The sequence below is a fragment of the Hyperoodon ampullatus genome, assembly GCF_949752795.1.
Source record: "Hyperoodon ampullatus genome assembly, chromosome: 13".
Classification (NCBI taxonomy): Eukaryota; Metazoa; Chordata; class Mammalia; order Artiodactyla; family Ziphiidae; genus Hyperoodon; species Hyperoodon ampullatus.
The window spans coordinates 88,526,947-88,768,719 of record NC_136926.1 but is presented as its reverse complement, the minus strand read 5'-3'; the positions used below and the strand labels follow the sequence as shown (position 1 = coordinate 88,768,719).

General features: G+C 45.3%; 1 protein-coding gene across 2 annotated transcripts; it reads right to left on the bottom strand.

Annotated features, from left to right (window-relative positions):
• Nucleotides 1-6,517: 6,517 nt before the first annotated feature.
• Nucleotides 6,518-213,592, bottom strand: ATP9B (ATPase phospholipid transporting 9B (putative); the record flags this gene model as incomplete). Of its 2 annotated transcripts, XM_079717497.1 has the most annotated exons (30): nt 6,518-7,029; nt 7,914-7,946; nt 9,313-9,516; nt 10,181-10,238; nt 17,382-17,490; nt 22,972-23,036; nt 23,137-23,292; nt 23,852-23,916; nt 24,104-24,248; nt 27,352-27,441; nt 29,345-29,443; nt 32,078-32,248; nt 32,373-32,456; nt 34,529-34,621; nt 35,334-35,495; nt 46,647-46,892; nt 50,347-50,459; nt 59,146-59,288; nt 76,965-77,125; nt 111,509-111,585; nt 122,255-122,330; nt 130,517-130,597; nt 143,407-143,501; nt 157,941-157,992; nt 166,568-166,626; nt 179,249-179,357; nt 187,918-188,031; nt 190,521-190,671; nt 198,368-198,541; nt 213,462-213,592. In XM_079717497.1, the coding sequence occupies 30 exons, from the start codon at nt 213,575-213,577 to the stop codon at nt 6,893-6,895; spliced, it is 3,438 nt and encodes a 1,145-aa protein (XP_079573623.1). In that variant the 3' UTR covers nt 6,518-6,892. The 2 variants fall into 2 exon arrangements, with proteins under 2 accessions (XP_079573623.1, XP_079573622.1); XM_079717496.1 differs by lacking the exon at nt 7,914-7,946 and having other exon boundaries at nt 213,462-213,577.
• Nucleotides 213,593-241,773: the final 28,181 nt, after the last annotated feature.

Below are 241,773 nucleotides of genomic sequence, written 5' to 3'. Positions count from 1 at the left end.
ATGGCTGCAGGTTCCCACCAAGCTCACCAGCTGCGTGTCCACCCGCTGTCCACCTTCCTCAGTTCCCTCCTAAGGACCCACGTGGGTGCCCCGAGCTGGAGGCTCTGGGAGCAGGGTCCCTGGGCCGAGGGCAGCACGTCCTGCAGACCGCTAGGGCCACGTGCTGGGGTGGGAGGGTGGGGAGCGGGGGTGTGTCCAGGCCGAGGGGCCCCCAGGGAGGGTTAGCAACGCTGGCCACGCCTGGCGTCCCTCGCATTCTGGAGGCCTGTCACCCTGCGAGCACTGCGTCCGGATCCAACCAGCCTGAGCCTGGCCCCGGGTCCCAGCACCGGGCAGCTGCCCCGCCCCGCCCGTCACCTGCCCCGCCCCCCGTGGGCTCCACCCCCCGGGCCCACCCCTCCAGCCTGCACCCGGAGACCCGGATCGGCCGCCATCTACCCGAACCCCGACCCGCACGGCACACGGAGCTCGGCTTGCCCGGGTCACCTGCCTCCTTCTTGCTGCCATGTCAGCTTCTTCTCATTTTGTCACAAACTGGGGGGATGGTCAGGGGCCAGTGAGAACTCCCGAGGGGCGGGGGTGGCATCAGTCAGAATGTTCCAGCGATTTCAGGGGGGCAGAATCCACAGCCTGGCATGTGTGCCCACGTGGGGTGCCAGTCGGTGGGCAGGAGGGGTCCCTGGCACCCCCGGGACGCCCTGCTGCTAGGAGGTGGCCGCCCTCAGGTCGCGGGGGGAGCCCCCCACCCCTGCCGAGAGGCTCCTGCTACAGGCTTCACGCCCAGAGGCGGCGGGGTGTGGGACGGCCAGCTGGGGATCTCACAGCCCCGCCATCGGCACGGGCTCCAGGCGGCCGGGCAGCGGGATCTCAGGGCTGGGCCGAGGACACAGGTTGGCTGAGGAGGAGTGGGAGGTTCGCCCCCGGAGCCCCCGCCAGGCTCCCAGGGTCCTCGGCATCGGGGCGGTGGCGCCTGAACCAAGGGGCCCATCCAGTCTGCTGGGCACGAACGCCTCACATCCTGCCAAGTGGGGCCTGGAAGTGGGAGTGCTGAGCTCGAGCTGGTGGCCGCGCGGGACGCACCCACGACCTGTGGGCCATCACCTCCGTCAGGAAGCTGGTGGCTCTTCCCGAGTGGCCTCGGCACCGTGACAGTGATGCAGCCTCACGCCCTTCAGGGACTGAAAACCACAGATCCTTAGAGAAAAACAGGAGCCACTCCGAGGACATCAGTGAGATGTGTGGCTGGAGGGTGACGACGGTGTCCTGAGCTGACCTCCTCCAGGACCTTCTCTAGAACCTTCTCTAGAATCTCCTCCCTCCTCCAGGACCTCCTCAGGACCTGCCGCAGAGCAGGTGCTCAGGCCGGGCCCAGGGGGGCGGGCAGGTAAACTCGACATTTGCTGGTTACTCTGCTCTGTGGTTTCGGATAAGGGTGGAACTTACCAGCTGGAGCGCGGGCCTCACCCAGGCTCATGGGCCAGGAGGCTGCACGCCGAGCTGTGAGACGTCGCCCAGTTAGGGCTGTGGGTCTGGGGGCGCAGTGGCCTTCCTGTCCTGTTTGAGGAAAACAGTAAGAAGGATCGCACCCCTTGTCCTGGGGCGAGACCCACAGTCGTCGTCACGGCAACAGCCTCCAGACGCCCAGAGGACCCCCGCTCCCCGTGTCTTCAGATAAGCCCACTCCCCTCGGAGTGACAGTCAGGGCCACTCAGGACGGGAGGACGTCGGGACTGAGGGGACGTCCCACAGAGCAGCTCACCTGTGTGTGGTCGGTACCCCTGCGGTTGTCCACAGAAACCCCCGGCGGCTCCTGGGAGCCAACAGGTTAAAGGCCGAGGCTCCACTCAGCCACCCAGGCGTCTGACTTTTCTCAAGATCCAGCTCCTTGGGGTCGGGTGGCAGGGCTGGGTGCCAGGCAGGGGACAGGGTCCCCAGCACAGTGTGCTTGCGAGGGCGCAGCCCATACCCTGGCACCTGATTCCATCACAGACTTAAAACCGTCTCAGTGCTTGGCTGGCGATTTCTCTGCACCTTCGAGTCAGGAAGAGACTGGACCCCTTGAAGTGATATCAAGTCACTCCGAATCAACAGTGCTGAGGTGTCCTGCACCCCCTGCAGGTCGCCCGGGACCGCAGGACTTGGGAGGAGTCTTTGCAGATGGGCTCGGCCGCGATGAGCGGCGATGATGTCCCGGAGCGAGGCCCCACCCACTGGCCGGCGTCGTCAGAGAACCCGGGGCTTTGGACACAGACACGCAGGGAGTGACGGGGCTGAGGTCGGCGGAGCGCCGCGGCCACAGCCAGGAGCGCGGCAGGCCAGGTGGGGAGAGGCAGGCGGGGCCCCTGAGCCTGGGAGGGAGGGCGGCCCTGGACACCGTCTCACTCCGACTCCCGGCCTCCAGAACCGAGGCGGGGAACCTCCGTCCTTCCACCTGGCTGGCGGTGCTTTGTCTGGGGGCCCCTTCCCAGGGTGTTGGGGGTCGCGGCTGGGACGACAGCCCCTCGGGCTCTGCTGAGGGCGTCGTGTTGAGTGAACACGGTAGGGGCTCTGCTGGGCCGCGGGGGACGAGGGGGCGCGTCCGCGCCCGGGAACCGGGAGCCCGTCCCGCAGGGCCCTGTGTAGTGGCAGCCGGGCGTCCCCCGCGCCGCTCCCCTGCGGTTCTGGCCTTTTCTTCCTCCTTTGCTCTGGTCGTGCCTGCTCGTCGGCCCAGAGGGTCCAAAGTTCTGACCAGGCCTCAGCCCGGCACCTTCTGGCCGCGAACCCGGCTCTGCCTCCGGAACTGACTGGCCACCCCGCCAGGTGGACGGACGTGGAGCTCCAGGCAGCCAGAGGAGGGGCCCAGATGGATGACCGATGCGGGCGCCGGGCGCCACGTGTCCCGGGGCGGCCCGCGGTGGGCGGAGCCTCCTGCGACCCTGGGGGCCGGGCAGCAGCCACGTGACGCCTGTCCCCCGGGGCTCAGAGCCGTCCACGGTGTCCCTCCCGCCCCCCTGCGGCCGGCAGAGGGGACGGGAGAGGCAGGCGGGGGCCGTCCACATCCACAAGTGCCCTCAAGGTGCCCTGCCACGCGCTAGGCCTGGCGTCTGCGGCCTCCCGGCCTCCCTGAGCCATGAGGGCCTCGGGACCCCGAAAGCAGCGCGGAGACGGGCTGCGGCTGCAGCTGCGGAGCCCAGGCGGCCAGTTCCGGGAGCAGCCTTGGAAAAGAGCACCGGGGGGTGGAGTGGGGCTGTTCTCTGGTTTAAATAATTCGGAAAATCCTGCAGCTCAGGGGGGACTGTTTTCAGACCTCGGTCCTTCTGGGCCCCGTGGTTCCGCTCAGGCGTCGTCTCCGAGGCCCAAGGCCCCAGAGCCTTCCGGGCCCACCAGGAGCCCCCCTCCACTGGGACGGGGGCAGGAGCCGCGGGGCCGCTGGCGGGGTCTCCCCGGGAGGACGGAGGGAGGTGCCGCCTGGGCTTTATTATGAGGAGGTACCCCGGGCCCCATGCAGGCAGAGTGGACGCCGCGTGGACACAAACGCCCAGGTGAAGGCAGGTTCTTCAAGGCGACGAACCCCGGCCCCTCAGGGAATCACACTTTCTGGGCTCGGCTGTTCCAGCCCAAGGAGACGCCCGGATCCTAAGAGCCCAGACATCGGCCTGGACCCTGCGGGTCGTGGGCGGCATTTCTTAGCTTCCAGCGCCGCCTGCTGGAATCTCCCGGAATTACAGCCGCTCCCCGGGGCGCGGTGGCCGAGGCGTTTCCTGTTTGTCGGAGCCCAGCCAGGCGGCCGGAGCTCCGCTGAGCTGGGCCTGCTGGGCCCCAAAGTGCCCGGCGACTGCGGGATCGCAGGGGAGCAGCCACCGCACCCCCTTCCTGAGAACACAAACCGATACGACCTGCCCGCCGTGCCCCGGGCCCGTCCCAGCCCTGCCCAGAAGCTCGGGGCGCGGGCTCCCCGCCCAGCTCCCCACGGCCAGGACAGAGGGACACGAGGAACCTTCCCGACCGCAGGGCTCAGACCAGGATTTAGTGGGAAGTCGGGGAGCCCAGCACAGTCCTCCTCGCGTGGACAGCCAGCTTCCCGAGTCTAAATCATTCCAAGATAAAGAGCTTTCAGAAGATAACATGCAGGAAGGTCCCGTCCAGGTGTGGACCCGCCCAGCAGCGCCCCAGGGTCCCGCCTGTTTGGGGGACACAAGATTGTTTCCTGAGCGAGGGGCTGGGCTGTGTTGAGGGGCTTGGGGCTGCCGGCCTGACTGTGGGGACCTGGCTGGGGGACCAGGTGGCAGTGATGGACCCTCCCCACCCGAGGCCGAGGCGTGTCTGGGATGAGGACACGCCAGGCCCGTCCTCTGGCCACGGTGTCCCCAGGCGGCCCGCGTGCAGGAAGAGGGGGTGTGGTCGCTGTGGCTCCAGGGGAACAGAGCCTGACCCTGTGCCCGAGGGCCCCGGGGTCCCCGCCCAGCCCTTACCTGCACGGGGTGGGGATGCTGCCACGGGCCAGGTGGGGAATCCCTTAAACCCCCCCAAGCCTCAGTCTCCCATCCCTCATTGTCTGTCCGGCGCTGTCCTGGGATGGGGACGAGGCCGGGGGCGCCAGGGCACCGAGTCGCCGGGGCAGTGACCCCCCAAGGCGTGGCCTGGTAGGCTGAGTGGATGGATGGAGGCCACGTCCGGGGGAGTGACGCTGGGTTCGAGCGGGTGACCCCGTCCCAGGGCCCGGGCTGGGCCTCTCGCGGGTTCTGGTATACCGGAGCCTGAGAGGGTGTAGGGGCCCCAGCTCCGTTCGGGGTCCCGCCCTTGGACCATCTGGGGTTCCGGCGGGACGGGGTGACAAGGCAGCAGGCCCTGGCCCAAGTCCCTGGTCCGCAGAGCGCAGGGGCCTTTCCAGGGCCTCTCGGTGAGGCGAGGGAGGGGGGCCAGCAGGAGGGCTCCCAGGGGCCCCCGGACAGGACGTGGGGACACGCCTGCACCCACGTGGCTCAGGGGACGGGCTTGAGGTGCAGGGAGCTCCGGCCACCCTCCCACGGGGCGGGGGGCGCACTCCCTGGCGGGGTCCCTGAGCCCTCCCATGGCAGGAGGCCCAGCAGGGGCCGGGGCAGGCGACGCGGGCCGTCCCAGCTGGAAGCGGCAGAGGCCACTTCCGCAGCCCACACCCCCGTCCCCCGGGGCGCCGCCGGGCGAGTTCACGGGCTCGGCGGACACAGTGCAGCCCTGACTCGGAGACACTGATGACGGTCACGAGTCTGGAATAGGACGGGGCCACCTCCAGGGGCTGCGGAAGAGCCGTTCACCCCCCACCCGCCTGTCCGCCCCTCCACTCGTCATCCACCTGCCCACGCTCTCTCCACTTGTCCATCTGACCCCCTGCCCATCCGTCTACGTCACACAGTAATGGGGGCCAGTGGCGTCCAGGCTCTCGGGGATACGGTGGTGGCGACTGGGCCCTCCTCGCACCCCCCGTGCCCTCCCTGCGTCACCAGCGCTCCCCACACGCAGCTACAGTCGAACTACGGACCTGGGCTCTCAGGCAGAACGCCCGCCCGCCCGCCCGCCGGCCGCCGGCCGCCGCTGCGTCGACTTCACACCCTCTGAAGGGCGCACCTACCGGCCTGTAAACAGCGCCCCCTCCTGGTCGCCTGCGTCCTGTCACCCCTTCCCTCAGGGCCGCGGCCGTGCTCACTCTGCACGCGGGCCTTCCAGCCCCTTCCACCCCCAGGCGCCCCTCCCCGCCCCTCCAAGGCGGGGAGCCCGTCCACCTGCGCCCGTCAGGCCTCGTAGGTGAGTGCCCAACCCGTGGTGAGACGTCCAGGATTTCTCAGGGCACATGGCTGGCACAGCCCGTGAGCCGCCTCGCCCGTCCCCTCTCAGCCCCGCCGGCCTCCCCCAGGTCCCCCTTGGGTCCTGAGCACAAGCTTCTCCCTTGGCCCCAGATCCCCGCAAACCCGCAGCTCTGCGAGGAGCTGAAACAGCGACTCCCGGTGGGCAGGGGAGGACCGGCCACCTGGGAGGTGCTGGTGGGACAGTCTGAGCAGCTCTGGGCATCACGCCTCCTCCTCTGGGACCCAGCCCTGGGGGCCTCGGGCACACCGAGGGTCCCGGCACAGCGCTCAGACCCCGAGCAGCTCCCAGCACTGGAGCCGCTCCCCGCCCCGAAGTGCCCCTTGAACAAAAGGACTCGGCTGCTCAGGGAAGCGTTGTTCCAGCCCAGCATCGGCGAGGCGCTGCGCCCGCAGCCGGGGGCGCCCAGGCGGCCGGAGCCAGGCGCCAACGAGGTGTGCAGTTGTGTGATTTCGCAAACGTCGAAAGGATCGGAACTCAGAAACGGGCTTGACTAACAGCAGAACCAGAGCCTCGGGACGTACCTGAGGTGCTGCCGTGGGCTTACGGGCAAATGCCCCGCCCTGCGCCACGTGGTTGCCGTGGGCGCGTGGGTGCCGCGGGGACCAGCGTGGCCCGCGGGAGGGGCGGGCGGGGAGGGAGCGGCACAGACACGGGGATTTACAGCATCAAGACTTTATTCTGGTTAAGTGGGGAGACTTTCCGTATTGTAACATCAAAGAAAGAATTTGAATGTTAGGAAACTGCAGAACATTAAATGGCCTTTCATTTCACTTCTCAGAACAGCAGACAAAGATGGATGCTTTACAGTAGCAGTGAAATCATTAGGGCTCATTTTCAACAGAAAGTCAAGCTGGTTCGACATGGAAATTAAACTTGGAGAAACAATAAAAAGGGAAGGAAAGGAAATCCGGCCCCGGCACGGATACGGCGGGACTGTCCGCGGAGCCGCGCCCTGACCACCTCCCGGGCCCTCCCTGCCTCACGCCCTCTCTCGGCAGCACCGCCGCGCACCCTGCATCACGGAAACGGGCCCGAAGGTGCTGGAACCTTCTGTGGCAGGTGCATGGCCCTAGGAGGACAGCTTGGAGTAGCTGGGAGGGGACAGCTTCCGCTTCAAGTACTTCAGGACGTAGAGGGGAAGACAGCTGACCACCGTGATCGCTGACACCTTCCACACGAAGGTCACAGTCGTGATGAAGGCAACATCTGTGGGAGAGAAATCCAGGAACAGTTGTCAGAGGCGCCCAGGGCGCCGCAGAGGCGGGCCTGGTGGAGCCTCGGGGTCTGGGTTACAGCACTGCTTTGCCTGCACACCAGGGGCAGGGGCTCCTCTAACAGGAGACACGAAGCCCCAGCTGCGCAGGGCAGGCGCTGCACGGCCCGCGGGCTCGGTCCAGGGGCAGAACCTCGCAACGCAGCCTGGGGCCGGCTCAGAACGTCCGGGCTCATCTTTGTCGTCCTGGGGACAGGCGACCCTGGGCATCGGGGCCTTGAGGCCGCGGGCAGAGCTGTCCCCGTGAGCCCACCTCCCGTGCCCCTCGGTCCTGCCACCACGGGGTGGTGTTCCCAGGGTTAACGGCTGTTCTAATCCTCACGGGTGAAGAGGCATGTGAGAACCCGAGGGTGGCCGATCCTAGGACAGCCATCCCTGGAGACTGTCGTCGGAAGTGGGGCGAAGCAGCCTGGTAGGCTCACGGACGCTGAGGCCCAGGAAAGTGCAGGGAAACCCCGGGGCTGCGTGCAGGGCACACGGGGTCCCAGGCTGTGTTTAAGCACATTGTAAAAAACCCGGCAAGTGTTTTCCAGGGGTTCAATCACTAAAAATTAACAGCAAAATGTTGCGGGGATGACGCACGGTCGCCTGACGGACACGGGTGCTCATCGGTGGATGCAGGACGCCCAGCACCGTCCCCTCTGATGAGCCGCAGAACCCCGACGGGGCCCAGGGCCTCCCGCACTGTCGCCAGGTGGGAGGAGCCCACAGCAAACGCCACGAAGAGGAGGGGCGGGGCTCTTATCAGTCGAGCCTCTGGAGTGACAGCGTTCTGCTAAGTTTCTGCAGTCTTGAAGGATGTGGTAGCGTCAACGGCCCGAGAAGGCTCCACGAGACACCCTGCCTGTGCCTGCTTCACACGGGGCCCCGGGCAGCCCTGCTGTTGGTGTCCCAGCTGTAGCTTCTGCTTTGTGCTCTGTGCACACGTGCTGGGAGAAGGAGCTGCGGGCCCAGGGAAACGCCCGAGAAGAAGCCAACACCGCTCCGTCCAAGAGTGTCAATTCGCGTTCACACAGGAAAGCAAATGTCTATTCTCAAAACAAAGTAACCAAGATATTGTAATTTGAAAATAACCACTTCTTATGTGCCATGGCTGTTTTTTTGGTGAATGTTTCTTTTAATGCAAAAGCACGAATTTGTAATAGTTTTCCTATGTACGTACTCACCACTGAGTAGATACTTGGATGTGAATTCACCCAACTTCTGCTTTTATGATGGGATTCTTTTTACTTCTCTACCATCTATAATACGTTAAAGTTATGGAAGAGGCACAAAATTCATCAATTCCCGCCGTTGAAACCTGCCTAAGTGTTCATTTTGTACTTTATAGCTCTGCTGTGAAGGATGGAGATGTTTTCACAATACGTGAAAAGTGACGTCACCACCACTTCTCACCAACAGTAGCTTCACGGTCCGCTGCTCTCCTCCACCTCACAGAAGTACGAGGCTCTCATCGTCCTCCCAGTGAAGCCTGCTCGTCCCAGGTCGCTGGTGTTAGGAACAGGAAGTAGATGCCAACTTTTGACTTCAAGGGCCAGGGCTCTGCCTTAGATTCCGACAGTGGCGAGTGAAGAGCCGGGTTTGACAAGGCGCGTCAGGTGAGGCGAGATCAGAGCGCCGGCCGTGGACGGGGAGTGGGAGTCCTGGAGAGGGACTGGGGACGGCCGTGCGAACTCACCCAGAGCAGCTCAACCCTCCCCCAGGGCCACGTCGGGTGACCCACCCCTCCCCGCCTCAGACCCACCCTCCCTCCCACCCCAGCCAGTGCTCACACCCAGCAAGTAGCCCCCCTCCTCAGGGCCCTGCTGGTAATGGGGGGCAGGCGAGAAGGGGGCAGGGGCGCAGCGACCCGGGCCCTGTGCCGCCTGCAGGTTCTGACGCCGCTGGGGACCGAGGCCGCTGGGCCCCGTGGGTCCAGGGGAGGAGGGCGGGTGGCGCCGGGCCCCATCCTGGAAGCCCTCTTCCCTGCAGCCTCAGCGGCCTCCGTCAGGAAAAGGGACAAACAATACAGCTCTTGTGGGGAGAACTCGGCACGACTTCATGTATTGTTGCAAGGGGTTTAATCTTTCCACAGAAATAAGCTCTGTGTTGTGAAGCTGTCTGATGTGGGTTTTATTACGATCTGCAATCTAAGATAACGTATTAGAAGCAACAAAGAAAACGTTTAAAAACCAATAATAGACAGCTATTCAGAAAAGAAGTCTAAAGCAACTTACCAAAATATTTATTTAGAAAAGCGAGCGAGGCCACGTAGCAGCCGAGGCTGAGCAGCTCGGCGACCGCCATCAGCCAGTGCCACGTCCTGACGGTCAGGGCCACCATCAGAAGCTCCGTGAGGACGAGGGCCGTGAAGGAGATGGCCACCACGTGCACGAACTCGGACTCGAAAAGCACCAGGGCCCCGGACATGAGGATGCCGCCTGGAAAACAGCCAGGGTGAGCGGTGTGGCTTTGGACACGACGACCTTGCTGCTCGGGTCGGCAGCTCTGTTACTGTATGAGGGGCGAGAGCCGCTGACACTGACGGACACGGGCTGTGCACACCGGCACCCAGTGATCCGTGTAAGCTCTGGACTGGGGACAAAGTAAGATGTGGACTGGCCGAGTCTGGGGGGAGAGCCGTGCCTGCACGACAGTTAGTAACTACGTCTGGCTGTCACCTTCCAGGGCCGTCTGCTAACTCCCCACAGGCTCCCATTTGTCTGGGACTCCAAGCAGAGAGCAGCTGGTGACTTCTGACTTCGTAATTCATATTTCTCGAAGTCCGGCTATCACGCCAAGAAAGAAAGCCATTGTGGGGCGTAGGCAGTGTGGTAAGTGCTGATTAAATTTTTCTGGATTGTCTTTTATTTAAAAACAGGGCAGTTTTTAGGTGACCTGCACCAGTAAAAACGCCAACCCCCGCTGCGTTGTGAAGAGGCCTGCGGGACCAGCTGCTGGGGTATCGATTCACAAGATAAACTGAAAGCAATATTCAACTGCTGATGAAATGTTAAGCTTTTGGAACTTAACTGGGAGGTGAAAACAATATTGCCCATAGAAGACAAAAACGCTTCAGTGCAGGAGAAGGCGGGTCCGTCTTACCTTGGTAAATACTGATTAAAACCCAGACGAGGAAGGTCTTACAGGATAAGGATCTTCCCTAGGGTAGACAGTGGAGCAGCTTAGTTAACAGAGCAGAACACACGTTTTCAAGTAGCTACGTGCGGGTGACTTGTAAAAGACCCCAGGCCCCCAGCCCAACCCACGTACTGATCCAGCCACCGTCTTCCTCCTGTGCACCCGGGCCGCCCGCCCTGCTCAGCTTATGGTAAAGGGGTGAGCGGTCTCTTCTGTTTGACCTCTGGTGACCTTAAGCCACGGCTGTCCATTCCCGGGCTTCCTAGTGACCCAGGAGTCGACGTGTATAAAACAAAAATTGAAACGCACTATTCTGCATAGTAAAAACAGTTTCCCTTTACTGCTTCTTTACTTCTTGGGAACAAATCTTCCTGTATCTACTTCTTGGTTTCCTTAGGTGACAAAGGATGGTCTATAACACCTGAAGTCAGAATTTAGGCCCCGAGGTCCTTTCTGGAAAAGATGCCATATCAACGAGCCCAGCACAAACAAGGGTTTCTGGCACAGCAACCTTCACCTTGAAAACTCAGCCTGCGTCTGTCCGACCACACTCCCGAAGACGCTTCTATCTGAGAAGGAGGTGGGGTCACAAGTCGCCGCCCAGCCCGTTCCTGCCAAGGGCTGGTCGAGGCAGCGCACGTCCCCGAGGCCTGTGGATGAGGGTGTTGGGACGAAGCCCGGCGAGGCCGCGGCACGGGACTCAGAGACCATCACGCTTGTCCCCCGCGTCTCCCGCCCACCGGCACAGCCCACAGACATCGTTTCCGTTTATGGATGGAGAAGCACCGGCAGCTGGTGACTTCCTCAAGGCCACACTGCAGCTAGGCCTAACGGATGAGACCAAAGCTCTGCTGGGATGCAGGGCATCCCCGCCAGGAAGAGGTGGCACGTGACGCTAAACGGCACGAGGGAAGAATGAACCGTACACAGGACGGGGACGTGCCAGCACAAGGACACCCAGAGGCTGAACCCCGTCCACCCGGTGTCCACGGACACCTTTGAAAGAGACGGTTGCAGCAGCTTGGTCCCGAGGGGCCACCTGAGACCGTCCTGGCTGCGCCCGAGGCCTCACTGCGTGTGAGTGTGGACAGCAACCTTCAAACATGTCATCATTTGTTAAAAGGCAATATTGTTGTTGTTGTTGTTGTTTTGTGCTGCACGCGGGCCTCTCACTGTTGTGGCCTCTCCCGTTGCGGAGCACAGGCTCCGGACGTGCAGGCTCAGTGGCCATGGCTCACGGGCCCAGCCGCTCCGCGGCATGTCTTCCTGGACCAGGGCACGAACCCGTGTTCCCTGCATCGGCAGGCGGACTCTCTACCACTGCGCCACCAGGGAAGCCCCAAGCAATATTGTTTTTTAAAGAAAGAAAACAGCTGCACTCGGGGACAGACCCTGGCATGCGTGCACACAGGTCCTCCTTCCTGCCTCTGTCTACCTGCACCAGACACGCTGCCGCCGACTCGCCAAGTGCAGGGGTCCTGCGGTGCTGCGTCCCGTGGCGGGAGCCCTGTCTCTGGCGGCGGCTCTGTCTGTCTCCAGCCCCCTCCCCAGGCACTCATGGACGCTCTCCCCGAGGCTTCTTAGGGCAGCAACCCCCGCTGTGGTTCTGTGACTCATGTGTCCTGCGGTTGGAGCCCTTTGTCCCAGTCTGCATGCCAGCTCCCGGGTGGATGGTTCTGTGCTGGCTGATGTCCAGTCTCTACCCACCACAGTGCGACAGAAGAGTCCCTCACCCCAAAGCTCCCGCGCTGCCCCCTTCCAGTCACGACCTCCCACCCCAAACCTCAGGCCCATCTGTCCTCTGTCCCTAAAGCTGTGCATTTCCCAGAGTGGCAGACCACTGGGGTCACACTCACTTTTGAGTCTGGCTTCTTCTGTGCAGCAAAATGCATCTGAGAGTCGTCTGCGTTGCTGAACGGACGGGTTTTCTCCCGTCACGGACATGATCCCACTGTGTGGCTGCACCCTCACAGGGGGAAGTGCAGCCGGTCGTTTCAGTTTTTGGTAATTACGACAAAGCCACCATCAACTTTTCTGCATGTGATTTTGTGTGAACGTACCTCTTCATTTCTCTTAAGTAAACACCTAGGAGTAGGATTGCTGAGTCACGTGGTAAGTGTATGTTTAACTTTACGGGAAACCGCCAAGCTGTCTTCCAGGGCAGCTGCACCAGCCTGCGTTCCCACCAGCACGGCTGAGCATCCCTGCCAGCATTTGGTGGTGTCGGTTTTACATTTTTGCCATTCTAACAGATGGCGGTGGTATCTGATTTTAATTTGCAATTCCCCAATGAAATATGACGTTGAGTGTTTTTTCATAAAAGTGATTACTTGCCGTCTGTACGTCCTCATCTTTGGTGTGGTGTCAATTCAGGTCTTTTGCCCATTTAAAAACGTGGGTTGTTTTCTTTCTGAGTTTTGAGAGTTCTTTATATATTCTGGATACAAGTCCTTTATCAAAAGTGTAATTTGCAAATATTTTCTACCAGTCTGTGGTTTGTTTTCCATTTTCTTAACAGTGTCATTCACAGAAAAAAAGTCTGTAATTATGATAAAGTCCAATTTATCCATTTTTTTCCTTTATGACCTCATATCTAAAAGCTCTTTGCCTAATGCAAGGTCATGCACATTTCCTTCTGTACTTTCTCCTAGAAGGTCTATAGTTTTACATTTTACGTTTAGGTCTATGAGCCACTGTGAGTGAATTTCTGTGTAAGACCTGAGGTGTGGGCCGAGGGTGACCAGCTGTCCCGACGCTGTCTGTGGAGAAGACGGCCGTCCTGCACTGGACACCCCTTCACATGGTCAAAGACCGGCTGACACGCGTGGCTGTAGTCCTGGGCTCTCTGGTCTACCTCACTAACCCGTGTGTCTATCCTTTGCCAGTGATAAAAACCTGGTACTGGGAGTCTTCCAACTTTGTTCTTCTTTTTCAAATTTGTTTTGGTAATTCTAGTTCCTCTGCTTTTCCATATAAACTTTAGAATCAGTTGTCAATATTCAACAACACTGATACTTCCAATCCACGAACATGCATTCATTTATTCCTTTCTAGGATTTCTTTCAGCCAGTTTCACAATTTTCAGCATGGAGATCCTGCACATATTTTGTTAGTTATACCAAAGTATTTCACTTTTTTATGCTGTTATAAACAGTGTTTAAAATTGTTTTCAGATCTCAATTGTTCATTGCTACTATACAGAATTAGAAATAATTAAAAATATTTTTTCCTTGTATCCTGCAACCTTACTAAACTTACTAGTCTAGCAAGGTTTTTTTTGTGGATTATTTGGGATTTTCTACATAGACAATTCTGGCATCTGCAAACAGATATTTTTATTTCTTCCTTTTTAATTTCTATACCCTGAATTTTCTTTCCTTGCCTTATCACTATTATTTTAAAAATTATACAAGGATACAAATACACATTTCAAAAGCTAAAACCATTTTGAGACTATTCAACAGAAAATAAAAATAGTGAAGTAGTCCTAATAGTTCAACGTCTAACGGTTTCAAGGGCTTTTATGAAGGACTGCACATCACCTACTTGATATCTTGACAATCAGTACAACTATAACTCAAGTGTCTCTGTAGTGAGCAGTTTAATTTATCATGAATATAACACTATGACTTGGCAACTGAACTCACAGCTACAAGACTGAACTATTTCAGGACCACACAGGCTGGCTCAGCTGACCACGGGTCACCTAAGTCCTGACCCCAGGGCTCAGGCTCAGGTGGTTTTTCATAAGAGGCCACAGACCATTCAGGACAAATAAAGTCATGTGTAGGGTTAGGGGAGGGATGAGTGCATGTTTCCCCTCTAACTGGCAGCCCCAGAAAATCAGAAGTGACTGCACTCACCGTGAGCAAAGCTTAACAGCTCAAAGCAGAACTCGACCCAAACATCGTTACAAATACGTCCTTTTCTGTAAGGAACGAGAACTATGTGGTTTTAGGAAGAGGAAGGAAATGTTGCCTCTTTAACTGATTCATTCCCTCCCTCCTTCATTCACCAATTACGGAACAGACACTGTGTCCAGGCTTAGGCCCTGGAGACAGAGCAGAGAACAAATGTTTACACTCAGGATCGCCTAATCTCCTTAGAACCCTAAGTCAGATCGGTGATGCTTGGAGCAGTTATACTCTTAGCATAAAAAGACTGGCTATGGGGCTTCCCTGGTGGCGCAGTGGTTGAGAGTCTGCCTGCCGATGCAGGGGACACAGGTTCGTGCCCCGGTCCGGGAGGATCCCACATGCCGCAGAGTGGCTGGGCCCGTGAGCCATGGCCGCTGAGCCTGCGCGTCCGGAGCCTGTGCTCCGCAACGGGAGAGGCCACAGCAGTGAGAGGCCCGCATACCGCAAAAAAAAACAAACAAAAAAGACTGGCTATGAAATAAGTATAAAACCAGGATATTTTATTTCGAAGTAGAGTTCTTTCCTTTCTGTTTTACAAGGGATGTGCATGCTGCTTCCCTTGGTTACCTTTGCGGTATTTAATGAATTTACCGTGACCTGAGATTTCTGCTCAGAACTTACAAGATAAATCATCTGTTGGACAGTAACTTACATTCCAGCCTGTGGCTTGTTTTCTGCTACTGTCCAACCATCATTTAATTTACCCTGAATTCATGTTTTCTTTTCCCAACTGAAGGCTTGTGGAGACCAGGAGCAGCGCCTTCTAGGTCTTTACAAGCGCCTGGCACGGGACCCTCAACGGTGCCACCCACAGTGATGGACTCGGACAGACTGCCTGTCCCCAGCGGGTGCAGAGTGCTGGGCTCAGAAGCAACGTAGAGCTTCAGAATGTTCCTCTAGCTTCAATAAGAAAAATACTCACTTCTTATCAAGTTAACTGGCTGAGTGCCTTAGTGCTACTTTATTTTCAAAGGATTTAGAGTGTATGCAATTTTTAAAGAAATATATACTTTAAAGACAAAAAGTACAGATTTTGGATCTTGAAGAAAAGGAGTCTAGAGAAAATAAGTGACTGAACTCTTGTCAAAAAAATTAGGAATGCGTTCCTGACTTTAGGATATTGAAATATTCTGTTGGTCACCCTAACAAGAAAGGAAAGCCAGCACCCTTAACGAGACCCAACTTACTTGGAATTGGACATGGTTTCCTAACATCCCCTCAAGTTCAAATGTATCAGCTAATGGTGTGGATTCACCACCTCGCGGCTACAGTCAGAGGGGAGCTGGGACTCAACGCCGGACACTTGTGACCCCAGGGAGCCTGCTTTTATCACTAGAGTAACGTGGCGACCCACAAAGAAGGTTCTGGTGGGCAACAGTGAAAGCGGCGTGTCCCCTCACTGGTGGGGACACTGAAGTCCTGCTAGGAAGTCCTCCCACCTTGACGGTCTGGCAGCATCACCTGGCCTCACCTGCAGTGACCTTAACCCTGAGCAGCCACCGAGCCCCTACACTGATGTTCATAAAAAGCTTGTTTCCCCTTCATATCCATGAGGCAGCATTTAGGGCAACATTTCTGGAGCCACTGGAAATAAGGAAACACACAATCTACTAAAATTATAATTATTCGCAAGAGCCTCCTGTAGTTTTTGGATCTTTGATCCTATTCTGCTTCACTGAATGATGACGGTTTCACCATCTTAGGATATTAAACCAAAACGTTTTTCTTCTACTTGTAATATTCACAATGATATTTTTAACATGATAATAATGCTTTATATATGTCTCAAATCTATATATTATTATCAAATAAAATATTACATTATCACATATAATATTTTCTATTTTATCTTATTTTATACTACATTGTTGAGCTAGCTTTATTTTTGCCCTGATTATAGAAGTAATACAGGCATTTTCTATTTTTTTCAATGGATTTAAAAAATCTTAATCTCAGATTTCCCTGGTGGCGCAGTGGTCAAGAATCCGCCTGCCAAGGCAGGGGATACGGGTTCAATCCTGGTCCGGGAAGATCCCACATGCCGTGGAGCAACTAAGCCCGTGCACCACAACTACTAAGCTTGTGCTCTAGAGCCCATGAGCCACAACTACTGAGCCCACGTGCCACAACTACTGAAGCCCATGCGCCTAGAGCCCGGCTCCGCAATGAGAAGCCACTGCAATGAGAAGCCCACGTGCAGCAACAAAGAGGAGCCCCCACTCGACGCAACTAGAGGAAGCCCGACCGCAGCAACAAAGACCCAACACAGCCAAAACAAATAAAATAAAATTTAAAAAAATCTTAATCTCATCAAATTCTTACAATAACGCCATCAAATCCAAAGATTTACGTGACTTACCCAACACCAATGGGACTGGTTAGAGGTTAGCTGGGCGAGTCTACCTGTTAATGCCTAATCTGATTCTTTCTCCGTTACAACATACGGCTACCGCTTTAAAAATCAGAGCTGGTGACTTCAGGTTATCAACGGTAAACCTAAATTTAATTGGGGGTCCGTGGACTTTGCTCTCAGTGTTGGAAGGTTCTTTTTTTTAATTAAATTAAATTAATTTATTTTTTATACAGCAGGTTCTTATTAGTTATCTATTTTATACATATAAGTGCATATATGTCAATCAGTGCTGGAAGGTTCTGAGGTCACCATGGTTTGTGTGTGGGAAGCTGGGCATGTCTTCCACCCAGTGGACCATGTTTTCTATGCTACGGAGATACGCTTTCATAAAAAAACATGATAAATTTAAAACTTCTTTCAGGAATGTTTAACTGTCCCAGAGCAGTTCTGGGCTGCGTGAATGAAGCCTGCGCAGCTCAGGGAAGTGGACTTCTACCTTAGTAGCGTCACCGTGACAACAGCGCGGGTCTCAGGCACAGAAACATACTGCAGATCCCTTTCAGACAAAATTCTGAAGCCCACGGCTGGAGGAGATGTGGGCATTCAGCGGGGCTCCGGTCAGGGCTCCAGGTCCCTACAGGCTTGAACGGCGGGCCTGCTCCAGGTGGACAGGGAGCCGGCCCCGCCCACTGCGCAATGCTGACCGGGAGCCCCCGCCCAAAGCACCCTTAACCCAGAAGGAGGGAGCCCTCAGCCACGGTTCTAAATCCACAGAAGTTCCCCAAACGGTTATGAGCACCCTTCGCAATGATCATTCTACGCGTGATATCAGAGCTGCACTGCAAACATTCGAGCAAACGCCGTTTTCCCCTTTGATGCCTAACTGGGGCCGCACCTTGGTGAGGTCTTTGTATAGCTCTGGGTACAGCATTGCCATCTCGGGCTTCACGTCTTGGTCCAGCACCAGGGAGAAGACAGGGAACATGGTGTAGACCGTCGCATACCTGGAGGAGAGCAGGGAGGTTACACGGGGGACCCGGCAGCACCAGGAGCACACCTCTGAACCAGAGGCCAAAGGTCAGACCCTAAACAGAACAAGAACAAGTTGGCAACCAAGCACGACTTGTCCTAAAACTGAATACTTACCCACAGTACAGCAGCAAGGTCTACAAGCCACAAATGCTGACAGGCAGCAGGATCCTTTTTTTTTCTTTTTTTAATTAAAGCTTTTATTTTGAGATCACTGCAGAAGTGAGTACAGTTATCAGAAGTAACACAGAGAGATCACGGGGACCCTTTAACCAGCTTTCCCCAGAGGCAGCATCTCCAAAACCACAGCCAATCTCCAGGGGGACGCCGACACTGACATGGTCCAGACACAGCATCCAAGCCCACCAGGGCCCCCTGAAGCCTGCTTCTCTCCCAGCCCCTCTGAACCCCTGGCAACTGTCCTCCATCTTATAACTTTTGTCACTTCAAGGTGACACGCACGCACCACACATGCACGCAGGTGACCCTGGGGTTCGGCTTCTCGTTCAGCCCAGTCCCTGGAGGTTCACCCAGGTGTGGCCATACGACAGGCCGTCCTCTGGTTGCTGAGGAGCGTTCGTGGCTGCGGACAGAGCAGCTCTGCACCCCGGTCATTCTCTGAAGTGCATCTGGGTCGTTCCCAGTGTCCGGTTATTACAAATAAAGCTGCTATAAACATCCACTGCACAGGTTTTCTGTAAAAGTAAGTTGCACTTATTTCAGACACGGGTGCCACCTGCGATCGATCGTATGTCCACAAGTTCAGGCACTGGGTCATAGGGCAGCTGTATGTTTAGTTTTATAAGAAACTGCCAAACTGCTTTCCAGAGCGGCTGCACCAGTTTACATCCCTGCCAGCATGTATGAGGGATCCGGATGCTGAATTCTCACCATAGTTTGGTGCTGTCACAGGTGTTTCAGCCATTCTGATAGGCGTGGAGGGGCAGCTCACTGTGGTTAAAATAAGCATTTCCTGGTGGTTGATGACACTGACCGCCTCGTCACGGGCCCGTCTGCCGTCCCCACGTCCCCCTGAGTCCCCTGCTCAAGTCTCCGGTCCGCCGTCCAGTGTCAGCCTGCACTTTGATGGCTCCAGATTCTCTACCTACAGGTTCAACCTCTAACTTCTGCATCAGGTTCAACAAGCACATGCTCTTTACTTTCCTCTAAATCTCTAATTGCTGTTGTTAGTCCCCTTAGGACTCAGGGGGATGAAAGGGCCAAGGAACCCAGGCAGAACCCGGCCCACATCTCCCGGAGCCAGATGACGCACGAGGACCAAGCTGCACGTGCACCCGGCCCAGTGACCCTCCTGCATCGGGATTCACGAGTGTCACAGCGCAGGCCCAGCCTCGATGAGAGCCCTTGTGCCAGAAACTCCTCCGGCTTTTCAACCAAATCACAAACATCATCACCACCCCTTTTATCAGTTGATTCTGCTGAGGGCAGTTTCCAGCGTGCGACAGGGTGGTTTCCTCCAGGTCCCAGCGCAGACCCCATCCCCCCATCAGCCCCCAGGCTGGGCCACCTGCAGGCCCGCAGGGACCTCCTCTCTGCTGCTTCCCTGGCTGAGCCTTCGCGCCCTCCCCCAACCCCGCCCGACCCCCCCGGGGCGGTAGGGACGTGGCATGGTGGATCTCACTGCAAATAAAGGAGAAGCAGGCTTCGGAGGGGAGGGTCGCTGGGCCGTATGCTTAGTTGTATGAAAAACCGACCAACTTGTCTTCTGGGCTCGTTTCACCATTGTGCGCTCTGGCCAGGAGCTGTAAGTCCCGGGAGCCCCAGCTTCCTGCTGACACTGAGTGAGGTCTGTCTTAACCTGGCCTCTAAGTGGGGTTAAAATGTCCATTTCCTGTAACTGATGATGTTGATATATTTTCTTGTGCTTGTTGGCTATTCTTACATCTTCTTTTGCGATGTACATTCAAATCTTCAGCCTTTTCTTAAAAAACTGAGTTATTTGGAGATCATGAAACATTCTGGGTACAGAGCTCTTATCAGATATACGTACTGAAAAGACTGTTTCCCAGCCTGCCTTTTCATTTGATTAATATTGTCTTTAGAAGAGCGAAGACTTAATTTTGATGAAGTCCATCTTGTCCATTTCTCCTGTAACAGTTCACGCATTTTGTGCCTAAGGAATCTTTACCCCCCAAGGTTCCAGGGATTTCCAGCTGTGAATTCTGCCAGCTTCCCTTGTCTCCGGCATCAGTGCCTGCTGCCTGGTGTCCACGGTCCGAAAACAGCTTCTCCCTGTACCTCACCCTGTCTTCCAGTCACGTGGGCTGGGGGGACAGGGCATTTCCTGTCGCTCCGTGGTGCCCCTCGGTGACAGGCTGCGAGCCCACCTCCTCAATCACTCGCTCACGCTCCCTGCCTGCAGCTCAGGACTCTTCCTCAGATGTCACGTGTCCTCCTGGCACCCCGTGAAGACGGCACCTGGCAGTTTTCTCACGTGCATCCTCAGGCTCCCCGCTGAAGTCCCCTGCGAGGATGCGAACCTGTGATGTCCCGGGGGTGTCTCCTGGGAGCTGGGGCCATCACGAGAGGGACACCTCAGCTAGAGCAGACCTGCGTGTCTCCAAGGATGCTGCCTGAACACGGGACGTCGGCAGCTGTCGGGCAAAGGAGGGGTTTGGCTCGACCACGTGGAGCGGGTCTCGCAGAACCCTGGATGTGCAGACGCCCGTGAACGCTAAGTGGGGCCAGGATGCACGGTGCTTCCCCAAAGGACCTGCCAAGGGGGGCGTGTGGAGGGAGGGCACAGCCCCTCCCAGGACCTCAGGTATGTGGGCAGACGCAAGCGCAGGCTAAGGGAGGGGAGTGGGTCACGTGCCGCCAGGTCGGCTCCAGGGGGCACCGGGGTGGCCTCGGCACGAGCTTCCTTCCGTGAAGTAACCAGCAGTGCCGGTGGGCCTCACCTGGGTCACCAGTCCCTAGAAAGCTAATGAAATGAACTCGGATAAAAACCGTACATAGGCGGAACGGAATTCTATCAACTGTCCTGTAGTTTCTAGAGCCAGCTATTCCATCGTGGAAGGTCAGTAATTTGGTCTGGTTAGATTTTATTTGATAAAAACACCACATTGCTTCCCGCCCAGTTCTTTATATTTGTTTTCTAGGTGAGGGCAAAACGATTTTATTATTTATTTTTGAAGAAGCTTAACTTGGAAGCATCTCCCTCCATTCCTGCCAAATCCAAGGCGCCTCGTTTAAGTGGTGGCCATGCAGAGAAACTTTAAATAAAACTTTCAGTGAAGTCTGATAATAAATAGGAGCTTTAAAAATAATGCGTGCTTATGCTGACAGGGCTCAGCCTGCAGACGGGAAATGAAATCAGGCCTAGAGTTGTAATTTCATGAACTCAGGCAGTTATTATTTAAGGAGTAATCACCACTGCCCCTTAAAATTTCCTTTTAAAGTTTCAAATCCATACTTTGAAAAATGGAAAGTGAGAATGGTTATGCTTTTCTTTGGCCTCCAAGGAAGAAATGCACTGGACAAACTCAAGACGTAACCAGCATTACTGTGCAACTTCTGTGCTATTTAGAGTAATTAATGTGATAATTATTGCAAAGACTTAAGCAACCAACAGAAAAATGTAACAAAATGTGTAGCTTTCTGTACCTTTAGGCTTCTCCCTCTCTTTGAAGGACCCTAGGAACTCCTGCTGAGATTAACAGCAGGCTGCCCTAACCGGCTCAGGGCCCAGCCCGAAGCCAGTCGCGGTGGAGCCTTTATCCTGACCTGGGCCTGGGGGCGGGGGCGGGGCAGTGCCTCCCCTCCACCTCCAGGGACCCGGGAAGGGTCCGCATGAGTTCCGTGGGGAAGGATACGCTCTAATGTCCACAAGAACCTAACCTGTTCGACAGCTCAAGCCACACAGGAGCCGGGGAGGAGGGAAGAAACGATGGAGACCTGGGGCGACGGGGAGCGGGCTCCAGCCCCCGCGGCTCCTGGGCGGCGGGCCGGGCGTTCAGGACGCCTCCACGTGGCAGGAGAGCGGCGCCTTCACCGCACACCCCTGCCCTGCCCCGGCCCCCGCTGCCGAGCCCAGCGCCCTGTCCTCGCCGGGGCACCAGCGCCCGCCCCAGGGCTCCCTCTTCCTGGAAAGCCCTCCCGCGCCCACCCCCCGGGCTCCGCCCACCCCTCGCCAGCCTCCCGCCGCCCCTCCCGCCTGCCCTGTGCCCCCAGACGCCCCCAGAGCTGGTCCCACCAGGTCCCCAGTTCGCTCTGACGTCCACTCTGGAGACACGGGTGTGCGGAGGCAGCGGACGCCCTTGGCCCGGGGGTGGGAGCGCAGGACACGGGACGGGAGGCCGAGGGAGCCCATCACTCGCGACGGGACGTCGCCCGCCCAGCTTCGCCCTGAAATCAGCCCACGTCGCGCCCCCGACGCCCCCGATGCCTCTCGCTGAAATCCCCGGGATTCTCAGGGCTCAGGGAGCCGCCGGGCGACACGCATGTAACGGTGCCCTTGAACTGGGCTCCACGGGGTGCGATAACCCGCTGGCTTGTCCTCCGCCGACCTGGGAAGACGCTGAGGCCGGGAGAGGGCACGCAGCCCCTCCGGGCGCCGGGCCTCCCCCTTCTCCCTGTGACACGGGGGGCTGCACCCGTGTCCTAGGGATGCGGGGGGACAGGAGGGCGCTCAGGACGGCGCCGGGACACGTGTGCTAACTGCCGTCGCCTTTACCACGCGGTGGAGAGGCCCGGCCCCGCGGCTGAGGGGCTTCGCGGAGGAGAGAAGCCGCGCGGCTTGTCCACCGCACAGCAGCCGCCACGCTGACTTCACCTGCCGGTGCGGTCACGAAGGATGAGGAGAGGAAACTCCGGTCTACTGTCGCCTGACACAGGCCTCCCGCTTTGCAGCTTCAGCAGCGCAACGAGCACAGCCTTCGCCCCGGGCCCCAGGCCGCCGCTCTGTGGACGGGCTTCCCAGCCGCCCGGCGGGTGCCCTGAGGATGAGCTTCGTTACCCCGGGAGGCCTTACGGAGTCTGTCCCGGAATATGAGGTCCCGTGCCAGCACCACCCATTCTCGAAGGCTCTGCTGCCAGCTTCACGCCGCCATCAGGATTAACCGTGTCCGGCCAGGAGGGCACAGGCTTCAGGAAGGGGCTCCCCAGCCTGGGAGCGACCCAGTCACCCCCCGCCTCCACCCCACCATGATGCCGCCGAGGAATGGAGAAAGTCCCGGCTCCGACACAGTTCCCGACCCAGGGGCGCCGCCCCACGTAAACAGAAATTCCACGAGAACGCGTAACAGCAGGGCTGTAGGAGGGACAAGCGGACACGTGCTGCCTCTGGGTGCCCCACTTCGTAGCTCCGTACACCAGTCCATTCGTCCTCAGGCTGAGTGTGCGGGAGCCACGCCAGCAAACCCCTGCATGTGTTCCCGGGCTACAAGCCCTCCCGACATGCCGCTGCCATGTCTGTGCGTGACGGGCCCACTTACCCCACCATGAGGAATCCCTGGTACAGAGGGACGGACGCGAAGTAGAAGACGGAGGAAAACACGGCCTGGAGGGAGGAGAGCAGCGCCCGTTACTCACGGTCGGCCGATATGCGAGCGGGCCGCGAGGCACCGGGGGCCCCCGCACGGCCCCTCCGGACGCCGCACCTGCATCGTGGAGATGATGAGGCCGCGGTGCATCACGAACTGGCTGAGCGCCGCCGACCGCTTGTAGCTGCTGCGCCCGTGCACCATGAGCAGGCGGCCGATGTGCTTGAACTGTGGGACGGAGAAGTCGGCCGCCAGCGAGGCCTGCCGGCCCTCCTGCGACCAAGGCAGAGGGGCCGGCTCAGGGTCGGACAGGGGCACAGCGCGGGCCCCGCCCCGGGAGCCGCCCGCCAGCACCCTGGGAGGACCCGGTCCGGCACTGACGGCATCACGGAAACTAAGCAGGGACCAGGGCATCTTCGAGACAGTTCTCTGAACTTGCCACCCCGCCGAGCGGCTGTGGGTTCAGCACTGTGGCCTGATTCACGAAGCAGAGGGGCCCGGGATCCAGCTTGTGTCCAGGTCTCTCTGGGTGTTTTCACGTGAGCACAGGAGGCAGACCACAGCTCCCAACTGGCCGGGAGACCTGGACATCCGAGCGCGGGCCGTGTGTGTGGGGCTGAGAGAGGGTTGCGGGGATCTGGGGAGCGGCCCAGGCACAGCCCCGCACGGCTCGGGGACCAGGAAGGCGCCCGAGTCCCGGCAGGACGTGCCTGTCCTCTACCTGCCCTCGTGGAGCTGCTCCCTCAGCGCGTGGGTCTGCCTCCCCCCAGCCCCCGGCCACGTGTGTGAGCGGGCTGACCAGGGGCCTGGCGGGGACAAGGGACAGACGTACCTTGCCCTCAATCCCGATCCCGCAGTCCGCTGCCTGGATCATGCTCACGTCGTTCCCTCCGTCACCTGGAAGCACGGAACACGGACGTGAAGTGGGAACCTGCAAGGGGCCGGCTTTCCTCGCCAACCAGCGGACGGGGTTTCAACACCCAGGAAGACAGGGGGAATCCACCGGGCGGGCGGGAGGGAGACGGGGCGCACGTCCCCGTGTGTTTCATTTCAGGACCCCGGCTTCCTGGACGCCCGTGCTCACCGATGGCACACGTGCGTTTGCCCGTGTGCTGCTGCAGCAGCTTGACGATGTGGGCCTTCTGCGTGGGCGCGCAGCGGCAGCAGACCACGGCCGGGCACTGGCAGGCCAGCTCCACGAACTCGTGCTCGTAGTACTTCAGGCAGACCTGGGGGCGGCAGGAGCGAGGCCGGGGTTCAGGGCACAGACAGACGGACGGAGGACGGATGGACAGAGCCTGCACGCGGGCCGGGGGCTGGGCTCACGTGACTGAGGGGAGGAGCGCTCCAGGGAAGCCCCGGACAAGCTCGTCTGCCTTCAGGGGATGCCAGCACCACCTTCCGGGGTTGGCTGAAAAGGTCTTTGGTCTTTAGCACACAACACCCTCAGCGACGATGCTTAGTTCCCCATCTTGGTGGGGAAAATAAAAATTCCCCAAAGCTGCCTGAAGTCTGTGGGGGCCTGTTGCTGAGCTGGACACCCCGAGAGTCACCCCAGCATGAAGGACAGGAGTCAGAGATGAGGGTCCTGAGCCCCCGGGGCGCCAACTACCACCAACAGCACATCCGCCTGCAGGGGACCCGTGCGGGCGCCCGTGCCCCACGTGAAGGGTTCGAGACGCAGTCCCAGGCCGTCTGCCACCTAAAACCTGGGCGGTGAGCGAAAACCCGCGTTCACGGCAGGTACTCAGCAGGAACCAGACGGACACGGTATCCCCGCTGAGGGGAGTAACCACTGCAGGACCCAGAAGCAGAAACAGCGGACGCTGCCTTTGGGGAGCAGGACTGGGGTGCGGGCGGGGAGGGGGGATGTGCTCTCCAACCTGCGGTTTCTCTGGGGGCTGACTGGCTGCCAGGAACAACACGTGGATTTGGGGCACAGAAACAGCAAAAAGATTTCAATAAAAACACACTCACAGAAGCGTGTGTAACACAAGTAGCTACTTTTGCTCCCTCCCCAAGTCCCAACTATAGAGAGGTTTTAAAAAAGACATCGACCTACAAGGAGGGGCCAGAACGGAGGGGAAATCTGCAAAACGTTTTGGGCTCTGGAAAGCAGACAGCCACGTGCACATGGCTCGGCTGCTGTGAGCAACCTGCAGCCGGCGGCGGGACCAGCCGAGAACACGCGAGGCCCAGGCCCCTCACCCCTCCTCACCCGCAGCCAGGGGGCGGGGGGCCGGGGGGGAACGGAGCCCTTCTGCCCCGGAGAGGCCGGCCTCACCCACTGGACGAGGGACGGGGGGCGGAGCGAAGAGCCAGAAGCCGGGAAGGAAAGGGGCCCGAAGCCCCGTTCAGGCCCCGCTCAGGCCCGCTCAGGCCCCGCTCAGGCCGCGCTCAGGCCGCGCTCAGGCCCGCTCAGGCCCGCTCAGGCCGCGCTCAGGCCCCGCTCAGGCCCCGCTCAGGCCCCGCTCAGGCCGCGCTCAGGCCCGCTCAGGCCCGCTCAGGCCGCGCTCAGGCCCCGCTCAGGCCCGCTCAGGCCGCGCTCAGGCCGCGCTCAGGCCCGCTCAGGCCCGCTCAGGCCCCGCTCAGGCCCCGCTCAGGCCCGCTCAGGCCCGCTCAGGCCCCGCTCAGGCCCGCTCAGGCCCCGCTCAGGCCCCGCTCAGGCCCGCTCAGGCCCCGCTCAGGCCCGCTCAGGCCCCGCTCAGGCCGCGCTCAGGCCCCGCTCAGGCCGCGCTCAGGCCCGCTCAGGCCCGCTCAGGCCGCGCTCAGGCCCCGCTCAGGCCCGCTCAGGCCGCGCTCAGGCCGCGCTCAGGCCCCGCTCAGGCCGCGCTCAGGCCCGCTCAGGCCGCGCTCAGGCCGCGCTCAGGCCCGCTCAGGCCCCGTTCAGGCCCCACTCAGGCCGCCAGAGCTGGGAAGGAGGGGACAGCCATCCTTCGTCCCCCAGCACCAAGGAAGTGTGGACAGGGACTGGACCGCGCTCCTTGGCACCATCAAGAGGGCGCTGCGCTGGGCAGGAGCTGGGGCTCAGGGAGCCCGGGACTGGCGGGCACTGGACCGGCTCAGCGGCCGGATGGAGGGCCCAGCCCGGGGGGGACCAGACACCGCGGGCTCCGGGGAGACCGGCGGGCAGGTCGCACGGCACCGGGCACCACGGAAACAGGCGACCCAACCGTGAGTTCACAGCGCTGCGGGGATGGGGGTGTGCCGAGCTGGCGAGGGGTCCCGGGTCCCGCACACGCAGCGGGAGGGACGGGAGCAGAACTCGGGAGCCCGCGGCAGCCGCGCAGACGCCGCGGTGCAGACAGAGAAATGCAAACGTGAGGCCGGAGCCGAGCCAGCAAGTCGGACAGGCAACCAGGGGCCCACGTGGCCTATAAAACAACACACACACAGTGAACACCAGCGAGGCGGGGGGCGCCCCCGGGGTCAGCTCGTGGGGACGGCATGGCGGGGAGCACGGGGCGACCTCCAAGTCCTCCATCCCAGCACGGGCGGGCAGGAGCGCTGCCGTCGGCCCCCACTGTCCAGGCCCCGCAGTCCCGGTGGCTCCGCGGAAGCAGCTGCACAGTCGGGACGCGGCCCCAGCAATGCAGGAGGCGGGAGAGCCAGCCGGACACGGCGCCATCTGCACACACGTGGCCACAGAGGGCGTGCCGTCTCCACTGCTCCTGACGTCCCGTCCACCCCCCCAGCCCCCTGCCCACCCCCCCGCCAGGCTGGCCTCAGTGGCCACACTGACTGGGTCACCAGAGGCTGCGCTGCTCCGCCCAGACTTCTGGAAACATCTGAGAGAACCGCGGGCAAAAGCTGCAGGGGGAGGGGCCCCCAGCACGTCCCCCAACCCAGAGGCTCTGGCCATTGCGACCCTGGCACCGAGTGAGGAGAGGGGGCTGGACCCGAGCGGGTCACCCAGCCCCATGCGGGGCCTCCAGGTGCAGAGGGTCCTGGGTCCCAGGGCCGCTGCTGGAAACACGCGTTTGGATAAACTGAGATCACGGCTACCAGAGCCAGGCTCCAAGGCGGCCACGCCAGGAACGAAGAGCAGGCCTCCAAGCGCCCGAAGAGTTTTGAACGAGCCCAGGACAGACCAGCGCCAGAGCCTTAAGGACCAAGTTCTCACTGCGACATGGCCCTGGCCTCTTCTCAGGCTCCACCCGCACACATCACTATTGTGAGCAGAGACGTCAAAACCAGTGGAGAGGGCAACGCAGGCTGATAAACACAGCTGACTGAGGAAGCCCACAGTCCACCAGACAGACAGGGCCCAGCCTCACCTCCAGGGAGAAGGACAGACAGACAGACACCTGCTTGGTCAGGGCCCAGCCTCACCTCCAAGGAGTCCCCGGATATGACCAGTGCACAGTCATGCTTCCTTCGAAAGGCATTCAGCTCCAAATGGGCTTCTCCCCGATTGGTTACCTCCACAAAAGGGGAAAAAGTACCCAATTACAATGCTATTTAAGTCACACAGACAAACAAGCCCTGATACACAAATCACAGATCTTTAGACACTTCTAATAACCGGAAGGTGCTTTACACAGGAAATTCTATAACAAACTGCTCTTTCAAATTTCTTCTACAGTGCTGGGAATAAAGACCTACTTATTTAATACGAATTGCTTTCCATCGTGTGGCAACTCAAGGCAGGAAATGTACGCTGTAAAGTGCACGGCAAGTACCACAGTTACAGTAAGACGAAGTGAACAGAAGAACTGCTTGTCAAGAAAGGGGGACAAATGGCCCCCCCTGCCCCCCATGAGCTAACAGGCACCTTTGCGTAGCTGGGAAAGACAACTGGCTTTTCTGAACATATGCGGTTAAGACAGCATGATGACCATGAACTGAAAGTCTCTCTACTTTCATAGGGCGGTGGGCAGGGTGGTGGTGGTGAGTGTTAACGCCAGGGATGCCGCTCTGCATAGTCACACGTCAACACACCTCAGCATCACAGCCCGAGGAAGCTGAGTTCCTTGTGGCCACACAGCAGGGAGGGACGGAATGACCTAAAGTCGAGGTTTCATTTAAAGACGGCTCTTTTCATAACGTGCCAAGTGACACAAAATGCTTTTATAAAACTGTTTTCTGTTGTCTCTACCATGGGTTTCAACTTGTTCTATTAGTTCAAGCAAACTGAGTTAGCTGGAAGACTGAACGATGGAGAAGAGTAAAATCAAGTCGTAATCTCGAAATATCATTAATTTTTGAATGAAAATATTTCAGAAACCAACATACTAGTTTTTGACATTCTTTCTGTGGAGACTTTATGGGGCATAAAAGAAATGATATATAACAGGACTGAAATAAAAAGCTTCATGGGTCCAGATTAATCAATCCAGACTCATCTTTAAATAGGTAGGTTTTATTGTGGAAATTTTATTTGTGGGGCTATAACACTGCAAAGTCAACAAAAATTGATCTGAAGTTTTATCAGAATCATTAATAATTTAATTGCAAATAGTAGTCTGCAGGGCCTAATTTGTGATTCTGATGCTTCGAAATAAAACTACATTTACATGTAAATTATACTCAAATCACTATTTCTGTAGGTACAAGGGCTTCACTTGGAACAGAGACACACGACGTCCGTTCAGCCGCCATCAGTCAAGACGCAAGAAACTTTTATTTTTTGTTTGAATCAAATTTCATCATAACTAGTAGATACAGTTAACACACAAATTTCGATCATTTCTATTAATTTTCTTTGATCTAATTGAGGAAGATCATTTAATCTGAAGATGGTAGTAGATTCAAAACACATTTCTACTTTGTATTTAAAGCTTGTTTCACAAAAGCAGCTTCTGGACCACATGTATTGTGTCTAACTAATAGACAAACGTAATTTTTTTTTTTTTTTTTTTGGCTGCACCGTGCAGCTTGTGGGATCTTAGTTCCCCGACCAGGGATGGAACCTGGGGCCCTGGCAGTGACAGTGCCAAGTCCTAACCACTGGCCCTCCAGGGAATTCCCAGACAAATGTAATTTTTTATCAAAATACACTTTTATAAATTGAACAGAAAATGACTGCAGTATGTCTATTTTAAAATAGATATTTAGTCGTTAATAATTCTAATAGTACAACAGAAAAATACTCTTGAATTTAGACCTTGTTTCACTCTACCAAAAGCAGCTTTTTGACCACATTTAATATATGTAACTAACAGAAATCTATTTTTAACACGTTTTTATAAATTGAGTAAGAAACTTACTTCTCTTTTAAAATAGTATCTATTAATTAATAAATACCTGCGTATACATTCTCACAAAACCAGTAAGTTTCAATTCAAAACATTTAAAATTCAAAGTGATGTGGACGTACACTTACCGGCCTGAAAATGTGCGTGTCCTGCGTTCGAGACACCAGGTGAGAACTCTTGGCGATGCACGTGGCCGTCTCCAGTTTATCACCCGTCAGCATCCATATCTAGGAAACAGTTTCAGCTGGTGAACCCCAACTCTATCACGTGTTCATCTCTGAAAAGTGTCTGCCCTTGAAAAGATATTTGCACATCCGTGTTTTCAGCATCACTATTCACAACAGCCAAAACGTGAAGCAACGCATGAGTCCATGGATGGATGATGGAGAAACCAAATGTGGTCCTTCCATACAATGAATATTAAAAAAGGCAGGGGATTCTGACACCTGCAACAACTATGCTGAGAGAAACAAACCAGTCACAAAAGGACAAACACTGCATGATTCCACCTGAATGAGGTCCCCAGAAGAGTCAGACTCATAGAGAAAGGAAGTAGATGGTGGGTGCCAGGGCTGGGGGAGGGCGAGGAGGAGCCAGCGTTCCACGGGGACAGAGTTTCAGTTTTACAGCATAAAGAGTTAGGGCAGGTGGAGGGTGCTGGCTGTTACACGACAGTGTGAATGTACTTAGTGCCACTGCACCGTGCACTTAAAAATGGTGAAGATGGTAAACTGTACATCACGCACATTTTACCACAATAAAAGTCTCTGCCAACTTGCTTAACTGAAACAGGTAAGAGCAAAGTGACGTTTAGACACAGCAGCAGAGCTGAGGCAGGTGAACGACTGGGGATTAGGAGCCTCGCGGCTGGGGCTGAGGACGCCGCCTGAGTGTGTCAGAAGGCCACGTCTACGCGGCCTTGCAGGCCAAGCAAACAGGCCCAAGGACCACAGGCTGAGGGCTTGCAGAGTTAGGGGGACCCTGAAATCCTTGTTCTCACTTGTGTGAGTTTTTCGGTTGAAAACTGAAGTTCAAAATGGGTAAACGGGCAATAGTTAACCCGAAAGTTGTTTCGTATCAAATAAGTCATGTCAAATAACACCACTTAAAAAAATATATTTTTTTTAAATGTAGCCCTTTTATTTTACTTTATTATTATTATTATTATTATTATTTTTGGCCACGCCGCATGGCTTGTGGGATCTTAGTTCCCAAACCAGGAATTGAACTCGGGCCACGGCAGTGAAAGCCTGGAATCCTAACCACTAGGCCACCAGGGAACTCCCGAACGCCACTTTTACTTAAAAATATCAAACACATGCACGTATTGTATGTGTAAATATCCCTAGACTGAAAAGAGAGCAAAATCAGGACAGTTTATACATAACAGGATGGTTTATATATCTTTTCTATAACAGCAGCAATTTCTCGCTATCATCTGAATTTTTCAGATGTATCATATGTATCATACATAAATATGCATTTTGGGGAACAGGAAACAAAAAACTTACATGGTATACTGGTTCTCTGCTTAGGCACAATCTACCTGTGGCTCTTTTCAGTGTCTGAGGGTTTGTGTTTTTTATTTATGTTACACATTAATATTCACTTTACTGAGCCTGGATCTAAGAAGACGACACGTCACCGTGACAAAGTTGGGAACAATTAACGCCACAGAACAAGAAGTCCCGCTGCTGCCAACTCAGGGATAAGTGTGGGCCTGGCCGAGCGCCACCTCTCAGGCTCAGAGGACGGGCTGAAGCCACATCCTTGAACTATAACGGGACAAACGAGTCTGCTTCTCCTGACGGAACATGGAAAGGAAAAAGGGCAGAACCCCAGCGAGTATTACTGACTTCAGAGCTTAGCAAGCAGCTAACACAAGCACCCAAGTCTTTACACAAGAAATGCGCATGCCTCGGCTGTGCTGACAAGCCAGCAGCAACAGCCAAGAGCGAGACTGATGGGGAGCTCGTGAACAATCACAACGGAACGAGCGGGTCGTCTGCCTCTACTCAATCATGTTTCTCCACGCAAGCTTCTGGTCGCACAGGCTTAGACCGGGTCACAGTTCTGGGTCTGAACTGCTCTCTTCCACTCTGACTAGCACCTGGACAGCACACGCAGACACCAGCGGCCGCCCCTTCCACGGCCGCGAACGGGTGGGGAGGCTCCGACATCTCCCCCGCCCAGAGGCCTGGACGGCAGGGCCCCCTTGCTGTGCCCGTCACAGCGCCCTCATCAAAACGTGCCGAGTGTACTGTTACTTGAAGCCGGCCACGGCTTTGCCTTCTGACATCTTCCTCCAGTTCTCTCCCTGTGCTCCAGTTAGACACGAGTATTTCTTTTAAGAGTAAAGCTGTACTTTGCTCATTCTCAGTCCTTGAGGCAGCACTGAAATGCATTTTCTCAGCCATCTGTAACTGAACTTCAGCTTCAGGGAGAGCACAGGGAAGTGAGGCAAGAAGGCGGTTTCCTGAAAACGAAAACTTACACCACAGCGTGCTCACCTCCCCGGGACCCTGCGAGGACAAACCGTTAGAAGACGACGGCAGGTCAGCTGGTCAGGCGGGGCGCACCGTGCGGGCTACGGGGCGAGCCTCCCCACGCGGATAGAAGCCTGCCGTGGGGAGCAGCTCGGGCCGGGCCAGGCCTCCGGCTGCTGTGAGGACGCCCGCGGCCGGGAAGGCAGCCGAGGAGGACAGACGGCCGCCGGGAAGGCGGGGGCAGAGCCGCCCGCGCCGCTGCGTCTGGGTGACGGGCGGGCGGGCGCAGCCCCCGGGGCGGGACACGCCGAGACCTCCGCTCACCTAGGCCCTCACCCGCTCCACCTCCAGGGGGCGCCCGCTCCCTCGCGGTACCTTGATGCCCGCGTTGCGCAGCATCTCCAGGGTGGGCCGCACGTCCGCCTGCAGCTGGTCCTCCACCCCCGTCAGGCACAGCAGCTCCATCTCCCGCTCCAGGCTCTCCACCACGGCGGCCACCTTGAGCGTCCTGTCGTGGATGCTCAGCTTGGCCTGGTTGTAGCGGTTCTGAGGACAGGCGGGCCGTGCTGTGACTCGCGCAGGACTGGCCGAGGCGGGGACACCCGCGGCGCTGCCCCCGTGCACACTGTCTCCCCGAGGCCGAGGCCACGGCGGGAGGCCGGCCGCTCACCTCGAAGTCCTGGTACTGCTCCTCCGTCAGCGCCCTCTTGGCCACCACGAGGGTGCGCAGGCCTTCGCGGGCCATGTTGCCGCACTGGAAGAGAGAGGCAGGTCACACGCGTCCCGGCTGGCCCGCAGCCGCGGCCACGTCCTCCGCTAGCTCATCCCGCCAGACCCACATCCCCGTGGGAGGGCGGGAGCGGCCGGCTCCCCAGCCGCCGTGCCACGCGGCCGACCCGACCCGGGGTCCCTGCGCCCCCCGACTGCCCGCCAGGTGGGATGCGGAGGGGACAACGGGCACGGCTCTCTCCCCACTACGGGACGGGACGGGCTGCACGTGTGCGCGACACAGACACGGCCCCACGAGCCGTGCAGGCGGCCGTCACGGCCACCGAGGGAGCCGGGACTCGGAGCGTCCGACCGCCGCCCTTCGGAATCAGCGATACCAGGGGGCTTGCGCCCGGCCCGGGGACACACTTCCACGCGCGCCCATCCCGCCCGGCCCCGTCCGTTCAAGGGCAGAGGTCCCCGTTTCCGGGTAACGGCACCTTCCTCTGACAAAGCTCGTTCACTGCACTTAACGTCCGCAGGATAAACCATCCCGAGTCTCTGGGGTTCCTTTCTAATCCTCCGGGGAGACCTGATCTGCCTCCCGCTGTCACACACCAGGCCGTGTGCGGAGAGGTCCCCACTTGCACACCAGCCCCACACTCGCCGCGGCCCGTGGATCCTGGGGCCCGGCGGGCGACGCCACGGTGCCTCTTCATACCGCCCGGCTCCCCGGTCCTAGCTCCGTCTCGTTTCTAACAAACACACATCTGGGGGCAAAGAGGGGGTCCTGCGCGGAGAGGAAGGGGCTGCCCCCCAGGCACCGCCGCCTCGGCTCGCGGGCGTCGCGTCCACACAGAGGACGGGCTCGCGCTGCAGGCTTTACAAAAGCGCCCTTTCCGCCGCGTGACGGACCGCGTAGGTGTGCTTTGGTTTCTTAGTATTTGGGGAACACACGCTGATACCCAAGAATCCAGCTTGGGAGCTTCTGTGACACAGAACAGCCCCCTGTAAACTCAGGCTCTGAGTACCTGCTGGCTTTGGATAAAGTGAAAGGCTTTCCCCACGACAAGAGTATTAAGAACAAAGACTGCGGTGGGAGGGTGTGGAAGGATTTATCGATGGGAGAAACTACAGTGTTGGAAATAAATGCACAAAGGATTTTTAATAAAGTTATCTGAAAAACAGTCTGACATTATCTGTCTGTTGCAAGACATTTATCGATTTGACCTCATAAAGCTAAATAAATTAAACAAGGATTTTATAATTAATTGCACATCATTATGACCCAAAGTAATTTTTATGGCATTTTACTAGGTCTTCAGGGAGTTTAATTTATTCATGTCCCTGATTAAATCCAGTGCCTGAAGGAGCTATTGATTCATATTGCCAATACCGTCGTGGACGTGGGCTGTGGCCCCTGGACTGACAGACAGACGCCCGGCCTGAAGGGGGTGGACACGCTTGAGCCCCACCGACAACATGCACCCAGTGAAGGAGGTCACGCTCATAAATTCAGCGGTTTAGTTTTACTCTGAAATCTAAGTTTTTACGAATACATAAATGTAAACAACAAATAATCTCATGAAGCAAAATACAAATCGTATTTGTTCAGGGAGAATTGGATGAAAATATAGGATGGGTTATATTTGGACCTTATCTCCACGTTTAAAGTGAATCCTATGTACGTATTAGAATTAAACTCTAACTAAAATATCCTGGTAAATAGGTTACAAAATAAATATCATGTTAAAATATAACTCTGGTTATATGCACAATACTGTTTCAGAATATGTTAGTGAATGATGAGGGATGCTTTCTATTTTTTCACCAAAATAAACAAAATATTCTTCATAAGGACCCACTTGCACACATCTACACGTATTCACACAGACACCAAAAATAGCAGTTGTTCACACAGAAAGTACAGTGTTTATGATTTACAGTACTCCTGTCCTCTCTGCTTTATGAACCGACGGTGTCGGGTGTGAAACCTGGCACCTTGATTCGCTCCAGTGACGCCAGCAAAAGTACCTACGAGTCGGAGAAAGGAGGCCGTGCTTCTATCACTGCCCTGAGTTTCGTAAAAACATCTGCACAACGTGAGACAGCTCATACCTCCTCCTCCAGCCAGTCATTATACTGGACGACGGTGGACATGGCAACGTCGGCACCTTTCATATAGAACGTGATCTCTGCCGTGGACTCGTCCTGTAACAAGATGGGAGTGAACACAGACACGTTGAGGCCACGCGGCGGCTACTGCGGGGCTGCTCTGACGGGAACGCCCTGGGAGGGCAACTCTCCATGAACCCACCCCCCCGGGTGAGTCACTGAGTCACCTTCTAGGCAGGGCTGTGTCCTCCCTAGGCGCGGCTGTGTCCTCCCTAGGCGCTCAGGCCACCAGCAACCGAGAGCATAACTGTGGCTCTCCAGATGCTGTGCTGAGGGTTTTGAAATAAAATCTGTAAATGAACATACGCCTTGGACTGCAAGGTAAATTCTCTCAAATTTCCAGAGCTTGAGTGAATACGCTTCCTAGTTTAGCCAACTTCCGAGATGTATTTGTGGTATTCGCTACAAAAAATTTAATAGGGGTATATTTTAGCAACTTTATGCTCATAAATCATTCTTCAGGTAAACTCTTTGGCTGCCACTGCTGTGGGAAACAAAGCAGCTCGAGCTGATTTCAAAAACTTCATGAACATTTCTACTTATTCTGCCTCAGGCGTCTTAGGAAGGTTGTTTTAAATCATGACTATTAGAGCCACACCAGCTTCTCAGCATAAATTGTCAGTTTGGATTTTATTATTACAAAACACTGTGACGAGCATAAAGCCCTGGAGTGAGCCTTAAGAGACCGCTGCGGTGTCCTCACAGTGACCAGAGCAGGCACCCAGCTCGGGGACAGAGGCCAGCGTACCCTGACGATGACCCCCATCCGCTTGCTCTCCGAGGTGAAAGGGAAGGTCTGCAGGATGCAGTAGGTCAGGATCTGGCCGCTGGGGGTCCTCAGCTGCATGGACGTGAGGTCTCTGTTGACCAGAGTGAGGCCGACGCTCTCCGTCCACTGCACCAGGGCCACCTGCGGGAGACCAGCGAGATGTGAGGCCGGGAAGGGGGCATCAGGCCAGCGGTCAGTGAGCTCGCCGAGATGCCACCAAGAGATGAAACTGAACACGTCCAGGCCCTGCTGTTTCTGAGGCCACGTCTAGTATTCATTACAGGGAAGCGATACGCAGCGAGACTGAGGGCCTTGGTCTTACCGTCTAAGATAAAGGCCGTTGGTGAGCACACTTGTGTTGCGATTTGTGTTACCAGCTGCCTACAGCCAGGGTTTAAAATCTACACGGAGCGCCCGCCGGGCTGGACGGCTTGGAGAGCAGGCGGGGCTGGGCTCAAGGACGCCCGCGACAGTGATGCCCTGAATCCCTCGTGTGTCTCAATCACGGACCAACTGGCGACTGGGGGCTCCACGGCCAGCACGTCTGTGGGGAGGGCAGGCCCGGGCGCCAAGCCCGACTCTGGCAGTTGGAAGCCCCGTGACCTGGTCCTTTGCGTACTGAGACTCACCCGCCCGTTCTGTGGAAGATGTATTTGCAAACTGTTCTAAAGGGGAAGCGATCAGAGGAGGCTCCCTGGCATGTGGCAAGGACTCAAAAATAGAAAGTATTCTTACTTACAATCATTTATGATTTAAACGTAAAAATCTTAAGTGGAAAAATAATTTTTAAAGTTCACCATTCATGAATAGTAATTTTTATGACACTAAGCGTTTTCAGAAAAAATTCAGTTTGTCTTTAAAAGCAACCTCACTGCAAGAAATTCATGGCGTGCTGCCCCCGCCGTGCAGGTGAGGACCCCGCGGCCGGCGGGCAGTGGCTCCTTCCCCCTGGGGGCTCCGGGCCTCTCCTCACCCTGGCGCCTCGCCCTCACCTGCAGTTCCTTTCACCACCGGTGCTTTCAGCGTTTGACCTGGGGTTCTGAGAAATCATATCATCAAGAGCGTTTTAAATTCTGTCTAGTGTGCAGACGTTACTGTTCTCTCCTAGTGATTCCTGAAAACTCCCGTCTGACGAGATCCCCAGCAGCTCTGGTGCCGAGGTGAGACCGCTCAGCCCGGAACCCTCGAGTGGCCGTGTACCAGCTCCATGAATCTGGGTGACAGGCTGCACCCCTAAGCCCCGGTCTCCTTGTCGATACAATGGTGACGACCTCCCAGGGTTATGCTGAGGTCTGACCCACCCGTGGGGCAAGACGGGAATAAAGACACAGACCTACCAGGGAATGGACTTGAGGATACGGGGAGGGGGAAGGGTAAGCTGGGACGAAGTGAGAGAGAGGCATGGACATATATACACTACCAAACGTAAGGTAGATAGCTAGTGGGAAGCAGCGGCGTAGCACAGGGAGATCAGCTCGGTGCTTTGTGACCACCTAGAGGGGTGGGATAGGGAGGGTGGGAGGGAGACGCAAGAGGGAGGGGATATGGGGATATACGTATGCATATAGCTGATTCACTTTGTTATACAGCAGAAACTAACACACCATTGTAAAGCAACTATACTCCAATAAAGATGTTAAAAAAATGTTCTGGGTCCCATTTATTTAAATAATCATCCTTTCTGCATTGGATTTCCTTGGCATCTTTATAAAAAAATCAACTGACATCTTGGTAACAAACTGACATCTTGGTAACAGAAAGTCTTCCAATCCATGTGCACAATATAGTTCTCATATATAGACTGTCCTTGAGTTTTCTTCATTGTCTTACACTTCCCATCATACAAATCCTATACATATTTTGTTAGATCTATCCTTAAGCATTTTATGGGTTTTTTTTTGTTTTTTTTGGTGCTTTACAAATGGTACATTTTTAAATGTCAATTTCTAATTGCTCATTGCTAGTATATACAAATATGAGTAATTTTTGTATATGGATATCATAATGTGCAACTTTGGTAAACTCACTTATTAAGTCTTAGTAGAGAGTTAAATTTTTGGTAGAGCCTTTGGGATTTTATATGGAGACAATCATATCATCTATTAAAACAAAAGAGACAGTTTTTTGTTTCTTCCTCTTTTCTGGCCTACCCAGGTTTTATGTAGTTCTTTAGACTCCATTTTGCTAATATATATTTTTCTTGAACATGGTTATTTAATGAGGTTTTCAAAAATAATAGCATTTGGGCTGTGTCTTAATATACTCTCATAAAAATTTAAGCTCATCTATTATACACTCTTCATATGCGTAATTTTATGTGTGTATTCTTAGTCTGCATTCACCGTTTTGTATTATTTACTATTTTTGCCAACAGTTTTTCCATTTTATTTACCTTTCAAAGGATCAGCTTTTGAATTTACTGCTTATTCAATCATAAATTTTACGTTTTCCTTTATCTTTTCTTTCTCTTACTTTCCTTTGGTCTTGCCTTTTTCTTCTAAACTTTTTAGTTGGATGCCAACCTCATTTGTTTCATTTCTTTTTACCACTGCACAGCCCCGGTTTGATTTGCAAGGCACTGCCTAACACATAAGCCGGTGGAGGTGGAGTTTCCATCTGCTGACCGCTCCCGGGAGGTGGTGTCTTAGCGGGAGATGCTCGGTGTTCGCATGGAGGCTGCTTCTGACCACTGGCCTCCCCTGACCATGGCCCCTCTTGGGATGTTATCCCTGTATTGGGTCAGATTGCCGCTACATGGGGTCCTTCTAACAGAAGAAGAAAGCTGCTGGGGGTGGGTGGAATTTTTAGGTCTTTGACTCAGAATTCATCTCAGGAGCAGTTAACACGCTGCTGCTTGCTTTCCCCGTCGGTGTGGACCCCCCAGTGGAAGGGGCAGGGGAGGTGCCACCTCTCCCTGTCTCCTTTGGGTGCTGCCAGTGATGGTCCAGGCCACGTAGGAATGACTAGTTCTCTAACTTAGCTGTAAGACATTTCTAACAATGTGATTAGTGACAATAATACAAGGGTCAAAATAATTAAAATGTGACTGTAAAAATTACGGATCTAAGTGGGAGCCTAAGCTAAATCTCATCCAGAGGCCAAGTTAGCAACACACTCGGGTAACTGTTGTCACAGGCAATTGGTTTATGCTTTCACACTTCTCCATGCTAAGTAACTCGTGCGGGGCAAGATTTTATTATTAATTTTCTCTATAATTCCATTATTCAGAAATTTCTGTGCTAGCATTCTTTTCTTTAATCATGGTTTATTTTTTCCCCCTTTTTACATTTATTTTATTTTTTTATTCATTTATGGCTGCGTTGGGTCTCTGCCGCTGTGCGTGGGCCCTCTCCAGTTGTGGCGAGTGGGGGCTACTCTTCGTTGCGGTGCGTGGGCCTCCCATTGCGGTGGCTTCTCTCTTTGTAGAGCTCGGGCTCTAGGCACACGGGCCTCAGCAGCTGTGGCTTGTGGGTTCTAGAGCGCAGGCTCCATAGTTGTGGCGCACGGGCTTAGTTGCTCCGTGGCATGTGGGATCTTCCCGGATGAGGGCTCAAACCTGTGTTCCCTGCATTGGCAGGCAGATTCTTAAGCACTGCACCACCAGGGAAGCCCTGTGCTATCATTCTTGAAAAGCTTGGGAGAAGTTTCCTTTACCATATTAGCAATTACACCCACATACCTGCCAGCTATACTCCAGGGACACCTTTTTTCACCGTGTACTTTATAAATCATAATTCGATCACTGACATGTCTTCATTTTCAACTGTGGTACTACCATCACTGTTACAATTTAATAGAATTATGAACATAACGTGAACCTGATCGCCTGGAAAAGCTGCCAATCAATACTCATGGCAGGCCGTGTGGTTCACGTGCTGTCCCACTCCTGAGGGTCACGGTGGGGGGCTCACGTCACAGACAGGGACCTGCTCCCCACAGACATGCTGACGCCACACCACAGTGTGTCCTGCTTCAATAAGCAGACATGATAAGGTGAATTTAAATCCACAGCACACTGCATACATTAGAGTAAATCAAAAGCAGTGCTGTTAAGGGTGGGACGCGCTTCTGTTTTTAAGTCATCCACGCATGGTTTGTCATAAACTTTAGCTGATTCTTGCACACAAATGTCCACATGAGCAGATGATACCTACACCCTGAAATAATACTTAATATAGAAATTATATATGTGAGGGACATGGCCACAGAGGAGAAAGGATGTTACCAACAGACAGCAAGTTTACAGGCTTAAGAGTCACTGAAAATTATGGCCAATCAATCTTTTTGAACCAAAGCGGCCAGGGGTCTTGGGGTTGCGTCGCACTGGCCTTGCTCACTCGAGGTGATGACCTGGCGCCCGAGGCACTGCCCCCTGAGCTGAGTCGGTGGCGCCTGTTGGTGACACTGGCTCCGTCTCAGCTTCCTGCCGCTGCACTGGACACACAGCTAACGAGGGCTGGATTTTAACCTTGTCCAGGAATTTCCAGGAACATTTAAAGTTTGCTAAGCTGGAGTCTGCTATGCTGAGGCTGTACAGGCAAAGTGACAGGCAAGCGGAACTTTCTATGCTCTTGGAGAAAATGAAATATCGATTACTTATCATAAGAAACAGTGACCGGGGCCTAAGTAGGCTGCAGGTTCTGAATCCGAAATCACCCCTCCCGCTCTGACGCTCCAGCACCCACTGCACGTGACAGCTCCAAACACACACGTCACTGCAAAGTGCCCAGTGACCACGCCTCAGAAAGCCTTTAACAGCTTAAAGTAAATTCCCCAGAATTCCATTATCTGTATAATAAAAATGCATTTGTGCACATGCACAGGTAAGGTAGGAGAGCCTCTCTGTTTTCAGGAAAGTGAAAATGAAGAACTGCTGCAAGATCAGAGACTCAAAAACCAGCACGTTCTACTCAATAAGTCACATTCTTTCTGAAAACTAAGATGAGATGACACAAGAGCCATAAGCAAATAGGGATTATAAGAGAATGGTGTTGATGCAGAGTGTATAAAGCCAATTAAGTCTCCTAAACGATAAGGTTGCTTATTAACCGTACACGTTGTGATAGGTCAAGGCTGAGGGCAAATAGAGAACATCAACCGAGCCATTTCCCTGAAAAAAGCTCCAGGGTGCAATATTCTAAGCACTTTATTCAATAAAAAATGCCTTTAAAACAGTACTTTGGTGATTGGGAAACACTGCTATCATCCGTCAACCTAACTGCAGCGAAGTTCACTAAGTGAAATAACGAACCGTTCAGATGGTTTTCCTTGGGTTCTGGGGACCTGCAAACACTGCAGCCACAGAGCGCTTTAAAAATGATGATGAAGTTGAGTCTTTTCATTTTTAGATTTAAATTACATGTTAGGGATTTCTTAAAGGTTATTTAATGGTATGCCACTTTTAATCATTGTCCAATTTCCAAAGTAGGAAGAAATTTTGAAGTAAAAAATTTAAATATAAGATTAGCAGTTTCTATTTAGTTCTGGAAATCTTGGCATCAGTGAAACCCCTCTCTACTGTGAATTCCTAATTTAAGATTTCAAAAGTGTTATAACATAAAAACCTAAAGATAAAAAATCCCAGGTATTTTCAATAAAAGTTTTATTTACTTTTGGGAGGTAATAAGGTAAATACGTAATACAGGATTTTTGAAACTTCCAATAAAATTTTCCTTGGGAAACATCTGTGGTCTAAGTTTCCCATGCTCAGGACTGGAAAAGCACACGTTTTCAGTAGGTAATCACATGGAACTTGAGAGAATCTCTAGAATGCTGGACTATGAAAACCAATGTGCTTAACCCTTCCTTTGTAAGAAAAAGCGGTGGTGCATGTCCTCTCAAAGAGCGTCACCAGGACCCGGTACCTGTCTCAAGGCCGACAGGTCACGGCAGGGTGACAGGTGCAGCTCCTGTGCGTCCTAACCACCCACCCCATCAGCCGAGGCCGCCACATCTGCTGGGACCACTGAGCTGTGCACGTCTTCCTAGGTTCCCCGTCACCCAGTAAGAACATCTGGTACACACACACGATTCCAAAAGTCATACTGAGCTGTGGCTGCAAAGAGATTCTCACACACCTATTGGTTAACATAACCTATAAAACAGAGCAGTGGTGATGATGAAGGGGACCCTGAGCTCCCGCCCACTGCGTAACTGACCTGGGATGTGGCGCCTGGAATATGCGCCCTGAAGACAGCGGGGTGCTTCCACACCCCCTGCTTTCCCCTCTGTATGGCGACTAAGCTACCCTGTGGAGCGACTCAGCAACTGACCACACCACAGGCAGCCCCAGTTTCCACGGGCTCTCCTAACACTTCCTGGGAAGAGAGGCATGGCGATTCACAAAAAGGAAAGGCACCTAACTCCGAGACACTGCCCGGCTAACTCACAGGGACAGCTCCTCCTGGACCAGCTGGGGATGCAGTGACGGGGATGCAGTACCGAGGCCCTGTGTCGATGAGGTTTATCTCAGGTCACCACCACACCTTCCGGCCCCCCTCCAAGCGGATCAGCAGTGCCTTCCCAGCACCTCCCAGGCCTGGGGTTCCGTCTGCCACGATGCACACAGCCCAGGTCCCGGAAGACGGAATGAAAGCACAGACTCTGCACGTGACAGGAGCACCGCGTGGCTGGGACACGTCACATGGCGTGGATGAAACATCCGAGGGCATTGGGAGGGAGAAGCTGGCGAGGCCACAGTCACTTGAGATCAGGTGCAGAGCTGCTGCTTTTCCTTCAGTTTTTCATTCCTTCTGGTTGAATACCAAAACTCTGACTCATTATAAGAGCAGTTAAGTTTACTGTAAACGCTTCAAATAATAAACGGTGCTTGGAAAACAGAACGTCCCGATCGCCCCCGTCACAGGGGTGCACCCAGCCCACTAGCTGCTCGAGACCAAGACGAGTGCTGGCGTCAGGTAGAGCTGGACACAGGCCGGGGGCAGAGGTCAGGCCCGTAGGCACCACACGAGCAGCCGGACTTGAGCGCCTCATGTCTAGAAACCACCATGAGGTCCAGGCCCACTTCGCAGAGCAGGAAGGTGTTAGGTACGGGGCAGGCACCACGGGTTCGGGAGCAGACGGCTGCCAGCACGAGAATGCCAGGGACAGCGGTACAGCTGCGTGCAGGAGCCCCTCGGGAGTGAACGGGGGGAGGGAGGTCCGTCCTGCGGTGTGGCGCCAGGGGGCTGGGCCTGGAGGGATGTCCTCAAAGCAGGTGCCCTTGCCTCCTAACTCTGGGCACCAAGACTGGACGCGTGACCCCGAGGTCACAGCACTGGTGACAACCACAGGGAAAAGAGGAAACGCTGAGTTTCAGTGGAGATGAAGGACCAAGTGGGAATGTTCTCAGCTTCCCATGTTGAAAAAAACCCAAGCTTTCATCTTTTTGGCTGTTTTTTCACCACCTATAAGCTCTAACATGACTAACAACATGTTATAATTTCTAAATTGACAAAACAAAGGTGGTGCTGGGAAAACTGGACAGCTACATGTAAAAGAATGAAATTAGAACATTCTCTAACACCACATACAAAAAAGAAACTCAAACTGATTAAAGACCTAAATGTAAGACCAAAACCCATAAAACTCCCAGAAGAAAGCATAGGCAGAACTCTCTTTGACATAAATCGCAGCAATGTTTGTTTAGAAGTCTCCCAAAGCAAAGGAATTGAGAGCAAAAATAAACAAATGGGACCTAACTAAGCTTACAAGCTTTTGCACAGCACAGGAAACCATCAAACAAAACAAAAGAAACCACCTATTGAATGGGAGAAAATATTTGCAAGTGATATGACCGATAAGGAGTTAATATCCAAAACATATAGACAGCTCATACAACTCCACATCAAAAAACAAACAACCTGATTAAAAAATGGGCAGAAGACCTGAATAGACATTTTTCCAAAGAAGACATACAGATGGCCAACAGGCACATGAAAAGATGCTCAACATCGCTAATTATTAGAGAAATGCAAATCAAAACCACAATGAGACAACACCTCACACTGGTCAGAATGGCCATCATCGAAAAGACAAGAGGTGCTTCCCTGGTGGCACAGTGGTTGAGAGTCCGCCTGCCGATGCAGGGGACACGGGTTCGTGCCCTGGTCCAGGAAGATCCCACGTGCCGTGGAGCGGCTGGGCCCGTGAGCCATGGCTGCTGAGCCTGCGCATCCGGAGCCTGTGCTCCGCAACGGGAGAGGCCACAACAGTGAGAGGCCCGCGTACCGCAAAATAAAAAAAAAAAAAGACAAGAAATAACCAACGTTGGCAAGGATGTGGAGAAAGGGGAACTCTTGTGCACTGTTGGCAGGAGTGTAAATTGGTGCAGCCACTGTGGAAAACAGTATGGAGGTTCCTCAGAAAACTAAGAATAGAACTACCATATGACCCAGCAATTTCACTCCTGGTTATATATCTGAAAAAAATGAAGACACCAATTCAAAACAATACATACACCCCAATGTCTGTAGCAGCATTATTTACAATTGCCAAGATATGGAAGCAACCTAAGTGTCCATCAGCAGGATAAAGAATGGATAAAGAAGATATATATATATATACAAGGGGATACTATGCAGCCATAAAAAAAGAATAAAATTTTGCCATTTGCAGCAAAGTGGATGGACTTGGAGGGTGTTATGCTAAGTGAAATAAGTCAGACTGAGAAAGACAAATACTGTATGATACCACTTATATGTGGGAAATCTAAAAAATACAACAAACTAGGCAATATAACAAAAAACAGACTCACAGATATAGAGAACAAACTAGTGGTTACCAGTGTGGGGAGGGATAGGGGATGGGACAAGATGGGGGAGGAGAGTAAGAGGTACAAACTATCATGTATAAAATAAGCTACAAGGATATATTGTACAACACGGGGAATACAGCCAATCTTTTTTTTTAAATAATCTTTTATTTATTTATTAATTAATTTATTTATTTTTGGCTGCGCTGGGTCTTCGTTGCTGCGTGCAGGCTTTCTCTACTTGCGGCGAGCGGGGGCTACTCTTTGTTGCGGTGCACGGGCTTCTCATTGTGGTGGCTTCTCTTGTTGTGGAGCACGGGCTGTAGGCACGCAGGCTTCAGTAGTTGTGGTGCGTGGGCTCAGTAGTTGTGGCTCACAGACTCTAGAGTACAGGCTCAGTAGTTGTGGCGCATGGGCTTAGTTGCTCCGCGGCATGTGGGATCTTCCCAGAGCAGGGCTCGAACCCGTGTCCCCTGCATTGGCAGGCGGATTCTTAACCACTGTGCCACCAGGGAAGAAACCCAGCCAATCTCTTACAATAACTATAAAAGGAGTATAACCTTTAAAAATTGTGAATCACTAACTATCCTGTACACTTGTAACTTACATGACATTGTACATCAGCTATACTTCAATTAAAAAAAAAAAGGAAATACCTATGTAACTAAAGCTTCAAAAATAAATTTGCTCTCAAAAAATAAGGCTGTGTTAGGAGCTGGTAAATGCCCTGAGGCTGCTGGTGCACTCAGGGTTTATCATTAGGAAGTGGGAATGCCGTAGCTGGGGCCCCTGTGCTTTGCCCCCTGAGACTGTCAGGGCGCTGCTGACAGCACTGGGCCTCACCTCCTATCCTGAAAGCACGTCGAAAGGAAAGATTTACAAGACTCAGGGGTTCTCAGTTGTGGGTGCAACTTCCTGGATTTTCAGAATGGAGAAACGTCAGTCCCACCAGGCCTGCTGGAAAATCAGCACTTCTAGAACTGAGCATGTGTGTAGAGAACGGCGAGTATGAAACAAACAAAACAAAACAAAGCAAAGCTAGTTCCACGGGGTGTGCAGACAGGGTTAAGAGCCCGAGCCGGTGGTCCACCTGTAGCCCCCAGGGGTCTGCAGACGAGGCCGTGCGGGCACCTTAGGGAATGAGAGTACTGTCATGGAAACCAGAGGAGGGACACCGCCGGCTGTGGCCGAGCAGGAAGGCTGCACAGCACAGAGGAGCCTGCCCGTGGGCAGCAGAGGGGCCCCTCCTGGATGCAGAGCCGGGGGCTGGGGGCGTGCTGTCAGGGAGGAAGGACTCTTCTCTTTGGAAATCAACTTGTTAATGGGATCAGCAGGGTCCTCTCTCTCTCTCTTTTTTTTTTTTTTTTTGCGGTATGTGGGCCTCTCACTGTTGTGGCCTCTCCTGTTGCGGAGCACAGGCTCCGGACACGCAGGCTCAGCGGCCATGGCTCACGGGCCCAGCTGCTCCGCGGCATGTGGGATCTTCCCGGATCGGGGCACGAACCCGTGTCCCCTGCACTGGCAGGCGGACTCTCAACCACTGTGCCACAAGGGAAGCCCAGCAGGGTCCTCTCTTTAAGACATTAGGTCAGGTTTCTTAAAACCTTTGATTGAAGGCACTTTTTTGAGAGGTTATTTACTTATATGATCCAGTTTTACAAGATATTTGAAGAAGTCTGATGACTTTACATAATTATCAGAAACCTGAGTGCAAAGGGTAGATGAGAAAACTATATATAAAGTACACTAAGATTGTACAGGAAGTGGACAAATTAATTTAATAATAATTTTTATAAACCTAAAAATCAAACAATGACTGACGTAAAGTCAGAAATGACTCATTTATCACATTTAAGATTTTACCATTTCTGTCTTCTGTAGATTTTTGAAATTATTTACATCCTAATTCTGTTTGTTTGTTTTTTTTTTATTTTTGCTGTACGCGGGCCTCTCACTGTTGTGGCCTCTCCCGTTGCGGAGCACACAGACTCCGGACGCGCAGGCTCAGCGGCCATGGCTCATGGCCCAGCCGCTCTGCGGCAGGTGGGATCTTCCCGGACCGGGGCACGAACCCATGTCCCCTGCATCAGCAGGCGGACTCTCAACCACTGCGCCACCAGGGAAGCCCCCTAATTCTGTTTTGAAATACATACATCGTATCTAAATTCTGGCAAAAATAACTGGAAATTTAATGTGCAAATCTGAAGATTCACTTGGAGAGAAGAGGACACGGGAGGGTGCAGCCTGCAGACCTTACGGAGTCAGTAAGCTCCCCGAGTCCACTCACGGCTTTCCTGGAACTGACTCGAGGCCATTCTGGGATGTATGGGCACATACACGCAAGGCCTGGGTCAGGGCAGGGGTCCCACCAGGAGGGAGCTGGCCAGATTTCTGTGGTGAAAGCCCGCACTGAAAACCACCGTCAAGCCCCCTCCTCACCCCACAAGAAACTCCTCAGGCCCGGAGCCCGATGAGCCCTCGGGGAGGCGCCGTCTGCACCCAGAGGACCCGTCGGGAATGGGCCGCTCGGCCCGACTGACCTCATCGGGGCTGGAGGCCTGGTAGGTGCGGTTGTCGTCGCTGAAATCCTGGTCGGCCTCGGCGAACTCGGTCTCCCCGGCCGCGCCACGGGCCTCGTACACGGGGGTCACGTTGTGACACAGGGCGACAGCCTTCACGGCCTCGTGGACCCGGCTGCTCACGCTTTTCCTGACCTTGGGCGCTGAGGACTGGGCTTTTCTTGGGGGTGTTGAACTGGCGTTGTTCCCACTGGCCTGAGACTGCATCTGTCAAACACAGGACGCCGAAGAATTAGAGACAGCAGAGCCGATGCTGGGATGAGTAACATGCATGACTTTGATGGGCTGCTTAGCCTTAGCCAGGAGTAAGTAGACCAGCTCGAGACAATCACCTCTGCCATGCGCCCCACTGGGGTGACAAGCTACCCTTTTATCCTTGTACTACAAAGTGCTCTGACATTCCCCAGCTGTCGAGTAACCAAAATATTCGCTATAATACTCAAAATCTCATAATCTCCTTTGAGTAGATTCACTGTAACCATGGCACGAATTTGCTAAGTCCTTTCTAAAAGCAAAGTTAAAAACAGAATGGAATAGGATACTCACGACTGCTGTCGTTTCTCTTTAAAAAGTGCTGTGCATAAAGTGGTATACAGCTGGGCTTCCCTGGTGGCGCAGTGGTTAAGAATTCGCCTGCCAATGCAGGGGACACAGGTTCGAGCCCTGGTCTGGGAAGATCCCACATGCCGCGGAGTAAGTAAGCCCATGCGCCACAACTACTGAGCCTGCGCTCTAGAGCCCGTGAGCCACAACTACTGAGCCCACGAGCCACAACTACTGAAGCCCGTGAGCCACAACTACTGAGCCCGCGAGCCACAACTACTGAAACTGTGTGCCTAGAGCCACCACAATGAGAAGCCCACGCACCGCAACGAAGAGTAGCCCCCACTCGCCTCAACTAGAGAAAGCCCGTGCCCAGCAACAAAGACCCAATGCAGCCAAAAATAAATAAATAAAAACAAAAAAAACAAACATTTATTTAAAAAAAAAGGTATACAGCTAAAAGCAGGAAAACATGATTATGAACGTTCCCTTAATATTATGAACTCATCCAGCTTTGCAACAGTCTCTGAAGTTAGAGTGTCTGGTTTGTAGATAATAATCATCAGATACAATAATCACCGCAGTGGGAGGAAAAGCGACCCTCCCGTCATATTTCAAAACTGTTCCCTTGAAGCCACCACCCACTCCTCCGGATGTGCCTGACGGCCCTGGACAGATGTCTCCGCCCGTGTTCACCTCCTCCGGTGGGGGGGGCCTGGGAGGACCCCGACCCCAAGGCCCATCAGACACTTCTCCCCTGAACCTCAGGGGAACTCCCGACAACCCTTAGAAAGCCAGGCCCCTGCTTCTGGGCGGCTGTGCAGAGCCCATCAAATCACAGTGCCGGCTACTGAGGGGCAGCTCCTCCGCTCAGCTGGTGCCCCGTCCAGCCCGCGCCTCCGACCCACACCTGCGTCCTGCCTGCCCCGCCGCTAGCGCAGCCGAGCCATGCGGCGGCCTCTTCCTGCTGAACGTGCCGTGTTCATTGGTGGCTGCATCCTTTCACTCCACACAGATTCCACTCACGATCACGTCCTACTCATCACCAGGTGCTTCCAGTGGGTAGACATGACCGGGTTACACAAGATCTGTGTTACGTTACTGTGGACCTAGCAGACTAGTATCATCTTAAAAGTGAAACGTAAGGAATAAAATCAGTTTCACGTAAAAGGCCTGTCTGCCCAGCTAACCAACACACAGCTTTTAGTAAAAAGATTTTTAAAATTCTTAGATGGAATACTGTTTGCTGTATTTGTATGACTCATCTTTTCTGCTTTTAATTTTTTTTCTAGTAAAATAACTTATTTGGAATTATTAAAATCATATTCATGGGTAATATAAATTAATATTTTTTAAAACAGATGTTACCTGGTACTATTTAATCTAGACATAGATTACAAGGAGAAGGGAAGTCGTATTCCTTCCCCTTTAAAATATTTTCTTCTATTAATAAATATTCTAGGTTACAAAATACTCTGTATTAAAATGAATGACATCCAAATTAATAAAATGCTTGGTTTTAAGTGTTCATGCATGTATGTGTGCTTCTGGGCACGTATGACCACACATATAATAAATACATACTCATATAAGGTTTTCATTTGACAGCATCTCAAAAGTAAAGTACATGCCAGACTGGTGCACATTACAGAAAAAAGAGACAGTTTTCACAAAACTGAATATAAGGCTGACAACATACAAGGAAGAACTGCAGAGGGCAAGGGTAGTTCAGTCCAGTCTTCGTGAAATCAAGTGGGAAACAAAGGCCTGCAAACAAGAACCTGCCGACCTCGGCAGCTGAGGGCGCCGGTGTGGCCCAGGGAGCCTGGCGGCAGCAGGGAAACATCACAGCCCGTGAGCGCTCTGCGCGTGCCAACCCCACACACCTCGCTCAGCTCCTCAGGAGAGAAAAGGCCTCAGGAAGTGATCCTGAATCAATGCCCTGGGATGGCTGGGTTTGATGACACCGAATCAGTGACTGCAAGTTATACAATGGGTAAGAAGAAACCCAGTGACTGAAACACAAGCCCTACTTGGGAAGGGGCCGTGGAAACCACACAGCCGAAAATAAACTAGAAGGTGGCTTATGTCCCCACTGCTCCATGGTCTCCGCCTGACCCGGGCACCCAGTGGCCCTGACACACCTCATGTCAGGAGTCTGAAAGGTTGGGAGGAAACAGCCCAGACGCCCTGGCAGAGAACGGATGCTGTAACCACCAGGCTGTGCCCTCACGTGAAAGAAACAATTCCTCTTCCTGTAGAGGCTCCGGTGAAAGAGACAAGATTGAGGTTTTGTCTTAAAAAACAAAAAAACAGGGCTTCCCTGGTGGCGCAGTGGTTGGGAGTCCGCCTGCCGATGCAGGGGACACGGGTTCGTGACCCGGTCCGGGAGGATCCCACGTGCCGTGGAGCGGCTGGGCCCATGAGCCATGGCCGCTGAGCCTGCGCGTCCGGAGCCTGTGCTCCGCAACGGGAGAGGCCACGACAGTGAGAGGCCCGTGTACCGCAAAAACAAACAAACAAACAAAAACCCCTGTCCTTATCTCTGAGAGATACAGACTACATATTTACAGATGAACTAATGTGATATTATCTTCACTTTTCACTTCAAAATAACCATCTGAAGGACCATGGCTGTGATGAAGCAGGATCAGCCGCACGCGCTGATAATCGTGGAAGCTGAAGGGCAGAAAAGTTACGGTTCCTACTTCCGTTCACTGAAAAGGTTAAACATATGTACCTTTAAAACATGTGAGAAAGCCTTATTATGAGGCAAACCAGAGGGATTGTTCTGTACACATTCGACGCAGGATTCCACTCAATACTCTTAAAAATACTATGTTTACTGAGTGATTTATACAAATAATCCACTAAGCAAATTTAATAAGAATAAATGATTTAAGGTCGTTAAGGCTATGATTATACAATATAGAAATTTTAATTTAAAATTAGTCCAAAAACTGTTTCTTGATTTATAAACGAACGATGAGTAAAGTAATGCCTTAGCATCATCAGAGAAGGTGCCACGTTGCAGGTCAAGCAGGTAACAGGCTCCGTGTCACTCAGCGGCGCCGGGTACTTTTGCCAGAAAATCCCCTGCAGGACTGAACCGGCTCACCTGTGAGTAGGCATTCATGAGCTGGTTCTGGATCTCATCCATCGTGTCCGTCCCATAAGACACGGTGCCCAGATGCAGCCGCTTAAATACCATCTCGTTCCGGGTGAGGGTTCCTAGGACAGAAGCAGCAAGGACACCGTCAACTCGGGTGGCCCGTCAGGCAGCTCGAGGCCGCACCCCACACGCCCCACGCCCAGGGCTGGACACGCTCTGCACCTGTGAACACGCTGCTCGGCCACACAGAGCGTCCTCCAGCGTCACCTGCACTATGCTTTCATTTCACTAGTGAGGACCAGAGCTTTCTTCCTGGAACGTCAGGTTCCCCTTCCAGTAACTTTTAGTAACGGCAAGGGTTCTGGTTCTGTGGAGAAGGTCTGGACTCTGTCTTCCAGTTCTGAGTCACTCTCTTTGTAACTACACCCTAGAATGCTGCCTGAGAGACCAGTGCGTCGATCCGTTTCAAATAAGTCTATTTCGAAAAATTAAGTATTTTTCATTGCACAGAAACAATGCGTTTAGGCCTTGGCATCCACGTGTGTCGTACGGAGAGGAGGTGAGGAAGGAGAGGCGTTTTCTCTCCAGCTGCTCTCCAGCCTGTGAGCCCCGGTGCTGGCCCTCTGCATCTGCCCTGGCACTGCCCACCAACCCGGGCAGGTCAGTTTTAGGCTTCAGCTTCCAATCAGAAGATACACAACCAAACGCAGTGAAGTAACAGCAATGAACAGAGGGGCAGCAGAGGTAACGCCGTGTATTTCAAAAACTTGGTGAACTTCCATTAAGAGTGGCACATAAGGGCTTCCCTGGTGGCGCAGTGGTTGAGAGTCCGCCTGCCGGTGCAGGGGACACGGGTTCGTGCCCCGGTCCGGGAAGATCCCACATGCCGCGGAGCGGCTGGGCCCGTGAGCCATGGCCGCTGGGCCTGCGCGTCCGGAGCCTGTGCTCTGCAACGGGAGAGGCCACGACAGTGAGAGGCCCGCGGACCGCCAAAAAAAAAAAAAAAAAGTGGCACATAAGTTCCCAGTGTTATTTATCTTGTGACCCTGACAGGGGACCCTAAACACTGTGCATCTAGCACTTAATATGAAAACATACACGCACATAAACGCACACAGTCTTGGCTGCTCCGGTTTTACGGAAGGAGGGCCACACGGTGTGCTGCAGGGGGAACCCCCTGTGAAGCCCGGCACCGTGGGCTACGAGCTGTGCCCCCCAACCCTGTCCCCGGGATTTCTGCACTTGTTTCAAAGCACAGAGAAGGGTCACCCACGGGCACTGACGCAGTTAAACGTGTGAACACGAACAGACGGCCACGCGGCCACAGTAGAAGCCGGACCTTTTACGTGTCTACGAGACGCCACAGTAACGAATCTTTGTTTTCTTTGGCCCACACAATGTTGAAAATATAATACAAACTGTTTTCATATCTACCTGTGACTCCGTGCCCATTACTTAGGGCTACTGTTCAAAGCAAGACAGCTCATTTGACAGGACTCCCCCCAGCACCCAGAGGTTATTTTAAAATAAAGGGAAAATCTATAATTTACAATTACTATTTAGAGATTGTTTTGGCAAACACTCTCAAAAGAATGTATATAACATATTATCCAGGGTTTCATAAATTTCAAAGAGCAGCTACTGGCAGGGATGTTTTATAAATTCTGCCTTTTACAAAATTCTAGGTAGCCCCTTTAATAAATGGCTCCTACGGTTCTTTGATTAATAGAATCAAAATTACATAAGAAGTGCAGTTTTGTTTTGTTTTTGTTTTTGTTTTTCTGTACGCGGGCCTCTCACTGTTGTGGCCTCTCCCGCTGCGGAGCACAGGCTCCGGACGCGCAGGCTCAGGGGCCATGGCTCATGGGCCCAGCCGCTCCGCGGCATGTGGGATCTTCCCGGACCGGGGCACGAACCAGTGTCCCCTGCACCGGCAGGCGGACTCTCAACCACTGCCCCACCAGGGAAGCCCGAGAACTGCAGTTTAAAGGGGTCTTTCTGGTCATGCCATCCTCATTAAATAAAGAATAACTAACTTAAATACTAGGGTATATTAAATAATGTAGTTAGCAACAATTTAGCCTCCAAATGAAATAAGGAAGTTCTATAAATGCTTTATTTCAAAGATTTGATATGAAAACAACAGTTCTATTATTTACCTATGGTCAAAAGATAATGAAAATTTACATTGATTCCTATTAGATTAAGTATGAAGTTTACCTCTATTACATGCACCCAAGTGGACAGTTCTCTGAGAAATGATCAAATACGTTATTTAAATTAAAAATATTTTACGTCTCAGATTAATTGATGTAACTGAAGAATTTCATTTAGACTTTTTTTCTCTGATATACCTTGAATGTCATGAGGCAGTAAGTTACAGTGGGGATGGTAAATAGGCACACATGCTAAAGAGTTTATAAACAGGACTGTGGTTAATGACACTTCTTTTAACCTGACTTTTTATTACTAATAACTTAATCTGTACAGCAAAGTTAAAGAATATTACAACAAACGGCTGTACAGCTCCCACCAAGAATGAACTATTAATTCTCTAGGTTTTTAAAACCACCTCGTACAGGAAAGAAAGACCCTAAATAAAGAGGCCACAGTCCACCCGGCCTAGGAACATGGCCACCACTCTCCAGACACACCAGCAACTCTCACATTCCCACGTCTCTAATGAACTTGGAATTCAATCATTCGTTTGGCAAAAAACTCCTTATAAGGCATCACTACATGCTGGGTTTTGGTGGCGCCTCACAGAGATACTTTAAACTCTCAAGCCTCAGTGCTTGTCTGCAAACTAGAGAAATTACCACCGGTCCCGCATGGATATGGCGAAGAATAAAAAGACAAAAGCTACACCAAACGCTAAGGGTGACACAGCCTGACCTCTGTCACTTGAACCCAACACTGTGCAGTGATGACTGTGGCATCTTCCAAAGTTTCTAAGTTGCTAATAAATCATGTTTTCAATGGCTTAGAACTGATACATTTGAACAAATGACTAGCACTCCTCATCAAATAAATAATAAAATATTAGTTATTTTGTCACCTGAGTAAATGTACTCACATCTTGTTGGGTTGAAGAAACTGTAATATTTATGCAGACAGTCCTTCATGTGTCACATGTAATTACTTAACATATTAAGATGCATCATCAAAATATTTTTAAAATTTCAGTGGTGTTTGTACTCTGCAGCTGACTCTGTAAAGTGCTGAGCGGGAAGGTCAGTGCTAGTCTCGGGCTTTCTGTGCCCTCCTGACAGCAGGTAAGTATAAGATTCTACTGGTTACTGAAGGGTCAGCAATGCAAAATGATTTTTCAAGTCTTATCTTAAATGTTTTCATGATTCCAGCCAGTTGATAGTTTCTACAATTTTTGTCATCTTAATACAACAAAAGTTAAGATGTCCCAAATCTGAAACGTGGAAAAGGGCGGGGACTCAGAGAGGTGGGCAGTGGCCTCACAGTGACCTGAGCATCGTGGCAGCTCTGTGGACAGAAAACGTGACAAAAGGTTTGTTTGTGATTCCTGGGGGAAAAAAAGAGAAAGCTGTAGCTCTTTAACAAAGCAGTTTTTTGGACTACAATGAGCTAAGCAGGCAAAAAGAAAATTAGTTTCCAAAGAAAAAGTCCCGTGGGCACCATTCTCCGGGTGGCGACAGATGTGATTCATAGCCACGCAGAGGAGGTGTTGGAGAAGCAGACACAAAGCTTTCTGGTCAAACCTTCCTGGGCTGTGATCTGGCCTCAGACCAATACTCTGCAGGCCGCAGAGGAGCGGCTGCAGGACAGTGGCCCATCCGCACCGGGCAGGTCTTTCTGCAAAGATTCTGGTCAAGCAAAGTGACAAGGACACGCGGTCAATGGCTGTATTGAAACACGGTTACTTAGACCTTATGGCGCAGGAATGGAAACAAAAGTTCTAAAAAGTGATGACTAACTTACCAGACTGCAGAGTACGCATCCGTTTAAAAATTATTCGACATTCTTTGATGCGGAGTCACATATTCTCTTTGCTGTATGTGAGGCTTTCTCAAAAGACCACGAGCCCTGCACTGCTGGCCTCTGTATGTGTGTGCTACCTCCACTGGCCCAACACCCCAAACGTCAGTCTCCCTCACATCCAGGCACCTGCGTCAGCAAACAGCTGCATCAGTGAGACCGTGCATGCCCGTTGTAACTAAGGCCCCAGTCATGGCCACCAGGCAGGAGAGGCTGCAGTGGTACCTCCGGTCGAAGGACACCAGTACATGCTCCGCTGCATGTGTGCGCACTGACTGGCACACATGTGCTCTGGTGCCCTTGGAAACCATGCAAACAGTGCTTCCCCACCACGAGGATGCCGTCCTATGAAACTCACACGTGATTCGAGTCTAAACAAAGTGGCGTGTTGGGTAACGGATGCTATAATTAAAATGCGTCCGAAAACCTGTTGTTTCAGTGGGTGTTTCAGGAATGGCTTTGTTCTACACGAAGATAAAAACTAACAAAGGAATTAATGTATTGCTTTAATAGGCTGCACCTGAGTCAAGTTTTAAAATTTATGAATCCTCGGCAGCGTTGTTCTCAAACAATGGCATTGTCGGGGTAGCCAGAGAGGAGGTGGAGGTCCTCCCAGCAGGTTCAGCGCAAACGACCTGTCCTCCGGGTTCAGCATCGTCTGCACGTTGAGCACATAACGCCTAGTATTTCTGGTCAGTGTCAATATGCTCTGCATCCTGGCAGTGAACAGATGTCTACTCTTGTCGAATGAATTACTTTATGTTTCACGCACTGGTGGCCGCAGATGTGTCACTATAGCAACATCATTAATTTCAGATCTTACCGGAAACGTGCACTCCAATCAAACCTAATTATAGCACATTGCTTTCTTGTCCACGAGAAGGAAACTAGAATGCAATTACTGGGATACTTCATTTTCTATTCTGCTGTGGCAAATAAGAGACACCGTGATGGACGCTTCTCGTCAGAAAGCTTATCGATGAAGCACAAACCCAATTTACAGCCACACGAAGGACCACCTCACAGTTTCGGGAGCCACGCAAGGCTCCTGCCAACAGCTCATCCCTAACTTTCTTGGCTGATGCTTGGGCCACTGAGATGTTTGCCAACTGCCTTCCTCCCCTGCCTCTGACACCGACAGGAGGTGCTCCACAGATGGCGTTCATCTTGGGATTACTGAGAAGGGCCTGAAAAAAATTCTAGACCAAAAAATTCGAAAAAACCTCTGCACAGCTTCAACATCAGGAACAGATGACTTTTAGCATAAAGAGGCCTTTTAGAAAATTAAATGCAAAATATTTTCTCTAATAAATTTTATATAATTTTTCTGTGATTTTTTAAAAAAATCTCAGGAACCAAGATTATTTATTAAGCTAAAACCTTAAGAAGCGGTGTTCTTGCCTTTTAAAAGTAGCAGAGTGAACTGTGGGAAAAATGAGACTTTGTCTTTATGACTCTGGGCAAAAACCACTTATCCTTACCCTGAATGTAACTCCAATTCACCAAAGAAAAATGGAGGAGCTACAGAACAATAAACCCATTATTGTTTAAAATGCAAAATAAAAGTTAGCCTTTTAAGGACAAATAATGTCACAAAACCTTTACTTACTGATATCAAACAGCCAGAGACACAGAGCCTTGAGTTTACTGTGTGTTCTCAGGCATGTGCTTTCTGTTTGTAAATTAACATGAAATAATAGGTCAATATCATTCTAGGACCATTATATGCAGATTTAAAATGGCCACAAGAGGACTTCCGGTCCAGACCAGACCTGCTTCCCCCCGATAAGGACAACCATAAGCTCAGGAATGGTGCAGGAGGTACCCACAGGAGGCCTCTGGAAGGTGGTAGGGAAGGCGGCTGGTGGGGCCCAGGCCCGAGGATGAGCCCAGAGCTGTGTCCGGCATCCCTGCTCCCAACCCTTCCCCTGCTCAGCGTTTCCCCGCGGCACCCGTCCATGCGGAGGTAAATGCCTGCACTCCGTGTCACTGTTGTGTGTTCTTGTAAGAACATGCCACAGTGTGCCGCTGTCCTGGCGGTGACTTTCTCTGTGTCACATCCGGACCGTTTGTTCTTGTGGCCAGAACATTGCTGTGAATATCCTGGTACATCTCCTGGTGCAGATGCTTCTTTAGGGAACAGACGCTGGGCCGAAATACCCAAGACCCGCTTTACAAGGCAGTGTGCCACGTGTCGCTCCACCAACAGTGAGTAGGACTTCCCCATTCGTCCTGTACTTGCAGACACGTCAGATTTTTAACGCGGGAGGAATGACACGTTCATTGCATTAAGGTGTCCTACTCACGAAAACAGGGTGTCCACCCATTTAACTAGGTCTCAGTAAAAGGTCTTTCAAAATTTAAAAACATACATCCACATGGTTCTTACCCATTTCTTGTTAAAATTTATTTCTAATTACTTTATACTTTTTTGTTGCTATTCTAATTGGCATTTCTAGAATTAAGTGTCCCAATAGTTGCTGGTATAGAGAAATGCAGTTTAATTTTGAATATTGAGTTGATATATGTAATTGAACTCTCTTACAATTCTAGAAATTTTCCTGATGGTTCTTTTTGGTTTCTATGTAAAAAAATCATTGAATTTGTTTTCTTTGGGAACAGTTCACCTGGTTGAATTGGACTTTGATCTCATCTTGGTGGCTCCTGGCTTCTGACTGTATGTATCCACAGAGGCCAGGCTGCCTGGTGCTGTAAGCCAGGGGCTCGGGGCGGTCCTCTCTTGATGATGGGCAGCCTGGTGACTCCCTGTATCTCACTGCAGATCCTTGTTGGCTATGAATTTAGTCTCTCCCCAGAACTCTGTTCTGGAGACATTTTCTTACATTTCTGTAGGATCTCTTCACGAGCCATTTTGAGTTTGGGTTTGCTGTGTTCCTGCTTTTCCATCAAACGAATTCCAATTTCTGGATCATCTAATGGTACTTTTGCTTGATTTTAGTATTGTTAAAGATTTATCCTTTAAAGTTTTTCCCATCCGTGCAGTGAGTTGGGAAGGCATTTTCTCTGTCTACCTTCTTGACCCTGAGGCTCTCAAGTTGTTATTTCTGAGTTATTTTGATTTATGGAGCATTACCTTACGGGTCAATTCCTCAATGTCTCACCAAGACAAGTCCTAATGAAAACCAAATACGATCCAACAACTGGATTTTGACTGAACTGCAGTAAACTTACAAATTCCTCATGAAGGCTGGCTGCTATAGAATACTGAATTTTCACATTCGGGACACAGTACATCTCTCCACTAATGCCAGTCTTTCACGTTTCTCTGTCAGGTCTGTCACTTTCTTCATACGTGCCCTTATGTTCCCCAAGTTTACGCCCACGTTTTACATGTACTTGAGCTATCGTGAATGCGATCTTTCTTCTTCAGTCTATTCTACACATAAGGGAGCTATTTTTATTGCTATTGTTATTTTAATTTGTAAGCTGCCACTTTACTGATTTATTTTTAGCAGTTCATTTCCTTGGTTGATCATTATATCTGTAAATATCTGTTTCTTCTTTTGGTTGTGGATCTTCTATTTCCTGTCTCACAGCAGTGGCTGGAATAATAAATGTTAAATCAAAGCATGGTACAGATTAGTCTTTCTTCTTCCTGACTATAGTGAGGACTCTTCTAATATTTTATTAAAAATAAAGTTTTTAATTTTATTCGAGACATATTTTCTTTACCGTTTATATAAATATTCTTTTATTTCTGGTTCGCTAAGAATTACTAGGAATTTACACCACGAATCAACAAATCAGAAAGGGATTTTAACCCTTAGATACTGCTCTTGTTATAGTTCTGGATTCAATTTGTCTTTTACTTAGTATGTTATGGATTGACAAGAATTCTCTTGATGAAAGAAAGAAAAAAATGAAATAAGGACAAAGAGAATTTGGAGCATGCAAACTTAGGGTGGATAAATCATTTGTCGTGCAGCTCTTTAGGAGAATGTCACTGTTAAAATACTAAATTCACATATCTTATTGTTATTTTCTTCTAATAGCTCATAACTATCATTCTATAATAAACAACTCCTTTTTGCTCTTAAGAAGCCAATAGAGAGGTGTAATACAAGTAGTTAAATAAAACAAAAACACAACTGTAAGGCTGTAGAAAGTGTTCAAAATACAGAAATGTGTCTTTTAAATCTCTAAGAATGTCACATTTTGCTAATTCTGATGATACTCTTATGTTAGAAGATGAAGATTAGCTGGAGGCCAGTTTCAAGGGCTGAGTCTGGGGAGTTTCTTTTATTTAATTTAATTAATTTATTTTTGGGTCTTCGTTGCTGTGCACAGGCTTTCTCTAGTTGCGGCGAGCAGGGGCTACCCTTCATTGCGGTGAGCGGGCTTCTCATTGCGGTGGCTTCTCTTATTGCGGAGCACGGGCTCTAGGCGTACAGTATTCAGCAGTTGTGGCACGCAGGCTCAGTAGTTGTGGCTCGTGGGCTCTAGGCACACGGGCTTCAGTAGTTGTGGCATGTGGGCTCTAGAGTGCAGGCTCAGTAACTGTGGCGCATGAGCTTAGTTGCTCCGTGGCATGTGGGATCTTCCAGGACCAGGGCTCGAACCCGTGTCCCCTGCATTGGCAGGCAGATTCCTACCACTTTGCCACCAGAGAAGTCTCGAGTCTGGGGAATTCTAACCGTGAATTCAATACTCTGTTTCTCACACACGTGCAGGCGCACACACACACACACACACCATAAACGTGTGTGGGCACAGACATGCCAGGATCCCCCCGCCACTAGATGCCTCCAGAGGTGAACGCGCGGACAGCGGTACCTGTCTTGTCGGTCAGCAGGTACACCAGGCGCCCCAGCTCCTCCGGGATGGTGCTGGTCCGGACCACTGTGCCGGGGATATTCTCATCTTTCATAATCATCCACCCGTAGGCGGCTTTGCTCATGTCCAGGTTCACACGCAAACTGCCAAAGAAAACCCATCGCAGTCGTCAGTGTGAGCCAACGCCTCACGTCCAGGTTTTCCATATGAATTTATTTACTTAAATGCACTGTCTTTAATTTGTATGGAATAAATAGGTCATATTGGATTTTAGACTTTAAGATAAATGAACGTGTTGGCATTTGAGTCAACAGGCGTCTTTTCAGCCCAGAGCGTGTTTGCAGGTGCCAGTGAAGCAGGTGCTCCTACTCGGCCCTCCAGCCCGGTCTTTGACAGCAGCCGGACCTGGGAAAGGTGGACGTGGCGAAGCTCCCCATGCAGGCTCAAAGGGGAGAGCGCCACGTGGAAGGAAGTCGCTGGCCTTCCTGGGAATCAACATCTGAAACGGGTCTGGATATCTGGCCCGTCATTTTACAAAAATAAAGAAGCATCTCCAGTGTGATGAGCGCCCTGTGTGAGGGGAACAGGTTCCGGGGGGAGGACCGGGTGGGCGGAAGGCCCTCTGAGCGTGCGAGCCCCTGGGCCGGGCCCTGAGACCAGAGGACCAGAAAGGCTGAGAGCGGGGGGCGGGGCCAGCACGCCTCGCGGAGCCTGGACTTCAGGGTCAGAGCCACAACCCCCGAGCAGGCTGAGCCACGGCCCGAATTACGCTCTATGGTGGACCGTCCCGCACCGGCCCGGCATGCGCCATTCTGCTGGGGTGACTGATGTCCACGGCACCAGCACCTGTAAGCTGCCCTCCAACACGACGCTGACCGTATCCTTCCACCGACCAAGAGCCGCTGTGGCCCACCCGTGACAGGTGTACACACTGATGTTATGTAATTTGATGAAATTGGATTATAAACCGAAATCAAGAGATCTGTTTTTCCACTTCAGTGAAATGGAATGGTTTTGAAAGACTGGATAGTGATGAATTGTTTTAAAAAAACATTTTTAATAAGGTGTGGGTGAGACAAAAAACAAGGAACTTAAATCTTCGGGAAGATTCTCACCAGACAGATCTGCAAAATCATTTTCCCTCCACCGTAAGGAAATCCAAAGTGGAAATTATAAACCATGCACTACGAATACCTCTTTGTATGAGGAAAACGTAGATTTTCAAAACATACTTAAAAAAAGGGCCAGAGCTCTACATTAACAGACTAGTGAATGAACATACATTTCTATGAATTAATGTAAAATGTAATGTAAACACATATGTGTATGGTTTGTAGAAATTCATTTTTCTCGCTGACCCATTTTTAAGCAGCCCCGTTGTGCACGACGCGGGCAGGTGGTCCAGGAGGAGGGCCTGCAGGACACCGGCTGAGGCGCTCCACCCGGGGACTGTGCTCTGCCCTGTGCAGGGTCCACTGCCCTGTGGCCTCAGCACCCCCAGGACAAGCCTTCTGTGGAGCCCATGGAGCCATCCAGACCACGACCGGCGTTCCCTGCCAGCCTGCATCCAGAGTCGTGCTGCACACGCCTGTCCCCCTCGCGTCGCCCCACACATTCCCAACACCTTAGACGTCTACGTGTTACTATTCGACCCAACTTTTCCCCGTGATTCTTTCTCCAAAACCCAAATTCCACATACACAAACTCCCCACATCTGAAACGTGTTCCCTGGACACCCTCGCGATACCACCATCTCCCACGGAGGGGCGGACGTTGTTCTGTGGACAGTCCATTGGGGTCCCGTGTGGGGCTCCAGACTGCTCACCCCTATTCTGCTTCCAACCAGCAAGGGCCTGAATAAAAGCCCTCTTTCCTTTGATGCCTCTACCACACACCATCATCTCTGTGGATAACCACAGAGTTATTCTAAATACGAGTTCAGAATATTTAGGATATTAGAGAACCGTGAAACAAAACAAAAGAGCTTGAGAACAGCAAACATTAGTGAGCATGTGGGGAAACAAGTATTTTGATGAACTGCAAGTAGAAGCGTAACAGTGGAGCCACTTAGAGAGGACCTGGCAGCACGCAGTGAAATGAAGACTGGCCAGAGTGTTCCCGGCCACGCCTCTTCCAGCCATCGGCCCACCAGGAGAAGCCCCGATGTGCGCCCAGCAGCACGTACTAGGATGCCGTACTAGGATGCCGTCCATGCGGTAATGATCATGAAAGCATCCAAGCCGCCCAGCAACAGTATAGTTAAAATTGGGGCAATAGCAAACCAAGGTACAAAGGCACTTAATACAATCATATTTATGAATTTTTAAAAAATACACAAAACTTTATAATGTTCACGGGTTCCACCATATGCACCAAGGCCATAAAAACATGAACAGAAAGGACCCACCCCAATTTCAGGAGAAAAATCACCTCTGGGGAAGGCAGGAGCAGAGGGAGGGAAGGTCCATGACTTTATGACATCTACCTTCTTAAAAAGAAAAAGGATCTGAACAAAGACTGAACATGTTAAATCTATGGCAAACACAAGGGCATTTGTCACTAGACTCTGGACCTTTTACTTACCTTAGAAATTTCATAATTTACAATTGTATAGTAAGATTGCAACTTAAAACAAATGGTGGTCCATCCTACCTTGGACAGTTTTGTTGCAATCCTACCTGAAAGCACAGGACTGGAATAGAGTCCTTCCAAGCCTGGAATTCTAAAGAGCCCCCTTAAGGACACGCACTTAGAACGTACCACTGCGGGGAGGGCTGCTTGCTAGCTGTTCCCAGAGCAGCTCTCTCTATATTCCAGGTGTGTCAAAAATGTTCAGCTGTGTCTAAGTTTTTTTACATAGAATATTTTTATTCACAAGATTTTTATTTCATTTGATTAAAAGAATGTACAAGCAAGAAATGCAAAATGTAAGTGTGGCAAAGAGAGTGAAATTTGGCTAACGAAAACCAGAAAATCAAAGATATCCAGGGGTGTGCAGGTAGGCAGGCAGACACCCAGGGACGTGGAACAATATTGCACTGAAATGACAGGGGCTGGCACGGAAAAATGTGCCACGGCTCAAGCTAACGCTGAGACACCTCCAGGAAGAAGCCAGCACAGAAGCAGCCCATGAACCAGGAAGGGCTCCCAGGGTTTCAGTGAAAAGAAAGAACCACCAACAAATGAGAGGCCCCTTAGCAACGGTGAAAACAGGGCCTAGATTTAGAGGTAAGAAAATTTCATTTGTTCAAGAGGCTAGAATTTGGAGAGCCAGTAAAGAAAATATCAAATCACAGTAAGGAACCAAACATCTGGCACAGGGGTGTGGGCGTCACTGTCCCTCAAGGCGGGACGCGGATCGTGGGTGGCGGCCACTTTCACGGCAGGTAGGACACGAAAACGTGGGTGGGTGAGCGGCAGCCCTTCTGCACGCCTCCGAGGCAGGCTGGTGAAGCCCTTTAGTCAGCAAGGAGCCCCTCAGCCCCAGACCGTCACCAGGTGGACCACGGACAGAGGAATTATACCTTCGGGCATAAGCAGCCGGCCCTCGTTCGTCCTCGTTAACAATCAGACCTAAGACCACTCAGACAGGCTCCAAGTTCTACCGGGAAGTCTGCGCCTCACCTAATTCTACCAGGAGAGCAGCAGACAGGATGGACCACCTCCACGTGCTGAAGCTGCTTGTGTCCAGCCCTGCGACCTGCCTATTCATAAGCGCACACTTGGAAGGCGATCTCCAGGAGTCAGTCAGCGAAGAAAGCCTGCAGGCGAGTCAGAGAAATTCAAGTAAAAGAATCACAATTCATTTGTCCATAACTTTCACATCTTACAGATTATAAGACCTGTACTGGTCAGAAAGAAAATCTCTGGCAGCGACACAGACCTTGTAAAGCAGCCCCTCGCTAGCTCCCGGCTCTTCCGAACCCTGCTAGGAGGGTGAGGACACGGCCTGCGCAAGGTGACCTGCGGGGAGAGCACCGCAGTCCCCGGGCCTCCCCTGCCCCAGGGGCGCTGGTCCAGGAGGAGCCATCACCTGCACACAGCACCTGGCTTGTGTGAGCCCCAGGGGTCTCCCATCAGCTGTGGGGAGGCGCCCGGAGGGGTGGCCAGACAGGAGGAAAGGCTGGCAAAGTACTGGGGAGTGTCCTGATAACAGGCACTAAGTAGCGGCGGCCCAGGAAGAGTTCAGGGTGCGAGGAAGGTTGGAAGAAGAAAAAGAAGGATTTTACAGGACTTCTCTGGTGGCGCAGTGGTTAAGAATCCACCTGCCAATGCAGGGGACATGAGTTCGAACCCTGGTCTGGGAAGATCCCACGTATCGTGGAGCAACTAAGCCCATGCGCCACAACTACTGAGCCTGTGCTCTAGAGCCCGCGAGCCACAACTACTGAGCCCATGAGCCACAACTACTGAAGCCCACAGGCCTAGAGCCTGTGCTCCACAACAAGAGAAGCCACCGCTCGCCGCAACTAGAGAAAGCCCGTGTGCAGCAACGAAGACCCAACGCAGCCAAAAATTTAAAAAATAAATTAAAAATAAAATAAATAAATTTTTTTAAAAAAGAAGGATTTTACAGGGACTTATCTGTGATTTGGGTGTGGTCATAAGACAGAGTCTCTAGGAGTCAGGAAATAAAGTGAAAGTCAGAGTCACTTGGTAACACGAGGCCAGATGGCCAACGAACGAGCAGGAGCCTGGTGGGCACAGAGCAGGGGCAGGGCCTGGGTGGGGCATGTGGCCCCTGTGAAGACGGCCCAGCTGGCTCCTTGGAATCGGGAAGACAGGGCTCTTCTCTGTGTGCTGTGGTCTCCTTGCAGCTTTTGGTTGAATTACTTTTGAAGACATCAGCCTGCCTCAGGGATCTCAAGGCAAGTGGGTTCCTATCTGCAGCCGGACGGGCCTTTCTCAAGAGCCTGCAGTCTGCACTGGGCATGGGGCTGAGCGGAAACCAAAGGAGCATCTCTCAGGTTCCTCCAGGTCGTGCTCCTGAGCTCCTCGGCCAGAGAGGGTTCACTAACACAACCACTGTCGTACAGAATTGTAAGAATATAATACTTCATGAAATACTACATCACAAATCAATACCACTGCAATAGTTTAGGTTGACTACAAACCTAAATCCCCTCAAAGAATGTACAAAGCAGTAGTTACTAGTGAAAAAGGGAATGGAGATAACCTTCACGTTCAGAAAAATAAAGCAGAACTACTGCAGAACGCAAGTTCATGGTTTACAAGTGAAAAACTATTAAGGAAAAATACCTTCAACTAGGACAATAATACCATATAGGTAGGAAGTAGAGCTTAAGTTTACTCTGATTCACACTGTACATCTTGATCAAATGTTAGTACAATAATTTGCTTTTTAATGCAAAAAATTTCTAGCTCAAACTTCAAACACCAAGTTGACAGAGTAATTATAACCATATTTAACTTACAATAATTTGCTTTTTAATGGTAAAAATTTCTAGAAGCTCAAACTTCAAACACCAAGATGACAATTATCATCACCATATTTAACTTACTTTTTAGTAATGTTCTAATTTTATGGAATTTTAAAACCCAGACCTCTATTCAACTAGTACTTTTTTTTTTTTTTTTTTTTTTTTTGCGGTACGTGGGCTTCTCACTGCTGTGGCCTCTCCCGTTGCGGAGCACAGGCTCTGGATGCGCAGGCTCAGCGGCCATGGCTCACGGGCCCAGCCGCTCCGCGGCATGTGGGATCTTCCCAGACTGGGGCACGAACCCGCGTCCCCTGCATCGGCAGGCGGACTCGCAACCACTGCGCCACCAGGGAAGCCCTCGACTAGTACTTTATAGTAACATGATTTGTGAACAAAATATATGATAAGCCTACTATTTTGAGTATTACATTAATAGATTATAAGGTAATAGATACCATATATATATTTAAGCTAAATTATGTTGCTTATTTAGCAACTGTGAAATTATCTAGAGACCTATTCCAAATAAGTGGAAAAGTCATTGCAATTTTAGATGGTCAGCTGAGCCAGAGGCAGTTGTGACCTCTACTGTTATAAAATAAGAAAAATGAAATAAACCATCTTCATGGGCCAGGTTGTTCAGGGGTGTCACGGAGAGGAACATGTATGAACCTGCTTCACGCTACAGGAAGAAAGCACAAGGTTAATTTTAGAACATAAGATCATCTTAATGGTGGCACTTCCTTTTCCAAACAGTCTCATCTTACAGCTATAAAAGTGTCTGAGGAGGTAACCTGGATCCTGAATAAGTGAGGTGTACCTTGCTAAAACATGCAGTGCCACCCCACTGGTGCCCCATGAGGCCTGCTACATTTCAACTTAATTTGTTACAATTAAACCTGCAGCATTTATCAGAACCAGGTGAAACAGCCCCAGCTTACACCAGGCTCCGCAGGGAGTGAATCTACCCAAAATAATTCACATGCATTCCTCTGAAGTGAGACATATGTTTAGATGCTAATCTGAGCAAAAGAAAAGTCATTTAAATGACAAGTTTTATCTAAAGTAATCAAAACCTTTTCCTGTAAACTGTCATTTAAAGGAAAAAGCACAGATGCTATTTTATCTGAATTTCCCCCCAAAATTTTTCATTCTGTGATTCTTTAAAATTTTCATGACACACCATGGATGGCAAGGGATGGTTCCAAAATGTTTTCACTAGGTGAGTTCACCCGTGGCCATGCACCGGGAAGGTAATATTCTGTTACTGGTTTGAACCTTTCTCCCGGGCTTCAGACTGCATATTCTATTGCCTACAGGGTATCTGACCTTAGATTTACCACAAATACCGTTAAATGAACATACACACGATGGAGGCTAGTTTTCCCACTTCCTCCCCGTCCTGTGCCAAACAAAATAAGATCACATTTACTCTTGCTCAAGGAGGAGGAGACGCTTCTACCACCAATGAATGGTGTGATCTACCCGTCACCCAAGCCAGAAATTGGAAGTGATTCGAGGTTCCTCTTTCCAGATAGTCAACTCCTGTCAAATCAACCCCCTAAATTCTCCTGAAGCTGCTGCGTTGGGGGGAAGCATGGGTTAATGGAACTTTACAGGAATGACGTTACATATGACTTGTATGGATTCCTAATTCCCAAATGTACTAGTTCCATGATCTGGGCTGATGACAGACTTGACCCTTCTGAGCCTTGGTAACGGCACCTGGAAAATGCCACGTGTCAGCCACAGCGCATCAAAGCGGGTGACGGAGAGCCATGCTGGTGGAGTGGGTGATCACCGGCCCTGAGCAGCCAGAGGTGGTTTCATAGAAAAGGCAGAGCTGAAATGGAAAGCATGGGGGTGGGCAGCATGTGGGCGCCACCTAGGAAGGCGGAGGGTCAGCCAGGCTCCGGGGCTCAGAAGGCATGGACGTGCCGTCACTGGCGGATCGGATATTCCCCCCAGTAGGCTAACTGCCCCTGTGATTTGTATCCACTGCAACACACAAGAGGATAAACAAAATGTAGTCTTGGGTCCCAAGGAACAGAAAATCTAGTCAAGTATGAAAGGTAGTTGAAATTGGTAGAAGCAAAATTCTAAATCACATTATCAAGTTTTGGAGTGGGCGTGGGTGGACTGGGGATTTGAAATAAAGCAGTGTTTCAAAAAATAAACTGAGCCTCAGTGTCCAAGGTGGACGGAACCAGAGAAAGCCTGGAGGCCAGAAGGCGAGTAAGGAGGTGGCACAGGCTGTGGGCTTGGTAAGCATGGGTCCCGCGGTTCTGAGAGCGCGTCTCCCACGTCAGGAGGACGGGCACAAACCCAGAAGTTTCTTCAGGGGGAATCAGCCCATCTTCTCAGGTCCCACAACAACCAAATACTGATCAGAGGGTCAAATCCTGGGGTGAGTGGAGACAGAGGAATTCAGGATTCTCCCAGCATTCACAGTGGTTTCAGGCCGCACGCGGGGGGGCCTTGCAGGGCTGTATGTGCGCGCGTGCATGTAAAACATCTGTGTAGCAACAGTATAAATACACACAGCAGAAGTGAGGCCAAATAGTCTGTGTCAATTATGTGAAAGGGTAAATATTCCTATTAAAAATAGCACGTCTCTCAGTTTCTAAACAAATAAATCAATATACTAGTTACAAGCAATTTAACAGATACACCTTAAAGTGTCTCCAAAAGTCACAGGATGAAGGAACAGCAAAAGGAAGCAGGGCGAACACCCCCGATCCGGCAGGATCTTAATAACGAAGCTGCTGGAGGGAGGGGCTGGGGCAGAAAGTCAGGAGCCTCCCCGGGGCTGCAGAAGCTCGGCTCAGCTCGGCTCCCATCCCGAAGGGAACACTGCCCACAGCGAACCCACACAGCAGGGCCGGGGGGCTGGCAGGAGGCGGCCCCGTGCTCTCAGGGCCTGCCCTGCCCGGCCAGTGGGTACGGCCACCCCCGTGCTGGGCCTGGACAGTCCACACTGCATGCAGGCAAGCAGTGGCACCGGGAGGCTGGTGCCCTCTCGGGAGTTTTCCTCAACGGGTTGGAGAGAAGTACTCGCTTTTCACGAGCGTAACTAAGCAAGCAGAACGTGAGCCCGAGGCCTCCAACGCCATCTGTGTAGCCAGGTGAGGAGGGCGCTCGGCCAGAGGGAAGCAGAGTCCACAGGCGCGGCCGGGATCCCTGTTCCAGCCACACCCAGACAGCAGCGGCCCGTCCTTCCCCAGGGGCTGTCCCACACGTCCGTAATCCCCCCCTTGCCTTACACTCACATCATCTAAAAACTGCATCAGTAGCTCTTTCTTGAAGAAACACCATAGTCTAGTGAAAAGGCACATGAGGTAGTAAATGTATTGATAAGATGAAAGAGGTGCTCAGCGTTCTATTAAAAGCCAACACAAACTGACACAAGAAGCTGAATGTAAGAAGAGCCAGACGGACGAAGGCACAAAGAGCAAAGTCACGCTCTGGGCCCACTGTTCTATACACAACTTCGCCCCGTGGAGAAACAGGTGAGAAAACTTGAGGTGCAGAGGCTGGGAGACCTGCCCACGGTCATAGCTGTCATGGTATCAACGCAAGAAAGGAGACTCACACCCCCTGATTCAAGAGCCTGCAGTCTGCCTCTAAGACAGATACTCACTCTCACAGATCAAGGGTGCTTTTGAATAACTTCTAATTTTGAAATAGTTTAGACTCACAAGAAGTGGCAAACAGGACAGAGAGTCCCGTGTGCTCTTCACTTGCTTCCCCTGAAGGTAACATGTTGCACGACCACTGCGTGTTATCCAAACACAGACCTGATGCGACAATACGGTTAACTCAAATGCAGACTTGATCCAAGCTCTGCCAGCTTTACACGCACTCTCTGCTCTGTGTCCCACAGAGAGATTCCCATCACCACCCTGTCCATCCGTCTCCCCCAGGACACAGACGTTTCCATCATAGCAAGGATCCTCCTCCCCCTCCCCCTTAAGAGTCACACCTGTCCCAGCCCTACCCCTGGCAACCAGTGATTTATTCTCCACCATTACACTTTTGTAACTTCAAAAATGTTATGTCCAAGTTATCATATGGATCAACAGTTTATTCCTTTTGATTGATGGATAGTATTCATTGTATAGATATACTATAGTTTGTTTATCCAAGTGATATTTTTTTGAAAGCCTTCATTTCCCAGGTTTGCTATGATATAGTTGTATTTTGTTCTTAAAAGAAAGCTTGGTGCATTCTCAAGAATAAGGCTGATCATATTTGAGACCTCAAAATTTTAGGCTGGAAAGTACTGCCAGGGAAGTTAATCAAATTTGTATAACTTCCCTTACACAAAAATTGCAGGGAATTCCCTAGTGGTCCAGTGGTTAGGACTTGGCGCTTTCACTGCCATGGCCTGGGTTCAATCCCTGGGTGGGGAACTAAGATCCCACAGCTGCACAGCATGGTAAAAAAAAAAGAAAAATTGCAAAAAAGTTCTGTGACCTAGGGTAATGGGAGGTATTTTATTTGAACCAATGCTCCCACTGAAAACAATAAGAAATACTGTATAATTTCTTTTTTAATTCTTAAAAGAAATAAAGAACTGAGTAGATAGTGAGAAATTTCTGGACTAAATCCAAATCAGCTACCAGAGAGGTCAGGGACCATACAATCTCTTTTGCCCTGAGAGCACACACCCTCCCCAAGAGTTTGGACTTGCTCTTCCATAGACCACCTGTGCAAGGAGCAAAAGTAAAGACCAGGAACATCAAAAGGTGGAGGTCCAACAAGAGGGCCTCCTTCCCATGATGGGTGGGGCTATGAAGGGCTAACTGTCAAACTTAGGGAGAACCTGGACCAAGGCACCTACACGTGGAGATGGAGCCAGGCTCACATTTCCTGAATAATTCAGTAACTGTGAACCTTGAACTTGGATGAAGATGTTCCAAGACAGGCAGTACCTCCAAGTACACAGTTTAGAAGCAGGGTATTTGTCTTGGAAAAACATACTTTCATCTTTTATTTCAAATGATTCCTATAGTTAGCTTTTTAAATATAATTGCAAACAAACAAACAAAACCCAAATAAACCACAGCACAACACAACAGCAAACGCCACACAGTACACAGTCAAACAACATACCATGAACAAGAGCCACAAGGAAAAAATACAAGAGAACAAAACTGCAAAAGGTATCAGATATTACACGTGACAGACACAAACTATAAAACACCTGGATACACAAGAACAATTAGAAGAATATTTGCACGGAATAGGCAAATATAAAAATGAAAGTCAATGTGATATAGAAATTGAATAAAATTTTTAGAACTAAAAAAATACCAATAACTGAAATTAAGAAACTGATTAGCTAATTATACACAGTCAAAGATAAAATTAGTGACTTGGAAGACAGGGCACTAGGAATATTATTTATTATTAGAATAAAGCACAGAGACAAAAAGGTGGGAAATACAAAAGTAAAAACAGGAGAAACAAAGGGTACAGTGTGGATATCTAACCAACCTTGAAAGAAAGGTGACAAAATAGGGCAAAGGCAGTATTTAAAAAGACAAACTAAGAATTTTCTTGGATGAATGAAAGAAACCTATCTACAGATTCAAGAATAAACATTCATCTAGACATCATATCAGAGAGCAGGACACCAACAACACAGAGAAAATCTGAAAGAGGCTGGAAGGGTCACAGGGGAGTAAGACTTAAATGGCAGCTAGTAGACAGCAGCCATGGAAGCCAAAAGAGTAAAATAATCATGACAACTTAGAAATCTATACACAGGTGAAATTATTTTTCAAGAAGAAAAGCCAAGCAAAAATCTAGAGAGTTCCCAACAAAGACCAGCACTAAACAAAAACTAAAAAAATAAATTTCTGACAGAAGGAAAATTATTCTACATGGAAGGTGTGAAACGCAACAAGAAAAACAAAACATGGATAAACCAAAATTAAGAGGGAATCTGTAGGGATTTCCCAGGTGGTCCAGTGGTTAAGATTCCATGCTCCCAATGCAGGGGTTCCAGGTTCGGTCCCTGGTCGGGGAACCGGATCCCCCACGCATGCCGCAAACTGGGAGTTCGCATGCCGCAGCTGGGTGTCTGCATGCTGCAACTAAGAAGTCTGCATGTCGCAACTAAAGATCTCTCATGCTGCAACGAAGATGCTGAGTGCCACAACTAAGACCCAGCACAACCAAAATAAATAAATAAATAGATAAATAAATATTTTTTTAAAAGAGGGAATGTGTAAAACACTAATATCGGGCTTCCCTGGTGGCGCAGTGGTTGAGAATATGCCTGCTAATGCAGGGGTCACAGTTTCGAGCCCTGGTCCCAGAAGATCCCACATACCGCGGAGCAACTAAGCCTGTGCCTGCAACTACTGAGCCTGCACTCTACAGCCCACGTGCCACAACTACTGAGCCACGTGCCACAACTACTGAAGCCCATGCACCTAGAGATCATGCTCCGCAACAAGAGAAGCCACCTCAATGAAAAGACCGGGCACCACAAGGAAGAGTAGCCCCTACTCGACACAACTAGAGAAAGCCCGCAGCAACAAAGACCCAATGCAGCCCAAAAAAATAATAAATTTTAAAAAAATTTTGAATATTTAGGTACAGTTGACATACTTCTTGAAAACCATAACTTTTCCAAAACTGACTCAAGAGGAAATTAAAAGCCTGAAAGCAGCTTTTTTAACTCTTTAAAGTTAACTATTTAAACTATAACTATTTAAGAAATATATTTAAACTAGTATAGAAATCAACTCTGTCAAACATCTTTCCACAACAAGAAGTTTAGGCTGACATGGCCTCCTTGATGTAAATATGTCCAAGAAATAAATAATTACAATTTTAAACAAAAATATTTTAGAGAAGACTCATCAATATATTTTATGAGAATAGCATAATCTTGATGCTAAACGCCAAAAGAATGATGTGAGAAGGAAAGTTATAAGTCAATCTCACTCATGTAAACCAATGCAAAAATTTCACAAAAATTACAAGCAAATGGAACCTAGTAATACATGAAGGCGTATTATACCATGACCAAGTTGTGTTTCTCCCCCACAAAGAATACAAGGTAGGTATAGCATTAGAGAGTCATTCAGTTTAATTTAGCATATTCATATATTAAAGAAGAAAAAATTTTAATGAAAAATCATCTCAATAGATTTAGTAAGAAGTATTTTTTAAATGATATGAATGATTTAAAAACAACATTTAGCAAGTAGGAGTAGAAAAAACTTCTATTATATATTATAGAAAAGGGGTTCTGTAAAAACTTGTAGCATCCTTACTGATGAAATGTTGAAAGTTTTGCCTTTCACATTGTAAACAAGAGAAGAATGTCCATTATCATTACTTCTACTTAAGGTTACACTATAAATCATTACTATGGTGAGAAGGGAAGAAAGAAATGGTGCAAAAAACTGAAAGAAAGAAAGCTGTCATTATCTACTGATTACAGAGAAAATCCAATAGATTCCAGACTAATAATTAAAATCAATAAAGTTTTACCAAAATTGATGGATTCAATCATTTTATAGAAATCCACTTTATTTCTCCATACCATCAACAAATATATAGGAAACAGTTCTTTCAAAAAACAGTATTTATTAACAGCATTTAAAAAATACCAAATATCTAATAATAGCTCTCACAAAAGTTGTGCAAGATTCCTATGGAAATTTTTTTAAATTTTGAGATGTTAGAGAAGACCTAAAATGATGAACAGATATGCCAGATTCGTGGTTTGGAAGGTTTACTATTAAATGGAAATGACCAAGGAGAGCAAACATGGAGGAAGGAGTTGTTTTTATCAAATACTGACTTATTATAAGGGCTTATGAACTAAGGCACTTTGTTATTTGGTCAGGAAAGTACAACCAGACCAGAACAGGGGACCCAAAACAGACCTGTGCATATATGAAAACTTAGTATGTGACGGAGGGGGCCCTAGATCATTGGGGAAAAGAGTGTTTTCTGTAAAGGGTGTTAAAACGACCAGTATGGGAAAACTATGTGAAAATACTACTTCACACCATTAAGAAAACAACAAACAACAAGAAAAAGAAAAACGCTTCCAGTGGTAAAACATAAAACTGATAAACTTTGAGAAGCTAGCACCGGAGGACAGCTTCGCCATCCTGGAGCAGAGGTGGATTTCTTAAACATCTAGAGACTGAGAGCCAGCAGCAAGATAGAACTATAAACTTGACTATGTAAAATTGACAATGTTATTTATAATTTCACCCCTGGGTGAGTAAAAATTCAAGCTAGGGATTGAGAAAGATTATTAGCAAAACCAAGAACTGAAAAAGGACTAACATCCAGAACACATAAGTAACTACAAACTGCTCAGCAAGGCAGATTCCGTAACGTTTCAAGAGCTGAGAATAATTCTCTGTGACTGGATGTTCCACCCTCTGGACTCACAGCTCCACAGCCCTCTGCCTGGCCCATGCCGGCTCTGGCCTCTGAGTTCTTCTTCTGTTTTCAAAACGCAGCACATGTTTACAGCTAGGAAGCTCTATCAGCCCATTTTCAGCCTGCAGAATTTGGGATTCTGACAGGCTTCTTATCTTGTCCTGTCTCTGTCCCTCTAGTCCAAGCTGGCAGTGTTACTGCTGGTATAATATTCTCAAAACCTCTGTGGGGCTCTCGTGTGTGTCACGGGGGTCCACACGTCCACACAAAAGGCTCCTCCACAGGTCTTTGCTGGACAACCCCATCTATTCCTCACTTCTGCTGAGATGGCTAAGTGGGTCCATGAGTACCACACCTAATCTCTTCAGCAAAAGGCTGTCCAGTCACATCCTTGGACTCCTCTCCTGTGCACGCTTTCCAAACGCTGAATCTTCTACTATTAGCATCTTCTGCAACCTGGATAGGCTGCAAATTTCCCAAGCCATCAATACCTGAAGATCATTCCTAGGTCTAAGTAAGGTTGAAAGAACTCTTTTCCCCAAGCATGCTTCCTGGAAAATGAGGCCTTACTGAAAATATCTGGTAGGTTAACTCAAACTTGTAAAATGTCGCAGAAAGGGCACCTGACTTGTAAATAACTTGACAAAAATCTCCTAAGAGTCTTCCTTCAATAAAACTTCAGGAAAGTTAATTCCAACTTTGGAAGTGAATTTTGTACCTGTGTAGCTAACGTTTTCGACACTCCCTTCTTGGTGTGCTGACTGAGCAGTGCTCTGAACAGAGCACCGGGCGCTGCCCTGGGCGGTCACACGGTGGGACGTGTGTGTGGGCATTTCCCTGGCAAGCCCCCTGCACACCCGCTGATCCGGCCACCCGACCTACAGATAATGAGAGGAAAACTGCCTCCCAAGCCACACAAGCTCTCATCGACATCAGCATTGACACAAAGACACCCTATTGGCAAGAGGTTCTCAAGTGTTGCTCGGAAGGAACGCGCTATCGCCTTGGGGAACACCGTCGTGCTTGTACTACCCACATCCGCCTCACGTGGGTAAACCCTCCCTGACCCAGCACCGTCAAGATGGTTGTTTCTGACCAACTAGACTGTCATGCAGCATTTTAACGTGTATGCGCAAAGAACATAATCATTAGAGACGTGTAACTGCAAGCTGCTGACCTGAGGGAATGTGACAGGCCCGTAAAGTGTTCTGATCGTTTGCTTTGTGCTATCAGTGACACAACGATCTAAGGAACATACATTCATTTTAGAGTTACAGGAGTTATGTCTTGTACTATTTTCCTTGAAAGACAAAGTAAACTGGATCAGGTGGCTCAAACATCTTTAATTCTGTAGAGAATTTCTATAAAACAGCTTTTCTTTCTTAAGCTGGAAAAGCCTTTTAAGAGTGTTAGGTCAGACAGATGTAGAGAACAAACATATGGACACCAAGGGGGGAAGTGACTGGGGGTGGTGGTGGTGGTGTGATGAGCTGGGCGATTGGGATTGACATGTAGACACTGATGTGTATAAAGCTGATGACTAATAAGAACCTGCTGTACAAAAAAATAAATAAAACTAAATTTTTAAAAAAGTGTTAGGTCAGTAGAAGAAAAAGTACTTCACTTTTCAGAATTGTGTATTTTGCAAAACAAAAAAATTGTAATCTATTCTTTATTAAATGCAGAAGCATATTTAGTAAATACTAAAAGTATTGCTACTCATATTTCAATGGAAACTTTGCAATGGGAAAACAAACTTGGTTGAATCAAATGTAAGCCTTAAGCCTCTAAATCAGTGTCTTCTATACTTTTTACATTTTATGGTTTTCATCCCTTCTGCTAAATCTGTATAATTGCATTCTCAGACTATGAAAAACAAGGAAAAGTATCGTGCTGAAGTAGGCATGAGATATTATGGAGCTAAACACAGGTACAGTCATAATTCTGTCTAGTAAGTCTCTCCAAGCTTGACCGAACACGTTACCCTAAATATAAAATTGTTGATGGAAAAACTAGAACAAGCCAGATTCGCAGAAAGCCTTGTACCTTTCTCATTTTGTAATCAGACTTTTTTTTTTTTTTTTTTTGGCCACACCACGTGGCACGTGGGATCTGAGTTCCCTGACCAGGGATCGAACCTGTGCCCCCTGCAGTGGAAGCGCAGAGTATTAACCACTGGACTGCCAGGGAAGTCCCATATAATCAGACTTTTTAAAAGGATATACAATGCATGCACTCCGATATTCACTGAAGCACTATTTACAATAGCCAGGACATGGAAGCAACCTAAACGTCCATCGACAGATGAATGGATAAAGAAGATGTGGTACATATAAACAATGGAATACTACTCAGGCATAAAAAGGAACGGAATAGTGCCATTTGCAGAGATGTGGATGGACCTAGAGATTGGCATACAGAGTGAAGTAAGTCAGAAAGAGAAAAACAAATATTGTATAATATCACTTATATGTGGAATCTAGAAATATGGTACAGACAAACTTACTTGCAAAGCAGAAATAGAGACACAGATATAGAGAACAAACTTAAGGTTACCAAGGGGGGAAGTGGAGGTGGGATGAACTGGGAGATTGGGATTGACATATATACACTATTGATACTATATATAAAACAGATAACTAACAAGAACCTGCTGTATAGCACAGGAAACTCTTAAAAAAAAAAGGGTATACATACTGACATTGTCAGTTTACTAAAGAAAGAAGTTAAAGAGAATTTTAAAAAATAAAGAGAATAAATAAAGAGAATTAAATAAAATATTAAAAAAATAAAAGTTGGATATTGCTCAATGGTTTCTATCAGTTAAAGATAGAAGTGCCCCAGAAACAAGAAGGAAGAGCGTTCTTACTTGGCCTTTCACATCGTACAACAGAAATAGTAGTGAAGTGACACCACATAACATTTCAGAACTGATACAAGCAACAGAAATGAAGAAAAACAAGATTAATGAAAGCAAAGGAAAAAACCCTGGGAATTCCCAAGAAAAAAAGATGTAATTAAGAGAGATGGGAATAGGAGCTGTCTGTTGGCAGCTGCAGAAGGACAGGCGGGAAGGACTGGGTTAACAGCTACGATGGGCAGTGTTGACCCTGAGACTCAGCCCCAGGAGGCCGGCTGAGCTGGCACTGGGTGGGGCTCGCAGTGGGGTTCACATGGGGCTGCGGGGTTCACACCAGGGTCAGTGGAGTTCACACCAGGGGGCAGTGGGGTTCACATCAGGGTCAGTGGGGTTCACACCAGGGGGGCAGTGGGGTTCACACCAGCGGGCAGTGGGATTCATACCAGGGTCAGTGGAGTTCACACCAGGGTCAGTGGGCTTCACACCAGGGTCAGTGGGCTTCACACCAGGCAGTGGGGTTCACAGCAGGGTCAATGGGCTTCACACCAGGCAGTGGGGTTCACAGCAGGGTCAACGGGGTTCACACCAGGCAGTGGGGTTCACACCAGGGTCAGTGGAGTTCACACCAGGGTCAGTGGGGTTCACACCAGGGTCAGTGGGGTTCACACCAGGCAGTGGGGTTCACAGCAGGGTCAGTGGGGTTCACACCAGGCAGTGGGGTTCACAGCAGGGTCAATGGGCTTCACACCAGGCAGTGGGGTTCACAGCAGGGTCAATGGGGTTCACACCAGGCAGTGGGGTTCACACCAGGGTCAGTGGAGTTCACACCAGGGTCAGTGGGATTCACACCAGGGTCAGTGGGGTTCACACCAGGCAGTGGGGTTCACACCAGCAAGCAGTGGGCTTCACACCAGTGGGCAGTGGGGTTCACATCAGGGTCAGTGGGGTTCACACCAGGCAGTGGGGTTCACAGCAGGGTCAGTGGGGTTCCCTCGTTTGTTCTAGGTGGATCATTTCTTTCACACTGAGGACAATACATTCAATAACATCATATTCAATGAAACCAGACATCTGTTTTTCTTCATTCTTAAACCCACCTTATGGGAATGATGTAGGAGAAGAGCAGGAGAAAGCGGAAGAGACTGCGGTACCAGGGACCTGAGAATCCCTGCAAGGTCACCATGACAACTGAGAGGGCAACCAACGCCAAAAACAGTGCTTTGGTCAGCTGATTGAGCTCAAGGTCCAGCAAACCAACCTGAAAGAAAACGAAGAGTTAGGACAGAACCACGTTCTTAAATTCCCTTTTGTGCTACAGCCTGTATTATCCTGAAAGACAAAAAGGTACCAACTTTACATTTTCTTCCGAAAACTCCTCCTGATGAAAAGCCTTTTAGAGATTTAGGGAGAATTTCTGAAAGTGACTCATGGTCCCCAGAGCATTTCCAGAAAGAGTCTACTGAGAAAACACGAGTCCTGAGTATCCAACCACAAAAAACTCAGATCCTTTCTCTAGATGAGGTTACGACCGGCAACTGTACAAAAGGGGATGTGGGATGAGAGCCACACGGACGGCCTGGCAGCCCGGCCACTCCTTCCGGGAGCACACGCGCCTTTTCCTCTGCACGTGCCACGTCGGGGAGTCACTTAGGATTTTCTTCAGGACAGGACAGTATGTCTGTCATCCCTCTCTGCCAAGGCCTCCCTGAAAAGAACTTCTCTTAATTAAGAAGAAAAGCAACAGGTGGAGTAGTTAGCCTGTAATGACAACTTGTTAATTTGCAGAAGTCCTGTACTTTAGGTCCTCCCAGTAAGGCACAAAACACTCCAGTTCATCCTGTGGGTCACTTACCAGCTGAGCAAAACGTGAGGGAAAATTATGTCAATAAGAATTAGTTCCCTTTTTGTGTGCGTTCTGTGTGGGATCTTGAGGACAGTAAGAACGAGATACCCAAACACCATCCATTCTACAAGTGAAGAGAACACAGCTCTTCTGAAGCACGTAGCTTCAATTTCAAGCCCAGCACCTCCACCAAGTCCTGCTCCATGCTTAGTGTCATTGCTGAAAGACTACCGTGCAATGCAGCGTGGGGGGCAGAGAGAGGAGCGGGGAGGGCGGTGCCAGGCTTTGTAGAAGGGCTTTAGAGCCACAAAGAGGACAAGTGACGCCGTACAGCAGTTAAGATCCCTCAAGACTCTGTGTTTGGGCTAGCTTGAATGCTGGCTCTGCCACCTGGCTGCATAACCTTGGGCAAGCTGAGCATCAGTTTTCCCATCTGTAAAATGGGCTGTAACATGTCTTCCTGACAGGACCCGGTGGGGGGGGAAAGAGATGATGCACAGCTGAGGGAGCACAGCTTCTGGCAGAGAGCAAGCCTACATGCATGCTATTGCTATTCTCATTACTATTCTCATTGTTACTATTATTAAAAACCTGGGTTTGAATCTCTGCTTATTTTTTTTTTTTTTTTTTTTTTTTTTTTTGTGGTACGCGGGCCTCTCACTGTTGTGGCCTCTCCCGTTGCGGAGCACAGGCTCCGGACGCGCAGGCCCAGCAGCCATGGCTCACGGGCCCAGCCGCTCCGCGGCATATGGGATCCCCCCAGACCGGGGCACGAACCCGTATCCCCTGCATCGGCAGGCGGACTCTCAACCACTGCGCCACCAGGGAGGCCCTCTCTGCTTATTAACTGTGTGGCCTTGGGGAATGTTCTTACACTCTTTAAGCCTCACTCTCCTCCTCTGTAAACTGGTGTTACCCATCTCCTAACAGAGGTGCCTGGAGAAGCCCAAACAATGTGGCAAAGCTCACTGTCACTAATGGTCACTCTCAGGCCAGGGCACAGCAGGTGCTTAACAGAACTGCTTATTTGTAATTTATATGACACTAGCAGAAGACTGAATCCTATCTGGTTATCCATCTGCCATCTGAGTTTCTCCTGAATCTGGTACAAATTTTGAAAAAGAGAAATTAAAAAAGAAACCATGATTACCAAAACTTTGATAAAATAAATGGGAAACTATTATTCTCAAATTTAAAACTTTTAGAATTACTAACCTACTTAATACCAGTTTATTTTGGAGTGCCTTTGGATACCATGTCTTTGGCCAATAAAAAGCTAGCCTTTTCCACACTTCACTGTTTAGTTTATATCTGGTTTTGATTAGGGTTTACCACAAAGCCTCATGAGAACGTTTAGAAACTGTAGTTACAAAGAAAGCATAAAACTTTGTCAGAAAACCCAGTTAAGTGCAGCAGTGAAGAAAATTCATTCATTATACAAGCAAGTTTAAATACCTACTACATTTTTTGCCAAACTCTATGGTTATGAAAAATGAGTAAACTATGAGACTTTACCCTTCAAGAAACAGCCAATCTAGTAGGAAGTATAAGGTGAACACCAGTAATATATCCTATAAAAGGGAAATCTTCTGCGCAGTGGTCTGGGAGCCACGGGTCCCCACCTGCAAGGGCCCTGGGGGTGGGAGTGGGGCCAGGGGCGAGGCGGCTCTGCAGCATCTGCTCCTCGAAGCCACCACCCACAGAGGCCCCGCCCCTCCAGGCCCCGCCCCACCACAAGGCCCCACCCCCACTAAGTCCCTCCCCTCACCAGGCCCCTCCTCTCCCCAGCCACCACCCCGGCAGGCCCCGCCCCTCCAAACCACCCCCACAGAGGACCCACCCCTCCAAAGCCCCACCCTCCTCAGGCCCCGCCCCCCTCGCCTGGGACACGTGGTCTCCTCTGGTCGCGCACTCTTCAGACTCCGAACCCCAGAGACTTTAGGCAAGTCCTAGAGATGCACTGTCTCCTGTGCGCAGCCTGTGCGCAGATGAGACCCTTCCCGGCCCAGCCGGCCGTGTCTGCAGGGCTCTGCGGGAAGCGCCCTGCCACCCTAGCGGTCACTTCAGCATAGTGACCGGGCGAGTGGGCAATGGGGCCAGCCGGTCTGGGCTCGCCACCTCTGGGCCGGGATGAGCAGCGGGAAGGACCGCGCCGACGGTTCTGGAAGCTTCCGCGGTGGAGCTGGACTGGGCTCCGTGAGAGCAGTGGCCGGGACCATGGCGCCTGATTTATCAACTCCATTTAAAAACCGGCAGAACCAGGACAAATACCTTGCAATTTCCGCTACTTCAACTACTATATAGTTTATGCTTGAATTATTGAGAAAAATAGGGTTTTGGATTAAAATGAAGAAAAATGAAGCCCGGGAAGTAGAGCATGTTTCCAAGCCCGGGCCCTCTGCGGTGACAAAGGCAGCCTAAGTTCCAAGCCTCGCGGAGGGTCAGATGAAGCCATTACTCATTCAGTCAGGGAAAAAAGACTCAATTACCTCAACGTAAAGATGCTATCAATGAATGCAAAGTGCATATTTTACTCTATTCATCCAAATCCCATTAAAAAGTGAAAGGAATGATTTAATCTGGCCTTCCAGAGTTGGCCTTTTTTTGTAATAAAATAAAGAATCACTGTCTTGCAAAATGCATAACCACTGCCTCACACTTTCCCTGCATCATGGCAGTGAAGGACTGTGAGAGCTGGGACAAAACAGTCAGGAATGAGGACAAAGTTTCCTTTGAAAAAATGACCCATATAGGATGGAAACATTACAAGCAGCCCACTGCACATTGATAGTCAGCTAATTCAAAGTATTAATACCTTTTTTCTAACTGACGAGGACACATGTGGTCAACTGCCTGACTAGTGGCTATAACTAAATGTCGTCTTCACCAACCCCTTCTAATTTAAAGGACGAATGAAAGATTTAGCAGAGAAAACACAGCTTCTCAGTAATGGGCTGTTCCCTGCTTTCTTTCAGGAGCCTTTCCTGAACTATGACTATTCTTCCTGGAACATAATTGCAACCGAGCTATAGTATATAGTATGATCTTTTTTTTTGGGGGGGGGGCGGTCAATTCTAATAAAGCACAGTGAGAAGAAAAGAGATACTTCAACTATTTTTTTAAAGGTCACTTTCAATTTTATACTCATTTCACTAGAACACCCTTAAAAGTTTCTTCCACTTGCCTAAAATGCAATCTGGACTTAAAAACTATTCAATATGAAAGCTAGTTAACTTTAAAGCTACAGATTCTATAAAGAAGGTGGTAGCCTGAGTTTTGATGTGAAACTCTTCTTTCTTTCAAAAATTTCCTAGAACATCTGAACAGGCCAGATACCTTTAACTATGATTTCAAGACCTTTCTACCCCTAACGGACTAATCAGTTGAAGTAATTATGACTGTATAAGAAAAGGTAAGTACACTAGGAAGTAATTTTCAACCTTTTTGTAATTTCCTATATTAGTAAAGCAAATTTTCTTCCACTTGTCATAATATTTGTTTGATTTGAAACAACTGTGATAACAAAATTAAATACGCTACTGGAAATTTTAATCTCCAAGGGAAAATCTGTGCATAATGTCTAAGATGCCACAATGGTTCTGGGAAGGGGCTGCTCTGGGATAATGAGCACAATAATTGCCTGTATAATCTAAAACGCTACTAATGGCAACGATCACAAATCCACTTAGCTCCTCTTTAATTTATGTAGCAAGTTTTAAACAGCTAATGGTTCTCAGTAAAATAATGGTTTATACCAACAATGCAGGGTAAATACGGTAAACGCCTGCTTAATCAAGAAAAGATCAGTCAGGTTTTTTAAGGCACCCATGGACGAATGAGACCCCACCTTATCTCAGTAACACAACGCCTTTCCAGCCCATCTCAAAGTCCCCCTAAGTCCCCAAGAAATCAATGTAGAGTCTCGTGTTATTAAAACTTAGTAGCAGAGAAAACAAAAGGCATAAAAATAAGCACTGCCAACTGCTCCTCACGTGATATTACCCCTGGATCAATGTTATGTGAACATCCAAGTACTGTAACCTTGCTTCTAAAACTCACATTTCCTTATTTGCTGCGTGAAAGTATTTTAGTATAGCAAAACCATAAGATGCAAAATGTCAAAAAGCCAATTTAAACTCTTGCAGAAAGCTAAATATCATTTTAATTTGTCCTATATTTTCCCTGTAAATATATCTCAATTTGAAAAACAGAAACGCCTCCAATCTACTAGCAAATGCACTCACGACTCTACACAGACAGAAATACAGCCTCACACGTGAGAGACTACTTAGGGGAAACTATAACATTACCGTGAACGTTGTTTATCTTTTAGCAGCTAAACTATTCTCGGATCAGCCCATCAGCCTCGCATCATTCAGAATTTGGATTGTGACTACAAAATTGACATAGGGCTACTGTTTTAACCTAGTTGAAATTCCTATAAAAAAACACATTTCTTGGGGCTTCCCTGGTGGCACAGTGGTTGGGAATCTGCCTGCCAATGCAGGGGACGCGGATTCGAGCCCTGATCTGGGAAGATGCCACACGCTGCAGAGCAACTGGGCCCATGAGCCACAATTACTGAGCCTGCGCGTCTGGAAGCTGTGCTCCGCAACAAGAGAGGCCGCGATAGTGAGAGGCCCGCGCACCGCGATGAAGAGTGGACCCCGCTTGCCACAACTAGAGAAAGCCCTCGCACAGAAACGAAGACCCAACACAGCCATAAATAAATTAATTAATAAAAAAAAGTCAGGTGCTGTGCTATTTTAAAAATATAAATAAATAAAAATTAAAAAACACATTTCTTTTAAATATCTTTGAAACAAATCGGTCCTATATTTTCTACTTTTAGTAGAATCTTAAAAATAAGAAAAAAATAAGTACATACCTTCAATTCAAATAATTGAAACTCTTACACTAAATCTAACTCCTAAATCTTACAGCAATAACTTTTTTCCAGTTTGGAATTTAAATTAAAAGTATTAGTTTTTTTTTTTTTTTTAAAGTGATGCGATGTAGCCCTTTTTTTCTTATTCTCCAGTTTATTTATTCATTCATCTTTGGATATGAACCCGTCAGTCCTAAGTGTCTGTCCTGCACGCAGGCGCCACCCACCCATAGACAACTCGGCTATTATCATTTACGGCCCCAGTGATCTGCGAAATAAGAAGCACTTCTTTTAGCCGTTCTAGTCTATTGGCTCAATAATCTGTGCTTTAAAAGCTCCCTAAGTAAGTATCAGCACGGTAATTCTTAATGTTATATCGCCTTAATTTTTAAAAGTCAAAATCTGTATTTACACAATGAACATTTAAAAGTCTATCCTGAAAGAATATTTCATATTCTACATTTTTAACTGCAAATAAATTTTGCCTGACTATTCTATATTCAGCATTTAAGGTTTCTTCCTTGCTTACCAAATAGTTATCAGATAAGATACTTTTTTTCTTGAATATTTAACATTTAAAAAAAAATGGGGGGACTTCCCTGGCGGTCCAGTGGGTAACACTTTGCCTTCCCATGCAGGGGTGCAGGTTTGATCCCTGGTTGAGGAGCTAAGATCCCACGTACCTTTTGGCCAAAACACCAAAACATAAAAGTAGAAGCAATATTGTAACAAATTCAATAAAGACTTTGAAAATGGTCCACATCAAAAAAATTTTAAAAACGAAAAGAAAATGTGCTTATTATATTTTTTAGATAAACAAAAAAAGCCTTAATGCAAAGCTCAGCTCCTCAGCAAGGAAGTACAACCGCTTTCCATGTTAATGTGAGAAACTCAGCAGAGGGGGGACCCAGTGCAAGCCCTCACCTAGTTTACACAACCTTGGTACCGATCAGCTCCGTGTTTAGGACAATGCACGTCGTCAGATCACTCTGTCTGCTAGACACGATAAACATGTTGTTAAGGGTGAAATTATTCCTATAATCTACAAACATATTACTTGCTGAGTTCGAAGGGGGCTTCATGAGTGCAGAATGCGGCTGCCTTCCCAAGCCGTCAACCTACCAGATCATTTGAGAAATTTTAATAGTGGCTTGAGCATTTGCTATAACACATATCCACGTAACATTTTATAATCATCAAAAATGCCAGAAAATAGCACTTTATCTATGAACATATGGACATACACAAATACACGTCAGGTCTGTTTTTGCAAAATGCAGACTTACTTTTATATTCATGCAGGACAATTTGGTCAAGCCTGTTACTGTCTGACAGCCTCTGTCACAGTAGAGCCTTTATTAAGGCGTAACCAGTATATTAAAAAGTCATCAAATTTAAAGCAGTATAGTGACTTTAAGTGGTTAGTTTAATTTTTTGTTTCTAATAATTACTATAACGATTTCAATAGGCTCAACTTGTGACACATCGAAGCCATGTTTAAAACAAAGATGAGTGTGCACAAATATGCAAAACGGTCTGGAAACCATTTGGCAATTTAATTTGTACTCTATGTACACAAACTACATGAAAATCCAGCACTGAATATTTCAGAGACCATAATTTTCTAACGTACAGTAGTTCCAGCCTTATTTTACAATAGTCCACACAGCTTATTTAAAAACCAGGGATGCAAGGAGACTACACCACACAAACCACTATCAGCCCAACACTATGCTGAATATGGTTTGTGTGCACTGCTGTCATGTTTCCTGTTGATATTCCGTTGTTGCTTTTATAAAAACATTTCTCTTAGCTGGGGAGAGAAAGCAAAAGCGAAGGTGCAGTATGTTGCAGCTTCGCCAGCAGAGGGCGCTCAAGATTGTTGCTTTTTTTTGTTTTTCGAATGCTGAAAGCCTGCTTTTGGTGAAAGCAGAACTTCGATCTTCAATCAGCCAATTCAGTATATATAATACATGTTATCTTAGTTTTATTAACAACAACAAAAAGTTACCATAAATATCTATGTTGTCACGAAGAATCCAAGACAGAATTTATAGACTTTAACGTGATGAATTAATTATATTGAAGGAAATTTCCCAAATAAAAATCTACTATCAAATAAGGATATTTGATATGTCATATTTAAAGATATGACAACCAAAATACTGTAGGTAATCGTACAGTAGTATAGTGAGAAGGCTTTTTTTTTTTTTTTAAAGATTTAGATCTACAAACTAAATCAATAAAGTTGTAACGACAGCTTACATTAATGGTTTAGAGATCCTGCATATATTTACCTTATTTTTGTCTTAACAGTGTAGAAAGCTATCAGTTTTAAATGGTTTTGCTAAGACCACCCACCAATTCAAAATGATTACTTCAAGCCTGAGCTATCTACCGACACCAGGAACCTCAACATTCAACATCAGTCATGTAAGTGAAATCTGAGGTCAGGCATTTGATTTCAATTTAATCTAATTAAATAAGCAGTTTATTTTGGTAATTTTATATTTATTTTAACAGATATTTTACAGGTAGCATTAACCTACTCTCGAATTCTTACTATCTAAAACCACAATACCCATGAGTTCAGGGATTAGTAACTGTGTTTAAAAAAAAAAAAAAAAAGTCTGGAAAAACGCCAGCAAGAGCAGATTTTGTGCATGGTCACTGATATGCTCAGGAACTTTGACTTTTATTTTATTCTTCTTCAAAGACTTTAAAAGTCCCCACACTCCTGGAAATTCTTTTTTCCCTAGAAACATGAAAAATAGATTTTTTTCTAATAAGAACTCTAAATGGTTCTGATATTTTTAAAGAAAGCCTTTTATGAGGAGTCTTAAAATTTTAACAGACTCAGAGAGAAAGGGCAGACCATGGCTTCTTGTAAATCTGTTGAAATATGGGGCAGTCCTCACCCTTCATTTTCTGGTCGATTTTTCATACTGAGGAGGCTATGCTATTTAGCACATTTTTCTTCTGGGAGGTACGGGGGTGTATGTGTGACTTTATTTTCTCCTGCATGTGTCAAGTCCCTTATTTTAAATATTGTTTGTGTATGTGTGCATTTTAGAAACACCCTTCAAATATACTCTTAAATATTCATTTAAATATAATTTATAAAACATATTATTGAATAGAAAATACTCTTAGATTTTTAAGCACATCAATAGTAATGCTGTTAAAATCTGGGCTCTGTTACTGCTTGCTAATACAGTCAGGGCTTCTAACACTATTGCACCCGAAATTCCCCAGCACAGTGACTGCATCCCTTCAGGGCACCCTCTGAACTCTTCAAAGAGCTGGAAAAGTATTTGGCAGCTTTCTAACACCCAGGAAGTGACATATTGAAGGACGCATTCCTGTTAGTGGCTTGAAACTGCTGGACCGTACATGATGGGAAAGACTGGGATTTAGGCGGCGGGAGTAGATCAGAGCCCCTTCTCAGGGAAAGCCAGTACCTGGTGGCCCCCCAGCACGGGAGGCACAGGGAATGGCCGGGCAGGCAGGTACCAGGGCCGCCCTTCTCCCTGGAGCCTGCCTGGGACAGGGCCAGAAGAACTGCTGTGTTTCTTTAAAGAAACTGCATGGGATTGGGGCGGGGGGGCGCTGCGAACACCCTTCCACCTGCTTGGTTATTTTCCTAATAAAATTCTGGGAAAGGGAACGGTTAAGTTTTTATTAGTAAACAAGGTCATTCGTTTATAATGAAACTTTAATTTCCAGCCCTAGATTTTCTTCATTAAGAGGTCATGATACAGATGAATTTCTATAACAAAGTCAGAGATTTGTTCAGAGATTCAAAACGTTACCATCTAAATTCTTTCTTTGGCATACCAACAAGTAAAATGCATTTAATGGTTTGTGCCAGGGAATTTACTAGACATTAGTTAACAATTTTTCTATATAATAATAGATTCCAGAAAGTCTGGTTTCATTAAGGACTACTTCAGTCCCATACACAGTATTATAAAGTTGTTAATTCTAAGTAACAGTATCTTAGGGGGAAAAAAAAAAGACAATCGGCAGGAAAAATCCTCAACGCCTAAGTGCTGCGTGTGGCGGAGTTTAGCTTAGCATGTTTCACGTCTCAGTTTCTGCAGGCAGCGTGGCACTACTAGAATGTACACTGTACCGTGCAGCCCGCGAAGAGACACAAAGGCTGCGATGGTGTCACTACCCCCTTCACCGCTTGTTGGTTTATTGTGTAAATATGTGGGAATTTATGGACCGTTTAAGGTCTCCACCCCAATCTCCAGATATCTGGCACCCATCACGACATAAAACCACTCAGTAGGGTTTTTAAATCAAGTCATTAGCTGACTTGACAAGATCTGTGTCTAAGATATTTACTGGAAACAAAACTATGATCACCGTTTCACTGAACTCACGAAATTCTGTCTCAATGAAACGCATATCAGCTCTTTGTGATTATATTAAACACGTGAAAAGATACAGAAAACCCTGGTCAGTGTTTGAAACACCTCAGAATTGCTATTATCTTGTCCATTCTCTGTCCCACCAACATATCAGCATAACTAACTGACAAATGAAAGTTAACAGTAGATAAACATAATTAATTTTTAAGGCAGTGTAGCAGAATGGCAGACACAGAACGGCATAAAGAGAAAAAGAATGAAGAAAGTTATCATACTGGCCTAACACCTAACTTTGAATCAACGTTACTTAGTTTTCAAAATCCACAGTTCTCATGATTTGCATTCTTTTGAAAGGAAAACGGAATTCAGGAGATTTGCTGAAATGTTTAAATGACAAGCATAATATGGTTAAATAAACTTTTCATCTTCTTAACTACCCTTTTATTATTAACTGTCTACTTAAGAGGTTTATTACTGGTATCTTGGCAAAATACGGCACTGCTTTAAAGCATCTAAAATTTTTGTGTTACTTTATGTCTTCAAGGACATTTTATGAACCATTTCATACTTAATGGCTTGTAAGCAATCCCAAGAGTTGGGAATTGTGTGAAAAGTTGCCCAGATTGACAGATAAAGTGAAAAGGTCTGTATTAATTTCCAAATAAAGAAATGCATGGCGTGGTATCTCACGATGATTATACTCTAAAGTACCAATTAGAACGCATCAGAAACCAGAGCAAGTTGACACTCTACAATAAAGCAAATAATTTCCAGTTGGAGGTGCAGAAAATGTTAATATGCAATGTTCAAGACTACAAGAATCTTTGTAAAAGGAAGTAGCTAATAAGGTTTAATGATGCATGTCAGGAAGCCACAGTATGTAGGGAAACACAGCTGGCTTCATTTTGTAAACTATTTGATATACACATCTTTCTAGTTCGCGATTATCAGCTGTGCCAGTGCCACAGGGGACAGCTTAGCCTTCAAATCAGGGCATCCTTCTTGTTCTCTAAATTACAAGTAAAATACATTAATATCATATGGTGCTATAGGCGAGTGCCCCGACCGAAGCTTATCCGCTTGAGAAAGAGGATTACAGAAGTCTTCTGTAGAATGTCGTGGAAACAATCTCGCCAGCCTAATAGGCTCCTAAGCGCCAGAACCATTAAAACAAATCATAAAACAGGCAACACACTTGGACTTAGTGAAGTAATAACCTTCACAAGACGGTCACCATTTTCCCCACCTTGTGTATTAAAATGCAAACTAACTGAAAAGTGCTTCTACTGAGAAAGCCCAGCCCGCCGCTGTGCTTTCTTTCTGGGGCGCACCTGCGCGTGCCGAGAGGACCCGCGCCGACGGCGACGGGCCGCCTGCTCACGCCATCTCCGCCGACGGCCTGCAACGGCAGGTGACAGCAATTAGCAGCAGATGACAGCAGCACTTAGAGTCTGCACCAGATGGCAGCTCAGGGTCACTGGAAGCCAGCAAACCTTCCACGAGGAAGCCCTGTGTTAGGCAACTATCACACTCGAAAGCTCTCAGACACAAGTTAATTATTCAGCCACCAGAAGGCAACGGCTAGGTCACAACTCTGATATCAAAATGCTGTTAATCACTTGGAGTGCACTTATTTTAAACGTAATTACACATATTAGCTGTTCAGGACATGCACCTAATGACGAAGAGGGTGCCCTACACTAAAAGAGCTAAAATTCTAGTAATTATAGTGAATTGTCATAGGGCAAAGTATACCCAACAGGCTTTGACTAGGGTGGAGGCCGTTTACAGCCAAAGCAAGAACCAGCCAAGCAGCAGGCGTCTGACGAGACCCCCCTGGCACCCTGGCCTGTCATGGAGGCGAGGAGAGCCCCTGAGGACCCGGGACACGTGTCACCATGAAAGGGCATCCGGCGAGCTAAGAAAAGACTTCTAATCTCGAGGTGGTCTGTCAAGGCTTCTGGCTCAAAACTAAGGTCTTAGGTCGCTGCAGCTCGGCTGAAGCCAGGAGACAGGAGGCGGTACGATTTTAGACAGACTGTGGCATCCGCATGGGGGACAGACCCCTCACGGGCCATTCAGTGTCAGCTTCACCTGACATGTTCCCCGTGAAAAAAAAATGCAGGCGAAAACGCTTCACACAGGGCTTCCCTGGTGGTGCAGTGGTTAAGAATCCGCCTGCCAATACAGGAGACACAGGTTCGAGCCCTGGTCCGGGAAGATCCCACGTGCCGTGGCGCAACTAAGCCCGTGCGCCACAACTACTGAGCCTGCGCTCTAGAGCCCACGAGCCACAACTACTGAGCTGTGTGCCACAACTACTGAAGCCCACACGCCTAGAGCCCAAGCTCCACAACAAGAGAAGCCACCGCAATGAGAAGCCCGCGCACCGCAACGAAGAGTAGCCCCTGCTTTATGCAACTAGAGGAAGCCCACGCGCAGCAACGAAGACCCAATGCGGCCAAAAATAAATTAATTAAATAAATAAAAAATTTTAAAAAATGCTTCAGACAAACAAACAAAATGCATAACCAATTTACTGTAACAAGATGAGCTTCCATTAATAACACATAAAATGCCTTCATTTTGGTCTTAATTGTTTATAACTGATGAATTTCTGACCCCTTATGACCGTAGCAATTTCCAAGCCAATAGCCTTTACAATTTGCTAAGTGCTTTTGCATGATTTCTGTTACTCGGCTTAACTCCAGCCTGGTTAAATTTCTGGTTCACTTCCAAGGAGCTAAGGTGTATGGCCGAGCTTGCGGCTTCCGTCCCCTTGCCGCAGACGGGCCTCCTTGGCTGGCGGATGTGAACCAGAAATGATATTATTCCCACTCTCGTAATGAGATCTGTGGCTGTACTTTCCATTAACTACACAAACTTCCATTAGGTTTATGAAATGAAAACTGGCCAGACCTTGCTTATCAAAATGTTTTCCTTCACTATTTTTATTTAAAAGTGGTGAAACTTGCTCAACTGGCAGCCATTACTATACTTTGGGAAAAGAAGAACAGATTAAACAAAGTGATTAAATGTTGTAAGCAAAACAAGGACCAAGGAAGTAAACACTCAGCTGAGGGCCTTTTGCCTGGTGAAGCAGTTAAAGGACAAAGCACCTCATCCTACCTACGTGCTCTGTGTTGAGCCTTCTGCTGGACGGGCGCTCTTCCTGTGCTACACGTAGGTTCTCCTGTGGACGCCTCTGCTCAGCACCAGCGGGGCAGTGGCAGTGAGTGTGGACCCCGAGGCTCCGCTGTTCTGGAAGCAGCCAGGGCGGGGGCCGGGGGAGGCAGCAGCTGCTCATCTCTTCTCCTGTGTAGAAACGCCAGGCCATCAAGGACCCTCCTGGATCCCAGGCTTTCAGAGGTGTAATCTGCATCCTAGGTGTCTTCCAATATCTCTCAGAGCAATGATAATTAATTGATGATTAACTGCCTTTTGAAAACAATGCTCTGAAGAAAACAGCAAGGTCGAAACACACTCCTCCTAAAGGGTAATCATATAACTTACAGGAAGAAAATTTTAAATGAGAAAAGAAACTGCCTGAAGTAAGCTTTGGTCATCAGATTTCTCCTAAACAACGATACACTGCAGGTAAGCTAATTTTTCTTCAATTTCCTTTCAAAATAAGTAGGACATAATGGTAAGAAATGGCACCATAATGACTGGCATTCAAACGAATGAATTCTTCCGGGGCTGCACGAAGTGCCGTAACGCGGGAGGCTCACGGCATCCTGCCGTCCTTCTCTCACCACCACAGCAGGCCCGGAGCCTCACCGTGGGCTGGCCTCACGGGAAGGGTCTGTGCGCACGGGCGGGTGTGGCAGCATCGGCGTGAAGCACAGTGATTTACTTTGGTTTGTCCTTAGATTCACCACCCCTGTCTCCGTGTCAGGACGCAGACCTAGCACGTAACTGTGGGGCAGTGGCGGGGGGGCGCGGGTGGGCGTGCGCCACGGCCAGAGCCCCGTCTGGACCAGTCACTCTACATGACCACGAAGCTGCCCCGCGCGCCTTCCAGCTGGGCTTTCTCAAGCTCTGAAGAGGCGAAATAGCTCTGGGCACATCTGGGTCTCTGAGCCTTTGTATTGATGACTCAGGACGGGCTCCATGGCCACCTTCCTGTCCTAGGCATGCAGCCGACACACAGTAATTGCTCATTTAAATGCCCACTGCTATCATTCTTCTTCTTACTGATGTGATAAAAATACATGTCTTTCTCCTTTGATCTGATTTTTACCTTCACTTTTATTTCCCCCACTTACTTTCAAATCTAAGTGAAAATGCTGCTGTATAATACCCAACCTTGACACTGCAGATCTTCCCCCTTTTGAAGCCCAGCCAAGTACAGCGACAATGGTCTCCCGCGGGAGGGAGGCCGCCTCAGCTCCAGCCCCTCAGCCATTCCTCACTGGCCACCATCCCCATACAGGGGGCAGAGGAGGGAAGCCAGTTTCAAAAAAACCCTACCTGCCGCCCGCCCGCAGCTCCCGAGGGGGGGAATCCAGGGCCAGGACGGTCGGGGGCCTCCGTACACTGTGCCCACAGATGACAGGCGGTCCCCGCCTCACCAATTCCATGAGGAGAGGGGGCTGGGGGACATCTGGACCAGGCGGAGCAGCTTCGAAGCAACCAGCCACCACTCCTGTGATCTGGGCGTGTACGAGTGAGAATCAACATGGCGGGGCCGACGTGATTTTCAGGTCCTCAGAGTCACGCTGCACCCTGGCCTGGCACTAACCAGGGGTACAAGTGTGTGCATGGCCTCTTCCCCGTGCTGCAAGTACCCACAGTCCAACCCGCTCCCATAAAGACGGATGGACTCCCAGTGGCCTCGCGACAGCGGCATCTGACTAACCCAGGGAGGGGGGGTCACTGCGGATGAGATGCCAACTTTCTCATGAAAAACCCATCAGTCAGCCAGACAGGGTCAGTTCCTGAGATGACAGAGCTCAGCATCGACTCAGCCTGTAACTACAGTGCAAAGCATATATTTAATATTTTGAATGGGAAACCAACTTGGAAATAAAAAGCTTTGCTGCAATTGTATTTTTATAGAGCAGCAAACAGAAAATAAAAAAATTTTAAAAGATAATGAATGAAACAGCATCAACAGAATCTAAATACCTAGAAATAAATCAAACAAAAGGTATACAAAAGCTCTACACAGAGAGAATCATAAAACGTTATTGAAAAAAATTAAAGAATACCTGTATAAACAAAGGATACAGAATATTCATTGATTAAAAAAATCTCAGAATTTAAAAAGTAATTCTCCTCAAAGATCTACAGAGATTAAATGCAATCCCAGTCAAACTTGCTATAGTAATTACAGACGATTAGCACAAAAAGGGAATCGAGGACCAATCAGAGAGGAGGTCCAGATGCACACCCACCGCACGTGCATGTATGATTCACGCCGGAACCTGTGGTGGGAAAGGACGGACCTGCAACAGCTGGTTATGGGTCCACTGGAAATCTACGTGGGGAAAAAATGGAAACTTCCCATCTTCATAACAAACACAGAACCCAATTCCAGACGTCTAGAGATCTAACTGAGAAAGGTAAACAGCAAAACTCCTAGAAGATAAGAGAGTACCTTCGTGACCCAGGGTACAGAAAGATTTCTTAAGCCATGGAAAGACTGATAAATTGCATTCCATTAGAACTGAGCCTGGCTATTTGTCAAGACACACTGAAGAGAGTAAGGAGGCAACAGAGTGGGAGGACCTAATACTCACATAACCAGCGAAGTGCTCGTGCCAGGATATATAAAGAACTCCTACAAAATAATGAAAAAAGACTAACATTCCAATGGGAAAATGCACAAAAGACACACTGAAGTGATCCTCAAACCAAGATGCCCAGGCAGCCAGTCAACGTGCAGAGGAAATGCAACCTCGTTAGTCCTCAGGGAAACGGAAACTAAAATCACAATAAGACATTACTGCGTCCTCAAGAGAACGTTAAACACTTTTTTTAAAAAAGGGACAACTCAAGTGCGGACAAGGTCATAGAGGAACTTGAATCCTCACGCTGCGGGGAAGAGTGAGCGCTGGCGCCATCACTCTGGAGGACCGGGATTCCACAGAATGAATGTAAACGTATCCGTGACCCAGTAACTCCACTCCTAGGCGCGTACGCGGCAGAAACGCACATGTTTGCACTGAGACACGGTGCACACAGACGCCAGGGCAGAGCGACTTGGGACAGCGGAGGGCCCATCAGATGCAGGATGGCTTCTTCGAGCAGCTACGGCTGGTCCTGTGGCGGGACAGTGCACGGACACGCAAACGAACAGAGTCCCGTGACATGTGACACGTGGACAAAACCCCCATGCACATCACTGTACACAGGAGGCCAAACGCAGAAGAGTGCACGTTGTACAGCCGCATTTTGTAATCTTCAGAAACAGACAAAAGTAGCCAGTCAAGTAGATACGGGGACAGTGCCCTTCTGGGAGAACACATGTGCAGAGAGGGAAGCTTCTGGAACCCTGGCACAGCGCTATTTCCTGACCACGTCAGGGGCTGGGGCGTGTGCTCGCTTTGTGGTGACTCAGTGAGTTCCATGCTTTTTAAAGTTGGTATACTTTTGTGTATTATGTTAAGTCAACCAAAATTAAAGAACGAAAACCAAAAAAGTATAACAGAAATGAAGTATTATTCTTGTTCTTAAGCAAAACTCAAGTGCTGACCACAAGCCTCACAGCTGCACGGGAGCATAGCTTATGCTGCCTTGTGGCGTGTTAGTCAAATGACACCTGGAGGACTATTTCGGGTGCAAAACTGCATCTGATGACCTAAAAGCTGCTTAATAAAAAGCATTTCTGAAACCTCAGAAAATGAGTGGGCAGCTGAGGAAATAACATATGCATTAATGTAAGATTATAATACAGAAATGCTGGTAGAAGTCAACTGAGGAAGCCCTACCCACGGGCTCAGCCTCTGCTCCGTGACCACAAACTGGACACGGCCAGTGGACCTCACAGACGGCAGGCAGAGCAGACTGGGCGAGGCTGGCAGGAAGCCCACACCCCCAGCCCCGACCCTGACCAGTGACTGCGGGGGGAGGCCTGGCAGTACCCACGGCTTCTGGGCGCAGGGGGTCTGGGGAGGCGGCAGAGGTGGGGGGAATCCCACGCCCTATAAACTCCTGACCCGCCTGGACGTGTTGACTCCTTGTCACTCGGGACTCCAAAGCCTCCAGCCAGTCCTCGCCACCCTCGGGTCATCAGGACCTTCCCTGCTTGTGCTCCAGGCTGTGTCAACTCCTTTCCCACCACCGCCCGCTCCTGCATGATGACGATGACACCAGCCAGGCCTCCCCCAATCCCACGTGGTGGGAAGTGTCCCGCGCCTCTTCCAGGCCAACGCCTCTATTTCTCTGGCTTCTCTCGGGTTCCCTCTTTGCCGGTGGTTGGCGGCAGTGGGAAGGCTCTACACCGGGCTTAGACCTTCGGGCATTCATCTGGCCTGGTGTCCTCTAGGCTCCCGGATCTGTGATTAGGTGTGTGTCCCCGAGTCTAGAAAGCCCTCAGCCGTGTTCACCCCGAATACTTCTTCCGCCCCTTCCCCTCTCCTGCTGCTGGTGCCCCGTACGGACGCGTTACCCCTGCTGAGACCGTTACACGCTTCTTGGCTGCTCTATCCCATTTTCTGTTGCCCCCTTTTTGTTCTCCTTTGTTTTTGCTTCTCAGCCTGGGAAGTTTCTCCCGACGTGTCTTCCAGCTCACAGGTCCCTTCCTTGGCCCTGTCCAGGCTGCTGAGAGCTCATCACGGGCACTCTTGGTTTCTGTTACACTTGACTTTGATGTGAGTCTTCCTTGGAGTTTCCATGACCCCGACGACACTCCCATGCCTGTCCGTGCAGGACGTCTACTGTTTCTACCAGAGCCCTTAGCATGTTACTCGTAGTTCTTTCACGTTCCCTGTCTGGTAATTCCAAAAGCTGTGCCATACCTGAGTCTGGGCCTGGTGCTTGCTTTGCTTCTCCAGACCGTTTTCCCTACCCTTTGGTACACAGCTCATAATGCCTGTCTGCAGCAGGACATGTAATGAGCGTGAGGTAGTAAGAAGAGGTAAACAAGCCTCGGCGGGGGGTTTTACGTTAATCTGGGCAGGAGCTGGTGTGTCTGACGTCGCTGCAGCCGTGGGTGACAGAGGCTGCCAAGTCCGCCGGTGCCCCGTGTGTCCCCCCGCTGACTCTGCGCTTCTGAGACGCCGTTCCTCAGAGCCTCCCTCCGCTGGAGCCCCGCCGGCGCTAGGGTGCAAGGCGGGGAAGGGAGCCTCCTGTGATCTCATGGCCCATCCAGGCCACCTTCACGGGTGTTTCTCAACTCCCACCCCACCGGTGAGCCGGGCAGACGAGGGGACTGGGCAGGAGAAGGGCCCTCCCCAGGTGGGACGGGGCAGGGATGGGCACCCCCACCCACAGGTAAGCCCCTGTGACAGAGGACATGCCCCTTCTCGGACCTCCACCCCGGCTCCCAACAAGCTCCTGCAGCCGGAGCCGCCCAGACTGCGGCCCCCAGGGCTTCTCACGTGCGCCAGTCGGCACTCGCCCTCCAGCAGTGTGTCGAAGTGACCATTTGTTTTCCTACTGGTTGGCGGCCCCAGAGGCTTGGACTGCGACCTGATGTGTCTGTCCGGGGACTTTCTGTGCGCTCAGCTCTTTGCCACCGTAGGGCTGGGGCTGAGGCTGGCTGTGACGGTGCTTTTCTCCCCCAGCTCCTCTAGAAGCGGAAGCAGGGCCGAGGGCCCGGGGATGGAGGGACGGCCGCAGCACCCCAAGCAGCACGCTCCCCGCGGACACGAGCCACCCTGCACGTGGGCACCGTGTGTTACTGCACACCGCCTTCCTCTGAATCGCCCCCCTCAGAACTTGGACAGCAAATCCCAAACCTGGGTCACTGCTCCTCCATGTGAGCAGCACAGCTCTGCTGGAGAAAGTCACACAGCAATTTAAGACACTTCTCCTGGACACCGCGTCTCCAGCCTCTGCCGGGCCCTCAGTACCGGGCCCGTCCGTGTCCTTGTCCTCTACCTGCTGGCCTCCGAGCCTCCTCTCTCCACGTTCCCCAGCTTGTCCCTGACCGACTGCAGGACCGCCTGAGCCTCAGCTCACCTGTAGCCGCCCACAGCGCCTCCTGCTGCATGAAGGTCCGGCCCCTCAGGCAGCTCGGGGCCACCGCTCCCCTTCGCTGAAGACACCTGCCGCTCCCGCTGGGACTTTACTCCAGTGGCTCTGACTCTCTGGAATCCTCGGCGCCTCCCTTGCTGCTGGCCCGGCCTTGAAACCTGGCCGTGCCGTCTCCGCCCCGGGCCTCGGCACACCCACTCACCGCGTCCACCTCCGACCCCTCTTTGTTGCCCTGCATCTAGCTTCACCTTCGTCTCCTGAAAGGTTCTGTTGCCCAGAGCTCACCGAAGTCCTCCAGTCAGTTCCGTTACTGTTTTCCAGTCCGGATTGTACTGCTCTGCCGCACTGGACACCTGGGGCCGTTTCGGGTCTCGAGACTTCTCTCCATTTCAGATTCGACTCCTGCCTCTGCCTGACCGCGGGCCGTCCTCGGCTGGCCCTGCCCCAGCTCTTGGAGGTGCAGGGAGCTCGCCCTGGGCCCGGCCGTCCTCACACGGTCTCCATGGGTCCAGTATCCACCCCCTCGACCCCACCTGACCCTCTGGTCTCTATCTTGACCAGGAGATGCAGAATCGTACCGCACTGCATCTAGGTTCTCTACCTGCAAGGATAAAAGCACCTCAAAGGGTCAACATTTGGTACGTTTCAGGTAGTGGATATCATTTTTATAGGACATAGGCTTAGATGTGCCAAGTTTTTTATCTTCCTAAAATAAATTTCTTAACATTTATTCTAAGGGAATATAATCCAGTCACATTCTAGCTAACTCATGGAGATTAGTAATTAGGATTCCGGATTTAAGTTAAATTGTATTCGGGCCTTTGCCAATCCGTCTCCCCTCCCCGACATCTAACCTGTGGGACGGGATGATGCGCACTTAGTGGCCTCTAAGAGTAGGGAGACCCTCTCAGCCTCCCCTGCCCGCTCCCCGTGTGACGTCAGCTCTGGGAGCGTAGGTCCCTCACCACACAGGGCACTTTCCCGTTGGTCACTGAATGCTTCGCAGGCCCAGGCCCCTTCTCTGCAGTCTGCACCCTCCTCCTGGGGGCCCCGTCCTGCATGAGCCTGGAGCCCAGGACAGTCAGGGCTCCGGGGGGCCGAGCACTGGCCTCCGAGTCCACCCCCAGTCCGGGGAGCTGCCGAGCGAGGCAAGACGCCCAACCACGTCCATCCTTGCTTCTTGATTCCTCCACTTTCCCAGAGCAGCCTGGGCCGGGGCGTCGACAGCGGGGGTCTGCGACGTCTCTGTCACTGTTCATGCTTCCGACTCCGCCCTGTGCCCTTGGCCTCTTCAGCCTCCAGAGCACCCAGCTCTTGCAAATCAAAGTCTCGGTTTTCAGGACTGTCAAACCTGTTTAGACCTACGGGCGCATCTCATCTTTATTGCCCTTCACAGATACTGTGAGTTTTACAAGTTGAAGGTTGGTGGCAACCTTGTGTCCAGCAAGGCTATTGGTGTCAATTTTCCCAACACCATTTGCTCACTTCATGTCTCTGTCACATTTTGGAAATTCTTGCAATATTTCAAACCTTTTCATTATCATTAACGTTTGTTAGGGTGATCTGTGATAACTGATCTCTGACGTTACTACTGTGACTCGCTGAAGGCTCAGATGATGGTTGGCATTTCTTAGTAAGAAAGCATTTTCAATTCAGGCACGTACGTTGTTTTCTTAGACGTAATGCTACTGCACACTTACTAGACTGCAGTGTAGTCTAACATAACTTTTACATGCACCGGGAAACCCCAAAATTTGCATGCCTGGTTTTACTGCAGTGGTCTGGCACCAAGCCCACAGTATCTCTGAGGTACGCCTGGAGTTAGAAACTCAAAAGCTGAGCACCAGACTGCTATATTTTTCCTTTACATTAACATTTTAAGATTCCCAGTTCTCTTGTGCGGCTAACTACATTTCCGAGCGTCTCTGATGTGTCCGGCGACGCATCCTTGATCACAGGCTGCGGCGACTCCGACATTCAAGGGTCTGAAGTGCGTCTCGCGGGCCCAGTGGGTTTTCCGCCTCCTCTTTTACATCAGCCCTCCACAGAGCTCTCAGAGCAGCCGGAGCGTGCACCCCCGCCGGGGCTCGTGGCCCTGGCCCCGGATGCGGCTCAGGCATCAGAGGCATGGGAGACCCTCCAAGATCCACCCACGACCGTTTCTTCAACCCCGGCTCCCGCCACTCCCTCCGAAATGCACACGCCAGTACAGCTGAGCCGCTCTGGTCCAGGCCGCTGCCCTGGCCACCGTGTATCCTTCCTCGCAGGTCTGGCTCACTTCGGGCCAGGCCTCCCTAACAAGCCAGGTTGTGAGGGCCAATGTTCAGTGCTCCCCAAACACCCTACCAACACGAAGACTATCAAGGTCAAGTTAGCTTTTAAATGATCCGTTCATGTGTCTGCCACATCAGCAGACGACAACTCCTTGAGGGAAAGATGCTCACGCACCTGTGTCTTTACTGCACCACACGAAGCACCCACACAGGTACGTGTTTGCTGAGTGGATGAGAAGCAGCTCATCAGCATTCCAGGGCATTCAGGAGAGAAGTCACCCGCTAAATGGCCCGCAGAGAGTTTACACTCCATTTGCTAGAGTGAAACACAACTTATATGGTAAATGGACATCAAAAGAGGATAATCATAAAGAAACAACTTTACATTAACTAGTAACGGCAGCAACTAGCTGGACCAGCACGCAACAGCTAGAGCTAACAGAGAAACTCAGGTCAGACAGGAGACAGCAGCGGGCTGGACCAGCACGCAACAACTAGAGCTAACAGAGAAACTCAGGTCAGACAGGAGACAGAAGTGGGCTGGACCAGCAAGGGGAGGACCCTGCCTTCCTGGGGTGACAAAAGGATGGCCAAGCAACTCACATTTTAATCTGCAAAACTAATACTGTAGCATTAACAAAATAACAAGTTGGACACTGTTGTACTTTTTGAACTAATTATAGTCATTTTAGGGGGAAAATAACTCAGTGACCCTTTAGTCACTCTTAAATCTTACATACGAAACGTCTTTGCTGACGTTACTCCTACTTTCTAGAGGAGATGTGGATCCTGAGCGTCCTGCTTTGTCTTTAATGTACTAACTCAGTGTTACAACAAAAGAGAACGTGTAATTACAACCTAGCATGTTACACATCCTTACAATGACTTAAAATGTGTACTGAATGAAATTGTGCAAATGACATGATACTTTAAAATGTCCAGAACCTATTTATTTTTATTTTATTTAATTAGCAACCATAAATTACCTTTAAAATCATTACGATTCTTAATCCAGAAAGCCAAGATTTAAGAGCATATCTTGAGTAAGGATTGATTACTAATTCGAGACTGTAAGGACACTTCAATCTGATTTCCTTCTCGAATCTAGACCTGAGCTGACTGCTCACAGGGTGAAGGGCACGCATTTACCCTCTGAAACGAGGCTGCCGCAATGGCATCACATTCACCTCAAGTATGGGGCAAAGGCATCTTCTTAGATTGAAATTAAACCATGGAAGGAGTCATTTTTCTTTATATTGTTTAGAATTAGAAACATTAAATTGATCTAATGTGAAAATTCTGTTCTCTATATTGTGTGTGTCAGACCATGTCTGTATCTTAAGGCTATGAAACAATTTTTGTAATTGTAATAAAAAAACAAATTATTGACTTTAACTTAAGAAAATTGCTGCTCGAATGACTAAATATTCATCCAAAACAAAACAAATCCTTCTCTGAATCGTATGGTACACAGTTGCTCATCTCCACAGGTTAATGAACTGTATGTAGTGATGTGAAATCTGTCTTATTTTTACGCCTTCACTCTGTGCCCCTGGGGCGGGTGTCCATACTGCAGTCACATGGCTGCACGTAACACAGCATCAGCTCTCAACATTACTGCAGTGAAGAAAACCTTTCTCTTTCACATCAGTATTAACAGCAAAGTGAACAGAAAGCTAGCTATGACTTCTAGCTAGAAGACGTAAGTCTGACTTCTAGGCCTGGCTTCCTAAATCTGTTTGTTCACTCTGAAGTCACTTAATTTGGAACATTTAAAAAAACTATCCTTAATGCCAGCACAGCAAGTCCCACCTAAAGCCAGTCATTCTTTATTGAGGGTTTACCACGTACAAAGCGTAGGGAAAGAGGCAGAAGACAAATGTCTCTATGAGAGATTCCCTCTTTCGATTACAATCTCTTTAAAGACAGGGTTTATTCCTAATCTCCAAGCAACAGCAGGTCCAGCCGGCGACCCACACCAAGTCAGGCTCACCCGCTGCCTGAGCAGCAGAGCCCGGAGGGCCGGTGTTTGCCACCAGAGCAACAGCCCAGGCAGGGGACTAGCCCTGGCCCGTCTGTCGCATGAATGCGGCGCTGGGTGCGCAGAGCACAGAGGGGGGCAGGCCCCGGGGCGCAGGCTGCGGGGAGGAGCGGGGAGAGGGATCTGAGGGACGGTGCCCCGTGCGTGCTGTAACGGGAGAAGCACGGATCGTGATGGGGGCACGCGGGACGGGGGCGCCCTCCTCCGACTGCGGGAAACCAGTCAGCCAGGCTGAGGGAGGGTCCTGACGGAGGCGGCATTCCAGACAAGGCTCGGAGGGCCAGGGACCCGCCTGCTGGCACTCGGATCCCGGATCCCGTGGAGCGGGAGGCCGGCCGCCAGGGAGGGTGCGCACGCGCAGTCGGCGCACTGCGGCCCCGAAGCCCAGCGGTCGGCGCGGCACCCCCAGCGGAGGCGGCCGGAGCCAGGGCGGTGAGCCGGCGGCTCCAGATAAACGGCGCCGTTTTCAATTTACCTCATCTCCTGCCGAACAGACCACTACAAAAAACGTGACTGGCAACCTGGCACTAATTGCATTTTCAAAGTTCCGGGAACAAACATGTTTGTGTGTCTGTATAAAACACACAAAGACTTCGAGAATTTTCAATCCAAGACGCTGCTTTGGGGAAGATCCCCGACGTTCTCCTTACTTGCTGCAAGTAATAAATCCTTCCTTCTCCGCCCTCCCACGAACAAAAACAGAATTTTAAATCCTTAGAGTGTTAGGGTGCAACCGTTTAATAAATTCATAAACTTTTCATGTAAATAATTCCTCTCCTTTATCTGTTTTGAAAGCATAAAATTTTGTAAACTAAATCTGCTTCAGAAAATAAGAATAAGAATCAAAAAGGACTGTTGAGTTACAGTCTGTCTGTAACCGTGTTTTGTTTGCTTGCTCAGAAATCTAGAAGTTTCAAGGGAAGCAGAAGCGGCTCAGGTGCCCCAGGTGGCACCCATCTCCTCTGCTGCACCATCAGCATCTCATTACAGTCACCTATCGGGCCTTTCATTGTCAAAACAAATATTCCCAGCACTCCTTCCTCCTCCAGAAATGAAAAGTAACTCCACAAACCTTTACTACTAAGAGCCTTCAGCAGGACGGACACTGGTCTTCCGAGGCCTCATTTTAGCACAAATTCTAATCAACCAAGCAAAACAGCTCACTCACTCCAGTCTACTGAACAAACCCACCCTCATTAACTAAGCCGATTTAAGACAGCTCACACAATATCTAGCACTGTTAACTAACAGGATGGAGCTGTTCAGAAGTGAAGTACCTAACAGATTTTGAGCACCCTCATCAGGCCAAATTCCTTCCGTACCTCCCCTGCTTTTTTTTTTTTTTTTTTTTTTTCCCGGTACGCGGGCCTCTCACTGTTGTGGCCTCTCCCGTCGCGGAGCACAGGCTCCGGACACGCAGGCTCAACGGCCATGGCTCACGGGCCCAGCTGCTCCGCGGCATGTGGGATCTTCCCGGACCGGGGCACGAACCCGTGTCCCCTACATCGGCAGGTGGACTCCCAACCACTGCGCCACCAGGGAAGCCCCCTCCCCTGTTGTTAATGCTCTCGACACGGCAGTGCCGCAAGCCTCGCAGGTACAGAGGCACAGCAGGAGGGGCACACCTGGAGGGCACACTGGGAGGGACACTGCCCCGTCTGCCCCATCCAGAGCTCTTCCAGAGATGTCACCACCATCCCACAATTTAAAAATATTAAACAGCAAATATTTGAACTAATATATATTTTACTGAAGCCTTCTAATTAGAAGGCTCTGCTCACTGGTGGAGGGGACTAATTAACCTTCACTAATATGTTTTGGGCTCGTTTTCCTATTGTCTCTTGAAAATCTACCGGCACACCAATTTACATTGTAATTAATTTATCCCATAGATAAATTATCATTTATTACATTGTGGTAATTTATCCCATAGAAGTTTTGTGTTCTAACTTTGTTCAAATAAGAGAGCTCAAAAAATTTCATTCTTACTTCAAGGCCTCAAAAAAATATTTGATTCTGATGGTATTCAGCAGTTTAAAAAGAACCCGTACTGAGTGAATGAAGGAAGTCAGAGAAAGACAAATATCCTGTGACGTCGCTTATATGTGGCATCTAAAAAAAGGGCACAAATGAACTTATTTACAAAACAGAAACAGATTCACAGATGTACAAAACAAACTTATGGTTACCAGGGAGGAAAGTCGGGGGAGGAATCAATTGGGAGATTGGGACTGACACACACACACACACGACTATACATAAAATAGGTAACTAATAAGGACCTACTGTACTGCACAGGGAACTCTACTCAATACTCTGTAATGGCCTATATGGGAAAAGAAGCTAAAAGAGTGGATATATGTATATGTATAACTGGTTCACTTCACTGTACAGCTGAAACTAACACTACACTGTAAATCAACTATACTCCAATAAAAACTTTAAAAAATAAACAAACAAAAAACAAGCCTTTCAGAAATGTTTGATATGGATAACTGTCCCTCAAAAGGAAATCTCATGCAGTTAAGAGCTTATTATAGTGGGAAAACTCAAACTCACATGATATATTTTAAAGTTTTGCAAAAGGTAATTATTAGCTGACAATGCTAATTGCATAGGGGAAAAGAAAGCTATTTAATTTCATGTTAAATGTATTATATACATGTTTTAGTTCATGAGGTTTTAAAAAAGAAAGTTTGGTCCAGTTGCTACTCTAATTGTCGACAACTCAAATTAAAAAAAAAATTAGTATCCAGAATATATTTTCAGACGTATGAAAAGACAACTAAGTTGAAACCAGATGTGTTAAGATTTGTTTCTGAGGAATATACTTCTTTTTAAATTACTGCTTAGAAAAAGGTAACCGTGGAGGGGAAAAACCATGAACTACTCCTAAGAAAAGTAACGTGATCACTCAACACATGTGTCATCACTGTGCCAGAGGCTGAGACACCAACTGGTGCCACGACGACATAAGGGTGCCGGTCCCGGACCTGCCTTCGGGAGGGACCAGACCAGTGTCCCTGGTCTGGGCACTGGGGCCAGGGCACCAGACCAGTGTCGCTGTGGCCGCAGGTGGCAGCCGCGGGCCGGGGGCTCACGGCCCAAGGAGCCAGCAGGCGGGCGGGAAAGGGTTGGCCTTGAACTCAGCCTCCCACGCCCCCACTGGTGTCCTCACACCAGCGGCAACCCCAAGGACAAGCACCCCGCACGGCCTGCCAGGTGCAGTGACTTTGGTTTTCCCCTGACCTCTCAAGGAGGAACCACAGTGGGGGCCGAAGAGTCCTACCTGTCCCAGGCCTTCCCAGGGCACAGCAAGAAAACCGAGCAACCTTCCCTTCCAGCTGACCTCTGGCTTGGCATTTTCCCCAATTCTGCTTCTGAACCCCGGCCATGCACATGACCTGTTTCTCTTCACGGTGACCATGAAGGGACCCGCTCTGCATAATAACCTAGGACATCGACACCACGCGTACCCACCGCGGCCTGGTGGCTCGCAGCCCGCCTGGGAAGGTGATATTTACTGAGAGAATCTGAAAACAATAGGAAAATCTCATGATGCTCTTCTGTCTTCGTTCACAGCATAATCATCCATCCACTCTAGTTCATACAGAAGTTCTGAAAGCTTCTCATTTTCAATCTCACTAGATATTTCAGACCATATTCTCACCCATTCAGAAAGGCTTTCATCAAAAATGCTTCCTGGGAGTGATAAATACTTAGTTTTGTGAGCATATATAAATTAAGATGGAAATGTCATGATAAATAAGTCATCACAAGTTCCACTAATTTCTAACAGTTATTATGGCCTCAGGATAAGGAATCAAAGATTTCAAAAAACAAAGGCAAAATACTTATTTGCTTCTTGAATAAGTTATACTTCTCTGTTAAGAATTTGATTATAGGGTATTTAGCTGTACTCAGAAATGATGAAATACAATCAATTAGTTCTTATTATATATACAGGTGATGAGTAAGCCCTTCTCATTCAGAAATTTATGTAAAACTAAGTCTTTTTAGTGATACAAAGTATTTACTTTAAATAACAAATATGCTGTGTTTCCTATTTAGAACACCTGCTTTATAATCAAATTCATATTTAAAAGGAATGAGGGACTGAATCCAAGTTTTCCGGTTGAGATATTTGCTACATACTCTGATAGAGCATCACGTCCCAGAGGTTATCATTAGGACTGCTTCTCCATTCAGCATCTTGCCTCTTTATTGCTTTCCTGAAATTATAAGTTAATTTATATTCACACTGCTGATGAAGAAACACAACTTTTAATTGTGAGCAGCTGTAATATCAAAGTATACGGCTGAACAAGTGCAGTGAGGCAGTGTGTGTGCTGTCACAACCCCGAGAGCCACACTGGGCCCTGTCTACGTGCCACTGAATGACTTTATTGGGGGCTTCTTTCTCTAGTTGATCTCTTCCCAGTGAGGCTTTGAAATGCTATGATTTGTTCATATTAATAACAGTTATCAAAAAAGCATTCCGAAGTCTATGTAGATTGACTGTAAGACCATATTCCACAACATATAGCTCTTTTGTGAACCACATGATCCCATTTTTAAACAAGTTTTTAAATTCAAGAATATTTTATTACTCAAGAAGGTAACTATTAAAAAAATTAAGGGGTGCGATGATGGTATGCAACCACAAGAAGACAGAATAATAAATCTTTCTACTGTAAAATTTTAATATAAATCAACACGACTTTTAAAATATTAATAAACTGCCCTTTTTAAAATAAAAGAGCGATTCTCCAAACAGCCTTGATATTTCAACTTGCAAAGTACACCATAGCTGATTCTATTTTGCTCTATTATCTGAAAATGCCTTTACAACCATTCAGATAACAAGAAGCGGCTCTAATTCACATAATGGCGCGTATCACCTGTCTGTCTGTCAATGAGACATCTGAAAGCTTCTTTTTTATTAGAAACACAAATCAATGTGCCCCAGGGATTACAATAACTGCTGGAAGCACTTTGTATTATCATTTCATCCTTGCTCTTCTTGCTCTGAGCGACTTATTATTATGAATGGCATGACAATGGCAACCTGTCGCAATGGATTTTTCTTAACCTCCTGTACGAATTTTTCCCTCTTAAATCTAATCAAGTATCATCTTATTAAATATATCCGAAGCTAGGTTTTATAAAACAACCCACTACTCAAGTTGTAGTCCTTGTAAGTTAAACCTTCACCAAATATTACTGTAAAAGTAATGGCTGAGTAATAAAAACTTTTGATCTGTTCAAAGTTTTAAAATACAATTTTCAAACTTTGAGTAGACCCCAATCCCTGCTTTACATCTGCCTCTGTGAACACTGTGAGGGGCACGTTCTAACCCTGAGAAGGAGCTTTAGGAATTTCTCAACACTTTAGAGCTTTCCTCCACCTAATAACATTTTAGGATTTATTCCTAATCTCCATGTCTGTATAAAACATGCTACATTTTAAAAAGTATTCTAATAAGGTCCTGTCGTAAGGGCAAAACTGTATATGCTGATTACATAAAATTGCAAGTTGGATTTCCAGAAGGAACTTCAAGGCCATTCTAAAAGGATGAATTCAAGTGGGACATCTGTCACAGTCACAGAATTCAGTTACAGTGTGATTAATTTTGCAGGATTCTCTGTATATCTCCGACTGCGGTGTCCACCGAGGGGACAGTAGCTTTCAGTCTCTAGTGTGTGTCAGAGCCCCCAGAGGTTCGGATTCGGGAAGTCTGAGGGGAGGGACTCTAGGGGGTCAAATCAGTGCCCCGGATGTGAAGCTGATGCCGCCAACCCAGGGCCACTCAACTGGGCTGTGCAGGTCAGGAGCCACAGAGTAAGACAGGAGGCTGAGGCACAGCTACAGAAAGTGCCAGACTTTCTATATTTTAAGAATGCACACTTGGGATAAAGTGGCATGACATCTGTAACCACAGAAAAAGATGAAACTAGTAGGGGACTTGTGTTAAACCTGGTTCAGGGTATATGAGTGATCATACTTTTCTCCTTACTTTTCTGTCTGAAGTTGTCATGCAGCTAGAGAAGAGCAAGGTGGACAAAATGATGACAAATAGGAGAGTGGCCCAAAAAAGGCTTCAGACACTAGCTGAGTAGGTAAGTTTTAAGATACATTTTATGAAACAACCAATACGAACTGGTCAACTTATCTAATATCCATCTGCTCAACCCAAGGACAACATTTTACAAGGTGCCCAGGCTGGTCCACAAGAAGCCCCAGCCTCAACGGGGAAGTGACACTCACGTTCCTAGGGCAGCAGAGGCGGCCGTAGTAATGCCAGAGGGAGACGGCTCTTCGGAACAGCCGCCACCAAAGATGCGAACTTGTGCGCAGGACAGGGGAAGGGGGCCCTGCGAGTGGGCGTGAGTACTAAGAACGCTATGAAGTCCAGTGGCATAACGTGCAGGGCCCCTGTGTCTCAGCACGCTGCCCGGGGGCATCTGTGGGTAGTTCCTCTGACCCTCCCACCCCACAAGCTGAAACTTTAGACCAGCCATTTCTTCACTTCTGCCTGGGGACTCCTGAACATCAGCCTGAGAAAGCCACATACTCATTACTGGCTCCATGATAAATTTAAGATTCAGTTGGGTCCCTAACACTGCCCAATAATTTATGAGCCTAAATTGTTAGGCTATAATCTTTCTCAATGCTTTTAGGAACTGTCTCAAATTCTTACCATGTTCTGCATCAATTTCACTACATCAATTATTGTTATTATCATTAACTTTTTTCCCCTTAAATTAGCACTGCTTTAACTGTAGTGTTTTTCATTCTAGGAACTTACAGCAATTTACAAATTTGCATGATGCTCCTGTATACACTATAATGAAATATGGAGGAAGAGTGGGGGGCGGGGGCGAAGGAGGGAGATACTGGCTGATTAACAGATGACTGTAAATCTTTTCTTTCTTTATTCTTATTTTTATTTATTTTTTTGAAATACAGTTGATTTACAATTTCGTGTTAGTTTTAGGTGTACAGCACAGTGATCAGTTATACACACATATCTATTCTTTTTCAGGTTCTTTTCCCTTATAGGTTATTAAAAAATATTGAGTATAGCCCCCTGTGCGATGCAGTAGGTCCTTGTTGGTTCTCTATTTTATACACAGTCGTGTATGTATGTCCATCCCAAACTCCTACTTTATCCCTCCCCTCCCCTCGTTCCCCTTGGTAACCGTAAGTTTTCTATGTCTGTGAGTGTAAATATTTTCTGCAAAATCAAAGAAGCCATGTCGTATTTTCTATGGTAGCTGTTTTCCATATAACAGTATATAATTTTCCTTTTAAGTAATTTTGTATTTATATATTTAAGTTGCTATTAGATGCCTATGACACTTATTCTTCCAAAGAATATTTCTCCTCTTTATAAACTAAGACCCTCTCTTCTTTCACTGGAAGCATCAATAGTTTTGTGGTATTGATTTTCTCACCAGAAACAAAATCAATAAAATCCTTTCCCCAGGGTAGCATCAGTCAGTTCTTACCACCATGGCTTCTCTGGTGCTTCGGGCCCTGCCTAGAGGCGTGTCCGGCCTCCCCCCGCTCAGCCTTGGCCCCAGACTCCTCCTTCAGAGTCTTCCACCTACCCCTGCATCTGCCCTCCACCCGAGCTTTTCGCTTCACCACGACTTCTATGTGCTTAGTCCGTGGACCCTTCGGTTCTTCACCCCCGGGGCCTCCGCCCCACGGCCCACTGCGAACTGCCGGCCACTCGCAAGTGCTGTCCTCTCAGCCTTCCTTCCTGGCCACCCTTCCCTGCTTCACCCTCGCTGCTGGCACTTTTAGGGCTCTAAGAGGCTCCTCCTTGTTTTTTAACTCTCTGTGAAAGGCTGGAAACTCTCGCCCATAAGCGAGTGGTCAGCAGCGCTTGTCATTAAACATCCCCAATTCTCCCTCCTCCACGGTTGGGGTAGGACTGTACGTCCCTAATTCCTCCAACTTCGGTGAAGCCATTCAAGTGCTCTGGCCAAGGAAACACGCCCACACCGCTGACCGGCTGAGCGGGGAGGCGTGTGTAACCTGCCACGCCAGTTTCTTCTTATCCCCACGGTCACCAAGGCGTGTTTCCAGGAGGGGCCCCCGAGGGACGGTGCCGAGCAGAGCGCCTGCTCACATCTCAGACGTGTACACGAGGAGAGAAGGAACGTCTGGTGTGTGCGCCACTGTGCTTCCAGGGCTGTTTCACCTGACACTCTATCCCCACAGGCATTGCATGCACAGGGCAGCGCTCAGAGTGGAGGGTGAGGCACAGTGTGGCTTCCCCAAAGAAATCCAATGAAACTCAGGCAAGTGATTCAAAGCATTTTAAATGTTTGCTTTTTGTTTCCACTAGCCTTCTGTGAAATCCAGAAGTTGCTGGTTTAGTAAGCTACAGAAGAACACTGAGATGTCGTCTGCAGATAATAACGTCTTACAAACAGTGAGCGTAATTTCTGTCTTCCCTCTCTGTTTAGGATTCAAACATCACGCATTCTTTTCTTTCAGCATATATCAATACTTGCCCTAGATAAATTCCATCTGCTGCTTTTTGCCCACTGTAGCATGCTTGCAACATTTTCCTGAATTTTATTCTTATAAATCCGGCATTTAACACTTAGAAAGATTTAATGACATATGCGCATTGAGAGATTCTCTCTCTCTCCTAAGATGATGCCTTGATCTACAAGAGCGTTTTCAGGCTGGAGCTCTGCCCCGCGCAGCGCCCTGAGGGAGCGGCAGCCCCTCACGGACGAGGCTACGCCCTGAGCTGCGGTCGCCCTGCTCCAAAGCCAGCGGCTCCGGCTCCTCCGGGGCTGCCATGCAGACTCACGGCATAACGGACATAAAGCGCTCAGATCAGTGCCTGCCTGTGGGAGAGCTTCCCTAGGGCTTTCAACCAGAAGCGGCGCCGCAAACGCTGGTCAAGCCCCAGAAAGGTGCGGCCCCCAAAAGAGCACGTCTGCTCCCCACGTGAGGCTGCCAAGCGGCAGAGCAAGGACCCGAGCCCAACCCTGCAAGACGCCAAAGGAGCTCCTCCTGCTGTAAGAGAGATTCTGCTAACACCGAGGAAGCTGGGAAGGCTGCCTCAATCAGGAAGGAGGAAGGGAGGCTGAGAGGACGAGGAGGAAGAGGAGGTGGAGGAGGGCAGAGGCGGGGGACCTGAAAGGCGGGCGGCTCGGAAGCCAGCCCCGGGCCTGGGAGCTACTCAGGGAGCGTGTCTTGACTGACAACGAGGGTGGGGCTGAAAAACCACGGCACTCATTCATATTTCACATTTCACTTTGTAGAAAGGTAATAGTGACGGGTGGCATTTACTGAGTAATAAGGCGCAGAATTAAGCCGCTTGCCCACAGTCAAAGAGCTGGTCAGTGCAACACCCAGACTCTAACCCAGGCTGGTCCACCTCCAGGGCCAGAGTTCTTCACTGCGGTCAGAAACCGGGGAAAGGTCACCTAAATAACTCTGGATCAACACCCAAGGGAACAAGCACCTGCGCCAAAACCGAAGGTGCCCCGAGGAAAGAAGTGGCTGTGTGTAGACAGATGGTGAGAAAGTGACAGGAGGTGAGCGGCACTGAAGGGTAAGGGAGAACAAGAAAAGAAGCTGGATTACAAAGTTTTCAGGTTTTAAACTTAATATTTAAAATTAAATTTACCCTCAAATACCATCATAAATGTAAAAGTAAAATGATTAAGGAAAAACCCCCAGAAATCATATACGTGTTACTAGACGTCCAAGTTTTGCTTACTAAAGAAAGCACCGTAATTTCCAGAAAACACACAAAACTATGTATGCGATTCTAACTCCTGTCATTAGTTTAGTAATTTATTTTTAAATAATTTAACTCTATTGTAGAATTACTGACTTGGGTATATTTGATTTACTCAAATTAAAGCCAAGTTTTATATATATATATAAATCGACAGAGAATTTTTCCCCCATTATCAAAATCAGAATTTATACTAAAGTAATAGTAGCACAACATTTTTCTTTGACTTCTGTAAACATGTCACCCACAGACATCTGGAGCCCTAACAAATACAGGAATATAAAATGTCACCAGATGCAACCCTGGGAGGCGGCTGGGGATGCTCTCCATACGGGAAGCACAGTCAGCTGCACTGCAAGCAGGTCCAGGCATTCACAGCATCAGTGACGCTTCCCTAGTTTTTGAAGGGTTAACTAGTTTTTAAAATAGTATTTAGCTGAAAAAATGAAACACATCTTGTCCTAAAAGATATCTTTCAAAGAATTATTTCATTTCTATTGCTTTGTTATAAAATTTCCTGCAGAAGACAACCTTTCCTATGAATTACTCACAAAGCAAGGTGTGACTCCATGAGAGGATTTTTTTGTTCTACTTAGATACACACAAATTATATTTCAAAGAAAAGTGAGTAAAATGCAGTTAGAAAGAGCTTCTCATTGAGTAGGTATTAACACATATTATGACTTGATACAAAATGTGTTATTCAAATCATAACTACTGAGAATTCAAACTAACTTTTTGTTATGATTTAACTTACACACACGATGACTGCATAAATAACAATTTTAGGACTATAACAGGAATATAATTAATTTAGGAATATAATCAAGCAGTCTAAAAACTAAAATCTGGTTTTCAATATGCTTCTTCTGAAATGGAAATAACAAATAAAACTGGTTTAACAATAAAACACTATCAAATTACATACCATAAAAACATTAATATAGATTCCTTTATTTTAAAAAAGAACCATCAACATAAAAATAGAGTGCAAATTATAAAATAAATAGATTGAGGAGAAATTAAAAGACCCACAATTAACTGTAAAATTATGGGCAAATTATATATACAACAATGAAATTTAAGAGACATACAAAACTCTGATTAACCAAGAAAAAATAGTTTTGAAAATTCTTCTACACGAGCATGCTGTTATACAAACACAGAGAATTCATATCTTGAATCACCAACATTTTGAAACTCTGTTTCACAAACAAGCTACTCAGAACTACACGTGTTCTCTCACTGAAAGGAAGAGGTGAGTTCAGTTAAGCAGTCGGTCCTCAAGCTAGCCTACCTTATTTTTTGGATGGGATGTGTTCATTACACTTCGAGTCTCTTTTCCAGTATAAATGACAACACCTATTATAGTACCTGCAAAACACAAAAGTGGTCCTTACAGAGAAACTTGAAGGATATGCACAGAAGTAACACTTGCTAATTAATCGTTTTGATGGAAAATATTATGACACCATTTGATTTTATTTAGATTTATCCAACAGCATATTTAATTTCAGTAGTTCAAGAAAATCTAATCTCAACTTTAAAAATAAACTTTGAAAAACTCAAATGATTTCTTAAGTGATACTAATTTACCTACACAAAACATTATAAAATGTACTAATATTCTTTTCACTGGCAATAGAAAGCGTGACACTGTTCATTCATTAATGCCTATTAAAGTGGTAACTCTAACACTGAAGCTACACTAAGAGAGCTTACATTCTAACTGATCAATTCATGTGATCCCAAACAAGATGGTACCAGGTTGGTGGTGGGGCGCAGTTTCTCTGAACAAGAGTCTGAGAGCATCCTTTCACTGTAAAGATGCAGGACAACCAGGTACAAGAGCCTTTGCTCACATTTCAGGACACAGACAATGAAAACGGTAAGAGAAGTATTATAAAGACAATATTTGATTTTGAATTTATATGTTATGTCTCTTTTATTCCTGTCTCCTGAAAGTTTGGTTTTCTAATTGTACATGTTAAGAAGAAATGATAATTTTGCGGTCTATCAAACTTAAGATAAAAGAACAGTAAAATACCCCTAGAACGACCTATACATTACAAAGGCTCAGATCAGAAGCATTCATCTCTGGAATGTCAAATTAAGAACCATGGAAGTCCGCCTCTAGAACTGCTGCTGTGCATAATTTATATTTCTAATTTTCACAAAATTTGAAGGTGAGAAACACAGTTAAGGTGAGGAAGATGATATATCCATAATACTCACTGAAATCAACAACCACTGCAGAATTAACCCTAATAATTATACAAAAACTCTTTGATGTCACATTAATGTGATGTGTGGAATTTAGTGAGTCCTAAGGCAGGACCCGTGGAGTACATGTGACCGAGGTGATCTCGGGTCTATGTAACAATGACAGCTGTGCACCACACATCTCAGCACACCACCAAAAGCCTCCTCCACGGAACGCCCAGGAAGACAGAAGATGCCAGGGTACGTACTGCTCGGCAGTGACACCTGCAGAGGTTACGTGTTGGCTCTTTTTTAGAATAAGCATTTCTTTTTCTCCCCTTTTTAATTGTGTGCCCTGGGAAGCTGTGAGGCTTGCATTTACTGTGCTCTTCAAAGCAGAGTGGTCCCATGTAACTATGGACCCCCACTCCACCAACGGAGGACACAGAGAGCGACTGGTGACACCTGCACTGAGCTGGGCTCCAAATGGCACATCGGGAGCACCAAGGAGCAAGACCACAGACATAAGGAGCCGAGTTTGCTCGCCCACGTCCCAGCCCACAACAACCGCCCCATGAGACCGAAGCTGGAGAAGCAGCGACATGCACCTGTTTTGAATCGCGAGCCGCAGGCTGCTGTGCGTTCCTGCTCCCCCACTGCTCCTGCCTCTCAGCCCCCATGCTGCTTCTGTGTCCCTGCACCAGAGCTCTCTGGGTCCCCTTGAGGGACGCCCGAGTGGGACGGGTTCCCCTGCTGGCCGATCCCAGATACTAAGTTTTCTCTAAAGCAGAAAGAAGTCTTGCAAACTATGTGTGGTACAGGTTTTACTTTTAAATTTCTAGCGGTCACAAGGCCTAGTTTTGCAAAATGCCACATCAATAAATTATCAAGAGAAACAAATAACAAAAAAAATTTGACAAAACATATGTCCCAATCTTCTTAATATTAAATTCCTTCATCAAATTCTTGTAAATTTTCCAAAAGTTTACTCTCATTTTCTGTATTTTTCACCATCCGTATCAGCCCTGGACCCCTGACTCTGCGCACAGAACCTGCAGTCCTGCTCTGGGGCTCAGCCTGGACCCCCATCTGGGCACATACGTCCAGCAGACTCTAGAGGACTCATTCTTCCTTCCAGGCTCTCGGCAACTTAAGATCAGAATGCTCCCATATCCACCTATTACTGAAACATGGCAAGTTTCCTGGTTCTGTGAACCAACAAGGAGAAGAAGCATGGCACCCTGGGAAGTCGTGTTTGTCCCTCTCTGGTGCCCTCAGTCCTTGTGTCTGTCTGTCTGTCTGTGTCAACTTGAGTCCTTGCTCCCATGCGTTTGGTTTCTACAGCCAGAGAGGAAGGCCTGAGCTCACTTCACCAGGAGGCAACCTGAATTCAATCGACACATAACTTTTTTTTTAATCTGTATTGGGGCAGAGTTGATTTACGATGTTGTGTTAGTGTCAGGTGTACAGCAAAGTGAACCAGTTATACATCTACATATACCCGCTCTTTTTTAGAGTCTTTTCCCATATAAGTCAGTACAGAGTACTGAGTAGAGTTCTCTGTGCTATACAGTAGGTCTTTATTAGTTATCTATTTTAAATATAGTAGTGACACATAACTTTTAAAGAATAAAATTTTTAAAAATTCTGGTCTTTCCTTCTCAACTTGTAATCAAGTGTAAAGAAGATAAGAGCCCTTGTATTACTCCTGGAAATCCAAAGTATTTCAAACATATCTCAGTATGGAAGTCTGGTTATATAGAGAGTCTAGTACATTAATAAGCTTTTAAATAGAGTTAAGCATGTGTTAAAAGATTTGAAATACATGAAAAAAGCTTGTATTTTAAAAATGACTGAACAAAATTTAAAATTAAAGGCACTTTATTTAAACTTGTGGAACGATTGTTTTAAACAACCTAAATACTCTCTCAGAAGATACAATACTCTGGCCACTGAATTCTATCTCTGGAAGAATAAGAAAGGGTTACCTATGTGGCAAACGTGTTATGATGCCTACATTTGTGTCTGTGTTGCCGAAGTTCACAACTAGGAGCTACCACTTGCCAAGGTCATCCTGAGAATGAAAGTCAGGAGACGAACACTGTGCACAGTGAATTATCTAAGATACCTCAAGCCTCCAGCTTCGGTTGCTTCTGGCTCTTTGAGAAGAGAGGCCCAAAATCAATAGTACTGGGGATCAGTAACAACATTCTAACATACAGGAAACAAAAGATGAAATAAATTTAAAAAGAAAAAGAGAATCTTCAAATATCTTTATGAGTGAACTCAATCTTGATCCTTTATTAAAAAGAATAAATATCAACATGATGAAAAAAAATAGGATACAATAGCTAGATACAACTAGATACAGAAAATGTAAAATCTGTGACCAGGTATGTAAATGTGGTATGTTGTAAGTATTTTCCTATAAACTATTACATGCTAAGTGCTGAAGGGCAAAGGCCATGGAGGACGGCACCCCTGCAATCAAATCCTGGGTACGTGACCCTGCTAATGATGGTGGGCCTTCTGAGCCACAGCCCTTACCTGGACCTCAAGAAGGACTGGCCTGCCCCCTCTGATGTCTCTCACGCTGTGCTACACTTACTTCCGCTCTCTTTTTATGGTGAGAAATTTTAAAAATTCATCATGACAAAAAACCAACATCTACTACCTGAAGAGAATCTCCACCTACTAAAACTATGTTTGCTATCATGCTCTTTTAATGATGTAAAACACTAGTGCAAAACTTTGTCTCTGAAGAAGAACCACAGTTCTGCAGCCTGTGGAAGGAAAACCACATTCACAGAAAGATAGACAAAATGAAAAGGCAGAGGATGTTGTACCAGATGAAGGAACAAGATAAAGCTCCAGAAAAACAACTAACTGAAGGAACAAGGTAAAACTCCAGAAAAACAACTAAATGAAGTGGAGATAGGCAACCTTCCAGAAAAAGAATTCAGAATAATGATAGTGAAGATGATCCAGGACCTCAGAAAAAGAATGGAGGCAAAGATCAAGAAGATACAAAAAATGTTTAACGAAGACCTAGAAGAATTAAAGAACAAAGACCTAGAAGAATTAAAGAACAAAAAAACAGACATGAACAATACAATAACTGAAATGAAAAATACACTAGAAGGAATCAATAGCAGAAAAACTGAGGCAGAAGAACAGATAAGTGACCTGGAAGACAGAATGGTGGAATTCACTGCCACAGAACAGAATAAAGAAACAAGAATGAAAAGAAATGAAGACAGCCTAACAGACCTCTGGGACAACATTAAATGCAACAACATTCACATTTTAGGAGTCCCAGAAGAAGAAGAAGAGAGAGAAATAACCCTAGAAAATATTTGAAGAGATTACAGTCGAAAATTTCCCTAACATGGGAAAGGAACTAGCCACCCAAGTCTAGGAGGCACAGAGAGTCCCAGGCAGGATAAACCCAAGGAGAAACATGCTGAGACACATAATAATCAAACTGAAAAAATTAAAGACAAAGAAAAATTATTGAAAGCAACAAGGGAAAAATGACAAATAACATACAAGGGAACTCCCATAAGGTTAACAACTGATTTCTAGCAGAAGCTCTACAAGCCAGAAGGGAGTGGCACAATATATTTAAAGTTATGAAAGGGAAGAACCTACAACCAAGATTACTCTACCCCCCAAGGGTCTCATTCAGATTCGACGGAGAAATCAAAAGCTTTACAGACAAGCAAAAGCTAAGAGAATTCAGCACCACCAAACCAGCTCTACAACAAATGCTAAAGGAACTTCTCTAAGTGGGAAACACAAGAGAAGAAAAGGACCTACAAAAACAAACCCATAACAATTAAGAAAATGGTAATAGGAACATACATATCAATAATTACCTTAAATGTGAATGGATTAAATGCTCCAACCAAAAGACACAGGCTCGCTGAATGGATACAAAAACAAGACCCATCTATATGCTGCCTGTAAGAGACCCACTTCAGACCTAGTGACACATACAGACTGAAAGTGAGGGGATGGAAAAAGATATTCCATGCAAATGGAAATCAAAAGAAAGCTGGAGTAGCAATACTCATATCAGATCAAGAAGACTTTAAAATAAAGAATGTTACAAGAGACAAGGAAGGACACTACATAATGATCAAGGGATCAATCCAAGAAGAAGATATAACAATCATAAATATATATGTACCCAACATAGGAGCACCTCAATACATAAGGCAACTGCTAACAGCTATAAGAGAGGAAATCGACAGTAACACAATAATAGTGGGGAACTTTAACAGCTCAGTAACACCAATGGACAGATCATCCAGCCAGAAAATGAATAAGGAAACACAAGCTTTAAATGACACAGTAGACCAGATAGATTTGATTGATATTTAAAGGACATTCCATCCAAAAACAGCAGATCACATTTTTTTCTCAAGTGCACACGGAACACTCTCTAGGATAGATCACATCTTGGGTCACAAATCAAGCCTCGGTAAATTTAAGAAAACTGAAATCATATCAAGCATCTTTTCCTACCACAACGCTATGAGATTAGAAATAAATTACAGGGAAAGAAACGTAAAAAACACAAACACATGGAGGCTAAACAAAACATTACTAAATAATGAAAAGATCACTGAAGAAATCAAAGAGGAAATCAAAAAATACCTAGAGACAAATGACAATGAAAATACGACAATCCAAAACCTATGGGATGCAGCAAAAGCAGTTCTAAGAGGGAAGTTTATAGCAATACAAGCCTATCTCAAGAAACAAGAAAAATCTCAAATAAACAATCTAAACTTACAACTAAAGGAACTAGAGAAAGAACAAACAAAACCCAAAGTTACTAGAAGGAAAGAAATCATAAATATCAGAGCAGAAATAAATGAAATAGAAACAAAGAAAACAATAGCAAACATCAATAAAACTAAAAGCTGGTTCTTTAAGAAGATAAACAAAATTGATAAACCTTTAGCCAGACTCATCAAGAAAAAGAGAGGACTCAAATCAATAAAATTAGAGGGGCTTTGCTGGTGGCGCAGTGGTTGAGAGTCTGCCTGCCAATGCAGAGGACATGGGTTCAAGCCCTGGTCTGGGAGGATCCCACATGCCGCGGAGGAACTAGGCCCATGAGCCACAACTGCTGAGCCTGTGCGTCTGGAGCCTGTGCTCCGCAACAAGAGAGGCTGCGATAGTGAGAGGCCCGCACACCGCGACGAAGAGTGGCCCCCACTTGCTGCAACTAGAGAAAGCCCTCGCATAGAAACGAAGACCCAACACAGCCAAAAATAAATAAATTAATTAATTAAAAAAAAATAAAATAAAATTAGAAATGGAAAAGGAGAAGTTACAATGGACACCACGGAAATACAAAGCATCATAAGAGAGTACTACAAGCAACTCTGTGCCAATAAAATGGATAATCTGGAAGAAATGGACAAATTCTTAGAAAGGTATACCCTTCCAAGACTGAACCAAGAAGAAATAGAAAATATGAACAGACCAATCACAAGGAATGAAATTGAAACCGTGATTTAAAATCTCCCAACAAACAAAAGTCCAAGACCAGATGGCTTGACAGGTGAATTCTATCAAACATTTAGAGAAGAGCTAACACCCATCCTTCTCAAATTCTTCCACAAAATTGCAGAGGAAGGAACAATCCCAAACTCATTCTATGAGGCCACCATCACCCTCATACCAAAACCAGACAAAGATGTTACAAAAAAAGAAAATTACACACCAAAATCACTGATGAATATAGATGCAAAAATCCTCAACAAAATACTAGCAAACAGAATGCAACAACACATTAAAAGGATCATACAGGGCTTCCCTGGTGGCGCAGTGGTTGAGAGTCCACCTGCTGATGCAGGGGACATGGGTTCGTGTCCCGGTCCGGGAGGATCCCACATGCCGCGGAGCAGCTGGGCCCGTGAGCGATGGCCGCTGGGCCTGCGTGTCCGGAGCCTGTGCTCAGCAACGGGAGAGGCCACAGCAGTGAGAGGCCCGCGCACCGCAAAAAAAAAAAAAAAAAAAGAATCATACACCATGATCAAGTGGGATTTATCCCAGGGATGCAAGGATTCTTCAATATACGCAAATCAATCAATGTGATACACCATATTAACATATTGAAGAAGCAAAACCATATGATCATCTCAACAGATGCAGAGAAAGCTTTTGACAAAATTCAACACCCATTTATGATAAAAACTCTCCAGAAAGTGGGCATAGAGGGAACCTACCTCAACATAATAAAGACCATATAGAACAAACCCACAGCAAACATCATTCTCAATGGTGAAAAACTGAAAGCATTCCCTCTAAGATCAGGAACAAGACAAGATGTCCACTCTTACCACTGTTATTCAACATAGTTTTGGAAGTCCTAACCACAGCAATCAGAGAAGAAAAAGAAATAAAAGGAATACAAATTGGAAAAGAAAAAGTAAAACTATCACTGTTTGCAGATGACATGATACTATACATAGAGAATCCTAAAGATGCCACCAGAAAACTACTAGAGCTAATCAATGAATTTGGTAACATTGCAGGATACAAAATTAATGCACAGAAATCTCTTGCATTCTTATATACTAGCAACGAAAGATCACAAAGAGAAATAAAGGAAACGATCCTATTCACCATTGCAACAAAAATAATAAAATATCTAGGAATAAACCTACCTAAGGAGGTAAAAGACCTGTACTCAGAAACTATAAGACACTGATGAAAGAAATGAAAGATGACACAAACAGATATACCATGTTCTTGGATTGGAAGAATCAATATTGTGAAAATGACTCTACTACCCAAAGCAATCTACAGATTCAATGCAATCCCTATCAAATTACCAGTGGCATTTTTTTACAGAACTAGAACAAAAAAACCTTAAAATTTGTATGGAGACACAAAAGACCCCGAATAGCCAAAGCAGTCTTGAGGGGAAAAAAACGGAGCTGGAGGAATCAGACTCCCTGGCTTCAGACTATACTACAAACCTACAGTAATCAAGACAATATGGTACTGGCACAAAAACAGAAATGTAGATCAATTGAACAGGACAGAAAGCCCAGAGATAAACCTACGCACCTACGGTCAACTAATCTATGACAAAGGAGGCAAGAATATACAATGGAGAAAAGACAGTCTCTTCAATAAGTGGTGCTGGGAAAACTGGACAGCTACATGGAAAAGAATGAAATTAGAATACTCCTAACACTATACAGAAAAATAAACTCAAAATGGATTAGAGACCTAAAGGTAAGGCCAGACACTATAAAACTCTTAGAGGAAAATATAGGAAGAACACTCTTTGACATAAATCACAGCAAGATCATTTTTGATCCACCTCCTAGAGAAATGGAAATAAAAACAAAAATAAACAAATGGGACCTAATGAAACTTAAGATCTTTTGCAAAGGAAAGGAAACTACAAACAAGATGAAAAGAGAACTCTCAGAATGGGAGAAAATATTTGCAAACTAATCAACAGACAAAGGATTAATCTCCAAAATATATAAACAGCTCATGCAGCTCAACCTTAAAAAAACAAACAACCCAATAAAAAAATGGGCAGAAGACTTAAATAGACATTTCTCCAAAGAAGACATACAGATGGCCAAGACGTACATGAAAAGCTGCTCAACATCACTAATTAGCAGAGAAATGCACATCAAAACTACAGTGAGGTATCACCTCACACCAGTTAGAATGGGCATCATCAGAAAAATCTACAAACAACAAATGCTGGAGAGGGTGTGGAGAAAAGGGAATCCTCTCACACTGTTGGTGGGAATGTAAACTGATACAGCCACTATGGAGAACAGTATGGAGGTTCCTTAAAAAACTAAAAATAGAATTATCATATGACCCAGCAATGCCACTACTGGGCATATTACCCAAAGAAAACCGTAAATCAAAAAGACACAGGCAGCCCAATGTTCACTGCAGCACTGTTTACAATAGCCAGGTCATGGAAGCAACCTAAATGCTCACTGACAGATGAATGGATAAAGGTGTGGTACATATATATAATGGAATATTACTCAGCCATAAAAAGGAACGAAATTGGGTCATTTGTAGAGATGTCGATGGATCTAGAGACTGTCATACAGAGTGAAGTAAGTCAGAAAGAGAAAAACAAATATCGTATATTAACGCATACATGTGGAACCTAGAAAAATGGTACAGATGAACCGGTGTGCAGGGCAGAAATAGAGATACAGAGGTAGAGAACAAATGTATGGACACCAAGGGGGGAAGTGGCGGGGGGGACGGTAGTGGGACGAATTGGGAGATTGGGATTGACATAGACACACTAATATGTATGAAATAGATAACTTATAAGAACCTGCTGTATAAAAAATAAATAAAATAAAATTCAAAAATTCAAATAAATAAATAAATAAACAAACAAACTCTGTTCATTCCCTGTCCTCTACAGGGGACCTGTGCTCCCGTCTAGGAGCTGCCTGACCCTTCTGCGTAGCCACGCCCCATCTTAGCACAAACGCAGAAGTGCCCCGCGTGGATCTGAGCCCCTCCTGCTCCATGTGCCAGGCACACGGCCCTCGGAACCCTGTCTTCAGCCTGCTGCGCCCCTCAGCACGAGGCCTCTGCACACAGTCAGTGCTGAGAAGTCAGTGCTGCCACATATCCCCAGGGTCCACCTCACCCAGGCACATCTGTGTGGTTTAAAATCTAGTTCACGTGTTTCTTCTTCAGGAAAGCCTCTTCCAGACCCTGACCAGGTAAGGTTTTCACTTCTTTGTTTTCAAGCACCCTGCACTTTTCTGAGATACGTAGCATAGCTGAAATGAGTTCTCTCTTTTTCTTTTTCTTTTTGGCTGCACCACGTGGCTTACAGAACCTTAGTTCCCCAACCAGGGGATGAACCTGGGCCCTGGCAGTGAAAGGATCCAGTCCTAACCACTAGGCCACCAGGGAACTCCCCTGGGCTCATTTTCTTCATTTCTTTCTCACCATAAGCTGTCCCACACTGTATCCCAGCGCCAGGTCTGGAGCGGAGATCCATACACAACCCCAGAAGGAGGACTGTGCTCTGAGGGGAGCACTGCCAGCACTGGTGACAGGTGCCGAGACAGACATTCCTCCCTTGGGTGCTTCCCCGCATCCTACCCACCAGTACCCGTAACGCTCCCTGCTGCTACCTCCTGGTACCATCCACAAGGTCAACCACTTTCTGAAAAGGTGATAATCACTTAGATTTTCAACGCCTCTCAGAGAAATTTACTTTACAAAATGTATATCTAAGTGGCCTCTCTGTTCAACCACTAGAAATATTCCAACATACTCCAATTTTACTTAAAAGAACCTTCATCGTGGCTGCTAAAGGCCCAACCCAATCTACCTCCTAAGGTCCCTGTCTCATCTAATACTTCTCTCCCCCACAGACAAGCAACCACACCAACCTCCTCAGCCGTTAGATGAATGAGAAGTGGTCAGAGCCCTCTGAAGTCACTGTCTGCTTCCCCGGTTCTGCTGTGCCACCTGTCTTTAAGGCACACTGACAAATCTGTCATGAAACAGATGTCAAAACTAGCAAAATGGCCCCTGCCTTGCAACACAAGGGTGCACCCTCCTTAGCTGCTTCAGCCCAGCTCCTCCAAGTGTGACGAGCAACAGCACAAGCCTCACCCTGGGCTTGTCTGAGATGCAGACTCTCAGGCCTGGTCCACACCCACTGAACGGGAGTATATGTTTAATAAGGTCTCTGTGGTGCAAAGCACTTTGACAAACATTTGTTTGGGGTCGCTTAAAAACACAAAGCATCTCCTATATGTGAGAATTCATGTTAAAAATTGAGCTTATTTCTCACCTGATGCAACAACAGTGCTTGCCCACAAGGTATTTTCTATGCTGAGGCTTTCATGAATGGGTGGATCACTATCATCCTGTTCAAGGAGAGAAAAGTAAGAAAAAAGCAAATTAGCAACTTTTTTATTACTCATACTTCAGATATCCATTGTGTTAAAACAAGTCCACCAGCTGGATCCAGCTAACAATCAGTGAAAAGGCAGTGAAAAATAGGGGTAAAAGACAGGAATTTACACAGAGGATTCTGGGATGATGGCGGAGCAAGAAGCACCAGGAATGGCCCCCAACCTGGACCACAACTGCGGGGACAGAATCTGTCTGATGTAACTAATTTGGAATCCAGAGCTGGTGAAGGCTTACAAGTTCCAGGGGAAGCACTGGATGGTTACTGCAGTCAATTGTGGTGACTTTCAGGTCTTAGCATGTAGCACCTACCCGTCCCACCCTCAGCCACATGGCAGGAGGCCATACACGTGTTTCTAGAGCAGCTTGCACAAGCCAGCCAGGGTAGATCTAAAGGACCTTGTCCTCCAATATCAGGAACCTGTGCTCTGATGCTGCTTAAGATGGCAGAGATGCAGCCAAAAAGGCAGGTGGCCATTGTTGTCACACCTCCCCCCTTGTTGCAAACCCTTCCCCCACCAAGTGGATTTCAAGGGCGAGTGCCCCGTTTATCCCCCTTTGTTTTTCTCTTTTTCCCCTTTTGGAAGACAGATATTAAAGACTAGGACATTCAAAAACAACTGCATATACACGAAAAAACAGAAAATGATGGCACATGCCCAAGGAAAGGCTCAGAAAAGACATAAGAAAACATTAAGTTTATACCTCAGGCTGATCCTCAGCAGAGAGAGAGCCTACCACAATCAAAAAAATAAAAAAAATAACAAGGCATAAAACCCAACAGAACGGTATGGTCCATTCAAAGGAAAAATATAAATCAATAGAAACTATCCCTGAAAAAGATCTGATGGCAGTTATACTAGACAAAGATTTTAAAAGAAAAATATTAAAGATGTTCAAAGACATAAAGATGTGGAGAGAGTCAAGAAAACAATGTATGAACAAAGCGGAAATGTGAATGAAGAAATAGAAAACCCAAACAGAAACCAAAAGAAATTCAAGAGCTGAAAAGTACAATGAGCAAAATGAAAAATTCACTAAAGGGATTCAAGGCAGTTTTGGGCAGACAGAAGAAAAAATTAGTGAACCTGAAGGTAGGACAATGGAAATTACTGAGGCTGAGAAAGAGAAAGAAAGACTGAAGAAAGTTGAAAGGGCCTAAGGGATCTGCAGGAAACAAAAAAACGAAAAATACTCATTGTGGAAATCCCAGAAGAAGAAGAGAGAGAAATAAAGGGGCAGAGAGACTATTTGAAGAAATAATGGCTGAAATCCCCCAAAGTTAATGAAAGACATGAATGTAAGTATTCAAGAAGCTCAATCAAATCCATGTAAGAATTGAAAGAGACCCACACCAAGACACATTATAATCAAACTTTCAAAAGACAAGGACAAAGAGAGAATCTTAAATAGCAAGAAAGAAGTGAATCATCACATACAAGCGATCCTCAATAAAATGATTAGCAGATTTCTCATCGGAAACTATCAAGGCCAGAAGGCAGTGCACTGGTATCGACAAAGTGCTAAAAGAAAAAGAACTGTCAACCAAGAATCCTATATCCAGCAAAAGTGTCCTTCAAAAGTGAGGGAAAAATCAAGACATTCCCAGATAAACAAAAGCTGAGGAACACTGTAAATCAACTATACTCCAATAACAATTTTTAAAAAAATTCATGCTGAGCCAAATTGGGGAGTGGGGGAGAAGCTGAGGGGAGCTGGTGACCACTGGACCTTCCCTGCAAGAAGTGCTGCTCAAGGGAGTCCTGAAGACTGAAATAAAAGGACACTAGACAGTCTTCAAAACCACATGGAGAATTAAAGATCTCAATGAAGATGAATAATTATAAAAGTAAATATTATTGTAACAATGGTTTGTAACTGTACTCTTTCTTCTCTACATGATTTAAGAGACTAATATATTTAGAGAAAAAAAGCAAGTTATTATTCTGAAAGCTAGTATTATTCTAACTTGGGTTTGTAACTCCAAATCTTATTTCTACATAAGTTAAGACACTCATGCATTTAAAAGAATTATTAGTTTATATTTTTAGGACACAATATATAAAGATATCATTTTGTGACAACTACAACTGCAAGAGGTGAGGAAAGAGCTGTAAAGGAGCAGAGGTTTAATATGTTATTGAACTTAACTTGGTGTAAATTCAAATTAGAGTGTTATAACTTCAGGGTGTTAAATGTAATCCCCACGGTAACCAAAAAGAAAACAGCTACAGAATATACTCAAAAGGAAATGAGAAAGAAATTTAAACATTTCACTATAAAGAAAAATCAATGAAACACAACTCAAGACAGTAATGCAGGAAATGAGAGACAATAAAACTATAGGCCATATAGAAAACAAATAGTACAATGACAGAAGTAAACTGCTCCTTATCACTAATTACTTCAAATATAAATGGAGTAAACTCACCAATCACAAGACAGATATTGGCAGAATGGATAAAAACAAATGATCCAACTATATGCTATCTACAAGAGACTCACTTTAGATCCAAAGGCACAAAGAAGTTGAAAGTTAAAGTATGGGAAAAGACATTCCCTGCAAATAGTGAGCAAAAGAGAGCAGGGGTGGCTATACTAATGTCAGAAAAAACAGATGTTTAAATCAAAAGGATCACAAGAGACATTATGTATTAATTAAATGTTCAATAAGGCAAAAAGATATGATAATTATACACTATTATGCTCCTAATGAAAGATAATATATCAACAATTGATAGCACTGAAGGGAGAAATAGTTGAAGACTTTTATATCCCACTCACAGTTATGGGTAGAACAACCAGGCTGAAGTAAGGAAATAGAGAACTTAACACAATAAGCCAACTAGATCTACAGACAACAGACATACATAGAATACTCCACACAACAACAGCATACACATTGTTCTCAAGTGCATATGGGGTACTTTCTAAGATACACCTTATGTTAGGCCACAAGTTAAGTCTCAATAGATTTTAAAAAATAGATATCATACAAAGTATCTATATCTACTCCAACCATGACAAGATGTAGTTAGAAATTAATAACAAAATTCACAAAATTGTAGAAATCAAACAACATTCTTTTTAAAAAACAATGTATTAGGGAGGGGGAAGGGTAAACTGGGACGAAGTGAGAGAGTGGCATGGACTTATATATACTACCAAATGTAAAATAGATAGCTAGTGGGAAACAGCCACATAGCACAGGGAGATCAGCTCGGTGCTTTGTGACCACCTAGAGGGGTGGGATAGGGAGGGTGGAAGGGAGATGCAAGAGAGAGGAGATCTGGGGATATATGTATATGTATAGCTGATTCACTCTGTTATACAGCAGAAACTAACACACCATTGTAAAGCAATTATACTCCAATAAAGATGTTAAAAAAAACAATGAATTAAAATGAAAAGGGAAATTAGAAAATACTTAGAGACAAATGACAAGGAAAATATAATTTATAAAAACCCATGGGATGCAGCATAAGTGGTGCTAAGGGGGAAATTTATAGCTTATACAGTTATATAATTTATAACAAATTATAATTGTTTAATTTCCAAAACAGGAAAGATCTCAAATCAACAACCTAACTTTAGAACTTAAGGAACTAGAAAAAGAAGAACAAACTAAACCCAAAGTTAGCAGAAGGAAGGTAAAAATAAAGAACAGAGCAGAGATAAACAAAATAAAGAACAGGAAAAATTAATAAATATGAAAGTTACTTCTTCAAAAAGATCAACAAAATTGAAAAACCTTTGGTTAGATGGACTAAGAAAAAAAGTAAGACTCAAATTACTAAAATCTGAAATGGAAGTAGGGATATTATTACTATGATTCTAAAAAAATAAAAAGGATTATAAGAGAGTATTATGAACAACCATACGCCAACAAACAGGATAACCTAGGTGACATGGACAAATTCCTAAAAAACACAAAATCTACCAAGACTAATCATGGAGAAATAAAAAAACTAAACAGACCTATACCTCGTAGAGATTAAATCAATACTAAAAAATCTCCTGACAAAGAAAAGCCCTAGATCTGATGACTTCACTGGTGAAATCTACCAAAAATCTAAAGAATTAATATTAATCTTTCTCAAACTATTCAAAAAAATTGAAGAGGAAGGACACTACTTAACTCACTCTGTGAGACCAGCACAACCCTCATATCAAAGCCAGACTAAGAGACTACTAGAAAAGTAAACTACAGACCAATATCTTCTATGAACAATGATGCAAAAATCCTGTACAAAATACTAAAAAACCAAATTCAGCAGCATATTAAAAGGATTAAACTCTGTGACCAAGTGAGATTTATTCCTGAAATGCAACGATGGTTCAACATATATATCAATCAACAAAATACATCACATTAACAGAATGAGGAGAAAATCCCCATACGATCATCTCAATTGATGCAGAAAATGCATTTGCCAAAATTCAACACCCTTTTATGATAAAAAACATTCAACACACTAGGAATAGAAGGGAACTAACTAGCTCCACATAATAAAAGCCATATATGAAAAACCCACTGTGTACACGATACCAAATGGTGAAATACTAAAACCTTTTCCTCTAAGATCAGAATGTCTGCTTTCACCACAACTATTGAACATACTATATAATACTGGAAGTTCTAGCCAGAGCAGTTGTACAGGAAAGAGAAATAAGAGGCACAATTTGGAAAGGAAGATGCAAAATTATCTCTGTTTGCAGATGTTATGATCGTATATGTAGAAAATCCTAAAGAGTTCACAAAAAAATGGTTGGATCTAATAAATGAATTCAGCAAAGTAGCAGAATACAAACTCATCATGCAAAAATCAGTTGCTTTTCTATATATGAATGATCTGAAAAAGAAATTACAAAAACAATTCCACTTATAATAGCATCAAAAACAATAAAATATTTAGGAATTAATTTAACCAAGGAAGTGAAAGATTTGTACAATAAAAACTACAAAATATTTCCAAAAGAAAGTAAAAAAGACATAAATAAATGGAAACACATCACATGTTCATGGATTGGAAGACTGAATATTGTTAATATGTCAGTATTACCCACAGTGATTTACAGATTCAATGCAATCCCTTAAAATCCCAATGACATTTTTTTCAGGAATAGAAAAATCCATTCTAAGATTCATATGAAAAATCAAGGGACCTGAAATATTCAAAACAATCTCGAAAAAGAAAAACTAAACTGGAGGGCTGATACTTCCTGATTTGAAAATGTAATACAAAGTTACAGTAATCAAAACAGTATAGTGCTGCCTAAAGGCAGACATATAGACCAATGGGATAAAGTGGAGAACCCAGGAAAAAACCCTTGCATATAAGGTTAAATGTTTTGACAACAGTGCCAAGACCTCCCAATGGGGAAAGGACAATCTTTTCAACAAACGATGCTGACAAAACTGGATATCCATATGCAAAGGATGAAGTTACCCTTCCCTAACAATATATACAAAAATAACTCAAAAGGGATCAAAGATCTAAATGCAAGACTTACAATAATAAAACACTTAGAAGAAAACATAGAACAAAAGCTTCATGATATTAGGTTTTGCAATGATTTTTTGGATATGACAGCAAAGTTACAAGTAACAATGGAAAAAATAAACAAACTGGACTTCATGAAGATCAACAAATTTTGTGCTTCAAAGGCACTATCAACAGAGTAAAAGGCAACTCACAGAATGGAAGAAAATACGTACAAATCAAGTCCCTGAGAAGGAATTAATATCCAGAATATATGGAGAACTCCTAAAACTCAACAAAAAAACCCAAACAATCCAATTTGAAAATGGGCCAAGGACTTGAATAGACATTCCTCCAAAGAAGGTACACAAATGGCCATAAAGAACATAAAAAGATGCTAAACATTGTTAATCACTAGTAAAGTGCAAATCAAAACCAAAATGAGGTAACTTCTCAAACCCAATAACATGGCTACTATCAGAAAATCAGAAAACAAGAAGTTCTGGTGAGGATGTGGAGAAACTGGACCCTCTGTTCACTGCTGGTGAGAATGTAAAATAGTATAACTGCTGTGGAACTACTTTTGGCAGTTCCACAAAAATTGAAAATAGAATTATCATGTGATCCAGAAATTCCACTTCTGGGTATATACTTGAAAAAACTAAAAGGAGGGTCTCAAAGATATATCTGTATTCCCATATTCATAGCAGCATTATTCACAAGAGCTAAAACACAGAAGCAACCCTACCTGTCCACACAGGTGGGGTGCTATTCCTCAAGAAACAATTCACTTTAGGATTATAAACTGGTGTTTCTTTTAACTGTGCCGTAGTTATATCATCTGTAAATAGGAGAATTCTTCAATTCATTCAGATGTGTATTTGGTATCTGAATATACACCAAGCCCTGTATTAGAAACTGCAGCTAAGAAAAGAAGTAAGACAGCCATTCACCTAAGTAGTTTCTGGTTTCATGTGAGAGCTAAACGAGCACATAACAATGACAAAATAGAGCCCCGAGGGCAAATATAAAGGCAGGCAGAAGTGCAATGATATCAAAGAAAAGGGAATACAAGGAAGCCTTCCAAATGATGGTACTTAAACTGGGTCTTGAAATGCTGGAGCTCCACAGACAGCCCTTGATTAAAGGGGTTTGTCTCCTCCATACTCTGAAGCCAGCACACGGCCATTCTCTGTTTCTGCAGACACACACACACTTCTGCCTTCATTTCAAAGTCCCTTAGGAGTTACAGTTTGTCAAGTAAAATATGTTACACTTGCTGTATTTAGTAGTTTTAGCTTAAAAATATCTATTGATAATTATATGGCTGCATCAATATGGAAAATACTAAGGAAATATATATCTTAAGCGGTGAAAAAAATGAGGCTTATATTATGCCAGTATGTACGCACATGGGACACACTTTGAAGGGGAAGGGTCAAAAGGATAATGTGACTGTTTATGTTAGGATGGTAAGGCTATGACAGTTTTAATACCCTTAACCTTTTTATTTCTATATCGTTTTATACTAATGGTGATAATATATTTATAAATTTCCAAATGTGTCCGGAATCAAATCAAGCTCTTGCCCAGTGGCTCACACACCATCATTACAGTCTTCACAACACGTGAGCTTATCCAAGTCCTTGGCCGCAGCGCCCCAGCACCCTTCCCTGTTTCTTCCACAGGAAACTGTCCGGCAGGGAACCACCCTGTGCTTACAACCAGGGTAGCCATTCAAGGTAAAGAGATAAAAGCTGCCTAACTCAGAAACAGTTAATCCAGGAATACTGAGTTTTCCCTTTGACTTTAATGGTTTTACAGAACAAAGTATCAACTCTAAAAAGAGAGAAGTAGGTGGCTATACCAAAACGCCATAATAATGAAGAGAATGTAGAATGAAACACACATATGTATATAAGGAAATGGATGTGCACATACAGATATCCATCCAACCAGTTAATAAAAATCAAGAAATGATGTGGATATCATAATGTATTAACCATTATCCAAAATCAAAACTGAAATAGCTGAATTACTTCATTTTACTGACTCCTAATATTTTAAGGGAGAAGGATCTTATCAAGAGTAAATATGCTGGGACTTCCCTGGTGGCACAGTGGTTAAGAATCCTCCTGCCAGTGCAGGGGACATGGGTTTGGTCCCTTGTCCGGGAAGATCCCACATGCCGTGGAGCAACTAAGCCCGTGGGCCACAGCTACTGAGCCTGCGCTCTAGAGCCCGCGAGCGACAACTACTGAGCCTGCGTGCCACAACTACTGAAGCCCACGCTCCTAGAGCTCACACTCTGAAACAAGAGAAGCCGCCGCAGCGCAACGAAGAGCAATCCCTGCTCACTGCAACTAGAGAAAGCCCATGCACAGCAACAAAGACCCAACGCAGCCAAAAATAAATAAATAAAATTTTTTTAAAAAAGAGTAAATATGCTAAAAATAGAAAAACTGTACTGAATGTACCTCAAAGAAATATTTGCTATAGGAAAATTTAAAAACTTGAAACATTCTCTAGGTCTTCACTTTTTAGTTCAGAACTTGTTTGAATTGATTCTTGATTTAATTACTTTTTTCAAAATAAAGGTTTGCTACTTTTAACTCACACAATGAATATATTTGTGTTTAACAAAAGACTTAACTTACCCTGGTAAATGTGCCTTCAAAACTATGAATATCCAGTTGTGGCTTCTGAGCATAAACATAAGCATTGATAGAAAAAAGGTCCTGGAAAACAGAATATCTGAATTAATTACATAATAATTAAACAAAATTACTTGGAAATTTTCCAATTACCAATGAATACTTTACATATCTTATTTACCAACAGTGACTGTTTTCTTATGTTTTGTTGCCAACGCTACGGATGAGGATGGAAGAGAACTCAAAGGAACAATTTTTAAGGCCAACAGAGGTGTGTGGACTCTCCCGACTCCAATGGACAACTGCTGCCCCCTTGGCAGGTTGTGTCAGAAGCAGCCGGCGGCGCTTATAAGACATGCGGCACTGGGGCTGCCCCGCGGGCCTTGCGCTGCCTGCAAGGCTGCCCCACCCCCCGAGACTCACATCTAACGCTGTGGTCTGATTACTAAGAGCGCTGTCCCAGCAAGGGGGTGACCTGTCCTGGGCCACACCCAAGATGAACACTCAGGATGGAAGGGGTGGGAGCTATGGAGAGCCATCTGAAAAAGTCTGAGGATTCAGCGTTCCTCTTGACCAAACCCTGAACATGGTGTGTCTTCCTGGTTAAGTTATAGGAAAATATTTTCCTGCAAAAAATACTTTGTTTCTTGCCTAAAACCCTTCTAGCTGAAAGGCCTGGGGAGGAAGGGATGTCTGAAGAGACAGTTAGGATTGCCGTCTGGTGCACGAGGATCCTGTGATGACAGAAGGAACAAAGCCCTGAGCCTGGGGAGGAGCAGAGAGAGGAGGACAAGATCACCCGAGCCTCCCACAAGCGTCCGCAGGCTCCCCTCCCGCTGAGGAAACCCACACTGCCCTGTGAGCTTCTGCCAGAGGCTGGCGCCTGAAATCCAAAGGGGCCGCTGGGCACACCTGACAGCTCGGGCTTCCCGGCGACGGTGCATGGGCACCGCTTCAACCCTCCCAAAGGGCTCGCCGACACCAAGAGTGCGGGCTGGTCTCACCCAGCTGCGCCAGGTCTAAGGATAACAAGGCTGCGTATACTTTTGCTGCAAATAAGCCCCGGCCAAGCGAGTGGGCCGTACAGAAAGTTTAACACAGCAGACCCGAGAAAGCCCTGCTTGCAAGGCTGGCCCTTGGCTGGGGTCTGGGAATGTGGATCCCAGGAGAGCTGCCAGCCTTCCCGGATAAGAGAGTGTGTGCCTAAACCACTTATTCAAGCGACATGGCTCATGCCAAACACCCACTTTCCTTCTTGCGGGGGGCGGGGGATGGGGGGTGCGTCTGGCATGTGGTACGTGCCAGGCAGAGGGTGCCTCCAGGCCCAGCCCCCAGTAAAGGCCCTGTGAGTCTCTAATGAGCTTCCCTGGTAGAAACTACTTCCCACGTGTTCCCACATTATGTTGGGGACCTCGGCGTGTCCTGTGTGAGCCCCCTGGGAGGGGAGTCTGGAAGCTCTTGCCTGCTTTCCTGTGATGTCGCCCTGTGCCTGTTCTCTGTGCTGACTGCTCTGAGCCCTCTCACTGTAACCACCCATGGCCACGAGGAGGACAACACGCTGAGCCCTGGGAGTCCTCCAAGAGAATCATCAAAACTGGGGGCGTCTGGAGGATCCCCCGTCACAGACAGCTTGCCATTTTTATAGGTTTCGTTTCTGTTTTCTGTTTTGTTTTGGTTTTGCCTCATGGCTGCTAACACTTAGAAAACACAGACTTCCAGACATGAAGAACAAAGGTCTGACCACAGACGCTGAAGCGCGAGAGGAACGGGAGGCCTCAGGGGGCCGCAGTGCCGTGTGCGCTCTGATGCTGAGCCCGAGCCACTCGTGCAGGCAGGTTTCAAGCAGTCCGGCTCAGCCAGAAGAAAGGAACAAAGACCTCCGCGGCTCCTCACAGAAGGGAAGATGGAGCTGGCAGTCTGACTTCAGCCAGTTAACCACCAGTCGAAACAAAACCAAACAAAAACCCCAATGCTCTTCAGAAGAACATCACAGAATCCAGAGTCTCTACAATGCATCAGTAATGTTGAAGATCCAATCAAAATGTCCAGACATAGGAGGAAATGAGAACACAGGATCCACATTCAAGTAGAGTCCAACCAAAGAAGACTAACTCTGAGATGACTAGACATCAGAATTAAGAGATGAGAATTTCAAAGCAGTTACTAGAACATCTCAAATTTTTAAAGGAAAATACTCTCCTGAACAATAAACAAAGAGGAAACCACAGCAGAGAAAAAGAAAACACGTATACAAAAAAAGAACCAACTGGAAATTCTAGAATTGAAAAAAATACATCTTAAATAAATTCATTAGATGGCTTAACAGCCGACTGGAGAACAGAGTCTGTGAACTTGAAGACAGGTCAAGAGATGATGAATCTGAAGAACACAGAGGAGAGAGATCTTGAAAATGAGTATGGCCGCAGCGTCCCTGAGAGAACAGCAGGAATTTGTTTGCAGTTGGGTTCCTGGAAGCAGCACACAGAGAGAATGAGGAAGAAAAGGTATTTGAAGAAACAATGACTGAAAATATGCCAAACTGGCTGACAGCCATAAATGTGCAGATTCAGGAAGCCCAGCAAACCCCTAGACAGATGAGTAAAATTTAAAACAATCAAAGTCACAGCTAAATAAGAGACCAAAGATAGAGAAAAATCTCAAAAATACCTAGAGAAAAATGACACATTACATGCAGGCAAACACTAGCAAAATAACACTAATTTCTCAACACAAATAATGAAAGCAGAACACAATGGAACAAAATATTTAAAGTGCTGTGGGGAGAAAAAACTGGTCGACCCTGAATTCAATATTCAGCAAAAATATCCTTCACAAAAACAGGACAGGTGAAACTAAGATATTTTCAGATAAATGAAAATGAGAATTCACTGCTAGCAGACATACACTACAAGAAATGCTAACGGAAGTTCTTTAGGCTGAAGGGAAATGATATCCAGTAGAAACTCAGGTCTTTAGGAAGGCATGGTAAGGAACAAACATGGTTAATATCAAAAGAAAAACAAAAATCCTGTCTTTTCACTTTACTTCTTTAAGATACAGATAAAACAGAACAGTTTATGATATATGTAGATACACTGCATATTTAAAAAGTATATAAATGCATACAAATATATATGCACACAAAAAAAGTGCAATGTGCTTTAGCCTCAAAAATGAGTGGGGTAAATGGATCTATTCAATTACAAGGTTCTTAATTTAATGTGAAGTGATACAACGTTAAGTTTTCACAGTACACTTTTAGTTGAATGCATATTGCCATCTCTAGCAAGTAGTAAAAAAAGGCAAAGAGGTAGCATAGCTGAAAAGCCAATGAACAAAGCAAGTCAGCTTTCTAAATATATTCAAGTAACCTAAAACTGAGGAAGGGACCCCTTAGACACTAGAGTTGGCTGAAGCCCTCAGGGCTAAGAGAAAGGGGCCGGCAGAGGGAGAGGCTAGGAGAAGGCAAGGTAGGGAGTAACCGGCAGATGGAAGTCTCGAGAAAGCAGGGTGAGGCGAAGGCGGCGGAAGACTTCCCTTCAGACAGGAGAGGGGACAACGCTTCGCTGTACCGGCAGGTAGGGGGGTGAGGTGCCGGGAGGGTGGGAACTGGAGGGGATTTCCATTTGATATAATGCTTTTTCTCTGCAAGGTAAGATCATCTGATGAGAGAAAGGCGGGTGGATCAGAAATTACAGGAGAGTGGAAAAGTCGGAAAGCACTGCTATGGAAAAGAGGAACCCCAGCTGCCCACACACACACACAGGATGGCAGGCTGGCAGTGACAGGGGGTTCCCTCTCTTGTCTGTGGTGATGGTTTCACTGGTGTAGCGAAGTGCACAGTTTAATTCTGGGCAATTTCTCGTATGCCAATTTTACCTCGGGACAGTTAACAACACGCAGAGAGGAGGGTGACAGGTAGTGCTGAGGACCAAGCTAGACACGGAACTGCCACTCTGCTTCCCCTGTTGAGCCACGTTCCTGTCCTGATACTCGACGGACCTCTGCCATCACGTGTCTTACCCAGAGGTCTTACTTTGCTCTTGATCTTTTCTCACAGCTCCTGTCTGGACTGTAATGTCCTCTCAGGTCTCTTACAGCGACCTCGAGATCCGTTTTTATTGTCTCCGCTCCTGCCGCCCCGCATTCACAGAGGCTCAGGGCTCGGCTGACACGGGTCTTGCCTTCCCGGCCGCCCATCGGCTCTCAGGAGGGGCAGCTGGCTGTGGGCTCTTCCCCGGGAGAGCTTCTCTGCCAGCGGAGCCCTGCCTGATGGGCTGTCTGGAAAGCTCCATCCCTTCAAGAAAACATTCTTCAACAGAGAACAGGCAACACTCCACAACGGATATGGCTTCTCTCCTTCCTAGAAGACATACAGACGACTTGGCAGTTTACATTTCATTTATTTCCTACTCTAACGTAGGTGAGGGACATACAGATTTTCATGTTGCTTCAAGCTCCTTGGAGAACAAGTGGGAAAAAACTGGTAATCGTAAAAACATGGTAATCGTAACAACAGTTCGAAATGGAGCACCCTGCCCTGAGGGCAGTAAAATCCTCCAGGAGAACCAACGGAGAAGCGTTAGCGTACACCACCCAGTAAGAAGTGTACGAAGTAATCAAAGAAACCCGACGGAAAACAAAATGAAGAAATGGTGACAGAGATCACTCTCCACCATTCTTCCCATCGCCGTTTTAAGACGGAACTTCCGACCCTGCGTGGGCGCGTGGCTCCCCTCAGCACGGTCACAGCCAGCCCTCCCCACGCCGCCCACCTGGAGGGAGGAGGATGACGAGGCCGCTGCCCCATCCCCGTGCTCTCCGCTCCCGCGGGCCAGGCTGCAGGGGAGCGGACACTGGGACGCGGCTGAAGGTCACTGACCGCGGACGACAGAGCTGCGCGCTCGGCTGGGACCACCCACCTCTGGGCTGTTAGGTGAGGGAGAAGAACCGTCTCTCTGGATCTGGGATGGATCACTCTAGACCTCAGAGCAGAAAGGGGCTTAACACATGGAATGCAGTGCTCCCAAAGCCTTAGGAAGCTTTGAGCGCATGCCTGAACCTCCAAACATCACCCTCAGAATGATCCTCTGCAGAAAACACCACGGCCACTACTGAGTTCCAGACGCAGCACGGGAGCCGTGACTCCAGGCTGCGAGGGCGGCCGCTGCCTACACAGCAACTGCCACACAGAGCCCTGGGGCTGAGGACAGCACCTGCCAGCTGAGAACGCCAGTGGGGCAGAGGGACAGCTCCCCCCAAGCCTGCCCTGAGAGTTCTCTGAGAGCTCGTCAAGCCCGGGGAAGCTCACTCACATGCCTTCAGGTGGGGCTGCACAACACGCGCAGGTTAGTTTTCAAGGTTCTGAAGAACAGAGACGCTGCACTGGATGAAGGGTGAACACACCAGCTCACCACAGTGGGTCTGCTTCTGCAGCTTAGATTATATGTTAACTAATAAAAATTTATTTTCAAGTTAATTAAGCCAGGCTCGTTTACACAGAAGAAATGCATTGCGTAATAATTTTAGACTTGTGAAAAGACAGCCAACCGACTCCTGGGACGAGGCAAGCTGGAGGATCACTCATCATTTAAGTCCTACACCGTCACAGTCATTTTCAGAAAATGAAGTTCTCCTATAACAGACTATCTTGATACATGGAAATAAAGAACCGCCTAGCAGCAGCCCCCATATTTCCACGTGTACATGAACGTTCAGAGGACTGCATTTCATCTAGTACATTAGACATCAAATGACTGAAAAATGGCACAATAATGAGAATGCCATTCGAAGCTTTTCACGATAATTTAAAAATCATTCTGAAGTTTTCAATAATGTAGGAAAGCCTCTGCTACTAGGTCAAGGGCAACATTTGTTCGCATTACTTGAAGGTCATTAAAATACATCCTTAATCATAACATGTGGTTCATTACCAATAAAATTGCCTTTCGTTCAATAAAACTAATTAAATATAAATGGTATTGTTTACTGCTATATGGATCTTTTGAAATACATCAGCGAATCATGATTTATTGAAAATTACTGTGCCATCACTGTTGTTAATAAATCTGCCTGATCACAAGAGCAGAAACACATTCCCACACGTCTCCATGTCCGCGACAGCAAGAAGCCGGACCTGCCATCACAGGACTGGATCAGCAGCACTGCTCCAACTAAATTTCAATTCTCTGATCACATTAGGTGCTCTGGACACAACAGAATTAGAGAGCTTATTCTTGGTGGCGTCCTCAGTTCTTTAAAAAGAGCTCTAAGGACTGCAGGTTTATTCATTCTTGGTGTCACTGTGGACACAATGCTCCATTGATGATGCAACAAACAGCGAATGTCACCAAACACTCCCCAGGTCCATCACATTAGAGACAGAAAAGTCAAAATGAGTGACAGTTATGGACAGTGTAAGCTATTTGATGAAAAACCAAATTGCCTTGCCTATGTCCATAATGAAATTAGAGCTTTCTTTCCTGTGAAAAAAAGTCTATACCTAATATGTCAAATTATATGAAGCTACAAATTTAAATTGATGGATGGGGCTTCCCTGGTGGCACAGTGGTTAAGAATCCGCCTGCCAATGCAGGGCACACGGGTTTGAGCCCTGGTCCGGGAAGATCCCACATGCCGCAGAGCAACTAAGCCCGTGCACCGCAACTACTGAGCCTGCGCTCTAGAGCCCGTGTGCCACAACTACTGGGCCCACGTGCCACAACTACTGAAGCCTGGGCGCCTAGAGCCCGTGCTCCGCAACAAGAGAAGCCACCGCAATGAGAAGACAGCGCACCATGATGAAGAGTAGCCCACGCTCGCCACAACTAGAGAAAGCCTGCGTGCAGCAACAGAGACCCAAGGCAGCCAAAAACAAATAAATAAATTTTATAAATAAATAAATAAATTGATGGACGAATCACAAATTCAGCTAAATTTCCTTTTTTCTAAAATATATTGCCTTTTGGTTTTATGATCGTATCAAAACTTAAAACGTTCTCATTTTCCAGTTACTTCACCCAAATGCTTAACACACTCTCTATCAAAGTGTATCAACCATAAAATTTTAAAAGTAGCACTGTATGAATTGCATACTCTAACCTTCTAAGTATTTTCAATTTATACATATCTGTCGCTAATAAAAATGAGGAAAACATCCTTATAATATTGAATATAATAGAATGTACCTCCTGTGATCACAGCAAAGGGAATATTCAAAAATATAGATAACATCATAGTGGAATTTTAAATACTTTCTTAAGATATTTACAAGCAATAAATTATGTGTGCAAAGTGTACAATTTTCTGCATTTGAATACAAGCACACACCGACGACACCACCACGACCAAGGGGTGGACATTTCTAGCAGTCCTCTGCACGCCCCTCCCCGACACTAGCCTCTGTCACAGCTGACCCACTCTCCTGGAATCCAGGTAATGCCATCCCATACCACATACTCATTGTTTGGCTTTTCTTTCAGAAAAATTCTAAGGTAGTATCTTCACAATGCACTTCTTTTCTAACACTCTCAGCGAATTAAATCTGCTACAAAGGATTAGTCTGTGCAACTGCTTCCCAGTGTCCCCCGGAGCACCTGTGACTGCTGGAAGTGAGGTGCAAAGGGACAGACTTCGAGGTGCAGCCTCCAAGCCTGATGGCAAACAGAAACCCTCGGTCGCTTGGGGTTCGTGACCTTTCCGCCCCCTTCAATCCTGGAGAGACCGCTTGAGGACGCACGCTAGAAAAACGAGAAAGCACACAGAGGAGGAAAAAGGCAACTGCACAAGAGCAGCGGGTGCCCAGCGACGGGCTCAAAGCACGTTAGAAAGTCAACAGGCTCCACGAGTGTCTCAGGATGAAAACTAACCATTTTAACAAGTAGCATGAGAACTGCAAGCTGGGTGTCTTCAGTGACAAGGCGACGGCACAGCTTTATCTCACCACGCGCAAGAAGGAAGAGCAAACAGAAAACACTGGGAGTCTGAGTGAGGCTGGAGAGAGCAGGGAGGAGGGGCCTGGGCGGAGGAAACTCTGGCGGCTGCAGGCTGTAATAACAAGAACTGACCCGACCTCACTCATAAAACTGTCTTTCAGCCACACAGGTTTCGTGACGTGACTGAACTTTCTTCTCTATGGGTCTACGTGCAGGGAATATTTTAATAATTACAAGACAGTAAGTGCTAATGACCAGCCTCTCACTTTTAGACTACCCGCTGACAAACACTGACAGTGGTTAAGATGAGAAATGAACACTGGTGGGGGAACAGCCTTCTGGCACAACACAAAATCCACAAACAAAAAGGAAAACGTATAAATATTTACCTAGACAAAAGTTAATTTTAATATTTACCTAAACAAAGTTATATGGCAAAAGGTATTTTAAAGCGAAAAGTCAGGAAACAGGCTGGGGGAATAGGTTTGAGACACGTACTCACTCGGCAAAGGTTTGGAGAACCCTGCACACTCATACACTGAGGGCGAGAGTTTAAAACTGGAACCTCCCAGGGCAATTTTAAAATTGTGCTAAAACAGTGAGCTATTCAGCAAACGGTACTGCTGCGACCAGCTAGCAGGTTGTTTTACGTTTGATTTCCTCCTCAAAGCTCGACTCCAAACAAATGCTAGCTGGACTGGAGAGTTCACGCGTAAAGCAGGGGTGATTTTAAAGAACCATTTAAAACACAGTCATGGGGTGGAAATGGCCTAAGCATAAAACCAAAAGCAGTAACTATTTACTTTTTTAAAAATATTTTTATTGAAATATACTTGACATATAACATTGTGTAAATTTAAGGTGTACAAGTCAGTTTGATGCATTTATGTATTGTAATATGATTGTCACCATAGTAATAATTAGCACTTCTATCACATTACATAAGTAACTATTTTAAAGACTATTTTAAAATTACTGTTAGGTCACCTTATATAAGGATGCTAAACTTTTATACGGACAACAGAAACTATAAATGAAAATATTTAGAAGAGATTAAAACGAATGAAAGATGATTAGCAAACTATATATAAAGGCCTCTTTAAAAACATATAACAGGAAAATGGACAGACAACATGAACAGAAACTTATAAAATAAAAATATGAGAAGTATACTTTCTTAGATAAGGAATCTCCAACCTCACAAAAAGATTAAATGCAAATTTAAAGGGGATGCCATTTTCTCAGTCATCAGATTGGAGACGGCTGACAGGTCAACTGACTTCAGTTAACCTACAGGAGATGTACAAGTCACTGTAGTCTTCTAGAGAGCATTCTGGCAAAAGAATCAAAATCCTTAAAATATGCCTATTTGTTGATCTCTGTTAGTATTTATAAAACATCAAAAGTATTAACTTTCATATTCACCAATATCAGGCTGGTTACTGAAGTTACAATTTGTCGAATACCACGCGGCTAACAGAGTACTTACAGAGATACACATTTTCTAACATAGAAAGATAAACCCTGAACATACTTTTTTTTTTTTTGTGGTACGCGGGCCTCTCACTGTTGTGGCCTCTCCCGTTGCAGAGCACAGGCTCCGGACGCGCAGGCTCAGTGGCCATGGCTCACGGGCCCAGCTGCTCCGCAGCATGTGGGATCTTCCCGGACCGGGGCACGAACCCGTGTCCCCTGCATCGGCAGGCGGACTCTCAACCACTGTGCCACCAGGGAAGCTCCCAAACATACTTTTGAATAAACACCCTCATAGGAAAAGAAGTACGTACAGCTTCACCCAAGTGTGCAGGTGTGTGTATGTCGAGGGGAGGGCCAGGGAAAGGTACTGTCAGGAGGGTCTGTGCCCGAACGTGAACGGCAGCCACTGCGAAGCAGGAAAATTAGAGTGCTTCTCATCTTTATCATTTATATATTATTTTCAATGCACATATTACTATTATAATCAGGAACTCTCTGTGTTTGAAAGAATGAGTGCTGAGGAGCGGGATGGTTAGCCCGAAATGTGAAAGAAGCTGCGAGGGAAGAGGACAGTGGTGTGAAGTGCCCTCCAGGGCAGAGGTAACATGGCCCAGGGAGCGCCGCGTCCTCCCAGCATGCACGTCCCTAAAATAAGCAAATCCTCCAGTAACAAAGACCCACTGCTTTGGTCTTTTTAAAATTTTATGCTCAATGGAACACCTTTTAATTTTAATTTGAAGTATCATGTAGCTCAGTTAGTGCACAAGACACATATTTCTCACTGAGAATTAATCAAGGACTTCCACAAGCTGTGGCACTGTAACTGGTATGAGACTTGCCCTCCCACTACAAATGCTGTAAAATGAACAAAACACATGAGACAGCCGTTTTCAGACACAGGACACAGTGCTTCTGGCAGAATCGCAAGACTGTGGCCCTTGGGAGAAGAGAACGCAGATGTGAGCCCCAGGTGAGGCCGGCTTCCTGCGTAAGGGGAGGTTCCATATCGCGGGGCTGGGGGAAGCCGAGCACAGGAAGGCGGCCTTTCTGCTCAGGGACAGAGCAGAGACCAGGGAAGCGGGAAGAGAACAAAGAGGAAAGGAGTGGCAGCACCCTGCAGTGCTCCCTGAGTGTGCCCACAGATATTCAGTGCTCCCTGAGTGTGCTCCACATTTAAGTAGTGCTCCCTGAGTGTGCTCCACAGCTACGCAGTGCTCCCTGAGTGTGCCCACAGCTATGCAGTGCTCCCTGAGTGTGCGCCACAGCTATTCAGTATTCCGAGTGTGCCCACAGCTACGGAGTGCTCCCTGAGTGTGCTCCACAGCTACAAATTGCTCCCTGAGTGTGCTCCACAGCTATGCGGTGCTCCCTGAGTGTGCCCACAGCTACTGCGCACCTGGTCGGGGTGAAGTGATGCCTGGTAGAGTGTGAGCAGAGAGCTCTTTCCGGACCAGCCCCAGGGATGACAACAGAGCTGGGGAGACATGGAGTCTGACCAGCCAGAGTTAGAGGCACCTCGAAACAATCGAGGCTGTCCATGGTTATCCCACAAAGAGCAGGCCCTTGTGGTAGGATTAAATTAGCACCATGACAAAGGGGAATCTAGGCCTACCCCAACAAAGTTTAAGAACAAGTCTTGGAAAGATCAAGTTTATCCACAAGTTACTGAACTAAGAAAATCAAGATCAATAGGTTTTGAAGGAAGAAAAAAATATAGCATTTACAACATCCAGCATCCAACTGAAAATTACCAGCTGTGCAAGGAAGCAGGAAAGTGTGACCTGTAACAAGGAGGACATTTTTTTAAGAAGAAACATACCCAAAATAACAGAGACACTGGCATTAACAGACGAAGAATAAGTGTTATAAACTGCTGAAAGATTTAAATGAAACTATGAACATATTAGGAAAGAAAAGTATTCAAACAATAACAAAAATGGGTGACCAGGTGGAACCTGGTTCCAGAGGTTAAAAGTACAATATTTGGAATAAAAAAGTTAGCTGGGTGGTCTTAACAGAAGACTAGACACTGCACAAGATAAAATTAGTGAATTTAAAGACACAGCAAAATGAGAATTCCCTGACACTCCAGTGGTGAGAACTCCGTGCTCTCACTGCTGAGGTTCAATCCCTGGTCAGGGAACTAAAATCCCAAAAGCTGTGCAGCTAAAAAAAAAAAAAAGACAGAGCAACAGAAACTGTCAAAATTGAATCACAGAAAGAGAACAAGGCTGAGAAGAGAGCAGCAGAAGCTCGACTCCTGCAGGAACATCAAGTCTAACACACGTGTCACTCGTGTCCCAGAGAGAGGGGTCTGGGCAGAAAGGAGGAGGGAAAAGAGAAGAAAACCAGGAACCCACAGACCCAGGAAACCCAGCAAACTCCAAGCAGGGAATGAGTTTCAACCTGGGTACCACCTAAAGTACAGGCAATGGAAAATACCTCAAGAAACAAAATACTGCCAAGTCTTACACATGTCAAACAGATTTAGTTTCCAAAAAGTGCAATATTTACAATAAGGAAGGTTCCTGCTATTCAGTAATTAACTGTAAGCTATGTGCAGTAGCTATTCCTATCAAATCCAACCCATCTAAGGAAAGTGACCAAATCCAGAGGATTCAATTTCCTTTCCCTTAACCAACTACTGCTTGGGTCCAAGGTCATTCTTAAGACACACCTCAATCTTTCTTTACTCTCCAGTGAATATCAGCAAATCATGTAAGATAAAGCTTCTCTCATTCAGATAAATCATATGTATAACACAAAAAACACCAAATGACCACAACTGTGATTTTGATTAAAAAAAAAAAAAGATGTATAGCAGTTTAGGAGATTCTGAGCACTCGTGAGAGATCTGTTTCAGAGATCACTAAAAACACTGAAATCCGTAAGTACTGTGCCCTCTGGTCCCACCTCTTGCCCGTTCCCCAGGCAGCAAAGGCCAAGCAAGAAGTCCAAAGGTGTCTTTCCCCTTCTCACTCTGCGGAGACACACAGGAACACTTCACTTCCCCCTCCCCAGAGAGGGCTCTCCACCTTCAAAGGGAGAAGCTGAAGTGGACAGGCTGGTGTCCAAGGCTAGGCTAAGCCCATGTGAGTTCCACCAAAGCAGTATCTGAACAGCCTCCTGGGAGTCAGTCAGTCACCAAAAATGGATGTAGCTAACCCCACCAAGAGTTCTCGATTTCAAAGATTACTCAAATGAGGGGGGTTTTAAAAATAGAAACAAAAAGGAACGAGAAAGAAAAGAAAGAAAACCTAAGAGTCAAGCCAAAAGGAACATTTAAAACTATACCTCAAAAAGGTTATGTGCTAAGAATCCAGAGAAATTACGTGGGCATAATTTTCAATGAATTAGTAACCAAGAAATTATTTTAAAACACTATCAACGCATTAATTAAGTTAGTTGGTATAAACAGAACTGTACTTACTGCACAGAAATGGCCACTACAGTAAATGATGGAGTAATGACAGCAACACTCACCCCCAGAGCCGGCAGCCTCTGCGTGCAGCTCACCGCCACTTTCAGCTTCCAGTCAGTTTCACCATCGAGTTGATCAGTTCGAATGAAACATGAACCTTGGAATGAGAGAAGAAAAACTCCTAAGTTACAGGTACTTTAAAGCCACAATTCACAGCACAGTGGGATACAGAAATGATATATCTACAGATTCCCATTAACAAAAATCCTTAAAAGTACTATTTATTTGACTCACAAAATGAGTCTGCTGAAAAGATAGAGGTCATTAATTGTTTATTCACTTATCTCCTAGTTGGTGTTCTAGACTATTAAGGTTTACTAATAAAGGTTTACTTTATTTTAGAAAGACTACATTGATCATTTCTACCTTTAGCTTATGTTTTTGATAATAACACAATAATAAGTAAATATACAAAAATACCCAAGAGTGTGTGATATAACTTTGCTAATAAAATATAGGATGTACCACTATAAAACATATGCTCAATAATAAAAGCACAGCTAAAATGTTAAAGCCTGCAGGCTTCCCTGGTGGCGCAGTGGTTGAGAGTCCGCCTGCCGATGCAGGGGACATGGGTTCGTGTCCCAGTCCGGGAAGATCCCACATGCCGTGGAGCGGCTGGGCCCGTGAGCCACGGTCGCTGAGCCTGTGTGTCCGGAGCCTGTGCTCCACAGTGGGAGAGGCCACAACGGTGAGAGGCCCGTGTACCACAAAAAAAAAAAAAAAAAAAGTTAAAGCCTGAAAAGAGCTACTGTCTTACTCACAACCCCATCAAATTTTAAACATAAAAAATATTAAATTACAAAGATCCATTTACTCTTTGCCCATGCTGTCATACCATTTCTTATAACGTATCCTCATACACAACAGCAAAGCACAAAACACATACATACAGGGCAACTGTGCAACATTATTAATCATAACCAAAGGAGTGGGAACACAAAATCAGGGAATCAGCTGAATACAAGGGAGCACGTGTAGCAGTGAAAAAAAAAAAAAAGAAAAGAAAGGAAGGAAGGAAAAAGAAACAGAAAAGAAAAAGAGATGAGAAAGGCCTCCATTTCTACTGAGAAATAAATCTCTCTAGGATATATACCATCTAATAAAAAAAGCCAGGTGCACAACACTGGGAACAAAGTAAAACCAGCTACTGGAGAACAAGGTGGGGAGAGCGTGAGTGTGTGTGTCTGTATGCACGTGTGCAGGGAGGGACACGACCCCCAGGAAGGAAGGGGAAAGGGAAGGGACGGACTAGAAGCAACACCTCTGGGAGTACATCCTCTTTTACCCTGTTCACTCTGAGATCATACATGATTCACATAATTAAAAAGCCAAAACACATCAAACTTTAAAAGAGTGTCCCCTAAAATATAAAAGGAATCAGATAAAACAAAGTAACAAATTAGTAGTTTAACCACATAATGAATTCAAGTGACTTTTGAGGTTTTTCAAAAATTTAACTGTAAAATAAAATAGTTATAGAAAGCCACACAAGCATATGTATACCTTAGAAATTACTACAAGATAAATATCTTGTGCACAACTGTGAGACCCCTCAGGAGATGCTGCATGTGCCCCGACCCCATTGCAGCCCCTTCCCTGCTTGTAAAGCAGCTGGACCGTCAGTTGTACGTCCCTGTGCAGATGTACATCCTTAGCAGAGCCCACTCTGGGCATGTCTGTAAAGTCACTTTTCACGCCAGGCCCTCCCCACCCCTCCTTCCAATGTGTCTGCTGAAAGCCTGGCTCTGTGTGCTGCTGACTGAACACTCGGGTCCAGGCCAGCCTGCTCCCCTTCCCTCTGCAGGTCCTACGACGCTGGCTCCTGCACACAGAGCCCAGCTCAGGCTCCACTGACCCTCAGCAACGCTGCCCTGCCTCCGTCCAGAGGTACAATGTCCTCCTCTTCTCTGATGCCAACAGCCCTTCATGCTTAATGCCCACTAGAGGTACCCGTTATTGCACTAGAGGATGCAGAAGGCAGCAGGCTATCCTTCTTTTTCACCTTTTACCTAGAATAAAATGTAAAAGGAGAGGCTTCTTTCTGCTCTTTGGATCCAGTTGGCTCACCTGGTGGAAAAGTTCCTATAAGAAAGCACTGACTCCTGTTGTTATTTACCCACATTTCAAGGCAATGAACTAGTACCCTGCCATCCTCAGAAGGAGACCAATTAGGCATGTGTGTGTGTGTGTGTGCGCGTGTGCACGTGTGTGTGTGTGTGTATGTGTGTGCACTGAATGAGCTCCAGTACTTGAGGAGTTTCACTCCAATGCCATTACTATTATTATAGAGTCTCCAGCTGTCCCACCACTGGGGGACAATCTCCAGAGTTACCACATTATTAGATTGAAATGTCCAGTGTTCAAAAAAAAAAAAAACCAAAAACAGGAGAGTATGGCCAACTTAATGGAAAAAACTTAATCAACAGAGACTGTCCTCAACAAAGACCTAATGGTAGTTCTACTAGACAAAGACTTTAAAGCAACTGTCTAAAAAGATGCTCAAAGAACTAAAGAAAGATGTGGAGAAAGTCAAGAAAACAATGTATGAACAAAATGGAGATATCGATAAAGAGAGAGAAAACCCAAAAAGAAATGAAAAAGAAATTCAAGGGCAATGAGAATTTCACTAGAGGGAGTCAGAGGCAGATTTGAGCAGGCATAGCAAAGAATGAGCAAACTTGAAGATAGGACAATGGAAGTGATCCAACCTGAGGAACAGAAGGAAAAAGATGGGAAAAAAAGTGAACAGAGACAAATGGACCCATAGGACACTGTCACGTGGACCAATATATGCACTGTGGGAGACCCAGAAGGACAAGACAGAGAAGAAGGAACAGAGAGAATATCTGAATAATGGCTGAAAACTTCCCAGATTTGATGAAAGACATGAATATAAACTCCCAAGGACCCCAACAAAATCCAAGCACAGACATAATGTTCTTTTGTTGCACTTTGCAGATGCTATGTTTTTTTACAGATTGGAAGTGTGTGAAAACCCTGCATCAAGCAAGTCTATCAGGGCCATTTTGGCCAAGAGCATTTGTTCTATTTACATGTCTTTGTCACATTTTGGTAATTCTTGTAATATTTCAAACTTTTTATTATTGTTATATTTGTTACGATGATCTGTGATCATTGTTCTTCGATTTTACTATTGTAGTAAAATTGTTACTACAAAGACAAAAGTTATTGTTTTTTGTTTTGTATTTCTTAAGGTTGTACGTTTTTTTAGACATAATGCTACTGCACACTTAATAGACTGAAGTATAGTGTAAACATAACTTTTACATGTACCAGGAAACCAAAAAATTTGTGTGACTCTCTTTATTGTGATATTCACTCTATTGCCATGGTCTGGAGCCAAACCTGCAATATATCTGAAGTATGCCTGTAATATGAACTCAAACAGACCCACACCAAGACACATTATAATCAAACTTTCAAAAAGACAAAGAGAATCTTGAAAACTGCAAGAGAAAAGAGAATCATCATATACAAGGGATCCTCAGTAAGATAACCACCAGATTTCTCATCAGAAGGAGATGGCATTTCTATGGAAGCCAGAAGGCAGTGAACCCATCAACTCAAAGTGCTAAAAAAAAAAAAACTGTCAACCAAATATCTTCAATCCAGCAAAACTGCCCTTTGAACGTGAGGGAGAAATCAAGACATTCTCAAGTAAACAAAAGCTGAGGAAGCTGGTGACCACTAGACCTGCCCTGCAAGAAGTGCTCAAGGCAGTCTGGTAGGTGAAATGAAAGGCCAGTAGACAGTAACTTGAAGCTGTGTGGAGAAATAAAGATCTCAATAAAGGTTATTAATGCATGGCAATTATAAAAGCTAGTATTATTGTAAGAATGGTTTGAAGTGCACTTTTTCTACACGATTTAAGAGATTAATAAATTTAAAGAAAAGAAATTATTAGTCTAAAAGCCAGAATTACTGTAACTTTGGCTTGTAACTTCTAATCTTGTTGTCTACATAATTTAAGAGGTTAATGCATTTAAACTAATTATTAGTTTATGTCTGGGGAACCCAGTGTACGAAGATGTACTTCTGTGACATCAACAACTGAAAGGATGGGGTAGAACTATACAGGAGCAGAGTTCCTATGTGTCATTGAAGGTAAGTTGGTATCAATGCAAATCAGAGTCTTCTACCTTTAGGATATTGAATGTAATTCCCATGGCAACCACAAAGAAAATAGCTATAGAAGATACACAAAAGGGAATGAGAGAGGAATTTAAATATTTTACTACGAAATATCAACCAGAAAAGACAGTAATGTAGGAAATGAAGGACCAAAAAAAAAAAAAAAGCTATAAGGCGTAAGGAAAACAAACTGCACAATGAAAGAAGTTGCTCCTTATCAGCAATTACTTTAAATGTAAATAGGTAAATATTATTCAGACTCCTGTCAAAGACAGAGATTGGCAGAACGGACAAAGACACGATCCAACCACATGCTGTCTACAAGAGACTCACTTTAGATACAAAGATACAAAAAAGTTGGAAGTGAAAGGATGGAAGAAGATATTCAATGCAAAACAGCACAGCAGTTTCTAAAAAAGTTTTTTAAAGAACTACCATATGACCTAGCCATTCCACTTCTGGGTGTAGGCCCAAAAGAACTGAAAGCAAGGTCTGAAAGAGACATTTGTGCACTCATGTTCATAGCAGTATTATTAACAATAAATAAAACATGGAAGTAACCCAAGTGTCCACTGATGGATGAATAGATAAGGAAAATGTTGTAAATACATACAACGAAGTTACTATTCAGACTTAAAAAGGACAGACATTTTACAATAGATGGGCCTTTAGGACATCACACTCAGTGAGATAAGCCAGTCACAGAAAGACAAATACTGCATGAATCCAGTTACCTGAGGGTCTTAGATTGTCCAATTCATGGACAGAAAGTAGAACGGTGGCACCAGGGCTGGGGGTTATGTGTATTTTATGTTACGTGTGTTTGAACACAGTAAAAAAGAAAAAAAATAAATTCACTTCAAAAGTAAAACCATTCACCAACCTTGAAAAAAAATGACTATAATGCTACAGTAATCAAGACAGTGTGGTATTGGTGAAAGAGTAGATGTAGATGAAGGGAACAGAATACAGAGAACCTTTAAATAGAACTCCATAAATATAGTCAAGTAATCTTTGACAAACTAGCAAAGGCAGTACTATTGAGCAAAGATAGCCTTTTCAACAAATAGTGCTGGAACAACCAGACATCCACACACAAAAGAAATGAATCTAGTCACAGACCTACACCCTTCATAAAAAATTAACTCAAAATAGATCACAGACCTAAATGTAAAATGCAAAACTATAACAGTCCTAGAAGATAACCTAGGAGAAAACCTAGATGACCTTGGGTATGGTGGTGCCTTTTTAGATACAACACCAAAGATGTGATCCATTAAAAAAAAAAAAAAAAAGCAAAAACTGATAAATTGGACTTCATTAAATTTAAATTTAAATTTAAAACTTCTGTTCTGCAAACATATCAGCAAGAGAATTACAAAACAAGGCACAGACTGGGAGAAAATATTTGCAAAAGACACATCTGATAAAGGGCTGTTAGCCAAAATATATAAAGAACTCTTAAAACTCAACAATAAGAAAACAATCCAGTTAAAACATGGGCCAAACCAGAACAAAGAAGATACAGAGATGGCAAATAAGCATATGAAAATATGCTCCACATCACATCGTCAGGGAAATGTAAGGTAAAACAACGAGACACCACTCCACACCTACGAGAATGGCCAAACTCCAGAACACTGACAACACCAAGGCTTGCGGGGATGCGGAGCAACAGGAACTCTCATCATTGCTGGTGGGGATGCAAAATGGTGCAGCCACTTCGGAAGACAGTTTGGTGGCTTCTTACAAAGCTAAACATAATCTTACTATACGATCCAGCAATCGCACTCCTTGCCATTTACCCAAAAGAGCTGGGGAACTCATGTCCACACAAAATCCTGCATGCAGATTTTATACGAGCTTTATTCATAACTGCCAAAACTTGGAAGCAACCAAATGTCCTTCAGTAGGTGAATGGATCAACTATGGTAAATCCAGACAATGGAGAATTATTCAGCAATACAGTGAAATGAGCTATCAAGTCATGAAAAGATAAGAAGGAACATTAAATGTTTATCACTAAGTAAAAGAAACCAATCTGAAAAGGCTGCATACTATGTGGTTCCAACTACATGACATTCTGGAAAAGAAAAAAAACCATGGAGACACTAAAGAGACCCATGGCTGCACAGGATGGAGTTGGGGGCAGAGGTAAATAGGCAGAGCACAGAAAATTTCTAGGACAGTGAAAATCCTCTGTATGATATATATAATGATGGATGGATGTCATTATACATTTGCCAAAACCCATAGAATGTACTACACCAAGAGTGAATTTTCATGTAAACTATGGAATTTGTGTGAGGATGATGTGTCAGTGTCAGTCCATCAATTGCAACAAATGCATCACCTGGTGGGGGATGCTGATGATGAGGGAAGCTACGCAGGTGTGAGGGCAGGGGGCGTACTGGAAATCTCTGTACCACCTTCTCACTTTTTTGTGTGAACTTAAAAAAATAAAGTACAGGGCTTCCCTGGTGGTGCAGTGGTTAAGAATCCGCCTGCCAATGCAGGGGACACGGGTTCGAGCCCTGGTCCGGGAAGATCCCACATGCCACGGAGCAACTAAGCCCGTGTGCCACAACTACTGCGCCTGTGCTCTAGAGCCTGAGAGCCACAACTACTGAGCCTGTGAGCCACAACTACTGAAGCCCACACTCCTACAGCCCATGCTCCACAACAAGAGAAGCCACCGCAGTGAGAAGCCCGTGCTCCGCAACCAAGAGTAGCCCCCGCTCGCCACAACTGGAGAAAGCCTGCACGCAACAATGAAGACACAACATAGCCACAAATAAAAATAAATTAAATAAATTAAAAACATTAAAAAATAAATTAAAAATAAATTAAAAAGTACAAAATAAAAAAGAATTTTTAAGAAACATATTCAGATTAACACAGAAAATATACACCAAACATATTATACAAACTTTTTTCTTTGCAGGAAAAGAACACTGCAAATAACTGAAACTGCACTATAGAAATTCACATTTAAATTTATATTTGAACACCCGCAAAGATGGAGACTACTCTCCATTGTACTTTTCTCATATTTGTACTGCCGAGCGCCCCTTTCCCTGTATCAGTGTTTGCTCCTATCCATCAATTTCATGTAGAATTATACTACTGATCAGCGCAGCTCAGCACCAGTGCAGCTCTGGTGAACGGCTGACTGCAAACGTGGTCCTGCAGTAGAGCTCACACTGCATGTCCTCTCCACTTCAGCTGCTAATTTCATCAATAAGTTATCTCATGGCCTTTTACCTTTTATCCAGAGGAAGAGGCTGCCGTATGCCAGGTCAGCTTTCAGTAGTGATCACTACAGCAAAACAGAAGCATTAGACGGGTGGGCACCCCTCCAGGGTGAGGCTCTGACCTTTGCCTGGGAGCTGCAGGGAGATGGAGGCCCTGACTTCTCGGCTGCACTGGCCTAGAGCAGAAGCTTCCTTCACATGGAGCTGGGGTAGGTCATGGCTAAAATTCCACAGAATCAATCTGTTCTTACCAAGAAAGATCTCTGAAGAATATTAAAACAATTACTTTCAAAAGATATACAACTGAATACTGAAGATTTATTTTAGGGATTTTCGTGGATGAAACAATCCTCTAGTGATTTTCAACCAGGGGCGATTTTGCCCCCAGAAAGCATCTGGAGACTTGGTTTTCACAGTAGGCGCTGGGGGTGGGGGCTGGGAGGGTGCTCCTGGCACCCGGGGAGTCGAGGCCAAGAATACTGCTCAACACCCTGCAGTGCAGAGACAAGCCACCACAACAAAGAAATACCAGGCCCCAAGCGTCAACAGTACTGAAGGCAATTCAAAACTTAAAAGCTGGTGGAGCAGTGGGAAGAGCCAGTCTTGGGCTGAGCACTGCCTGACAATCCACTCACTGACGCTCCCTGTCCAGGTGCTTCACCTTATTAAGGTTTTCATGTGCACAGTGGAAAAAATAAGACTTACTCTGGAGTGGTGGTGTAAAGTTTAGAGGAAAATCTATTAAAATCTGCCAGTGAATGGTATACACCAGGAACTTATTAATTACTTAGCTAATTATTTCTCAAATTTGGGGAACTAGCTAAGGTAGCTATGTAAGAACACATCTTTACACAGCTTAGTCCAGTGCACCTTTTGCACAATGTTCTAAAACTGAAATGGGCCCGTGCAAATCCACATCCACCCCTAGAAGAAACGGACCCCTGCACATCTGTAAGCATTTCCTGGCTCTCTTACTCTGCGTAAATACCAAATACTTTTCTCTTGGAGCCAATGCACTTTCAACTAAGTACAGCCACCAGCAATTCAGTATCTGAAATGTGCCCCACTGATTCCTTAAGCAAGTACATTTAATCCTTTTAACTACCGAAGGCACAGGCATTAGTGTTGCCAACATGAATCTAGGAGATTCACACAGGTTAAGTCACTTCTGTAAGACATAATAGGATAGAGAGCTAAGAAAAGATTTTTCAATCACCTATTTTATCCGTTGAAGATGTATCAGTGAGACCTTCAACTGATTTCATGCACTTTGAAAAATATATCTAGTTATGTAAATAAATTTTGTTATGTATTATTTGTCAAAAGATTTATGATAAGGAGAATAACTGGTTTCAACTAAAAAGGAGGACAAGGAAATTTGCAGTACCCATTATTTTACACTTAGGCCTTTTTCTCAAGATTGATTTTTTTTTCCTCTTAAATATATGCATGGTTATATATATCTGTATGTGTGTGTTTTATAAAGTATAAAAGCGACTTAAAAGGGATTGGGTTCTAGATTCTGTATGACACATACTTTGAGACATCCAAGCCAACAGCTTTGCTCCAGGTTTGCTTTCTAACATAGAAAATAAGAGAAGGTGAGAATATCTACAGTCTCTTAAATTTCAAACATTTTGTGTTTCTAAAAGTGAAACTAATACCTTATCTAGATGTCTGTAAACTTATTAAATACGGGAAACAATATACTTGCCATTCTTAAAAGTAAAAGGCTATGCATCGTGTTAAATAATTACACGCTCTTTTTAAAATTTAGAGGAAACGGACGTATGACTGAACTTCAAGTACCATTACATTACTAGGCTCACAGTAACTGACATGATTTAAAGAGAGGGACAGAGAGAGGGAATGAACTGCAGCAAAATCTGAAGTATGGCCAACTTGACTTGTCTTACACGAAGTATATCTAGTAATTTTTTAACAGCAAGCACTAGCTACAACTGATGTCAGTTAAGGCTCGGTAAAAATGAATTATTAAATTGGTCTGCTTATATCCTATTACTGACTTCTTATGAATACTTGGTTTTATTTGGTATAATTGACAAGAGTTGACAGCAAAGGACAGGTTTAATGACAATCAAATGAAGATCAACTCGTGTATATGTCGCCAAGGAGAGCCGCATCAAGTGGTGATAAAGTAATTGATGGGACACTATGAGACAGGGCACATGAGTCTGTCATATGTTGTAATAAGTGACCCTGTAATATTAGCAGACTGCCTGCAACAGCTCACAAATCCAATAGGTCTGAAAGAGACAGGCTACAGTATGTGCCCAAGAAAAGAAAAATAGACATTGACTTTGCATATATAACACCAGATCGTTTGCCATTAAACTTAATTTCTAAATCATTTATATGACTTAATGACTCTGCATGAAATTTTTAAGCTGGTGGCAAGATGAATAGCACCACAGAGAGAATGTGGATGAGTACAGTGTCATTTACCTACCCCTCACCCTCTAACAAGTGACAGCTGAGCTATTGTAATATGTCCCAAACACTTAAATGATAATGTCATCACTTAGGAGACAAGTGAAAAAGATATTGGCATTTATAAGAGATGGATGAAAATTAGTTCTAAAGCATTAATTTCTCTTAATACCACTAAAAGAATTGTGTGCGTTCAGGAGATATTTGATCTGAATTAAGAAAGTGATGAAGCAATTGATTAATTGGAATTTAGGCCATCAGTCACCATATCCATCAACAGCTTCATTTACATTCTAAACAATCAACTGACGGCCCAATAGAATACCCTGTATTAATACACAGTCAATATGATGCCACGAAGAGACGCACTGAGCCGTACTGACAAACGCCCAGTGGCTATTGTCCAAACTCAACACGCTGCATAGATTTAAGACTTTCATACTGGCTAGGGTTTAGAGATCCTTACTATAACAGACAATGTATTACCAGGGTTTTCTGAACTGAAACTGAAAAATAATAAAGTAATATTAACAGTGTTAGCAGATACACAAAAAATTCTAAACGTGTACGTTTAAAAACAAGGCTTTAATTTAAAACCTTAAATAATTATATAAAGTCACACAAACAGAATTTCTAAAGCTAAGAATCCTTGATTGAAAGCAGTGTTACGACACATTTTATACAGCTGGGAAGCTGTCTGGTCCATTTTATAAAGAGAAGAAAAATATCATGAAACAGTAATCTGACATTTTAGTATCTCCATTAAGAGTAACAGTAATTGTTTTAACAATTTAAATTTGACAGAAAAAAATCATAAAACTGAGGAATATAATAGAACCACAGGTTAAAACAGATGACAGTAAGGTCCTAAACTTGGAGCCATTAATAACCATCCAGGAATATGTTAAATAATAAAAATTTAGCATACATGTATATTATGTACATTTTTCTGAGGAACAAAGTGATAATTCTTAAGATTCTCAGAAAGACCCATGACCTCCAAAATATTAAATATCATTACCCTACAGAGAGAAACTGTCCCTACGACATAGAATACAAAACAAAATTTGAGAAAAAAAAACATTTTTAAAACATAATCAGTTTGGATATAACGTTATTTATCTGTAGTTGGCACATCAGAGAGTATCTCACTTGCCTAATGCTCTAATATTCTCTTCATGTTTTGCTATCTTATTACGCCATAACAATGATACGGTGGCTGAAGAACAATTTCTAAAACTTCAGCAAACATTTCCTAGCCCTCAGATTCTTCCTCTGAAAAACTGACATTTCTAACAATCTTCCAGCTTTAAAGAGATGGATTTTGTTCACATTTTATCTCCTAACATAATTTGTATACTCTATTTCTTCTAAGTTAATTACCTAAAGCCATTTCCACATTGAGCATAATATTCTTAATCTTACATATATTCCTACCATGATCACTACAAGGGCAATTAAATATAAAAGCATCTCCCGGGATTTCCCTGGCAGTCCGGTGGTTAAGAGTCCGTGCTTCCGGGCTTCCCTGGTGGCGCAGTGGTTGAGAGTCCGCCTGCCGATGCAGGGGACACGGGTTCGTGTCCCGGTCCGGGAAGATCCCACATGCCGTGGAGTGGCTAGGCCCGTGAGCCGTGGCCGCCGAGCCTGTGCGTCGGAGCCTGTGCTCCGCAACGGGAGGGGCCATAACAGCGAGAGGCCCGCGTACCGCAAAAAAAAAAAAAGAATCCGTGCTTCCGGTGTAGGGCACACGGGTTTGATCCCTGGTCGGGGAACTAAGATTCCGCATGCCGAGTGGTGCAGCCAAAAAAGAAAAAAAAAAAGTATCTCCCAAATGCAAACTTTTTGTTATTCATTAAACTGAATACATTTACAAACAAAGACAAAGAAATCATAAATAAGTAGGGATGGCAGTGTAAAAATCCCTGAAAACCCATTCCTCCATAACTGTAATGAGAACATAAGCAAAAATTGTCTAAAGCAACTTTTTCAAAACTCTGGAAAATAATCAAAGACTTGCAACAATCCCAGGTGCATTTATTCAAGAAACAAGGCTAAATCTAGCTATGAGTGAGATGTGTGGTGTTTTGACTTGTCCCTTTTCCAGTACCCTGCCCCCAGTCAAACTCCACAGTAGCTGAGAAAACCAACAGTCTGGTAGCCAGTGAGGGGAACAAACCAGGGCTGGGGCTCCCCAAACCCCATGCCCAGACAACTGTAACCACCTGACCAGGTAGAGCTTGTCTGGATTTGACTCAACCCACAGCTCATTCACTGAGAATGTGTTTTCCCTGGAATGTTTGTCAAAAACAAACAGTGGCAATTGTTTAATGTCACAGCTACCTTGGGTGGTGGTTAAAACTGGGGTAAACAACAAGCTGACCAAAAAAATTTAAAAGAAAAGCTGAAAAATCAGATAACAAGAGCAAAAGCTCTATCATATTCCCAAGAGCCTAGAAGGCCACCTGCCAGTGCAGGGCTGCACACAGTGCCCTTGAAAACCTGAGAGGCCCAAATCTCTCACACTGGCTGACTTTGAGGCTCTGTACAAACAAGAAGTGAAGGCAAAGGCAGAGTTTTAACTGCCTGACACAGCTCTGCAGGTGTTAAGGGAACACTAGCTATTTGTAAAAGATAAACCTTGCAACTCTGGTACTTAATAATACTTCTCTATCATAGAGAGTCCACTTGGTGACAGAATGGGAGGGGAGTCTGTTCCACACAGTCATTAAGGAACCTAAACTGAGGGAAGCTCTGCCATCTTCAACAGGCAGCTTCCAAGGTTGCCCTGGCCATGGACACATAGCCAGTACAGGGAAAGCCGAGGCTAGAAGTGGTACACATGCCGTTCAGCCACCCTCCTTCAGCCACACCTCAGGGCATGGCCCCATCTAACTGGACAGGAAAGGGAAATGCACTGGAAAAGTAGTTCTCCAGTCTCCACCCTATGGGAAAAACAAAACCACACATTAAATAGCACACAATAAAGTAAAGGTATCAAGTGTACAGAGGTCACTTGATTATTAGGTGTAACTGAATTCTTCTGTTGATGGCAGCCTCATCTTACGATGTAAGTAATCATAACTACAGTTGGTGAAAAGAGAAAACATTTTTCTTCTCTCTCATGACTTAAAATGTCCTTTTAAAAAAACACTGTTTAGGGACTTTGCTGGTGGTCCAGTGGTTAAGACTCCTCGCTCCCAACACAGGGGGCCTGGGTTCGACCCCTGGTCAGGGAACTAGATCCCGTGTGCCACGACTAAGACCTTGCATGTGGCAATGAAGATCCCTCATGCCACAAATAAGACCCGGCACAGCCAAATAAATAGATTTTTTTTTAAATACAAAAAAACAACAAAAAACCCCCCCCCACTGTTTATAAATGGAGAAAAAAATAAATCAACAACTCTAAATTTTAACCATGTCCTTTCTAGAGTTCTCATGCTACAAATAATAATACATATGCTGAGCTTCCCATAAAAATATTGCTCATTTATGCAACAAAGTCAGAAATATAAGGCAGAAGGAACTTTGGATATTACTTGACAAACCTCTCATCATTTTAGAGATGATGAAAATGTATGACCACGTGGCTAGGTCATATAATTAGAAATTGGTCAAAGCAGACTAGATTTTAGGTTTCCTGATTTCCAACCAATGGATTTTTTCTCCTTGACCACATGAGGCTTCCTTCTCATTACCCCTTTTGCACCTTCTTATTGTTTAAAGCTCTGGTCATATAAGTATCATTTTCTCTGTGAAGCCCATTTCAACTCACCTAGGCAAATTGTCTGTTCCCTCCCATTACCCCCACATGTCTTTTATTTATTTGTTTGTTTGTTTATTTATTTATTTTTGGCTGCATTGTGTCTTCATTGCTGCGCGTGGGCTTCCTCTAGTTGCGGCAGGTGGGGGTTACTCTTCGTTGTGGTGCGTGGGCTTCTCATTGTGGTGGCTTCTCTTGTTAAAGCACGGGCTCTAGGCACACAGGCTTCAGCAGTTGTGGCTCGCAGGCTCAGTAGTTGTGGCTCGCGGGCTCTAGAGCACAGGCTCAGTAGTTGTGGCGCACGGGCTTAGTTGCTCCGCGGCATGTGGGCTCTTCCCACACCAGGGCTTGAACCCGCGTCCCCTGCATTGGCAGGAGGATTCTTAAACACTACGCCACCTGCAAAGCCCTCCACATGCCTTTTAATATTTATACTATCTATACAATCAGAGTATTGCTAATCATCAATGTGTGTACTTCCATAAATAAGTAGATCATGAACTCTTTGAAGAGAGCAACTCGGTTTTACTCCCTTTTGTATTCTAAGCAACAGGTAGCGCCTGACGCATAGTAAATGCTAAATAAATGTTTGCTGAATGAGAAATAAAACTGCAAATGCAGAATAGCAATCAAGTTTTGAGGAACATCACCATCTATTTAGATATCAAAATGGATTTGAATGAAAACTTTCACTTGATATAGGAAAGGATATTTTTTAAACAAACATATTATACAGTAAAATCATTGTTTTAAGCATAAACAGTTAAATGTGATTTAGAAATTAATGAATTCAATATATTATCATTCAAAGAAAAATTCTTACAAGAATAAATTTAACTTTTATCTTTCAAAATGAAAATTAAACTGCCAAAATACCAATCATCAGCAATATAAATAAAAATAAAAATACCTGCTTTTTCTGATGTCCTAAGAAATACCATGTCCGATGGAATTCTTTGATTCTGCAGAGTAATATAAAATATTAATTATCTATATGCAAGTTTACAAATTAACACAATTCCATTCCAAAGGAGAAATAGCTCCTAAAAAACTAAAATAATGTTATATTTCAACTCTATGCTGAAACAATTAACATTCATAATTTGTATAATAAAAATGAATATTTTAACTCATATTTTAGACCCCTAAGTTTTTTTCCGCATCAAAGAACCATGTAAATGGCATTTAGTGATGACCTGAAAACTACTTCATTTCCTGAAAAATGTTAAATATTACCATTTCTGTGGCCTCTGTTGTACCTCAACTCACACGTACAATATAATAGTTACTGCCTTATAAAAAATTATGTCCTCCCTATCAGACTAAATGACCTAGAAAGTGAGAACAGTGTTCTTCCAACACCTAACACAAAATAGAGCATATCGAAAATGAAACACTTAATAAATGCTGAATGAAAGAATAAATGTACAACTGAGCAAACAAAACCCCATAAATTTGAGGAGATATTCCTTTTACAAAGCAGAAAAGGAGAAAAACTCAAAGGTCACTATTCATACATTTATTTAATCACTTTTACTAATATTAGTATTAATTAGTATTATTAATAATTAGTATTAATTAGTATTAATAATTAGCATTAAGTAATTAGTTGGGAAAGCTGTACAAACTAAAAGAAAAATATAATTACAATAAGAATACTTCACATAGTTTCATGAATTATTTATATTCTTTAAGACCTAAGTTAAGATTTACCTATACACAGTAAAGAAATGAACTACTTGTCAGTCAGCAAGCAACAAAAACAAACGTAAGTTGTTAAAGCTGAAAGAAGATATGCTGTAGAATAGAGCTACTTATTTCTAACATTTCTTTAAGCAATTGTTAAGTTCTAAAGAACCTTTAGGTGAAGGGGGAAATCACAATGGAAACTAGAAAATATTGTTAATGAAATGGTAATAAAAACTCAACATATCATGTGTGGAACACAGCCGAAGTCAGGAAAATGATAAGAGGAAAATATACATGATTAAACTGCATACAAGAGAAAAAGGAGGCTAAAAATATACAAAGGACTAAATATCCATTTGAAAGCAGGAAAAAAAAACCCAGCCAATAAATCCCGAAGAAAGTACAAGGATGTAAACAAATATAAGAGCAAAATTAATGACACAGAAAACAAAAACATACATACCAGTAACAAAGAGCAAGAAGGTAAATATTTCTTTAAATATGCCCATTCAGTAATAAGAAAAAACTAGCACTAAAACAAAAATGATAAAAGATGAACAAGCCTTCTAAACAAAAAACTGTAAAACATTACTGAAAGAAATTAAATGAAGCCTAAGGAAATAGAAAACACCATGTTCTGAAATTAGAATATACAGTATTGCAAAGATGTGAAGTGCACATACACTGACCTATACATTCAACACAAACCCAATCAAAATCTTAACATCTTTTTTGGTGGGAAATGACAAGATATTCCTAATATTTACAGGGAAATGCAAAGGCCAAGAATGACTAGACAAGTGTGAGAAACAACATGGAGAGTTGTCTGTACAATATAACAAAACTAAATATTAAAATAGAATAATTAAGACAAGATGGTATTCCACTAAGATGGATGATTATATTAATGTAAAAGAGAATCCAGAAGTCAGTCCACACATCCATGGACACCAGACTTATGAGAAAGTTGGCACTGCAGACATCTTTTCAATAAACAGTGCTGAGAAAACTAGATACCCATGGGCAATGAGAAGAGATAATACCTGGCCTCTACTTCAATCAAAACACGAAAATCTATTCCAAACTAATTATACTTCTAAATGTCAAAGTCAGGGACTCCCCTGGTGGTGCAGTGGTTAAGAATCCGCCTGCCAATGCAGGAGACACAGGTTCGAGCCCTGGTCCGGGAAGATCCCACATGCCGCAGAGCAACTAAGCCCGTGCGCCACAACTATGGAGCCTGCGTTCTAGAGCCTGAGAGCCACAACTACTGAGCCCATGTGCCACAACTACTGAAGCCTGGGCGCCTAGAGCCTGTGCTCCCCAACAAGAGAAGCCACCACAATAAGTCCGCACACTGCGATGAAGAGTAGCCCCCACTCACCGCAACAAAGACCCAACGCAGCCAAAAATAAATAAATAAATAAAAATTTTTTAAAGGTCAAAGTCAAAACAATAAAACCTAAAAGAGGGGCTTCCCTGGTGGCGCAGTGGTTGGGAGTCCGCCTGCTGATGCAGGAGACACGGGTTCGTGCCCCGGTCCGGGAAGATCCCACATGCCGCGGAGCGGCTGGGCCCGTGAGCCATGGCCACTGAGTCTGCACGTCTGTAGCCTGTGCTCCGCAACGGGAGAGGCCACAACAGTGAGAGGCCCGCATACCACAAAAAAAAAAAAGAAAGGAAAAAAATAATAAAAAATAAAACCTAAAAGATAATACAGAAGAATATTTTCAGGACTTTTTGGTAGGAAGAGATTTCTTAAACAAGACTCCTTCCCCCTACCACCACAAATTTAAAAAAAAAACTTATTACAGATGAAAAGATTAATAAGGTTGACTTCAATAGAATTTTTATTTGAATGATAATATATTGAATTCATTAAGCATCTCTGTTACACAAAGCACACTAGGAAGGAAAAGATATTCACAACATAAAACTAATAAAGGACTCCCATCCAGAATACTTGAAGGCCTGCAGACTGTTAAGAAAGGATAACTCTGAAGAAAAACAGCAAGAGATTCTCATAGGCTTTTCCCAAATAAGAAAGATATCCAAAATCATATGAAAAGGTGTCCAACTTTGTTAGTCTTTACAGAAATGCACATTAAAACCACAACCACTATGTAAAATTTGGAAATGGTAAATTTAAAAGGTTGGCAATGCCAAGTGTTGGCAAACATGAAGGAATGGGAACTCTTACTCACTGTTGATCTGAGTATAATTTGATACATCACTTTGCAAAATCATTTGCAGTAAGTACTCAAGTGCAACATACACACTCACCCCAAAATCCAACAAGTCCACTCCTCAGTACACATGCAGCAGCAATGTGTGCACATGTGAGCCAGAAGACATGATCAAGTATGACTCAGAGGTATCATTCCTAACAGGCAAAACTTAGAAGCAACCCAAATATCCACCACAGTAGAATGGATAAAAGGCATACTATGTAACCACAACATGAATGAATTACAGCTGCACACAACAAAATGAAGACTCTCATAATCAGTATTGGGTCAAAAATAAGCACCCATCCAAACACAGCCCCATCCCACTGAATTTTCTAGGCACTCTTGTTGAAAATCTGTTAACCAGAAATTTAAGACTTTATTTCTGGACTCTCAATGTTTAATTTATACCAATTCCATACTGTCCTGATTAATGTTAACTTTGTAGAAAGTTCTGAAATGGAGAAGTGTGAGTACGCCAATTTTGTTCACATTTTTAAAAACTGCTTTGGCTATTCTGAATCTCTTGTATTTCCATATGAATTTTAGAATCAGCTTGTCAATTTCTGCAAAGAAGTCAGCTGGGATGTTAAGAGGGACAGCACTGAACCTGTAGATCAGTTTGGGAGTACTGTCATTTTAACATATGAATACTTCTAATCCATGAACATGGGACGTCGTTCCATTTATCCAGGTCTTCTTTACTGTGTTTTAACAATCTTTTGCAGTTTTCAAAGTACAGGTTTTGTTCTTTTGTTAAGTTTATTCTTAACCATGACTTTATTTATAAGTATTTTATTCCCTTGATACTATCATCTCATACATGGAATTTTTTTCTTAATTTTAGACCATTACCCTTTATTCCCTTATCCGGTTTTATTTTCTATGAGGCATTAATAAATAAACTAGAAACTTCAAAATAATTATTGGATACTTTTTATTTTTCCCTCCTCTCAAGACTCTGAGCAATATAGGAGCAGGGACCTGTGTTTTCTTAACATGAAATTACCATGGCATAATGTACAGCAGTTTCTTTGACCGTGACCCGTTCAGGATATCTGAACTGTTTCTGATTTTTGGCTATCATGAATAATGCAGGTATAAACATTCATGTTCAAGCTTTTGTGCCAATCTAAATTAATATTTACCTGTGATAAAAGTCCAGAAGTTCAACTGCTGGGTCAAATGATAGTTGTATACTCAGTTTTTTAACAGACTGTCTAATGATTTTCCAGAATAGCTGTAACATTTGATATCCCCACATGAATTGTATGAGTGATCCACTGTCTTCACGTCACTGCCAGCATTTGTGCTGTCATCATTTTTCATTGTAGCCATTCTGCTATATGTGTAGTGGTATTTCACTGTATTTTCATTTGCATTTCCAGATAACTAATGATGTTGAATAACGTTTCATATGCTTATTTTCTATCTGTATGTCTTCTTTGGCTAAATGTTTCTTTATTTTTTTTTTGCCCATTTTCTAATTTGATTTTTTTTTTTACTGTTGAGTATTAACAGGTTTTACATATTCTAGATACAAATCTTTGTGGATATATGGTTTACAAATATTTTCTCCCAGTCTGTTTTTCCACCATATTCACATGTTCTTTCACAAAGCACAAATTTTTAATTTTAATGATTCAATCTATCAATTTCACCCTTATATGCATTGTGCTTTTGGTGTCAAGTCTAAAAACTATTTTCCTACCCTAGATTCTGAATATTTTCTCCTGTTTTATTCTAAAAGTTTTACAGTTTTACATTATATATTTAAGTCCCTGGTCCACTTTGATGTAATATCTATATAAGGTGTGACATTTAGATTATGGTTCATTTTTCACCCATGGATGCCCGCTAGTTCCAGCCTGTTTTGTTGAAAGGCTATCCATCCTCCATCTTAATTGCTTTTGCACTTTGTCAAAAGTCACTTGAGCATATTTAGGTGGGTCTGTTTCTGGGTTCTCCATTGATGCTTCATTATCTTTGTTTCTACCCTTCTTCTGCTCTATATTAATTACTATAGTAGGAAGTATGCCTTAACATTAGGAGAGTGACTCTTTTCACTTTATTCTCCTTGTCAAGGTTGTTTTTGCCATGTTAGGGCCTGTGCCTTGCCAAATTAGTTTTAGAAAAATCTTATTTTGTCTTTAAAACCAAAACAAACAAACAAAGAAAAAACCTTGCTGAGATTTTGATACATACATCTGTGTAAAAATTCAGTTACTGTTCAGGTTTCCTTATTAAGCTGAGAGATAATCTTTGGAATTTCTTGCTTCCCCTTGCATGCATAAAGGATCATCTGACCGTGACTCTGAATGGTCCTACCCTCCCAATTTCCAGGTACATGTCAAACACATACTTCTCCTAGGCTGAATCTGAAACTGGAGAACTAGGAGTTTAAACCCAGATGCAGTGAACACTGAAGGCCACATCATCCTCTTTCCACTTTCTGTCCCAGGCTGCTGCTGCTCTCCCATGTTCTACGGCTACCGACATCTATAACATTGAGCCAAAGCTGATTAGCATTATTCTTGTAAATACCCATAAAATGAATATCGATGTACTAATTTTAATTCCATGTTAAGATAAAAAATTACAACTATCCTATAACATAAAATCCACCATGGAAATACCCAAACATTAATTTATAAATAGGAATACGGTCAAATAAAAGAGAAATATGGGCTTCCCTGGTGGCGCAGTGGTTGAGAGTCCGCCTGCCGATGCAGGGGATGCGGGTTCGTGCCCCAGTCCGGGAAGATCCCACATGCCGCGGAGCGGCTGGGTCCGTGAGCCGTGGCCGCTGAGCCTGCGCGTCCGGAGCCTGTGCTCCTCAACGGGCGAGGCCACAACAGTGAGAGGCCTGCATACCGCAAAAAAAAATAAATAAAAAATAAAAATAAAATGAAAAAAGAGAGAAATAGCTTTTCTGGTTAGTGATAAGTATTCCCAGAAGTCTTAAATAAAAAGTAGAAGGACAAAGCCATTTGCTAGCAGATCTCTGCTATTTCCTTATGACGATTATATCAACTGGCAAGAAAAAAACCTTTCATCACTACAAAAATCACAAAATTGGTTTGACAAATACCATGAATCTACTACTAAAAATTTATCATTTCCCAGTAGTTACTGGAAACTATGTTATCAAACTTCAGAATACTCAATGTTTTTCAGGGAAGTAAAATATATGAAAAATTTTTAGATGAAAATGAAAGTACAATTGGCAATATAAAAAACTAAATCAGGTAAGTGGTGCCACCCCTCTTTTTTAGTATGCAGCAGTGCTTCCTTAAGGCTAGTGAAAACATTTTAGAAGTCTTCCCTCTAGCTCTGCTACCAAATCTTTAAATTTCAGAGTAGCACAGGATACCACACACGTGCTCACATTATGTAACACTGGTGCGTCATCCACAACATGTTATCCACTGGACACTGAAATAACAAACAAACACAAAGAGGTGCAGCTCCATATCAAAGGGAAACCTTTACCTGGATGTCTACAGAGGCCTATGTCACTCACCAATCTTTCTTACTGATGGAGAAGACACCTGTGAGGCCAGAGAGACACTGAAGAGGAACACCCAGACACAGATGTAGATCTCTCTTTCACATCTACCTGTATGACTAATGAGACGGCCAAGAAGGGTGCACCTGTTACTCAGTAAAAATGGGAGGACTGAGGGAAAACAGGAAGGTGAGTGTACTGCTACGTCAAACTAAACAGCAAAGGTAAGGGGAAAAAAGGGTAAATAGGAAAGTTAAGGAGGAAATAAGAGATGAAAGAATGAAAAGGCCAAACAGTACTCATTTGATTCACAAAGAAGATTCTATCCTAACCTTCAACACAAGAAACACGAGACATCCTCCTAAAAGTCAAGAGGAAAACAAAAGGTGATGGGGCATCACTCTGGAGTCTAGGTCTCGGAGACTGTGCAACCCTTCTGCTGGCACTCACACTCTCTCTTTCCCCCTCCTGCTGGCAGGCTGGTGGTGGGCTGCCCGGTGGAGAGGCCCATGTGGCCAGGAATGAGCGTAGCCTCAAGCCAAAAGCTCATAGAACTGAGGCCCTGAGTCCAAAGAGGCACCAAGTCCTGCCAACAACCCCAAGAATGAGACTGGCATCAGCTCCACCCCCGTGGAACTTGGAGGTGATGGCTACTGGGCTGACACCTTGACACAACTTGACTGAGAGCCTTAAGGGAGACCCAGAGCCAGGAGATGCAGCTAGGCTGCACCCAGATTCCTGACCACAGAAACTTGAGAAAACAAAGGTTGCTGTTTCTTAGAAATTGCATCAAAATTTATATGACTAACATATGGCTCAGCCATCCCTCTTGTCAGCATTTATCCTATAGAGTCCTGAAAGGATGTACATACCAGAATGTTCATTATAGCACTTCTCACAGAAGAAAAGAGAAACCATCCAAAATCTAACAATGGATCAAAAGTTAGTAACTTACAGTATCCATATAACTGAATACTACGTAAATAAGTTGCAAATCAGTATGTTTAATTTTCTCCTTTCCGTAAACTCAGACAAACACAGCCCAAAACATTCTCTGTGTACAGATGACTGCAGTGAGATGAAGACCGCTTTCCTCTTGACGGGGAAGGCTCTCACTCAACCTCCCCACCTGCGGCTCAGGCTGGGTATGTTCCCACGGGTTCCCATGTGGATATCAGCTGGTACCAGGGGCTCACACTCCTCTGTAAGAGGCCTTATGAAAACCTCTCATTCTATATTTTTTAAAATGTCGTTCTACAGCCTTAAAAAAGGAAAAACAAAAAGACCATGCCCTCAGTCACTGTTACTAAGGAAGGCTGTGCAGGCAGAAACGCTTCTCCGCAAAAGCAGACAGCCCAGGCCTCCAGACTCTGGGCCAGTAGTGGCCTGCCGACGGCCACCTCTGACCACTGTGGGGTTTTTAAAATGGCTTCTTCCTACATTGACCTAAACTTTTTCTTTCTAATCCTCTTTTGTTTCCATTTACCTTTCCCTCGTTAAGTTTTTTTTTTTTTTTTTTGCGGTACACGGGCCTCTCACTGCTGTGGCCTCTCCCGTTGCGGAGCACAGGCTCCGGACGTGCAGGCTCAGCGGCCATGGCTCACGGGCCCAGCTGCTCCGCGGCATGTGGGATCCTCCCGGACCGGGGCACGAACCCGTGTCCTCTGCATTGGCAGGTGGACTCTCAACCACTGCACCACCAGGGAAGCCCCCTCGTTAAGTTTTTAAGCCATAAGAATTAATACCCAATAATTACATATATCTGTCTGTAAAAGGAAGCTCTAGAAACTGAAACATATTCCATTATAATAGGTTCTAACTAATACAATCCTTTGGTCAAAAGATATAATTCTGATAATGCAACAATAAACAGTTAACATGTCTTATTTTAGACAAAATATGACTACCTACACACAATGAAATGTACTTTAGCAAAACATACTATACAAAAACCTGTATTTTTTTCTTCACATATATCAAACCTTACACAAAGATGTTAAGATTTAAAATACATGTCTCAAACAATTTCCTTCAGATTCAAGTTACTTGCAATCAGGCTAAATGTTCATAACTGGCATATACATGTCTAAAATATATTAAAAATGCATCAACCTTTTCCACTATGATGAGGTCTCCAACTTGTATGTCTGAACTCTTAACTTGCACTTTACCTTAAAAAAGAAGAAGAAGTATAATCAACTCAAGGAAATAATAGCACATCAGAGTTAAACTTTCAGTTGATAAATAATACTTTAGAAATAACTTTGGGAGAAAAAAATAACACTTTAGAAATTTATCTATACTTATACTTTCAAAATAAATTTATTTCAGACAGACACAGTCGCTGAAAATTTACTTCTCCTAGTGAACTCCCAAATACAATCAACTATCCCCCAATAAAAGACGTGCGAGAATGGGGAAGAGGATTCCATCTGGAAAGTTCTTCCCACATCTGCCATTATTTCAGGTCTGAGTCACGTTACGGATGACCAAAAATATCACTAAATAACATAATTTGATGACTGAAGCTGAGTAACATGGAGATGTAAAATCCTTACATTAATATTGTGGATGGCACTGACAGGCACATAACTGACAGAAAAAAGAAATGAAGAAAATTACATGTAAAATCACCCTCCACTGGTAGCTTTAGAGACACAGGTCAGGACTGAAAACTAAGGTCTAGAGATTTACACAAAAAGTGATGCTTCCACATGGTATGCTGTGCAAATTCTTAAATTGTCTCTCTAGTATCTAGTGCACTGTAATCATTTACAAAATCTAACACACAACATCTACATCATGTTAGTGCCACAGAGAGGTGAGAAGTTGGCGTGGACAATGGGAGACGCCGTCCTGAAGCAGCAGCAAGACTTGGCTCAGTTCTCGCTCCCTGTGGCTCCTCCCTCCCTGCGTCTCCTCCCTCCCTGCCTCCCTTCGCCCCTCTGTTTCTCTCCCTCCTTCCCTCTCTCCCCACCTCCCTACCTTGGTCTCCCTCCCTCTGTCCATCTCCCTTTTGAAACCAGCAACAGCCTATGGATCTGCCTTTACATTTTTGTAACTACTGTTTTGACATGGGAAAAGGTCCACTTCTTTTACATTCAGTTTATTCTGAAAGCTAACAGAACAAGAGCTAAGTTCATATTACATTATCAAATACTAACATTACCAGTCATTACACTGACTTTTAGACCAATTCAACTTATTATAAAGGCTTATTTCCTAAATACCTCTTAAAGCAGCTGCGTTTCAATAGAATCATACCAGTTCCTAACAATTTGTTTTGAGGCTATCAAAAAGTTTTGTAAATATTATATTTTTGCTGTTACATTTTTCCATGTTCCTCAATTATACAATAAATACATAAGGGCTGGAGTAACTTTTCAGGGGGGAGATGAAGCTACTTTTTATTCATATTATAAAATAGCAAAGTTCTTTAGAATTGCATGTGAAGCAAATCTTACGATATTTTCATAAGTGGTAAGTATACATCAATTAGTAGCCAAAAAATACTTGCAAAAGAATGTCTACTTGAAATCTTTTTTTTCAGTTGGTCACTTCAAGCTTCAGGTCTGTACTCCCACTATTATGTTTTTTATAGCTAAGCATCAGGCAGTAAACACATAGTACTTATCTCATACCCCCTGAGTATTAACTCATCAGAATTCCTGTCTTATCATTTAATTTTATTTTCTCTCCAATCCACTTTTCCTTCCTTCTGCTTTTTTACATTTTAATAGACACATTTAAAAAAGAGAGAAAAAGAAATGGTTGCAGTCATAAGATGTAGTAAATGTAAATAATTTTAAACTATTTTGAAACAAAGAAAACGCATCCTTTTTTGACTCCTTAATCAAGACCTTACATTTCTCAGAGATTTATTATTCTCTCACATGGTAACAGCACAATTTATATTTAATAGCCTTTAATTTTTAAGGCATTAATTGTGATCACTATTCATTTCTATGGAACTTACTAGCAATTACACGTTTAAGTAAAACAGTTTATGGTAAAATGCACTGTTACAAGTTCTCAACTCTTACACAATATTACAACATGAACAAAATACGAGAAGGCTAAACACAGCACAGTGTCAAATCAGTATGATAATCTGCCTCACTTGTCTGTTCAAAGTACACATTTCTAAATTTTGAAGAATTGGTCAAATTGTTCAACAGTTCTGAATTCTCTAATAATTCTAATCTTGTGTTCAGGGGACTGCCTGCACTTCCTTTACAGCCTTTGTCACACGAACTCACGGACTTCTTCTCTGTTCTCTTTCCCAAAGGACAGCAAAGGCATCGGACAGAAAAGATGGAGGAAAGCCACCCACTCCCCATGCATCTGTCCAGCACTGACAGCCCAGCATCGTGACCTTCCGCAGCCTAATCTGCACAGTCCACGCCTCCACTAACGGTTTGATTTCTGGCCACCCTTTGTGAACGGAACTGATAGCTGATCCTAGCTAGCAACATGCTAATATCAGAGTTGGAAGAGACTGGTAACAAGAGATATTCCTGAAGTTTTACAAGTCACAGCACAGAAGACACACAACGGCCACCTGCTCTCACAAACCAATGGAACCATCAACAACACAAAGTGTTTACTGAATGGGCGTTTAAAATTTAGTAACTTCAGAGCTACACTTGATAGAAGCAAGTTCTAAATATAGTAACAAAGATACTTCGACGTGTACACCAGTATTCAAATCTAATGACAGTTTTCCTTAAAAACATCTTACTCCATTTACTGTCAAGTACGTACTCAGGAAGTCGTACCTCACCAGCCTTTTTCTTTTGATGAAATAGTGAATAGTGACTATTACCAAGTAAGGTAACAGCAGTCCTTTCCTCTCTCTCAACTACTGCAGGTAAATCCTTCCATTCAATCCTTCTTCTAGCAATAAACGTTCCCTGCCACTATGCCTCAAAAGTAGGATGGCTTATGTGCTCCTTCTCACGGGAGGCAAGCATCTAGCTCACTTGCCCCACGAACCAAGTTTGATTGGCTCCTCCGGAGAGAGATGAAAAATCACTCCAAGAACCGCTCCTCTTCCTGCAGAGCGTCTAACCACGTGCCCTGTCTACCACCCTCACTGCCACTCGTCAGGGTCACCTGCAAAGATAAGACACAACTAAATGGTCGCCACTGTTACTATTTTCCAAATTCAGCATAATTCCAAACGAACTAGTTGAAAAATTAAGGATTATGTTCATCCTCACCCCAAACCCTCCATTACTGGACAATTACTTAGAAGATAATCAAATTTGCAGCACGTATACACATTCTTCACAACTGATCTCAAATGAACTTTCCAGCTTTACCTACTGTCTGTGTTTCCCTTTGCTCCTGCTCTGTCTTAGTCTGGCACCTTATCCTACAGCCGCGTGAGGCCCTTGCTTATCCTTACAGGTTCTCTGCACTTCTGCTCCTTTTGACTGAAACCCCTCCCTCCCCAGACCTCCTTAATTGCACAGCAAATATAACCCCACGAAGCCTTCTGTAACCTGTATAAGCATCAGCAGGATTTTATACACACTGCTACACAATGTGCTTAAAATGCTATAATGCTATAAATATTCAAACACCTGAGTGTCTACCAAATTTCAGATCCTGTGCACTTTTAGGACATTGAGTTTGTTCTTCGCAAATGCATATCCAAACTTAACCCATTTTAAAAGAACAGAAGGAGTTGATAACTATTCTACTCCTAATCAGTTAAAATGGGTCAAATGCCAGAAGGGATTAAAGAGAGCATAACCATAAAAACCACAACTAACTAGACACAGACATTACCAAATAAGGATGAAAATGTATCAATTACTTATTTCCCAACAAAACACACACAAGGAGATAAGAGTGAGAGATAATTAAGCAACTTTTTAAAAATGCACTTGATCGCATATAAGGAGCCCTCTAGAAGGTCACTTCAGATTAACAGGTATTGCTTCCTGGGCAGACCACCACCCGTGACATCAGCAGGTTATTGGGCTTGTCTTCATTATTTGGGTGGGAATGGCATTCTCCCTCAAATCTCTCACCATTTTAAGTAGGAGCCTAACTTAAAACAGATTATGAAGCAAAGTGGGTAGTTGGGAAACAAGTTTTATACTATACTATATTATATTATATCACATCGTATTATATTAAGAGAGAGACCTATACTCTGAAAAAAACCTAAAATATTGCTGAGAGAAAATTTAAAACACCTAAATACAGGAAGAGATATACCTCATTCATGGATCAGAAGACTTAATACTATTAAAAAGTCAATTCTCCCCCAAATTTATCTATAGATTCAATGCAATCCCAATCAAAATCCCATCAGGCTTTTTTTTTTTTTTTTTTTTTTTTGCGGTACGTGGGCCTCTCACTGTTGTGGCCTCTCCCGTTGCAGAGCACAGGCTCCAGACGCGCAGGCTCAGCGGCCATGGCTCACGGGCCCAGCCGCTCCGCAGCATGTGGGATCTTCCCGGACCGGGGCACGAACTCGTGTCCCCTGCATTGGCAGGCGGACTCTCAACCACTGCACCACCAGGGAAGCCCTCAGCAGGCTTTTTTAAAATAGAAATTAACAAACTGATTCTAAAAGTCACATGGAGGGACTTCCCTGGTGGCACAGTGGCTGAGAGTCTGCCTGCCCTGCCGGTGCAGGGGACACAGGTTCGAGCCCTGGTCCGGGAAGACCCTGCATGCCGCGGAGCAACTAAGCCCGTGCGCCACGACTACTGAGCCTGTGCTCTGGGGCCTGCGAGCCACAGCTACTGAGCCCACGTGCCACAACTACTGAAGCCCGCACGCCTAGAGCCGTGCTCCGCAACAGGAGAGGCCACCGCAATGGGAAGCCCGCGCACCACAGCGAGGAGTAGCCCCCGCTCGCCGCAACTAGAGAAAGCCCACATGTGGCAACAAAGACCCAACGCAGCCAAAAATAATAAATAAAATTTTTTTAAAAATTAAAAGAAATAAAATAAAATAGTCACTTATAATATATTGGTATTGAATGGACTTCCTAAGATGGAGGAAAAAACCACAAAGGAAAAGGATCAGAAGATATGCCTACATAAAAAATATAAATTTATCTACATCTGAAAAAAAATGAAAAAATTAATCAAACAAGATAAAAATATTTGCCACATGTGATAAATTTATCTTAGTAGAGAAATTATAAGGTAAAGACGAACACAGGAACAACAGGGGAATGAACTTCCATAAAGGATAAGAAACAAACAGTGACGGGTTAAAAGATAAACAGCAAGCAAACACAATGAGAGCATTTTTCACCAAGCTGGAAATTTAAAAAAACGTGTGGCTGGGAGTCCAGTCATTACAGGTAACCAGCACAGTAATGCCAGTCACTAGAGGGAAGCAGAGGATGCTACCAGCATCCAGACATACACGAAACGCCCGTCTGTGTGAGAAGGTACCCTGTGCAAGCAAGTATTTTTTAAAGTTATGTATGTCTCATGGGTTCCAGGCGCTAATCTCCAAACAATGCAATAAAAAATGTTAAATGCTTAATATCTTGAAGAAATGAATTCATACAGGTCCTCTTAGGGTGACCTAAGTAAAAATACCAGTTATGCAGATAATGAGTATGTACATCCACTCTTGCCTATCTATCCAGTCCTGAGGATACGTGTCCACCATGATACAGCCACAGAGAACCAAACAAATGAGGGAGTGTATGTAAAGCGTTTGTGCCTGACATATAGTAATGGATTGATAAATGTTACTTAGAGTAAAAATGCAATAGTGTATGCTGAATATTCTGGAATGAGCATTGGAAGAGGGTATTTTAAAATGCTGCTCAGACCACAGACAAGAAAGATGACTTAGTGAAAGCGACATATTGCATAGACAATATGTAAAAGGCACTAACGAGGGATTTTAAAATCTCTCGATTTTCAAGGAATGATTATTACTGACAAATAGAGTCAATTTCACTAAAAGATGACAAAATTTCATTCGACATTCCATAAATACCTTTTTAACGTAAAAAAACCAGAGTAAGAATGTTAACAAGTGTGGGACAACACAGTGTTGATAATATGAATCAAAGATGCTAAAATACACAGGAATAAAGAATTTCTATACTCTGCACAGATAAGGTTCCTTTTTGGCAAGGAAACTGGACCAAAGAGACATGTAAATATGCAAATGTTCTCTCTCACATTCTCTCAAACACACACAAACACACACACACACACACACACAAACACAAGTACTTTATATAAGGCTCAAGTCACAGACATTTTTCTCTCTCTCCTATGTCTGAATACTTGAAAACATGTTAAACGACAAAATGCCAGAACTAGTAAAAGAAATAACTACGGGACCTCCCTGGTGGCGCACTGCTTAAGAATCCGCCTGCCAACACAGGGGACACAGGTTCGATCCCTGGTCTGGGAAGATCCCACATGCCGCAGAGCAGCTAAGCCCGTGCACCACAACTACTGAGCCTGTGCTCTAGAGCCCACGAGCCACAACTACTGAAGCCTGCGGGCCTAGAGCCCGTGCTCTGCAACAGGAGAAGCCACCGCAATGAGAAGCCCCCGCTCGCCCGCTGCAACTAGAGAAAGCCCGTGCGCAGCAACAAAGACCCAACGCAGCCAAAAATAAATAAATAAAAATAAATAAATTTATTAAAAAATAAAAAAGAAATAACTAAGATATACTGGAAAACAATCATCACAAGCTGTAGGACCCAGCAGCACAAAATTAATTCAAGTTTCATTTCTAAATATCAAGTTCCATGTTAGCTTTAGGTTTAAATTTGGGAAATACACTAATAGTGGTTGACACAACTTAGCCCTGCTGAGATCCGGCGGCTGATGAAAACACAAACAAATAAATGAAGACTTCTGAATTGATCCTATGTGCTAGAATACTGACTGCATGAGCTCTTTAAAAAGCTTAGTTCAGGACTTACCCATGTTTTAATCTCATCAAGTTATCATGGTACCCAACACATAGTGGATACTTAGTAAATATTTGTGGAAATGAATTGTGAACTAGCCATCTGGATGATTACAAACAAGGTATACAATCTGTACATGACTCCCTAGCAACAAGGGAAGAAAACAGCATTGTTTCCAAGAATCCAAAAGCAGAATGGCCACACAATTCAAACTCTTTGCAAAAGCTGCCAAGAAGTAGGAGAATCTATTTTATTTTCTCTTCCTTGCCTCTGCCTCTGGTGCTATTCACTAGGAGATAATGAATAGTTCAAGTAGTCCTAAAGAGAAAGGAAGGAAGGTAGCAGCAACAGGTATGGAAAATTCCCGCTCAAGAAAAGCAGCTTAGCAGGCAATGAAATACAGAGCAAACTAAAAATCATTCAGTGTTCACTAAGGTCATATGCCAGAGCTAAAATATCCTCTGCTTCCAAACACAGCACCTTCAAGTCGTTAGCATACTTAACAGTGGAAGTGGCTTTCCTTTTCAAAAGAAAAAAATAACAAGACAGAACATTTTCTCAATGTATTTCTACAAGAATGTGCTTGAGAACTCTAAATATAAAAAGTTCACATGCTGTAAAATGATACAACAAACTACAATAAATCACAGAAAGAAGTCAATGCCATTCAAAAAATAAATTTTAAACTACACTTAATAATAAGCATACACATGCACTTTCTATATACTAAATTTTACTTATCAATCACTTGCATCAGAATAACCAGCCACAAAGCAATGTGCCACAGCTGAAAGAACACTGAATTTGAGGTCAGAGGGTCCAGGTTCAAACACGAACTGTGCCAAAAAGGATGGCAACTTAGGGCAAATTCTTTAGCATGAGCTTCAGGCTTCTCATTGTCACTGCAGGCCACACCAGCCACCCCTGGGCGGAGGTCATGTGACTGAGCACAGGGCAAGTGCTCTGACACACACGGGAGTCCAAAAGAGCAGCTGTGGCTACCGACATCTACCTACATGGGAAATGTCGATTTCTCAGACCATAGGCAATGAGGACCGATTTTTTTTTTAAACGTGCATTTTCACTTGCATCTGAAATGAAACCACTGAAATTGCTTTTAGAGTATTTTGAATTCAAATATTACAGAATTGTAAAAGACGTATACCAGTCTGTCTTCCTCATCATTTTATACTGTTTTAGGTGAAAATGACATAAAGTCAGCCACTTTAAGGTAAATGATTCAGTGGCACTTAGTACATTCACAGTATTGTGCAACCAACTCTATCAAGTTCCGAAACAGGTTCATCACCACGAAAGAACCTCATACCCACTAAGCAGCTGCCATTCCCTACTTCCCCAGGCCACGGCAACCACAATCTGCATTCTATATCTATTAACTTACCTCCTCTGCATATTTCAAAAGAATGACATCATACAATATATGACCTTTAGTGTCTGGCTTCTCTTACATAGCATAGTATTTTCAGGGTTCATTCACATTCTATCACGTATCAGCATTTCATTAATTGTTATAGCTAAATAATATCCCAATATCCCAATGTATGAAGAGACCATAATTTGTTTATCCATCCATCCACTGATGGACATCTGGACTGTCATCATCACCTTTTGGCGATTGTATATAGTGCAGTGATAACAGGGGTATATGTGTATTTGTATTTGAGTCCCTATTTTTAGTTCTAAATTTATCTGGGAATATCTTAATTTCGCCTTCATTTTTGAGTGACAGTTTTACTAGCATAGAATTTTCTGTTGACGGTTTCTCCTTTTCCAATTTTAAAAACGTCACCCCACTTCCCCCTGGCCTCTAAGGTTTCTGATGAGAAGTCTGCAGATGGCCCATCACCTCACTGAGGACCCCTTGTATGTGCTAAGCCGCCTCTCTTGCCGTTTGCAGGGTGTGCTCTTGGTCCTGGGGTTTCAGCTGTTTGATGGTAATGTGTCTTAGTGTGGATCTCTGCATTTACCCTTCTGGGCTTCAGTGAACTTCCTGAATGTGTAGATTTGCGTCTTTTCTCAAATTCGGGGAGTTACTGGCCATTATTCCTTCAAGTATTCTCTCTGTGCTCTCTCTCTCCTCTCCTTCTAAGATTCCCATCACGTGTACCTTAGTACACTTGATGCTACCCCACAAGTCTCTTAGGATCTGTTTATTTTTCTTCATTCTACTTCTTGCTCCCCAGACTGGATAATTTCAAGTGATCTAGGTTCAAGTTCACTGATTCTTTCTTCTGCCAGCTCAAATCTGCTACTGAAACTCTCTAGTGAGTTTCTCTCTTCATCTATTGTACTTTTCAGCACCAGAATTTCTGGCTTCTTTTTTTAAAGCTTACATACCTTTACTGATATTCTCCATTTGTTAACATATCATTCTGGTCTCTTTTAGCAATTGGTCCATTGTTTGCCTTAGCTTCCTGAGCACATCTGAGGCGGATGACGTCGTGTTTGTCTAGTAAGTCCAATGTCTGGGCTTCCTCAGAGACAGTTTTTGTTAATTTCTTCTGTGAATGGGCTACACTTTGCATGCTTTGTAATTTTTTGTGGAAAACTGGACATTTTGAGTATTATAATCTGGTAACCCAGGAAATGAGCTATTTCCCCCTCTTCTGGGTTTGTTTTGCTGCTTGGTATATGCTATAGCCATGTATATTTAGTGACTTTTCTAAACTATTTTTGTGAAGCATGTATTCTTTGTCACATATGGTGACAAAGAGGGAGGGAGGAAAGAAGATAGAAAGGAAGAACGGCCTCTCCCAGCCTTTGCAGGCCGTGGTTCTGTGCTGGGGACCCTGTCACTTAGCCTGGCTGTTTATAGCTCTGCCTCAGCCTTTGCTTCCGCCTGTCCTGAGCCTAGAAATTGGTCAGAAGCCAAAGACCTTCTCAGGCCTTTTCTGAGCTTGCATCCAGCTCTGGCCTTGAATGTAGCTTTCAAAATTCCCCGAGCAAACAGGGGCACTTTGGATTCTCTCCCATCTTTTCTTGCCTGGAAGTGACACTCTCGTGTGTGAACCCCAACTAATCTTTGCCCGGCTACTCCGGCTGTACCCGAGCCTTACACAAGAAGAAACGCCTGCAGCTTTTCAGCCTTCCTGCCCTGAATTCCAAGTTAGGTGAAAGACAAGCGAGCGAACTGGGTCAGTCCTTCAAGTAGCCCCCAGACAGGTTAGACAGACAGACACAGTGCTTTGCAAGCTCGTCCTGCTCTGTGCCCTCCAGGGCCTGCTCTGCGCCCTCCACGGTCGGGTCCAGAGCCCAGACTGGGAACATGGCTGCTGCTGTCTTCCAGGTGGGTGCCATGACAGAGAGGGGGTGGAACAAGGCAGGAGAAGATACCAAAAAGCTTTCCTATAATTTTTAGGAGGCCTTTTCCTGGATGCAACAATCACCTGGAGGCTGTAAAGTTTGACTGTTTTCCAGAGTTTTGACGAAGTTAGCTCCGCCACTTTCTGCTTGATTTGTGGAGCTGTGTACTCTGTCATTTCTGCTGACATCACCGCACTGTTTATTTGTGAATGATACAATTAGTGCCCAGAAACAAATCTCTGCTCAGCCCAAATTCCATAATACAAAACAATTTAAAACATAAGCCAGGACCTATACTGTATTCCACAACAGACAAACCAAAGTTACGCCTAATTTACCTGGCCATTCTGGGGATTCTTTTCCCCAAAGCTAAAGCTTACCTTATTTTCTGTAACACACCTTTCCTCTATCATGCCAATACTTTAAGCATTAAAGCTTTTTAATAATTAATTTTTCAATTCAATTGAGAAAGAACAGTCTTTTCAACAAATGATACTGGGGCAACTTGGTATTCACATGCAAATGAATGAGAAGCCATATCACATACAAAATACAAAATGAAAATGGGTCACAGACCTGAGTGTAAGAGCTAAAACTATAAAACTCCTAGAAGAAAATACAGAAGTAAAGCATAACTTTGGGTTGGCAAACTGTTCCTTAGATACAACCCCAAAACATAAGCGACAAAAAGAAAGAAACAGATGAACTCGGACTTCATGAAAATTAAAAACTTTTGTGTATCGGGGACACCATCAAGAAAGAAAAAATACAATCCACAGAATGAGACAATATAGTTCCAAATCATATATATCTAACATGGGACTTAAATCCAGAATATAGAAAGAACTCCTACAGCTCAACAATTAAAACAGATAACTCAGTTTAAAAGCAGGCAAAGAATGTGAATAAACATTTCTCCAGAGAAGATATACTAATGGCCAGAAAGCACATGAAAAGACGTTTAACATCATTAGTCATTAGGGAAATGCAAACCAAACCCACAGTGAGATACCACTTCACACCCTCTAGGATGGCTACAGACAAAAAGAGAGACAACAAGTGTTGTTGAAGATGTGGAGAAACTGGAACCCTCTCACATTGCTGGTGGAAACATAAAATGGTGCAGACAATTATGAAAATAGTTTGGCAATTCCTCAAAAACATGGAATTACCGTGCAATCCAGTAATTTCATGCCTAGGTATATATACAAAAAATAAAACAATGTTCACACAAAACTTGTACACAAATGTTCACAGCAGCATTATTTATAATGGCCTAAAAGTGGAAACAACCCAAATGTCCATCCATATGATATATCATACAGTAGAATATCACCTGGCAACAAGAAGACGCTAAGTACTGGTATGTGCTGCAACATGAACGCACCTTGAAAACATGATGCCAAGTGTCAGAAAACAGTGACAACAGGCCACACGGTACATGACTCCATTTATATGAAATGTTTAGAACAGGCAAATCCATAGAGATAGAAAGTAGATCAGTGGTTGCCTGGGGCTGGAGTGGGATAGGGAAGCAGCAAGAATGGGAAATGACTGCTAATAGATATTCAGAGCTTCTTTCTAGAATGTTAAAAACGTTCTGAAATTAGATGGTGGTGATGGTTTCATAACTCTGTGAATATACCCAAAACTATTGAACTGTATATTTTAAATGGATGAATTTTATGTTATGTGAAAAATACCCCAATAAAGCATAAAAACACTTTTTGGACAATTAAAAAATAATAATAATTCATTGTACAAATGTCCATGTATAAACAGAAGACATAAACTCCACTCTAAACTTCTCCATTTTTAAACACGCTGAGTCATTATGAATATCCATTTAGTTTTTCACTGTCACTTTCTACTGTCATCACGCTTACCTGTAATAGCTTCACCCACTCTCCCCCTAATACATTGCTTCTTTTCTACAATGGACTGAAAAACCAAATAAACAACTCTCAAAAACATAAACTAGGCGAGGGTTAAAAGCCTTAAATGAAGGTTACAGGGAGATCGGCGCACATCAGTTACCACTTTGGACCAAGACTTTTGTTTTGGCTGCTCAAAGCCCTCTTCCTTAAGTATAGTTTAAGGCCAAGATACCAGATGTCTGACCTTAATGACTGCGTTTAAAATATAAAGCAAAGAGAGACTTTAGAGAAAGTGATAACTACCCTTCACAGACAGTGTGTACACACCAGTTGAGTTTCACGTGTCTCCAGTACATGTGCATTATATACAAACTGTAACAGAGCGCACTCTAAAACTATTAATATTTATGTATATGTATGTGTGCATGCATGCGTTTAAGGGTTGGTGTATATATTAATATTCATAAACACATACATCCAAGCATCTAGAGAATAAAAAGCTACCCTGAAATTATATGCATTATATTATTATAAGAAAATTAATTAGACAACACACAATTGCATAATACTACTTTCAGTAACAAAATTAAGACGTTTTCTTACATTTATGTTAATTCTAAAATGATGATTATATTAAACAATGATAAACTGAATTAAAAGTGTCTTGCTCACCTCTTACTGTAAGCTTGCTGTATAGTTGTGAATTCACTTCCTTGTCTCGCTGAAAACGCCGAAATTCATCAATTGCTTCCCTCGTGATAGTAACAGCCAAGACAAACCCCTTTAAACAAAATAAAACAAAGTATTTGAGAACACTGGACTTCAACAAAAAGGGAAAATTCTTTTACTGTTTAGCTTTACTTTTTTTCGTTCAATTTATATTAGTTGTAAAATATACAATAAATGAAAACAAAGAAAAAAGACAAAAAGTATCACTACAAAAGGAACATAGTAATGCATAGTGAAAGATTTACAATTCTTACTATACCCCAGAAAACTTAAAAAATTCACACCTTAATATGTACTTCAAGCTAAACATCAGAAAATATTTAGTAACCCAAAGAAAAAGAAATTAATCTTCAATAAACCCATGAATTATATTTAGAACACTCAGGCATTCAAATATCACATTAACAAAGACTGACATAAAAATCTCATAATATGTGCACTTAAATCTTTCTGATAGAATAAAAGCATTTAGGAACATAGAACAATTCCCATATATGACACTTACACATCAACTTTCTTACATCATGCATCACCATGCAAGTGCATTTGAGAGCACAGGTATGGCCACAGTGCTCCTTTTCTCTCATTTTGTTAAGTAAAAACCTGAACAGATGAGTTTGATGCTATCGAAATAAAACTTCTGTATAGTTGTAATCTATTGTGAAATCTGTTACTAACACATGGCTAACGTCCATCTTTTTTAAAGGCTACACATGTATTTTCTGACACACAATACAAGAATATTCTTCAAGTCAAGTTCCCTATGACTAAACAGAGACCTCTTCAGTAGGCTTCATTTTAATGACAAACATGCTCCAGCATACCATGTAAATTACACAACACTGGATGAATTTCCATTGAAAGTACAATAATCTCTTATTCCAGGTTTTTTGGTTTTTTTTTTTTTGAATTAAAAGAACACCTTTGTTTATGGACACTGAAATTTAAATTTTATATAATTTTTATATGTCATAGCATATTATTCTGCTTTTGATGTTTTTCAAACATTGAAAGTTTAAAAACCATTCTTAGCCTTCAGGCTGTACAAAACAGAGGGAGGTCCAGATTTGGCCCATGGTTTGCCATCCTTGCTTCTATTTATTTTGAATTTAATTAACTAATTTATTTATTTATGGCTGCATTGGGTCTTTGTTGCTACTCGCGGGCTTTCTCTAGTTGCAGCGAGCAGGGTCTACTCTTTGTTGCAGTGTACGGGCTTCTCTTTGCAGTGGCTTCTCTTGTTGCAGAGCACGGGCTCTAGGTGTGTGGGCTTCAGTAGTTGTGGCATGTGGGCTCAGTAGTTGTGGCTCGTGGGCTCTAGAGTGCAGCCTCAGTAGTTGTGGCGCACGGGCTTAGTTGCTCCACGGCATGTGGGGTCTTCCCGGACAAGGGCTCGAACCCGTGTCCCCTGCATTGCCAGGTGGATTCTTAACCGCTGTGCCACCAGGGAAGTCTGCCATCCCCACTTTTATTGTTTTATTTTTTTTAATTAATTTTTATGGAATACAGTTGATTTATAATGTTGTATTAGTTTCTACCGTACAGCAAAGTGAACAGCTCTACATAGGTTTTTTTCTGTCTAACCAATAGGCTAAAGTAAGTAGGCCTCGGGAGAATGTTTCTTGTATTTACTGAAGTGCAGTCCTCTTTAAGCAGTTGTGCCTGAAGGCTGGTGTGAGGCTCCAGGCTCAGTGCACACAGCCCAGCTCTCCACTCACCCAGTAGCCTTCCGTCTTGACGTTCATGGTACAGGCACCACCTGTAAGCAGAGTCACTACTGCTCTGTGACTCTCAGTGTCATCACGGATCAGCACCTGCTGACTGTGCTTCCCAGCACGCCTGAGGCCTGGACCACTCTCAGCAGCGATGTGGGAGCCCGGCCCAGGCCCCCTTGGTTCTCACGGCCGCCATCACTACTGGGCCAGCCCCCCGCCTCCAGCCTCATCTCCCTCAAAGTCATCCCTCCACAGTTTCCAAAGTATCTTCTGCAATAAAAATTTGACAGATATGTGGCAAAATCCTCCTCCAGGGATGGGCCCCAGCAATTCACTGCCTGAAACCTCAACAATGCCCGCTGTTTACGCTCCTTCGCTAAAGTACAGCCTCAAGGACAGACCTCTAGCCTCATGGGCCACTCAATGCTGCTTTTATCCTCCAACGCCAGGACACTAGCAGCAGGCTCCTGAAACACCATGACGTCTCCCATCCGGTCTTTGCCAGTGTCTTTCCAGTGGTTGCTAAAAGCACTATTTTAAGAAGTATTCCAAAGCTACTCTTGGAACCAGAAAGGGAAGCCATGAACAACAGTTGCTGGTGGGCCCCACCCTCAGAGAGGAAGGCAGGCACGGCACGTGCCAGGGATTTGCCATCACCGTGCTAAAGACAGCTGACGATGGGCAGAGTGTGATCCTCACGTAGCAGGGCCTTTAGCACACATTTTTTTTTAGTAACAGTTTTGTTGAGATTAATTCACATACCCTAAAATGCTTTTAAAGCATGCATGTCACTTGTTTAGTTTATTTACAGAGCTGTGCCTCCATCACCACCACCAAGTTCTAGAGCATATTTATTTATTTATTTTATCGCCCCCAAAAGAAACCCCAACAGCAACCAGCCCCCATTCCCCCTCCGGTTCCTGCCCTGGAAACCACTAATCTACCTTCCATCTCTGTGGATTTGCCTATTACGGGTGATTCGGTAAACTCGACGTTTAGCTTCCTGACAAACTGCCAAACTGTTTTCTAGAGCGATTACACCAATTTTCATGTGTTTATTGCCCATGTGTATATCTTCTTTGGAGAAATGTTAATTCAGATCGTACACCCACTTTTTAACTGGGTCAACTTATCTTTTAATTGTTAAGTTGGAAGAGCCTTTTATATCATTCTGGATACAAGTGCCTTGTCAAATATGTGACCTACAAATATGATGTTACAAACACTTTGTCCCATTCTGGGTTATCGTTTTACTTTCTTGATGTCCTCTGATGCACAAAAGTTTTAGTTTTGATGAAGTCCAACTTACTCAAGTTTTTTCTCTTGTCACTTGGGCTTTTAGTGTCCAAGATCACAAAGATTTACTTCCATGCTTTCTTCTAGGAGTCCTACAGCTTCAGCTCCATTTAGGTCTATGATCCATTTTAAGTGACGCTTTGTGTATGCTATGGCAGGGGTCCAACTTCATTCCCTCCCACGTGCTGCCCAAACGTCCCAGCACCATCTGTTGGAGACTACTCTTTCTCCATTGAACCGTCTTGGTACCCTTGTTGAAAATCCATTTGTCATAAATGTTTATGTCTGGACTCACCATTGTACCCCTTGATCTACATATCTATCCTTCTGCCAGTACCACATTCTCTTGATTACTACAGCTCTGTAAGAAGTTTCAAAATGGGGAAGTATGAGTCCTACGACTTTGATCTACTTTTCTAGGTTGTTTTGGCTACCCTGGGACCCTTCCATTGTTGCATGAATTTTAGAATCAGCTTGTCAATGCCTGTAAAAGAAGCCAAATGGGGGGCTTCCCTGGTGGCACAGTGGTTGAGAGTCTGGCTGCCGATGCAGGGGACACGGGTTCGTGCCCCGGTCCGGGAAGATCCCACATGCCACAGAGTGGCTGGGCCCGTGAGCCATGGCAGCTGAGCCTGCGCGTCCGGAGCCTGTGCTCCGCAATGGGAGAGGCCACAACAGTGAGAGGCCCGCGTACTGCCAAAAAAAAAAAAAAAGAAAGAAAAAAAAGAAGCCAAATGGGATTTTGCTTGGGATTGCACTGAATCTGTAGATCAGTTTGGAGAGTCCTGTCATTGTAATACTAAGTCTTTCAATTCTTGAACATGAGACGACTTTCCATTTACTTAGATCTTCTTTAATTTTTTTCAAAAATGTTTTATAGTTTTTGATATGCACTTTAGCTAAATCTATTCCTATTTTTTTTCTTTTTGATGCTGTTATAAACAGAATTATTATCCTAATTCCATTTTCAGATGATCATTGCTAGTGTGTTGAAATACAAATGATTTTTGTATATTTATCTTGTACCCTACAGCTCACTAACTTGTTCCAATATTTTTGTGTGTGCATGGATTCCTTAGATTTTCCTATATACAAGATCATGCCATCTGCGAATAGAGACAGATAGCTTTTCTTCTTTCCCATCTAGATGCCTCCTATTTCTTTTTCTTGCCTAACCTAACTGCACTATTCATTTTACCTTCAATAAAATGCTGAATGGAAACAGTGGGAGTAGCCATCTTTGTCTTGCTGCTGACCTTAGGGGGAAGCCAGTCTTTTACCATTAAAAGTATGTTGTTAGCTGTGCAAAGTACAAAATTTTAAGAACAAGAGAGATTTCTATATTATGACCAAGTATCTCCATACTAGAGGGAAGTATGTGCTCTAGGGACAAATGGCCAGCTTCTCCAAAGGTGGTAACTTGTCATGACAAAGCAGTGATGAAATAAAGTGGTCATCAAAGAAACTATAAGTTGGGGGCAGAGAAGTACTCTTATCTTGAATGCAAATTCATCATTTTATTAGAGCTAGGGTTAGCAAAGGCAAGAGAAAAATAAAATAAAATAAAATAAAAGCATCAAATATCAAAAAAATTAGCTTTAAGAAATTTCGTATTATCAAAAGCCTTAAAATTTATACACATATTAACCAAGCAGCTTCACTTCTAGAAACTTAGCCTAAAGAAAAAAATAAAATAAAATCAAGGATCCCAGCACTGAATATGAAAAAACTGGAAACCTGAAAGTCCAAATAAGAAATTTATGATACTCTTATATGATGAAATATTTTATTTCCCTAATTCAAAGATGCTGTTGACTTTAAGATACATCATTATTGGGACTTCCCTGGTGGCGCAGTGGTTAAGAATCTGCCTGCTAATGCAGGGGACACGGGTTCAAGCCCTGGCAGGAAGATCCCACATGCCATGGAGCGACTAAGTCTGTGTGCCACAACTACTGAGCCCGCGTGCCACAACTACTGAGCCCGCGTGCCACAACTACTGAAGCCCCTGCACCTAGAGCCTGTGCTCCGCAACAAGAGAAGCCACTGCAAGGAGAAGCCCGTGCACCGCAACAAAGACTAGTCCCTGCTCACCACAAGTAGAGAAAGTCCGTGTGCAGTAACAAAGACCCAACACAGCCAAAAATAAATAAACAAATAAATAAATAGATTTATTTTAAAAAAAGATACATCATTATTAGTTTAGTAACAGTCCTGGTGGGAAGACAATATCACTTTAAATACATAAACCGTTTATAAGTCACAATTTCAGTAACATGAAAAATATGCATCTATGAATCCAAAAAATACAGTTCTATGCAGCCACTCTTGTGTAGGAGAATATTTACTGTTACAGACTCATGTGATGGTGTGGAAGTAATTTCTTAAAACTCTACCTGTGACTGACTCACCTTGAGAGACAAGAGGAGAATGACTGTCAGGAATACTTCATTTATACAATGAAGACAGTATTTTTAAAGAAGTGATTTTTATCAGACAGGCATATCAGAATCACCCAGACAATTGTTTGCAACACAGATTTGCTCAGACCCTACCTGAAATATGTACCTTTACCTCTAATCTTCAGGGAACTGACCCCCTCCACCGCCCCGACATACAAATGGCATTTAAACTCTCCAGATGAATCTTTAAGCCGTAGGTTTAAAGGGTTATATTTAAGGGGTTATATTTAAAGGGTTATATTCTATTCCTATACAGCTAGGAATAGAAAATAGGGGCTAGAAATAAACACATGAAAACCATAAATAAGTTTGTGTTTTCAGCATTAGCAAGTATATTTTCTATGTTCTAAAATTTCTGTAATGCTAGACTGCTTTTATTAGAAAATGGACAAAATAAACAGCACCTTTAATGAGGGCACACACAGCCTACAGAATTTCTGGCACAAGTGTGTAAGGAATTACACACAATTTGACTGATCATGCAGCAGCCTGTAATTGAGAACAATTAGAAACAACCTAAAAGTCTCCTTTCTCAAGAGGATGGACAAATCAATTGTGATACATTCACACAATGGAATACTTTAGAGAAGTGAAAAACGAATGAACTAGATATATATGTGTCCACATGGATCAATTTTATAAATCAATGTAAAGCCAAAAAAGCATGTTACAAAAGGATACTTAGAGTAAGACAAATGTTACATAGAATTTTTAAAGCATGCCAAAACAGTGCATCTTGTTTTAATAATACAAACATAGGTAGCAAAATTATTAAGAGATACATAGCAATTTAATCTCAAATTCAGAATAGAGGTTACCTCCAATGAGAAGAAAAGTGAAAGAAAAGAAAGAAGGAAAAGTCACCTATGTTCCCTCTCCATGGCTGTGTGGCTTTAAAATCAACTTTTAAAACTGTGGTGTAAGCTTCAGTGTTCTCCCTCGTGTGACATACGCAACACACAGACACACGCCCCTATCCCATTCAGGATGAAATCTGAGCGCCCACCGCCCCTCCGGGCCCCCTTCCCACCAGAGTTGCACATCCACACACTCCAAGGCGCCCAGACCTTGTGCAACTACTGTGCCCTCTGCCTGCAACACCTGCTCTGCACACGGCCCACTCCCTCCCTCCTATCATCCAGATGTCGTCAAATGCCACTCCAACAAAGGCGACTTCCTTAGCCACTCTATTAAAATAACCCAGTCATTCTCTACCCCCATATCCTGCTTTACATTTTCAGCTTCATGGCTGCATGGCAGGCTTCCTGGCATCACGGATCATTTAAATTGTCTTTCTCCCCCAGAATATAAGCTCTGTTAGGACAGGGTTTGTCTTATTCACTATTGAATCAACACTGCTTTGACTAGTGCTGGGCACAAATGAACTCAGTGGGGGCTGAGCAAAGACTTGTGTATTTCATTCCATACATATTTTAACATGCTTTTCCCCATTTTTCTAATATGTACACCTTCAGTGTTATTCAATACTTTTTCTAAACATCATTTTCAAAGGTACACAGTAGCTCAGTATTCCAACAATGCGTGGCATACAGCACAGTTAAACAATCCAGTGTTAGATATTTGACTTTTCAAATAATGTTGTCATCAAGAATAACAGGGCTTCCCTGGTGGCGCAGTGGTTAAGAATCCGCCTGCCAATGCAGGGGACACGGGTTCATGCCCCGGTCCAGGAAGATCCCACATGCCGCGGAGCAATTAAGCCCTTGCACCACAACTACTGAGCCTGTGCTGTAGAGCCCGCGAGCCACAACTACTGAGCCCACATGCCTAGAGCCCGTGCTCTGCAACAAGAGAAGCCACCGTGATGAGAAGCCCACGCACCACAGAGAAGAGTGGCCCCCGCTCGCCACAACTAGAGAAAGACCATGCAGCAACAAAGACCCAGAGCAGCCATAAATAAATAAATATTTTTTAAAAGAATAATAATAGACATTAGTAAAGACATTTTTTAGACTCTGTGACTGATGATTATTGCTTTAAGATAAATTCCTCAAAAGAAAATGCTGAATCCATTTATAAGGTATTTTATATATATTTCCAAACTATCCTCCAAAATAGGCTACACAGATTTACGTTTACACAACAGTGGATGAGAATCACAGCTTTACATCATCAGCACCAATGTCTCTGTCGATCTGGCGAATACAATAAGTGGAAAAGGTATTCATTTATTCAGTAATTTTGTATCTAGGTTACACATAAGTTGCTTTCATTGCTCAGATCCACACCACCCTAAAGTCCATGTGAACAGGAAGCGCAGAGGGACTTAAACTGAGCCCCGCTTCCGGCCCTCCCGCCGCACCTGAGAGCACAGCCTCTGAGGCGGCAGGGCTGCACGAAGCAGAACAGATCCACTGGAGAGCAGACGGCTCCGATCTCCAGCTCTGAGGGCGGGAGACCTGAGCACTGCCCTGCCCCCTCGCCACAGGAATCACCTCACTCGCCATGCTTTCTTGCCCAGTCACTCTGGTGACCTGCCCAGGAGGGAGCACACCAAAGGGAGCGGTACCTCCTTCTAGGTGAAAAGAAGGAAGGAGACATACCTCTAACCTCTGTAAACTGAAAAGCAATGAAAACTACCTGCAAACAGTATAAAACTAGCAAGATAGCGTGTCTGAAATGGAAATATTCAATGACAAACATCATTTGCCTTTCCAAAAATGTCACACCCCAAGCTGTCGACCAGCAGCTGTCAGACTTCACTGAGATACTTCAGAACTTGCCATCAGGCAGAGGGAAACGCTGCCCATCCGTCAGGATGTCAGAGGTGCTGAGAGGACTCGCACAGGCCCGCCCCATCTCTCCCAAGAGCTCCTCCAGTATGGGGCAGTGGGGCTGGGGACACACAGCTGCCACCCTAGGGCCCGACAGAACGCCCAGCCCCACCAGCAAAGGCGCTCTGTAGCTCCTCCAGCCAACCTAGCGTAGCACGCTGCCCTCACACTCCTGTGGGGCTGCAGAGGACGCTGTGAAACCGTTTAACAAAAGTCCAGTGACACACAGCAACACATCACATTTCAAGAATCCGACTGATTTATCTTTTAACCATCTCCACTCTTAACGCTATATTTTAAATACTTAATAATTTCGCTTAATTTCAAAAATCTTTTCTTTTTACCAGAGGAGCCCAGTAGGTGTAGAGATAGCCTATTTTCAATGCTGGCACAAACTGTGAGCAGGATACTACCAGAAAATAGAGATTCAAGAAAAACTTGAATTGTTCATATAAAACCTAAAAAGAAAAAGAAAAAATTAACATAATCTCTTCAAGGAAAATCTTTCATACCTTAATTAAATAATTAAAATCAACATAATATCTAACTGTATTTCCATCAAACAGTGAAAATATGCCCTGAGTCACAATACATTAATTTTGACAATGGCTTTCCAATAACTAAATCACAAAAAAGAGCTAAGGTTACCCCAAATTATATTTAAAATAAACTGAAAAAAAAGACAATTAGGACTTTCAACTATGTTAAGGGTCCTCTAAAAGTTTCTTATTTTCTTGCATGCAATTTTCCAGGTCCCCACACTCATCTTCTATAAATCTTTACATGCACACCAAATGAGACAGCAAAACCGTCCCAATGTTAGTAAGTCAGTTAATATAGATATACAAATGTATCTCTTCATATCAACTCAGAAAATCTTATGGAAAAGTGGTGTTAACCTTGTATTTATGAAATGGTAAACAATAAAACATGATAGCCACGTTTTCTGAATGTGGACATCTAGGTAGCTTTACAAAGATCGAGTGAACAAGCAAATCATGTACAGGTATGACTTCACACACACAAAAAAACCTACTTTAATCTCCTGTATTTACTTCCCTCAAAGTATAAGAAATGATAAAATATAAAACTATGTAAATTACAGACCAATTTTCAGGAAGACAGCTACCTGCATATTCTTTATATGATAGCTGATATACCATAGCTGACCTTCAACACTACAATTACAATGAAACTTACAGACTTGCAAACTGCCAATCAAAATCTCCTGGGATGCCATTTTTTAATACAACGTGGAAGGCACAGAAATTTTAACAAGGGCAGAGCAATGCGTTAAGTACTTATTGTTGACTTAAAGAGTCTGGAACCACAGTTTTTATATAATGAAGTTATACACATCATCACACAGTTATGTGTATGACTAAAAAAATCAGTTACAGCAATAACACATTTATATTCATAATCATGTTCAACTGCTGTCTAAAAATGTTTTGAATCATTTCATAAATTAATCTTAGCAGGAGAGAAAACTCTTTTTCCTCAGTGATTTCTTTAAAATCTCAGTTAGCATAGATTATATCTATTAGCAATTCAGAAATTGCCATTCGTGCTAAAAATGGCATAGAACTCTTACTGTGCAATTATCAAATGTTTCTAAAATACTACGTTTTAGATGAAAAAACTAATTTAAGAGACAATCTAAGAAAAAAGTCATTCCCACGGTAACAGCTGTACAGACACATCAACAGGTCTCTTCCGGACAGCCATCCTGGTAGCCATGTGAACTCACTCGGAACAAAACTAAGCTGCACGGTCCACTTTAAACCACTGCAATCAAGACTTTATTGTCTGCTGAGTGAACTTCTGGGGGGCTTTAGGAAAATGTACAATACTTAGCCAATCTGGGAGTATTTAATAATTTAAACCTAAGGAGAAAACAGTAGCTTCATTCAATAAAGATGAGAATATTTATCTGCCTGAAAGAGAGTTTACACTTTATTGTCCTAACAAAAGATCAGTCTTTTAATTATGAAGCCATTAGTTTTGTGTGTTTTAATAAAGGAGAATATTAGACATCAAGCATCTGACAACTATTGGATGGATGGGGGTGGTGGTGAGGGCTGATCAATGCCCAATATAAAGTCAGCATGGTTATTTAAATAAAAACATGAAAGATAAAGCAGCCCTCATTTCACATAATCAAGAGGGGTTTTTGAAAAATAGCATAAGAGCTAACACCTAGAACATATCAAAAACTTTGATACTGGAAACATAATCAGTGCCAGCTTTCTTTTGCCTTTAAAAAGATAAATAAATCTGTCTATTAAAATAGGGAATGATGCACAAAAGGCAAAAATAGTTCCACTATTCTAAATATACATAATCTCAGTTTTATAATTTAAGCCAGAAATATCACTGGCAACAAAAAAAGTAATAAATATTTAAACTTCAGAATTTAAATTTAGCATAATACCTAATTAAAGATAACTACTGATATAACAATACAACAAGGCCTGAAATTTACAATGTGAAGTAGAAAAGAAATCTATAAATGCTTATAGATATTTTGTTATGGAGTCATGTTTGTGTAAAAAGTCATTTTACTTTCATTGTGACAGCCTTGGCAGGCTTTAAACATTAGATACATTCCACTTTTCCCACCAAACAAATTCCCAGCCAAGCAAAATTTATGACTTATTTTCTGATAATTTTATTTAGCTTTACTTGGTTATTTCTACAATAATATAAATGTGATGTTTATCTAGAATTGAAGGCAATAATCAAACTATACATTTTCTTGAGTTGAACCCTTATCATGTGGCTATTACAAATGCATATGAATTACTTAACAATTATTTGAAACACCCATGGTTCCAAAGCAAAAGGACTCTGATTTGGATACGACAGAATTAATAAGGGAAAAAAATGAAAACAAAGTTAGCAATCTCTGATATGCAGTCCGTTTTCAAGAATTTAACAATCTTACCCCAGGTATAAAGGTAAATACATTGTATTTCTGATTTTTAATAGAATTTCTGGGATGTTTTTCTTCACACTTTTCCGGATATCCAAGCCACACTGTACGAGCTTTCAATTCTCTCTTTCTTTGACAAATATTTATCAGCCAATCACAGCAACTGCATGAAACAAAAGATACATATTGCATATGCTTTTTCAAAAGTTTTTGAATTAATTCTACATATCTAGAGCCAATACTGATTGTTTCTGTATTTACCAGACACCAACAGCGTATCTACTGTTAATCTGTAAGGGTTTTCTTAAAACAGGTCAGCTATACTAATTTAAATTTGATATGAAGATACTGAAGGAGCTTGAATAAGTGTGCAATGACTCCTAGAACCTCAGGGAAATTATCTTCCCCGTTTAGACCCTCTTATTGGCAAAATAAAACCATTAACATTCTGAAGCAGTCAATGCTTTACATGCTGAGAAAAGAATCGCCATATGTTATCAGTAATTATGGGTAATTCTCAATACACTACTTGGTGATTCAGTGATAAAGGTTCTCAGACGTCAATTAACTAGGATGTGACCCACCCCCTTGTCTTAAGCAGTCACTTTTTTCCTCCTTTAAGTGATGACTTTCCTCCTTTAAGTGATAGCGTTAATATAAAATTAAGACGTATGGCTCAATTCAGTACTTAGAAAGGATACCAATGTTTAATGGACTATTCTGATGGTAATAAAAGCTTGATTGTATTTCCATGTGGCTACCTTCATCTATGAAATGAAGATTTTAATCGAAGTCTACCCTGCTCCAGGCCTGCCCAGGGTTCCAGGAGCACAAACTCTTCTCCTTCCTGGACATCCAAACCACCATATTTGAATAGAGAGTATAAAGTTTCTAGCGGGCTAACTTTTCTTAAAATACTTCAGAAAATGATGAAAAGGTATCAAATTCACCTCTATTAAGCATAAAATAATCCTGAATTTAAACTTCAGTATTAACAATTCAGTTTAATTAAAATTTCCAAAATGTAGAGAAAGACTCCGAAAGGTTTGCTAAGGGAAGGGAAGTTATTAAACTTCATCTTCTGAATGTAGCCAAGGCTAGAACTGCAAGCCAGAAGGATAAGGCAGAAATTCCTAACTTCACTTTGTGACAAAGCTCGCTCAAAAGTTAACATGAAATTCTGCATGATAATGACAGCCTTAGAAGGTATGATTATAACATGAGGTTGACCCCTCAGGACTTATGTGTCAAATTCACTGCATGTCTTTCTTCCCTTTAACACACTCAGATGTGTTACTTTATAAATCACCCACAGCAGCACCCTGTATGAGGGAATACATTATGTCTTTAAACTGAAATCAGTATATCCCTACTAAGTATCCACCTAGTTCTTGGCTGTGCTCAGAAAACCTTCATCCTGGAAGGACAGGGCTTTGCCCTTGGAAAGCTGCCCTGTCCTCCTGGCGTGGGCACAGCTCATCACCTGCAGGAGTGTCAGGCTCTGCCGTCCTGAGGAGCTACCCCATGGGGGGGTCCAGGAACGCCAAATGCATACCAAGCAGATCAGCTCTAAAACATTCCCGGCACCCCGTCTTTTGGTTCAATTGGAGCAGACAAAGAAGACCCAACTTTCCAAGAGCAGAAACTTCTTATCACTGCTTGCCATCACTTTTTAAAAAACAAATCAGAACGGACAGCGTCTCCACACATAAAGCATAGTTTTAAATCCCCAACAGTTATAAATCACAGCATTATTAAACGATTTAAGATTGTTAAAATAAGCATTCCCATCCTTACTGTTTGTTGGGGGGGGAAGGGGACTGGTCAAGTAGATCTCAGTCAATATTGGTAATATTTTATCTTGTTTATGCTTGTATGAGACAAAAATTAAATAAGGCTTCAAATAAAATATAATAAGCTTCAAACTACTATTTCTCACCTTCCTGTTGCTTTTACAGTAGGACCTGGATTGCCTCCAGCCCAAGCTCCCTCACCAACACCCACGCGGAACCAAACTGCCGGACCCGCGCCTCTCCTTGGGGCACCTCCCCGCAGCCGGGAGGGAGGGAGGGCGCGCACCGCCCGACTCTGTCCAGTTACAACACCAACTCCTCGTCTCGCACCCCCGCAACCACACTCACAGACGCCGAACTCCCACACGGTACACGAGGGAAAACCGGAGGCCACAGAGGTCAGTGAGCGATGTACGCGCAACAACTGGGCAGGGCTGACACGGAGCCCGGACCTCAGTCCCCACTCAACCCCGTGTTCCTCCTGCCGCGAGAACAACAGGCGGGCCGGCTCCTGCTCATCTTCACAGACGGCCTGTCCTGAGCATAGCACACAGCACGGCAGCCATTCAACAGATGACGGAAATAAATGAAAAATGTATGAGCAGGCAACAAGACTCCATGGGAAAAACATGGACTTTAAGGTCATGCTTTTGGAAACGACTCCTGGCAAGTGGCGCTGGGGTGGTCCCCTGGTCTAAGTCTTTGTTTCCTCATCCGCAGAAGCGCTGATGAGATTACAGGTGACACGCTCTGAGCTCCTGGCACAATGCCTGCCACAGGGGAAGCATTCAGAGCTCTGCTGTCACTACGCTGCCTCTCGCTGTCACATTCAAAATGTCTCCAAACTTATAACACTAATTGGCACAAAAAGTTACTGTCCAATAAAGCATCCATTGGCCACATGTGGCTATTTTAGTGGGAATTAATTAGTATTAAGTAAAATAAAAAGTCCAGTTCCTCAGTCACATTATCCACCTTTCAAGGACTCAACAGCCACCTCGTCCGGTGGCTACCATATTGAACGTCACAGATCTAGAATATTCTCAGCATCCCAGGGAAGCTCTGGAGCAGGGCTGGGACACACAGAGCACTCTGCAGGCAAGCACGGCGGCCAGGACGGCAGCCCTCGTGTGTGCACGCTGCCTTCAGCACTGCAAATGCAGCAAGAATCCTCCAGGAATGTATTCAGATGGCAATTTTTCTCCTGAAACACATAATTATCTAATCTATTGGTTTAATGTGCAAAAGTCAGACAAGTCTTAAGATGAAACGGAGGATAGCCAAAGCTCAGGGTTTGAAAAAATATAAATAAAACTTAGGAAATGTGGATTTTCCAGAGTTTAGGCTGGTATCGACATATTCTACAGGCAAAAAGATCTATAAATGCAAAACCACTGTCTTCAACACATGACACTGTAAACATTCGCTAGAATAAAAACCTCAACATCTACACCACTGTCAGCAGCACATGAAACTAACATCCCATTAACTTTCAAAGCCCCATACTCTAGAAACTAAATTAAATACCAGGGGCTAAAAACACATATTCAACAGTTCCGTTTTTCTCTATAACACTGTATAGAAAAAACTAAGATTCCTAGACTTCCAAAATGTAATTAAATTATTCATAACACTTTGCTACTACTATTACCAAATTAAAATCTTATTGTTATTTCTTCATGCAAAGACACAATGAAGCAGTAGTTAGGGAGCCACTATTAAACCACCCACTATTCCACAATGTTAAATGAATACACAGTCTCGAAGTTTTAAAAGCCTGGGGCTCCGCCAGCATTGCCACCAGATTATGCAAACAGAAAATATGACCAGAAAGAGAAGACAAACCCCCCACATAAAGAAAATACTTGTAACCAAAAAAGTATGTGTAAGTAAGCCTTGTGGAGCTGTAGAGCTAAGGGAGAAAGTAAAACTATGGGCCATTTTTGAAGGCAAAGTAATAAGAGTAAAACATACTGGTAAATACCGGTAAGTGAGAAGGAGATGCAGAGGAGTCCCTGGAAGAAAGAAACCAGAAGCTTTACCCAGGGACAGTTCTATGCGCACTGCACGTTGCCTCAGTTAGTCAGTACTCAGAAGACACTTTCCCATTTATATGTAAATCGCCTTCCACTGTCAAGTCAAATTGAAGCTAAATCCAGTAGTGTACAAACTATACTTTTTTCTTAAAACATTTTAGGATTAGGAAGTTTTCGCAAATGCCTCTACAATCAAAGTAGTACTTCGATACTAAATAAAGCACATCGTTATATACCAAGATCCTGTCTTGTAAAATTTTAAGGGGCCATAATTAAATAACTTCCAAAATTTAGAAAGCCTCCTTCCCAAATAAATAAATAAATATATCCAACAGGTACCTTTGGTTACCAAGCCAAAAGCAACACAGCACTCATGTCCTCTCAAGAGATCAGCATGTTCCCATGCTTCTGCACTCCAAACGTGTTGCAGATTAACTGAAAGTGTAGAGGCCATTTAGGACCGGGAACAATCCTAGCATCTGATACCCCCCCTTCATATGGAAATGCCATTCAGGGGTTCCACTTTCATGGGGACAAAGTGATTTTTGATAGCAAGTGAAATGTAAACCTCGTGAGAAAGGCATTACTGTCCCCCAGAACTACATACCGGTGTGCGTCACAGTAACTCACGTGGAGGACACTCAAAGGTTTAGAAGACAGATTACAGAAAAAGGTTTTTCAGAGTCAAATTTTTCAGAGTTGGAATTTCTGCCAAATAATAAAAATGAGAAGGCAGGTCCTAAGCCATGAAGAAATTAAAGCCTACTCAATCCCAGAAGAAGAATTATTTAAAAATAAACCTTACTACTCACAGAATCTACAAATAAAAATACAATGAAATACCTGCAACCCATTAATATCATTTGCTATCTATCTTTACTACAATATTCACTAACGTTTTCTTCTGCAATTAAACTAAGTAATTTTATATACCTTCTACTCTTTGATCCATCGCCCAATAACCTTAATAACACTGACTTTTATAATGCCCGGTATTTAGAAAATAAAAAGGTTAGCAAATATTCAAAACTGGAAATTTATAAGAAATAAAGAAAATAAGACCCATCTAAGTTGCTAACTGTACAGTTTGTTCTGTCAGGTGCAGTTTTAATTTCCATAACAATTTCCTGGTGTAGTGGATGCACACTGAACACGAAGTGTGGCCATGTCTCAGGTCACTCGTCCACATGGAAAGAGACACTCGTGAGCGAAGCCACCACGACGGTTCGGTCAGCTCTGCCCACATGATCACCATTTACTAAGATAAAGACTTTATATACGTGTCGAGTATATGTTACTGAGCTGTTTTAATATCCCCAAAACATGTTATTTTTTGCCACTAACACCTAGATTTTCAAATATATTCTTAATATCTTCCTTAAGAAAAGGAATATTACAAATGAAATCCAAAATTTGGCTATGTTCCATTTGGTAAAAACAAAATCCTGTAAAAGACCAAAAATAATTAATTCAACAATGCACTCGGCCTTCAACAATGTCCACAATTATTGGCAACTGTTTGACTGGTATGGATAAGTATCACTTCCAAAACATGGCCTGCCCTCTTGAAGTCTACACCTTGAGCACGAAACTATGACCTTAAAGTTTTATGTCCATCAGTACCCACTCCCACGTCCCCAGTTTTTAGCAACTCTGTTATCCAGGGATCCTCCATGCACAGTAGGTACAATTCTCAGCCTTCTCAATCCCACTGATCTTCACGTCAGGTTCCCTTTAGGAGGGTGAGACCAGGCACTTATCTACTTGAAGAGTGCAAATCAGGACCTATCGCATTTGGACCACACCTCCTCGTCCCAGCACTTTTCCCAGTCCACGGAGCAAAGAGCAAGGAAAGGCTGTGGCGAGTCAAGTCAGACTCTGGTTCAACTTCTGGCTTGGCCCTGAGCTATCAGGAGAGGGCCTCTTCTAGTTCTCGGCTGTAAACAGCAGTGAGAATGCTCATCTCAAACAGCACCGCTGGGTCTGATCCCACTCTTTCTTCCACCCCACAGTAATGGAAAACACACACCACACATCCATCCAACTGCAACTGTGGCACCGCCCAAAGCTCCTCTGCCGCGGCCGTCTCTTCAACTCACAACACGGGCCCCCATTCCCAACGTAACTGCCCACCTCCTCGCTTCCACAGCTGGTTCTGTGATGACTCAGGTTTCTCCTTGATGGACAAACAGTAATAAAGTTATGCTGGGTTCAATACAGATGCGTGATTACTGATGATCTCTACCAAGGCATGACCAATTTTGTCCTTTTTTTAGTCCTCGTGTGTATCCCAGACACCTCGTCACTTAAATGAACTAATGTTCCCAATTGAGGTTAAGATAAAAGTCATCCTCTCCAACACTATTTCACACTTCCTCCCCTATTTTTTCTGCTGCCTGAAAAAGGATTGTTAGCCTTCCTTTCCAACACTGTCCTTTTCCCTAAGGGGTCCCTTTCCTTCTTCCTTCATAGACCTCTACCACACTGCTGCCATTTTAGGAATGTCATCCTTCCGGGTGGTTTCCACTATCACTACAGTAACAACAACTCTCAAACCTACATCTCCAGATCCTGCTTCTGGATCTGACAGAACTGTCTGTCTTAGACCAATCCAATACATGACAGATTTACACAAGGTATCACCTCACACCAGTCAGAATGGCCACCATTAAAAAGTCTACAAATGGGGCTTCCCTGGTGGCGCAGTGGTTGAGAGTCCGCCTGCCGATGCAGGGGACACGAGTTCATGCCCCGGTCCGGGAAGATCCCACATGTTGCGGAGCGGCTGGGTCCGTGAGCCATGGCCGCTGAGCCTGTGCGTCCGGAGCCTGTGCCCCGCAACGGGAGAGGCCACAACAGTGGGAGGCCCGCGTATCGCAAAAAAAAAAAAAAAAAAAAAAAAAAAAAGTCTACAAATGATAAATGTTGGAGTGGGTGTGGAGAAAAAGGAACCCTCCTACACTGTTGGTGAGAATGTAAATTGGTACAACCAATTTACAACTCCAACTATGGAGAACGGTATGGAGGTTCCTGAAAAAACTAAAAGTAGAGTTACCATGTGATCCAGCAATCCCACTCCTGGGCGTATATCTGGAGAAAACCATAAGTCAAAAAGGTGCATGCACCCCAATGTTCACTGCAGCATTATTTACAATAACCCATGGAAGCAACCTAAATGCCCATCAACAGAGGAATGGATAAGGAAGATGTGGTACAGATATACAATGGAATATTACTCAGCCATAAAAAGGAACAAACTAATGCCATTTGCAGCAACATAGATGTACCTAGAGATTATCATATTAAGTGAAGCGAGTCAGTCAGAGAAAAGATAAAATATCATGTGATATTGCTTATATGTGGAAAGTAAAAAGTGATACAAATGAACTTATTTACAAAACAGAAACAGACTCACAGACATAGAAACAAAACTTACGGTTACCAATGGGGATAGCAGGGAGGGCAGGGGGATGTAGATTAGGAGTCTGGGATTAACGTATACACACGACTATATACAAAATAGATAAACAACAAGGACCAACTGTATAGCACAGGGAACTATATTCAATATCCTGTAATAACCTATAATAGAAAAGAATCTGAAAAAATATATATATACGTATAACTGAAAAAATAAAGGGACTTGAGCATCCACTGATTTGGGTCTCAGAACCAGCCCTCCACAGATACCAAGGGACGCCTCTATAATCACAGATGGAAAAGAAAGGAACACAGTTTATAAATGTCAACACAGTGACCAGAATTAATTCTACCATGCAGTAATTACAAAATCACCAATTTTCTCCATCTTTTAAACATTAAAGCATCCCACAAAAAAGTGAATTTGGTTTTCTGTCCCTTTTGGATTAGCACTGTTTGGTTTTGACTAAGGTTATTAATACTCTCCATGATGTCATTTAGAGAGTGGCTTCTTTAGTCTGATATAGAAACAAACGTGTTTAGAAGCGAAGCTTATAAATAACTGTGGAACCTTGGTGTGTAGGAGGTTAGGCAGCAATGGATGACGAACCTGGTACAGAGGAACTTCCATCCTCCACAGACAAGCCACTCTAGGCCTCTCTTTCTTCGCATGACCCTAGCTCGTGGTAATCTGTGGTAATCACTTTCGTCATTCTCAAAGCCTTCTTCAGACATCATTAGTGGCATTTCATCCAAATGGGCGGACTCCTCTTCCAGCTGGTACCTGGATAAAGCAAAGAACGGAGCAGTGAGGCAGGCCAAGCAGCCTCCTGTGTACGATACGGGTCTGCCTTAGGGCAAGAGCTGGCCCAATTCTACTAATCACACTTTTCTTTTTCCCTCATACTAAGCTGTCTTCAGGGGAAGCAAACCATTACAAATAACACTGCACAGTAATGCTACTTTCCTTTGCAAAAAACTTCACCAAGGTAAGCAGGAAAGGAAAGGCTGTGCGAGGAAGCTGCCGTTGCCATGCCGCGAGCGGAACCCTCCAAGTGGCCTTCCACGTGTCGTTGTTGTATCTACATAAAAGACCATCCTTGTGATGTTTCTGTAGGCTTGAAATATCTTATAATGAACAACTGGGGGAATTAGACTCAAGAGAAAAAAATTTTAAGACTAGAATAGATGTCCACTCTCCATTACTTCTTCCAGCTACAGCTTCTCCATCTTTTCTCCTGCCACTGCCTCTATGACCTGTAGTCACCTGGACACTTGTCATTTTCTCCATCATTACTATCTTCTTTCTCTAGCTCTCTTGTCACTCTCGAAAGCCAACATTTTGGAAATGAAGGCCTACAGAAGGATGGACAATGATGAGTGCTACTCCAGATAATCATGAATATCTAACAACACTAGCAGAATTTCCATTCTGCTCTGAACTTCAGTAAAATGCATCTCCTACAGTTTATAACAAGCTTTATATCTGCAGTTAACTATCTTTTTAGAATCCTTCAGGGAGCTCTGTGTGTGTGCACGTGTGTGTGGCCTGTGCATGGGTGGGTGGGTGCCTGTGTGTGCTGGTGCACATGTGAGTGTATGGCAACGGTGCCATGTAGCACTCTGCCTACTAGGATTCTGAGAAAAGGTCAGCAGGCAAGATTCCCAAAGCCTGTCTTCATGAGACTTTATTCTTAAAATAAGTGCCTAGCTGTCATGAATCCAAGCCCAAATGGAATTCTATGATGGAAAAAGGTCCTTGGACGTGAAAGCCAATGCCAACCTCCCACCTAAGTTTCTCTACCGTCTTCTCAACATGTGGTAACTAAAAAATAGTCCAGCGAGTGGATTTACCAGGTTACTCAGTTATCCCCTACAGGGAAGACATCTGTAACTCCCCCTTAAAAAATATTACAGTGAATATTATCTGTGCATAGCACTTCTCCCATATTTTAGATGAATTCTTTCAGAGATTGCCAGGACTAGAGTTGTTATGTAAAGTCATAAGCTCTAAAATACTTGATACATATTGCCAAACTGCAAATTTAAACTCCTACCAATATGAGAGCTATGAGAAATACCAAAAACACTAGAAGCAATTTACCTTAGCCTTATCAGACTGGGGCTGAACACATTTACTTATTTAAGGGGAAGAAGATCACCTTTGGTGTCACACGGGGTCGTACGCTACCAATGAACTATGGCCGAGGCCGCTCCCCTCTTGTACGGAAAATTCAATTTAGCTGGACGCAGTTCGCAAGATAAGAGGGTCAGCAGGGGTGGCCCGTGCAGACGTAAGATCAGGGCCTCTTGCGAGCCCAGAAAGGCAGAAGGACTTGGCAGTGGAGGCCCTTGCAAATCACAGGGAAGACAACCATTTCAGGTGAGAGGCAAACATGAGATTCGCTCTGCACTCTGGCTGCCCTGGAGAACTGGTCGAGGTAGAGCTGGAGCCAATTAGGAGGCCGCTGCAGGAGTCCAGGACAGAGACAGACAGTGCTTGAACAAAGGAGCTGGAGGAAAAAGGAGAGACGTGGGTAGCTTCGGGGCATTTAAGAGCTAGAGCAGACAGACAGGTGATGTTGGACTATGAACTCAGAGGACACAAGAGCCTAAGGATGACCGGCCTGTACGGGAAGAAGGACTGCAGTGCCGCTCAGCAGGACAGAAAACATGAGCAGAAGCAGGCTTCTGGCAGCAGAGGGAGAATCTTGAGTCTGCTTTTTTTCATTTTCAGCCTGAGGTCTCTGAAATATGACACAGGCAGCTGCAATAAATGGAGCTGGCCCGGCAAGGGCAGGCAGGAGCTGCGAGGTCAGCAGTGGAGGGGGATTTATTCTTTGGCCTCACCAGCTCCTCTTTCCTTAGGAACCTGGCCCACTCCCCCCACCACCCAGGAAGGACTGCTGTGTAGCTGCCTGGGACCTCAGACCCTCCTGTGGTTGGTCGGGGACAGGCAGCCAACCAAGCTAAGCCACAGCTGTCCAGGAAAATTCTGCAACTGGAGCTGAGAAAAAGTCGGCAGTCTCCCTCGATAACTAAAGCTACTATCTCCTGTGATAAGAGCTGTTGGAGGTCTATGCCAGTACGTAGAGTAAGAAACCCAGAAAACCAGTCTTCTGAAAGAGAAGAATGAATCAGACAGATATGTGTAAAATGAAAAAAATGTTTCATGTTTCTTGTTTCATGTTTCAAGATTAAAATGTTTCATGTTTAATCTTTCATGGAAGATTAAATACATAATCTACTTTCATTATGCAAAAAATTGCTTTTTTTTAAAAGCGTACATCTACAAGAACAGAAAACAAAAGAGGAGACAACAAAATGTAAGAAGCGGGGGAAAGCAGATGGATGGATGGTAAACAACTAAGCAGAACCACAACAATGGAGTCTGAAGCCAGCAGTGAAGAAACCAGAGAACCAAGGGATTGGAACCTCAGGACCCTAGCAGTGCTGAAGGCCGGCAGCTCTGGGTGCCTCTGGGAGGGCTTTGCAGGGACGCTGAAATAAGAACCGACTGAAAGCTCTGAAAGAAACATCTGGACCCTTACACTGCAGCCCCCCTCCCACCCAACTAGGCAACCACCCCTCCCCTCCTCTGGGGAAGGGAGGCTGTGCTGAAAACAGAAGGCTGAGTGGAGGAGCCACCAGCATGTCCCTCCACTACCCTGCTGATCACTAGCGCGCTGGTGAAGGGACAACGCTGCTGACCTAAAGGACAGGAAACCAGTGCTGACAGTTACTGAGAGCTCAGACTCTCAGGCAGTAATCTAGGCACGTCACATAGATTCATTTAATTCCCAGGTTTAGACAATTAACACAGAAAACCATACTCTAAGAAAGAACAAAAACTCAAATGTCCATAGACAAACGTGGACCATACATACAATGGGATATCATTCAGCCATGAAAAGGAAGAAAATTGATACAAGCTACAGTGAGGACCTTTAGGACATTATGCTCAGTGAAATAAGCCGGACACAAGAAGACAAACACTGAATGACTCCACTTACATGAGGTCCCAAGAGCAGTCAACTCCAGAGACAGAAGGAAGAGAGGTGAGCGGGCAGCGGGGGAGGGTGGAAGCCAGTGTCTAAGGGGCACAGAGTTTCAGTTTGGGAAGATGGAAGTTCTGTGGGTAGATGGCGGTGGCAGTTACACAACAACGGTAAACGTACTTAATGCCATTTACTGTGCACTTTAAAATGGTTAAGATGGTATCTCTTACGTTACGCATACTTTACCACAACTGTTTTAAAAAGAACAGATTTCTGTAATTATTGTTGATGATACCTTGCTCCCCGGCAGCCAAGTAACCGCTGGAAGACGGATATCCCCTCATCAGTACGCACACCCTCAGCGCGCCGAGCTACTTCCTGCAACACGGCTTTCCCTGCACTTAGCACGGGCCCTTTCTCCTCGTGCTCCTGCTGGCTGCCACAGTCAGTGTGCTGCACCCTTACGCACGGGCAACTTTACTCAAGAGATCCATCATTTGGGGAACAGGCTTGTCAATCAGACAATAAACCAGAATGAAAAAGAACTCCTGCAGGCGTCTTAGATGAAGGAGCCCGGGAAAATGGATGGCTAAAGTTTACTGAGTCCTTACTATGGCCAGGCACTCTGGAGATCTGTATTCTGCATCATCAAAGAAGAAAACTTTAAAGCAAATGAGAAAATGGGGGAAAATATGCAGCACATGACAGAAAAAAACGATTCTTTATAAGCAGTTCTCACAAATCAATAAAAAAGCAAACACTCTGAATGACACATGAACAAAGACAATTCACAAAGGAAGAAATACAGCTATACTTTTGAGCGTCTACTATGTGCTAGCGCTGTCCCTGCGGGTGCAGAAGCAAAGAGGCACACGAAGCCCCTGCTCATACACAGCTTAGGTACTAAGAGGACAAAAACAAGACGTAAACTATTTTCAAAGGGGAAAGTGCTAGGAAGACAATAAAGGGGGTGATGAGACCAGAAGTGACAGGAGGGGTCTTCCTCAGATTGTCCAGGAGCCTGAGTCTCAAGAAGCGACACCTGGATGAAAAGCAGCCAAGCACACCAAGGTCTAGGAAGACCTAGAAGGGGCTGCAGAGCCTGGAGGGCTGCAGGAGGGGAGACAGCCAGTGTGGCTGGAAGGAGCGAGCCGGGCGGAGCTGCGGCAAATGCAGCTGCAGACGCAAAATGCAGCTGCAGACGCAGCGGGGCAAGCCGCACAGACTGGGAAGCGGAAAGGAAGAGCGTAATGCGAATTCAAAGTGGAAGCGGAAGACAGTGGAAGGGGAAGACAGTGGAAGGCTTGAAGCCTGGGAACAGTTTTTGTTTTCAAAAAGGACGTTTAAAACATGCAAATTAAAACAACTGAAAAAATAATTCTTAACATTTGGCACGGCCAACGGTCTCGGATAACCAGGGACTCTTACTGCTGGTAAGAATGTGAACAACTTTTTGGAGACTAATTTGTGAAGATGCATCGAAAGCCTTTTTTTTTTTTTTTTTTGGTAATGCAATTAAACTTTAACGCCCAGGTTCTATTATCTCATAAAATTAAAAATATATACAAGATATATCTACAAAGATAATGATCACCGTGCTGTGCTGATCACCCCAAAAGCCTGGTAAAACCTTAATAGCAATGATTAGAGTTGCTTTTAGTGCAGGATGGAATACCATATCATCACAAAAAACAAGAGGGCGGAAGACCTCTGGCTGAAAGCATATGTCAGGAGAAGTGGCAGTCACTATCTTCACCTCTCTTTTGAACACCTTACTCCACTGATCAAAGGGATACTCGTTTGAATCTCTCCATATGATCTTCTACAAACAACTCCAATTACTACTGGTACCATCACCGAACATCCCTACGGCAAGCAACCTATCATTTGAGATGGTTTAGGCAAAAAATTACATAATCTAAAACAGAACTAATACTTTTCCTCTCAAAAATTCATTTTTTCTTACTTCTGTGTAAGATTACTTCTTTTAAAACAGTCAACTAGAAAATGAATATTTATACAAAATGCAATTAAAATTCAAAACACCACTTAAATATATTATAATATAGTATACAAAATGAGATTTTTAGTCTTTTTCATTAAGTTCTTTTAGCCATTGTGTTGTTTTTTAGCAAAAGTCACAATCTTATCAAGTTTAATGCTAGAAAAGCAGTACAATGAGTCTGAAAGATAATGAATATAAGCAACATCATGTTTAGTAACTCGGCTTCAGAAATGGAGCCTTTGAACTGGCAAGCAATTTATTCCACTTCCAAAGCAATTTTCCTATTGTATTGAAAAAATTTACCTCAGTATTTAAAAACAGTACAATGATGAATAATGGATTTTTCAGAGACAGGATAAGCAGAGAATATTAAGTGTCTTTGTTGCCTGGTGTCATACACACTTAATTGGTTTGTCACTCAAGAAGGATCAACGTTTCCAGCAATTAGGTATAATTCTGGAAACATATTTTTAAAATGAGTAAAAACAGTGTGAACAAAGACGACAGAATGCATGATACGGAACCCAAGAATACCGCCACGGTAAGAACTGAAGACAGCTATCTTAGCTGCTGCCAAAGGTTTAAAAAAATTAGGAACTTTCAACAAAACATTCAAGTACAGGAAGACGAATAATTTACATGTAAGTAAAAGTAGGTCAATACAACAACTATCTTAAACTCACATTTTTATCTTAAGTATCCAACAGCCTGATTGTTTCCACTTTGATGAGAAACATTTCTGAGAGTCAACTGATATTAAAGGCAGAAAAACCTTTAAAATATGCCTAATGCTTAAACCTTCTTTAAGAAAAATAAACACTCCCTCTTTGCCTACATGTAAATAACGCAGAAAAACAAAGCGACAAAATGCTATAGAGAAATGTGCATATTTTCTTCATCAAATACAGCTTCCAAGTTCAACTGTGTCACTGATGAGTCATTAATGAGCAGCAAAACTGTATGAACTTCCAAAAAATTGGAACGCCTTCCTTCCTACAGCAGCAGGAGATGAACAAGGGAATAGTTAAAAAAAAAAAAAAAATTTTAAAGGAACAGCACCAGAGCAGCATGCCTTGACATCAGCAGGAAAAACAAGCAACAGGGACAAGGGTCAGGCAGTCCCTCAAGCTGAGGCGCCCCAGCCACACACTGTGTATGCAGTAACCTTGTAGTAGCCTCTTACACAATGTTCTGTAAGCGATGGGAATACCAACTTCTCAAAGAAGAAATTACACTAACGCTATACATAAATGGAGACAAACTTCTGAATCAGAGTTAATGGTATGATATCTAATATATGTAAATGTCAATCTAGAAATTTACAGATGAGCAGGCCAGTTAGCTCAGGACACACACTCCAGTTGCCCAGATGTGCTGTCCCAATCACCAACTCTATCTTCATGCTGACACTGTCGGTTTAGAAAATTAAGTGAGACATTTCCATGCTGGCAAGTGTGAAGAATGTCGTAAACGTGCGCGAACTAGAGCCCCTGTAAAGGAAATTAATTCTATAAGTTTTAAGACTATGTCTCTGATTCCAAGGAATCCTGGGCCTGGGTACTTGGATAAATGCTATCTTACTAATCATTCTGTATTTTAAAAAAGCTTTCAACTGCAAACCATCACAGCAAAGGAAAAGTTTCATCTTTACAAATAGTAAAATATTTTTTATCATCATGATAATTGTAAAATTTTTAAGATTCACAGAAAATTGTGTGTAGACACTCAATGAGAAAACTAACACTAAAATAAAAGCTTGTGTTGCCTCTACCAAGAAACGTACTAATACTTTAGAGATAATCAGACAATAGGCATCTGTTCTCAGCATGAGTCTCTTTTTAAAAGAGACTGATAAAACAGAAGACTTAAATAAGGTCCACAGCCCCATAGCATAACACCAAAATGTCCAGGATACAAGCAAAAATCACTCATTACACCAAAAACCAAAAAACCTCAACTTGAGTGAGAAAAGAGAATCAAGAGATGTTAACATCAAAATGATGCAGATGTTGCAATTACCTGACAAGGGTTTTAAAACGTTCATCATAAAAATGTTTCAACGGGCAATACAAACATATTGAAGCATATGCAAAAGAATAGAAAGACTCAGCAAAGAAACAGCTAATATAAATTAGTATCAACTGGAAATTTTGAAACGAGAAAAAAAAAGTAGCAGAGACTTAAAAACTGAATGGACAGGCTCAGCAGAACAATGAAAGAACAGAGGAAAAATCAATGAACTTGAAGACAGAACAACAGAAATCACCCAATCTGAACAGAAAACAGACTTAAAACAAATGAACAGAACTCATGACCATATGGGACTAAAAGAAAAGATCTCACAGGTGTCACTAGAGTATCAGAAGAAGAGAAAAAAGAAGGTCCCAAACATAAGTGTTCAAACAAATAAAGGCTGAAAGCTTCTATTTGACAAAAGATTCAAGAAACTAAGTGAAACAGTATAAACTCAAAGAAATCTATGCTAAGGCCCATAATAATCAAACTACTGAAAACTAAAGACAAAGTTTGAAAGTAGGGAGAAATGATGATATCTTACCTACAAAGGAAACATCATTCAAATGACATCAGATTTCTCATCAAGAATCATGCAGGCCAACAAAAAGTGACATAACATTTTTCAAGGGCTCGACCCCAAACTGTATATCTGGTGAAAATATCCTTTAGGAATGAAGGGGAAATAAGACATCCTCAGATGAAGTAAAACTAAAAGATTTGTTTCCAGCAGACCTACCCTCAAAGTATAGCTAAGGAATTCTTAAAACAGAACAGAAACAATAAAATAAAGAATTTCGGTACATCAGGAAATAAAAGAACAACAGAAAGAGCAAAAATATGGGTCAGTATAATAGACCATCCTTCTCCTCTTGAGTTTTCTAGATGATGTTTGAGAGATGAAGCAAAAATTATAACACTGTCTGATGTGCAATTCTAATTGTATGTAAGGGAAATATTTAAGTACTTTTACATATGTAAAATTTACATATAATTTTACAAGACACAAGCATACCTCAGAGTTATTGTGGGCTCGGTTCCAGACTACTGCAATGAAGCAAATATGGCAATAAAGTGAGTCACATGAATTTTTGGTCTTCTGGTGCCTATAAAAGTTATGTTTACAATGTACTGTAGTCTATTAAGTGTGCAACAGCATTATGTGTAAAAAAAAAAAAGTGCCTTAATTGAAAAATACTTTATTACTTAAAAATGCTAACCATCATCTAACAATGCAGGGTTGCCACAAACCTTCAATTTGTAAAAAACACAATAATGCAAAGCACAATAAAGCAAGGTATGCCCATAATTACATTACCAATAGGGGAGAATAAAGGGATGTAAGGTAAGGATTATACACTTGACTCAAATTGATAAAATATCAACACAAGTATACTGTGATGAGTTATGTATGTATAATATAATATCTAGAACTGCTAAACAGTATTTATACAAAGAGAAGATCCAACATAAAACACAATAAGTAAATCAAAATGGAATTCTAAAAAGTGTTCAAAGTAACCTGCAAGAAATCAGGAAAAAGAAAACAGAGAAACAAAAAACACAGAAAACAAAAAGTAAAATGGCAGATGTAAGCACTAACTAACCATCACTACAATGAATGTAAATGTTCTAATTACATCAACTCTAAGACACAGATAGGCAGAGTGGATAAAAAACATAAACCAACCATATACAGACTAAAAGAAACTCACTTTAAATATAAGTAGGTTGAATTTAAAAGGATGGAAAATTATACGCCAGGCAACATAAATCAAAAGAAAGCAGGGCTTCCCTGGTGGCGCAGTGGTTGAGAGTCCGCCTGCTGATGCAGGGGACACAGGTTCGTGCCCCAGTCTGGGAAGATCCCACATGCCGCGGAGCAGCTGGGCCCGTGAGCCATGGCCGTTGAGCCTGCGCGTCCGGAGCCTGTGCTCCACAACGGGAGAAGGCCACAACAGTGAGAGGCCCGCATACCGCAAAAAAAAAAAAAAAAAAAAAAAAAAAGATAGCAGAAGTGGCTGTTTTAATGTCAGTTAAAGTAATCTTCAGAGCAATAAAATTACTAGAGACAGACAAGGAAATTACATAAGGATAAAAGTGTCAGTCCATCAAGAACACAAAGCAATCCCAAACGCAAATGCACCGAACAACAGACCTGCAAAATATGTGAAGCAAAGATTGAAAAAACTAAAAGGAGAAATAGACAAGTCCATGATTACACTCAAGAGGCTTCAACTACCCACCCTCAACAACCCATACAACAACTAGACAGTAAACCAGCAAGGAGAGAAGAACTCAACACCATTAACTAACGCGATCTAATCACATTTCAGAACATTTCACCCAACAACAGCCCCATACACTTTCTTTTCAAGAGCCCCAGGAATTCTTACCTGTGAAGACCATATCCTCAGTCACAAACTGCACCAAACTTAGAATAAATGAAATCACACAAAGTGTGTTCTTTGATCACAAAGGAATCAGACTAGATATTAGTAATAGGAAGATAATAGTAAATTTTCCAAACACACTTCTAAATAATCCATGGGTCAGAGAGGATGTCTCAGAGAAAATCAAAATACCAGAATTTGTTGGACACAGATAAGTCAGTACCAAGAGGGAAATTTACAGCACTAAACATTTACACTAAAAAAGAAGTCTCTAATCAATAATCCAAGCTCTCACTTTAAGAAATGAGAGGAAGAGAAAAATAAACCTAATGTAAGCAAAGGAAGGAAAAAATAAAGAGCAGAAATTAATGAAGTTGAAGAAAAGGAAACGATAGAAAACATAAGTAAACTAAAGATGGATCTTTGAAAAGCTCAAACCTCTAGCAGGAATGCCCAACAAATAGAAGTGAAGGCACAAACCACCAGCACCTGAATGAAACAACATCACAAGGGAAATGCAGGACTACTACAAGCAACGCTACACACATAAATACGGCAACTCACCTGAAACAAACCAACTGGTCGTGGGGCACAGACTATCAAAACGCACCAAATATGAAGTAGATCATTTGAATAGCTCGATAACTGTGAAAGACACTGACTTTTAAATTAAAACAACCTAAAAAGAAATCTACACGTCCAGATGGTTTCACTGGAAAATAACAAACATTTAAAGAAGTAACACCGACTTTACACAATGTCTTCCAGAAAGTAAAAGAGAAGGGAACATTTTCCTACTCATCTCGTGGGGCCAGGTAACGGGTAAAATCTGACCATCACTGCCACTCTATTCATGGAATTTAAAGTCTAATGAGAAGAGAAGCAGTTATAGTCAAGTGAAATCTGTGGTATGAGGGGAAACAGAGTCCTACAGGAGCCTGGCAGAAGCATCCCATTTTATCCTGGCTGGGGTTGAGATCAAGGAAGCCTTTAGAAATAGTCATTTCAGATGCTGACAAAGTCAGGAATAACGCCACTGAAATAATGGAGATGTGTAAATGCCAGAAGAAACAGCTAGAAGAGTCCAAAGTAACTGCCTGTGGGGTGAGAGGCTGGGATAAGGGAGAATGAAGATGAGGGGTAGAGAGCCACAGTACCTTATCATAAGCCTTTTACCACCAATTAACTTTTTAAACTATATGTAAATGTTACCATGATAAAATACAACCAAAGCCAAACTTCACAAAATGATGTAGAAGCACAACTTCCAGTCACAATCCATTTCTCCCTGCTCCTCCCACCTAAGTACAACTATAAACCTTGGAAATAAAGCAAGAGCCAACCACAGGAGAGCTCTGGAAGGTGGGAAGAAGGCAGCAGTGAGAGGAAGAGAGCTGGGCTGATCTGGGATGCAGAACTGGAGGAACGCAGTGGCAGGACATCTTACATGTCCCCACCGGACAAAAGGAAGGACACAGGCCCAGCATTGCCTAACTCCCAACCTAGCAAGAAAAGGCAGCCCAAGAAGGCCATTACTCCCCTGGCAGAACAAGAGTCCACCACCACCAGCAAGATAAGATTGACAAGTAGCCATGGGAATTGGCATCCTTCCCCACGGGCCTGAGACTCCCCTATCCCACCCAGGGACACGAGGGCATCCAGGTGGCACCAGTTAGGGCCCCTGCCACAACAAGAGGTTAGAGGCCTCAGGAAGCCTCTGTGTCCCTATGAGCCTGAGGCACCCCTCTCTCAGCGGGGTGGGGGGCAGCCAGCAGCACCAAAAAGTGCAACCCCACGACTGAAGCAGCCAGCTCAGGAAATGGCTTCTATCCATGGCCTCTCCTCTTCCCCAAGATGCCAGAGCAGCCAGGGGCACCAGAAAAAAAGGATTTGGGCACAGAAAGCCTCCCGGCCACAATGGTGCTGAGTCTCCTCTCCTACCAAGACACACCAGGGAAGTCAGGGGGCACGTATGGAGAGGGTACATCCACAGCCACTGCCCAGCCAACACAGCCTCGCCATCCACATGGGATGACACCACCACCTCTCACCAAAAGACACTGGGCCTAGGGAAATCCCTTCTTTTCCTCAGCAGCATAAGTAGAGACAAGTAAGAGCTCCAGTAGCACCACATAAACCAAGCACACCAAAAATCACAACCCTGAGAATTAAACTGTCATTGGAACCATAGCCGACAAAGGTAGGCCAGGACCTATGTGTTAAATCTAAACAGGGTGATCATCTGCTAAAATAAAAGATACAAATAGGGCCCACATTCTCCCAATATAATAGATGAAATATCCAGGAAACAATCAAAAACCATCTATCATACAAAGAACCAAAACACTGACAGTGTGAATTAGAAAAGACAATCAAGTGACACCAAAACTAAGATTAACTCAGATACTGGAATTATGTAACAAGCATTTCAAGCACCAAACATAAATATGCTTCAACAAACCATTTCAAATCCTCTTGAAACAAAGAGAAATTATAAAACTTAAAAATACAATAGTAGAAACAAACCCCCACTGGATGGGATCTAGAGTAGAGTGAAAACGACAGAGGACAGAATTAGGGAACTTGAGAACAAGTAAATAGAACTTACGCAGTCTGAACAACACAGAGAAAAGAAACTGGGGGAAAAAGAGCCTAAAGGAATTACGTAAAACTAACAAAAGATCCAGCATTTGTATCACTGGAGTCCAGAAAGAAGAGGAGAAAGGGGTGGAAATGAAAGAGGACTCGAAGAAATAATGGCTAAAAAGTCCCTAAATTTGGAGAAAAAAAATACAACAGATTCAAGAAGCTCAGTGACTACCAAACAAGTTAAACCCAAAGAAATCATACCAACATACATCAAAACGTGAAAGCAGCCAGACATAAATGACGCGTTACCTATGGGGAACACCAATTTGAATGACAGTGGACTTCTAATCAGAAACTATGAAGGCTGGAAGGAAGTGGAACAAGAGTTTCCAAGTACTAAGAAAAGAAGTGTCAACCAGGAATTCTATATCCAGTAAAACTATCTTTCAGGAATAAAGGAGAAATAAAGACCTTCTAAGATGAAATCTCAAGACGGGCTACAGGAAGGTCTTGAAATAGAAAGGAAATGAAAAAAGAGAATCCTGAAACATCAGGAAGGAAGAACAAAAAGCAAAAATATGGGTACATACAATAACCTATCCTTATCATCACAAGTTTTATAAACCATATTTGATGATTTAAACAAAAAGTATAACACCATCTGATACTCAGTACATGATACTTAAATTGCAGGGGGGAGAAGGGAGGTGAAGGAACCAACATGAGGTTTCCACAAATCACTCCACATAGTAAAATACTGATACCAATACACTATGGTGATAAGTCACGTACATATACTGTAATACCCGGAGCAAACACTACAAAAACTATACAAAGACCTACACCAAAAAACACTGTAGCGATATCAAAAGAGCGTTCAAGTAAAAGGAAAGTAAGAAGAGAAACAGAAGAATGAGAATCCAAAGAAACAGAAAACAGATTAATAAAGTGGCACACTTAAACTCTAATGTATCGGGGACTTCCTTGCTTCCTTGGTGGTCCAGTGGTTAAGACTTTGCCTTCCAATGCAGGGGGTACGGGCTCGATCTCTGGTCAGGAGCCAAGATCCTATATGCCTCAGGGCCGAAAAACCAAAACATAAAACAGAAGCAATACTGTAACAAATTCAATAAAGACTTTAAAAATGGTCCACATCAAAACAAATCTTAATAAAAAACTCTAATGTATCAATAATTACCTGAAATGTAATGGCCTAAATATACCAATCAAAAGACAGAGATTGACGGATTGAATAATGGAGAAACATGATCCAACAGAAACTCATTTCAAATTCAACAACTTAGATAGGTTGAATGCTAACACCATGCAAACATTTATCCACAAAAAGCAGATGTGGCCACACCAGTCTACTAAAGTAGACTCCAGAGTAAAAAAAAATTGCCAGAGACAAAAAGAGAAATATTACCTGACAATAAAAGGAGTATCCACACTGAAGACACAGAGATCCTAAATGTATATTTACCAAATGACTGAACCTTAAAATATATAAGGCAAAAACCCACAGATGCGAACTTTGATGGAAACCGATTGTGAAATAGGTGGCACGTTTTCAAATAATATCTCCTAAAATCAACCACTTAGAAGATTACCTACGCAATTACTCTTCCAGGTAATATCAGGGAGAAAGGAAACGATACTTCTCCACTTCAGGGCCAAACACTAAAAATGGGCACCTTACTAACTTCTCCTGTAACCCTCAACAATTCTATGAGGAAAAATACTGCCCCCCACCCCATTTTACAGCAGAGGAAATTAGGGCTTATGGTTACCTAAGATCAAACAGCTAGCTAATACGGAAATGAACCAAGATTCAATTCAGCTCTGTAGCATCATAATATGTACTCTTTTGACTACATGTTACAGCCTCTCAAATAGCCCAAACCAAAAACTATTCTAAAATTGGAATCCTGAAGCAACTGGATATTGAAACCTGTACTTTTTCACTCTATGTACTAAAGACTGATTGCTTCTACAATTGCTCAGGAATAAAATTTTAACAACTCTGAAAGGCATTATCTCCCCTTCCTATAAGTTTCTTTTTCTAACCACTCTATCATTTATAAGTGTAGTATTCTTCCCTTTGGGTAAGAAATAAGTTACGAACTAAAACCAACTAGGGTATGAGACTTCCATTTTAAATCAAAGGTCTGCACTGTTTAATTCTACCTCTTACTAACTGTAACAATTTAACCTTTCTGAATCTCCGTTTCCCAAAAATTCTTGTCAACACAAAGTACTTTGTATGTACACGTTCAAGTAAAACGTGCACTTAGTAAACAAACTGAAATGTCTTCACTTGCTCTTTACACTTGTGAAAGTGATTCCCAACAAGGTTTGTATTTCTAAAACTAACTGGAAGTTGTATCTGCCATCTTCGCGATTTCTCCGGTGACACAGTACGGGTCTCGGAAACTAACAACTGCGTGATCGGTGCCGTGGGACCTGCGGTGCCCGTGCTACTTGAGGGAGCAGCCCCCCGAACCCGAGGCTCTTCCTCCTCTGCGATCAGCCCGGCGCCGGGGCGCACCAGGGTCGTGGCAGCGCCCAGGCCCCTCCCGGAGAGTGGACGCCCTCCCCGGGTCAGGCGCACCCGCGGGGATCCAGACCCGGCCGCCCTGGGCGGACCCCACCGGGCCGGGCGGGGAGGGGCGCCTGGGAGGAAGGGTGGGGCGGCACGATCGTTACCTGCTGGACCGCTCGACCCCCGGCCCGGGCCCCGCCGCGCTGAAGTAGGTCGCGCGTTTGCAGTTGGCCGCGGCTGCCGCGCTGCGCACCGGGTACAGAGGGATCTGTTCTGCCATGTTCTGGCCGCCACCTTCCCGCTCCTCCCCGATCCCCCTCTGTTCGCCGCCTTTCCCCGCCCTCTCCTCTCAGCCCCGACCCCGCTGAGGCTCCGCCCGCGCGCCCTGCCCCTTCACCGTGCGTCGAGGCCTGATGGCGTCACCACGTGTCGGGGCCCGATGACAACGCCGTCAGCGACGGTGCGGTGCGGGAGGCGGAGGCACCCGAGGCCCCGCCCTCCGCGCGTCGGGGGTCGGTGACGTCACCTGCGGCGAGGGCGCGAGCGGGAGGCGTTGGCGTTCGGAGGCCCGGCTCCCCGCGCGTCGGCCACCGGTGACGTCACCGCGCGGCGACGGCAAGAGCGGCGGCCGAGGGATACCGCGATGCGCCGGGTGCGTGCGCGCATGCGCCGCTGGCCGGACTGTGCTGAGCGCACATGAGCAGCAGCGCTTTCTAGTAAGAAGTTCAGGTGTGCCCCCGCCCGTGGGGACTTTCCTGAGAGCCTGGTGCAGGGCACCGAGGGCCTTGCCGCACACCCCTGGGACCCCATCGAACCGGAGCCCGGCCCACCTCCTTAGCGCAGTGCGCAACCTTGGCGGTGCGCGGGGCCAACCCGCCTTCCCTCCTCCGTCCGGCGGCGCCCCTGCACACCTGGTCCCTGCAGGTCCCCCCTGTGGTGAATGAAGCTGGTGGCCAGTGCCTGTTGCCACAATAGCATGTGGGTCTCGAGTGTCCGGCTAGATCACCACTCTCAACACCTGACAACCCTGAAGGATATACTTTATTGTCCTATAGGCTGTTAGCCAGTTTTGTGTATAACCCAGCAGTCTTACCCTAACATTCCTGTGTTAAATCGCCTCTAAATACCTCGGTCCTGCAATACCCTTTGAGCTGATCTCAATATCTGACTCACTCTATCTTCCCTCTTAATAAGTTGAATAAAAATTTTGGCCCATCTTCTTTATGTATCTGCACGAGAGTTGTTTTACCTCTCGAAAATTATACTTTAGCAAAAAGGCAAATTTTCAAATATTGAAAAAGAGCTTCCTTATGTATTTTTAAAAACGATGACTGGGTATCGAATCATGGAATTTAAATGCCATTCGATACATTTGAAAGAGTGATGTCACAGTTCTGTTTTTTAAATGTAAATACTAAATGCCCAAAATGCATCAGTTGTAACTATTTACACTTATAATTAAAACTTTGAACTATCAGTACAAAATGTGTGAAGGGATACATACTTTACAAAATTCTAGGGAGTCAATGAACAAAAAAGAAGTTCAAAGACTGCTATCGTAAGGCACAGTTTTTTTTTTTAAAAAAAAAACTACCATAAAATATGAATCTTGTAAAAATCTGCCTTTAAATATCTCTCTTATAGGCCAATTTTAGCACTTATGATTTCTTCCTGATACTTTCTTTGCTTTGCTCTCATGGAACTCTCCCTCTAGAGAAATGCATTCTTTCTCTCTACAGGTTACCTAGGGGATGGAAGATGGGAAGTTAAAAATAATCTTCACTCCCACCCCCTCTAACATATATCTGGATTCGGAAGATCCCAACGTGGACCAAAACACAGGATTTCCAACATCATGTTTCATTCCTTGAATAGAAATATATTTTAAAGGGGAAATATTAAGTACCCTCCAGATTTATGATGCCTTGATTTCTTACAAAGGGGAAAAATGTAACTCCAACAGAATAAAGTTTTTATTCAATTCACCACACAATGCTCTCACATTAATTATAGCTAGTTCATAATTTTAAATGAATTTATTTTTGTGCAGTCATTCTAGCTTCTCATATTCTGAAGGAAGAATTTAAGTCAACCACAAAAATGTGTGTGTGAGCATGTGTGCGTGCATGTGTGTGAGTGGGTGCGTGTATATGTGGCATTTATTTGGCACCTGCAACTTCAGCCATACCCTAGAAAACCGATAACTTGAAAAAGAACTCCTGGCTGTTTAGGATCCAGCTGAAGTACACTTAGATCCATGTATTTAGCGGGTCCATAGTTTCCTCTAAACCACTCATTCAATTACTGCTTTGTAATGAACCATAGATGTTTCAACTATTCTATCAAAATGGGAAAAAATGCAATTACTAGCTTCTCATGGAGAGTTTCAAAGGTTTAGCTAAAGAATAAATAAACTGGAAACAAGCTTTACTCTTTGGAGTCTTGTTACAGTTGGTTGGGATTTGGAATCAATAAGGCTGTTCAGTATCAACAGCTTTGTGGCTGACAGGGTCTTTCTACCTTTCATTTTAATGCTTGAGAATCTTTCTAGGCACAATACCATAGTCTCAATAATGATAAGAAGTGGAACAACCCAATCAAAAAAATAGGCAGAAGATCTAAATAGACATTTCTCTAAAGAAGACATACAGATGGCCAAAAGTCACATCGAAAGATGCTCAAAATCGCTAATTATTAGAGAAATGCAAATCAAAACTACAATGAGATACCACCTCACAGGGGTCAGAATGGCCGTCATTAAAAATTCTACAAAAAACAAATGCTGAGGAGGGTGTGGAGAAAAGGGAACCCTCCTACACTGTTGGTGGGAACGTAATTGTTCAGCCAATATGGAGAACAGTATGGAGTTCCTTAAAAAACTAAAAATAGAGCTACCGTATGATCCTGCAATCACACTCCTGGGCATATGTCTGGAGAAAACCATAATTTGGAAAGATAGATGCACCCCGATGTTCATTACAGCATTATTTACAATAGCCAAGACATGGAAGCAACCTAAATGTCCATTGACAGATGAATGGATAAACACACAATAGAATATTACTCAGCCATGAAAAGGAATAAAAGAGTGCCATTGGCAGCAACATGGATGGACCTAGAGATTATCATACTAAGTGAAGTAAGCCAGATAAAGACAAACAACATATGATATCGCTTATATGTGGAATCTAAAAAAAAGATACAAATGAATTTATTTCCAAAACAGTAAGAGAGTCACAGACATAGAAAACAAACTTATGATCACCAAAGGGGAAAGGGGAAAGCGGGGGAGAGATAAATTAGGAGGTTGGGATTAACATATACAGACTACTCTACTGTATATAGAATAGAAAACTGGGCTTCCCTGGTGGCGCAGTGGTTGAGAGTCCGCCTGCCGATGCAGGGGACACGGGTTCGTGCCCCGGTCCGGGAAGATCCCACATGCCGCGGAGCGGCTGGGCCCGTGAGCCATGGCCGCTGAGCCTGCGTGTCCGGAGCCTGTGCTCCGCAACGGGAGGGGCCACAACAGTGAGAGGCCCGCGTACCGCAAAACAAAAAAAAAAAAAAAAAAAAGGATAACTAACAAGGACCTACTGTATAGCACAGGGGACTATACTCAATATACATTAAACTGTACTGCTGGGCTGTACACCTGAAACTAACATGATATTGTAAATCAACTATACTTCAGTAACAGATAATAATAATAATGACAGAAGTAGAAAGTCTAAAAGTGGCTCTAGTGTGGAAACACATCACCAAGGAAATTAACTATTGTTGTAATATGATAACTTTCCACGTGGATGATAAATCGATTGTGTGTCCGACGACCTTTGTGCAGAATTTCTGCTCTGAACGTCTACTGTGAGAACAGAGAACATACGTAATAATCAGTGGTAATCTTTGCTTTTGCTGACATGTTAGAAGAATGCAGTCAGTCTAGAAGAGAGAGATGATAACAAAATACATACAAAAGAAAGATTGCTAATTAAAATTAACCTCTTGGGAAAATTGTAAGCTGGTCAGAACATGTGATTTTCTTGATTTTTTTCCCCCAAGATTGGTTAAGATTTCTTGGACTCCATGTGTAAAAGAGACAGACTGTCCTGGAAGTGAGACCAATGCAGTAAGTTCCCCGTGGGGCTGCCCTTTAGTAGATGCAGGGTCACCATGTGGTGGAAAACGGGACCTTCAAGTGTGCATATGGCGTGTGCGTGCACAGACCTTGAAAGACGATATGGGCCAGCGCTCAGCAAATGAGTGATGCTCGACTGTAGAAATCCCGACTGCGGTTCTAACACACTCAGTGGACGAGGTGACCAGGAGCATCGCACAGGAAGCAACGGGAGCTTCCTCTCTCCTCAGGTCCAGGCATCTTGACAGCTTTACCAGGTTCTCTTCCATTGCTTGTCATTTGGACGAGCAACCTAAGTTGCAGTATAACAAGCTCTTATTATGGGTAGAAAGCTATTAAAATCACAATAAAAAAAATCCTTCTTAGACCACATGTTGTATGATTCCATTTGCATGAAATGTCCAGAATTAGCAAATCTATGGAGACAGCAAGTAGGTTAGTGGTCCCTGGGGCGGGGGTGTGGGTAGGGTCAGGGGCAGAATTGCTAATGCGCATGGGATTTCTTTCGGAGGTGAAGAAAATCTTCCAAAATTAGATCGTGGCGATGCCTGCATGGCTCTGTGAATATATGAAAACCACTGAACTGTACACTTTAAATGGGTGTATTCTTTGGTATGTAATTTATACCTCAATAAAGATGCAAAGGCAGTCTTCATCCATCTGACACCTGCAGGGCTCTGATGGCCTTATTTACCCCAGCATCCACTCAACGAGCTTGATATCTGGTCCGACCTCTGTGACGGTTTGTTTGTTTACAGCTGAGCAAGTTTATTTGGGACAAAACTAAGTGCTCATATTAATTGTGTCCAAGAACGCACAGATGCATTACCATTCTCCTCTATGGCAGAATGCAAAGATGTCTACTGGCTTTCATTTTTTAAAACTGAAAGTTTTGCTGTGTCGCTTTTAGATATTTCAGGACAGAAAAAACGTGACCTTTGCTTGTTCCAGATGTGAGTGATTCCGGGATATTAATGTGAATCCGGAAGAGGCCGGGTTGCCGTGTAACATTCTGCTTTATCGTGTCAAACAGCACGTCGTCGCGTTGCCCCGCTTTGTGTCCTCAGCCTCTGATGGCAGACACTCTCAACCCGACCTGGGGAGTCTGCTCTTCTGTCACAGCCATGCTGTGACGGAGACAAAGTTCCACGTGGGGACCCCGAGTGGGCGCAGACGAGCTGGCCGTGCTGGGGTCCAGGCTGTGACGGGCCGAGTTGTGGTGGCCCTCCACGCCGGGCCCACCTGTGGCCTGTGTACTCACATCATCCTCCCATGACGGGGGTCTTCCTGAGAGAAAGGTTGGGCCCGGCTCTTGGGTTTTCAGTCCTTCCTTTGTGCTCAGGACGGGTCTGGGTGGAGTTCCTGTTGGGCCCACAAGCCCCTTCCAGCCCTACAGGCTTGTCCTCCGTTCCCTCCTGCCCTCGTGGGCTGGACCCCTATGTCCAAGGGAACGCACAGCAGCCCCCAGGGCGAGCTGAGCTTGCGACCCTGGATACCACCCTCCCTGCAGCCCACCCCGCCCGGCCCTTACTCCAGGTCCCTTCGGGACATTTGCACCCCTGGCCCCTGCAGGATGGTGCAGTCACCTCTGCTCTGCCCTGCGTGCTCGCCTCAACCCCGCCTTGATTTCTGCCCGCCCCGCCACAGGCTTCACGCTCTGTGAGAAGAAGCAGCAGAACAGGGCCTGACAGTGAGCCAAAGGGACGGCAGCAGGGGACCAGGTCAGCAGGCGACTGGGGGTCGCCCCAGCAGGGCCTCTGTGGCCGCTGGGAGGACTCCAGCCCTTGCTCCGGGGATGAGCAGGGGGTGGAGGGTTTGGAACACGGGGCTCTGTAGTCCAGGTTGTGTTTGTAAAGCATTGCTCTGACTGCCGTACGGCTGTCCTAATCTGGATGTATTTCGAAGGCAGGGGCGTAACCAGAGGGATGCCGTCTGTGGTGCTTTGAGGATGACCGGGAAAATGTGGAGCCGTATCAAAGATAAAGAAGTCTGGAGAGAGAGAGAGAGAGAGACCACCGTTTGGGTGAAATTCCCAAGGAACTGCCCCCCGTGGGAAGACAGTCCGAAGCACACAGGGCAGCGGAGTCCCAGCGCCCAGCCCAGGCTCACCCTTCACGTGCAAACACACCGGTAACACAGACATGCCTGAACTCCCCGGCTGAGCCCTGCTGTCAGGCTCTGACTGTTCATGTTTAGAAGATATTTTAAATTATTAAACTCCAAGAAGCGCTTGAACTCCATTCATTGTCATTGAAAAGGTACATAGTTGAGACACATTTTGGCTTTTTTCATGAGCTGCTTTCTTGAAAACCGAGTCTCTGGGTTTCCACGTGGAGGCTAGCGCTCCTCAGACGGTGCTCCCCGCGGCCCCCTCCAGCCCTTCCACCGCCCAGCTCTCCCCCACCCCCGCTTACACCCCACCCCGCCCCCATCAGCGGCTGGCTGCTGGCCTGCAGTCCAGAGAGATCCTTACGTAAACTATTTTACATTATAAGCGTGAATCACGAACAATTCATCCACAGACTCGATCGTACCCCGTGAATTGCGTCACGCCCTGTTCTAGGCCGGGACAGAGTCAGCAGCTGCAGGCGGGGGCTGAAGAGCAGCGGCCGGAAAAGCTCTTGGCCCTCCCGCGGTCCTCGTGCTTCCCGTCTCTGCTGAAATCGCCTCAAGTTGCCCCTCAAACGCCAGCACCATCCATAATATCCCGTGCAATGAACAGAACGTCTGTGTCCCCCGAAGAGGCACACCTTGAAACCTAACCTCCGAGGGGATGCTGTTAGAGGCGGGGCCTTTGGGAGACGCTCGGGTCATGAGGGTGGAATCCTCGCCCGAATGGGACTTGTGCCCTCGTAAGAGACCCCATAGCGCTCTCTTGACGCCCCGCCATGTGAGGACACCGCGAGAAGACGCCGCCTGTGAGCCAAGACGCGGGCCCTCCCCTCCCCAGACTCAGGATCTGCGGGCTCACATCTTGGACTTCCAGCCCCCGGCACTGTGAGAACCCAGCGTCTCTGCTGATTGATATGCCCCCAGCTGCAGATTCTGTTTCGGCAGCCGCACTGCCCGGGGCACCTTGGGGGACCCTCTCAGTTAGACATCTCTTCCCCTCTGAACTCCCATAGCACCTGTGGGGGCTTCCCTTGTCCATAACACAGTCGAATCTGTATTTTGCTGTTTGTACAGTTGGCTTATTCATTCCGTGCAGAAAGAAACTATATCTTATCTGTTTCCTCTAGTGACCACCATAGTCTCACCCAGCCTAAGTGGCTGATAAATATTTGTTGCATACATTGTGAAGCGTTTATCTGTCTTCCTCCTGATCATGGACAGCACTGATCATCGACATAGAGCAGAAACACTGCTCCCTGTGTTGTTTATACTGTTACTGTTTACATGAATGCTAACTTTTTTCCCATTAATTTCCTATGTTCGTTTTTATCGATAATATGTTTTCCTATATTATATGTGGAGTATTTCTGATTTTATTTTAATAGTCAAATATAATAAACCAAATGCTGAAACCCTTTTTCCTTTGGGGTTTTCAGACGTCTAGACTTACCAAGTTGTTATAACTGAGAGTTTTCAGATGTGCTTGATACACTTGTAAAAATCAGAACAGGTCTTAGAATTAATATCCCAGGGCCCAGGCCCCGGGAGTGGTCGGCCGGGTGACACCACGGCCTGATGACCAGCAGAAGCACAGCCTATCTGGAAAGACTTCACAAATCCCCTCAAAGACGCATTCCAGTGTTCAACCACCCTCAATGCCAGGGACGTCTTATGTTTAAACAGAGCCCTCCGTCCAACGAGTGCCTTGGGCTCCCATTAGGATGGAGAACGGCTGGAGGGTGGATGTCCCTCAGTGATCTACAAACACTCCCTCCCATCCCTCCCCCTGCCACCCCTGCTGACCTCTCCTCTCTAGAAGAAGCTCCAGAAACTTTAACTTTTCCAATAACTTTAAGTTTGTTTTGTGAAAGCACACTCTACAGATGTTTATTATTATTTTCACATTATTTTTTATTAATAACTCTCCACTCTTCCTACTGAAAATTTTTGGCAAAAAGTTTTGACTCTGGAAACTTAACACCCATCAGAGAATATGACAAATTTATTTTCAGATGTATTTTAAGGTGTAGTGATGCCTTTATTAAATTCTAGGACAGAATATAGCTTATGGTCCAAGAGTTGCTGTTTGGGAGGAAGCCATATGGGTTCTAATCTCTTCTCTCCTGCTTACCTGCTTGTGAACTTGAGCCAGTTTTAAACGCCAAGTATCAACTTCCTTACTCGAAGGGTGGGAATGATAATAATAGTACCAACTTCAAAAGAGTTGTGTGAGAATGAAGTATGAGAATGCGTACAGCACTCAGCACAGGGCTGGACCCAGCAGCCCACGTGATTACACTGCTGGATCCTCTCCTAGCACCACCTGCCCTTCGTTTCTTGGCTCAGATATTTGTAGGCCAAGTATCTGCCCCTTACAGGAGAGCTTGCAGGACAGGACATCAGACTGGCACCGTCATCGCTGGACGACGCTGCTTCCCCAAGACCCTAGAATTACAGTGTCACCCACTGTCATTGGAGAACCTCTCTTCTCTCCTTTTTATAGAAAATTGCTAGAACATTCCATCACTTAGAGTTCACTAATGCTCCTCACTCTGAAAGGAGGGAAGCAGAGCCCCCTCCCTAAAAAAATGTCTCAAAATAAAAAATCCTTATTAAAGAATATTAATACTAATGAATTAAGAAAAACAAAAGGAGAAATTGCCTGGAATAAATTCAGATCACCCTTTGATTCTGTCCACTGAGAGGTGTAAATGACAGCACCATTAAACAGAGGTGGCATGGACCAGAATAGAGGCTCTGACCCCCATCCAGGTGAGCTTTGAACCGTCGGCCGCCAGCCTCCTATGGATGCTCACCTGGTCTCAGTCAAAACCTGGATAATTGTGGAGTATGGATTGGCACCCAAATGATCTTTTAGCGTAATACAGAAACATAATAGCATGTGTTAACAGCACTTTCCTTCCCAAGAGAAAAGAAATGATGGTGTGAAAAGATCTAGATACACAAAATAAAATTACAGGCACTGGGAAAGTTGGTTTAATAGCTTCTGTTGCAAGAGACCCACATTGTTTCGAAACCACTGCCCGTATAATGAAAATGCAAGACATGTATGTTATAATGTGTGTTTGCAAGTATCAACTCAAATACCTGTGGCCAGAACAGCTATCATCATTTAATATATTTATGGTTGAAAGTTTGGAAAAAAAACACCTATGGACATAGATGCAGTTTCCTTTTCAATATTTGAGCTCCAGTATTTCGTCCTTAAAGTGTAGGAACACTAGAAGGATATTCGAAGAAACCTATCAGACCACCGCACTCTTATTTTATTTTGTTTATTCTCTGGCCAGCCCTGTGGGAGCCACACAGGCGTGTTTTCAGTCTCTCTGGGACAGTCACCTCGTCATGGAAACCTATGAACAATGACCTTCACGGTGATCGCAGAACCTCAGGGGCCCCTGTGCCACGAAGATCCCATAGAAACTATCAGCATCGGTACAGCCAGGCAGTGGCCCACGTTTCCAAAACTAGAGTCATCTGGCAAGATACAAAAGTCCAGGGCCAGCACCATACCTTGCTGTCTTTTTTTTTTTTTTAACATCCTTATTGGAGTATAATTGCTTCACAATGGTGTGCTAGTTTCTGCTGTATAACAAAGTGAATCAGCTATACGTATACGTATATCCCCATATCGCCTCCCTGTAGCGTCTCCCTCCCACCCTCCCTATCCCACCCCTCTAGGTGGGCACAAAGCACCGCCGAGCTGATCTCCCTGTGCTGCGCGGCCGCTGCAGTCTGTTTGCATAGATGGAATATATGTACATCAAGAAAGACTGGGAGGAGATACGCGAAAATGTTAGCAAAACACATCAGCAGTAGTGGGGTTTGCGGTGGATTTCACATTTCAAATATATTTACTTATATTTGCCACATTTTCTACAATGAACCAGAATAATAGAGAAATTGGAAGGAAAAAACCTTTTAAAAGAGAAATTTCATTGCAGAGAAATTTTTCTTTCAAATTTCATCGTTAAGAATGAAATGGAAAATGCAGGAACCCTTGGAGGAAATGTACTTACTGTGAAGAGACCACAGAGTGGGGAGGAAGAGGGTCCTCTCCGGTGGAGGAAGGAGCCGCGGGGCGGGGCGCAGGCCCTCACCCACCAGGTGTTTCGGGGCAGCGCGGAGATACGGGTTCACAGAAAACGGTGTTTGCCTGAGACAGCAATGTGGGCCTTTGTCAAACCTGTGGCCGCGATGGAATTTGGACCGTGTGCAAACACGGACTCGTCCTCTGTCCACGCATCCTATTTCACGTGGTTCCCTCCACAGAATTAAATGTGTGACGGTTAACAATCAAGTAACGATGAGACCAGGGTCTGGTAACCCTGCTCACGTTGACCTGATGAAAATACGAGTGTTGGCCTCGTGCTAGGATGTCAGTGACAACCGTTCAGAAATATAAAAAGTGCGCATGTCAGCATCCTGGCGACTCAGGCATCTGCAGATTCACAGGGGAATCTGGGATCAGTAAAGTGAGGGTTACTTCCGTGTCCTTAAGAAGTCCTTAGAGGCTTCCGTGTTAGTAGCAGAGGAACTCACCCTCTTACGCATCTCATTTTGTAGCTCCTTAAAATAAGCTTTTCATAACTAAGTAAGCGGAGGTGTGAAGTAAGGGGGGCACTGATCAACTGTCACTGAAATGACAAGCTTTTGCCCAAGACCCTAGTGGCCTGGCAAGGTCTGGCCACATCTATGTATCTGCATTTGCTCCTTGCGTTTGTTCCCAGACCAGCACTGTCAAAAGAGGGGCGCTCGGGGACCCCCCGTCTCTCCCACAACCCACCCGGGACCCCGCTCCCCGACGTGGAGGTCAGCGTCAGGACCAGAGAAACTCCTGGCCACGCAGCTCATCTTTCTCAATTGTTCTAAGTCCCGGTTTGCTTCTTCAGGGGTCTTTACTAGCAGATGATGGACCTGCGGGATCAGAAAGAACACGAGAGAGAGTCAAGAGGTATGATTTTGATAGAAAATGTGGATTATATCGAAAGTAAAAACTTTTGTGCTACAAAGGACACTATCAAGAAAGGACTGCCCTCTCCCCGTCGTGTTGTTGTTGTTGTTGTTGTTGTTTTTGCGGTACACGGGCCTCTCACTGCTGTGGCCTCTCCCGTTGCGGAGCACAGGCTCCGGACGCGCAGGCTCAGCGGCCATGGCTCACGGGCCCAACCGCTCCGCGGCACGTGGGATCCTCCCAGACCGGGGCACGAACCCGTGTCCCCTGCATTGGCAGGCAGACTCTCAACCACTGCGCCACCAGGGAAGCCCTTGACCAATTTTTTTAGTCATTTTTATGTTCTGCTTTGAAAAATCTCTTAGCCCATAAAGGTATTTTATCTTATGTAATTTTCTAGAAGCTTTATTATTATTTTACTTTTCACGTTTAGGGCTATAATTCACCCAGAATTTTTTTGTTTGGTTTGGTTTGGTTTGGTGTGGGGTTGCAGAGGTCAAGTTTCATATGGGTGTACACATGACCCCCCGGTCTTTACTAAAAAGGACATCCTTCCTGCTGTTCCTCACTGCCTCTCGGTCATACAGTGAGCGTCCATCTACACTTACCTGGACGTGTCTGAACTTTCTGTTCTGCTGTCTGAGAACACACTGTGTGGTCAGCCAAGCTTTGTAACATGTCTTGAAATCCAGTAACAAGTCTCCAAACTTTGTTCTTCTTCAAGGTCTTCTTGGCTGTTCTTGGCCCTTTACTCTCTCGTCTCAATTTTATTTTTTTATTTTTTAAACTTATTTATTTATTTATTTATGGCTACGTTGGGTCTTCGTTTCTGCACGCGGGCTTTCTCTAGTTGCAGTGAGCAGGGGCTACTCTTTGTTGCGGTGTGCGGGCTTCTCGTTGCAGTGGCTTCTCTTGTTGCAGAGCATGGACTCTAGGCACATGGGCTTCAGTAGTTGTGGCACGCGGGCTTAGCTGCTCCGTGGCATGTGGGATCTTCCGGGACCAGGGCTCGAACCCATGTCCCCTGAATTGGCAGACCTATTCTTAACCACTGCGCCACCAGGGAAGTCCCTCTCTCTTCTCCATTTTAGAATCTGTTCACCAACGTTCATAAAATAGTGCTGGATTTTGATTGGGATTGTCCTGAATCTATAGATCAATTTTGAGAGAAACGGGCATCTTTGCAGTCCACTAACATGGAACATCCCTCCATTTACCGAGATCTTTCACTTTGGAATTCAGGACTTTTGGGATTTGAGAAAAGTAACACATGCACTACCTACACCTCCAGGGGCATCTAGGGAGGTAAGAGTCCTACAGCCCGTCAGTCAAACACGTCTGCAGTGAGACGTGAACATGCACAGCCAGAGAATATGCAAAGCCACATACACATGTGTACAATACACACACACACCCCTCCTGTAAATGACTTCACTTTAGTTCGGGTCAGGTTCACCATCCATTAAATAATAGAACACTCCTGGTTTTCAGAGCATTTCAGATTTCCCGACCTGCACTGGGAGGGGCCTGCACTTTGCACCTACGGGGACATGTCTCCGTAACTGTGACCCCGTCACAGCAGACCCTCTTCCTCTGGCGGTCTGTGAGCGTGTCAGTGTGATTCACTCGTCTACACCCTTCCAGGCAGGCTGGGACACAGACCCGGGTTTCACGGCATTTCCCACTGAACAATGCTCATTTTACACAAAAAAAGAAAGCAGCATAGTTTGCAGATAACCCCCAATGGGAAACTTGGCGACTTAAGTAAAAGCAGCTCTTGAGACCTTAAGTATTTTATTTTTCATAGAGACAATTCTGGAACCCAACAGCCTGTACCAAGGGAGAGGCAGGCAGCCAGTTAATCCTTAGCAGGACTTTTCCGGGAACACACGAAAGTTGGGCTGGATAATTTGACTTGCACCAATAACCCCAGGAGCTGTTAAGGGAGAAATCCGTAGAAACGCTGACCCTATAGACTGAGCTTCCTGTCCAGAGCCCCCCTCACTGACGTCTCATTGTGCTTCCCTGGCTTCATCCCGGTACCTGTGCTTCCCACATCGTTTGTTTGTTTCTGTCCTTGGCCACAGAGAGAATATTCCTAAGCTAATGGTCCTTTATATCTTTTGTAATTTTAAGCTTGTTCAAGCTTCTTGTTAGTAAACTACTGAATGATATTTAGGTTTAGATTAAATCCAAACTCATATTCAAGGACCACATCCTAAAGGTAATTTTTGGAGACATCAGGACATGAGGTTTTTCTAGATTCTCTGAGTGTTTTGGTGTCTGTATCTAATGGTGTGTCTTAGCCTGGAATCCCCATCAGAGCCTGGGCCAGCAGCTTCCTTATGCGGAGCGTCTTGACGATTTAGATCCAGACTGTTACTACCCAGTGTTCTTGACTCCAGAATCCATCTTAAGGTGGCTCTGGGTCTCAGGTTTTCAAAGAATGGTCCACCTTTGCCAGATTGCCTGGAACCATATTTAAGATGACGGTTCCACACACAGACCCCCCAGGTACCAACTGGGAATCTTTAGGGGGACAGGTCAGAACAACTGAGTAGAGCTGAATTGTCCTCACAGGTGGGCAGTTCTAGAATCTCTTTACAGGAAGGCAGTTATGTAGCTGGAAGAGAAGGCAGGGGCCTGTCATGGCGCCATTGGCAAGTGCTCTCTTTTTACTCAGATCCTGTTGATCTGGGGTGGCCCAAGCCCCTGACGCACTCCTGCTCAGAGCTCTGGCTCAAGAGGTGACGAAGGCAGCCCTCCAGCCCTCCTTAGGAAGTCTTGGTGAGGGGAGGCCCCAGACCCATGACTCTGACGCCTTTTCCCAGGGCTGTGCCTGAGCCTGATGTGAATCAGGGTTGCCTGAGTCAGACAGGGTTGGGATGGCATGCTAAGCTGGAGTCCAGTTGTGAAGGTGGAGCCCAAGCTGGTGAGGGGACAGCAGACCTCCTACCGTGAGGAACAGCCACGCTCATCCCTGGGTTGAGGGGGGAGCCCATGTGTGTTACTCTGACTGCACAGTGACACCATCTGGGGACACTCCACAGGTTGGTGACTTCTGTCTCTGAAGTTATTTTCCTCCCTCCATTTACAAAGATCTTAATATGCTGCAGGGAGTTTGTGTAAAATGGAAATGCCATCCAGGGCGTCAGGTACGTCTGTGTTTAAGAACTTTCCGGTGGGCGCAGCAGGAAGTGGCACCGTGCTCCTGGGAAGTGACCACACCTCGCGGTGCTGGGGTGAGTGGACCACTCGTGCCCTGGTTTCCTGTAACGTCTCTCGACGACCCTTTCATTCAGAGTCAGACAAGGAGGCAGCATTCATGTCTTTTGTTTTTGAATATAGAGCGGCTTTCTTTGGACGACGTGGGTAAATATCAGTCTTTTGATGGTCAACAGGTACTTAAATATCCCAAGGTTGTGGTATTTGCCGCTATAACAACGTCTTTGTCACAATCAGGGGAGTGTCTGTTTATAGAGAGGATTAAATTGTGAGAAAAGATAATGAGCTGCCGTGCAGACACAGGGTACAGCTCTGCCCCATGGCACTTCCTTTGCTAGTGGTTCACGGTCTGTGTCTGGAACTAGTGCGATTTTATGTCATGCACTCTGCTTATAGAGTTTTGCAAAGTGGTATCTTCTACTCTTATGAATATAATGTATGTATCAATATGTATATTTAAAACATCATGATGCACACATACAGATATTTAAAAATATTCCTATATAGTCACGTGATTATGGGTGTTTGTTGTAATTTCCATCTGTAGTTTTATTAGATACACTTGCAGGTCATAAGAAGTGAGTGAACTAATATATCATGTCCATGTTTTCTAAAAACAGGAATGAGTTTATCTAAGAAGAAAAAATTTTTGATGTAAATATATATTTAAAGCACGATTAAAAATAGCAGCAGGAGGATAATATGCCTTAGACAATCAATCCTATTCAGTTGGTTCCCAAAGACTCTGAAAACATTCCCAGGAGACAGGATTAAAGGCCACTCTTTTTGAAATTTTAGTGTACTTGTCATCCAATAGAGACGTTGCAGGTAGCTTCCTCCAATGCAAGGTCAGTTGTAGAAATTAACCACAGGTGACATGGAAGCAGCTGATGGTTTTTAACCAGAGGTTTCGAGCAACCAGCTTGGATGGTTTTCTAGCTGAACGGGCTGGTTCATGGGCCCTGTGTGGACACACATTTGGGTGCCATCCCCTATAACAGAATTCTATGAAAGCCACTCAGACAGGCTCTGGAAACGGGATGCAGAGCACGTCCCAGCTCTGTTTATATCTCGCTGCTGTCTGGTGTCCCGAGGCCCACCTACTGCCTCCTGTTTCCTGTTCATGCAGGAAAGGGTTTGTGACCTGAGGTTGTGCAACGCCTCCGCCAACAAATATCCATAGTCTTACGTGTATGCATTGTTTCCGTATTTCTGAGAGAGATTCAATAGCTTTTGTTACGACCCATAACGTCAGACGTGATCAGTTCAGTCCATTCTTTTCATTGGTTTATTTTTAGATAAAGGTTTACTTTAGAACAGTTTTAGATTTATAGAAAAATTGCAAAGATAGTACAAGCAATCCCCATACACCCCACATCCAGTTTCCTTTATTAGTAACTCTGTATTGGTTTGACACACTTGTTGCAATTAATGAGCCAATACTGATACAATTGATATGAACTGAAGTGCGTGCTTTATATTTTAGTTTTCCTCTGAGGTCCTTGCCCTGCTCGGGACCCCACATCAGGCCTGTCATCAGGCAGGTTAGAGCCTTTTCCTTTGTTCCAGGATTCGGAGTACCAGCATCTTAAGGTCATGTCTATGTCTCAAGCATCTACTGATGGGGGTTCGATTAGAGAAGGCAGACTAGACCATGAGGCAGCAGAACAGGAAAAGGCCAGGATTCACAGTGAGTTACTGTTTGTGCTTATTTCATCATTCCTTAGACGGTGAGCTCAGGGAGTTAGAGACTTCTCAGTGTCACCAGAATCCCCAGCAAAGGACCGTATGGCTTCATCCTTTCATTATGCTTATTAGAGACAGGTGTCTTCCACTCAGGTTCTTTATAACAGAGAATCCTCCTCTGTTCCCATCTTACAAAAGGATGATGTGCAAATCTGTGTACTGGGGCCCGAGTTCAAATCCTGCTGCTCCCTGGCCTCCCCGTGCCCGGCCTCCTTGCTGAGGATGCAGGTGTGACTGGTGTGGGCACACACTAGGGAGCACTGAGGGCTGGGGCTGTAGTGCCTTTCCTGTGCGCCCAGCGTGCTGAGGTTCACAGAGCCTCATTCAGAAGTTGGCTTAAAATCAGAAAGTTTAATCACAGAAACTTGTGTTTAACAGCAAAACCAGATAATTATTATTAAAATTATTAGTTATTTAATAATTAATAACCACTTAGTTACATATATACAATGGAATATTACTCAGCCATAAAAAGGAACGAAACTGGGTCATCTGTAGAGACGTGGATGGATCTAGAGACTGTCGTACAGTGTGAAGTAAGTCAGAAAGAGAAAAACAAATACCGTGTATTAACCCATATATGTGGAACCTAGAAAAATGGTACAGATGAACCAGTTTGCAGGGCAGAAATACAGACACAGATACAGAGAACAAACGTATGGACACCAAGGGGGGAAAGTGGTGGGGGGTGGTGGTGATGGTGGGATGAATTGGGAGATTGGGATTGACATGTAGACACTGATGTGTATAAAGCTGATGACTAATAAGGACCCGCTGTATAAAAAAATAAAATAAAATTCAAAAAAATAATTAATAACCACTCAGTGATTTAATTTGGTGGGGCTGTGCTAGGTGGGTGACTAGGAGTAACCACAGATCGAATGCAACCTTGAAGCAAGCGTGGAACCTTTGCCTTTGCCTTCAGGGCAGCTCCTGAGGCTGGGCTGAGGCTCCCTCTGGGCAGCAGGAAGCGGGGCTGGAGCAGCCGGACCGGACGCCTCCCTGGGCCCAAGCCCTGGCAGCGCCGAGGGGCCGCAAGCCTGTGGGCACTCTGGATGCGGCAACAAATCAAGCTGGTTTTTCTTATGATTTATTCAGTCAGCATAACTCCCAAAGAAATTCATCTTCGGGCAGAAATTTTTCTTAATAATAGGAGTGAGAGCAACAGGGAGAAACATTTTCTACCTAGTGACACTGTTGGAAATGCTTTCCTGCTTCATCCAGGTATCGAATTTCATTCCTGTTTCTTACAACCAAGTGGATTCAGCATAAAAAGTCATCCATTTGAAAGGAATTTTCCATCAGTGTCATTCTGGGAAGGTGAATTAGGCAACGACAATTGTGAGAAATACTCTTAGTGTCGTCATTGTATCCGTTTTAGCCAATCTAGCCACAAGATTAAGGTGACCGCATTGCTTTTGTTTTATTTTCTACGTTATGTTTCATGACAGAAAATCAAAAGGAGAAAATGGGTCTGAAGACCACATTTGGTTCATGTACTAGGGAAGAGGCATCATACATCTGGGCATTTATTCAGATTTTTAGGCATAAGGCCAACACCTCTCTATCTAATAAGAGTCAGAGTCTGGATACCTATAAACTATCTGACAGTGTTGGAAACACTGTGCAAATACCCATTTTTAGCAGGGGCTCGCGTCTCTCCCTGACTGGAAGCCATCCATGGAGGCTGAGTTAGTGTTGGGAGACAGTTCTCAGTGGACTTCTCCTGTTTCCACCCACCCTGTGGGTGGAGTGCTGGGTGCCCTGGGCTCTAGACCAGCTTTTCAAGAATGTCTGCAGCCTGGGCGTGAGGGCGTCCACCCCGGGGAAGGCGCAGGCCGGCTCCCTGCCCGTCCTGAGAGACGCGGGTGCCCTGGCTCAGGGTCCCTCTCCTGTGTGTGCAGGAGTCGCCTGTGGGGACGGGGCTTGGAGAACTGAGGCCAAAGGCTGGGCCTCTGGCCATTGGTGCAAATGATGAGCTGTCCTCCATCTCTGACCGGGGAGCATGTGTCTCCTACTGGCGCCCTGAACCCCGGAGCCTGTCCCGGGCAGTGTGTGAGCTTGTGGGCCTGTGGATGCCTGGATGTGTCAGAGCTGGTGACAGGACCTACCAAGTTCTAGGCACAAACATCATGTATTTAACCTACAAAACACCCTGATGTTGTTTACAATGTGTACAACCTCAGTGGCCTTCCCCCTTCGTCCAGGTGGGAAACCCGATTCAGCAAGGTCGGCGACTGCGCAAAGGCAAAGAGTCTGCGGCTGAGGGCACAGCAGGTGGCCTCCCTCACCCTCTCTGTCCCCTGTGACGAGCTCCCAGGAGACGCAGAGGGAATGTGCGTGTGAAATGAAGGGGGGACACGAAGGACGCAGCTCAGGGTGGACAGGGGTGAGGGCGCCCAGCTCAGGCTGAGGGGACATTACTGAGCGGCCACAGGACAGTGGGGATGAGAAGGGGCTGTGTGCGGGCCGGGTGGGTCCCCGGGCAGTTCCCTCTGGCCTGGCTCCTCCTGGGAGCTCACACAACAGGCGTCCCTCTGACCTCCTGACCAGGGCAGGTGGCTCTGCTGTTTCCAGGGGCCCTTGTCACCAGACGACGCCTGATGACTCGGGGGCCCCGTGCTCTGGTTTCTGGGGAGTCGCGTGCTCTGGGGACGCCCCGGTGCTGAGGGTCGCCCGCCTTCCAGCCTGGAAGCCCAGCCCTTCCAAGCCCTCTTGGGTCGGGCAGATTTCTCTGCTGTTGGTGACCACAAGATAAGCATGGAAATCAAACCAGAGAACCAAGGTCGAGGTGAATGCTTTGACGTTAACGTGGCTGCTGCCAGGACAGATGTTGGGATGAGCGGTGCCAGGACAGACCCCCCCCTACCATGCGGGAGACCCTCAGAGGTGGCCTCAGACCGCAGGTCACACCGTGAGGCCCGGGCAGCTCCCAGACTCCGGCCCAGAGAGCCGGGAGCTCGGCCGCAGGGCTACCGCGGATGTGAGACTCGTGCAGTGGGAAGTGCAGCCACCCGAGCCACGGACACACCAGTGACTGGGCCATGGTGCCCTGCAACAGGGTGCCCTTGACACACACGTCTACGCAGCAGGCAGAGACAGGAACAGGCCAGCCACCAGAGCCTGGGGGAGACAAATGATCCCCCTGGGAGCCTGGCCCTGCAATGCCTTACTGCTGTGTGAGAGAATGAGTTTCCGTCATTTTTAGCCAGTTTTGTGGTCCTTTGTTTTCCAGCCCTAGGATCCCATCTGGGGTGGTGGGACTGCAGCCTGGCCAACAGACCAGGGCCTCTGAACGAAGCACAAATGAGGTGATGAGAGGAGAAGAGGAACTGGCAGCCCTGGGGCGGATTCGACCCATTGCAAGTGTCTGGAGTATTTCGGCTGGTGAGTTTGGGGGACGGCCGTCCACATTAGGACATGGCGGCTGTCGCCAGAGCCGTGGTGTGGCGTTCAGGGTTTCCTAAACTCGGTTCTGTGGTCCACACCTGCGAACCACACAGACTACACTTCCCTCCAGGAGATGCACGAGGCTCCTTAGCTCATTTAAGGCTCTGACAAGTCCTGCAAAGCAGAAACGCAGCTTAACTTCCCCAAGTGTTTCCCCAAATAACTCGATTCCCAGGCCCACGCCCTTGCCTGTGCTTCCTTCTCTACTTGATCAACACATTCTTTCTAGATGTGAACTACCTGGGGGAGCAATCAGAGCAAGAACTTAAGCTGGAGGGTGTTTCACCTGGAAATTGTGACTATTGGTCAAAACAAATTAAAATTAAATGGTCCAACACTGAACTTCAAAGTTGGTCAAGGACTGCTTTGGGAAATACCATTCTGTTGATTTTGCCCTCGAATTTAAGGAATATCTAATACAAAGTCATCTAGGCTCTGCGGACTGCAGCAACCCAGCTACGGTTTAGACTGAAATCCGGATATAAGGAGGAGTCGGTACCAAGACAAAGCTCTTTTCAAAGCAGCCTTGGCACCGAAAGTGGTACCAGCAACCACTCGGAAAGCACAGATCCTTAACCTTGAAACCAACAGATGATGAGATGTAGTTGTTTCTTGAATGACCAAAGATCTGTTGGCTTGGAACAATTTGAAAAGTAGAAACTGGGGAATTATGATGTACCCTCTGACACAGCATGCTTGGTTTGGAGGGGGATCCAAATCACATCAGTGACATTCCCTTTCTAAAGAGATCTCTGAGCAAAATACCCCTGAAATGGTACCTGTCACTCACATCCACCCCAGGAGGGGGCTTTCTGGATAATGCAGGGTTTGGCAAACTCTGTCCTGGTGCTTCTTTGAATCTTCACTTCCAATATAAAGACCCTTCTGTGTGGCTACCTTGGAAATGCATTCCTTTTTGTCTAAACTCTTTTTCCTTGGTGCAGTTTCATATTCCTGCAGCGGGTCCCACAGGCTGGGAAGATTCATCTTTGCTGCTGGGACCACATCAGTTTACTTCAGAATTTAAAACAAACTTTACCTGTGTGAAGAGGATTTTGGTTCTGTTATTTCTATAGTCCAGAACATGTCTAAATGCTTCAATGATGCAAACATAATATATTTTTCTCAACAAAACTAACAATATGTTTTTCTCAACAACTGATTGTGCCCATTTTGCTGAAGATATTGGATTGCTTTTTAGGCTACTTTTCCACCATTGGGTTAGATTTACGGCACCAAAGGAAAGAAAGCTTTGGGTGGAAAATTCCACTTGTATAGCAGTGAGCACACACATTCTTTCATAATTCACAAAAAGTTAATGTCTCTCTTAGATTGTCAGGAAAATAAAAAGTATGTATTTGCCAAGACAGTTGTTTGGTTCAGGGCTAAGCTTTGTACAGTTAAGGTCATCAATCAATTTTATATCTCCTTCTGAGTTTTCTTTTTATAATTCTTTGGTCACCAGATTATGCTACCTTCCTTCTTTCATGTCTAGAAAGGCGTAATTTCAGAAGTCAGAGGCGTCATTTATCAGGATGGAATCCTTGCCTATTAGTACCAAGTACAGTCTTCCCAGGATCTGCTTTGGGTAAAGCTATAAAATTAAGATTCTGATGGTTTTTATCTACTGAAAGTTTAAACATTTTTGCAGGACAGAACTACTATAAGTAAAAATCCTCTCTTTTATTTTAGCTTTCTTAAAATCTGTGATTTATTTCTGAATCTTGTACCGGCTCTGGTTGGACAGTTATATCTTGCCTCTCCATTTCTTTGGTATAGCTAGACCCACTCTTCTTAATTTCCTGTATGAATTACAAATCATCTTCCAAAAACTTCAAGAAGAGATCCTAGTTTTCATTCTTAAGTGTATCTCTTGCCTTAAAAATTGTTGCATTTCATCATTTTGTTACCAAGTAGCTAATGACCTTTCCCATGTATATTCATAATCCAAAACCAGTGTCATTAAAATCCTTCACCATTATGCCAGTAATGCATGCATTCAGTGACTGATTCCCATAATTGAAAACCTCATTACATTTATTTCAATATATTTAAATTCAAATAGGAATTACTCATTTTAATATCTAATAAAGTTCCTATCTCAGGAAATGCAAAAATTTTAAGTAATACAAAAAAATTCTAGTATAAAGGGATACATATCATCATCTAGAAATGTTGAAAGAATAATATACAAGGATGTAGCATATGGAAAAATAGTAACAATGAAAAAAGCTACTTTGTGAATATGAGAGCAAAAGACAGCACTCAAGAGTTGGCAATAGTTCTAGCTAATGCTTATGTGGTACTCACCATACGCCAAGCATTGGTCTAAGCTCTTTACAAAGACGTGTATGAACTCACATAACTTTATAATGAGCCTATGAAACAGGTGCTATTTTTAGGCCCATTTTACAGTTGAGGAAACAGGCATAAAGGTATGTAACTTGCCTGCAATTACATAGAGAGTAAATGATGGAGCCTGAATGTGAAACTTGACAGACTTCAGATTTTATAGCCTTAGACTTTCATCCTTATTAAGTGAACAATGATGAAAGAAAGAAAGAAAGGAAGGGAGGAAAGGAGGGAGGGAGAGAGGGAGGGAGGGAGGGAGGAAAGGAACAGAGAAAAAGGAAAAGATGTATCCATACAGCAATGATTTTTAAATGTTTCGATCATGACCACTTCACGTGGCGAGCCTGTCTACACACATATATGGATATAAATTGGGACTCACCATTCCAACTTGCTGTGCCATGCAGTCGAACACTTTCTATTATTTTCTTTCATTAAAAAAAATGCTGGTTTAGAGCCACCAAATTGATTTCATGACCCACAAATGGGTTAAGACTCACACTTGGAAGACTAGCACTCAGGCAGAAACTCTTAAATCTCTTTTAACACAAAGGTAACGGAATGCATATGCAGTTTCAGTTTGAAAAGGAGGGACATCTGTATAAAGTGCTTCTCCTGAAACAGGTAAAAATGTCAGAATCCACTATTCTAGCATTCAAGTCAATATGAAATGACAGAATGCATTAAACTTAAATTCTGAAAGATTCATGAGGACAAAATGCCTCTGTTATATTTTTTACATGGGCAACAAATAAACAAACCCGCACAACTTAGAATTTATAATTATTTCTCAAATTATGGTCACTACAATAACTGTGAACAACTTAGTTTTTGATTTATCTGTATTACATTTGAGACACTTCTAGGCAACAGAGATAAAATATTTCACAGATAACTTTTTCTTTTTTCAAAAGACAAAATAATCTCAGATGATCTGCTTAGGAAGAAAATGATATTTAAGGATGTTTAGCATTTTCCTCACATTCAACTACATGTTACATAATAGAAGCACATATATGCAAAGTAAAATACAATCTCTCAGCTGATGAATGGGGATAATTTCTCAGGGCAGCAAATTAAAAACATTGAGGCAAATTGTATTTAAGCCAGTTGACAGTGGTATCAGATGAAATAGTTGATAACTATAATAAAAATAAAGGTTACCTGGGCAGTTCAAAGTGTATGAAAGTCTCACCCCTTACAGCAAGCCTTTTGGATTCAAATATATAAATGTGACTCTTTTTAGGTCCATAACAGTTTTTAGTGATGAATGTAATTCAAATTTGACACTAAGACTTAAGCCCAAGAATCAAATTCAAGGTTTTAACCACTGGGTTATAAACTTTTTGAACCAACAATTTCAGAACTGTGGTGCATTTACCTCAAAAATTTTTTTAGGCTTATGTGAAAATGTTCCAGGACCCCACAGTATATTTTTAAAAATTCAATGGGAAGGCGCCTAGAATTCACTTCTTTTTGACAGCTGAGCCCAGTGATGGTTACAAAGTACCTGCATTTGGACTCAATAAAGCAAGTGCTCTGAACACATCAACTGCAATAAAAATAATACATAGGTTATAATGGACGCAAGAGACAATGTAACCTTAATAAATGGCAACACACCATCTACTTTGGCTGTTTATTTATTCCAGGACTAAAACAGCTACAAAATTTCTGAGTTTCTAATTTAGAAAATCTAAATAGAGAGAGAACAGTTTGGACAAGCCCGGCTAACAGTTTTCTAAAACTCATTAGTCCTGTAAAATTTCAATTTATCCTCTCACATTTGCAAGACTTCCAGCGCATTTACCAATAATACCCTTTTCTTTTCAAGTTATCCTCACCTCCATCTGCAGTTCCCATATCATTAAGCTGAACACAGAGATGTGACCGCAGAAAAGCCATTCAGCATTGCCTGTCAATAATCACTACTGAGATGCAGGGAAGGGGTGATGCAGAAAATATTAAAGTTCTTTGGCAGATTTGCTTTCCTCCTGGTTCACCCAAACTTCATCAAAGTTTTGAGGATTTTCTGCATATATAACGCTGACTTCAGTGCACCAACACTTATTTAGTGGGCTAGGACTACGTGCAGGACTTTGAGTTCGGCCATGAAGGTGACAGCCAGAATCAGGAATGTGCCTCTCGTGAATGTGAGATTAAGTCTGGGGTTACCATCACCCACAGAGCCACCCGCTACACACAGGGCGAGTGCCTTCATGTCTGTTCACAGTGTGGCTCTGGCACTCAGCAGGTGCCAGGGTGGGTCACTGGCTGCGGGCCATGAGAAGGCCTCTGACATGGATGCCACACGTGCCGACACAGATGAGCGTGAGAGCGTGAATGCGATACCTGGAGCAGCAGCAGCCATCTTGTGGTCATGAGGGAGCAGCATGAGGACACACCAACGCATTAATGCCTCTGGGAGCACCAATGGGAGAGCGAATCATCCCCAGCAACTGCCCAGTTCTGGACTTTGGGTTATATGAGAAGAGTAAACCTCTACTGAAGCTGTTAGATGGGGAGTCTGTTATCTGTGGCCAAATGCAAACTTAACTGAAAGAAAGTTCTCAGGAAAAGAAGAGCATATGGACTCTGGGTGCCCAGGTGGCGCTGAACTTCTGTCTTTAAGCAGCATTCAAAACTTCTTTTTCCTCTGTCGTTGCTGAGCGCGGTCTCAGGACCAGCAGCAGCCGCCTCCCCTGGGATGCTGGCAGAAATGCAGCATCCCAGGCCCCACCCCAGACACATCAAGTCAGAATCTGCATTTTAACAAGATTCCCCAGGCAGGCTGGATGTTATCCTTTTGCAAAGCCTGGGGCGGTTTAGAATCCTGGGCTTTACCCTCGGTGGTTCTGATTCACTCGGTCAGGAGAGAGGCTGGCTGGGTTTGGAAATCTCCACGGTGACTCTGATGAGCGGCTAGGGCTGAGAGCCCTGCTCTGGTGACTACATCAGCGGTTTCACAAGGTGTGGTCCCTGGACCTGCAGCATCCACATCACCTGGGAACCCATTAGAAATGCAAAATCTCAACGCTCATACCAGACCTGGTGAATCAGAGCCTCCTGGGTGGGCACAGGGATCTGCAGAGTAACCAGCTCCCAGGTGATTCCGACGCGCACCCCAGCTCCAGGGCCACTGCTGAGCTTGACAGAATACTCACTGAAAAGAGGCGGAGGTGTGAAAGGTTGAGGGTGAAATAACACGGGGGGGGGCATCAGCGTGGTCTGAGCAGGGGGTGTCTCTTGCCTAAATGCCGCTTCTGGAGGGCAGGAAGTGAATTTCATTCATCTTCTACTTCCAACAGTACAGGAAACAGCTATCGTCCATCCGTCTATCATCCGTCCATCCGTCCATCATCCATCTGTCCATCATCTATCCATCTACCATCCATTCATCTACCTACCGACCTATCTACCTACCTACCTAATATCTACCTCTCATCTCCCGAATGCAGTCAGGACTGATATAGGCTTGAACAGATGTTTTGGTTGTATTTATCACCCTTATGTGCCCCAGGCACAGACTTTCCTTGCTCGAATCCCGGCCTCTACGCGGTGCGTACGTGTGTTATAATTTGCCCTTATTTTGTAGGTTAATTCTGTTCAGTGACCAGAGCTAACTAGTGCGGCTCATTAGTGAGCGGACCCCAGATCAGAAAGAGGGAAGAGGAAGCACTGTTGGTTCTCACTTCGTAAAGGACACCCCAGGGAGGCCCCCTGCCCTGTGGGATGGGGATGGGCAGAGCAGACCGTGGACCTTAGGGAATTTCAGCGTGCAGGCGGCACGGGTGTGTGTGTGTGCGCGTGCAACTTGGAGCCGCCTCATACCGTCTCCCGGCAGAGCTCACGGCCACCGAGCCCGTGGGGCGGCAGAGCCGCCCCGCTGAGGCCTCACCGGGTCCACGGCTCATTCTACGATCTCAGCCTGGACACGGCCAGGCCTGCGGCGCCCCCGGGACCCCCCAGCCCGCAGAGGCCTCACCGAGCCCACACCGTCCCCTCACGCTCACCGGTGGTCTTTGTTGGAGGATCTCCGTAGGCCAGGAGACGGGAAACTGCCCAAGAGATGGGCTCAGGTCTCCCCTGCGGAGACAGAGGCCCCTGCCCGAAACGGTGGGGCTCCCAGGCGGCCAGGGAGCACGCTCCTACCCGCGGGACGCCACTGGGCAGCAGCCCTGGGAGGCCGCGGCCTGGCCCGGGACCTGCGGGAGGACGCCCCACGGGCGACGTGGAGCCTGCGGTGCCTGGGCCGCCCGACCTTGGGCCCCGAGTCGCTTCCCGGCAGCTGGTGGGTGTGCGGCTTCCTGCGCGTTCAGGGCCGCCCTGCCCACCACCCTCTGCTGTCCCGAGTTCTAACGCGCTGTGCGCACCCGGGGACGGGTGCTGAGGGCGCCCTGAATGCCTACACAAGGCAAGTCTCTGCGACCCCGCAGCTGGGGACGCTCGGGCTGCCTGGGCTCTTCCCGCAGGGACAGGCCCGGCCTGTCCACAGGGGCCGACGCACGAGGACGCAGCGCTCTGGGGGCAGAATCCGGGGGCGGGGGATTCTTGGAGGAGGAGGAGGAGCCGTGAGGCTGGTCTCCCCGCGCCAGGGCCCTGGAGGTGGCACGGGGGTGCGGGGCAGAGCGGAGCCGCCGGAAGCCAGGAGGGCACCTGCACTCCATCCCTGCAGCGTCAGGTACCCGGGGGCATCCCTGCGTCCAAGGGCCAGAGGACTTGTGTTGCGCCCCATCTTATTGTTAATTTTGGAAAGTATTGTACTTTATATGTTTAGAAAGGTTGCAGTGTTTCAACATTGGTTTCACGTTTCTAAAGGAAACAGACTCCACCTTAAAGATCCCGGGCTACAGTAAGGGCAGGGATGGAAAGTAACCCCCAGCAGCTCCTAGAGAAGCAGCAGGTGGGGACGTGATGTCACTGCTGGGGAGAGAGAAGGCTCCTACACGTCTGTGTGACAGGGCCTCGTCTGGAAGCAAGAGGAGGCTGCATTCACACCCAACGCCCTGTTAATGGAATTCCCACGCATCCAAAGAAAAGCTCCTATCTCTTTAATTACAAAAGCAGGGTAAATACAAGTCATACCGAATACGCAATTTTTTTTGGGGGGGGGGTACGCGGGCCTCTCACTGTTGTGGCCTCTCCCTTTGCGGAGCACAGGTTCCGGACGCGCAGGCTCAGCGGCCATGGCTCACGGGCCCAGCCGCTCCGCGGCATGTGGGATTTTCCCGGACCGGGGCACGAACCCGCGTCCCCTGCATCGGCAGGCGGACTCTCAACCTCTGCACCACCAGGGAAGCCCTGAACACGCAATTTTAAAGTGCATGTGAGACACAATATTTTCCAACATAACAACCAAGCTGCCCTTGCAAACATACGCTGTTTTCTCTGCCCACGAAGTTTAGAGAAACTAGCATTTTCTCACCTCAGGGAGTATGCAGTAATAAAATAATTAAGCTCAGCTTTATTTTCTGCTCAAAAAGCTGAACTTGTTATTCTGGACAAACAGGTATTTGCTAAGCTGAATTAAGTGCATGTCCTTAGAAAGTTGATCCTTAAAGGGCTGCTTTTTCAGGCACATACAGCTTATCAATAAAGTAGAAATTTCTACAAAATAGTGAAGACCAAAACAATTTAAATTAGTTCTTATCACTGACTAAGATGAATATTGGGGTTTAAGAATATTTTAAAAAGTGAGCTTTATCAAGGGCCAGGCGATGCCGTTTTTCTTCAAGATCTTGTACTTATGTTCTCTTTGTAGTTCATTCACTAAGGCTTGATTTGGGGTATAGTGGTACTTTTTTTTCCTGTGATTACAAGTACTATTTTAATGCACTTATAATTTTAAATAGCCTACACTTATTCCCTTCATGCACCCAAAGCGAATCAAGTCAGATACCATCAACCACAGAAGAAAGGCAAAATGAACTACTGGGTCACCGTTCACTGTCGTCTTCAGGATCATATCAGTCCTGGGGGAGCAAGAGCCTGGGTCTCCAGGCAGCAGACGCATGGGCCCTGCGGTGGACGGGTCTCTGTCTGTCTCTCACTCCCTCCCTGCACAGACATGCAGACGCATTTCTCAGCTGGCTCCACGGGGCTCACCAGGTAAGTCCTCAGCACCACAGAGGATGCTTTGTTTGAGCCAAAGTGAAGCCCGCAGACAAGGGAGGGTGTCAAGACGCTAACTCATCTCTGAGTTTCCCTTTTCAGGACTTGTGAGGAAACTTTGAATTTGTCTTCAGTTAATACCAAGTCCAGGCATGATTTTCATTTCTTCGAAGACAGAGTCTATATATCTAAAACTGAGTAATTCAGCCCAGTGGAAGAGAAAGATGACTGGGCTCAGAGCTTGGCCTCAGGGACCAGCCTTGAAAATAACCAAGTTATGATTTTTATTTTCATTTTTATTTATTTTTTGGCCGCACCGCGTGGCTTGTGGGACCTCAGATCCCCGACGAGGGATTGAACCGGGGCCACG